This window comes from Panthera onca, chromosome C1, assembly GCF_046562875.1.
Source record: "Panthera onca isolate mPanOnc1 chromosome C1, mPanOnc1 haplotype 2, whole genome shotgun sequence".
In the NCBI taxonomy this organism is placed as follows: Eukaryota; Metazoa; Chordata; class Mammalia; order Carnivora; family Felidae; genus Panthera; species Panthera onca.
In genome coordinates, this window is record NC_138346.1 from 26,210,667 (window position 1) to 26,499,024 (window position 288,358).

The 288,358-nt window shown below is 37.2% G+C and overlaps 1 protein-coding gene and 1 non-coding gene across 2 annotated transcripts; both read right to left on the minus strand.

Moving 5' to 3' along the window:
* Positions 1–108,707: 108,707 nt before the first annotated feature.
* CPS1 (carbamoyl-phosphate synthase 1) lies at positions 108,708–236,663 on the minus strand. The gene is made up of 38 exons (XM_060623367.3): positions 236,395–236,663; positions 214,401–214,510; positions 210,495–210,639; positions 208,879–208,968; positions 206,877–206,933; positions 203,463–203,555; positions 200,599–200,688; positions 198,758–198,886; positions 197,643–197,749; positions 196,660–196,798; positions 195,953–196,030; positions 194,013–194,111; positions 192,241–192,336; positions 189,056–189,245; positions 187,879–188,036; positions 186,227–186,355; positions 183,747–183,891; positions 182,066–182,276; positions 180,222–180,420; positions 176,065–176,241; positions 172,525–172,643; positions 152,450–152,591; positions 151,062–151,127; positions 150,543–150,606; positions 148,201–148,382; positions 141,302–141,496; positions 140,816–140,883; positions 138,842–138,917; positions 133,586–133,663; positions 130,706–130,813; positions 128,730–128,819; positions 127,004–127,174; positions 123,591–123,665; positions 120,830–120,928; positions 113,082–113,141; positions 112,222–112,334; positions 110,551–110,680; positions 108,708–109,824 (listed from the first exon to the last, which is right to left on the minus strand). The coding sequence occupies exons 1-38, from the start codon at positions 236,518–236,520 to the stop codon at positions 109,726–109,728; spliced, it is 4,503 nt and encodes a 1,500-aa protein (XP_060479350.3). The 5' UTR covers positions 236,521–236,663; the 3' UTR covers positions 108,708–109,725.
* On the minus strand, positions 170,445–170,529 carry TRNAQ-UUG (transfer RNA glutamine (anticodon UUG)). Its single transcript has one exon. It is a non-coding gene; the product is annotated as a tRNA-Gln (tRNA).
* Positions 236,664–288,358: the final 51,695 nt, after the last annotated feature.

Consider the following 288,358-nt stretch of genomic DNA (forward strand, 5'->3'; position numbering starts at 1 on the left):
ATGAAGAAAAATGCTTCCCTTCTTCCTTAACTATGAGTTCTTCAAGAGCTCAGAGTATGTTTCATGTAATCATCTTTATATGCCCAGCTCCTAATAGAGTGTCTAGTACATAGCAGACAATAAAATATTTGTTTGATAAAATATGGAATAAATTATTCCTTTAATGCAACCACTGAATTGCATAAGAATTTCCCTATAATACACCCAAATTAATGTTTTACTTAATGCCAAACAGAATCAAGGATCATTTACATGATCCTTAGCTTGCATTTCTGAAAAAGATTATTTAATAAAAAGCATAAACACTGTAATCAAATTTTGGTAAGGCATAAAAGATGGGGATCGAAAAGAACTGTTTATTAAAAATAGTTTAACATGAAAAAGTCTAATGGACATTCTAAAATCACATTGCTCCTTAGTGTTATTAGCTATATAAAATTAGGCTGTCAAATGCTGCTTTATGAATAGTCAGTAAGGAAGAAAAAGAAATCACAAGGGACAAATCACTGTCATTCACAGAAGACTACCTGGCAGTCTAAGAATTAAGTTCACTCTTCAGGGCATGCTATCCTCAGCTGTTATAAATATGCCAGAATGGCTCTGTCAGCAGGCTCAATAAAGAGGCCGCCTCCACCAATATGGTGCTTGTAAGGTGCAGTCTGTTGCTCAGAGGGAAAGGGAACAAAGACATTTTGTTTCCAATTATTGTCACTTTGCCTTTTAGCTCAACTGAGCAATTTCATGACCAGTAAGACAGGATTCTGAACAGTAGAGTAACTAAACAACATCTCTCTAATTAAATGACACTTGGCAAGGGCAGAGGACACCCAGAGTCTAGTTCAGAGCAAGTCGTCTCTACATGGAGTCAACAGCTTATCATTTGAGGACTAGGAAACACTTCCACATTTGCAGACAACTCCACCGCCTCATTCCAAACTTCTTTTAGGCCTTAACTATGCATGGATTTTCTTGGGGGCTCACCGATTTATTAATCCCTTACAGTATGTCATGGAATAAGTAAAAGTCTTTGATACAGCCATGTTCTTTTACAAGTGGTATACAATAGCGGTTCCCTGATCTATTTTTCTGCCTACTTTTCTAACTAGATACTTTATTAGCCTGCATACCAGCAGCATTTGGTACTCTCAAGTTTACATATTTAGCCTACAAGTTGTCAGAGATCAGAAAGTGGTTTATAGACTGTATTTAGGAAAATCCTAAGATTTTCTTCAAGTCATGGAAAATGTGAGGTCTGCGCGATTGTAGTGCAGCCGATCTGTAGCAATTCTTTAAAGTCCTAGTTCTAAAACCACATAAACTTCTGGAACTCTGAGATCTAAGAAGCTCCAGGGGCCAGGGCAGGAAATGAATGGCAATACATGGCCAAGTGATCTCCATGGACCACTGAGAACATAGTTGCACAAATCAGAACATAAAACATCAGTGATTGTATTTTTACAGTTATTTGTGGATCATATATGGCTGTTGTTCTAGAATCTTCCAATGGGAATCACAGAACTATTTTCTACCTTAGGAGCCATAAATCCCTGGAGACCTTTATGGAGTAACACAAGAGTCTTCAAATCCAATGCAAAGGAAACATTGCTAGTATAATGAATAAAATATCTTTTGTACATAAATGTACTTTCAAGTATACTGACACTAATAAATACACAAACGTATTTAAAATATTTCTCAAAAGCATAGTATCTATTGATTGTTACAGTTTTTATATTATTAACTGATTCTAAAAGTTTAACTGACAGCAAGATTGTGAAGAATTGTAAAAAAAAAATGTTGGTAATCAAGTGAGTTTCTCTCATTCCAAAGAGTTTAGGAGGACCTCCAAAGAGAAAACAATAAACTTGCTATGTATGAAAATAGATGGTAAAAAAGGGAAAGTGTTTCAGCTACAAAATTTTCAACCCAAAGAAGAGATCTGGAATTACTGAAATTTATTCCAAGTGCACTAAAACTGATCTACCCCCATACAGTAGCAGCATTCCATTGTAAGATACATATTAATGTGACTTTCTGATTAGGACTTTGATATTTTTCACTTTATTCTTCCTTCATGTGACAGGACGATCTAAACACTAAATTTGCTAATATCTATTGCAGCATAAGTTTTATGAGACTTCCAGTAGGCCATTACTCTTGCTTATTCATTCTTTTCCTCTCTCACCTTCTATCTGTAGAGTTCTTAGTCATAGATGGGTGGCTTATGCTGACATGCTGGGATTTTTTTTTAACATTTATCTTGTGATAGGTGAAATGGTCTACACATTTTAATATCTGAATATATCCTCCACATCTAATTCAATTCCCCAAGCTGTATAGAAGGTACAATCTAAACATTTCAGGTAGGAGTGAATAATTTACATAGAGAAATAGTTCTTGCTAATAGCATCTAAAATGATTTATATTTTACTCATGGAGACATGAGATAGTAAGCTTTCTCTACTAATGACCTTCACATTATGACATGGATCATATGGAACTTAAAAATGTAATTATGAACTATAAATTCTCTAAAGGCAAAATTTTCAATCCTTTTTTTTTATATTACATTGTATCATTAACAACTAACACAATAACTGGTATAATGCAGATGTTTGTTGGTTTTTGAATGAGTAAATAAATCAATGAGTAAATCAGTGAATTGGGTCAGCAATCTAGTAACTCAGCAAACTCATTTTGGCCTGAAATAACTAGCTCAGTAGTGGAAATAAGGTGTAGTTGGGATAGGGAAGAGGGGGCTTTAAATCCATACTTCCATCACCTCTTCTCCAAAGTCATTTCAAACAAACATGAAATCTACGCTAGAACAATTTGCTGTCTTTCTACACATACTTCAGTTCAAGATGGATCAACTGCCACTTTCTTCCAAGAAGACTACCCCAACCCAAGATTGTTTTACAATAGAGACTAGAATTGCAATTGAATCAGTAACCAGCCAAGTCTGTAAATTGTTCATTTCATTCTTTTCCCAAATATTTTGTTAAAACTTCCAAACTTCTGTATAAGTCTGCAGTAGCATTACCTTTCTCAATTACTCTGAATCATTAAACTATAAGCTCCACAAGGACAGCGTCTTTGCTCAGTTTGTTTAATAATGCATGCGTAGTACCCAAACAATGTTCAGCATACAATTGACACTAAATATTCATTTGTTGAATTTTTTTCATGTTCTGTCTAACTCAGTTAATCACCCCATAGCCTTTGATGCTTCATGCCACAGTGAGATTCTCTGCCTACATTCATTCCTTGCTCCCTGACACCTTATTTCCAAATTATGTTCTCCTAACTCAAAACCCATTTACAAAAAATAAACAAATAAACAAACAACAACAAAAATACCACTATAATCGATATAGTGGAGATATTTAATTATTAATTGGACTACTACTTAGATAGTGTTTCTTTGGGTGCCCAATAGTGAAACACTGTAAGGCTACCACTGAGGGACAGAACAGGAAGGTATCAAAGCACGAAAGTTAAACAGTCATCCTTACCCACATCAGCAGCTACACTTCAGAAAGCACTACGACATACACTACCTTATTTAATCTTCATAACTGTTTTGTAGAGTCAGAAAGATCTTATCTTCTCAATATTTAGGAAAAGAAACTGAGGCTGAGAGAGGCTGACTTGCCAAGGTACACATAGTCTAATGAAACTTTGACCAAGTCCTGGGGTACCTGGGTGGCTCAGTTGGTTGAACGTCTGACTCTTGGCTTTGGCTCAGGTCATGATCTTGCAGTTTTGTGGATTCAAGCCCTGCTTTGACTCTGCTGTCAGCCCGGAGCCTGCTTGGGATTCTCTCTCTCTCTTCCTCTCTCTCTCTACCCCTCCCCCAGTCGTGCTATCTCTGTCTCTCTCAAAGTGAATAAATAAACTTAAAAAAATTTTTTTTGACCAACTCCTGACCCATTCTCCTTGAAAATTTGCTTTCTCTCCAGCACTTTAGGTCCACATGCATTCCACAGAGTTCTTATATATTTAGGACATTGAAAACAAACCAGCAAATACTAAACAGAGAATGTGTCTCATACTTGCCACACTGGATTGCTGTGTAATAGTGGTAATACTGAAACTGATGAGTAAAATGAAAGACTAAAGAACAAGCCTTAATCTCCTAGAAACAAGCCATTCAGTGGAACAAATCTATGTACAGTAAAAATTGGAAAACTGTACAGAAGACAGAGAAGTCTGTAAAGGCACAGGTGGACAACCTTTCAAAGTGAAAGAGATAATTGTAATTCTGCAGGGACGCACACCCTCCAGACCATGTGGCAGCTGCTTTCCAGACCTCTGTCACACTCTGCTCTGCATGCCCCTGAAGTCAGTGGGGGAAGGAGGGCTTCTTTCCTTTCTCACTAATCATCCTTGACATCTAGTTGGCACACCCATCAGAGACAGTCTATTTGTGGCTTTCTAGGTCAGCCTGGCACTGTGTGAGGAGAGTGTCAGTATTTATAGGTAGCCTAAGGTTGTAATTAGAGTTACTTTGCATTGTTTGGGGAGCTCTGAGATACCTGCACTCGCCCTGGGATCCCACTTGGAGATGTGTTCCTGTGTCCTTTGAGGGAGGCAGATTCAGTGTGAAGTTAAAGAAGCTTATGCTGCAGGACTTCTCATGTGCATGGGCCCCCTCCAAGACCCTGGGGAAAAGTCCTAGTAATATCTATATGTAGTCATATATTTTGCATAATTTTTTCTATGTTTGCTATATTTTTCTGTTCTATCTACTCTTCTATTATATTTTCCCTTATGTCTGGTGGCATTAGAGTAGCTACTGGCACTTTTTGGAACTGGCTAAAGGAGATACATTCATTTGGGTTTCCAAATATATATGTGTAGTTTAAGGTCATTTCCCTGTACAATTAAGTTACTGCTAATAAGTTCGTTCAGCTAGTAAGTGTAAGAGATGGAACTTAAACTGACATTTGTCTGACTCTGATGCGAATGAACTTAGTACTACACTATATGGCCCTTCATATGCTTAGTGATCCATCCGTAGACATTTGATTCCTTAACCTAAAGGCAGGGGTAGAGAGCTTCAGCTACTTGCCAATCCTTGACAGCAGATCGCATTTCTTCACCTGACCCTGACACACTTATCTAGCCTTATCCCCGATTGCTCCTTTGTTGTACACAATAAGTATGCTACAACTCCCTATATTCTATTCATATAGGCCTTCTTGCACATGCTTTTTCCTTGGCCTGAAATAGCCAGACCTAATAATATTTCTACAGATTATTATTAAGTTCTGATTGACTTAACCTAACCACTGACATTGACAAATAATACAAATCATAATGTGCCACTACTATGAGGATACCAATGGCAATTGCTTAATGAGAGTTATCAAATTAACTTGAGAGTTAACTGAGAGTTATCAAATTCTTAATAATAATTTATTTAAGAATACTCATGGTACATAGAATTGTGTAATGCCATAATATCTTACAATTCAGGTAAGAAACTTTTTTCCTAAATCTAACAATTCCAAAAATTCACATGGCCAAACCAATAGAGTTGAAAAGATGAGAAGAACTTTACCATGTTGTCAATGGGGGCACCTGGGTGGCTCAGTCGGTTGAGTATCCAACTCTGGATTTTAGCTCAGGTCATGATCTCATAGTTTGTGAGCTATGTACTGTCAGTACACAGCCTGCTTGGGATTCTCTCTCTCCCTCTCTCTCTACCCCTCCCCTGATCATGCTCCCTCTCTGTCTCTCTCAAAATAAATAAACTTAAAAAAAAACTTTACCACGTTGTCAAAATTAGATATAATTTTTTTTTAATGCTGGTAAAGACTTAATCATGCTTCTCTTTTCTCTGTAGAAAATGGCACTTCAAAATTTTTGTCAGAGACTATACAGCTAAAATGTAGGCCAAAAGCTCCTACACAGGTGAGCCAGGCATTTAATTGACTAAAAAAAAAAAAAAAGCATAATATTGTTTGGGATTTGATGATTGTTATAGTACTTGTTGCTTTTTCAAAATTTATACATTGTTGATTTCTTTTTTTCATTCTATATAAAATATTTATTTTGTTTTGGTAATTTTATATTCTTTTTATTTCTATTTTTTATTTTTTTTAATTTTATTTATTTTGAGAGAGATATCAGCAGAGAAAGAAGGAAAGAGAGAATCCCAAGCAAGCTCCACACTGTCAGCACAGAGCCCAATGGACTTGACCCATCAACTGTGAGATCATGACCTGAGCTGAAATCAAGAGTTGGACACTTAACCAACTGAGCCACCCAGGCACCCCTACATTCTTTTTCTTAAAGAAGAACCCCAAATTGAATATACTTCAGGCTCAACAAAATCTGAGTTTGGTTTTGTTGGAGGAGGGCTTTAAAAGAAATTACAGATTAATGATGTGTCTAAGGGTCTGAATTTAGATGCTGTTAGAATCACACAAGGGCTCTCCCTGGCAGTATACAGAGAAAATACTCACTTGGAGCAAAGGAATATTAATGGGGCAAAAGGGACATAAAGGAAGCCCTGGGGAGTCAGGAACGTGACACTCTGTGATGTTGCATGGATTTGTCTCTTTAAACAATCACAAACAATACAGAGAGAATTCTTAGTAAAGTTGTTCTCAACAGATTTGCATTTCAGTGGTGCTGATGTTGGATAGTTTAGTAAAGAGATGGTTCTATTAGTTCTCTAGAAAAATTGGGGGAAAGTCCCAGAAGATAATTTCAGGGAGTTACCAAGGCCTGCTGAAACCAAGATTATCCGAAGCCCACGTTGGCTGGTTAGTGGTGACAAAGGGGCCAAGAAACATTCTATTGAAAAAGCTATTGATCCATAGGATGCTAAGCACAGGATGAGATTCAACGCATAGAGAAGCAATTCTTGGTGTGAACCACATACAAGGTATTTTAGAAATGTATAGAAATATTTTTTGGTTGTGGCAATGCTTGTGGAGCACTGATGGTTTACTGCCAGGGATCCTAGATAGCCTTCAATGTGCAGAACAGTCAAGCCTAATAAAGGACCACTATATTTTATGTTCTGCACTAGTTTAAAATGTTCTTGTGGATATTGATGCAGAATGGGTGATAATCCTAATTGTAATTATTTGAGTCTCTTTGTATCAATACAATGTACTTTTGTATGGTTCTGATATAAACTGGATTTGACACCATGTGAACAATGGGAAGTTGTCTTTAACTCCCCAAGGTTTGTTCATCTCTTTCAAATATCATGGCCCTCTTGGCAAAGAAGCATGTGTCACTTCCATCACCAATATACCATACCTAAGTCATTTTGTATTTGCAGCTGTTACCTTTACAAAAATTGTACCCATACTCAGAAATATACTTACATTTCAATGACTTCAAAATGTCACATGTAGGGGTGCCTGGGTAGCTCAGTCGGTTAAGCATCAAGCTCTTGACTTCGGCTCAGGTCAGTACAGATCCTACCTGGAATTCTCTCTCTCCCTCTCTCTCTCTGCCCCTCCACTGCTCATGTGCTCATTTTCTCCCTCTCTCAAAATAAATAGGTAAAGTTAACAAAAAAGTCACAGATAAGACACAGCTTTTTAAATAGATCTTAAAAACCTATTCACTATAAGTATGTGCAAACTCTTATTTCATCATTTATTCTATTGTGGTGGTTCCTGAATATGCTCATAGTGGGATCAAAGAATAATTCAGAGATGTTTACATAGTTGTTTTGCCCACTAAAAATTGTTTCCTCAAATATGAGAGAGTAAGTTTGTAGGTTAAATAAAGTAATAAAGGGGAAAAAAAGGAACTTATAAGAGGACACAGGCTATAGCGTGAAAACAGTGAATCTTGTGTGTACAAACTTTGGCTAAGTCTATTGGCTGGAAACTAACATGGAAGCATTTGTACTTTGAACAGGACAACTATAATATGAAAAAAAAAATTCAGTGATTACGAATTCTCTAGAAAGCCTTGGGAGTTTTCAATGTCAGCATTCATGACTGGTTGTCTGTGATGACAGACATGACATGGTTAGGTCTGCCCCATATCCTTCGCTAGAGTTTTGAAATATTGACATATACAATATTTTATTTTAAATTAATTTTTTTCTTTTATATTGCTCTGGGGATATTATTAAATTTTTAAGAGGTAGGTAAATAGATGGGTTACATTATCTATGACTTTTATATCAGGAGAATAACGAGGTGTTATAAAATGTTCACTGTGAAAAAGGAGTTGGGTCTGATAGAGCTGAGGACTAGGAGCATTGAGCAAACAGCAGAACAAGCTCATGCTTCGAGGCCATTGGCTTGGACTCTCCCCCTGTCCATAGGTCTCCCATGGGTGGAAAGGGGTCCCTAGCAGAGTGTCTCCCATATGGAAGGAATTCAACTCATGTTTGACATATAGATGGACGAACTTAAAACTATATTTCACAACCCTCACATGCCTCTGGAAGGAAAGTAGAGTCTTTTGGGGGTTTTTATTTGTTTTATTTTAAGTAAATGACCCACTGAATATAAAGGTGAATTGGGAACTTTGCTGTTTCAAAGAAATTATAGGTAAAGAAGCAAATGAAAGGAACTCAAGATTTCCCCTCTGAAACCCTTTGTATTTGGCCTGAGGGAATGCAATTGGGCATCTTTTAAAAATCAATAGTTTGAAATTTTACTAAGAATAGAAACAGAAGTAGATTCATATGCCATGAATTCTTTCCAGCTTCTAATAACCACAAGGAGCTAGGCCATGCTGGATATGCTCGCTGCCAAAAAATGTTATGGCTTTATAAAATAAATGGCCAAATCAATGTAGATATTGTATTATTATTCCGCAGAAGGTGTTTCGCATATTGGAGTGCAGACATGTCAGCAATTTACTGTATTACTAATAGTAGTTACCCCATATTTTTCTCAAAATGATGGAGACGTGCCATGTTGTCTCTCTATACAGTCATCAATTTAAATGGCCTTCTAATGGTTAAAATGCTTACTAGTAAAACTCGTAATTGTATTTTTATTTCCCAAATCACCTGTCCATACCAACATCTACCAATACCTTCTCTTAATAATATGGTCATCTTAAACTTTCTACTAGCACTATAAATAAATCTATATCCCAGATAATATTTCATCTTAGTCTTCTCCTGTATATAAATTTTGCCTCTTTGTGAACAAACCTCAAAAACATTTTTTTTTTCAGACTCAGCCTCTCCTGTGAGCTCATGCTTTCCTTCTTACTGGGGAGTTCTGCTTCCCTCTACAATTCACTAGCAGTTGCAGTGATGGGTATGGATGGACAGAAAAGACTTAGCAAAAGTCATTGTATCTCTAGAAGTTTCACAAGCTTCTCAGCATTGTCATATTCAGGTATATCATAAGATGGCATAGTAACTACTTCATTCATTCATTCATTTACTCACTGTTGGATGAGTGTTTGCATTGGGACTTAGGTATTTAAGGTGGTTTAAAGTCCAATACCTTATCACCTGATCTCAGAAAGAACACAGTCCTGTCATGGGGACAGCTATTTTGTATCACTTGTCAGTCTGCTGCCCAAGGTGGCAAAAACCACAGCGTGTCTCTGACAAGGCTCTTTCACAAAATAATGAACTCACAAGAGAATCATCAATAATTAAGAGCCACTAAAAACTCCCTTCAGCCTTTTGAAAGTTAATGAAAACAACAAGCAATTTAAAAACTGGGCAATTTAAAATCTTTCCTGTCTCTTCATTAAGACATTGTTAAGCAAAATTCATGACTTAAAATCCTAAACCTCCTTTCTGGAATGCAAAGTGTGGTGGTAATGGCTTAGAACTACAACCACAGGAGAAAACGTCTTAGGCACTAATGTGTATGCAAGCAGAGCACCAACAAAATATTCAGCATAGTAAAAAGCAATTCACAATTTCTACGCTGCTTTTCATTCCTATGTTATCAGGACTTTTTTCTTTAGCCTAAACATGGTAACCCTGCTTAGCAATAACCATGCAGGATGTTACTTGCTACTTACAAAAGAATTAAAATAAAATAAATGCACTGAATTGGATTATTTGACTTAAAAGTGCTTATATCACCAATCTTTCCTTTCCAGCAGCAGCTGGAGAAAGGCAGGGACAACACCATGCTTCAGTTCAGCTTTACTTTACAGCCTGACTGACTCCAGATGTTAGGATTACTCTGGAAATGTAATTAGTTTCAATTAACTAACATCTGGCCAAACATAAACATATTTGGAATTCAGGTAAAGAAAAGCACATTCCTACAGAACAAGCTTGTTTACTAAACAGTCTGAAAAAAGGTTAAGAAATCCTATTTAGGTTCATTGAGAAAGAGCTATTTTATTAAAAGTGGCTCTTAAAAACATATTCTTTGAGATTTTTCTCCATGTTGAGGTTTCTGGATTAACTTTCAATATAATTACAAGAGCCAAAATCTGGCCAAACTCTATCCCATCTGAAATCTCCGTATCAACTTCAGCCAAGAGTTCATCTAATTCAAGGAAAAATGTGAATCTATTTTCAACAAGACAAAATAAGCATCTCCTTGGAATTGGCTGTGATAGGATTTGAATTGCTCTTCCATGAGATGATATGTATGAGGGGAGAATTTGGCTTCATGATAGCTATAAGTAATTCTTTTCATGGGAGCTGTACATAACAATATCGAGATCATCATCTCACAGTTTGTGGGTTCAAGCTCCACATCGGGCTCTGCATCTGGCAGCGTGGAGCCTGTCAGGCTTAGTGGGAATAAAAGTCATGTTTTATCAGAGAAAAACGTTTCTGCATATGTGCTTATGGGGCCATAAGCACTACACACTTCTGTTCAAATTTGAGACTTTAGAAAATGTAGGCTTGCCAATAGGCTGAACATTGTCAACATGGACAGGAGACTTCAATCTGTAGCTATAAAATAGTAAATAGCTCATGCCCTGTAAGACCTAAGTGGGAAAACATTTGGTTTCTTGCTCATTTCCATGTTTGTAATATTCACATAAAATTATCTTCAATCACCATCCATAATAAAGAGTCAAATAAAAAAGCGTGTCCAACCATAGGAGGTTGAAAATTTGATGATAATGTAGCCCCAAGCTCTCTAGTAAATAAATATTTTTAAAACACTTTGGCACTATCCTCCTGTACCAGAAAGAGTTAGGCTAACTTCAGATATCACATTTTACTTCCTAAAAGTAGCTTTTTCATTTTACCCTTTCTATGTATGGAAGAAAATGTTCATCAGTATCCAATTTCAATCCAATCAATCAGTTAGCATCATTGCCCTATTCCTTGAAGCCTGGTTCAGTTAATGCAGATCATACACATAGAGTAAATAATACACAACTAAGGAATACATGCGATAGTGACAAGATACAGTTTTAAGTTACTAACATAAAACTTCAAATGTACTTACTACACTTTTCCTTAGCATTATTTACCTCTCTCTAATTCATACCCAAAATTCAACCTACATTGACTATTTCCATTTTCTCATCATCCCTCATCCTTAAACCAAGCTCTACTTTCATGACTCCACTGAAAAACAAGTATTTCTCAATGCTTTTTTTCTTAATATTATCTCTGTGTCTAGTTGAACACAGTGAATCTTCCCTCCGTTTGGAAATATTCTTCTACCTTGGCTTCCAAGCTATCAGATTCTTGCTTCTATTCCCAGGACTCCACCCATTCCTTTCCTACCTGATGGCCCTCCTTCCTCCATATTGTCCTTAAATGTTGGTGTTGGCCTTGGGTGTTCTTGTGCTATGCACTCTCCATAGCTGATCCCACTTATTACTTCAACCACCACCTCTATGCTGACAGCTAATGAATCTATACCTTTAATCTAAGTCACCTCTCCAAGTTCTGTAGTTGTATTTCTAACTTCTTACTACTTACCAAGTCATAGGTGTTGTCAAACTCACTATAACCAAAATGAACGACCTTAACTCTCTTCTTTATGAACCAGTTCCTCCTACATTCCCAATGTAATATCTGCATCTATCATCATCCTATCATCATCTGCATAATGTCCCAAACCAAAAACATGAGTATCATCCCAATTTCCTCTGTCTTCCTGACTATTATTAGTGCTTCAGATTGGGTCCTTGTCTTCTCTCATTCAGGCAAGTTCGACAGCTTCATATCACCCTCATTGCTTTAAGATATGACCTCTCCACCTTGAACCCCAGGCCCTGACAATTCCTCTTCCATAGTCTAAATGCAAATATGATATCATTGTCTTGATTAAAGGCTATATATGGCAATTAAATGTTAATTTTTCAAGAGTTGTATATCATAAATTCTGATGGGCTAGATTTTTTTTGTCAAATTGGTTACACTAGGAACTATTTCCTAGAACCCCCTTTCTTACGGAGTCCCAGGTTAGAATTAACCAAAAGTGAGATTGTAAGAGATTTGGGAGGCAGAAGTGAAGGAGTCACCGTTACATTGGGAAGGTCATTGTTTAGAGATGATGAGACAACCCATATGTGCTGGAAAGTTCCAGTTTGGTCTCTTTCCACTCCACTTCCAGCTTTTCTTCCCGATTGCCAACCATGCTAAGTGACAGAGGCCTCAAGCCAATGAGCAGACTCTATATTGCAAACTCACAGAGGTGGTGGTCACCAAGATTAACAAATTTCCAAGGACTTTTATGCAAGCCTTCCTTTGCAGTTCTACTTCAGAAGCTTTTCCTCTCTCACATTTTTTTTTTTTTTTGCCAGCTCCATACTAGGTGTGGTCAGGGGACATTTTTCTGGTTCTTCAACTCTACTTTTTGAACTGTTTTACTTCTCCACTTCCTCTATTTGTGTAGTGTCTAATTCTTATGATAAATTCCTTATCGCATATTTCATAATTTCTTTATTTCTAATTCCTGCCTGGGCCCTGACTGACACATCTGACACACAATATCCACGTGCAAGACTGCTGTAGCTGAGGTCCTCCAAACACGCCCTGCTTGTAAGTGCTGATGCTCTTCCCTTGGTCACTATTTACTGCCCATACGAGTCTCCTCCCATGTCTCCCTATTTTCTCTCAGTCTCAGGTTCCAATCCATTACCACTTCTTGTCAGAGGGACTTCCACCGTATGCAAATAATAGACTGACATTATTGTATTAATCACTATGACATATAATTACTAATTGATCTAATTTTTCTAATTACTAAATTGTCTAATTTATATCCTGTTACCTTCCCTAGACTGTGAGCTCTCTGAAAGTAGATACTATGTGTATATAGTGCCTTCAAAACCTGGCATGGAACTTATCAATGAGACCTAAAATAGTAGCCAGATAGGAAACCACTCCAACCAACCACAGTGCCTGATATATGGAATGAATCTCTCCATTCACAAAGACCTCAAAAGGTTCCACCTCAAAAGAACCTGTAACAACTGAAGTGAGACCTTTGATATCAAGTAGAGATCATTTACAGAGTTCAAAACTGAAGTTCAGTGCCCTAAAGACTGGTATTCCTACTTCCATTTCATTCTACAACCTGCTTAAAACTCTCCAGCCATACTTCATCCTCTGCAGCAATGGTTTTCAAACTAGGTTCCTAATTCTCAGGTTTCCTTAGAATTGTTTCAATGGTCCCTGTGGGGGAGGAGGGATTGGTAAATCCTACACGGAATAACGTGAGTTACCTTACTCTTTACTCTTATTACATGAGATTCCCTTAGGCTTCCACTGAGGGAAAAAAGAAAGGTGTTCTTTGTTTAAAGTAAGTTAAAAATCACTGGCATACAGAATAATGGCAAAGCTCCTCAAAATCAAGATCTCCATGAACCATCCCTAACTCTGTAGATTCTTCTCTTGCCATCTCTCCACCTTTACATTGTAGTAGGTTGCAACATAGAGCATGGTTTATACTGATTCTGCCCTGGTTCATGCTATTTCCTTTTGCCTGAAATGTCTGTCCCTCCCACTTCTCCTCATCTAACCTAATTTTATTCATGTGTCTAAGGGAGTCTCAGACATCACCATCTCCAGAAGCCTTTTCTGAGACCACAGGCTAGAGTGGGTTTTCATCCTCTCCACTCTTGCGGTGCCCAAAATACAACTCTTTTGTAAGATAGCATTTCATTGACTTTATCTTCCTAAGTGACTATTGCACTTATGACTGTGAGTGTTGCAAGATGTGCTTACAGTGCTTAGCCCAGCCATTAACATAGTCAGTGTTCAAGACACCATTATTGAATAAAACCCTCCCACATATAAGATCATAATTCACCAAAAACTTTATTCATTTTTCAATAGAAAAAATTTAGATTAAAGAAGAGAAGGAACAAAGGAAATGGAAGGTAATTCTGTTTATTTAGCTCCCAGAATATGCAACCTGATTTCCATACATAGCCTATTTGAGTTTCACAATAATTCTATGACAGTGATATTATTGTTTCCGTTTTATAGTTAGGAAACTGTGACTCCCAGAAGTTAGGTAAATCATATGGAATTGCCTATCTAATAAGAGAATGAAAGGGATATTATTTCAGGGTTGTCTGACTCCAAAGCCTTTATGACATACTACATGTGTGATGATTAACTTTATGTGCCAACCTTACTGGGCTAAGGGATGCCCTGACAGCTGTTAAAACATTATATCTCTGTGTGTCTGTGAGGGTATCGCTAGAAAAGATTAGGATTTGAATCAGTAGATTGAGTGAAAAAGATTGACCTCACTAATGTGGGTGCATATCACCTAATCTCTTGAGGGCCTAAATAGAATGAAAACGTGGAGGAAGAACAGATTTGTTGTCTTACTTGAGCTGGACTTACATTTCATCCTGCCTTTGGACATTAGCACTCCTGGTTCTCAGGTCTTTGGACTCAGACTAGAACTTCCACCAGTGGCTCTCCAGGCTCTCAGACAGTCATATTTGGACTAGAACTGCACCACCCATTTTTCTGGGCCTTCAACTTGCAGATGACAGATTGTGGGATGTCCTAGCCTCCATAATCACATGAGCCCATCCCTCACAACAAATTCCTATTTTTCTATCTATCTATCTATCTATCTATCATCTCCTATTGGTTCTGTTTCTCTGGAGAACCCTGACTAACAGAGCATATAAATAACATACACTAATGAATATTAAAATGTGACACCAAGAAAAACTGACCAAGAGAGTGGTTTTCTCTATCAAAGTCCCCATAATATTTAAGCCTGTTGTTTTTTCCAAATTTTCCTGGCCACCAAGATTTTATTTTATTTTTTTTAATTTTTAATGTTTATTTATTTTTGAGAGAGAGAGAGAGAGAGAAGGAGAGGGGCAGAGATAGAGGGAGACACAGAACCTGAATCAGGCTCCAGGCTCTATGCTGTCTGCACAGAGCCCAACTCAAGATTCAAACTCATGAACCACCAGATCATGACCTAAGCCAACGTCAGACACATAACCGACTGAGCCACCCAAGCGCCCTGGCAACCAAGATTTTAAAATAAAACATTCCTTTTGAATAACAGCAGTCTATTTCTATGAATATGGTCACCTACTCGGTCAATTTAATAAGCATTTATTTAGTACCAACTAAATACAAGTCACTGCATATAGCCTTAATGGAGAGATAAAATGAGAAAGGTATGGTCCTTGCCCTTCAGGAGCTCATAATTTAAAAATACACATTAACAACTCTGAATGGAGGCAGATGGTGATAAGTGCTGTAATAGAAACCCTTACAATGTGCTAAGAAGCATAAAGCAGGGAGAGATTAATTCCAACCGTGGAGTAATAAAACACCTTGGTAAATGTATCTTTCACTATACACCAAGAAAGTCTTTTATGACCTAAGCCAAAGGATGCATTTTTTTGTGAAATACCAGAGCCTATTCAAGAAACTAATAGACATGGCTTTTGTTAGCAAGAATAGAATGTAGCAACAATAGAGGCAACCCTACCTACATGTGTTTCCCCTAGCAATCAGAGGAAACCCAGGAGCCTATTTATTTAAAGGGCTCTCTGTTTGGAAGAGACTGTACATGGTTCTGCCTACAAATCCATGTCCATTCACAGCATTTCTTTTCAGTTCACATGTGTGCTTAAGAAGAGACTGAATAGTCAATCTCGTCATAGGAAATGTAGATTTCAGAGGCTACGGCTCAAGCCTCACCAATGAAGGATGAAGAAAATATTTTTTTTTCTTTTTTAACAAGAAGCAACTACAGCAACTTATCAAGTTGAAACTTTGACTCAAAGTACTTACATGATGTGAATGAGGCCAGAAATGCTAAATGACTTCCTCTGTGTGCCAACTGGATTTATTGGGTGCTGGCACCACCATATCAGGCTAAAGTCATTACATTAGAATGAAAAGTGGAAGCACAGACAATTTATACAATTCCACCACTAAAAGATCAAGTTATAAAAATTTCCCTGTTGTTTACAGATTGATAGTATGGTGTATAGAGACAAAGGAACATAGATCATTCACACTAATAATATTTTTAAAGGAATTATTTTATTTAATGTTTATTTATTTATTTTGATGGGGGAGGAGCAGAGAGAAAGAGGGAGAGAGAGAATTCCAAGCAGGTTCCTTGCTCAGTTCAGAGCCCAACAGTGAGGGCAGGAGGGCTCCATCTCACAACTGTTAGACCACGACCTGAGCCCATATCAAGGGTCTGATGCTCACCTGACAGAGCCACTCAGATGCCCCAAGAAATTCTTACTTAATATAAAAATATACACATGGTATATTTTACATAAGTTTTTTTTAATTAGCAGTATTCTTTCTTATTTTTTTTAGTTTTTTTTTAAATGTAAATCCAAGTTAGTTAGCAATAATGATTTCAGGAATAGAATCCAGTGACTTGTCCCCTACATATAACACCCAGTGCTCATCCCAAAAAGTGTCCTCCTTAATACCCCTTGCCCATTTAGCACATCCTCCCACTCACAACCCCTGCATCCACCCTCAGTTCGTTCCTATATTTAAGAGTCTCTTGTGTTTTTCCCCCTCCCTGATTTTATATTATTTTTGCTTCCCTTCCCTTATGTTCATCTGTTTTGTATTTTAAAGTCCTCATATAAGTGAAGTCATATGATATTTTTCTTTCTCTGACCTCTGACTAATTTTGCTTAGCATAATACACTCTAGTTCCATCCATTTTGTTGCAAAAGGCAAGATTTCATTCTTTTTGATTGCTGAGTAATACTGCATGTATATATATACCACATCTTCTTTATCCATTCATCTGTCCATGGACATTGGGCTCTTTCCATACTTTGGCTATTGTCGATAGTGCTGCTGTAAACATTGGAGTGCATGTGCCCCTCCGAAACAGCACACCCATATCCTTTGGATAAATACCTAGTAGTGCAATTGTTAGGCCACAGGGTAGTACAATTTTTAAATTTTTGACGAACCTCCATACTGTTTTTCAAAGTGGCTGCACCAGTTTGCATTCCCACCAACAATGCAAAAGAGATCCTCTTTCTCCACATCCTCACCAACATCTGTCATTGCCTGAGTTGTTAATGTGAGCCATTCTGAAAGGTGTTAGGTGGTATCTCATTGTGGTTTTGATTTGTATTTCCCTGATGTTGAGTGACGTTGAGCATTTTTTTTCATGTGTTTGTTAGCCATCTGGATGTCTTCTTTGGAAAACTTTCTATTCAGGTCTTTTGCCCATTTCATCACTGGATTATTTGTTTTGTGGGTGTTGAGTTTGATAAGTCCTTTATAGATTTTGGGAATTAACCCTTTATCTGATATGTCATTGGCAAATACCTTTTCCCATTCTGTTGGTTGCCTTTTAGTTTTGCTGATTGTTTCCTTCGCTGTACAAAAGCATTTTATTTTGATGAGGCCCCAATAGTTAATTTTTCCTTTTGTTTTCCTTGCCTCCAGACACGTGTTGAGTAAGAACTTGCTAAGGCCAAGGTCAAAGAGGTTTTTGCCTGCTTTCTCCTCTAGGATTTTGATGGCTTCCTGCCTTATGTTTAGGTCTTTCATCCATTTTGAGTTTTTTTTTGTGTATCGTGTAAGAACGTGGTCCAGGTTCATTTTTCTACGTGTCACTGTTTTTCCCAACACCATTTGCTGAAGAGACTGTCTTTTTTCCATTGGATATTCTTTCCTGCCTTGTCAAAGATTAGTTGGCCATAACTTTGTGGGTCCATTTCTGGGTTCTTTATTCTGTTCCAGTGAGCTGTCTGTTCTTGTGCCAGTACCATACTGCCTTGATGATTACAGCTTTGTAATACAGCTTGAAGTCTGGGATTGTGATGCCACCTGCTTTGGTTTACTTTTTCAAGATTGTTTTGGCTATTCAGTTCCATACAAATTGTAGGATTGTTTGTTCTAGCTCTGTGAAGAATGCTGGTGTTATTTTGATAGGTATTGAATTGAATATGTAGATTGCTTTGGGTAGTACCAACACATTAACAATATTTGTTCTTCCAATCCATGAGCATAGAATATTTTTTGGTTTGTGTGTGTGTGTGCGTGTGTGTGTGTGTGTGTGTGTGTGTGTGTCTTCTTCAATGGCTTTCACAAGCTTTCTATAGTTTTCAGTGTATACATTTTTCACCTCTTTGGTTAGGTTTATTCCTAGGTATTTTATGGTTTTTTGTGCAACTGTAAATGGGATCGATTCCTTGATTTCTCTTTGTTGCTTCATTGTTGGTGTATAGGAATGCAACCAATTTCTGTGTGTTGATTTCATATCCTGCAACTTTGCTGAATTCATGAATCAATTCTAGCAGTTTTTTGGTGGAATCTTTTGGGGTTTCCATATAGAGTATCATGTCATCTGCGAAGAGTGAAAGTTTGACCTCCTCCTGGCCGATTTGGATGCCTTTTATTTCTTTGTGTTGTCTGATTGCAGAGGCTAAGACTTCCAATACTATGTTGAATAACAGTGGTGAGAGTGGACATCCCTGTCGTGTTCCTGACCTTAGGGGGAAAGCTCTCAGTTTTTCCCCATTGAGGATGATATTAGCGTTGGGTCATTCATATATGGCTTTTATGATCTTGAGGTATGCTCCTTCTATCCCTGCATTCTTGAGGGTTTTTAACAAGAAAGGATGATGTATTTTGTCAAATGTTTTCTTTGCGTCTATTGAAAGGATCATATGGTTCTTGTCCTTTCTTTTATTGATGTGATGAATCACGTTAATTGTTTTGCAGATATTGAACCAGCCCTGCATCCCAGGTATAAATCCCACTTGGTCGTGGTGAATAATTTTTTTAATGTATTGTTGGATCTGGTTGGCTAATACCTTGTTGAGGATTTTACATCCATGTTCATCAGGGAAATTGGTCTATAGTTCTCCTTTTTAGTGGGGTCTCTGTCTGGTTTTGGAATCAAGGTCATGCTGGCTTCATCAAAAGAGTTTGGAAGTTTTCCTTCCATTTCTATTTTTTGGAACACCTTCAAGAGAATAGGTGTTAACTCTTCCTTAAATGTTTGGTAGAATTCCCCTGGAAAACCATCTGGCCCTGGACTCTTGTTTTTTGGCAGATTTTTTATTACTAATTCGATTTCCTTACTGGTTATGAGTCTGTTCAAGTTTTCTATTTCTTCCTGTTTCAGTTTTGGTAGGGTATATGTTTCTAGGAATTTGTCCATTTCTTCCAGATTGCCCATTTTATTGGCATATAGTTGCTCATAATATTCTCTTATTATTGTTTTTATTTCTGCTATTGGTTGTGATCTCTCCTCTTTCATTCTTGATTTTATTTATTTAGGTCCTTTCCTTTTTCTTTTTGATCAAACTTTCTAGAGGTTTATCAATTTTGTTGATTCTTTCAAAGAACAAGTTCCTGGTTTCATTGATCTGTTCTACTGTTTTTGTTTTGTTTTGTTTGTTTTGGTTTTTGGTTTCAACAGCATTGATTTCTGCTCTAATCTTTATTATTTCATGTCTTGTGTTGGTTTTGGGTTTTTTTCCAGTTCTTTAAGGTGTAAGGTTAGGTTGTGTATCTAAGACCTTTCTTCCTTTTTTAGGAAGGCCTGGATTGCTATATACTTTCCCCTTATGACTGCCTTTGCTACGTCTCAGAGGTTTACGTGGTGGTGTTATCATTTTCATTGGCTTCCGTGTACTTTTTAATTTCCTCTTTAATGTCTTGGTTAACCCATTCATTCTTTAGTAGGATGTTCTTTAACCTCCAAGTATTTGTTGCCTTTCCAAATTTTTTCTTGTGATTGATTTCTAATCATAGCTTTGTGGTCTGAAAATATTCACGGTATGATTTCAATCTTTTTGTACTTGTTGATATGTGTCCCAGGATGTGATCAATTCTGGAGAGTGTTCCATGTGTACTTGAGAAGAATATGTACTCCATTGCATTAGGATGAAATGTTCTGAATATATCTGTTAAGTCCATCCAGTCCAGTGTATCATTCAAAGCCATTGTTTCCTTGTTGATTTTCTGCTTAGATGATCTGTCTATTGCTGCAAGTGGGGTGTTGTGGTCCCCTACTATTATGGTATTATTGTCAATGAGTTTCTTTATGTTTTTATGGTATTATTGTCAATTATTTTCTCTGTGTTTATGATTAATTTATATATTTGCAATCTGCCATGTTGGTGCATAAATGTTTACAATTGTTAGATCTTCTTGTGGATAGACCACTTAATGATGGTATAATGCTCTTCTTCATCTCTTGTTACAGTCTTTATTTTAAAATCTAGATTATCTGACATAAGTATGGTTACTCCAACTTTCTTTTGGTGACCATTAGCGTGATAGATAGCTCTCCATCCCCTTACTTTCAACCTGAAGGTGTCTTTAGGTCTAAAATGGGTCTCTTGTAAAAATATAGATGGATCTTATTTTTTATCCATTCTGTTATCCTGTGTCTTTTGATTGGAGCTTTTAGTCCATTGACATTTAAAGTGAGTACTGAATGATATGAATTTATTGCCATTGTGTTATCTGTAGAGTTGGAGTTTCTATTTTGAATGACAGCCCTGCTAGATAAAGAATTCTTGGCTGCATGGTTTTTCTGATCAGCACATTGAATATATCCTGCCACTCCTTTCTGGCCTGTCAAGTTTTTGTGGATAGGTCTGCTGCAAACCTGATCTGTCTTCCCTTGTAGGTTAAGGACTTTTTTTTCCTTGCTGCTTTCAGAATTCCTTCCCTGTCTGTGTATTTTGTGATGTGACTATGATATGTTTTGTTGATGGTTGGTTTTTGTTGAATTTAATGGGAGTTCTCTGTGCTTCCTGGATTTTGATGTCTGTCTTTCCCCAGGTTAGGAAAGTTTTCTGCTATGAATTGCTCACATAAATCTTCTACCCCTTTTTCTCTCTCTTCATCTTCTGGGACTCCTATGATTAAGATGTTATTCCTTTTTAACGAGTCACTGAGTTATCTAATTCTTATATTGTGTTCTTTTACTGCAGTTGCCCTCTTTTTTTTCTGCTTCATTATTTTCCATAATTTTGTCTTCTATATCATTGATCCACTGCTCTGCTTCATCCATGCTTTTTTGTCACAGCATCCATTAAAGATGCATCTTGGTTATAGCATTTTTAATTTACTCCTGATTAGATTTTACATCTTTTATTTCTGTAGAAAGGGATTCTATGTTTTTTTCAACCCCAGCTAGTATTCTTATTGTCATGATTCTAAATTCTAGTTCAGTCATCTTGTTTATATCTGTGCTGGTTAAGTCCCTGAATGTCATCTCTTCCTGTTCTTTTTTTGGGGGTGAATTCCTGCTTTTCATCATTTTGGAGGAAGAAAAAAAGTTAATAAAATAAAAAGTTAAAATTAAAAATTAAAAACAACACAAAAAATCAACTAAAGGAAGCTAGATCCTAGGTGTGTTTCTATCTGATTATTGAAAGAAGCTTGATAGAATAGAGAAAAAAAGGGAAAGAAAAGAAAAGAAAGAAAAAAGAAAAAAGTAAGAAAACGTTTAAAAATTCAAAAAATTATACATAATAAAATAGAATAAAATGAAATGAAGAAAGTAAAATAGAATTAAAACATTTATAAAAAACTAAAAAATATAGTAAAAAAATTTTAAAAATGCTTTTTTTATAAAAATGGAAAATAATTTTTTTCTCTTTCTGCGTCCACAAATAAGAAAAGGAAAGAAAAAGAAAAGGAAATTAATAGATATCCGCAAACAGAATGAAATATGAATGAAAGTACATCCAGTTTCCCCTATAAGTGAAACTATGAAACACTTTATAGTGTGTACACTAAGCAGGTGGAGAGACTTGTGGTTGTCCTCCAGGGCTTGGTTGGGACAGTTGGATGGGGCTTGGTGTAATGACTCCATTCTCCACTTAGCTTACTGGGGTAGATCCTTATGGCACCTGTGTGCATGTATGCCGAGGTGTGGGAGAGGTGAAAATGGAGTCACCCAGCTTTCCAGAATTTAGCATCAGAACTCTGTGCTCTCACTCACCAGCCATCAGCTACCCGTCCTTTGACTCTGGCTTCCATCCACTCTCCACCTCTACACTGTCCACAACCAAGCTGTCAGCCTGCCAGGTGGCACCTCTGTCCCAAATTTTATCTCAGTTGGGGCTTTGTTTCCAAAACTGCTCACATCTGAGGCCCCTGTAGCTTGGGCCCACTCTGACCCTCTGCGGAAGGGTCTCATCAAACAATGGCCAGGTGCCAGCTCTCCACTGGGAATGCTTGAAACAACCACACTGTTGCAGAGGCCCAGAGACTGCATCTGAGTGCCAGCCTGCCCCAGGAAAAGTTCACAGGAACATGTAGCAGCAGCAGTTCGTGGACTACGGCAAATTGCAACATGAAACTCTCACCAGGCTTCACTGCACCCTAGCATCCTTTTCCAACACCAGCAAATGTGGCTGTTGTCTGGGGTCTCCTGGGACCTTTTCCCATGGGGAGGCTGCTCGATCTTTACCAAATGTCCTCCCAGCAGGGGAACCGCCTCTCTCCATGTGGACCCAGGACCCCTCAGACTTCACCGTCTATTCCTGGGGATTTGTCCTTCCCACCAGAGCACCACCAGGTATCAAGCTGAAGAATTTCCCACCCTGAGCTCCTCTGTTTATAGAGTCCTAATGGTATTGAAACCCTCTCCTTTCTCCTTTCTTCCTTTCTTCCTTTCTTGCTCATACCCTTGTGGGTGTTTCCATTCTTTCTTTTTCTCTTTCTCCCCAGCAGCTTTCAGGGGGAGTAATTTCCCTGTACTCTCCCCTCTGTCTCTCTCCCCTTTCCACAAACAAAACAGCTCCCTACCCTCCATGGCTTCTCTCTCCCCCAGTTCACCTGTCCACACTGTATACCTGCCAAATTCTATTACTCAAGTTATGTAGATTGTTGTTTAATCTTCAGATCAATATTCTACATGTGCAAAATGGTTTGTTGCTGATCTAGTCGCATTTCAGGAATGAGAGAAGCAGAGAACTTCCATGCTGCTCCTCCATCTTGGCCCCTCGTCCTTAACGGTTTTCTTAAGGAAGATATATCCATGGAAAAAAAATGGAAATTAGTAAAAGGTCAATGTGTTGTTTTTAAAGGCTTTTCCCCTGGCAGGATATTCAAATCAAATAGGAGAGAACAAGTAGGATTTATCAAAAGCCAATGGGCCAGTGAAAAGCTTTGCTTTTGTGAAATCTTGAATTTGATTTACATATGAGGAATTGATGACAAAGTACCCATGACCTCATTGCCTCCTTATTTCTTTGAGCCTTTTCTCCTTCAGCTCTTCCACATCTCTAGCATCCTTAATCTTTCATTCTCCAATATCAAGTTCCCTGACAGCTTCAGAGATGAAAAGCTTCTCCTTGTCTTGGGGAAAAAATCCATTGCTATCTGTACATTATTCTACCATAATAGACATATATTTTGTCCTTTTATTTGATTGGAATTAGCAGTTGATAATACTTGCTTTTAGTTTTTCACCAATGTTTTGCTTCTTAATGTGTTTAATCTGGCCTTTGTCCTAGCCATTGCCATTGTACTAAAACATTCTCAATATTTATCAATTATACCCTCTAAATCTGATAACCTTGTCTTTTTCCTTATAAAGATGATGCTTCTCTTATATCTAATACAATTTGTTAGGTGTAAAACACTTTGTTTCAATTCCTGAGATCTCCTTCCTATGAAGAGCCCTATGAAGGGGGCTCAGTTAATATAACTCTGCGCTTTGATCTGATATTGGGGAAGTGATATGACTTATCTGACTCATAAATTTGGAAGAGAAAACTAGGCACCTTGAGCTCATCCCACCTGCTTCTTCCTGGCAATGAATCTGCCTGCAGAGAGTGTGTGTTCTCTGCTTCTCCTTCACTAAGTCTTATACATTCACATAGCCACATCAGCCAATGCAGATATAGAATTGAGTGTGACACATCAGTAAATGGGCTTACTTCTAGGATCCTGTTAGCAGATCCATTTGAACCCCATTTGTCTCAGTATTAATAAGGCTGTTATTTTCCTTTCTTTCTTTGCTCTTTGTTTTATTTGTTAATTCATTCAATACCTAGATTTAGAAGAAAACCCCAATAACATTTTGTCTATGAAACTCTCCTCCCATGGCTTCTGGTACATATTTCTGTTTTTCCTGCCACCTCTCTGATGGTTCTTTCTTTTTTGTCCTTTTATTAGCTTTTAATAATTCCTTTTTTTTTCTTCTTCACAAAAAAATTGTGTGTTGAATATACTGTTTCTCTCTTCATGTTTTTTTCTCTACCCCCAACACATATATCTCACACATACATATATACATATATATACAAACACATATATAAATACATACATACACACACACACACACACACACACACACATATTCTCATTGAACACATAGAGGAAGCTCAATATGTTTTTCTTGCATTGAGTAAATTTTCATACTGCTTCTCACTAATGTTCACGTTTTGTGATTAAAAATTACCATTACACCCGGCATTCCACATCAAAAAATGGAGTGATCTTAAGCATCTGTAATTTAATTCACTGTATCCAAGCACTTGCTAATAACTGATTTTGTACAATTATTAACTTTCAGAGCTTTGTGTATTCTCAATTAAATAATTAGCAATAGGGGCACCTGGGTGGCTCAGTCGGTAAAGCGTCTTGACTTCGGCTGAGGTCGTGATCTCGCAGTTTGTGGGTTCGAGCCCTGCATCGGGCTTTGTGCTGACAACTCAGAGCCTGGAGCCTGCTTCGGATTCTGTGTCTCCCCCTCTCTGCCCCTCCCATGCTCATGCTCTGTCTCTCTCTCTCTCAATAATGAATAAACATTAAAAAATAATAATTATTATCAATAAATTTCCAAATATTTATGGAAAATCTACTATGTGTCAGCCACAATAGTAGATAAACAAAAGAGTAATGCACAAAACAGATACAAGTTCTATTATCAGGGAGAATACATTTCAGAGAAGAAGAAAAATACCGCATATTAAACATCCAAAATTACAAAATGTGGCAAGTGGTATGGGGGGGGGGGTGGAAGGAATGTGTTTTTACAAAAAATAGCAAAGGAACTGATTTACATTGGTAGGTGAGGAAATGCCTTGCTGGGAAAATGCCATTTGACCTGAAAACTGAAGAATGGTTGGATTATGAGAGGGTAGGAAGAAATTGTAATTCTTAGAATGAGATCATAGATGTTTGCTTTATTGTTCTTCATAAATGATATACCTGTAGCATATATTCAAGTTATAAAAGTTGCAAAATAAAAAGAAGCTTTATATACAAGCTTTTTATGGAATTATAGGATAGATGGTATTCATTAAAAGTGTAAGGTGTAGGGGCGCCTGACTGGCTTATCTGGTTGGGCAACTAACTTTTGATCTCAGCTCAGGTCCTGATCCCAGGATCACAGAATCAAGCCCCACATCAGGCTGACTCTGCGCATGGAGCCTGTTTAAGATTCTCTCTCTCTCCCTCCCTCTGCCCTTCCCCCACTCTCTCTTTCTCTCTTTCAAAAAAATGGATAATAATAAAAACTAAAATGTGTACAGTTGTACATGTACAATACATATACACACATACACATACATGTTTCCTAAAGGAACCCAATGAGTTTAACGAACAGCTAGAATCAAATCAGTCAAAGGCTCTTGGTATTCAGATTTTAAAAATCGGAATCTTTGCCAACTGAGAAGTTTTAAAATGGACTTACAACAAAATATGCGACATACATGGTGTTGATGTCACTCACCTTGTAGCAACTCCTTTGAAAATGGATTTATAGTGGGAAACTAACTCCAAACGCATTGACTCTCTATCTTACTACCCTCAAAGTTATGAAGACGATGAAGACAACTACAATTTCATGGGGTGGAGCATGAGCAACTGTATTCAGAGAGGCCTAAATTGTATCTCAGATATGATTTCTCCTTCTCATAAAACTGAACTCTAAATTTGAATAAATGTTTATGTATTCTGAATGCAACCCCTAGACAATATTCTTGGTATATCCCAGAACAGCACATCCTAACTTAATCTCCGTGTCGTCTGGCTGGTGTAAAGTCATGAAGTCATGGGGGAATGCCTCACAGTTGCTACGTGTAGCATTTTATGTCTTAAAGCAGCAGCTCAATTATTCACAGCATTATCATTGCTTCCCTGAAAGACTGTTTTCTAAAGTTTAAGTTATGAAGGCTTTTGACAAATGACAAAATTATTATAGTGCAAAAGACTTAACAGTATTTGTTGGAGTTTAAATGACGAATCGGAGAATGTATGTAAAAATAGATGAGTAGATGTGAATTTAGCTTTCTAATGAACATGCTCACTTGTTCACAGACATGAAACAAGTAATAGATGCATTTCTTACATTTATTAAATTGCTCTTTCTGATTTTTTTAACCAAGTAGTGATTTTGGTGGCCACTTAAGCAATTTCGAATGTTATACGCATAGGCACTATCTTAGACATTGGAAAAGAGCAGCATCCATCTGGATGTCACAGCCCTCAGTAGCTCAGACTAGAGCTTAGTCCTAAAGGGACTTGTGCTCGGAAAGTATGGCTCATTTCCCATAACACTAGTTAAGTTTCAAATACTCAGTTAAGAATGAAAAATGAATAAACAAATTGGACTTGCCAGAGCCTGCACCACCAGTCACAGCAGCACAGAAAGAGAACAAAGAGAAAAAGTTGATGTGGCCCAGTCTCATTCCAGGGCAATGCACATGGTCTAGGAAAAATCTTTGCCTCCATGTAACCACCATGAAGACTAGTGTTGTAGTTCTGGTAGCGAGGGGAGACACACACTCATGCAAGGAATCTGACAGTAAAGGACTGCCTCTAAACATCCCTCGGCTCACTCTGTTCTCCTCTAGAGCAGGACCACATAGAGATTGCTGACAATGTCACATGCTACATTCATTTTGTGCTTTGGTGGGCATGATTTGTTTTCCTAATAGACAGAAATTCACTAGGGACACAAATAAGACTGCCACACTCATTCCATTTGTGTGCTAAAATGGATCAGAATGCCAAAGGTTGCACAAAGAAATAGTTGCAGAATCACTCAGCCTCCTTTCTTGGCTGAATCATGGGGCATGGCCAAAGCAGGCATCCTTCTCAGCTCTTACTAGGGAGAAATCTTCAACAAACACCACCCAAATGTAAAGAAAAGAAGAAAAGAAAAGAAAAAAAAAGAAAAGAAAAGAAAAGAAAAGAAGAAAAGAAAAGAAAAAAAAGAAAAGAAAAGAAAAAAAAGAAAAGAAAAGAAAAAAGAAAAGAAAGGAAAAAGAGAGAGGAAGGAAGGAAAGAAGGAAGAAAACCCATTACAACTCTCAAATTTAGCTTTAAAATGCTTTTGGGACCTTCAGGGTGCTATTTGAAGCAGTACCACCCCACTGTGCAGATGAATATAGATTTTGATTCCTCCATGTCTATCTAACACCTCTTCATAAAATATCCTCCCATGCTTCACCCCCAAGCATCCCCACATCCTCCCCCCAAAGAGCAATTAAACCCTATTACCCTTCAGCAGGGCCACTCAGGCACAACGGGCACTGACAGCCTGTGAAATTGTCGTCAGGTAATCACCATCAAGGTGGCTCAGCTTCTGTCACGAGCAGCCTGCAGAATTCAGCCCGGAGCCCCGAAAGCTGCTCTAGTACTCTCAGGAATCCCAGCCACTCTCCGAGAATTCTGACTCTGGGTTTTCCCTAATGATCAGTCGTGACTGGAAGAAAGTCTTCTGGGACGTCCCTCAGGGGAAGGAAGCCATCCCCAGTATCTAACTGCCACCAGAATGGAGTCCTTAATGTGGACGACTTCCAGGACCCTGGAGGGAATCCGAGTATTACTGTCATTTACATATCATTAAAGAAAACCCCACGGCAAGCCACTAGATGCTACTGAATTGCCAGAAATGAGTCATGAATGTCCTGTGGCAAATCCCAGCCTTGTCACCTTGTCAGTCTGTTCTCTCGGTACCACTAGGTCTGAAGAGCCCAGTTTAGGGACCCCTCCCCCATAGTACAGTACGTTCTGTTCAGTGTTCCTTCTTCATCACTGACTTTGTGAGGTGCCAGGATGGTTTCCATAAGTCACGGCAGCCTATTAACCTTTAGAATATTGGCATTTTCCAGTCTTGCAGGTAAATGAATCTTGTAAGAACTGGAGGTAGACAATCCCCAGTGTGGAGCTCAGAGAGCAGCATTTGAAGGCTTCCAGCCTGGCTCAGAAAGGGCAACCGCCTTTAGCTTCCCTCAGCACATGTTTCAACAGGCAACCAACAGGAAAAACTTACAGTTTCACCTTTTTCCCTCATCTCAGAGAAGCACAGAGAAGCAGATCAATGGGGTATAATTAACAAATATTCATTCAACGCTTGCTGTGGCTAAGTTTTCCGTAGAGGAAGGAAAGGGGGAGTGGTAAAGGAATTCTTCCCACAAAATTAAGGAGGGGAAAGGGAGAAAAAAATAAAAGCAAAAACATACTGGTTTGCATATTTCTAGTTAATGAAGCCTACGGTCTTTATATCAGCAACAAGTTAATTTTTAGGAACTCATGGTTTATAAATATTTAGAGGAAAAAAAGTAAGGTAAACATTTTCCAGCTCATAGACTACAAAGCTAAAATGGACCCTAGAGATTATCTTGATTAACCTTTTCCATTTACCAAACAAGAGCTTCAGGAGGTAAGTGGCTGCCAGAGCTGGTGCGCTGTAGGGGAAACACTGAGTCACTGCTCAGTGTTTCGACTAGCAAGTGAGGGGACTGGCACAAAATTAACCAGAAAGTTAGTATCAGACAAAGAATTAGAATGTCACTGGATTCCCAAGCCTGTTTGTTTTCTTTCCCTATTTTTAGATAGAAGTTATTTGACTTATTTATGAAGATAAAATGTCGGGGAACCACTATAGTAGTAAAATATTTATTCATAGACAGTAAAGAGACAATTAAAGAAAGAAAGGGAACTAACACATAGGCAGTATAAAATCTGACTAATTCAGAATACAGGGAAGATGAGCAAGGAGAACCGTCCCATTTGGGTGGAAACTGTTTTTATATACTTTATGTTCAGAAATACAGCTAACAGCATTGTCTTATATAGCTACTTCCAGATCAGCTTGAATGAAAACAAGCATTATATTATATGTGAATGTGCCTTCTAGAAAGCTTTGTGGTGGGGATGCTATTTTGAAAAAGTTTCAGGTACATATTAACTCTTTTTGATACAGATTTTCCCTTTTCCTTAAGCTTTGTATCATTTGGAGTAGGCCAAGAGACTTATTGCCTAAAAGAGGAAAGAAGAAAGAGGTGGTATAGTCATCCACCTCAAAGGAAGAAAAACTAGTGGGGGGAACTTACTTTGGTGAGAGTGGCTCTCTATGTTAAAAGAAAGAGTGATAGATCCTGGAGAGGAAAAGAATGGCCAGATTACAGGATGAGATAGAACTGTTTTCACTTCCTTCAACTCATAGTATAGAGGGGGGAGCTGGTAGAGGATAAAACACTAAGGGGTAGATATATAACATAGGCAGGGTTGGAAGAATCCAAATGAGGGCCCACCGCTCTGCACACAAACCAGAGGAAACTACATCTTAGGGAAACACGGTACTGAATCCAACACGGTGTGATACTCTCTCCATAACGTAGCTGTAGCTCAGCGGGTGCCTGAGTGCAGTCTCCCTGAGCCAGGCACATTGCAGATGAGTATGTGCAAATGGATGAAGGATGTGTGTGTGTGTGTGTGTGTGTGCGTGTGTGTGCGTGCACGTGCACGCACGCGCATGTGGAGCACAGACATGCATTGGACTCATAGATAGTGAGAGAATTAATAGACTGGAGTCGACCCTGAGTAAAGACAAGGTTGGCATCCTCAAGAGGCCTCTGAAATTCCTGCTTACTCATATGCAAATCTCTCTGCTCAGATTTTTCTCTAGACCTCCCCTTATTTGGTTAAGAGAAACCTGGCCCTGCCTTAAGGACACTGCCTCTAAGTGGTGGTGGTTTTCCCTTCCACATCTTCACATTACTGTCTTTGGAGGTGTGGTAGGTGTTCCTGTTACTCCAATTCTCTTAAAAATCCATTCCATCTGACATATCACACAGTGAAGTGTGTAAGTGTCTCTGTATTCCTTATCACAGTAATCCACAGACTCCTAAAAGTGGGGGGATGTGTGTCACTCTTTTTTATTATGTGAAACTTAACATGCTGTTCACTGACACTCTCACAAATATACTTGGGTCATAACTGGTACTTCTGTTTCTACTTTGTTACATAAAGAAGCTTCCAATATACTTGTCTTTTCATCCCTTGACTTGTTCCTGATTTACTCTTCACTGACCTGTTCTGCTACATCTCCCAGTTGCTCCTGCAAATACTAGAAGTTATCTTTGACTTTTTTTTTTTCACTCCTACTGTCCTATCAGCTTGGGGTATCTACCTCACCTCCAAGGAGCCCACATGTTTCAGAGGGTGCTTCGTGGGGTGGAGACAGGGGAATGTCCTGATTCTCTGAGCCAAACTGCACATCCATGACCAGAGTAATTGGTTCAGAAATGGGAACATGATCTGTATGGCTCAATAAATGTAAGGAGATGTATGTGGAGAAAGCATCTTTCTTGATCATCTGAGAAAACTACCAAAGAAGCTCTTTACTCTTTCACTGGCCAATGTGATGTGAAGATTTGCCATCTGGACCTGATATGGCCAGTTCTGCTATAATGCTATATACTTCTAGATCAAAGCATATTTGAAATTATAGGAGCAAATAAATCTCTTTCTCTATTCTACTGATCCATTAAGCTGAGAAATGGTCTGGGCAAAGGAGAGGCCAGAATTACTAAAATAAGTAAATAACCAAAGCTTTGATTGCTGAGACACACCGGTAAATTTTCAAAAGAGGCCCTTTTGTTTCTCAAACTGTGATTGGTAAATTTAGTAAGAAACAGATAAATGACAATTTTTTTAGTGTCTTAAAATTTATTTATTTATTTTGAGAGAGAGAGCGAGCACATGAGTGAGGGACAGGTAGAGAGAAGGAGAGGGAGAATGCAAAGCAGGCTCTGCACTGTCAGCGCAGAGCCCGATGAGGGGCTAGATCGTAACCTAAGCCGGAATCCATTGCTTAACCAACTGAGCCACCCAGGCACCCCTAGTGGCATTCCCTCTAAAAAGCTTATGGTCACCTGAAAACTCTGTGTTAACCACTAGAGGGTTTATTATGTTATCGCAGCTGGCACTATCCTAACTGGAATACCCTTGTAAGTCCTGGTAAGACGTCTGGATTCTATTCTTCATGCAACAAGAGAAAGCCATAGGAAAGTTTAAAAGACAAAACAAAACAAGTGATATAAGCATTTTACTAAATTTTCTCAGTGGCTATCCAAAAAATTCAAGTCTCAAAAAACAGTTCGCTAACTAAAAACTGGGCCCTGATATATAATAGACAAGTGCACTCTAAAAGGCTGTATTCACATAAAATTACCATAGCTTTCACTGTGTGATTTCTTTATGCACTATGGGTCCGCCTGCATTTACTTTTGTTTTTCCCTGATAACCATTTAAGCAATAATTGATTCAGAAACCCAACAAAGGCAACTTTCAGATACTCTTTGTGTTTATAGCATCACTCAAGTAATTGTATATTGCTCTGGCTCTTTATTTAAAGTAGGCCCTCATGCTTTCTATCGTTCCTACCTTGGGCCAGCTTCATGGACGAGCAGCCTGTGGTGTCGCACTGGCTGCAGGCTGAGCAGAGTCCTGTGCAGGGTCCTGTGCTTGGTTTAATGCTCTTTTGTTGCTATTTGCAATTCTTAGTAATATTTGAATGAGACAATCCGTAGTGTCCTTTGCCCCAGGCCCCATAAATTATGTAGCCAATCCTGCTCCTACATAGGCAACATTATGCACACTTGCGCACACACACACACACACACACACACACTTCTACTCCATTGTACCCCTCCTTAAGCAATAACAAAAATACCTAAGGTTCAATAGGTTTATTCCTATGATGCACTAGATACTATACTTAGCACTTTATGTACATTATCTTACTTAATTTTTATAACAACTTCATGTGGAAAGACTTTTATTATTCTTATTTACAAGTAAGATAAGGAAAGATTAAGTCATATTTTAGCCCAAATTTGCCCAACTTGTAAGAGACTGGACTACGATTTGAATTAAAAGATTCTAACTTTTAACTGCTATGTTATATGATAGACTTTTTTTTTTTAATAGACTTCAGATTCTGTGTTAAAAAAAAAAGTAGGTGGAGAAGAAAGAATACGTTCTACCTAGTTCTGCTTTCTGGCGTAAATCAGCATCACCATTCTGGATCAGAGCCATATCAGGTAGTCCAGATGAGTATTAAAAGCCACTGACCTTTCTTGAGTAAAACATATGGATATGTAGCTTCAGTAAGAGAAACAAATTTCTTTTAAATTATACTCTACTAATATTCTACAAGGCAGCTATGGAAACTAAAATACATGCACAATATTCCCCTTAATCTCCTTAAATATCAAATTTTGACTCACCCAGTTGTTTAACATTCATAACATAATGTTACAGGAGTCACAGATGAATTATTAATCAGAATCTGAAAAAAATTTATAATTACATATTTATAAAAGTAATCCCTATCTTTGGTTCAACAGTTACTGAGAAGAAAAGGCAGCTGAATCTCAGCTCGAAGGAGCCAGCTGCCAGCTCTTTTCATTGCAGCAAGAAACAATGACAGATGTGATGCCTTTTAAATATGCTTAAAATGCAAATTTCAAAAATATTTTAGTATTTCTAAAATATAAGCTGAGAAGTATTAATAAACTCTGGTGTTACTAATACCAATTGGTTGGTAAAAAACAAAGACCACTTATCCATTTTTAAAAAAGCAGTTTGGGCACCTGGGCAGCTCAGTTGGTTAAGCACCCATCTCTTGATTTTGGCTCAGGTTATAATCTCACGGTTTGTGAGAATGAGCCCTACATCAGGCTCTGTTCTGATAGTGCAGATCCTGCTCGGGATTCTCTGTCTCCTTCTCTTTCTGTCCCTCCCCTGCTTGCTCTCTCTCTCTCTCTCTCTCTCTCTCAAAAATAAATAAACTTAAAAAAGAATAAAGCAGCTCAATTTCTGTGGATGTCTCAGGTTGATGTCAATTAACATAGGATACATTTTTCTTCTCTTCTTGGGCACTAAGACAAGACAAACCACTCTCCAATTAGAGATGGATGATCTTTTGCCCTTGCTCTGTCATCTTCTACTTTAGGATACTCCTTTCAAATCACTGCTTCCTCTGCCCCTTACTTTCAGGAGATGAACCACACTTATTCTAGTAATAACTCATTTCACTTTCCACTTTAATAATATAAAGATCCCAATGAATTTCATTTTCCTACACTATTGCATAGCAACAAAAAATTTCCATTGAATTTGTGTTCAAAGTGTTCATGTTTCTTATAATCAGATTTGTCTTTTTGGGGGGATTATTTCTTTTAAATTTTGATTACATTTTCCCATTCACATAAATCACATCAAGATGATTTTCAGTTTCCCTAATACACACTCATGCCATTAATCTCCTCCTGTTTGAATCACCTGGCAAATGAATCCCATCCTCCCAAAATACTTTCAGAACCACCTTTCTTAAGAAGACTTCTCTGTTCCCATCCTTCCCTAACAAACACTGGGGCACTCGGAGGACCAGATGCCTCTCATAAGTTCCTTTTATTATAACTCTGGATATACCATATTGTGTCTTATTTGTATGCTTTCCTATGTTTTTGATGTCTGTTCCATAGAGGAAGAAAAATAATTTTCCCTCTCCCCTTCTCAGTTCTTGGCTGGGACCCTGGTAATAAAGAACAGATTAACAAAAACAGGAGCTTATTAACATGTGTACCTTGTGTATACATGGGAGATGCCCAAGGAAAAATGAGCAACCCAATGAGGTAACTTTAGACTTCAGGCTTAAGTACCATGCTAGGAAAAAGTAAGAGGCCTTATGAAAGGGAAATGTAGGTCTCTTCAGGGTACATGAGTTTTAGGAAAAATGAACGGGTCTTTTGAAAACCAGATGAGAGGTATGACAGTTTGTGACAGTGTGTCTGGGTGTGGTGTTGACTTCTATTTGTCTCTCCTGTGACGAGAGTCAATCTTCCCCTGTTGATGAAACTCCTGTGGGGGAGACAATTGAGTTCTTTTTGGAAGATGTGTCTTTAAGCAGATAAGGGAGTTCAGAGAAAGCTTCTCCCTGCATTTGCTATTTTTCAAGTGCCTCCAGCTCACAGTCATTGGTATGCCAAAGTGATATATTTGGGGATGGCATATCCTGGATTCTTCTGTAGCCCTTCAGTTCCTATCGCAATCTAACACATAGTAATAAATATTTGTTTTAAGAGTGTTGAAGAAAATATAAATTCCAGGGAATTTGGGGGTGGGGGTTATTATTGGCATATGAGGGACTCTTGTTCATTGAGCAATGGGTCGAATGACTGCAGTGTTAGGGCACACTGCGTTTGATAAAGAAACTCTTAATGACTATTTGGAGATGCTCACCATGACTGAGCAATGTTTCCAGCCTTTGTTCTGGTTGCACATGCCATGGTGTCAGTCAGCTGGGGCTGAGGCTACTGTGATTCCTGGGCAAAGTTTGTACTCAGCATTTGAGAAAATGTCTTTAACAGCTTGTTTTCGGAGTCCTGGTTTCATTTTACAAAGGTGATGCTAGGAAAAATGCCAACAAAGTCAGTTCCCAAATAAGTTGTGTTTGTGACATGGTATTCAATTACTATAGTTTGGCTCTTAGGTCTTTCCTTGGAATAATGTAAGGTAATCTATAAACTATTTACTTAGAACACCAACCATCTTACAAAAGCACTCCTTAATTATTCTTTTCTAAAGGAAAGAATCTGCTTACATGAAACAACACATTTTCACAATAACAAAATGACATCTAAGCTTGTGTACATTATGTCATTTTGCATCTCCTGTAAGCAAATTTGTGCACATTTCTTCAGGATTCTTTGCTCATGGTAATTTTCTTCTTACTTACTAAGCTTTATAGAAAACTAAATTTCTGTTGGGCTATTATTATATTATGCAAAAATTGCCCAAACATATTTGCACAGGTCTGGAGTATATGGGGGAAAATATAGGCAACAAAGTATTCTCAAAATTCTCTCTTTGAGACCTGTGGGACGAGGCTTCTCAAAAATAAAGTCAGTACCTTCAGAAAAGGTGAAACTGGGACAGGGTCATGTAAACTTCCAATCAGAAGAGCTATGCCATATATATTAAAATGCAAAAAAAAAGAAAGAAGTGGCTCCAGATATAAGCCTCCAAACTATAGTTTCAAGGATGGATGTTTTCAATTGCAGGTGCTAATTTTTCTATCTAAGCTACTTCTTATGTGGGCAACTGTAAATTCTGAAATGAATAGCAGTAGGGATTGATTTATTTGATGGCAGGTAATGATTACATGTAATGCCAAAAGGACAGTTAGTGTAGTGTAAGTTTGAGAAATATATAAACACAAAAACTAAATATTCAGATGAAACCTACTACTACTTTGGAAAATAGACTCCAACAGTCGGAATATTCAAAAAAAAAAAAAAAAACCCAAAACAAAGCCCTTTCATTGGTAAAAGAATTATTTCTCTTTCATATTCATTTAAAATTTGGAACATTCTGTAATTACTGTTAAGTATTCTGACTGGTGAAATGCATTGACAAATCAGCACATTCACTTTATTTAAATGACCTAATAATCTGTCATTTGTATTTTACGGAACGGAAAGAGAATTTAACATCTCACCAGTTTAACCATGGATCCAGATTCCTTTCTGTGCCAGTAATTTTGATAATATTTGCTCATAGAAAACAAATATAAAGCTTGTCCTTGCAGGATCTATAAACTCATTTATATGAATAATCACCAACAGATTATGACTATGATGTAGCTTCACAAATCCATGGGGTGTAAAACTGAACAGAGAAATTAAATAAATCAAAATAACCCCATTCAAACTAAGCAAATTGTTCTTCTCACTGCATTTTACATTAAATTGCACAAGGTCATTTGACTCACCCTGAAGGTTGCCCGAATTCCCAAGTAGTAACCACTGAATTCCTTGCCTTCTTTTAGCAAAGTTAGCTGCTGAAAGGGCCACTCTTGAGACATCCATTTGACTTTGACTTAACATAGTCCCTTAACAAAACTGCCGAATGACCCAATCTTACAAATCCACCATTGGAAGAAAGACAGCCCATGGACACCTCCTGCTGGAAGAGTGGTTTATGTTTCATATCTGGTAACAGCACACAACTGTAACTTCCAATATTCCTGCTAGACCTCATGTTCTACATTTCTGGTTATAAAAACAGAATCCTTATTGCCCAAAGAATCCCTATGAATACAGTCCAATTCTAGGTGCCTGGTATTTTGGACTCCAAGAAAAAAGATGAATGTGTTTTCTATACACCATGCTACGGTTCAAAGATCTCTGATCCCTTTAGGGTTTCCACTCCATGCTGTAGTTAAAGAAAAGGATTAGCCAAGAGTAATTTTTACAGCAAAAAGGTCTGTGTGTGAAACTTGTTCATCTTTTGCCTCTTACACTGTTCCAACACAGAACAATTCCTAGCAACAAAGCTAGAGTTTCTCTTCTATTGAAAAACCCATCACTCAGAAGTCACAACATATTGCAGTCTTCCTTATTTAAGTCTCTTGAGAATTTTGCTAAACATGAAATTTTCAGTTACTTTTGCTTTCTAGCTCATCCACTTTTAGTTTGAGCTTTTTGTTTTTAATTTTTTTTTAATGTTTATTTATTTTTGAGACAGAGAGACAGAGCATGAACGGGGGAGGGTCAGAGAGAGGGAGACACAGAATCTAAAACAGGCTCCAGGCTCTAAGCTGTCAGCACAGAGCCGGACGCGGGGCTCGAACTCACGAACCACGAGATCATGACCTGAGCTGAAGTCGGACGCTTAACCGACTGAGCCACCCAGGCGCCCTTAGTTTGAACTTTTAATGATTACTGAATAGATGAAAAAGTGATAAGACTAACCCAAAACCTATTTTCTTTTCCAAGGTCATTCTCAAACTCTACATTCTGTCTTATGATACCTAATTACTTTTTCAAACGGATAGGCTTCTCCGTGAGGTTTATTCACCCTGTTGTGAACAGAGGGTCATATGAAACAATCTTGTCAGTTTACAGCAGCTATCACCAAATTTCATGAAGGTCTTACTTTAGCTCAAGGAGTTGCTACCATAACTGAATAAAGGAATGTTAAATTGGCCAGTATACATGTGAAAAGTGGTTTAGCTTGCTGATAACAGGCATAGACAAGACCAAGCACTCAGGAAGTTAAAAATACCACTTAAAAAAGAAAAATTTGGGGCACTTGTGTGGCTCAGTTGGTTGAGCATCCAACTTCAGTTCAGATCATAATCTCGTGGCTCATGGGTTCAAGCCCTGCATTGGGCTCTGTGCTGACAGCTCAGAGCCTGGAGCCTGCTTCGGATTCTGTGTGTGTGTGTGTGTGTGTGTGTGTGTGTGTCACTCCCCACTCATTCTTTCTCTCTCTCTCTCTCTCTCTCTCTCTCAAAAATAAACTAAAAAAAGGAAATTCAACAAACCATAATTATATTCAACTTAGAAGAACCACGTTAAGCTCTTTTTTCATTCATTTATTCAAGAATTCATTCACCCAACAAATGTTTACTGAGCACCTACTTTATCACTTTACAGGTGCTAAAGACAGAGAAAAAAAGTCACAACCTTTGCCTTTTTAGAATTTATATCTTAGCAGAAAACGACAGAATAAACTGACCAAATAAGTAAAATATGTCATATATCAGCTGGTAATCAGTGCCATGGTGAAAATAAAGCAGGGAAGGGGAGTACAGGATGCAGGGTCAAGGAGGAAAAGGGGAAAGAAGGGATGAGGAAGGCCACAAGGGAAGGACCCACTGGAAAGGGGGCCGTGAGCAAATACTGAACAGAGATGAAAGAACAAACTATGTGAATATCCAGGGACTATTCCAGGAAGAGAGGGTAGATGTATGTCTGGAGCCAAGTGAGTCAGAGCAAGATTAGATGGAGATGAGGAAAGGGCAGCAAAGATGCAGACAGATTGGGAAGGAGGAGCACAATAGTGCACAGCTCCAGGGTCTGGCCAGCCATAGTAGGCACCCTCAGTGAGGTGGGGTGCCATAGAGGGCTTTTGAGGTAAGGAACAACATCATCTGTCTTAGGTGTCATGATGGCTGCTGGGATAAGAAAAGATTTGGCAGGACAAGAGCAGAACAGAGGAGCCTTCTTACTGTCCAGGACTGGTGGGCAGAACTTTTCATCTGTCCTTTCCTAATGAGAACTCTCAGCATCTGTTTCCTCATGTGGCAAAAACAAGTGTACCTGTTGTGTCTTCCAAAGAGAAACTCCTCCACAAATACCAAGGCAACTTCCAGTGTGTTAAGAGTCATTCTATCTGTGCAACCAAGGCTCCCTCTGGGCCTAAATGCTTTGAGAGAGCTTCTTAATTGCATCTAATTAAAGAGCATGTAAACAATCTTAATTTGAGATGTCTATGTGAAGATGGATTTTAATTATTTAATATTAAATTTAAAAACCTTCCCTTATAAGTGGAATTTTTTCCCATATGAAAGATGAATGTAGCTACATTCTCTGGACTAGACATATGGTGAGGTAGTTTTATAACCAAGGAAATAGAAGCAATTTAAATCTGACACATGTTTAGAATTCCATAATATTGGCATTAAATGTTAAGTACCTTAAAATTCAGAATTACAGAAGAAAAAAAAATTTAAATATCTTTGTGTTCCAGGAAGGTTTCTTTAATCTACAAATCACCATAGGATTCTATTAAATCGAAAGCTCCCATTGTGAATTATTAATATATGGATGTCAACATGTTTATAGAAATGTAGCTATACTTTAAAGATTGAGATTTCTATGCTGAGTTACCGGAGTTCATTACTAAGTTTCCTGAAGTCTGTAAAATCGCTGAAATTACATGCAAAATTCTGTGTGTATGTATGTGTGTGTATGTGTGTGTATAATATGATTTTTTCTGGAATGAGCATAGATTTCACCAGAGTTTCAAAAAGAATTTTTACCCAACAAATTTAAGAACTATGGTATACTCACTATAAAGAAAATATGTAGACTTTCAGCAAATATTTTAGTATTTAATCTGAAAACTTTTTTAGGGTCTTCTAAGTGCAGAGTACTGTAATTCTCACAAAGAACCTAAGGCAATATCTAACTCTTCTAAAACTTACATTCTTCTCTAAAAGATAAATAAAACTTACATAAGGAAATTCAGGGAAAAGGCAGGGAAGTGATCTGAGGAATTATCAGAAACAGAATCATACTAAGTAAAAGGCACTGTAATACAAGGAAACAGGAGAATGGGCCTTGCATGGGCCCCAAGTGTCAAAGTACACCCAGCTGTCATAGGAAATGAGTTTTTTTCTTGTTCTCCCTCTCTTTCTCTTCTACTCTGCAATATATCTGATCTATTCGTCCATCTGCCAACTATCTCTAACAGGCTGATAATTTTTGCCCCTCCAAACATTGGGTTATGATTGGCTTTGGATTACCATGATGTTGATGATGAATTCTTAATTCCCTAAGCTTCTAAGTCTCTAAGCTTAAGATCAGATTCAGCTTCTGTTTCTCTTAACGATATGCCAGTTTTTTTTTAAAGAAAGAGAATCTGATATTCTCAGCTTAGATCCTGAATCCAACCATCGTCCAAGAGGAAGCATCATCTGTTATAAGGCTGGCCACATGGTTGCTCCCTCTGTTTTTCTGGAGAACCCTAACTAATACAGATTTTGGCACTGAGAACAGTTCTAGAGAAACAGAATCTTAAGAATGAGTTTTCTAAATTGGTTCTGGAGTTTCTGGAATTCCTATTCCTATTAGATTTGAAGACACGAATGACTCTATTTCCAGTAGTAAAGATAGCCCTGATAGCTCATAGTGTGAGGTGGCAACAGAGATATGGAAAATATCACCATTGGATATTCCTAGTCAGATACTTACAAGAGACAGGTTCTAAGTAATCATGTATTTGATCACCTAGAACATTTTTGCCAAACATTTTTGTCAAACTAATTTGGGAAGAGAAAAGGATGAGTTCAAAGATTTGAATTCCCAGCTAGAGCACTGTATAAATGACCTGCAAGTTTCTGTGTCTACCTTGGAAGAAACCTTAATCTCCTATAGCTGCAGGACTGACGTTGCTGAAAACTAAACCCAGAATCTTATCCTATGAATGGCTGAATTACAACACAAATTGAATTCCTAATCTCAGAGGGTGTCTGCTGTTAAAATAAGGCATAGAGACACCTGGGTGGCTCAGTTGGTTAAGCATATGACTCTTGATTTTGGCTTAGGTCATGATCTTACGGTTCATGAGTTCAAGTCCCACCTTGGGCTCTGTGCTGACAGCATGGAGCCTGCTTGGAATTTTCTCCCTCCCTCTGTCCCTCCCCAGCTTGTGCACTTGTGCTCACACACGTTCTCTCTCTCTCTCTTTCTCTCTCTCTCTCTCTCTCTCTCAAAATAAACAAATAAACATTTTAAAAAAAAAGAAAAAAATGAGGGCATGGATTGGGAAAGGAATGGGATCCTGAAAATTAGCATAGGGATATATGGGAAAATCCTGATGAAGCTAAAGAAATTGAACCCCTAAATTCTGTTTAAGTTTCTTTTAAGTAGAAGCAGCCATTCAACCCCCAATTGAAGCAATTAACCTGGATTTTCCTGAGGAAACTAAAACGGACTTCCCTAAGGAATTGCCTTGCAAAATACTCTAAGTTTACATCAGGGCTCACACCCACAATTCCTCTTCCCTTCTAAACCTAAACTAAAATCATGTCCCAGCAGGCCCAATAAGATTATATGTAAATCATGACCCATAATGAAGTGAGCTATACTCTAAAAAAACCATATAAAGTTTCCAATTTATACAGACAGAAATCTGGGGAATATGTGTGAGAATGGATATTAATGGTGTGCAATGGTAATGCAACACAGAGTTTTATCAGGCTAAATTTATTAGTATGAGCTTACTAAGTGGATATTCTGAAATTAACATTACAGTTTGGTGGGTGAGAAATAATTCTAACAGTCTGGTTGGTTGGTTGGCTGAAACATGGCCCCAAAGGTGGCCTACCATACATAAAATGACATGTCAAAACTGCCATAGTATACTGTGGAGAAAGGAATACAAATACTTCGTGAGATTTGAATGTTAGAGTGGACTTATCATTTAAGACCTGCTCATTCATCCTGGAAGAGTACAGAGGACATAGTTTTCTCCATGATTGTAAGAAATATGTTTGTGAAAGAAGTTCTGGCATCTTTGAAGAGCTCTGTGGTTGCTTTCTTCCCTTTTCTTTCTTTAGCCTTTTTTTTTTTTTTTTTTTTTTTTTTTTTTTTTTTTTTTTTTGGTTAGGAATTACAATAACTACCTCATTGAATCAGAAATCTAAATGCAATAGGAATCATTGGAGCCTGTTGTGTTAGGGGTCAAGGGGGCAGCACTTAACTGCCAAAGGCAAGGTGGGCATAGTCTACCAATGACAGTAGAGTCAAACAGCAATCAGAATAATTTGACTCACAGAGACCAATGGCTTGGCTAGCTGTTCTTGGTATTCCTAGGAGTGAAACAGATGGGCAATCAACTAAATTTCCACTTCATCTGTGTAAGGGGAAGAGTTCTAGGTCAGGTGAACAAAAGTCTAACTTGAATAATAAAAACACAGAGTCACAATCCCTCAGTCAACCCTCTAGGGAATCCTGACTACTAGAAGTTTTTCCACTTTGAGACAGTTTTACTATCCTTATTATATATACAGAAGGACACTGAGACTCAGAAATTTTAAGTACTTATTCTAGCTCATATATTAAATAATTCCGTAGCCCTGGGATTTTAAAGACGATCTGGAAACAAATTTAGATTCATAATCACTTAACTCTAATTACAAGCAGAATGGCTTACTAGGTGTTTAATATGTAGTTGTTTAAAAATGTCCAAGAATCCAAAAATAAACATCCAAAAAATTAGGTTTGCATTAATATAACATTATAAAATAATATTACTAGTAATGTCCTGATAAATATAAATTAATAAAAAATAGTCTTTAAGGTTTATTAGTATAAACCTAATTTGGCAGATTGGTTGGAGGCAGGAGGAGGGAGAGGGATATCATATGATAACCACAAAGAATTTTAAGGTTAATGTTCTATGCTGTAGTGTGGAAGATCAAGGCTTGGCTTACCTTACCTTTTGCTCTTGCTACATATAATAAAGGAAAATAGAACAAGAAAATCACAATTTTAGAAAGACCAACTTCTTGTGGTATAGTTTTTCTCCCAACCTACTGTTCTCACCTTTGATCTACATAGTAAGCTTTGAAGAAGAATAGAAAAGAAAATGTTCTCACTTGAAAGTTTAAGATCATAAATCTTCTTTCCTTGCTCCGATTATAAATCTGTAGGGAAAAACCCATCATAGATTCTTGACTCTGTCTGCATCTCTGTGAAACTAAGATGTAGGCAGGACTTTTTCTGACCAGTATTCCCTCAAAATATTACAACGTTAAAGTTTGCTGTAACAACAATAATAAAAAATTATTGGGCCATGTTAAATTACTGGTAAGATCTTTATCTCTACCAAACAAAGATCAAATAGATATGTAATTGGTATTTTCCTGACTACAAAAGTAATTTATATATTGGCAAACATATAATTGTCACTTTATAAGATACAGAGGTAAAACCCAATGTACCAGAATATGTAGACAATGTAGAACTAAATCCAAGATAAACAGAAAGAAATTAATGTGACTGCTTTCTTTTCATTCTAAAATTTTCTTATCTACTGTTTACTAAATATATGCCACAAAATATTTATGTAACAAAATCAAGAATCTCATGCAGTAAAGAGCCCTTTTCAGAACAATGAATAGGGTTGGATGCATGCTTTTTGGGGTCTCATTTCTTCATTGCTTTCTAGTATTTTCCAGATATAAACACACAAGGTCAGGACTCCTAGTGTCTTGCTAAAACACCCAACTAAGTCCTTAAAGTTGCACCTGACTTGTATAGGACATATTTTATGTTATCGCTATAATTGTATATATGTTCAATAAAAATAAAGTTTTAAGTTTGGCAACTTGGACATTTGAAAAGTAGGTTAAATGTGCTTTCATTTAAGCTCACATGCCTACAATGACTTGGCAGTGAAGTGAGCGGGGATAAAGAAATACGAAGGTACAGACTATTAACATGGAGAATGTGGTTCATGTGAAGAAGGACAAAATCTCTGCATTCTAGTTCAGATTTGCCATTTGGGAACTGAGGACAAATATTGCCAGACACTGTGAATTTTCAAGCAAGCCAGATCCAAATTTCATATTATTTTGAAGTATCAATAATGTACTTTTTAAAATGTAAAACTGTGAAGGGTGGCCAGATGGCAAGGTGATGAGAACCCGGAAATGCCCCATCTTCAGACCTCTGGCCACTTGCTTGCAATTTCTTGGTCAAACGACTTAAAATTAATTTCATATTGGGGCACCTGGGTGGCTCAGTCAGTTGAACACCCAAATCTTGATTTCTGCTCAGGGCAAGATCTTACAGTTGTGAGATTGAGCTCTGCATCGAGCTCCATACTGGATACAGAGTGGAGCTTGCTTGATATTCTCTCTCTCCTTCTTCCTCTTCTCCCCCTACCCCCCAAAAATGAGAAAAAAATTAATTTCATATCATACAACCTTCCTTAATTAATGGGAAAAGAGTGATATTCTTCTCAGATGCTCAAACATAAAATTGTGAGCTATGATTCAGTTTATGAAAACTAATACAGAAAATAAATCCAATTCCTGTTGTAAAATTATGCAAACTAATTGAGCAATATTACCTTACATGTGCAATAGGATTGGGGTGGGCTTATTTCAGTTAGGCAAACACACAGTGCTCTGACAGGCAGAACAATTTCTAAGAAAAATTTCAGGAAAAAATCCTATATAAGCAATTTTGTTATGATCACAAACTGTTTCAAATCAACATCATCAATCTGTTTTAAATAAGCAATAAACAACTAATTAAAACTAGAATCATAACAGATTCAACAGCTAAAATTCTTGCTGCCAAACCAGCTATTTTTTATCTAGGAATAAATCTTGAGTTGACATACACATAAGTTATAGCTTCTAGGCTGTATGCACCTGCCTCCCTTTTAGAAAGGAAAAGAAAACACCATTTAGTTTCTTCACAAGTACAACAATTACAGGATGCAATCCAGTCAAAAGTCCTGTCAACTCCCTAGCTTGGAAATACTCAGAGGCTTGACTAGTAAAGTCCGCTTTATTGTTCATTCCTGCATCCTGTCTGTAGCTATCCCTGATATTCATTGTTTCACTCTGGAAATGAAAAGTCTACTCTTACAAGGAGGCTGGCATGACAGCTAACTATATTTAAAGCAAAGTTTAAAGATGCAAAGGAAGGCACATTTTCCCCAAGTGCAACATTTCCCAAGTCTTCTGAAAATACCTCCCTGCTTCTAAAGCTCCAGATGAGCCCCCAATACATAACCTTTTTTTTTGTAGTGTTGGAACTGGTATTTTTTTAGTTAGTTTTTTTTTTTTTTTATGGAAGTATAATTGATACACAAAGTTACATTAGTTTTGGGTGTACAACACAGTGATTTAACACCTAACCTCCTTACATAGCCTTTTTACTATACCTTTTCCCCATGCCTCAAATACAGCATTATTATAGCACTTATTTCAAGTCTTGCTTGGTTTTTAAATAAGTTGCATATACATTTTTCTTCACTGATTAGTATCAGGTACATGGAAAACAGTAATTTGGTCTTATTTATTTTTTATTGTTTATCCATAGGAGACCAACGCATCATCAGACCTTGCACAGGGTAGTAGATACTCAACAGATATTTACAAATTAATTGAAATACAAGAACTTGGAGATTTAGAGATATGAAAATACACCATCCTTTCCCTGGTACTTTTTGCTTTTGATTGTTACCAACAACTGGCAGCAGCTGCCAACCAATAATTTTATAATATATATATATATATATATATATATATATATATATATATGTATATATATATATACATACATACACATATCGTATTGCTGCTGAATTATACAGATGAGCTTTTGAGTTTCCCATTTGCCAGAAGAAGATATCTCTTAAGGATATAAGGATGAGACATATACATATATTTATCCTTTAAATGGAGTATGGAAAGTGATAATACAAGAGCAATTACCACACTAGAATACAAATCCCTTAGGATACTGATCATATCAGTTTCTTCACACTTGCAAAATTCCACACAACACAGAATTTGACACTTAAGATATGCTTGATAACTACTGACTATCTGTTAATATAATAACAATCAGTGATAACCCAATAGCATCACTACTCTCACAATAGTACCTAATAAAACATATAGTAAGGAAATTTCCAGATAGCCAAGATAATGGTTGCTGTCTAACCCCAAGGCTCTCTGCACATCTTCCAAAAATTATACAGATCAACAAAAAGAACAAATTCTATGTTTTTTACAAAAGTGGAAGACAGAGAACATTACAAACTTCAGATAAACTAAAAGTCAAAAAATAAATACAAATTTTCATCAAAACTATTTCTTGAGCCCCTGTCACAATCTTTTGTAGAGAGTTAGTGAGACTGGGAAAGATAATCCAAAAGAGAGAAGAGGGGATTGAGATAAAATATACTCCTACAGAGAATAAACAAAATATATAAAAAAAAAAAAAAAAAACATAATCAGAAAGACTCATCCTACATCAGAGCAATGACTTAAAAACATAGAGAGTGATGTCAACAGAAATGGTGAAGTAGGTGGCTCCAAGGGCCCATTCCTCCACAGAATGATTAAAAAATGAAGTATAACTGTTAAGAATCAACTTGGTAAGAATTCTAAAAAAAAAAAGTCAAAGGGGGCGCCTGGGTGGCTCAGTCGGTTGGGCAGCCGACTTCGGCTCAGGTCATGATCTCGCTGTCCGTGAGTTCGAGCCCTGCATCGGGCTCTGTGCTGACCGCGCAGAGCCTGGAGCCTGTTTCAGATTCTGTGTCTCCCTCTCTCTCTGACCCTCCCCCGTTCGTGCTCTGTCTCTCTCTGTCTCAAAAATAAATAAACGTTAAAAAAAATAAAAATAAAAATAAAAAAGTCAAAGGGTTTCAAAACCTAGTGAACCCTTAATCAACAAAAATACAACTTAAAAATGGTAAGAAAACTTTGCAGCATTTTTAGTTGCTCTTGCCCCACCCATCTTCACAGCTCAATGGTGGACTTGAGACACAGTCCACATTCACGGTGAGAGACCTTGGTCCTGGGTTCTGGAGAGAACAGACTAGATCTTATTCTCAAAGAATTGTTTTTGTCTATACTAACCTACCTGAATAGCTGACTAAGGTATTTGCTTTTGTTTTGCCTAACTCAGAATGTGCTCAGGGAAGAAAAGCAGCAATGCAGTGGGCTTCCCAGAAAACATGGTAAGGAAATGAGCAAGTGAGACCAATAGTAGACATGTAGAAAGCACTGGGGAAGAAACTGGGGAGGAAGTTCTAGAGAGAGGGTTCCTTTGGGAAATTAGGACATTCAAATCACATGTGGGGCACTTGGCTGGTTCAGTCAGTAGAGTGTGTGACTCTTAATCTCAGGGTCATGAGTTCAAGCCCCATGTTGGGGGTGGGGCCTAATTAAAATTTAAAACAAATAATAAAAGCACACGTGTGCATACTGGAAATTTTTTAAAGCTCTCTTCATGTGCAGGACAAAAATGCATGCTCAAAACAGATTTGAGAAGACCCTAAGCTTTCACCTCTAGCTATCCTTAAGGTTCAAGGTGAACACTAAGTTAAAGGCCGAGGCAGGATGGTAAAAGACCTAACCAAGCATTGAAGGAAATCCAAAGATCCAATCTGCAAAGACTGGGAGAGTTTTATAGTTTTCTTTTTTTTTTTTTCTTCCTTCCTTCCTTCCTTCCTTCTTTCTTTCTTTCTTTCCTTCCTTCTTTCTTTCCTTCCTTCTTTCCTTCCTTCCTTCCTTCTTTCTTTCCTTTTTTCCTTCCTTCCTTTCTTTCCTTCCTTCCTTTCCTTCCTTCCTTCCTTTCCTTCCTTCTTTCCTTCCTTCCTTCTTTCTTTCCTTCCTTCTTTCCTTCCTTCTTTCTTTCTTTCCTTCCTTCTTTCTTTCTTTCTTTCCTTCTTTCTTTCTTTCTTTCTTTCTTTCTTTCTTTCTTTCCTTCCTTTTTTCCTTCCTTCCTTCCTTTCTACCGTCCTTCTTTCCTTCCTTCCTTCTTTCCTTCTTTCTTTCTTTCTTTCTTTCTTTCTTTCCTTTTTTCCTTCCTTCCTTCCTTTCTACCGTCCTTCTTTCCTTCCTTACTTCTTTCTTTCTTTCTTTCCTTCCTTCTTTCTTTCCTTCCTTCCTTCCTTCTTTCTTTCCTTCCTTCCTTCTTTCTTTCCTTCCTTCCTTCCTTCTTTCCTTTCTTCCTTTCTTTCCTTCCTTTCTTTCCTTCCTTCCTTCCTTTCCTTCCTTCCTTCCTTTCCTTCCTTCTTTCCTTCCTTCCTTCTTTCCTTCCTTCTTTCTTTCCTTCCTTCTTTCTTTCCTTCCTTCTTTCTTTCCTTCTTTCTTTCTTTCTTTCTTTCTTTCTTTCTTTCCTTCCTTTTTTCCTTCCTTCCTTCCTTTCTACCGTCCTTCTTTCCTTCCTTCCTTCTTTCCTTCTTTCTTTCTTTCTTTCTCTCTTTCCTTTTTTCCTTCCTTCCTTCCTTTTTACCATCCTTCTTTCCTTCCTTCCTTCTTTCCTTCCTTCCTTCTTTCTTTCTTTTCTTTCTTCCTTTCTTTTCTTTCTTTCTTTCTCTCATCTTTTGGTCTTCAAGAAAATCCCTGTCAAATCTAGCTGAATATATGCTAAAAGAACAGAAAAACAGAATTCAGAGTCCACACATGACAAAAAATACAGACTTTACAAAAGTAGGTTACAAAAGTCACTAAGCAAGGAAGTATGTATAGCCCACACACAACAAGCAACATAAACCTTGTGGAAGGGAAGAATCTGATTTCTACAGGTACCACATGATTATATTCAAATATCAAGTCTTCAACCAAAAAAGTAGGAAATATGCAAACAAACAAAAAGCATAGCCAATTCACAGAAGAAACTAATAAAAACTATCTTTGAGGAAGCAGAATGGGGTGGAAAAATAAAATTGTCTTTGTTCACAAAGGATATGTTCATGTCTGTAGAAAATGAAAAGAATTAATAAAACATTCCTGAAATTAATAAGCAATTATTGCAAAGTTGCAAGATTCAAAGTTAATATGTAAAAGTTGATCACTTTCCAGCAATAAACAAGTAGAATTTGAAATTAAACATAATATGATTTACATTAGCATGTAGAAAAAGAAAAATTTAGGTATAAATCTAACAAAATACATATAAGATCTATAGGAGGAAAACTAAAAACCCTGATGAATGAAATCAAAGAACTAAATAAATGGAGAGATATTCCCTGTTCACAGATGGAACAACTCAGTATTGTCAAGATGTTAGTTCTTTTCAACTTGATCTACAGATTAACATAATCACAATTTTAAAAAAGCAAATTATCTTGTAGATATTGACAAAATTAGTCTAAAGTTTATATGGAAAGACAACATTCCCAGAATAGTCAACATAATCTTGAAGAAAAAGAACAAAATTGGAAGATAATCAAGATTCCAAAACTTACTATAAACCTAAAGTAATTGACTGTGGTATTGGTAAGGGAATAAATAAATACATCAATGAAACTTTTTTAAAAAGTCCAAAAATAGACCATATAAACAGAGTCAATTGATCTTTTACAAAGGACCAAAGACAATACAATGGAACAAAGATAGTCTTTTCAGCAAATAGTGCTGAACAACTGGACATTCTCTTGCAGAAAAAGAAAAAAAAGAAAAGAAAAAGAAAAAAAGAATCTAGACACAGATTTTACACACTTCACAAAAATTAACTCAAAATGGATCAAAGATTTAAATGTAAAATGCAAAATGATAAAACTCCTAGAAGAGAGCATAGGAGAAAACCTAACGACCTCGGTTATGGAGAGGAGTATTTATATGTAACACCAAAACTACAATTCCTGAAAGAAATGATTGATAAACTATGCTGTTAAAATTCACAACTTCTACTCTGTGAAAGATAATGTCAAAAGAAGAAGACAAGTAAGACTGGCAGAAAATTTTATAAAACACATTATCTGACAAAGAACTATTAACTAAAATATATAAAGAACTCTGAAAAGTCAACAATAAGAAAAGGAACAATCCAATTAAAAACACAGCTGAAAGACCTAAACAGACATTTTACCGAAGAAGATACAGAGGTGGCATGGAAGTATATGAAGAGATGCTCCACATTAGATGTCATTAGAAAATTGCAAATTAAAACAACAATGAAATACCATTACATGCTCACAATGGTCAAAATCTGAAACACTGACAACACTAAATGTGACAAGGATGTGGAGCAATGGGTATTCTCATTCACTGCTAGTGGGGATGGAAATGGTATAGCCATTTTGGAAGACAGTTTGGCAGTTTCTTACTTACACTCACCCTATGATGTAGCAATCATTTGTATTAACCCATATGGTTGGAAAACTACAGGTCCACACAAAACTTGCACACAGAGGTTTATGGCAGCTTTATTTATAATTGCCACAAGTTAGGAGCAACAAAGATGTTCCTCAGAAGGTGAGTGGATAAACAAACTGTGGTATATCCAGATAATGAAATATTATTCAGCACTAAAGAAATGAATAATCAAGTCTTCAAAAAACATGGAATAACCTTAAATGTAGATTACTAAGCAGAAGAGGACAATCTGAAAAGGTTTCAACTGTGTGATTTCAACTATATGACATTCTGGAAAAAAAAAAAACCCATGGAAACAGTAAAATGATCAGTAGTTGCCAAGAGTTAGGGGAAAATGAGGGATGAATAGAGCACAGAGGGTTTTTAGGGCAGTGAAATTACTGTGAATGATACCATAATGGTGGACACACGCTATTATATACTTGTCAAAGTCTACAGAATGTACAACATCAGGAGTGAACCTTATGTAAACTATGGACTGTGGGTGATAATAATGTGTCAACTTGGTTCGTGATCATAACAAATGCACTACTCTCATATGTGATACTTTGATAGTAGGAGCGCCTATGATATAGGATCAAAAGTAAGTGGGATCGCTGTGCTTTCTGCTCCATTCTGTTGTGAACCTAAAACTGTCCTAAAAATAAAGTCTGTTTTTTATAATGTGGTGGTGAGAGCGGAAGAAAAACATAGAAAAGTTTTATGTTCTGAAGAGTAGAAATAATGCAACTAAAAACCAGTGAAGCGAGCAGATATAAAATGGAAATATAATAAGACAATTAATTGTCATATAGGCAATAAGAAGCAGCCAAAATATATTATCAAAAGCTGACAAAAATACATTAAAAGGTTAAATTTAAAAAGCAGAGAAATAGGGCATAAAAATATATCACTATTAGGGTAACCACTAGAAAAATGGTATAACCTTCTTAAATATGAAAGTATGCTTTACAAAGGAGAGATTAAAAATATTGAAATCAGGAGTGACTGGGTAGCCCAGTCTGTTAAGTGTCCAATTTAGGCTCAGGTCATGATCTCATGGCTTGTGAGTTCAAGCCCTGTCTTGGGCTCTCAGCTCAGAGCCTGGAGACTGCCTCTGTTTCTGTGTCTCCCTCTCTCTCTGCCCCTCCCCCCAACCCCTGCTCTCGCGCGCTCTCTCTCTCTCTCTCTCTCTCTCTCTCCTCTCCCTCTCTCTCTGTCTCAAAAATAAATACATATTTAAAAAATTTAAAACAATATTGATATCAAAGTACAATTCAAGACAAATAGTGAATATAATAAAAGAACAATTAAAACGCTAAAAATAACAATGAAGTCAAAACAGTTGTGACTATACATCAAACAACACAGTGACCACAGTTAAGAAGTAAAATCTACAGAAGATGCTAAGAGACATACACTAATGTAAGATTTACTAATGGAAGATTTTAATATACTACTTTCAATATAAGAACAAGTTAAGGGCACAAAAAGTAAGCAAGACTAAAGAAAAGTTAACAACGTAATCAGTAACATAAATTGTGTGTATCTAAACTTTATACCTTCACAGGATAGAAAAATCCTTCTTAACACAGGAAATGTTTACAAAATTTTATTATACATGCTGCTATAAAGAAAGCATCAAAGAATTCCATAAACTAGAAATATTACAAACAATACTCTGTCTCTAAACAAAATAAAACTAGAAATTAATAACAAAAGTTTTACAGTGCTTTCTATAGAGAAATTAAAAACAACAACAATGTATCGAACGACTCTTGCATGAAAGGCAAAAAACAAACCAAAATGATAAAATGTTCATTATTATTACTTTTGTGCAATTCTATGTATCATAACTTCTGGGCTACACTGAAAACAGTAATCAGATGAAAATTCATAAACTGAAACTCATGTCAATTAAAATAGAAAAATGAACTAAATGAATGAAATTCTCCAATTAAAGTCAAAAAAACAACAATAAAATAAACCAAAGAAAACCACAGGATGGAAATAATAAAAGCAAAAATTAATGAGTGAAAGTAGTACTGTTCAATAGAATTTCCACGTATCTATCCATATGAAAAGTAATAAAAAGCAATAAAAAGGAGCAAACTACTGATATATGCAACAATATGGATGAATGTCAAAAACATTAGATTGCCTGAAAAAAGGCAGACACAAAATTAAAGGGAACTCCAGTCTACACATGTAGATAGCAGATCACTGTTTGCCTGGGTTTGAGGGTGAAGCAGGAGGACCCTACCACAGAGGACATGGGGAAATTTTTTGGAGTAATGGAACTATTCTCTAATTTGATGGTATGGTGGTTGCATGGGTATTTATATGTGTCAGAACACATTGAATTGCACTCTAAAAATGAATGCATTTATATATGTAAATTATACCTCAATTTGATTTAACAAAAGAATCCGTGTATCTATGCTGATACAAATATAACAGAGAGAGGTGAATCCAACTAAAAATGTAGCAACAATGGTGAAGTTACAAAATGGACATAGGCATCTATTATAATGAGTCAATTACGCAAGAATTATCATTGGATGATAAAACTAGTGGTTGAAAGTTTGATGGAAAGCAAACTATTTGCACAGTCCTAACGTATCTTCTAACAAAGTACTTAGTAATTACGCAGTGGGGGGAAGAAAAACACTGTCTAATGGAGAAACAAGGCAAACCCCATTTTAACCAAGTGATCAAAGTTAACATACTAATAATGGGACACACCAACATCTTATGCCTCCTGATATGGTGCACTGAGGACGTATCATACCTGTCCCATACCTATTTAAAACAGATGAAACTATCAAACATTAAAAAGTTAATAGATATCTGTTTTTAGAAATATGAATTGCCTAAAATCAAACAGTTGATATAAAGTAACTGAAGCATATTAAAGCACAAGTTTAATAAAGATGGAATTAATATGCTGTCTTCCTTGCCAGATACACGCCTTAAATAAACATGTATCCCTCAGTGCTCTAAAGATCCTTACATTCTTCACATCCTGAACATTTTCATGTGGAAACATCAGACAAACCCATTCAGCTCAATTCTACAAAATATCTAGTTGCTACTCTTAAGAAAAAATGTCATGAAAGACAAATATTGAAAATTGTTCCAGGTTAGGGAGAGATGATAACCAAACCTAACATGTGATATTGGACGAGATCCTAGATCAGACAAGAAGTATGCACATATATCCATAGACATATATTCAGCTATGTGTTACATTTAAGGCAACTGGTACAATTTTTATGAAGTCTATAGATTAGATAATATTATACAAAAATAACATTCTTGAGTTTGGTTATTATTCTTGCCATTAGGTAATATATATTGAAGTATTTTAGGGTAATGGAGTAGCGTATCTGTAACATACTATCAAAGGGCTCGGGAAAAATAATTGTGTGTGTATGTATGTTTGTGTATCTGTGTATTCAGAAAATGATGAAGCAAATGTGGTAAATGGTACCAATCAAGGGGTCTGGGTAATAAGTAAATGAGAATTCTTTGAATTCTTGCAATTGTTCTGTAAGCTTAAAATTACTTCAAAATGAAAAGTTACAAAAAATTTTAAAAAACATACTAAATATGTAGTAATAAATGGTACAATATCAGGTTGGACAATAATGGATATGCAGTAGGTTGTAAGAACAACCCATTCTGACAAACCCACTTCCTTGATGGGAATAAGAAAAAAATATACAGAATTGACCCTTTTCTACTGCCTACTGTTGTTCATGACTCACTGAAACACAATGTTCTGAGCATTTCAAGGCAGTACCTTACCTCTTCTCTCTCCCTTATTCATCTCTTCTGAAGCCATGTTTCAGTATTATCTCATGAGATTCTCTTGAGGTTTGAGTTACCATAATGAGTGGAAATAGTACTTCCTTCTACCTCGGTATAAAAGAACCCTCATCGATATGGTAAAATGCAGCATCATGAAATCTCTAATCAGAGAACTCTTTACATAAGACAGTTGATTCCTAGATAGCATCTCAATTTGAGGTACAAGTGAACAATTTATATTGTTATTTCGGTAGTATATGTTGGATTCCTGATATAAACCTATTTAAATCATACTAAAATATCAAACATTAAAATATATAACAGGTACATGTTTTTAGAAACATTAACTGCCTTAAACTAAGCCAATTGTCATAAAACTGACAATATGCTATAGCATATTAAAGTACCAGTTTAATAAAGAGAATTAATACATGTCTTTCTGATCAGTTACATGTGATAATAGTCTAAGGATCTTTAAACTGTGTTTAAAATTACCATCATCTGTCTCAAAAATGTCATTGCTGACCTGATTTTCATGAATGTCTCTAAGATTATTTGGATGATGAATTCTGGGAGAGGGGAAGATTTCTTCTTCAATAACTTCTTACTTTGTAGACAATTAAATACCTGTTGTAAGCAAGAGCATTTCCATTAATAATTTCAGCTAACTGTTGTCGAAATTCTTCAGTGGATCTTTCTTTCTATTTGTAGCTTCTCTTTAGATTTTGTGGCTATCCCAGTCTGAATTTCCAAAATCATTAACACTCATTCCCTGCAATAACTGTTAATTTCTAAACAAAGCCAAAAAAAATGTTTTGTTGGAAGACAGGGATTCAGCTAACCTAGCCTTGTATCCATGAAAAATTATGTTTTCCATAGGATTACTTAGCTCATCATGTTATCACCATTGATTTAATTGATCAAAACCATTTAACTTCATTAGGCATAGGTTCTGTGCCCACATTGGTCACTTTCACGGGCAGTTGTAAATGCAAGTATGAATATTGTCATAGAGGCTTTCAGAACCAGTATTGCAGCAATCACCCTCTCTGACCTACTGATAATTATCAATGGTAAGATAAGAAAGTCAGCTTCAGTGGCGCCTAGGTGGCTCAGTCGGTTAAACATCCAACTCTAGCTCAGGTCATGATCTCACAGTTCATGGGTTCAAGCCCTGTGTTGGGCTCTGTGCTGACAGCTCAGAGCCTGGAGCCTACTTCAGATTCTGTGTCTCCCTCTCTTTCTGCCCCTTACCCGCTCACTCTCTGTCTCTCTCTCAAAAATAAATAAACACTTTTAGAAAAAGAAAGTTAACTTCAAAAATAACTATACATTAAGAAAAAATATTGCAATAGATAACCAGCCCACAGTATTATTAGCATTTATTGGTTCTCTTGCTACATACAGTCTTCAGAGCAGCTGGATGCTAACAGAACTTTCAAAAAAAATGAGAAGCGCTGCACATCATACATTTCAAACAGATCCTGCATCTTCACAAAATGGCCATTTTGTCAATAATTTTCCAGCAATATGGAGCTGGAGTTTGCATCAAAACAGTGTAGGAGAGAAAGTAAGTAGGTGAAGGTATAGATGAAAGGCTGGCTCTTGGGGCGCCTGGGTGGCTCAGTCGGTTGAGCGCCGACTTCCGCTCAGGTCACGATCTCGCGGTCCGTGAGTTCGAGCCCTGCATCGGGCCCCTGTGCTGACAGCTCAGAGCCCGGAGCCTGTTTCAGATTCTGTGTGTCCCTCTCTCTGACCCTCCCCCATTCATGCTCTGTCTCTCTCTGTCTCAAAAATGAATAAAAACGTTAAAAAAAAAAAAACTTAAAAAAAAAAACTTTAAAAAAAAAAAAAAGGCTGGCTCTAAGTTATTGTTGGAATACTCTATGATAATCCACGGGAGTGCTTTATAATGTCTTTCCTATTTTATCAACCTTTATTTATATTTGAAATAAAAGTATTATATTTTAAATGAGGTGAACTTCATGATGCTGATATGAAACTATCTACAAGATATATCAATGTAAAAAAAGGAAGGTAAGGAAGATAAAGATAGTATGCTAACATTTTGACTTAAAAAGAACTTTAAAAAGAAAGTTTCTGGTGGCAGGGGATATACATATATGTTTATATACATAAAAAAATGATTCTGAAAGAATAAAACTTAAAAATAGAAAATTCATCCTATATAGCCCCGTATAGGTTTTAATTCTCACTTTATTTTTAATTTTTTTTAACGTTTTATTTATTTTTGAGACAGGGAGAGACAGAGCATCAACAGGGGAGGGTCAGAGAGAGGGAGACACAGAATCTGAAACAGGCTCCAGGCTCTGAGCTGTCAGCAGACACGGGGCTCGAACTCACGGACCACGAGATCATGACCTGAGCCAAAGTCAGCCGCTTAACCGACTGAGCCACCCAGACGCCCCTTTAATTCTCACTTTAAAAATATTTGTGGGGTTCCTGGGTGGCTCAATCAGTTAAGTGTCCAACTTTGGCTCAAGTCATGGTCTCACAGTTTGGGAGTTCAAGCCCTGCATTGGGCTTTCTGCTGTCAGTACAGAGCCCACTTCAGATCCTCTGTCCCCCTCTCTCTCTCTGCCCCTCCCCTACTCTCTCTCTCTCTCTCTCTCCCCCCCCTCAAAAATAAATAAACATTTTTTAAATAAAATAAAATAAAAATATTTGTATCAGTATTTAAGACTCACAATACTGATCATGACTGAGATCTCTCTGTAGTCTACCAGGACTTGCCTCAACACATTTTTACTGTCAGGAATCATGCTGTAGAGGCAGAAAAATCTCCCCTCTTCCCTTCCAGGTTCTTTGGCCAGCCTAATAATTAAACTGACATAAGACTAACAGGAGAAGAACAAATTTAATTTTGTATGTATAGGAGCCCTGTTAAAATGTGACATTCATGGGGCACCTGGGTGGCTCAGTCAGATGAACCTCCGAATCTTTATTTCAGCTCAGGTCATGATCTCATGGTTTATGGGTTTGAGCCTGCATTGGGCTCTGCTGACAGTGTGGAACCTGCTCAGGATTCTCGCTCTCCCTCTCTCTCTGCCCTCTCCCACTCATGCTCTCTCTCTTTCTCTCTCTCTCTCAAAAATAAACATTTAAAAAAATATATGAGATTCAAGGAAATGACCAGAGCAAGAAGTTTTTATACCTTTTAGACAAAGAAGCAATAAATTCATGAAGACTTGACAAGAAAAAGGGGTTTGAGTTTGAAGTAGTACACTGGTAAAGAAGTAACAAGTTTTGTTTATATAGACTTCTCTCCCCTAAATTCTCCATCTCTGGTTACAATGATGCTTTCTGCCCTCCTGGTACAAGGAGGGTATATTTCATAGGGAAGATTTATCTCCTGCTTTCAAGGGGACAAAGGTGGATCAGAATGTCCATCTTGCACCAGCTAGCTCTCAAGTAATGTTAATTCAAAATAATCGATATGCAAAGTGGCATATTTGGGGGGAGGCATATTCTGCTCCCCTTCAATGTCGATAGATAACAGTCCCATGATTTGCTACTAAGGCCAAGATAAAGCTAAGCATGTAACTTACAGTAGAAACTTCCAGGAAATGGAGACTATGAACAAAGTCTTAAGCACTCACAAGGACAACAAAGAAGCAATTCTAGAGGGTTTACATTTGAGAGTGATTAAAAACATGAAATCAGACTGCCATTTCAAAATCTAACTCAATCATTTAGTTGTCATGTGGCACTTGGCTAGTTCCCTGACCTCACTGAGGTTCAGTTTCTTTATCTGCATAATGGGATTATCAGTGCCTCATAGGGTTATTGTTTATTACAGGAATTAAACGCATATGATTCGTTTTTGCTTTTTTTAGGTTTTCTTTTTTTTTTTTTTTTTTTTGAACCACAAAAGCAATACAACAGAGTAAGAAGGGGGAATAACAATAATATTGAAGAAATAATATATTTGTTGAGAGTTTAGGTTCTAGAGTTATAGATACCTGGCTTTAAAATCTGGCTCTGATATTTCCTATAGATGTGATCCTTGGCACATTACTTAATCTGAGTCTTCTAAACTGTATAATACACATACATAAAACACAATTAGTGGGAAATAAGGACATAGTAAATATTCAGTAGAAAGCTATCCCCAAAAATACATTTATTTTACTCTTAGAAAGTTGGCATGCCAGGAGTGCCTGGGCAGCTCAGTCGGTTAAGTGTCCTACTTCGGCTCAGGTCATGATCTCGTGGTTTGTGGGTTTGAGCCCCACATCGGGCTCTGTGCTGACAGCTTGGAGCCTGGAGCCTGCCTCGGATTCTGTGTCTCCCTCTCTCTCTGCCCCTTCCCCCACTAGCGCTTTCTCTCTCTTCTCTCTCAAAAATAAACATAAAAAATTTTTAATAAAAAAATTTAAAAAGAAAGTTGGTATGCCAAACAAGTAACTGATCATAGTATGAAATCAATATGCTATTAAAAAAATAAATACTGAAGAATTGATTATAAAGCATTTCGCCAAATGATTGATTTGCAATGATGGTACACAGGTCCACAGTCCTTTAACGAAACTTCTCGGGCCACATGTCAGATTGGAAATTATTCTGATCTTAGGAAGATAATGTACTGGAAAGTCTGCATATTTCATACCTCCAGTGAGGTCTGAGGCAGCACCCCGTAATTAAACATATTAATATTCTGTAGTGAAATGTATGAATATTCAAATTGAGTATAGCTTTAAAAAGATTATAAATCACCTCAGCTCAGTTGAGGTCAGAGTTTGCAGCCAAATGTCTTGAAAGAAAGCTTCCAGTTTTCTGAGATTTAGAATTTCAGAATTGTAAATAGGGAACCATGGATCTGTATTTGCATACCTACTAACAGAGTTGGGCACACAGAGAATCCTTGATGCGCGTGTTAACTGGATGATTGCCTGATAGGAGAACATTTTCATCAAAAATTCTTGTCTCTTCAAAGAGTCAAATTTGCACATCACCCGCATTAAGTTCAGTGAGTCAACTATGAACTCATGAGCTTTTCTAGACAAAAAAGATCTGGTAAGATGATGAAATGGGGATACTGGTTACTCAGCAGGTTGCCTCATTAGGAGTTCTATAATAGTTTCTATGTCTGGATTGGATTCTTCTTAGGATGTTCAGTAGTTTTGCTTCGGTTCTTCCCAGATTCTCAAAATACAAAGGGACAGAGAAGTAAAGAAGCTTTCATTAAAAAGAAAGAGGAAGGGAGAGAGGAGGAGGAGATAAAACAGAAAAGGTGTCCTCTACCCTGATTTACTAGGCCATTTGCAATTCAGAATTTACTCCCATAATAATGAGTATTTTATAAAAGCTTTGTCTTAACTGTTATCTACAACTCTTTTTAAGGCTATTAATATAATCATCAGACTGTTTACACTTTATCTTTTGCAAGAAATACATAGTCAAATAATTTTTTAGAGGTGTCTGGTATGAAGAGTCATCAGAAAATGTTTGTTTTAAACAAAAGATCAATAAATAAACATACTTTTATTTGTTGCTCTGTTTTTCTGAATTTTTCCTAATTACTTAATTCTCCATATATTTAATTAATAGGAAAAATGAGTAGAATGCTTTGATTGTCTGGATCATAATTATGCTGACATTATTAATAATTACAACAATAATTCACTAGAACTTAATTTTGCATATATTAAAATCAATAAGAAAAACCACATACTGATCCTGCAAAAATATTATTTATAATCAATTGTAATTTCTTTGTCAGCAGATTTACTTTTTATATTTAGCATACACACATCAAAAGCTATGGACACTTGAATCCCAGAAGCCCAAAATTAAAATGATATAGTACAATAGGCATTTTATTATTTTTTTAAGTTTTTATTTATTTTGCGAGAGAGATTGGGAGAGGGGCAGAGAAGGAGAGAGAAAGAATCCCAAGCAGGCTCTGCACTGCCAGCACAGAGTCCAATGCAGGGCTCGAACTCAGGAACCAGGAGCTCATGACCTGAGCCGAAATCAAATTGGACACTTAACCAACTGAGCCATCCAGGTGCCCCAATAGGCATTTTAAAAAGTAAGAATTGTTTCTATTCATAAATGGAAAATATCTCATCACTATCTAAAATCCCATATTCTAATTTGGCCAAAATCACTTTAAGAAAGATAATTAATAAAGAAAGATAAATCTTGGAGAAAATGTTAAGAGTTTTCCAGTTTCAAATGCCACATAGTACTCCTGTCATCCATCTATATGGGATTTTTACTATCACTTTCCAGGGTAATTCAGAGCCAAGGCAGACCAGTAAATTTTCACTTTGATTATTCTCTGTCTAATCAATATCTCAAAGCTCCATCAAATGGATTCAAGTGCTTTAAAAACAACAACAATAAAGCTGCTTTGTTTTCAAAACCTTATGCTTTCCCCACTACATCTGAGGAGAATGATTTCTAGGAACCCTGTTCCAATCCTTTAAACAGGTTACTCCAGAGCAAAGTTTCAAACACAATAAGAGAACATCATGCTGGTACCACTACTCTAACTGACCAGGCCTGGAAACGCTTCTTTATCGTACTGAAGGCTGAGAAACAAAGCTTATCTTTTCCCAAACCAAAATAAATCATTCAATGTCCAGTTTGACATTAACTACAAAAGATTTTACAACAGAAGTCAAGGGCCTCTTTGGGTTTGCTGAAGGAAAGGAAGCAACATTTAGTTCTTGTGAGTGCCAATTGCAAATGATTAATGAATCGGCAGAAACCAACAGGAAAGGGAGTAAATCAACACAAAATCAAGTAGTCCAGATGTCAAAAGGCCAAGCAAATAGGCCATTTGTTGTGACGTTTATGGAGGATCTTCCCCGGGAAGGTTACAAAGTACTGTGACTGCAAATACAAGAGGTATGAAAACTCTTCCCCTCACCTACAGAGAGGATCTGTGTTCCCGCTGGACGCAGGTAAAAGCAGCATCCTTAGGTGATTCCTGATCTTGTTAGAGGAAGTGAGGAAGTGTCTGGAGAAGGTCTCTCTCTACTCTAGTTGATTAAAGCAGACGAACAGATTTTAGACTGCACAAAGAATATATTCAGGGAAAGTTGAAGGGCGAGGGACCAGGAGGAATTCTAGAAGCTAAAACAGAATGAACTGAAATAAACCATCTTAAAGTGAAGGGGAGAACGTGAGAAGAACATCTGCATCTCTGTTTATCAAAGATTCAAAGTTTTACAGAAATGTTAATGAAAGTTAATGAAATGTTAATGAAAGTCTTTGGATCATATCCTCTATTGAACATAAAGAGGGACTCCTTAGGCCCCAATAGGCAAAAATCTTTATTTTACACATGTAGGTGAAACCCTTTTGACGAAAAGAACGAAGACTGTATTCATACCAGTCACTATGAACCACCATTGTCAGTTCTGCTAACCATCATTACCAGTAAACAGTGTTGTTTTACAGAGACAGAGCAAAAAGACTGCAAACACTTACCCTAGCATGCAACCTATATGTTCTTCAATCTCAGGAGAGTGAGAAATGCCTCCAAAAGAAACTTGGATTGGCACCTTAATGCAAGAGTGTTTAATGTAGGGTCCACAAACACTATTCAGGAAGGTCAAAAATCCAGCCCCACTCCCTGCCATTACACATAGTATACTTTGTTAATCTGTGTGCATTGTTCTGAGAATCTTATAGTTTCTTTCAAATTCTCAAATGATCCATAAAGGGTTAATAACCACCAATGTAATACCCTCCCCATGAGGCCAGCAGGAGGTAGAACATACTACAAGGAAGAAAAAGCAGTGACCATCCATTTAACTAACCCAAGAAAAGGGTTTATTTAATGGAACTCGTGTGTGTGTGTGTGTGTGTGTGTGTGTGTGTGTGCGTTGAAGGAAGGAAAAATTGAGGCAGAGTCAAAAACATCCTTGTATTATATTGTTAGTATTAATAATCATACAATTCTTGTCAGTTTTATATCAGAGTAAAGAATTTTAGCAAGTGAAAGGAAGAATGTCAAAGAGAATGGGGAGAACATGTTAGGTAGGGTATTGATGACTGATCAAATGTCTTTAAGTAGAAATTTGAAGGAAAGAGAGAAAACTGCTTTCAAGTCTATTAGCAGATACAGGCGAGGCATCAGAAGAGAAATTGAAAGACCAAACTGTGGTGACACAGACTTGAGCAAATGTCCTTCAAATGTCAGTGCTTTACATAAATTAAACAATTGCTAAGGAGTACATAATTTGTTCCTTTTTCATTTATGTGATGTCCCATAAGCTAAATTTCCCAAAATCAAAATTTTTCTCATGCAATGTTCATGTGAGATTTTTCTGCATGGTAAGTGGATGACAACCTTGCATTGAAAAACTTCCTGGGATTTAAAACAGTTTACAAAAAATAGTATAATATTCATATGAGAGAGAAAGAAGAATTATTAAAACTCTATCTTGTTTTTTATCTATTAAAAAATGAAAAACGAATTTCAACATGGAAAGAGTAGGAATAAACATTAATGGGAGATAACTAAAATCAAATATGATATGGATGAGAAGATAATTAATTTCCTTTTGGAAAAATAAAATCCAGGAGACAAATAGACCTTTTAGACGAGGTTAGTTAATCATTTTTGAATCTTAAACTTATAAAAACATTCAAAAGAGGTATTACAATCCTGAATTCTATCAAAAATCTTGACTTCCAGAAAAAAGATATTATTGAATTCTGTGCATACCCACTGTTTACACTGGCCTTATTTCCTGGCCAAAGTTTGGAAGAAGTTATTACACAAGTGAGTTATGAGTATACAGAAAAGAAAGTGGGGTTACTCACTAATAACCACTGTGTGTTCCCTGGGCAGTGACCCTGATGTAGACAGTCTCCTTGTGAACCTAAATTTCTGGGGCTGTTCTCCATCATGGGGCCTGTTCTATGGCCCACAGACAGACATTTCTCTCACTTCTGGGCTGGCCCACTTGCATATTGGTACCGAACAATTGTCTACCCACTTGGTTATTCTAATACCTGGAACACAGATTAGGGTCACTTGGTAACGTTGGTCAAGTCGTGCGAGGTGCAACACTCATACCATGGTTGCCCTCTCTTTTGACAAATTTCTGGCAGAAGAGAGTAAAATGTCATGGGGTAGGGGATTCTCTTTCATTTCACACAAAGTCATCAAGAGGGCTTGATGTGGACTTCCCTACTACTGCAAACCTTATTCCCCAGAGATTTTATTGTAAAGTGTGTTAAAGTTGTATTGGCTATAATTAACCAGAAATGAATTCAAACTGGCTTTAGCAATATTAAAAAAGAATACATAACTAATAATGTCAAGAAATCTCAGGAGGAATGCAGAATACGACAAAACAATCTAACTCTACTACAAATACATGAAATCATCTCACTGAAGTGACTGGGGGAAAGGTGCTGACCCAAATAAGTTTGGAAATGAGCACTCTGTAAGACTAAAGCCAAAATAAATTGCACATAAGCACTGTACTCTAGTTTATAAAATTATTTCCAATTAGGGATACAGGTTAACAATTCTGATATTAAAATGCATGTGTAATGCAATTGAACAATTAAGTAAATGGATGGCAGATGGGAGAGCCAGATTTTTCACTATTGGAATAGGACATTATTGGTAATCAAAGGAAAGAAGATAGAATGATCCATGTGGTCATGGATTTAGAGGTGGACACATCAGTATAAATTCATGTTCTGCTTAATATAGATACAGATGGTTTCATACAGAAATATTTATAGAAATGTACATATACACAGGCAAGTTTTATACACATATATTTCCTTGCTCTAACAGCTGAGAGGGCCTGGAAGCAATGATATCCCATCAATAACATGTTCACCTAGTACCCAGATCTTGGTTTCCAATACTATTCCCCAATAAAAAGAAACTAGTGTTCCTTAGAGAAATGGTGGATTCTAGGACTGGGGAGGAAAATGTGCAACATGAACCTAAAATATTTTGTAGTACCAGAAAGCACAGAAATGGTAGGATATAAGAAACAAAAATATTATGAGGATAGGGTTTTGTCAAAAGGACACAGAAGCCAAATGAAAGAGTTCCTATTGGCCATATCTGGAGCCAAAATAAGTAAGTTATATTGTGTTACAAACTAAGTATAAAATAAATACCCATGGGGCCACATTATATGAATAATTGATAAATAGATAAATGAAAGAGAACAGAAAAATATCCCATGCAGAATTCCAAATCATTTCTGTACACACTCAGTCCTTTTTTAAAAAAAAATTTTAACATTTATTCACTTTTGAGAGTGAAAGAGACAGAGCATGAGTGGGGGAGGGGCAGAGAGAAAGAGACACAGAATCCAAAGCAGACTCCAGGCTCTGAGCTGTCAGTACAGAGCCTGATGTGGGGCTCGAACTTACAGACTGCGAGATCATGACCTGAGCTGAAGTTGGACACCCAACCGACTGAGCCACCCAGGTGCCCCTGTCCATACTCAGTCCTAAAAGAGGTAGAATGTCTTATTCCATCAAATGTGGGCTATGCATAGTGACTTCTTGCTACAGACTATAATATATAGGGGCACCTGGGTGGCTCAGTCGGTTAAGCATCCAACTCTCGGTTTCAGCTCAGGTCATGGTCTCACAGTTCATGAGTTCAAACCCCACATCAGGCTCCATACTGATGGTGCAGAAGTTGCTTGGGATTCTCTCTCTCCCTCTCTCTCTGTCTCTCACCTGTTTGCTCTCTCTGTCTCTCTCTCAAAAATAAATAAATGTTAAAAAATTTTTAAAAAACTGTACTATATAAAGGAAGGGGGAAGGAGTAACCTTATAGTTGAAAAAGCTGACAAACATCAGAGTCAGATGATTGAGGTCAATATTAGTAATCGGTACCCTTGATACAATGTAATAGAATGGCACTTTATTGATAGTATATACCTTTCATATGAGGTGATAAAATGGCACTTTGCCTCTCTAGTCTTGCTTTAAAAAAATGCATAAATTCAGCTTAATAATGATGAAAACATCAGAACATCAGAATTTTAAGGCATTCTAAGAAATACTTGATTAGTACTCCCCAAAACAGTGAAGGTAATCAAAAACAAAGAGAGTCTGATAAAAAGCCAGGAGGACCCTAAGAAGACAGGACAATTAAATGTAATGTAATATCCTAGAGGATATTCTGGAACAGAAAAAGCACCTTAGGCGAAAACTAAGGAAATCTGAATAAACTATTGACTTTATCTATGTGGCTTCATTATTTGTAATAAATATGTCACTATTAATCATTGGGAAAAATGGGTACGAGGTATGCAATAACTCTCTGTACTTTGTAATTTTCTGTGAATGCAAAACTATTCCAAACAAACTGTTTTACTTAAAAATTAAACACATTATTGTAAGGAAACAGGAATCTATTACTAAAAGCAAGGGAGACATTTGAGTAATCAGACCTAAATGACAGTATGAAGAAGCAGAGCTCGATGGACATCAGTACAGGAGCTTCTGACTTCATCTGGCTTACTGCCAGTAACATAATTCAGCCACCAGCCTCGGCCTTTCTCTTGTCAGAATTCCCAGTTCCCACAAGAGGAAATTTGACCGGTTTGCATAGATCAGATAGCCAACCTGGCCTTAAGTGGTGATAACTCAGAGAGTAGTAGTTTAATGACATGCCTTCATGTGGCATACTTTAAACAGATCACAGAACTAAGGAATGTATGCTTCAGTTATCCAAGAGTCCATTCTTTAAGGAGGCTTGAAAGGAGGCTCAACAAACAGAACCGGGCTGAGCGATACCAACACCCAGATGGAAGGATAAAAGAAAGCAATAAACATTTTAATTCTGCTTTACCATTTTTAGTGGGTATATCGCTTAAGGTTCAGGTTAAGTGCTATAATAATAAAAGTAAAAACAAATCCACCAACTCAGCAAAATGGAGGTTTATTTTTTTCACACGTAACAATTCAAATGTGAGTACTCCAAATCTGGTGGGGGGCCCTGCAACTCTCAACACTTGGCTTTCAACCCTAGACCCAAGTCAGTTTATTTTTATGCCACTATTTCCTAGCTGGTGAGGAAGGGTAAAAGATAATAGAGGGCAAGAAGGTAGAAGTCAGAAACAGCTAGGAGGAGAAGAAGGAGAAGGAGGAGGAGGAAGAAGTGAAGGAGAAGGAGGAGGAGAAGAGAAGAAGGGGAAGAGGAAGAAAAGAAATTGAACATATCATTTCCATTAATTCCCTACCTCACCTCTACTCCCTGCCAAATCATTCATTCTACCTGTTATAAGCCCATGCCTAACTGCCAAAGAAGGCTAGGCAGTATAGTCTTTAGCCATGTGGCCATGTACCAGCTAAAACTTAACAGAATTCGATTACAGAAAGAAAGAAAAAGAGAATTAATACTGGGGATCATTAGTTATCTTTACCACAGCCAATAATAAACTTTTACTCCCATGTATAATGTTTTTCATATTGATTAATTCACCTTACTCATATTTTACATCTCCACCACTTTTGTTTAAAAGATATCCGGTGAGGCATGCCTGGGTGGCTCATTCAGTTAAGCATCTCTGACTCTTAATTTCAGCTCAGGTCATGATCTCACAGTTCATGGGTTCAAGTCCCATGTTGGGCTCTGTGCTGACAGCATGGAACCTGCTTGGGATTCTCTCTCCCTCGCTCTCTCTGCCCCTCCCCCACTTGTACTCTCTCTCTTTCTCTCTCTCTCAAAAATAAATAAACCTAAAAAGATATCTCATGAAAACTTCCATTTTATTTTAGTATTTTTATAGGCTTTACAATTTGCCTATGAGTATATAGTTTGAGTTGGGGTGATTTAATATAACATTGCAATCTGTGGCAACAGGTTACAGGTAAATGTCACAGGTGTTGGGGCTGCTCCCCAAAGCTGACACTTAAGAAATTTCTGGAAGCATGAGTCAATTCATTGCCTGATCCCTTAGGTCAGTTCGAGTTGGGATTTCTGTTACTAGTAAGATAGTTCATAGTAATTAATAATTTTTACATCTATTTTATCAATTGCTGAAGAAGGACAGTATGCCTTTGAGCAGCATCTTGTCGGGATACCTAAATCGACATAGGACTGTCAAGTCATGGTTGGCTGTTGTGACCTAGAATTTGAAAGGCTCCTGAGGAAGGATAAGACACCTGGAAAAGACCACCCCCCTCCTCCCCATAAGAAGTAACTCTGAAATAAAGATAAAGTTTCCATTTACCAACTTGTTCTTTGGATTTCTCCTATCATCTATGCCAGGGACCTAACTGCTTATACTGGAATGAGTTCTGTCATGATGATCGGAGAATTAAAGCATGAAGAGATTATTATTAATGACCTTACATGATGTATAGAAAGACTTGGTCTAAGTAAATCTGTGCAAGTTTACTACTCCAAGTAATGTTTTGAGATGCTATCGCATACTCTCTGGATGCCAATATGCCCCCTAAAGTCAGCCGATCCTTCTAAAGTTGCCAAGATAGGTGTGCCTACTGTCTGTGGTATAGAGAGGGGGTAAAATGAATACTTTCAAGTCAATGTGTCAATCAAAGGTTAAAACCAAATAAAAAAAAAAAAGAAACAACAAAAATATACAGAAGGTCAGAAAGAAAGGGGAAGGGGAGGAAAAGGAAAAAGCCAAGCCAAAGTGCCTTGCTGATGAAACCATCTTTTATTTCAGGTGAGGTGAGGGTGTGGTCAATGCCTAGCAACATTTAATTCTTACTCTTTAATGAGACTGCAAGTTTTCCTAAGGAGAAAGACCACAATTTTACATTTCTTTTAAACATCCTCTCCCAACCTGCCTGCAGTGCTGAGCTCCCACATTCCTCACACAAAAATTACTTGTTGATGAATGTATTTTAGTTCAGAAAATCCAAAATTGAACATTTCTTATATCATAAAGGCCACCTGATGACTTATTTTACTTTTTTTCCCCTACTTTTCAATAATTTGTGGGCTATGGTTGAGATTCATCCAATAGGAAGGCAGTACTTATAACTGCAAAATCCATCTGAATGAGAAAAATTAAAAACAAAAGCACTAATTAAATTTAATTAGGTTAGACAGAGTAGACTGATCATCTTGCTTCATTTACTGAATTATTTGAGCTTGAGGAAATGGTAACTCATTAAGCATTTCTCATCACACTTCAGTAATAGCTAACAGATTCTATTCTCTCTATATCACGATTGTAACAGAAAAAAAATAATAAAAAAGAACTGAGATAGAATTGAAACTTCCCCTCTTTAGCATTTAGAGAATTTTATACTTAGCAGTGGGAAAAAGCTATAGAAGAGAATAAGAAACGTCTTTTCTTTCCCCCTCAGATCAGATTTATAAACTCATCACAGAAGTTCTTCACCAGAGTCTGGTGATGAGGTCAAACATAGCTACCTAGTCCAGTAGTTGCCATCACTCTGTGTGTGTGTGTGTGTGTGTGTGTGTGTGTGTGTGTGTACATTGTCTGGGTGCAAGCAACAAAACATAACTCTGGCTACATTAAGAAAAATGTGGAAACAAAAGTATATCAGAAGGCTCCAAAAATCAAATAAGAAGCTAAGAAAATATCAGGCATAGAAATGGGCAGGAACCAGGGATGTTAAGCAGCCCATGAAGCAGACAGTTGACCATGGTCTCTTCACAAAAGAATGAACTCCAATATGTTCTGTCTTTATGTCACTCAAATTGACATTCAAATTCTGGGGAGAAAAGTCTCATGAACCTAGCTTAGTCCCATGGTTAGAAGGGCTGAGACACTTGAGTAAAAATTATGCCAAGCTGTATACAGTGAGAAGACAAGTAATCCCCCCCCTCCACCTTCAAAATTTGGAATCCTATTACTAAAACAATGAATGTCAGGTCATTTTAAAATGATAAACATCGGGTCTCCTGGGGAGTTCAGGTGGTTGAGAATCCAACTCTTGATTTCAGCTTAGGTCATGATCTCACAGTTCTTGAGACTGAGACCCACATTGAGCTCTGTGCTGTCAGTTCAGAGCCTGTTTAGGATTCTCTCATCTCTCTCTACCCCTACCCCACTCATGTGCTCATTTGTGCATGTGCATTCTCTCTCTCTCTCTCTTAAAAAATAAATAAATATGGGACACCTGGGTGGCTCAGTTGGTCAAGCCTCCAACTCTTGGTTTCGGCCCAGGTCATGATCTCATGGTTCATGAGTTTGAACCCTTCATGGGGCTCTGCGCTGACAGTGCAGAGCCTGCTTGGGATGCGCTCTCTTCCTCTCTTCCAGCCCCTCGCCTGCTCGCTCTCTCTCTCCTTCTCAAATAAATAAATAGAAAATAACAAACATCCACTGTAACCACTAGAGTCTGAATCAGTCCCTATCCCCAAAATGGTGGTTGGCCTAGCAATGAACACAAAATTCAAGGTGGATCAACTAGAGTCCTTCACAGAGACTTGATATATACATATAAATATATAAATATATAAATATATAATATATAATATATATTCATATGTATATATACATGCATATATATTAAGCCTACTTCCTTTGGGGCTGTTATTCTAAATGATGCAAGTATAGAACAGTCTCAACCTCCTAACTTCTCCTACCACATGGAAAGACTTTCTACAGTAAGGAGGACAGAACACGGAAGAAAATAAAGATACAAAGTAGAGGAGACTAGAAGAAACTGAAAAATATCTTATATCACATGAGTTTCTGACATTGATTTGACCATAGACTTACCAGCTCTTTATAATTCCCATTTGGTAGTCAGTGGAGGGGGTGTGAGGATTAAAGTACATTGAGCTGAATTTGTGCCACTTAATCGCATAAGAAATCTGGCTAACAAACCACTTTATAAAACAGCTATTCCCAAACACTAATTTTAGGCATCCTATCTACTTCCAGCCTTCCTGTTTTTTATAGATGTTCTTATTAAGTTATAACAGGAAAATAAAAAAAAAAAGTTTCATGTGAAACCTTCTTCAACTTTTTGAACTGTCCTAATACTATCATGTGTTCAAACCTATTCTATCCATTATGATTCTTCTCCTCTTTGGTACAACCTTAAGGGGAAACCTGCCAACCTCCTTTCCCAAACTAATGTTCAACTTCTTGCATTCATTTCTTCAATAAACATGCATTGTGCATTTTTACTATGCACCAGACAGTGAGTTTGGCTCTAGAGATAGGAGAATTAAGACCAGCCCCTACTCTCAAGAAATTCACAGCCTAGTAAAGAATGCACACATAGAAACAGGCAATTGATTATTTGTGTTAAATGAGGTGATAAAGACATGCAAAATTCATTTGGGAAACAAAGACAGTTAGTTCTCTAAGCAAGCATGCAAGGGAAGAAAGAAGTAAGGAAGGAAGGAAATTCCTGATAGAAGAGAGACATGTTAAATGTAGGAGGTAAGCAAATAGGAGAAAGAATATTCCCAACACAGAAACCCAGTCTAGAGGACATAGAGGCAAGTAGCAGCGTAGTGTATACCGTGAACCATAGTCCCAAATGAGTGACAGAATAAAGTTGAATCAGAGGACCAAGAAATGAGACCCTATATGGTCATTGTAATGAGTATAACTGAAGGCCTAGCATGTGAAGGGGCGTTATTGGAGAATTTGAATAAAAACATGACATGATAAAATTTATGTTTTACAGGATCACTCTGGGTGCTCTATGAAGAAAGGCTATAGAGGGGTGAGGGCTAAAGCAGAGAAATCAATTAGGAGGACTTTTCTGGAATCCACTGGAGAAACAATGTTGCTTGCATAGCATTGAATACAGTGAGACACATTTTGAAGAAAGAGCTAACAAGTTGGGTTAATGGATTAGAGATGTAAAGGAGAAGAAAGTAGAATGATACCAACATTTTTGGCCTGAGCAGTGGGGGAAATGGAGATGAAACTTATTGGGCTGGAAAAGACAGGGAGAGAAACAGTTTCTGAAAGAAAACAAAGACATCACTATGAGCACAGTATGATAAAGATAAAAATTAGACATTCGCAGAGAGATAATTACATAGGCAGTTGGACACAGAAGTCTGGATTAAGAGGAGTGGTCAGAATTGAAGATATAAATTTGGAATGCATTAGCATACATACATCATTTCAAGGTATTTAGCTATGTGAGATCATGCATGGAATGAGTATAAATAGAAAAGAGTTCTCAGGACATGAAAGTGCTTCAACTTTCAGAGGTTGGAAAGGAGGATCTGGCAAAGGAAATTGAAAAGAAAGAGCTGCCAATGAGATGCAAGGAGTATCAGAAAGAAATATGTGAGACTATGTTTGTAGGAAGAGGGAGTAATCAAATGCTGCTGAACGCTTGATTTTCAAATTTAGGGTTGAAAAACGTTTTCAGAAATTCCATTCTATCGTTACCCTTTGTCCCTCTGGCCTTAAGCATTACTTGTCTCCAGTGGAGCCCTGCCCTCAGACAAAAACTGGTCCCTCCTGGCAACTAAGAAAGTAGCCCTTTTCAGCTTTAGCAACTCTTCCTAAAGATAGGGTAACTAAATCACCTTTAATATGTATCAGGGGGCAATAGTTTAATACTGCAAGAGATAGCAGAAGCAAAGAAAAACATTCTTGAAAAGCAATTACCTTGGACATAAAATTATAAGTTGTTTAAATCGGGTGAAAAATTTTGCAATCGTTTATGCTTTTCTAATTTTCTTGCCACTACAACTCACGGCAGCAGCATTTCACGTAGCTCAGGGACTACTCCAATTTACAAGCTTCAGTTCTTCCCTTTTTGAAAGTAATTCTGATTGATAGTATTAATATTATAATATTGCATCAGAAAAGCTACCAAATATTCATTTTTAAGTATTTGTATCTCCAATTTTCATTACGTGGAATGACAATAGAGACTGCCTAGGACAATACTGGCAATTTTACGAATAAATTCCAACATTGATCTAAAGTTGTGTTGGTTTAACTTTGGACGCCGGTCATCATGTCAGTTAAACAAGTGGTTTTTGGTCCCTGGACCAGAAGCAGCAGCGAGTGTCGCCTGGGAAACTGTTAGAAATGCAAATTTTCAGGCCCCAACCCAGATCTACTGAACCATACACTCTGGGTAAAGGCCAGCAACTGCTGTTTTTAACAAGCTCCCCAGTTGATTGCAAGGTACAGAGAAGTCTGAGAAGCACTGAGTTACAGACAGGAAAGGGGGAGGGCAAGGGACCCAGAAGAGGAGATCTAGAAGAAAGGAGTGAGAGGGAGAGAGGAAGGAGAGAAGGAAGAGAAGGGGAGGAGGGAACAACAGAGAGAAGGAAAGTGAGGGAGAGGCAGGAGAAGAAGCCAGAAAAATGGCAAGAAAGGGGGAACACTAAAGAAAGTCATAGGTATCCTAAGATGGTAATAAGCGATTAGATGTCTACCAGTTAGAAGTACATAATAATTACCTCATTGGACTGCGGTAAGAACTGAGAAAATCAAAGTAAAACACTTTTCCAGGTGTCGTGGCATCTAGTATTGGTAACGTCTCTATAAAATGACTGGCCACAAAACAATGCGGTATGAAATTTGCTCAACACAGCCACGTTCATAATCTTCATTTTTCTTCATCATTAATAACTATTCCCACGTATTTCTCCAAGGCAATTACTTCCTAAGAGTCCTCTTCCCCATCTAATTCACCTCTTGGCTTACTTTAACTCTGCTTTCATTCTAGATGTTTCATGACTTCCTTGAACCCTCCTTTACTGCTTATATACTAACTCATCCAGCTGACTTCCAGCTACTAGAAAAAGTTGAAAAGGCCCAGTGAGGAGCAGTGAGACTTGACTGCCAAGGTGTAAGGTTCAGCAGTGAGACACAATCTGGGCAAAGAATGATAGAGGAGATCGATATTTGTTCAAACTGAGACAGGAACACTTTCCGTTTCAAAGACAGAGCCAGAGAAAAAAGGAGCCAAATTGTTTTTTAGTATCGTTTGACTTCCTTATGGAGACTTGAAGATTTCCTGGAGTTTTATTACCAACAGAAAACACCTGAGAGGCCAACGAATTCCAAAGATTCAGCTCTTCTCCGTTGTTTAATAAAAACCATAAAATCCAGCTGGCTAGGAAATTTAAAGATAAAGAAACACCTAATTAAACTTAATTGGGTCAGTCTGGGCAGGCTGATTACCCTGCTTGGCCTCAGGAGAATCTGATCTTGGATTCACTAAGCGCAACTTGGCAAAGGAAAGCCTGAAGTCAAGACAGGTGCTATATTTTTGTCTGACTGGAGATGTAATTTTTAGTGAGAAATACGAAAAAGAGGTTAAAAAAGGAAACACTATATTGGGGTATGGCACAATCAGCCACAAACAAGTCGTTCCAGACCGATTCTATTTTCTCAGAGTGGAGCAGAGGGAATTATTATAATAATAAGACAACAGGCTTATTTTATAGGAGGCCCTGGCTTTCCTTTACCTGAATTAACCAAATGTATTTTATCAGGTTCTCTTTGCAAGTTCTTTTCGACCCAGAAGAGAAATTGAAGAGAGCTCTCTGTGTGCAATGAATTGAGCACATGGATGAGGGCCCAGTTTGTTTGAGGAACCCAGACCACAATGTACCATGGAGAAGAGTGTTGATTCCTAGGATCTGAGGGCAGTTTTATTCCACCAGCTTATATAAGACAATCATTTATTCTGAAACCCTTTATTTGAATGTAGTAAGAGTTAATCTGGCTAATATCAGTCTTGATTACATCAACATAAAAATGGTTTTAGGGGCGCCTGGGTGGCTCAGTCGGTTAAGCGTCCGACTTCAGCTCAGGTCACGATCTCATGGTCCGTGAGTTCGAGCCCCACGTCGGGCTCTGGGCTGATGGCCCAGAGCCTGGAGCCTGCTTCTGATTCTGTGTCTCCCTCTCTCTCTGACCCTCCCCCGTTCATGCTCTGTCTCTCTCTGTCTCAAAAATAAATAAACATTAAAAAAAAAAATTAAAAAAAAATGGTTTTGCACATAGAAATTACTTTTGCTTCTAGGAAATGACTTTAGAAGTTCAGTCCTACATTTTACCTTATAATAGAACTCAAAGAATTAATTGACTTTTCTTTAAGGATATATAAAGATCCCATGCTTCTCAAAGTGAACTGTGGAACATCTGCATTTAATTCAATAGAACCATGGGTTAAAAATACAGGTTTTTAAGCCCTAACCCCAGCTACTAAATCAGAATCTCTGGTAGTAGGTCCAGGGAAAATATATTATTAAAAAAAAAAAAAAAAGTTTCCTGGATGGCTCTTAATAACTCTAAAACATGAGAAATTCGTTTCTGGTGTCGTGTTGGGTGGCATTGTAGTTAAGAGTTTGAATTCCAGCTCCATCATGCCAAATGATGATGGGACTCATCTTAAGCAAGGCATGTTACCTTTTTGTGTGCCTTGTTACTAAAATGAAGATATGTTCAAGAGTACCTGTCCCAAAATGTTGTTGCAAAGATTAATACACGGAAAGTGTTTAGTATGCTACCTAGCTAAGTAAATCTGGGCTCCAACTGTTATTAGCAGTAGCTTTACCTACATAAAGATAGTTAGTCATTAAAAAAAGTGGAGTCTCAATGGTATCCAGGTGGTGACCCTGTTATACTACTGCATTTTTTGCAATTCTTGCAACATGCTGAATATTCTTCATTAAAGGCTAATTTTTAAAGTTTTTCAAACTTTTTTTTTGTCTTTTCACACTGTCAATCTCTTGCAAGAAAGAGACTAAATATTCAGACAAGGAAATTTTCTGTTGCACAAGGATGAAACAAGAAACCTAAACTTTATGAAGTCCTCCCATGTGGCAGCAATGTCCACATATGACTGTAGGCAGAATTAGTTATAAACTTATGACCTTCAATGACCCAACATAATGGCTGATAACCTAGAGGGAAAAACAAACAAACAAACAAACAACTCTCAGACACTAGCCACAACTGTCAAAAATTGATTAAATTAGTTATGTATATCGTGAAATATGGTTCTCATCACTCTAGGACATGTAGAGTAAATTTTTCATTAAGAAATAAAAATATAGGAAGATAATGAGTTTCATATCATGCAAAGGCCACATCCAAACTATCTGTGCTTCATCAACCATAGTTTTTATGCTATTCCTACAGATTGACATGCATGATCTCATTTAATTTAATTCTCAGAAAACTGTGCAAAGAAGATATCATTCCTTTTCACATGGAAAGAAAATAAGGTTAGCTAGATTAAGTAACTTACCCATGGTGACACTCTGCATTCAACAGGTGGCTGGCTGTTTCTGGCTCCAGAGTCCTGCTCTTTATCACTGAGTAATAGCTACAAAAGAGCCTTCTGAGTGCCCAGTACTGAACCAGCAGCTGAGGACATATTGCCCTCATGGAGCTTTCGGTCTAGTAGAGAAGGTAAAAAAATTAGGGCACCTGGATGGCTCAGTTGGTTAAGCATCCAACTGCAACTCAGATCATGATCTCATGGTTCATGAGTTCTAGCCCTGCATCAGTCCCTAGGCTGACAGCTCAGAGCCTGGATCCTGCTCCGGATTCTGTGTCTCCCTCTCTCTCTGCCCCTCCCCTGTTCTTACTCTGTCTCTCTCTCAAAAATAAATTAAAAAAAAAAAAGAATAAGGAATAGGAGAAGGTAAAAAATAAATACATCCTGATCAGCAATATAAGTGTGATGGCTCATGAGACCTATAAGAAGTTCTGAAAGCATGTAACAGGGAGATTTTACTCTGAGGATGAGGAAAGGCCTCCTCAAGAAAGGGGCATTTAATCTGAGAAGAACAATGAGTAGGATCCATAAGGAAAGGGAGACTACTTGTAGTGAAGGGGGCAGCAGGCACGAAAAATTTGAAGCAAGGATGAGTCAGATACTTTGAAAGAAAATGATACCCGGGAAGGCTGGAGCACCTCAAGTGAGGGCCAAAGAAGAAATAATGGGAAGGCTTAGAGGTCATGTAAGGTTTGGGGAATTTATCCTAAAAGCTAAAAACAAACAAATAAATGGAAGAAATTAAGCAGATGAAAGAAAGAAAGGAGATTTTCTGACTTGAAAGGCTCTCCACATCGATGACTGGCACAGACATACGAAAAGACTAGGTGCAGTTAGCAGTTTGCAGCCTCTACTCAACATGCTTTTGAACAGTAGATCTGTAGCTCTCTGCAAGCTGTACTCTCGCCAATTCAACTAATGCACCACAAATACAATAAGTACTATAAACACTCTGCAATTTCTACTAAACTATAGCTCCAGGCATCACCTCTTATCTTGATCTCAAGATGTACATCAGCTGCTCCTCTTGGGTTATTGTCTGCAGCTGCGTAACAACAACACCCCAAGCACCCATTTAGAGTCCATTTTATCGTTAACTTCTGCTTACTTAGGAAGACCGTCATTAATCAGCTTCTGGAAATCAAAGCCAACCACAGCCCCGATGCTGTCATCCACTTTCAGTCCAGCGAGTACCAGAACCACAAGGAAAGACAGAGAAATAGCCTTTCTGTGTCATGTTGATAAGTCACTGGCTGCCTTAATAGATTTTAGTTGGAGTCACTGCTGACTATAGAATGCCACTCATCATGTTAATCTTGAGTAATGCAGTAATGCGGTAGTCTTGAATGTTCCTCACACCTTCCAAACTTTCTTAACACTTCATTAACTGATCCACTGGAGATTAAAAATAGGTGTGTGAATAAACAGCTGAGCTGATTTTATTTCCCTTTTTGATTTGCTACCGAATATAAACAAGATTACAAAATCTGCCCTTTTGTTCCCTTGCTGTTCCTGTTCTTTATCTCATGTATGCATCTGTCCCCTAAATCTTCCCCTGGGCTAACCCCGCCCTGCTTCTGCACACCTTCCCTATCCCTAAATTCTTCCTCTACTTTTTAAAGATTTAGTTTAGAACCAAAAGTTTCCAAGGATGTACCCTACTCTTTGAAGGCTGAAGCCACAGAATATAAAGTAGAAATGGAAAATAAATAATGTATATTGTAATTTGATGTTGTGATTCCCCATCAGAGCCTACAAATACATAAAGGTTAGGACACTGCCCTGAGAGAAGAGATTCCGTGCCAGGGAGGTCTGGAAGGAAGATGTTCAGCAGGCTCTTCTTCGTGAACTGATTGTTCAACTAGTAACCTACCACAGACTACTCTAAAATTAAGTGAAAACTTTGTGTACTGGCATTCTTTGGAAATATTCCTGGTATGGAGAGATTTGGTGGACACACCCTAAAGTGACCCTGAAGAGTCATGTCCTTGTATAACTTCCTCCTCTTACAGGTGGGTGGAAACTGCTAGGGCTTCTACACAATAGATGATGGCAAAAGTGATAAGGTGTAATGCCTTTGATTAAGTTACTTTACATAGTAAAAGTGATGCAATGTCACTCCCATGAATATGTTACATTATATAAGATTTTGACTTAAAGACTGGAGAGAGAAATTCTCATACTTCATGCCATGAACTCAGCAGACACATTGTGAGAGGGTAGGTGCCCATAGAAGGAACTGATGGAGACCGTTAGCTGAGTGGAGACCCCAGGCAACAGTGAGCAATAAAAAGGCACCCTCAGTTCCTCAGCTATAAGGAGGTGAACTCTAAACGACTGGAGGGATCTTAGAAGCAGAACTTTCCTTAGTCAAGACCCTGATGAAAATATAGTCTGGCTAATACCTTGATTGCAGGTGGTTTGAGACCCTGGGAAGAAACCCCAGCTAATATGTGTCTGTACTCCTGCCCTACAGAAACTGTGAGATAATAAATAGCTGGTGAATTTTTTTGTTTTCCTTTTCCTTCAATACTTTAGTACCATTACATTATCTTCTGCAACCATGTTTCTGTTACCAAAAAAGTGTAGCATAAAACTGACTTGGGGCCCTTTGTAGGTGATTTGCTCTTACTCTTTTTGTAGTTGCTAGAATTTTCTTTTTGACTTCACCAAACTGACATATGTACAAGTTACACATTCTTCTCAAGAGGGTATGGATAGAGATACATCTGAAATAGGAACATGAGGCGCTCCATTGACCCTATCATTAGTGAAACAACCATAACTGATGAAAATTACAGAAAAACTTAGTCTCTGGATATTGTCCTATAGGCATACAGCAAATGGAGAAATGTGTGAGAAAATATATGCGGTCTTCATAAGAGCAGCGAGTCTGTGGCATTTTGAGACTTTATTTGCCCTTTCGCCCCATCTCACTGTGATCATAACTCTACTCTAGGCAGGGGCAGCCAAGCACACAGGGATTTTTTCTCCAGATCCCCATCAAGGGCCACACTATCTCCCCTGGCAGGGCAAACCACCAGTACTTGAAAGGGCAGGCCTACACCGGCCGACTCCATCTTGTTCTGTGTCCTTCACCTTGACCACGCCTCCTCCCCTAGAGTAACCTCTTGCTCACCTGCCTAACAGGACTCCGACCCTTCCCCAGCCAATCGGCTGAGGCCACAGCCTTTACCTCACCAACTGCCCCTAGGCCCCAATAAAACCTTTGTCCTTTTGAAACTTGATCTCTCTCCCCAGTATCTCACCGCTGCGTAGGTGCAGGTAGGGGATTGAGCTCGAGCTAGCTCGAATAAAGGCTCTTTTGCTTTTACATCGGACTCGGCTCCCTGGCGGTCTTTGGGGATCACGAATTCTGGGCAATAACAGTACTCATCCTACAGCTCAGTGTTGAAGAAGCTCTATTCCATGCAAGAGTGGCTGAGCAGTCAGGGATGTGTGTGTGTGGGGGGGGGGGGGGAGGGGTGTCTCTTCTCCAACCACTGCTCACTCAAGTCATGGAGCCCCTAGTCCAGGGGTTCCCGATTGCCTTGACTCTGCTCACCTACAGGTGGGATAGAGTTTCCATGCCTGAAGAGGCAAGCCAGGATCAAAAGTTAATGTCCCACTTATAAAGGGATGTTCCTTCTAGAGAAGTGAGTCATTTTCTCTACCCCAAAGTCTAGAGCAGTGGTACAGAGGTTTTGGTCCCAAGCATTTAAAAGAAGGCTGACAACTCCAATGAGCTAAACCAAAGACCAGGTAGAAGTTTAACAAGAAAGAACCAGGGAGACAAGAAGATTCCTTTTGGGGTCAGGACAAACCTCAAAGGCTGGCTTCAAAGACTACCCCTGCAGAGACTGGAGTTTAATTGGATTAGACTGGAGCAATTTATGCCCCAGGACATTGTTGAAAACAATAGAACAATCAGCCAGCAATTAGAGGAAGCTGGCATCAGAGGCAAACAGTTTAAGGGAGATCAGAGTAAAAGACAAAGAGAGCCCTTCTAAAGTCACTGTCATCCCAGGGTGACTATGTGCAATGCCAAAGGCAGTGTTCTCTGAGGCAGGATGCTGTGAGGGACACAGATTTCACTGAGATAATCCAGCCAAGCAACTAAAAATATAAACAAACACCAGCAACCACAGTGAGCCCTGGAGGGGGCACATCAGTATCCACAGTTAGAACCCACAGAGAAAGCTGGTGGAAATGCAAAATGGTGTAGCCAGTTTGAAAAATATATATATATACATGTATATATTCCTCTTCCGCCCCCCAAAATACATGTCTCCACACAAAAATGTATAAACAAATGTTCATAGCATTATTCATAAAAACTAAAAGAGTGGAAATAACCCAAATTGTTAGAGTAGTTGCCTACCCTGGTAACACTCCATAGGAAGCCAGATCAGATCAGATAGGCCCGAGATGGTGGGTGCCATGATCAGGAACCCCTGACCAAATAAGGAAGAAAAAACACAGAAACTCTGCTTCCTGGGCCCAAGTAATGAATAGTCCACCCTCCTAGATAACAACTGCTGAGAAAAAGATAGAAACTGGAACCCCAGGGACTCAGCTTTCTCTCTCTCTTGAGCTCCCCCACTCTCACATCTCAAGAGTTTACTTGTTCTTTAATAAACCTCCCCCCTTGTGTCACTCAGCTGCTGTGTTGTGTGCCAGTCCTTGAATTCCTTCTGAAGATGAGACTGAGAACCTTCAGCAAGCCCTTTGGGATGGTCTGGTTTGAGGGCCCAGGGTCTCCCCAATTCCTCTGGCAACAAAATATCCATAATGATAAGTGGATAAATAAAATGCGGTATATTCATATGATGGAATATTACCTGTCAACGAGAAAGGAATGAAAAACTGATATAGACTAGAACACGAATGAGCTTTGAAAACATGCTAGTGAAATAAGATAGTCACAAAAGACCACCTTTTGCCCCAAAAACCAAAAAGCAGCGGTTGCCTAAAGCTGGGGATATTGGGAAGAAATGGGACATGAAGGCTAATAGTTGTGGGGGCTTTTTTTGAGGTCATTAAAATGTTCAAAAATTGATTGTGGTAATGGTTGCATTACTCTTGAACATACTAAATACAATAGAGTTGTACACTTTATTCTTTAATTAAAAAAAAATTTTAATGTTTATCTATCCTTGAGAGAAAGACGTACAGAGTGCAAGCAGGGGAAGGGGAGAGAGAGAGGGAGACACAGAATCTGAAGCAGGTTCCAGGCTCCAGGCTATGCGCACAGGGCCCGATGGGGGACTCAAACTCACAAACGGTGAGATCATTACCTGAGCCAAAGTCGGATGCTCAACCTACTGAGCCATCCAGGTGCCCCTTTATTTATTTTTTAACTGTTTATTTACTTAGAGAGCACACGTACACGCACATGCAGAGGACGGACAGAGAGAGAATCCCAAGCAGGTCCCACACTGTCAGCACAGGGCCCAACTCGGAACTAGATCTCACAAACCGTAAGAACATGACCTGAGCCAAAATCAAGAGTCGGACACTCAACCAACTGAGTCACCCAGGCGCCCTGAGTTGTGCGTTTTAAATGGGTGAATGGTATGGTAGGTAAATTATACCTCAATATCAATATAACTATTTTTTGAAAACTGGCATTTACCTTCCTCACTGAACTAATACTGTGTTTACACGACAGATTTTATCCAAAGTTTTGTGTTTACACAAGAATTTTTAGGACCTTCCTTTAGTTGTGTGGTGGAGGGAAAGGAGAATTTTTAATTAGTTGATGTCTGCAGATTTTTTTTCCAATAATAAAGTCTATTTTGCTATAAATGAACACACCGCCAGGAACTGAGAGGTTTAATATCGCTCAGTCATATGGGGTTTGTCTCCAAAGATTCTGAAGCTTAGTAAATAGAATACATATTGTCCCTTCTGTTCCCAAATCAATGGTTTAATTCATTTTTATTAGTGATTCTATTCAGGCATACAACGTGCTTCTATACAGTGGTTTTAGTTCACGAGAGCCAACCTTTAAAATTAGGCTTATTCACCGCTCAAAAACACCATACCTGCAACTTTAACTCACCACACCACATCTATGCTTTTAAAGAGGCAGAGTGTAGTCATTGACACTTAAGAGATGGGAATGTATCTTTTGGTACTGAAACATAACTCTTTATTAAAGCAAGTAAATATAAGTACTATTACTCAATAAAACATAATTATTTTAGAGAAAGATTTCTTTCAGAAATAAAGACCTAGAATATATTTCCTAATAATGACTTTAAAGGAAAAAGGAAAAAAAAGAAAAAGAAGAAAACAACGAAAACCTCAGACATTTACCTTTTAACACACATACACATAAGAGGGTTTGGTGAAAAATCTCTCCAGAAGTTTATTCTCCACCATCGTCAGCATTTGAGTGTCCACGAGTCTGTTAATTTCTCTATCAAAGCCACAGACCATTAATCAGAGTGTCCACATTAATTAGGAAAAAATGGTCTGCATTTGTAACCTACTTGTGTTTAGAACTCTTACATCCTTCCCTGTACAGAGCAGAAGAGAGAATCCTCTAGAACTTTTCTTACATCTCCCACATGGTTATGGTCACCCCGACAGCATCCTTTCACAGGGAACAGGACTGTATTTTCTCTTACTCTTTTTAACTTCTCCCTCAGCAGTTATTTGACTCCTAAACTGGAGCCAGATATAACTTAATTGACATGTATCTAAATATTTAAATTTTGAAAATAACTTAAGGTAGCTCCCATTAAAAAAAAAAAGAAAGAAAGAAACATTGTAGAGATACCTGGGTGTCTCAGTCAGAGAAGCATCCAGCTTAGGCTCAGACCATGATCTCATGGTTCAAGGGTTCCAGCCCCACAAGAGGCTCGGTGCTAACAGCTCGGAGCCGGGAGCCTGCTTCAGATTCTGTGTCTCCCTCTCTCTCTGTCCCTCCCCCACTTACACTCTGTCTCTCTCTCTCTCTCTCTCTCTCTCTCTCCTCAAAATAAATAAACATTAAAAGATTTTTTTGATTGTAAAAATTATTCTAAAGCACTGATATTCTCTAAATGACCATAATATTGTGAGAACTTAAACAAGACTTTTACATAGAAATAGTGCTTGTCAAGTTATATTTTTAACTCAGACATTAGTAAGAAGCCTGCATTTAGCCAACCACATCCAATTCAGGAATCAGGCCTTCTCCTAGCTCCTGGCAGCAGCAGTAAATTGATGGAAAGAATGGATCATTAAATTTTGGTAATTAGTGGGATATTATTCCGTCTATCAAATTTGAAGTGTAATTGATTAATCCCTTAACTTTGAGATATGTCACATCAATTTATTTTGCTTGTCTCAATAGCAATCTCGCCATGTTCTTAACACAGTTATTCCAAAATTGTAGATCAAGCAATCAATACATATTTACAGGTGCCAAAGGGTATGAGTTCCTATGCTAGACTTTATGGAGGCTCTAAGGATGGATGAATTCTTAGATAATCGGGAACTAAATACATAAAAGATTTTTTTTTAATCAAAAGAGAGAGAGAGAATAAAACGTAGTAAGTAAGCTAAATGAGTGGTTTGAATCTCCTTAAAACAATGACCATTATTTCAAGCTCCTGGGTGGCTCAGGTAGCTAAGCATCTGACTTTGGCTCAAGTCATGATCTCACAGTTTATGAGTTCAAAGTCCGCATGGGGGTCTGCACTAGTGGTGTGGAGCATGCTTGGGATTCTCTCTCCCTCTCTGTCCCTTCCCCCACTTGTGTTCTCTCTCTCTCTCAAAATAAATAAATACATTTAAAATAAATAAAAAAATAAAAATAAGAGTAATGAAAAAAAAATGACCACCATTATATTGGTGGTCAGATTGTCACACACTGGGTTTATTACTCATAGTGCTCACATTGGCTGCCCAATGCCTTCATTATACTTGGTGGTGGAAATAGGAATATTCTTATTTTCCTCAAAGATGAAAATTACAAAACAGCCTAATTTCAAATGACAAAGGTAGTTTTGTTTTGACTTGCCACTATAAAATATTGGCCTTTAAATTATTCCTGTAAATATTTCTTAAAGCTGTTTGATAATCAAATCATTAGTTTCTGCATTTGGCTGTCGCTTTTATTAGTGAATATTCTAACAACTATGCTACAGACACATTTTTTTTAAAAAAAATTCAATCTGCTAAACCAACTAATCTATATATTGTAGAGAGGCCAATATTTCACATACGTGGGAAGTAAAACAGTGACAATTTGGAAGTTAAAAATAAATATTAGGCAAAGCATTTACCGTATTTGCACAGCTCGGTTATTTTCATTTTCGTTGCTCTTTTAAAAACAGGAAACTTTTCATACCAGATTATATAATTAATGATGGATGTGTGACCTTGTGTACATTTTAGTCCACTGTGATCGCTGGCTACATAAATAATTTATGTCAAGGAAACTGCTCCTATGCAGGAAAAGGAAGCACTGACCTGGAGCTCCTTTATCAGTTTCATCTCCAGTAGGTGTCATATCATAATCCCTTCTTCCATCTCCTTTTAAATTTGATTAAACAAAGAGCAAATATGTTACTGCCGTGCAAGAGTGACACTCATTAATCACAATACAATTTACGATTATGGGCTACATTTGTTTATTATACTAAAATAATAGATGCCATATGAGTAACTAATCTGATAATAATATTCTATTAAAAGAATTCAACGTTGCATTATAAACCTAAACTACAAAGACAGTTCGAAGTGATTGGAGTTATTTTTGTTCCAAAATAGAAGATGTAGTATGTCACCTATTGTCATAAGGTGGTCATCGGAAATAAATAAGGCATCAATTCCATTGTAAAGATACCTGGAGGTAAACACAGAAAAGAAATCTTTCTTTTTATCCTATAGCATTTTAATTTCTGTTATGAAAGCTGTCGTGTAAAGAGTGCGTGAGGGCTTAGGGTTAGTAAAGCAATATTTTTTATGATATGTGCACAAAGATAAGAGTAACTACAAATGCCTGATTTCTAACTCATGCTGCTAGTCAGGAATTTGCTCTTTCTCAGGAATTCATGTTTCTTGGAGATAACAAGATGCCCTGGGGAAAAGGGGCCCTGGGAAGAAAAGGGGAGTAGCCATTACTGGCAATGTACAAAGTGCTGTAGTCTATTAACATTTCCTGTTCTCTGGGAGCCTGTCTCTGACAGTTCCCAAAACTCAGCACTAACACAAAGACTTAAGCAGGTGGGTGGTGGGAGGTGGGTGATACAAACATTGTTGCATTCTGGAAATGATACAAGCTTGCAATCAGACATATCTGAGTTCCAATCATGGCTCTGCTACTTACTATCTATGTGGCCCTGGGTAGATGACAGTCTCTTGAGTTTCAACTTCCTCATATGTAAAATAAATAGAGTATTATCTACCATCAAGATAAAATGATATATTGCATATCATCATCTCGTAAATCATAGGTGTCTGATTAATTAAGCTACTACTTGCTTAAAATAGTGAAGGTCTACCACGTGGCGGGTGCTGTGCTGGGAGGTAGTGGTGAATAAGGCAGAAAGACTTACAGGCACTGACTGTTCTAGTTTGTTCAGGTTTTAGCAAAGAAAGTCCCGCATCCCAGAAACTCCTAAGCCGCAGGTAAGCCAGAACATTCCAGAGCATTCAATCTAACAGACCATATCGAGATGTCAGTGAGGATATGGCCATTGAATGAAACTGTGGTTTCAGAGAGTAGCAAAAGGGAGAGCAGAATCATCAGCCCTCATCCTGTTGAAGTGAGCATGAGAATTACTTGGTGAGGAGATCAAGAACTGGCTACAAACAGGGGGTGCTGGGGCATCAGGTGAGTAAACAGCTGACAGGTAGAGCCAAACAGGGATCCTTGAAGCTCTGACCTGTTCTTGAGGAAAACTTCCATAGCCTGTGACCTATAGGTAAACAGTCAAGGGTGAAAAGAGGTGAAAAAAAGAAGCCAAGCAAGTGTGTAGGTAACCATACTACTTGGGGAGGAACCAAAACATAAAACATTTTGCTAGAAAGGATCTGTGGACAAAACCTAACTGGACCACAGACTTGAAGCATCATATATAGTCTTGGATAATAACACCACCCTAGTCCCTCCATCTAGTAATGAAGAAACTAAAGCTCCAGACATTAACTTCAGCCTCACATTCTTGAGCCACTGCTTCCAATAAATGCCTCCATTTTCCTTCCTTGCCTGCACTTTTATCCCAATACTGCTCCAAGCTTTCTGCCTCCAGGGCTTCCTCCTATGCCTGCCCTGCCAACTGAGCCTTCCTATAGCCTCCAGATCCCATTGGTTTTATTGGGAACTCCCATCAGATTCTATCTACTTCATCAGCATTTCTCTTGTTTATCTTCTCTCCATTTTCTTATTGATGTTTAGCTTACATTGGCATTGCTATTCTTAAATATCACGGCAGTCTTTAGTCTCTCTTCCCCTTTCACCCCTTGCTAACATAGCCACCGAAGCTGGCAAAGCTGACAGAGTCTGAAACTTTCAGGGAAACTTCTAAAATGAACTTCTGATCTGATCATGTCTGTCCCTTGCTTTAAAATCATTCACTTTGAGATATTTTCTAATTTCCCCTTTGATTTCTTCTTTGATCCAATGAGCATTCAAGAGTGTGTTGTTTAAATGGCACATATTTGGGGCACCTGGCTAGCTCAGTCAGTAGAGCATTTGACTCTTAATCTTTAGGTCATGAGTTTGGGCCCTATGTTGAGCACAGAGCCTAACTTAAAAAAAAAAAATTAATTCAGGGGCACCTGGGTAGCTCAGTCAGTTGAGTGTTGAACTCTTGGTTTTAGCTCAGGTCATGAAGCCAAGGTCGTGAGATCAAGCCCTGTGTCAGTAAATGTTTTGGGTTAATGTCCAAACAAATCATTCAACTGTCCCCCAAAATGTTCAGGATGAAGACTGAAATTCTTAGTTTAGTTTACAAGCCAAACTATTATGGCCTATTTTCCCATGCTAGTTCCATGTTTCACAACGTATGCCCTCTAGAGCACTGTTTCTGTGCACTGAAAGTGTTGTATTAAAATAAGAATTTCTTTGGTACGGTAAGTTCAGTGTTAAATCAAGTTCAATACTATGGGATTTCTAAAATTATAATACAATCATATCTTTAATGAATCTCTGGAAGAAGAATATAACTTATTTTGTTTCTCCAAATCAACTGAATCTAAAAACTTTTTTTTTCTTTTTTTTTTTTTTGTAATTCTGCTAGCAGAACTAATGTTCCTCTAAAGATATTTTGGAAAGCATTCTAGCCTCACCTCCTACTATCCCCTACCTGTAGTAGCCTTTACCCAATGCATATGGAACTTCTGGAACTCATCACACTCTTAACACACTCTCATCTTTGCATGTGATCTTTCCTCTTCCTGAAATGTTCTGCTTTCACTCTTTCTCCTAGCTAATTTATATGGTACTTTTAAGATTAAGTTCAAATGTGCCTTCTTACCTCCCTTCGTATGGTTTAGAGGACCTTCCCCAAACTCCCAGGGCATCCAATTCATTTCAGTTAGCACTTTGTATTTTCCCAAAGAGAGAGGACCTCTTAGTTACCTTGGTTCCTTCAGTGGTTAGTATAGTATCTGACATATACTAGATGTTTGCCAATTGTTGCATAAATGGGATGTTGAAGTTGATAGAGAAGGAATCATTGAACCAAGATTTGATGGAGGAAATTGGACCAGTAGTATAGCAACTGCCTGTCTGCAAAGTGAATAAGAAACAAAGCTGTCTCTCTGGAGTGCTGTAAGTACAGGAAAATGAACTGTGTGACCTCTGGGGTCTTCTACTCGCCTTTGGAGTCTGTGAAGTTCTGGGAGAATAATACATACCTCTATGAGTTTGATCTAGCCCTTTCAAATGGATTTATTATTCTTTATTTAAATAATGTATGACTTACCCTCCCAGCTGAATATCAATAGGAAAAACAAATCTGATCTTAGATTTCCTAATGTCTCCAAGTTAGAATGGAATTCAAATTCAATGAGAATAAAACAATTTAGATAAAAATTATTAGGGATTTCTCCCCAGACTTTTAACTGTCACTTGCACCCTCTGTCTTTTTCACGTCTCTTTTGACTTGCCAAATCCTCTTACAGAGATTTTAAATTATCCTTTCTTGACTTGTTTAGTGAAAACATTTGAATTTACAGAGAAAATTTGCTGCATTTATAACCATCTTTTTTTTTGCCTGTCAGATTTTTTTCCTTGTTCTTTTATGACTTCTTTTTTTTCACTAATCTACTCTTGCCAGGGATTTTGACAGCTGAAATATGTGAGTAGCACCATTTTATATCTCAATGTATGGATTTAAATTTAGTCACAGTGGTTCTAGTTGAAGTTTTGATTTGTCAAAATATTTTGGTTTTAAATGAAAGCTACCCACACATGCCTTTTACAAAAACAATTCTTACACAAAAAGATTTACAGTATTCTTCCTTCTTAGCTATTCTGAACAGGCCACCTAGAGCAGCTGAAACCTACCGGCTTTATTTCATTCTCTGTATTGTGGGTTTGATATACACAGAAAAAAATTTCATGCATACCAATACTTAAGACTCAATAAAACGGTTAACTTGCCTCCTGGAAAACATTGTCCACTAACTTTCCTTCCTCCACTTCCTACTCATGCTTCAACATACTGAAGTATGGCTTACAGTTCACCACCTCAAGAAAAGATTATTTTAAATGTTTTTTAACCTTTGTGACATTCCTCAGTATTGTTTCAGAGATAAGGAAAGATAGGTAGTTCAAATACTTTTACAGATAAGAAAAAAGAGAATTTTGGAAAATTGGAACTTGGTCTCTAATCTAAAAAAAAAAAAAGAAGTTTCCATATATAAATCCCTTAGCTATGTCCTACAAAGGTAGTTTGTTGCTCTTTTCCATGGAGTATTATTACCAGAATAGCAGCAAAACCAGAAATTACTAATTCTAATTTGTTATAGAAATAGGGTATTATAAAATATATTTCCTTAGAAATGATTTGTTTCTGGTCTAAACACAGATTTATATATGTAAATTTAACATTTGAAGAGTTAACACATTTTACAAGTTTTGATGTGAATATTAAGAAAAAAGCCTCTGAAAATTAAGCTTAGAACATCATGAATTCTTTGAAGGTAAGTCTGTGTTCTATATTTCTTTATCTATTGTGTCTCCCACACAGCCAGGCACATGATAGTGTTTAAAAAGCACTTTAAATTGAATTTTAAGTAGATAATTACAGTAAATGATTGCATAATCAACAAAAGGCAGATTTTAATTCCTTACTTCAAAATCTACCTGTTGGCCTTTATAATCGTTGGTCCAGGGGTAGATTTTATGTAAGAGAGTAAAGTCACTTTAGATATCATATCTACCACAAGAGTTTCCTCAGTTAAGCCACAAGGGGAATTTTCTCTACAGAGATGAAACTAGCTTCCCTGTGGTCTGGTATTTAGTACATTAGAGAGAGACATCACAGGAATGCTTTGTGCTGGACGGAGATACATGGGTCATACCTTTTATCATTCCTTTTCAAATAGCTTTATTTATTTATTTTTTAAATATAATTATTGTCAAATTGGCTTCCATACAACACCCAGTGCTCATCCCAACAAGTGCCCTCCTCAATGTCCATCACCCTCAAAATCCATTGTTATGAAGCCATCCTCTTAGCAAATGGAATCAACATTTATTTAGTTGCTTATGCCAGAAATATGGAAAACATCCATATCTCTTTCTACTTCACTCACCATATCGAATTAATTAATCCAGTCCTGTTAAATCTGCTATATTTTTTTTGGAATTAAACTTCTCACCATCTCCACAATTACCACTGAGGTACGAGCTATTATCATCGATCACCTGGAATACTCCAATAGCTTCCCCAAAGGCTTCTTCATGTTCTGTCCCCTGTTCCTGCAAAATGTTGCCATACCGCACCAAGAATAATAAGTTAAATCATCTCTTTCCCCTCATCCTCTTGGAAATCACTCCTTACAATAGGAAATAGTACCCCCAAATTTACCTTTACCTTTAATGAAATTCACTGATATCTGTAAAACAAAACAGGAGAGCTGTCAGATGCAATAAAGGTAAAACAAAGGTGTAAGAATCCACCATGAAATGAAACGTGTGGCTACTTACCCTGGACAAATTTCATTGGGTATTGTCTAAAATATCTCACTAGTCTAAAATAGATGATAAACCCTTAAATTCAAAACCAAATTTGCTTGGAAGCTGATATTGCCTGTTTGCTCTTACAAATATACTCTACACCTTTTCCAATCTGCTCTCTCCTTCAGTCAGACTTTGATGGACTGAATTAATCAGGTGCCTTTGCCTTCAGTTTCCCCATTGGGTATGGCCAATGGGAAACATTTCAGGATATGTTAGGGTGGCAAGAAATTATAGATGGGGTATTTATTCTGCTGGTTCTCTCCATACTGAGCCACAATTTTGTAGTGCTTTCTTCCTTTTCCAAAACACATAGTTCTTGTTGGGAAGCCAGCTTTTACACCTACAGTTTCTATCTATCTATCTATCTATCTGTCTATCATCTATCTATCTATCTATCTATCTATCATCCATCCATCCATCCATCTCTATTTCTGTGTGTGTGTGTGTGTGTGTGTGTGTGTGTGTGTGTGTGTCTTTCCACATTGGCTTCATTTCATATACCCTCCTGCCTTCGGAAATCCTGGCTCCCTGTTACTGTTAGCCATGTAGTACTTTATCATCTCTTAGTGGTTTCTCTTAATTATGACAATATCCTTGTAAATAAACTCTTTATTGAATTCTCCTGAATAATTGCGTTTAAATGGGCCACTTTATTCTTAATTGGGATAGTGACTGATGTATATTGTTTAGAACAATATGAAAAGAGTAAATGGAACTGAGGGCTGGACTTTCTCCAGAATAAATTTGGTACCACGGAATGTGAACACACAGACATGCCATCTTTATAGAAAGAAATCTGTGGGTGAGTCTAAAGAGAGTCTGATTTCTAGTCATTTTTGGAAGCTGAAAAGCCAATAGAATATGTAAGAATGGGAGGGCAAATAAAGGCTAAACAACTTACATACAAATTAATCACTGCCAATTCTAATATTGCCCAGGAACCACCCTACATAGGCTTGGTGCAAATAGCTGACTCAAATGTGATTTTTCACCTCAATCAAGACTGTATTATAATAATTTTTCAAAGGATACAGACAGAATCATTTAAAAATATTTTTAGAAAAAAAGAACAGAAAAAAGCAAATGGCAGGCCAAAAACACAGTAACTGGAAAAAATATTGCCACCAAGCAGATAAAAATCTTGGCCAGGCCTATTGCCATGAATTCAAAATAACCAAGTGAACTAATCAAAGAGTTCAAAGAAAAATTACAAGAACTCAGAAAAGAAAAATGCAGTGAGACAACAGAGCAAGATGAAACATAATCTTTCAGAGCTCATAAAAGAAATAAGAAAGAATCACAAAAAATGAAATCCATCAGAAAAGCAACAAAAAGGAGACGACACTGTTAAAACACAGTATATGATACGAAGGAGAAGTTTAGGGAAATAATTAAAATGAATTGGAAATGATAGGAATGATAATGGGGAAAGAAAGAGAAGGAAGCACATAACACTGATTCCCTCAGTGCTATGTAAAATACAGAATGTAAAATATATTATTTAAACAGTGAATCAAATGAAGAGGATAAGTTTATTTAAAAGAGGTTAAATATATATAACATGACCCATGGAAATCATTTCATACTGAGTAGGGGATAAAAAGAAGGAAATCTAATTTTGTTACTGCTCTGAGAAATAAAACGATACATATCATCACATCATGAACTCAGTACTACAAATTACAAAAAGAGAGGAGTTTCAAAGAGACAAATACACGTAAAATAAAATATTCTGTTTTCCATACTTTCACTTGACTTAAAAGATAACTGTTTAAAGGAATAATGGCAAGAATGTATTGGTGCTTATGAATGACAGCAATGTCGTAAAGGATGGGAGAAGGATTTGGGAATACCCTATTGTAATGCAAGTTACCCGAACTTGGAGGAGGATTCAGATTAACTGCAACTGTATTTTGCAAACTCTAAGGCAAGAGGTAAAACAGAAAATGTATAATGGAAGTGTAATTAAGATGCTAAGAAAGGAGATAAAATGGAATCACATAAAATGCTCGATTAAAACAGAAGGCAAAGAGAAAGCAAATGAAACCAATAATAAAGAGTACTAACAAATAATAAATAAATAATGAATAAATAAGTAAAGTAAAAGGTTGTTAAACTAAAGGTTTATCACAGGATGCCATTAAAATTCTGAAAAAAAGCCAACCGCAGAACAAGAGAAATTTATAGCACATAGACACACATTCACCTATATTCACCAAAGGTCTCAAATCCAGAATATATAAACCGCTCCTATAAACCAGTTAAGAAAATAAAGGAAGATGACCCAATAACAAATAAAAAGTGGATAAAAGACTTGAAGTAGTAGGATGAAGTACAAGGATCCTTCCTTGTAGTAAAGGATGTCCAGACGACCAAGAAACACGAAAAGCAGTTCAGCTTGAATAGTTATCATAGAAATGCAAATTTTAATCATACTGAAATATCACCACATATCTACTAGAAGAGTCAAAATAGAAAAAACAAAAGCCAATGAGGGCATGGAGCAAATGAAACTCATTTATTGCTGGCAGTAGTGTGCATTGGTAAAACAACTTCAAAAAACTGGCGGTATGTACCAAAGCTAAGCATATATGCACACTCTCTAACTCAGCAGTTCCCCTTGCAGATAAATGCTCAACATCAGTAAACATGTATATTCACCAACAGACACGGACCAGGGTATTCATAGCAGCATTATTCAGAAAAGCCAAGAACCAGCAACAATGCAAATGCCCAACAATAGTAGAATGGATAAAAAATGGATAAAAAAGGAATGGCATATTTGCACAATGGACTGTGATTCAACAATGGGAATAATCTCCAACTACCCACAGCAACATAGATGAATATTAGAAACATATTTTTGAAGCAAAGAAGCAAGTCATAAAAGAGTACATGTCTATGATATTATTTATAGTAAGTCAAAAGCAGTCACAAATAATCTATGGTGTTAGGAGCACGATCATAGTTCCCCTTATGAGGAGGTAGAGACTGGAAGAGACTTCTAAGGAGCTGGTTATGTTCTTTCTCTTGGTCTGGATGATGATTACATGGATATGTTTACTTTGTGACAATTTGTCAGACTGTATATTTATGATATGTGCACTTTTCTGTGTATATTTTATACTTCAAAAGCAAAGTTCACTAAAGCAAACTTTTGGAACAAGATAAAGTAAACTTTGTATAGAAAAACTAACATCAAGAACTAGCTGATTTTTTTTTAAGTTCCACAATACATACAAATATTGAATCATCATGCTGTATACCTGAAACTAATATAATAAGTCAATTATATCTCAATTAAAAAAAGAATTAGGTGGGAGATTATGAAAGTTGAAGAATAATGAGAAGGGACCAAGCATTTATTAAATCATCTTTCAAAGTTATAATAATTAAAAGCATGATAGTATAAACTGGTCATGTCTGTTTTTCCTTCTGGATCCATTTTCTGCTTTTTTCTATCTCACTCTGTGCCCCTAGGTGATTGATACTCTGTAGATTTATCATCAGACAGGCTTCCGGTTGGGTTCAATGACGGTTGGCATTAGTGGGAGACTTGAAGAACAGAGGAGCAAGAAGCCAATTATTCCCTTGGCTCAACTCCTTCAGTGCAGGGGGTCTGTAGTTTTGGAAGCAGTTGTATTCTTTGACCATAGCTCCTTTTGGTCCAGCCATTTATTTCCATGGAGGAAGGCCTCTCTGGATTATGGAAACAGTGTTCCCTCTCTTTTCTCTTTAGGTTTATGGGCATAAAAGGCTTCTCAATGTTTCTACTTGCTGAGGGCTTTTCCATCCCTTGTGGTTTCCCTTAAATTTGTCCACCCCTCGGTAAACAGACCCTTTGTAATATCTTCAAATAACCTTTCGAGTGTATCATCTATTTCCTATAGGAGCCCAAACTGATACACACTATTGATATGAATAGAAATATAGCTCTCATGAATAAATAGATTATTAGAATAAAGAAGTCCAGAAGCTTATAGAAATTTAGTATATGATACATGTAGCAAGCATATTAGTTGGGAAATAGGAATTATTTAATACGTGGTATTGGGGTATCTAGATACACTTCTAGAAGTGCTAGATACCTCCCTCTCTCCTAAATATCCAAATGGATAAAAGATTCAAGTATTGAAAAACATGAAACCATTAAATAATATAATAGAACATGGGTTTTCATGAGTAGTAATCTCAGATACACAAAGTATTTTCAGTGTACAAAAAACCCTTATCATCTATGAATTTGAAAACTTATAAATAAAATACTCCTTCTTAACAGAGAAATAAATAAAACTGTGCCAAATAAATAAAACTGTGTTCCACTCAAAAGTGAAACAACAAAAATCAAAACAGGAAAAATAACTGATATGTAAACAACAGACAAAGGCCTAATTTCTTCTAATTTGACAAGTAAAGCTTCTGCAAGTTAATTTTTTTAAATGACAAAATGACACAAAATTGACCATCAAAAAGGAAAATATTCATATAGATACTTTAATGAACAGGTAAAGTCTCTTTCTCTACCCCTTAACCTGGTTCTGACCATGCACTGGTTTGACTGATGAGATTCTAGCAAACATGATGCATGCAGAGGCTTAGACCATGCTTACACACTGAAACTTTCTCTCCCCCCCACCTTTTTTATTAAGTTTATTTATTTTGAAAGAGAGAGAGAGAGAGAGAGAGAGAGAGAGAGAGAATGGGGGAGGGGCAGAAAGAAAGAGAGAGAGAGAATCCCAAGCAGGCTCCCTGCTGACAGCACAGAACCTGACATGGGGCTCAGTCTCACAAAGCATGAGATCATGACCTGAGCCATAATCAAGAGCTGGCTGCTTAACTGACTGAGCCATCCAGGTCCCCCTGGAGAGTTTTCTTTTTTGATGCTGTTAGAATCCAGTCACTATGTGAAAGATACACTAGCCTGAAAGCTACTAGAGAATCATGACTCCTTCCCATCCATGGACCCACCAAATTCTAACATGTGAGCGAGGTCATTTAGGACCAAATAGCCACCAGCTGACTGTGATCTCATGGAGAAACCCAGGCAAAACCAGCAAAACTGCCCAGCTGAGCCTATTTCAACCGTCAACCTAGAGTATCTTGAGCTAATAAATGACTTGTTTTATCTATTGATTTGGAGGATAGCTTATTACACAGCAAATGTTAACTGATACAAACAGAAAACTGTCAAAGAGAGAAACTTGTCAATGTCTATGAAGAATTAAAATGCACATTCACATTAATCCAACAATACCATTCATGGGAACTTCTTGTATTAGACATACTCACACAAGTGTGGGCTGCACCCATGCATGTACAAGGATACCATTAACAGTGTTTGCAATAGTAAAATATTGAAAATAAATTGTAAGTTCATCAATAGAGGAATAATTAAACATAATATGCTTGTTAATATCATGGTATTGTTTAATTTATTTATTTATTTTGAGAGAGAGAGAGAGAGTACAAAGAGGAGGGCCAGAAAGAGAGGGAGAGAGCGAATCCCAAGCAGACTCCACACTGACAGCATGGACCCCAATGCAGGGATTGAACTCACAAACTGTGGGATCATGACCTGAGTTGCCACCAAGAGTTGAATGCTTAACCAGTTGAGCCATTCAGGCACCCTGATACAATGGTATTTTATGAAATTAGTGAAAATAGTGGGGCATCTCTCAGTGTACAGATATGGAATAATGTTTGAAATAGGTTCTTAAATGAAAAATGCAAAAAGTAGGACAGTATGCCTTAACTGGTGTTTTGAAAGAGTGTACTGTTGTGTATGTGTGTACCTTTGAATAGCTTCATAAAAGTAAGTTCTCTGGAGAAGAGAAGTGACTATTCTGGGGACAGTTGTGGGAGGAGGACATGCTTTTTTATCCTACGTTCTGTTTACATTAGAATTCTGCACCATATGATTAATTACTTATCCTGAAAGTAATTTTTAAAATTAAAAAAAAATCATGATATTGTGTTTGAAATAACATCTTCCCATTGTTCATGAGGTAGAATCTAAAATTCTTTGTTGTCTGGTTTGATCTTCCTCTCCACTGGTTTGATGAGGCTGACAACAATCCTCTTATTTACTGAAAACCTTTGCTAGACCAGAAGAGTTATCTAACTCTTCCTTCTAAGGCAGCCTTCTATATCAGGAAGACCCATGGACCCAGGTTATAGAAAGCAGACCTATCTACTGCCTGACTTGACTGGTGAGAAAAATCAGTCTTCTCACAACCTTAAGGAAAAGACCAAAAGTGTGGCAGGGAGAGAATGTCTGTATATGCTGATCATTTTATTGTCATCAACTAAGAGTGGCCTCAGTGGATAATTGATCCTGTCCCCTAATCACTGTCAGAAAGTATAGCTTAATAACATCTACTCGAAATCTTTAATAATCACTTGACCGACCTCCAAAGCTTTCTTGGCTTATAGTTAAAACTTTGTATTGTAGATCAATTCACTTAGTTCTTACAGGTATATTTTTATAACTAGTTTATCTTGGAGATTTGCCACAAAGTGTCTTTGATTAATATTAGGCATTCTATTGTTATCTTACTGATAGGTTATGGCTACCATGAACAATTGGGAGTACCTGCTATGACTTATTTTTTTTTAAGAATAATATTATTATGACCATTTTCTCTAGTTCTCAATAGAAATTTGGAAACTTGAGTGACCATTTATTCATTTGTTGGAATAGACCTGACACTAAAAATGCTTTGGAATCATATGGCTTATAACATATGCTACCCAAATTCAGACAGCAATTAGAAGTGAGGGATAGCTCTGACCTTAACTGAATTTCTGATTTCCAGGGTTTTCCAGGGAAGATATTTTCAAATTATGTGTTCAATTTCTTAAAATTGTTTGAAAAGAGAGCTCAAAGATTTCAATTACCCATTTTTCTAGATACTCTAAATCATACAACCTTTACCCCATTGCCTTTAGAATAAATCCACATGTTTTACCATAAGTTCGTATGCCTACTTCTCATTTCATCTCAACTCCTGTGCCTCTTCATTCACTGTGGTTCAGTTGCACCAGCTTCCTTGTTATTTCTCCAACTCACCAAGATTATTTCTTTTCCTGGGACCTTGCAATCAGTGGTCTCTTTGCCTGTAGTATCTTTCCTCCTAATCTTGTCAAGACTAGTTCCTTGTTGTTATTTAAATATGCCTCAATTATCATCTTTCAGAGAGGCCCTTCACGTCTTCCTACTCTCCATTAAGTAATTCTGTTGATCACTATTTGAAATGAGTTTAGTGATTTGTTCATTAATGTCCCATTTTCCAAACAGTATGTCAACTGAGACTTTTATCTGCCTCGCTCACCAGTCTATCTCCAGTGTCTAGAACAGTGTCCACATTGCAAGTGCTCAATAAATACTTTAAGTATTTCATGAATAAAGAAATAAAACTAGATTACCAGAGTAGTGACCTACATTGAGGGACAACCAGTCATAAAATCTACCTTTTATATCATACAAACAATTTTAAGGATTCACTCCACCGTATCTCATATATTTATCTCACATATTTATACACAAAAGGAGCCAGCAACTTGTTTGCTTTGATCTGGGATCACATATCTCTTTTACCCTATCTTGTTTCTATCCCTGCTGCGAGGAAACACAGGATTAAATCTGAGACCCATCTGTAAAAGCCAGATGAGAAATTAATGGTGCACATTTGGAGCCCTGAACTCACCCTTAGAGTCAGTGCATAATATCAATGTTATCCTTTTATTTTATTTTATTTTATTTTATTTTATTTTATTTTATTTTATTATTAGGTGGTACTATATACACTTCTGTAAGTTGTCTCAAATGTTGTTTGGAATGAGACAAGTTGAAACTATATATATATATATATATATATATATATATATATATATATATGTGTGTGTGTATGTGTGTGTGTGTGTGTGTGTGTGTGTATACATACACACACACACACACATATATAAAATATGTATATCCATTCAATGCCTGTAGGCAGCCTAGCTCAGGATCCTTCACCTGCAAATCCTTCAAGTGCCTACTTCCTTCAACTGAGGTGGTTCTTAAAGTCCATTGGTTACACATTTTTTCTAGTTGGTACATAATATAGCCCCCATAAGATTTTAAGTCTTCATGAATTTATATGTGTTTTCCACAACACCTGGAATAGTGCCTGCCACAAAAGGGGTATGTAATAGATCTTTACTAAATTAATAAATGAACAATGGCTTAATATGTCATATGGCTAAATGAGGGGATAAAATTGTTTTTAAAACCTCAAAAAATGAACAAAATTAACTTAATCATCTTAATATTCTGAAACCATACTTATCAAAGCAACAAAAAAATTAGAAAATTTTGTTTCTAATAGGTTTCCTACCAGAAGAAAGAAAGCATTGATGATGTTCAACTACATAAATATTAAGAGAGAGCCTATGCCATGCTTTCAGGATACAAAATTTTACTAGATACAGATTCGTCAACTATGCAGTGCTTTGTATTGATTCTAAAGTGCTTTTTGGATGAACTTTGAAAGCCATTTGCTGAGTGTGGGATTTTGTAGGCTTGGGGTTGTCAATAAATGTGTTTTGCTGTAATTAATAACTATATGTTCTTGCACCTGTGGGGAAGATGAAGTATCTTTCTAATTTCACATTCAGCAATAAACACAAGCAACTGTCTGCATGATTCCTCTTTTGATTCCAGCTGCCAACAGCTTGGAATGCTTTGAGTCCAGCTAACTCTACATTCCCTCATTAGCTGGTGTCCCCATTTATTTTTCTGACTAAATGGGTAGAGAAGTCATTTTGTTTAGCTCATTCGAATCTGTTGAGAAAGATACCAGCAAATCAACACCTGTCACTTTTCAGTAAATCCTAAGAGGAACTGGGGCTTTGTAGCCGATTTGCCTTGGCAGGAAATAAAATGCTCGAGGATTGCAGTAAATGACTGGATTCTATGAAACTGCCATCTCTTCTCTCAACGTAGGGAATGAGCATCAGTCTATTATGGACGTAATTAATCCAAATCACTTATAAAACAATAAAATTTAATTATGGATTCTTAAAAACTGAGAACCCACCAATTATTGTTAATAGGCTTTTTCTTGATTGTAGCTAGTGAGTTAAATTTATTGGGGCTATTTTTCCAACAGTTAACTTTTTAAAAGTATTTTATTTTTAGTTAAGTAGCTTTGGTATAACATTGCTTTACAGTAGTATATGAAATACATCCATCGATCTCAATGTAGTTCCTATAGTTTGGAAAACAATTAGTTAAGAACTAAATTCCTGAATGTGTCTCTGTATAATTGACATTCTCTGCACCTTAGAGAGACCTTCTATCTTTATTATCTGTTGAGAAAAGTATTTCCCTCTCATCTCTGAACAGCTGGATATCTGTCTTTACATTGATTTTTAGGTACCTCTGTGCCTTAGAGCACAAACATGGCAAAACATTTCAAAATTCATTCTTATTTTGTCAGATCCTATCGTAGGTCAACTGTTGCTTGCTAGTGAGACTGGCTTCCCTTGAAATTGCATTAAAGGACATCATGGATTTAATGACCCTTCTGTCCAAAGAGTTAAGCTATCCCTAGAACACAGCGGTCTATTCTTAAAAAGTAATTGTAAGAACAAATATTTATTGAATTTTTGCTTACCTTTCTACAGCAGTCTGCATGGATTGTCGCATTTACTGCACTACAACTCTATATACTATACACTATTACTTCCTCCCCTTTATCAATGAGAAAACCGAAGCACAAGGAGTTAGATGGCTTGCCCAAAGTCATGCAGCAAGTCAGTGGTGGAGACAGACTTCGAATCCCAAAAATCTAGATTTTAATCATTATGCACACGAGTACTCTCACCTGACTAGAGGACAGAAGGCTGTGTACCCATGTATGCTCTCCTTTCTTTAAAGCCAATCTTGTGCTTATTGTTGCAAAGCACTGTGATCAATACCATAAATCCTATATATGTGTGTATAGTACATATAGGTGCCTCTTTGGCAGATCACATCCATAGTAATAGTTCTTGCCAAACAGAGGTTGTCTGCTCCTAGTTCTAGCCACGCAGCTGTTTCAGAACTTCCTGCCTGTCTTTTCTAAACCTCATCCAAATAGATCTTTCTGGCAAAGATTCTCTGTTTTCCTTTTGAGTCAGTCAAAATTACTATTATTACAGACCTTGACCCCAGGTGACTTTAAAGTACCACCTAGCCTTCAAGAGCAAAATATTATTTTGCACTGTGAGAGACCTGCGTATGTCTTCGAATAAGAAAGTGTTGTTCGTACACTGCTGATGAGACTTGCACTGTGAATGGTGTTTACAACTGTGATGGTAACTATGCACATAAATCTTCAGGCTCTTAGATCAATTGAAAATATTTGCAAATTATCTAATTTGAATTAGGGGTACATGCTTAATTAAATATGGCTGTAAATTCTTTGCTACTCCTTTGGTGGAGAATGGAATTTAGTTCCACATCCTGGAATCTGAGCTGGTCTTAGCAATGTATTTGACCAATTTCAATGCAGTGGAAGTGACATTCAGGGAATTCCAAAGATAGGTCATACAAAGAGTTGCAGCTTCTACATAGGTCTTTCAAAACCCTTACTCTGGGGGAAGCCATCTGCCATGTAACAAGTTCAACTGCCCTGAAATCACCACACTGGAGACATCAAATGTAGGCACTCTGATCAGCAGTCTCTGCTAGGTCTATGCTTCCAGTCATCCTTCTCAAGGCACTATACACGTGAGTGAAGCCATCTTGGACCTTCGAAACCCACCCAACTACTAGCTAGGTATGCAAAATGACCTCATCAATGCCACAAAAGCAAAAGAATAATACAGCCAAGTTTGGTCCAAATTTCTAACCTGGATAATTATGAGATACAATAAAATAGCATTTAAAGCCACTGTGTTTAAGGTGGTTTGTTATTCAGCAATGGATAACCACAAGAGTATGATATATGGCTCTGCCACAAAGGAATCAAGCCTGACAGTCTGATGCTATCATTGCATAATCCTGAAACCCCCAGCCTAAAGAATTCATTTCGCATTTATAAGCAGATTTCACTTCCATATTGGTATCCAGCTAAACTAAGCAACGACCTCTGACTCTCCCCTGTAACTGGCTCCTCAGAGTACACTCCCAATATATTCAGGAATGAGTCCATGCAAGTTGGCTGCTCTCCTGTCAGACTTCTTTATCCTCTGGATCTACTGAAGGGCACCAGCTCCCACAGAGTTGACTTTATCTCGTGGTATGAACATGTTCACAAGGGCTCAAAAATCATTTCATGTGACCAAATAGGTATTCAGGCAACATCCAATTCTTCCACCTGGTTTTTCATCCCTCCTGTCCTCCTGTCTTAACTCCTTTGATCTCCCCTCCGCTTGTTTATTCTCTCCCCTGCAGCTCCGTCTCCTACTCAGACCTACTGCTCCTCTATACTTCTTCCCTTCACTTGTATGTGACCTTGAGCAGTCACTTTACCTCTCTTCACAACTGTAAATTAGGAATGCCATGAGCATTATAATAAGATAACATTATTTAAGTGCTAGCATAGCACAGGATAAGGGGTAAGTGCTCAAAATGCATTCACCATTAGTGTATATTACTATTATCCTCCAGCCTAAACCAGTAGTGGCCCTGCCAGTCAATTCATGCCAATAAACATTTAATTACCAACTACAACATGCCATCGCTCCTTCCCATGAAAGTCTACGTTCATCTGGGATCATTCAGGACTATCTCTACCATAATCAAAATTTTCAAGTCAAAGTAACCACAGAAAGTCATAGCACTGTCATAGTGTGAAGAGGCATAATGTCCAGCCCCATCTTACGGAGAAATTGTCTGCCAAACTATCACTGATGCCATTCAAAATCCAAATGTGTGCAGTTAAATTACTCTTTATAATTGTAAGATTTTATTCAATAAAATTATATTATTTCTGATGGATAAATCAAAGTTATTTTAAATTGGGTTAATCTGATCTTGCAGAATATTAAAACTTTTTATGTTAGTCCATGTAGGACAATATGGTACTGAAATATGTTTTCTTATATAACAACCAAGAAATATAACAATTGGCAATTTTATCTTCCTAGAATACATTTTTATTCAGGGATTCCTAAACATTTTAACATTACGTGAATTTCACTCTTACATTGCAAAGAGGTCAGTAATAACTATTAGAATGTCTCTTTTTAGGGAACTTTTCTTTTCCCTGATATATAATAGATATTTAATAAGATATGAACTTACTCATGACTGATCTCTTTCCAATCTTTATTTTTTATTTTATATATATATATGTATATATATGTATATATATATACATATACATATATATACATATATATATAGTGCGACACTCAACTGACTGAGCCACCCAGGAACCTCCCCCCTTTACCAATCTTTAAAACTGAATATACAACTCCCTAGTAGACATGTCCATTTGGACGTTCCATTACAATAACAACAATAATAATGGCTAACACTTACCATCGCACTTGCTCTGTACCCAGCACTTTTGAAGTACCTAATTTATATTTTCTCAAATCTACCCCACAATAACCCTATGGGTAAATATCATTTTTCCCATTTTACTGAGGAAACCGAGGTATGGAAAATTTAAATAACCGGCTCAAAATCACATAGCTATTCAGTGTCAGAGCCTGGATTCAAACCCAAAAAGACTCACTCCAGAGTCTGGCTTTTAGCCACTAACTGTATACCATTTCAATTCTGTTTCTCACAGACAGTTGAAACTCAAATGCCTAAAACAGAAGTTAATATTTTCAACTGTAAATGTGCTCTAACTCATGGGCTTGCTAGCACCAAAAACATCACATGACCTCTCACCTCTTTGCCTTGGCAAGAACATGGAGCTCTGAATGTGAGTACCCTTCTCACTCATCTAAGCACATCATGACAGTTTTTCCTTCCAAACACATTATTCCTCAAATTGGCTTCTCTTTCTTACTCTAGTCCAAGTGATATTTCCTCTCTTTCTCTCTCTCCCTCCCTCTCTCCTTCCTTCCCTCTCTCTCCCTCCTTCTCTTCCTACCTTGCCATCTCCCACCTCTCTCAGATCACCACAATAGCCTGCCTCCAATCCTGGTCCATTAAATCCATTCTTTATTGTGCAGTCGACATGAGTTTTCCAATAATGCAAAAGTAAGTATGTCACCTTCTAACTTAAAACACTCCCACAGTTTCCTATTATCCTCAGTTAAGTGTTCAAATTCCTTAACGTGGTTTACAGGGTTCCTATGGTTTAGTCTGTGCTATTTCCCTAGACTCACCATCAACCCTAGACTCACAGCTCAAGTCAGACACAGCTTCCTTCAATTCTCCAAACACAGTATGTTTTCCTTGCCTCAGGGTCTTCATGCACATTGTTTCCACTGAGCGTATGCACTGTAGAATGCACCACACTTCTTCACCTAGAAAATTCTTACTTATCCCTCTGGTTTCAGATTAAATGTTACTTCCTTGCAGAAGCCTTCCCTTCCCCAGGCATGTGTTCATATGGCCCCTAAATTTCTCTTACTACAGCATTAATCAGGCTCTCTTACAATAGGTTTTTCAAAACTCTCTGCATTTATCACTAAACCATAAACTTCACAAGTCCAAAACTTTCTTATTTTATTTAACATAGCTACTAAAAAATATTTGTGATGCAAATATATTATGTACAAGCAAATATATAGTCCTAAATTAAATCATCTGTTTTCTACCAAAAAAAAAATAGATTTGCATGAATATTCTGTATGAAATATTCTATAATAGGAAATTAAAAAGAAGTAAAAGGAATGGTAAGTGACCATGAACAAAATACCATGGAGAAAGAATAAATGAAGGCACAGATAAAATAGAACTTCTGGAACTCAATAAATAAATGTTTATTTATTATCATGGGCATGTAGATAGATACAAACTTTCATAAGATTACTGACATAATAAGATTGAAGATAATTATATTGATATGTGATAGTTTTGAAGAGAAAGTAAATTGAAGATTTGGGAAATTGATCAGTGTTTCGTTTACAAACTGTTCCAGACTCCTGAATCCATGAAAAGCATAGTTAAGACTAGAGGCCAACGGATACTGGACAAGGTCCCTGCAGCCAGGAAAGGAAGTAGAAACCCCTAACTAAATTAAGAGAAGACAGGACCACAACCATTTTGATCAAAAATCTTACCATAATTATTTTGTAGGATCAAAATATTGTGGATTCAATAATTTTGAACATCTACTATCATTCAGATTATAGAAATTTAAGTCAGTAAGACAATGTCTCTACTTTCTGTAGACTCTACCTTCCGTAGAACCAGAGACACATGATTCACCCTCAGCTCTATGTTGAGGTTAAAGAAAATGGATGCTGAGATGATCTGGAATTACTTATAGTAGAGTAACTTCAGTGGATCAAAGAAAACCATCACTGATTAAAGCCAACCCTTTCATACGGATATTAGTACATATGGACCTTTAGTTACTGTATGTAACCAAAAACTTGTGTGGCTTATGTCCTTTGAGAATATCTGTTTAAAACCAGCCTTCCAAGGAGATTAGCATGGCAAACCTCAAAGAGAGTAAGCCAGAGACCATTCCCTGATGGCTCAGTCTACAAAGTACCATCTGTTGGCATTCAAAAGTCCTTGGGAAATTCAGATCCACAAATTTCCATAGAACCAGGCACCAGAATTAGCACGTTACTTCGGAAGCAAACAGGACCTCACACAGTACACCAAGGCAGCTAATGATGCATTTAGGTGATTTTTTTTGTACTGGAGGCCTCCAGTGTTGGAGAGGGTCAATTCAGTATTGCTTTGTTTTATTCTGATACAATAAATAAAGTATGAGCCTAATTTACATCAAATACTTATGCCTCGTGATTTCAAAAATCTCTAAAAACTCCCACTCCTTCATATTTTAACTACAATACCACCATTTTCCCCCTGAAGCTCCCTGAGTCAGAAAGAAAGTATATCAAACCTGGCAAATAATATGACATTATGTCCTCAGTGTAATTAGAAAACATTTTTTAAAAAAGGATCCATATATAAATCGTCTTGAATGGAGAGATTAAAATAAATGTTACCATTTAAATCATTTCATATAAATTGCATTTGCAGTTTTTCTATGTAGAAATTTGTAAAGAGTTATGGAAAACACTTACCAGAATATTTCTGTTATGCTAAAGACCTCAAAGTCCTGCCATATTTCACTCTTTAGGATCTTGCAAAGGGAGGTAGAAAAGAGACTATGAAAGAGATTACCAAATGCCCTTAAATTTCAGAAAGGAAAATATAGTTATCTAGACACTGGCCATTAGAATGAATCTTTTTATTAATAAAATACATACATTTTTTCAAGTGATTTCTCTTCTTTAATATGTTTTGAGCTTGTTGGGTTCTCTCCCCTTTCTGCATATTGATATCACGTCTGACTTCATTATGACTGCCAACAGCATCACACTTGTGTGGGAAATTGTCATTTGGAGACCTAGCATCTTTGACTTTTTTGTGAGACTCCTGATGTTGCTTCCTTTGATGAACAAAAGCACTTCTCTGTGGTTCGTGTGATTCTTCTAGGGAACACCTTAGAGAAGTAATTAGCTAGGCTGGTAGTTTCAGGAGAGAGAAAGTGGACCTTTAATACTACTAGAAAAGCCTATTTTTTTTTGTTTTGTTTTGGTCAACAATCAATAGTTTTCTTTGTGGCTACAAGTCCTTTATAAAATGAAAGTTGTAAAGACTCAAAAAATGATCTTTAAGCCACAAGAAGCATGCACAAATGGTGCTAATTTTGACTTGCTGAGTTTTTTTTTTTCCTCATTACTGCATTGATCACAACAGCTGTAGGTACTTAAACTCTTTCTGGAACCCTTGTACCCTACATTATGCACAAGAGAAGTGGGGACGATTATTACCAATTTTTCACAGAGCCCTGGGAGCCACTTGGGAGGAGGATAGACATTCTTCCCCCCTGCCACATTACCTCCACTCTCACCAACTGCACCAACTTCTCATAAAATAACACAGTAATATTCATTAGGAAAATGGAATTTTTATGTATAAGAACAAAGGGAAAAGAAGCAGTAAGAGAAAGAAGGGAAAGTTGAGCTAGTCTTTTTCAAGCTAAGAGTGTCTCAAATGATACGTAATGAAAGGTCTTTGTAGATTTGATTGGGTGTCTGTGAGCATTTATGGCACCTGTGCCTGCGGGGGGGGGGAGGGGAGGCGGGCACCAGCAGTCATGTAGTAATACTGGTGTGTAATTACAGAGCACTTCACTGCATTCAGCCATGGTTTGTTTCTCTGATAATTTCCACTTTCATTGTTCAAGAGGCTGTGGACACTGTAGAAGCTGAAGTTCAAGTACCTCCAGCTGTTGAGATAAATGAATGGTGTAGCTGTTTTTAAAAGTTTCCAGGAGGAATGCTGTTTAAGAGGAAAGTTGGACAGAAGTACAGTTAAAATATTCTACTTACCTTTCCAAAGCCATAAAATCCTAAATCTATAAACGAATCATTCTTTATTCCTCTTCTTCATTCCACAAGCTGGCTGAGCTCCTTTCTCCCCACCCAGTTCAGCTGGTCCCCCTTGCCCGCTATTAAATTCTCCGTGTGGGAAAAGCGACTTCGATTTTCTATTCAGCTCCACAGACATAGCTCCTATGTTGTCTGCACTTGTGATGTATAACAGATTCAGACTTTTAAACATTGTGTTAACCTGTTTATATGAAAGAATAAAAATGTTCCAAAAGGACAAAACCTTGCCAAATCTGAACACAAATCTGCTTCCGTTTTCTTGCATTTCCCTCTTCCGACTAAAGCTCTCAATTTTGCATGGTTTACGTGTACTTAAATCTTAAGTGCGAAACATTAGAAAACATAAAGTTAACAAACACAAAAACTAATGTAATTTCATATCAGCACAAGGGAGAGAATACATATCTTGTCTTCTGTTTTCCAAAGACCCTTTATTTCACCAACAAAAATATGGGCTTTATTTAGGAACAATGCCGTTTGATTCATTATTATTACTCTTCTCATCTTACTGTATTTTACAAATAGCCTGTTCAAATTAATATAAAAAGTAAGAACATTTATTAAAGTCCCACAGTACAAATCTTAACTATTACTTCAAATGTTTAGTAATTTCAACAAAATATGAGTTACATTTCTAAACTGGTCTCTAGCAACCTGATTACTTTTAGTTGAAGTGTACTTTTTCTCTTCCTCTGTGTGCGTGTTAGATAGAGACTGATGATGATTGATATGTAGATAGATGATAGATAGCTGATAGATAGATAGATAGATAGATAATAGACAGATGGTAAAGTAATAATAGGGGTGCCTGTCTGGCTCAGTTAATATAGCTTGTAACAATCTCAGGGTCATGAGTTCAGGACCCATGTTAGGTATAGAGCTTACTTAAAAAAAAAAAAAAAAACAGAAGAAAAGTAAATGAGGTAAAATATTACCAATAGGTATATCTGGGTAGAGTGTACAATTATTTTTGCAATTTTTTTTAGAGAGAGCAAGCACTCACAAGAGGAGAGGGGCAGAGGGAGAGAGAGAGAGAGAGAGAGAGAGAGAGAGAGAGAGATGGAGAGAGGGAATCTTAAGCAGTCTCCATCTTCAGGGCAGAACCAGGTGAGGGTCTCAATCCCATCACCCTGGATTCATGACCCGAGCTGAAATCGAGTCAGACTCAACCAACTAAACAAACCACCCAGGTGCCCCTATTTTTACAATTTTTTAGGTCCAAAATTACTTACAAACAATATTTTTAAACTTTACATGTGGGGGTGCCTGGATGGCTCATTCAGTTAAGCATCCCACTTCGGCTCAGGTCATGGTCTCGCAGTTCGTGAGCTCAAGCCCTGTGTCACACTCTGTGCTGACAGCTCAGAGCCTGGAGCTTGCTTTGGATTCTGTGTCTCCCTCTCTTTCTGCCCCTCCCCCACTTGCACTCTGTCTCTCTCTCTCTCTCTCAAAAATAAACATTAATTTTTTTTTAAACTTACATGTGGCTTAAACATGCATAACCAAGAGTCCAACCTCAGCTTTTGCCCCTTGCTTTCTCCACACATACCCTGAGCTCCAGTCATACCAAATTACTTGTAATTTCCTCCAGTGGTTGCCCTCATCCTTCAGTCTGCCTGGGGAACTATGACACGCTGTTCAAGACAACAGGAGGCCATCTCCCCAGAAAAGCCTTTCCCTGATCTCTGCAGGCAAGTTAAGTCTGTCTTCAGTGTGAGAAACGTATTATTTTTACATGTTTGTCTCCATTATAAGAAATACAAGCGAGACTGCATTTTGTGTGACCTTGGGAATGTTACTTAACTTTTGTTTGCCTCCATTTATTTGTAATGTGGAGATGACGGCACCCACTCATAGGGATATTTTGAAGATTAAATGGGTTAAATCATGTTAAGTGCTTAGAACTGCCTGAGGAATAGCATATACCCCATGATGCTAGTTATTATGGTGGTGTGATAAGTGGTATAGTATCAGAGAAGTACTAGAATGACAGGAGGAGGGATAATGGTATATCCAACACCAACCCTTGGAGACACTTCACTAAGTATTTTCAGGCAAATGAATGAAGGGATGCTCAGGGAGTACATTATTTCAATATTAGAGGGAAGAAGTAAGGAAAGTCTCAACCACAGTGGTAACAAGGAGGAAATAAGGAGAAAACGAATTTGAAAAGCCCTCATGTAGATCTATATCAAGTGGTGATTCCTTGACTGTAGGGTGAGACCGAAGGGATAGAAGCTATTATGTCATCATTATCTTAGGACCTTCACAAAGCCTCATTTTAGGCGGTATTTCTGAGGTATGGCTTCACTGTGGCCCTTAGCACTATCTCCGGCAGGCAATATGGAGCAGCCTCTCTGTTGGGGTTCAAGTATTTCTCTCTGTGTTTTGCAAGGCATTTGTTTAAATGTTTATTACATATATATATATATATATATATATATATATATATACACACACTATATATATAGTGTATATATATATACACTATATATATAGTATATAGTATATAGTATATAGTATATATATATATATATATATATATATATATATATATAGTGTGTGTGTGTGTTTGTAGATATTTGAAAGGATCCAGATCAAAGATAACATATAACCACATAACAACATAATAAAAATTTTAATGATACTTATAAATAAGGTGGGGAACAAAAAAATGAAACAGTTTGGGTGTCATTATTTTTTATTTTAATTTGCTCATTCATATCTTACATGGCTTTGTATAGAAAAAAAGAAAGTGATGTGATCCTGGCCCCAAACCCTGTTTCATCAGAGAAGTGAACTGACTTTGTATATCAATGTTAAAAAAAATAAAATAAAATAAATGCAAGAATACAACTGTATTGCCTCTTAATAGCATTTTATTTAAAAGTTTACAATTAGAGCACTTGTAATAACACAAAAAGTTTAAAAGTGACATAGGTTGCCCTGCAGGCAGGATTTTTCTTGTATGCAGAAGGAATGGGGATCTTATGCTTGAAATGTGTGGAATTCATAGCGCAGTCTAGGGTTCAGTAGATCAACAGAAATCCATAATCTGAATGGAACTGACCTAACTTCCAAGTTATTCCAAAGTTGGCAGGGGAGAGGAGGTGGGGAGACATGGCATCAGTCTGAAGATTTCACTTGGCTCAGGTTAAAATCCAAAAGAAAACAAGAACAAAAACCACCTCAGCGGTATCTGCTGAGATACTCCATCTGCTGACATACTCCAAAACACAAAACTGCAAACCAGTGTCCTTTAAGGAAATCCATATGTTAAAGACCTCTGTCACTTCTCAAATTCAGTACTGTAAAAAGGGATAATGATGTTCCTGGATGAGCCAGATAATTGAGAATAATTTTCAAAAAGGTACATTACACAAACATCAGGATGAAGGGATTCGTACATTAAATCCATATTTCATGTTCACAAATTGTTATAGTATTCTGCCTTGTTAAAAATGTCCTGAGGGTGGCAGATGCTATTTAGAAGCAATGACAATAGAGTCTTGAAAGTGCGTATAGTAATAGTTCAGAAGATAGAGCAGCAACTTTTTCTACCTTGATCATTGTTAATCAGCACCATAAAATGTTAGCTGCAAATAAGCACGTAGGTTAAGTGTAGCCCACCAAAAGTAAGGCATTAGAAAATAGATGAATTCTCATGAAGAACAAGTTCTTTAGGAAGGAGTTTAAGTAAGGTTTGTAAAAAGTGACTGACAACAATTTAATCGTGAAAGAAAAGAACATTAAGGCATAACCAAGTGAACTCAAATAGTTTAGTATCAGTATTGTCTCTGTGGAAGACAGTTGGGAATCAGTTCCTTTAGATACAGTGTGGCTTGGGTTGATTTCAGAGGGAGCTGGGTGTCTATTTCTCTACGCCATTTTCCCAGCACTGTACTGCCTGTAGTGGAAAAGACTCTTGGAGTCCACGTTGCGAGATTTCTGCACAGCTTCAGCAAAAAGTTTGGTCACCTGAAAACAAGGGTAGGAAGCTTAGAGACCCACATGACACGAAAATGAACATTTAAGGAAGCACGAGTGAAAGGTCAGTTTCTGCTCCTAATTTCCAAAGGGACATATGATGAAGGACACAAAAATTTTTATCTATTTGGGACTTTCTCCTGTATCTCAGACCTTACCCTGAATATACCTACCCCGCCACTCAACTCCCCGGGGGGTTAAACTGACTCAGGGGGAAAAAATATGATGGGTAGAAAGTTAATGAGTCTTGCAGTAGGTGACACATTTGGTGGGACATATCCAAGTGGAACTAAATATACCTCGTGTGATCATTTTCAGTGAATTGGACTAGTGTTTGCACTATATGTGGATCCTCAATTATCATTAACATCTTGCTCTTATGTGGTGGCTTTCATTTAGAAACAATTCAATAAAAGTTTGTATCTTTATTCCATGCCACACCACACTTTCTATTTTAAAAATAATCATATGGCTAATGGGAGAGCATGCCTATCTGTGGCTTTTGATTATCTCAATTGCTTTATCACCAACTGTCTCAGTTAGGCCATGACCCACCATCGTAGCACCGTTATTTTAGATTCTATTTAAAAATTCTACTCCATTCTAAATGCTACGAGAAAGGGAGAAGGGGGATGTGCAGATACTGATGAGCGGCTTCAGGAAGGCACAGATATAAAAACCTGCATATAGCTCTATTTGAGAAAAAAAAGAACATACCTGGAAATTAGTGAGGAGAGCAATACCACTGTCAACAGCTGTCCTCCGAATCACATAATTATCATGGACAAACTTAGTGTTATTATTGGGGAGGTTAATCACCAGGTCAATGCTGCCATCTCTAATCAGTCTGGAAGAATAATCCAAAAAACAAAAGTTTGCAGGTGACCATGTACATTTTATAATTAGTTTTGAAAATACTAACGTCATCGTTCTCTGATGCCATTCAAGTCAATGTCGTACTGAGTTGATGGCCACCTGCCCTTCTCCATCACTAATGGATGCTCAAATTACACTCATTTTGGGGTTACAATATTTTATTGTGTTCTTGAAAGAATTCTAGTGAAAATCTAATTAAATGGAAAGGCTTTTCTTTTTAAAATGCTATCTATCCATAGAAGAATTGGTAATTAAAAAAAGATTGTAATGTTTATTCATTTTGGAGAGAGAGAGAGAGAATGCGAGCAGGGGAGGGGCAGAGAGAGAGGGAGATACTGAGCCCGATGCTGGGCTCGAACTCATGAACCAAGAGATCATGACCTGAGCCGAAGTCGGAAGCTTAACCGACTGAGTCACCCAGGCACCCCAGAAGAGTTAGTAATTTGATAGATATTTACTTATTTTACAAGGAGGTGATTTCTCCAGCACTGAAGTCTGTTCCACCCCCCCAGACCACCACTTCACTGCCTGCTTCCCAGTGTCTCTCAGCTAATGGTATGAGAACACAGGTCACCTGAGTTTGAATTAACCCATTTGACATTCTGTTGCTGGGTTGCTACACATACCAGGAGACATTTAAATGTCAAAAGCATGAAGAAGTGCTAATTGTTTTACAAAGTCCTAACCAAGTGCTTATAGCATCATTGGAAGTCTACTAAGGTCTGAACAATTTGCCCTTCTTTTACTAATTTGATAATAATTTGTAGGTTGCCTTCTTAAGAGCCCTAGCAAATGGTATGCCTTCTTAAGAGCCCCAATAAATGGTAGCCATTCAAAAGACTGTAATATCCTGGAACAACTGAGAATTATCTCTTAGGTTCCCATGCTATATACGTCTATAAGTGTTGATGTAATGGTGTTCCTGAAGGCTCACATAGTGCACTAAAATAATAAGTCTTACAACACCTAATGATGACATAGCCTAAGGCATAATAACCAACCTGATCAAAAAATGGTAAGTTAGGTAATTCAAAGGATGGTGTTTTTCTAGCACTCACCGTAGTCTCCTGCATACAGCAAGTGCTCAATAAATTGACTAATTTATTGATGCACAAACTCAGTGAAATGCAGCTGGTCAATCTTACACTTGATATTCACATCTATCTATGATACAATTCAATGTAAGACATAAGGTGCTTCATTACATTCTTCATGTCTGTGATTCTCATTACTGAATTCCTGGTGTCCATCAAGGAAAGCATCTTTACTAGAAAATATTTTGAAAGATGCTGTGTATCACCATGCACACATATGGCATCATGTGTTACAGTAACAGCCAAGTTCATGAGAATGAAACTTTCCTATAGTCCACAGATTTATTCATCTGAAATTGGCTAAGAGGACTTTTAGAAGACTTGCAATAGGATAGGGTGAAATATTCACATCATACTAGTTCCCAAAGTTAATCCTCTATCCATTTTGTAATCTCAGAAATCTCTGCCCAGTTCTTACTTTCTGATGGAAGAGAGGCTGGGATTCTGTCCTTCCTGAGACGGCCATGCCACTGGGGTGGCAGGGACATTGTTGGCATTGAGCCAGTCCGACGTCGCTTCCGTGGCAAAGAGCTGCATTTAAAATGGAAAAGTCAGCTAGTGTATCACAGGGGAGGCTTTCATGGAGCAAAGAAGCCTACTGGGACACACATATCATTTAAAACATAAGGTAGAAGAAAATGGTGTATATGAGAAGCAATGATCCCATGAATAGAGATTTGGACTCACTGTCCAGAGTCATGGGCACTTTAAATATTTTAAAAATATTTGCACTAAGGAAAAATTTAATAACCTCAATTGTAACTGCTTTTGTAGAGGAGAAAAATGAAGAATTATTCATGGCTGAGGATTCATTGTTATCAGATCAACAAAGCTCCATGACCATAGGCCCACTCTGAGCCTTGGGAATTGTTTTATTTTACTGAACCAGGCTTTGTGTGAGGCATTTGTGGCAGAGGAGTTTTGGCTTTAACTGCTGCAGTCATTTCCATACGACTTCATATGGAAACAAGAAATGGAAAAAGGAACAATACATTGGAAATGCACTGAAACTTTGTCCCAATTCTGTGCAAACTAAACGTTCTAAGCTTTTAGCTGGCAACTTCTACGGAATTTATGGTAATTTTGTGAGAACTTAAAACTAGTCTTTCTAATTATTTTATTCTATTGAAGTTTTGAAACTGTCAAGTTAGTTATACCTCTCAAGTTGAAAGAATATGTTTTGAGCTATTTCATTCCCTATGATTCATTAATAATTCGCTTTTGTGAATAGATTTCAATGCTTACAGAAAACAACTTGAAAAACTTAATATCACATACCTTGAAGCCTTCGTTGTGCAATTGTTCAGCCACACCAAGGAATTTGGGACGGAATGATTGCTGCAATGAAAAGAAATTAACAAAATTCACTTTCTGGATATATTGCTCTTTTTTGAGTCATATGTATGGTATTCTCTCGGGCGGGACACTGTAAAAGGCAAGTCCCTATGTTGTCAGGTGCTTGATATTCAAAAGTGACAAGTTTGATCCTTTAGCTCTCCTATAGTGAGTATGAGTTCTCATTTCCCCATATAAATGAGATTACACCCACGTTGTCTTGCTCTCTACAGTCTTACTTTTCACCTTGCCCTCAAATTCTTCCACTCTCTACTTAGTCCACTTAGTCTCTGTCTGCATATTAAGATCCGCCCCAGCCCTACACAGATGCTTCCTCTGGTCAGGGAGAATTTAAGGACAGCTGGGTTAGGCGATCAATACTAGGTCAGCATTGCTGACTCTTCTGCCTGCTCAGCCTGTTCTAATTGCTGAATTCGAACTCAGTCCTGCTCTTAGGTAACTAGGCTGTGTCCTAGCAGCTTGCGCATACCTCCCTGCAATAGGTCAACCATTTGGAACTCAGTTTTGCATTAATTCTAAGGTAAAGAGTAAACAAATGGGCTCTGGAGACACTAGGCTGCATTTCAGATCCTGGCTTTCCCATTCATTTTTAGTGCGTTCTTAGAAAAGTTAATGTCTTGAATCTCGATTTCTTCATTTTTAAAACAGCAGTGAGGTAGTAGTGTATCTATTTCTTGGGGCTCTACAACAAACTGTGTGACCTTGAGCAACTTACTTAACCTCTCTGATATACTTTCCTCATCTGTTAAATGGGAATAGTAACAATTATCTGTGTCACAGGGTCATTGTATTTGATGAGTTAATTTATAAGTAAACATTACTTAAATGTTAGTGCAGTAGCTTAACACAGTTACCTGTCCATTAATAGTTCTCATTAAGTATTAATTATTATTATTATTATTAAAATATTTATTTTTTCAACCTGTCAGAGACTAGATTCCTGTCCCTGCACCCTAGTTTCCAAGCCTGGCTTCCTCTACTGGTTGTCACACTTCAAATACAAGCCAACTTCCTCCTCACTTATATTATACCTCCAGACAGGCTTCCCTGATGTTCTCTCTCTCACTGTTCAGATATTTTCTTCGAGTCCATTGCTGTGAACTTCCTAGAGTCTCAGCTGGACCCATCTAGTTTCCAGGTCCTGCCTAGGCTTACCTCCTTCCTGTGACCACTAGCCAGTATTTGCAAGACAGTGGTCAGGGTGAAAGGAAAAAAAAAAGCTAAGTGGCCTACCCAAAAGTCAACCCCTTACCTTGACTTCATTAACTTGAATGCCTAAGTGAGCTAACTGGAATATGAAAATCATACACAGTTAAAAACATATCTATTCTGCCTTAAATGAAAACACTTTGGCTGTCTTCCCTTGTAAAAAGTTGGTAAACAGTTGAAATAATTTGGTTACTTCAGTAAATGTTTTATAATCTATTTAGAAACCATATTAGTCATGGCTAAAAAATATCATGGAGATTATCTTATTTCAGAGTCGCAGAGAAACTAAGAATTGCAATAACAAAACATATCAAGATCCTTGTACAATTTTGATAATGTTCAGCCCATAAAACCTTCTAATATTTACTTTCAGAGGCTTTCTGAGAACAGATCTAAATCCTAGGAAAAGACTCCAAAGACTGTGTTCAAATATAAAATTCTTTAAGATTTTGGCCCTCTCGATCCCAGAACTGCAGTTTTATGAGAGGAAACTATTGGCAAATAGAAAAGATAAATGCAACTGGATGAATCTCGGCTAAGGCAGGCTCAGGGGTTATTCATGACAGTCTTCTAGAACACGAATTGTAACCATGCCCAGGATAGTAGCTCTCCACTCCTGCTTGAGACCAGACAGGAAGAAATAGGCCTTAGATGCAAGAAGCTTATGGCTAGACATAAATAAAAGAAACTAAATAAGTATAAAATCAGAGAGTAACTCAATGGCTTTAGAGCAATTTAATGAGGTATGTGGCAGTCTCTTTAAGAACAGGTTAGACAGAAGAATAGGACAATCATTTTTCAAGTTTGATTCTGCTCAGAAAGCAAGGGACTGAATTAGATGGCATTTTAGGTTTTCTTCAAGTTTTAAGGTTCCTTGAAACACAGTAAATATGCATGCAATATTCTAAATGAACTTCTGAATTTTGTCAAATCTCTCTAATTTGGAAAAATCTCTCTAATTTGGAAGTGTGATCTTCTGCTAAACACAAGACACACTTAAGTCAGCACCAAAACACATTAGAAGATTCAACAGGGGGTGCCTGGGTGGCTCAGTTGGTTAAGCGTCCAGCTTCAGCTTAGGTCATGATCTCGTGGTTCGTGAGTTCGAGCCCTGCATCACGTTCTGTGCTGACAGCTCAGAGCCTAGAGCCTGTTTCAGATTCTGTGCCTCTCTCTCTCTCTCTCTCTCTCTCTCTCTCTCTGTCCCTCCCCTGCTCATGCTCTGTTTCTCTCTGTGTCAAAAATAAGTAAACATTTAAAAAAATTTTTTTAAGTTTCAACATAAATTTGTCCAACTTATTAACTAATACATTCATAATATATGAATACCTTAATAATATGAACCACTCTCAATTTCTTAAGTTTTCCCCCAAGAAAAATCTCACTAATAATATATGGTCATGTGATAACATTGAAACCATTGTCTAAAATATCATTTCACAAGAACAGCGGTTCTCAAAATGCAGTTCCCTGGGAAATCAGCATCACCTAGGAATTTGTTTAAAATATAAAAGTTTGAGCCCTGCCTCAGATCTATGGAAGCAGGAACTCTCAGAGTGAATCCCAGTAATCTGCATTTTATCAAACCCTCCAGGTGATTTTGATGCACTTGGAGTTTAGGAATAGGAGTAGGAATAGGGAGGGAATAGGAGGGAAGAGGGAATAGGAGAACCATCCTTCACTCATTTTGTAATTTGAGGTGAAGATGCATTAACCTTGGCCAAAGTCACAGTGAAAAATGTTGAGGAAGGAGTACCAGAATGTAATTTTTTTTTCTTTTCTATTTTAAAGTAAAATAAGTCAGCAAGTCCTCTAAGACCTGCAGACACCAGTCAGAACCTCATTATGGAGCTGTTTCAATGCTGTCCCCCAAGTGGAAAAGATAAATATCCAACATGACAGTATTGGCAGTTCCCAGCCGGGGAACCACTCTGCCTTCTGGTCTAGGGTGTTGGCTTTCATAGCCACATTATAAACTTCTATCAAACATGTATTGAACACTTGTGACACATAAAACAGCCTCTCTACAAAAAGAAATTACGTCTGTCAGCTTGCATCTGAGTAGCCCCAGATTTAATAGCTGATTGAAAATACCTGGGTAAGAAACCATTTGTTACTAAAGGTGAAAAGTACAAACTGATTTATTTCCTGGAAAATGTTTATAAGAAGGAAATTCCTTTAAAAGTGAAAAATATATATATATATTTCCTCCAATTATCATTTTTACATTACTCCAACTTCTGGCTGCAGAACAGAAAGCCAAGTTAATATTGTGTGGTGCCTGCGGACTCTACAGGGACGTCTGCATCGACAACGCTATGGTTGTTCCTAATGATTCTGTATTGAAGATAAAAGGTTATTCATGTCACTTGGAGTTGTCTTTTTCAAATAAAATGCTTGCTTTGTGTTTCTGAGCAATGCTGAAGTGCAGATGTCAGGATGGTGCTCGCCACTCCACAAACATCACTGAATAGCCCAATCAGAGGGGGAAAAACAGTGAGCGCTCTTGATCTACTCTAGAGTAAATCATTTATTGTTAAAGGGTGTTCCAGAAAACTTCAAAACAAGACAGATTGCCTACTCATAGCAACTAAAAATAAATCCTGATGGGATGAAAGGAGGCTGGAAATACTGCAGGAAAATCAAAGATGATTTTGTTGTCATATAAACCTGCATTATGCCTTTCTTATGTTAGGAGCTAGGCCTATGGAAAGCCTCTTGTTAGAGACCCAGTGCATGTAACAGTTAAGCTGACAAGAATCCTTTGACAAAATCTAAATCTTGATTCCTTTTCCTCTTAAGTTCTAGTTATATGCAATTGATGTTATGAATATTTCAAATTCCCCAGGTAATTCGACCCATAGGATTTAACTTTGGGAGGAGCAGAAACAGAGGGTCCATGTGTGTAAAGGAGTAGGGTGGGAAAGAGAAGAGAAATAAGAAGTTAGGAAGATTGCAATATAACAAATTAGCATGTGTGTGCCCTCCCCCTCCAACACACACACACACACACACACACAACACACACACACACACACACACACACACACTCTACTAAATGTTGAGAAGTGGCTGATACTTGCTAGTAATGATTTACTATTTATAATATGTGTTAAACTACCAAAATTAAGAAAAAATGTTGCCTGGCTCAGAGTTACTTTTATCTCTCCTCCATAGTTCTCTTTTCCCCCAGTTTTCTCTTGCAACCTATTGTGAATATTAATAAGTTAAGGTATCTTCAATTAAATCTTCCTATTCATAGCAGGAAGCTCGGGCAGGGTGGGGAGATAAAGAGAAAAGAAGACCTTTACTTCAAATAAATGGGACAGGTATCGACCACCCTCCTCATTTATACATGAAGGAATAAAGCAAATTAACTGCAGCGGTGCTGGCTACCAGCGTTCTTCTGTGAGAAAAGTCTACACAGCATTAGGCTGAACAAATGAGAATCTTAAGAAATCAAAATACAGTTGTGGATTCCTTTCTTAGAACTTTATTAAGTGCCTCAACTAAATGCATCCCTTTGTATTTACTGGTCCTAATGCCCATTTATATATTAGCAGTACTTTTTTAGGTCCTTGTCAGTTCTGAAATATATATTCAAACGAGTTTATACAAATTATTTGGACCAAGCTGAATCATAGTAAAGAAAATTATTTTTTTAAGTACAATGTATACTAAAATATGGAACCTTAATTACTTCATCCACAGTTGCTATGAAGTTTGGGTAAAAGGCTGACGTTAGAGTTCATTCCATTCTATCAAAGAAGATACCCAGTGGGTTTTATAGCTATGAAATCTCTAGTTAGTATATTCTGTCATATTGTTCACTTAAATTTATGCCTATGCGTTTTTAAAAATCACTCTCAAAGAAAATCCCCCAGATAGTAACGATGGGCCAGCCAATAACTGCTGGTAATGGCGGCTCTTCCGTGCCTCCCATTTAAGTAGGTCAGAAAGTGATTCTTGTCCACCTCCTGACGATTGATTTTACCACAGCTACAAATATTTTATTAAATATAATTTTACACCAAACATTTCTTTAAATATGCTTTTTAAACTTTTTAATTAAAAGAGATACATATCTAAAGCCCAAGCATGTGCACTTATACGCAGGAAAAAAGTTATTTGCAAGAACGCGTGTAGCTGCTGGAACACTGATTTCTTTAAAACAGAATGTACTGAAAGATAAAAATTCAATGGGAAGAACCTCATTCCATTAAGAAAACTCTTTTTACCCTACACAACCCTCTTTTCCCCCCTACAAAGCAAAAAATTCAGTTCACTGATGCCAAAATCACGCAAATACTTCAGAGGGATCAAGTTAATTTTTGCTTAATATTTCCTGGAAGCCCTGGAACCAAACAAGGCACAATTTTATACATCACTGCCTTCTTAAACTGGTATTTTAAAATGTTAGCACTATTATGATTAGTTGTGAAGATGGGGACTAAGGGCATGGTCTCCTCTGAATGCCCCCAGGCCTCACATTAAACTTTAAGCCATAACTGGAAGTTGGGAAAATACTCTCATACTTGTGACTTAATAAGACTGAGTACCCATTTATAACATGATGAGTCTCTCATATGGTGTGATGTGTCTCTAAACTGCCCTTAAGCTTCACAATTACAAGTCATTTCGTTAGCCTCTGCTCTAACTGTTCACCATCTCCCTTCTGGCATCTTTATGAAGCAAAATTCCAAGTTGCTCTTTGCAGAAACTTCTCCAAAGCCACTACCCATCCAGCCTCGAGAGTCTAATTTACTGATATTAAGACACCCTAATGAGATGGTATCTATAATAATCACCCACTGACTTGAGAATACCTGGTACTGCTCGAATTATATTTGTTATTAATTTTCATGTAACCATGCAGGGTTTGAGCTTATTACAAGTACAGTAGGGGTGATATATAAGACCATCTATTGTTTTTATATGATCCAAGAATTACGAAACTCAAATGTAAGTGAATGACCAGGTGGGAAGCATTTAGTATTTTTTCAGGAAATTTATAAACAGAACAGTCTGTACATTCTTACAATAATTATTCCAAGGAGTAATAGAAGTTTCCCAGCTACCATTTTGCCCTAAGATTTCCACTTGATTTGCCATAGTAAAACAATAATGCCCTTTTAATTGCATAAAGATGCTCTCTTATAATTATTTCACCTTGCTTTGACTTAGAAGACTTTACCAAATAATAATATTTCAAGAACCTCCAGAGTGTATTGTGGGCTCTGCTGACTTTCTTAAGCCCATTAAGTTACTCATCTTCAAGAACTTTCAATTAGTCATGGAGTTTCAGACTGAGAAAATTCTTCAAATAATGCCCACATCTTCTCCAGCTTTGGATCTTTGACATTTACAGGCAGTCCTCAACTTCAAAAAGTTCAGCTTTAAAATCATGTGAAAGCCATACACGTTCAGTAGAAACCATACTTCAAATTTTGAATTTTGATCTTTTCCACGCTAGCAATGTGCAGCAGGTCAATCTTTTGGGATGTAGGGCAGCAACAGATCCCAGTCAGCCATACAACCATGAGGGCAAATAGCCAATACATTTATAACCATTCTACTTTTCACTTCCAGTAAAGTATTCAGTAAATTACATGAGATATTTAACACTTTATTACAAGTAGCCTTTGTGTTAGATGATTCTGCCCCACTGTAGGCTGACATGAAGTGTTCTGAGCACACTTCAACGTAGGCTACACTAAGCTGTGATGCTCAGTAGGGCAGGTATAGTAAATGCATGGTATTTTCAACTTGTGATGAGTTTATTGAGATATAACCCCGCCGTAAGTTGTAGATCTATAGTAGAAATTGAAATGTGAATGAATCAATGTAAGGAAGAAAGGAACAGAGGTTGGGAAGGGATAATATAGCTTCAGCTTGGAAGTATTTGGGTTTGAGACATCCAGATAGAGGTCCAACAATATAGGAGATTGTTGGAAATATAGGATGACTGAGGATAAGGATTTAAAGTTGACAGCTATGGATAGAACAGTGGATACCACAGACATGAGTTGGCAAAGGGGAAAGCCAAGAGCTAGAGACAGAGAGAAAAAGATGAGGTGAGACCCAACTTTATGGAAAGCATTTGTTCAGGGGCTAAGGAGGAAGAACAAGGAGCAGAACATCTATAACAGATATAACCAAGGAGTAGAAGAGACTCCTTTTTAAGGCATCCTAGATCCTTTTCAGAACAAATACCCTTTTCACTAGAGACTTTATCTTTCTGTTCTTTTTATTTATGCACTTATTTGTATTGCCTGCCGCAGTGAGAAAGGGAAAAACTCAGGGAACATATAGAGAACAAGTGTCCAGTTTTTCTATTAGTTGCTGTTTTCTTTAGTGAAACTTAGAACAAATCTCCCCTCTTTTATACTACAGTTAAGGTCCTTGACACAGCCACTCCTAGCCTGTGCCCAGGGGCGTGCACACAACCACAAACCACTCACCTGGATTCCAATCAGGATGCCTTTCTGGGGTATCTTAAAGCCTGTGGAAAGCATTGCCTTTAGGAAAGCTGTATGAATGCCTTCACCAAAGCAAGCCACCTGTTTGGAATAAATTAAAAAATAAAAAGAAGCCAATACTAGTCAACAACCCTTACCAAAAAAAGAAATGCAAATAGAAAGCACTTTATTCATAAACTCCTTTGCTAGATTTTATTGAGTTGCCCAAAGACCATGCAGTCTGAATCCTGGGATTAAAAGCCTGGCTGGGGCAGATGTATCTTATGTTTTTAATTAAGCATAATGAATGAATAAGCAATTCTTTCTCTATCCAACAACACTCCATGGAGCAACATAACTGGATTCTACTGTGAGTTATTTGGACACAAATCACAGCTTCTGATCCATAATGTGGTGAGTTACCAAATGTTAATATGGACTTAATGTTTAAATAACAGTATATGTTATGTATGCTATGCCACAGTGCATGAATTCATGGGTCAGTAGCACAAATGCATAACTACTGATCAATTGGTGAGTAGTCATTTTGTACAGCTTATGAGAAAGTTTTCTGAGAAATTCAATAAATGCATGAAAATCTCAAAGGACCTTTTTTAAAAATCATTTTCATAAAATGAACCCAAATATTCTGCTACTAGTTCTGAATACCACATCCATAGGTAGAACAAAACAAAACAAACAAACAAACAAACAAACAAAAAACAATTCCAAACTAACATATAATATTAGGATATGCAGAGGTTTCATGTAGGGTAATTATGCTACAATATAGCTACAAGTCAAATGGCCACCATAACTATAGAGCAAGTGGTATATTTGAGCATGATGGAAGTAGATTCTGCCATGCATATCATCATTTGGCACAGGTACAGAACCACCATTATAGTAAATAACATTGATGATGGCTAAATTCATTCTTGAAGTAAATGACTCCCTTACTGTGAAAAGGATGTTCTCATGACTATGACCTTCAGCCAACCACCAGTACCTGCTGCTTTTCACTCAACAGTGAACATTTTCTTTGGTCAATTAATGGCCAACTAGCTTAAGTAATGTCAACCTAAGTTAATGAAACCCAAATTCTAGTGATAGGACCAGGCAATCACATCATAAAAGCAGATACAACAACAAAGAAGAGTTTTCATCAATCTTCTACAAAAAATCATAGAACGTGGTCAGATATTCAAGTCAAGCTTGGGACTACCATCCCCACCTTGCCACTGAGAAAATAAAACACCCATAGCTAGATCAAGAGCTAAAGGTTTATTCAACCCCACAACAAGCCACTTGGACACTGAAAATGTCTCTTTGAAGCCTGAGATTTCACTCAGCTAGAATTATTATTCTCATTTCGGGTATGAAATAGACCTTGTAACATCACATTCAGTGACACTTGGAGGTGTGACTCTAATCATGGAAGAAGAATGATCTCTATACTTCTGAAACAGATACAACAAAGGTGAGCTGAGTTTCTAATTCTTTCATATTTTCTTATTTCCACAACTCCAATAATGTATGTCTGGAGGCAGAATGGACATAGGATTGAAAACAAGTTTACCGCACTAGAGAAAACAGCACAAAGAAAAACAGATCTCTTTCTGATCTGAACCTTGGATCCGCCCAAAACAGCCCTGCTACTGAATAACCATGGGATCGAGATGAACCTGAAGGGTATTTCCTTAAACAGCTGAGAAATGTAATGCAGGCCCATCACTTTAAAGTTAGGTTTTCTCAACTATTAAATTAAACGTAGCAGCAAAGGAGCTAAAAGAAGGTAATCTCTAATCCAAATACAAACAAGATAGCCATTTATTCCTCACTGCCTGCCATCCTGTCTCACTTGCCTTCTTGGCACAGATGCTGCTCGTAACCAGGCAACCATATAAAACATCACGTATGTATTGCAATTAAATATTTTTCTCCTTTCAGGTGTTCCTTAATAGCAAAAAAACAAGGATGCCTCACAGTCTGATGTTGCCACTCTGATGTGCACTGATGAGAATCTGAAGGTTGTAGCTAGTAAGTCTGTCATGGGCTAGGTGATTCATAAAATGTCCTGACACTGACATGTAGGGAACTCTCTAGAATCTGACAGCTCTTTACAAGAAACACAGTTCACATTCTTAAAGAAACCTTCAGCCGACAAGAGTCCCAACACAAGTGAAGAGGGACATCCAGTGGCCAATCCCATTATAGGTTTTAGATAATCCCCAGGAGGTTAAAGTTGCTTTGAAAGTTGTTCTGGGATTTTTGCATTTATCTACAGATTCCACAGTGTTTAAGCCCATGATCTTTTTAATGCTGTACAATCATTCTACATATTGCTAGTAAAAATACAACGATCTAATTTCATAGTAGCAAGTGGATGAGGGGTGAGGGTGGGAAGTACTATTACACAGAGACCTTAAAATAAAGCAGAAATACCCAGGAGATATCTACTTAGACATCTAAAGAAATATTTGGAAGCTGTGCTGCAATGTGTAATGTGGAAATGAGTTAGGACACGTATATTGTATTCACAAGTCAAATATAGGTGAAAATTTAAACTCTGGTCCATAAAAGTACAAGATTTTTCTTTAGCTGAAAAATCTTAGGCCCTTTCAGACTTACTCTGATAACAGAAGTTTGCATTCCCCTTACTTCTTAATAGCTTACTTACTGCATTATATTCAGATCATAAAACCATGGATTTCAAAGTATGAAATCTTTTAATGAAAGTGTTCAAGGATCATTAACTAGTTACCTCTCCAGTGGAAGCCATTTCACATCGCAGAATGGGGTCAGCATCCCTCAACCGGGGCCAAGAAAACATTGGAGCCTGTCAGAAACAATGGGGAGGAAAAATATGTGAGAGAAAGGTATAAAAGGAATAAGAGAGGATAAATATATTTAGTGAACGAACCGTCTCTCATAGGATTCATTTAGGCTATGGTAGACACGTAAAAACTTTCTTTGGTCCAAGCATCTGACTTGAAAAATAGCTTTAAAACTCTGTTCCAAGAATTTCTTGAGCTCTTGGCCAAAAACTTGGGTTAAATAATCACAAATTATTTCTGTAAATAGGGCCCCTGTGACCAGTCTAGGCCAGTGTTTCTAATCTGGCCTACACATATTCTTATTGGAGTGAATTCAAACAAAGTCTACTGGGCATTGGTTTCCCCAAACACAGAGTTCAAACACATTTTTTTTCTTGGTAGGCTTTTGAAACATTCCTCTTCTTTTTCTGATCATTTGAACTTGCAACAAGCAACCATGCCAGAAATGTCTGTCTGTAAGATGACTTCTAAAGCATGAAACTGTTGTTGACACCTCTTAAAAAGCTTTGAAAACATTCTGCTTCGGAACCACTTTGGCCCAGAACTCTCATATGAACTAGAACATAGATAGGAGTGTTTCCTTTTCAATTATTTTATCAGTGCAATTCACTAAGAACCTAATTCTTGTTCCTTGATATACCCATTTGTCTAGTCTGGACTATTTTTCCTTTGACTCTGGCACCCTTCTAAATTCTCCTGGGAGTTCTAGTTCAGGGTCCTTTCACTACGTCATTCTTAGTCAAGTTATTATACATTTCTGCACTCCAGCTTCTCTGTACCCTCATCTGTTGACATCCACCCACCTCACTAGGCCTATGTTAAGAGTGACTATAAATAAGTAGTTCTTTCTTTTTTAATTTTTCTTAATGTTTTTATTTATTTTTGAAGGAGAGAGAGAGAGAGAGAGAGAGAGAGAGAGAGAGAGAAAGAGAGAGACAGAGCATGAGCGGGGGAGGAGCAGAGAGACAGGGAGATACAGCATCCGAAGCAGGCTCCAGGCTCTGAGCTGTCAGCACAGACAAGTAATTCTTTTTTAAGAAGTCAAGATTCATATGGGGCGCCTGGGTGGCTGAGTCGATTAAGCATCCAACTTCGGCTCAGGTCATGATCTCATGGTTCGCGAGTTCGAGCCCCGTGTTGGGCTCTGAGCTGACAGCTCAGAGCCTGGAGCCTGCTTCAAGACTCTATGTCTCCCTCTCTCTCTCTGCCCCTCCTCCACTTGTGCTCTGTCTCACTCTCTCTCAAAAATAAATAAACACTAATAAAAATTTAAAAAGAAGTCAAGACTCGTATAAATGTAATTAGGAAAGCTGTAAACTGAAAGATACAGTGCATTTTCAAAAATGCATACCTGTCTCTCAATACCATTTTTAGCTGGCAATTGTTTCATACACAGATGTGTGTGATTGTATGTATATATCTTGTCTATGAATAAAGAAACATGAAATTGAAATTCATATATAAATTACCAGTGGAAAAATATTTTTCAGGGCCTTCTACTTATTGGTCTCAAACAAAAAAAAATCCTATGTATTTGTACCTATGTATAGTCCTATGTATTTTTACTTATGTATAATTCCTACTGAAAGCTTTAACAATTTATGCCATGTCATTAGTCTCCAGGAATAAAGTGCTACCCGTCCCCAATATAATAATGCACTATAAAACCCAAGGCATCCTAAATTATTGAGTTAAGTAAGATCAATAAATATTTTTTGATTTATAGTTTCAACTTAAAGCTTCCACTGTAAATGTCAGAAGTTGGTCTCAGCTATAACACAATTATGGTTGAGGTCACTAGTACATATAGGAATGGCAATCTTTTGAAGGCATCCAAAGAATGTAAATATCACAAAAATACATCACACAATATAAGTTAATTTCATCGTATGCTTTTTCTTTTTTTTTTTTTTTTAAACGTTTATTTACTTTTGAGACAGAGAGAGACAGAGGATGAACGGGGGAGGGTCAGAGAGAGAGAGGGAGACACAGAATCTGAAACAGGCTCCAGGCTCTGAGCTGTCAGCACAGAGCCCGACGCGGGGCTCAAACTCACGAGCCGTGAGATCATGACCTGAGCCGAAGTCGGACACTTAACCGACTGAGCCACCCAGGAGCCCCATCGTATGCTTTTTCTAAAATATTTAAATATATTTATATAATATCTCACTAATCTTCATACTTGCCCCATGAAGTAAAGGTCATAATTATAAATATTCTGTGCATTGGGGTGGCGCCTGAGTGGCTCAGTTGGTTAAGTATTTGACTCTTGACTTGGCTCGGTCATGATCCCAGGGTCATAGAATCAAGCCCTGTGATGGGCTTTGTGCTGAGCATGGAGCCTGACTGGAATTCTCTCTCTCTCTCTCTCTGTCTGTCTGTCTCTCTTTGTCTCTCTCTCTCTCTCTCTCTCTGTCTCTGTCTCTGTCTCTCTCTCTCTCCCTCTCCTTTTGCCTCTCCCTGGCTTGTGCATGTGTGCACGTGTACTCTCTCGAAGAAAATTAAAAATAAAAAAAATAAATAAATACTCTGTGCATGAGCATACTGATACATCTAAAGGAGCACAATGGCTTTGTTATTAATGTATTTTTAGGAATATACATATATATTGGAAATTAGTGAACAAATCTTAAATTTTTCTGGTCAATCTTCATAAAGGTGCCATCAATTTCATGACCTACATGGCACCACCATGAATAGCAACTGCTATTTCAACTTTTGAAGTGGAAATATTGTGCCGCTGAAGAAAGTAGGGACTAGTCAAGGTGGCCAAGGTAGTTAGAATTTAACCAACACCACAGAGTAACAATTTCCAAGATCCCTGCATTCCTGAAGCCTTGGCATAGCTCAAAAGGGGCACGATTCAAGCCTTGTCCTAACAAAATATGTCCAGAATTGCTGTTTACCAACTAAACTGACACCATCACTATGAGCCACATTAATATCGTTTATAATTCACTCAGCTAGTTGGTTTTCAAGTTATGCAATTCTAAATGATTTTTTTTTTAATTTTGAAATGGATAAAAGTTCATATAAAGTTGTCTGTGGTGCAACTGCATCGTGTTATTCAAAGGAAACATCGTAAATCCCTAGTCCAGCACTTTAGTTAGAAGGTTCATGAAGTGTCAAGATCTTTTTTTTTACTTTATTAAAAAAAATGTTTTAAGTAAGCTCCACATCTAGCGTGGGGCTTGAACTCACGACCACCAGATCAAGAGTTGCATGCTCTTACTGTCTAAACCAACCAGGCACCCCTTGAAATTATTTTTGAAGAAAAATTTTTCCTTTAATTTCCTTGAAACTTAAAAAAAAATGACTAATAGATTTTGTTTAATGTTACCTTAATTGCAACATAGTCAGCAGGAATTATGGGATGGTCCAATGTTGGAAGAGGTTTCTCGTCAATGTTCTCTTCAATCATCACTTTGGTGGCCACATCAATGAAGTCTACCCCCAGTGTTTTGGAAACAAAGGGGAAGGATCGAGAAGCTCTCAGGTTACACTCAATCACCTGGAGACATGACAAAATTAAAAAAAAAATAAGAGGATGTTGAGAGCCAATGGCAATATAAATATTCTCCCTGCCACTTGGGTTCTAGTTGTTTTTCACTGGGACCCAGCTCTTGTTTTGCCAGCCTCTGACTTCTCTTCCCACTGCTTGTACTTTTACTAACCATTTTCTTTTTAGTCACTATCTTTGAATTCTGACTTTTTTTCATCTACTTTCCACAATTTCATCCCCACACACTGCTGATAGATTTCAATGCAGAGCTCAGATAATGCCACATCCCTACCAAAAAGCCTTCACTGGGATTCCACTGGCCATCAAATTAAACTCTAGTCCTTGAAGGCCTTCTATTCCCTTGCTTCAATATATACCTCTCTACATTATCTTATACCATTTCCCTGACCCCATTTTTACGTTCTAAGTTTACCTTCCACTATTTCCCTAGAAAAATAATTTCGCTAACTAGTCACTATCTCCTAAAATATGCCAAATTTTCTCTTAGATGTTCTATGTGTAATGTCCTCTCTACCTTCCTTTACTTGTCAATATTCCAGCTATTCTTTAAGATCCAGTTTAAAATATAAAATATTCTTTGAAATCCACCTCAAACCAGGTATATGGCACCCAGATACATGTGTGGGCACATACATGTGCATACACACACACACACACACACACACACACACACACACACACAAGCTAGCAGACATGCTCTCTCTGTTCTGGGACTCCAATACCATCGATTTGCACATTCCTCCCACAAGTTATACTCTAACTTGTGTTACAGTTATCTGCAAAGTCCTCTTCTTCCCAGTCCTCACCACACTGAATATCTTTGAAAGCAGAGACTGTTGTTTACACATTGTTATTACCACCTTATGCCTTCACGTAGTAGATGCTGAACCAATAGCGGTTACTGATTGGTTACATTAAATTAATTAAGACTAGTGTAGGGGCATCTGTGTGGCTCAGTCAGTTAAGCGTCCGACTTCAGCTCAGGTCATGATCTCACAGTCCGTGAGTTCAAGCCCCGCGTCGGGCTCTGTGCTGACAGCTCATAGCCTGGAGCCTGCTTCAGATTCTGTGTCTCCCTCTCTCTCTGCCCTTCCCCTGCTCATGCTCTGTCTCTCTCTGTTTCAAAAATAAATAAAAGCATTAAAAAAAAAAAAGACTAGTCTAGTTGATTTAACTACTTTTGGTAAACAGGATCTAAAACCTCAGTGCAAGTAATTTGTGACCATTCTACATATTCAGATTATTTTATGACAGTCACTGTGTCCATCTATACTACACTGTAGAGGGCAGACAGTGAATTTCTTTCTCAGCAGATCAGAGTGCTTTATGTAACTGTGACTGACAGATCAGTGCCACCAAGGGCCTGTGTCTTCAAACAAGGCAGGCATTATATGCTGTGCAACAACCCACACTCAGACACAAATTGCAGCAGGAGTCTCAGTTGCTCTGTGATTGTGCTCATGGAGAAGATTACCAGAGGGACACAGACCGACATAAGCTGACACAGCCGTGGTGTTCTCTCAAGCACCTTGGCATTTCTTACCAAGACGTCGTTTCCTTTGACAAGAAACTGGACGTTGAATGGACCAGAGATGGCAAAGGCCTTTGCAATCTTTCGGGTAGCATCCTTCACCTAGATCCAAAGGACAATGATAGTAGTGCTAAAGAGCATACCTTAGTTGGAAAACACAATGAAAAAGCTACAGCACCTTAAAGTTAGGTTTCTTTAATTTCTCTTTAAAGAGAGCTACATCTCCACTAATAACCGTAACAATAATAATGGCAATAATAATAAGAGAAGCCACTAGTAGGCGTCTGTTAACAAAATAATAATGTGCACTAAATATTCATAACAGGCTAGCAAGGAAGAGAACACATAATTTTACAAAATTATCTTTCTGCCAAAGGTCTCTATCTAGCCACCGTTACATACTCTGGTTTTACTTTGAGGGCTAAATAATTCTTTCAGTCTGGGTGCTTCAGCACCAGAAACTGCAGTCCAAACTGTCTATTAATCTCCTGACCTACCTGCTGAGAAGAGCAGGCCCTGAAATGACAAAGCACTCAAAGCAAAGAGACCAGAGAGATTTCCTTGATGTACTTTTTCTCTTGCTCTGGACTCTACAAGGGTAGATATTATGGTCAGAAAAAAATGATGTTTCCTTGCAGGGAGGTTCTGCATGTCACATATACAAACCCCTCTATCCAACCAGAGCCAGATGGTACCCATGCAATGCCGGGGCACTGGCAGCAAGAAACGAGAGCACCTCATTCATTACTTTCACAAAAGGGATTCAGCAACTACACTGGTCATTGGAGGAAGTAGAGTCCGTGGTACATTGAACTCTGAGGGATTTGGAAAAATCTGAGTTCTTGAGGTCAATTATACCGATATGAGAAACTGAAGTACACTTGAAATCTGAGGACAATGTTCTCTTATGAAACTGGTGTTACAACATAACCTGCTACCTTCACCTTCTAGAACAAGGTAAGATCTTCAGAATCCTGCCCAACATACACCTAGCCAGATAGGCCTGCCTAGATTTTGATGGCAGGATTATTGGAAAGGTTCACTGAAAAAGCCTAGACTGACCTAACATACCTAAAGACTAAGGAATGTCCACGTGAATTATTTAAGATGATGGTCTCTGAGAACACCTAGCAGTGCCTATTTAGTACTGAGGCATCATTCTTGGGAAGATCTTTAAAGCAATGTTTCCAAAAGAAAGGTTCAAAGAGACATATCAGAAAGTGCTGGTTTGAGATGAGAGTTAGGGTAGAAGTGAAAACATAGGTTCCAGAAGGTTCCTACATGACTGCTGCATCCCTGCTTCTAACTGAAAAACATAGCTTTACATGCCGCTCACCTAAGTGGCTCTCAAACATTGGAATCATCTGCAGTAGTGTTCTCCAAATGGGATTCCCAAACCAATAGCAACAGAAACAGCATCACTTGGGGACTTGTTAAAAATGAAAATCTTGGGGCCCTGCTTAGAAGTACTTAGTCAGAAACTGGGGATAGGGTCCAGCAATCTATATTTTAGCAAGTTCGCCAGGCTGTTATGGCACCACTGAAGTTCAAGAATCACTACACTAGCATACAACCAAGTGGGCTCAAAAGGGCAGGAAGGAGGCTCAGTTGGTTAAACATCTGAATCTTGATCTTGGCTCAGGTCATGATCTCATGGTTCATGAGATCGAGCCCCACGTTGGGCTCTGCACTGATAGCACAGAGCATGCTTGGGATTCTCTCTCTCCCTCTCTCTCCCTCTCTCTCTCTCTCTGCCCCTCCTCTACTTATGCTCTCTCTCTCTCTCTCTCTCAATAAATAAATAAATAAACTTATTTTTTTTAAAGGGCAAGAAGGAAATTGTTATCTCTAAAATATCCAGCAGACTCAGAGCAAGAAAGTTCCCCTTATAATACACTTCACCTGGGGCATGTCCTACATTACTCCTTAAAACATTTTTTTTTTAAATTTTTGCCTTTCCCCTTGCACTTTTATTTGTAGATGATGACCTTTTCAATGGCTCCTTGGCTGATGGTTTGTGTGGGCAGCATCAGAGTAGCATCTCCTGAGTGTACACCTGCATCTTCCACATGTTCAGAAATGGCATGGGAGATAACCTGGCCAAAAGAAGATTTTAGAAAGAGTTGTCAGGCACCTATTTCAGTGAAGCTACTGCCTCGCCACTCACTCCCCCCAAAAACCCCGCCATTCTAACAGATGCCTAGAGCATTGACTAGTTCCTTCGCTCAGTCCTTGATGAGAGGAATATGAAGGGCTGCACATGTAGACTTAGCCACCTCCCTGTGCAGTGACAGACTGCCCCAGGGCAGCTGACAGTGGCTGAGCTGACCTCCCTCCTCCATTGACTGGAATGGGTACAAATAATGGGAAAAGAGGACAACTAAAGTGACTCATGTTGACTTTTAAGAATAGGAAACAAGCATTTGGGAGGCACAGGAGGGATCTTTATCTTTTCCTTCCAGATTAGGTTTTAGACACTGGAAAAGAAAAGATGGGAGAGGTGAACAGCTGGGTGTATGTTACAACTTAGGTGGACCAGAAAGAAGGCCTCAGATCTAAAGATTAAGAGATTTTTAAATTGAAATTTGAGAGGGCACCTGGGTGGCTCAATCGGTTAAGCATCTGCTTTTGCCTCAGGTTATGATCTCACGGGTTCCTGATTTCAAGCCCCACATCAGGCTCTGTGCTGACAGATCAGAGCCTGGAGCCTGCTTTGAATTCTGTGTCTCCCTCTCTCTGCCCCTCCCCTGCTTGTGCTCTGTCTCTCTCTTTCTTAAAAATAAACATTAAAAAAATTGAAATTTGATAAAGAAGGGAAGCAAGAGGCAATTATTCTTGTCTTCTCTTAGAGGTGAGGAGACTAAAGCAATATAAGAAGAAATAATGCAAGTGCATGTGACTCCTGTATGGCCAACTCAGGATTTTCAAGCCTTATCTGTCACATTCCAAAGTTTATGGTCTCAGTCGCCATAACCTGAATGTTAATTCTATGTGTGTCTTTGGGAAATGATAAAGCTGACTGTGGGGGAGAATAACTGGGCAACTGTAAAAAAACAAATAAATTACAGACATGATTTGTTTATCAGATTTATAAATGACTTAAAGCAGAGTAACATTTGAGTTTCCTGCTGTCACTTATAAGCTCTGTGACCTGGGCAAGGTACTTTATCTTGCAGGCTTGGTTTCTGATAAGACAGTGCTAACAATGGTATCTGTCTCACAGAATGTTTATAAGGATAAGAACGAACACGTATTTGGTGTTTGACATGATATTTAGTGCATAGTAAGCACTCAGATTTTTTTATAGTGTCTAGAGATGGGGAGGCAATATTGCCACTGAGCTCTGAAAAAAATCATAATGTAGCTGAAGTACTATGTCCATTTCTGAGTGTGACTGTTTAAAAATTATGTGAATAACCTGAATCATTTCCAAAAGAAGGAGTCTAGGCTGATAAGCAGTGGTTGATGTCTGAGAGAAGCTTAGGTTAAGAGCATATCCTAGCAAATTGGAACCAAACCAGGCCAACAGACCAGCATTACTTTACCAGCACAATATTTGAAAAAGCACAAATTTCTCTAGGCCAGTCTTACATTCTCCACTTTGACACTGGTATGATTACATCCCTCTTATGTTATACCTGAGTATTAAAATACTTAAAATGTTGAAAGGGGGGAAGATTAACCATATGCTCTACAATTCTGGAGGCCAGAGGTCAGAAACAAAAAAATTCTAGGGAAGCAGACTTTACTTCAAAAGAAGAAATAAATGAGATGTATATATATATGAGATACCTTTTAACCTGACAAATTTCTGTGTTCTGTGTAACCAAAGTTATTAAACAGAAAACAGGTGAGCACTTTCTGGTGATGCTGTAAAGAGAATTCTCATCCTTGGGTGTGTGGGGTTAAAATAAATGATTTCAAGGGTGCTTAAACTCACGATTGTATGATTCTGTGGTATGAAGTCATCATTACTGCGTATATATGTATATACGTGTGTGTGTGTGTATGTATATATATCACAGCATATGTTTCATATATGTATGTTCATGCAACATGCAAAAAACCCTACTTTGAACTGTTAATCTGGAAGACAAAAAAGCCAAAAAGAAGATTTAACATTTTCAGTAGTGTTTTGAAGTATTTACCAAGTAGAAAATGAAGAACAACTTTTTTTAGTTTTCATTAAAGCAAATAAAATGACATGGAGTCCCTAAAACATAACTTCCTATATTTCAAGATAAATCATAAGTGCCTTATTAGTGCACCAGGCAAACTAAAGGAAAGCATTTCTCACATCTTCATTTTTCCCTGAAGTTGGAGGCATTCATTGTGTTAGCAATACAAGATGTGATTTGGTAAACAAATTTTATGTTATTATCCTTATCCACCCCACTCTGTTGAGTTTTGTCTTTATTAATGCAATAAAAGAGTGGAGGCTGGGAAATCAAGAGAGGAGAAAATCTAGGGATTCAATCAGGAACTTCAGAAAGCAAAGTATTGGATGTTTTTATAATACTCGTTGAAACATAAAAGGAAACCCACAGACAAAAGAAAATGAGAGAAAAATCTATCAAAAAGAATGATGAATACAGGATGATAATTAATTTTGAATATCATCAAAGAGGAATTCTAATAGCATAAAACACAGGATATATGACTCCCATGACACATCAACTAAATTGTCAGTGAAACTGAAATTTTTTTTTGGACTGAGCAGCTTGTCCACTATTATTAGAGACATGTTTTGTAGAAACAATGACCTCTAATCTGTGTTGTTTCAAAACCGCTAAGGAAAAAAAGAAAAGAAAAGAAAAGAAAACCTGATGAGAAGGCACGGATCTAGGATATAGGGATAAAACACTTACTCTTCCATCTTTGCCAACAGCGTCCATTTCTACTTCCCGGGCCCCCTCGATAAACTTTGTCAGCACCACTGGGTGTTCCTGTCATCAAGGAAAACAGAAGGGCAGAATCTTTAGCTGACAGTATGTGTACAGTGTCAGGTAAAAATTGTATACCTTAAGCAAATCCCAGGGTAATACTTGCAAAAATCTTAATGCCAAACATATTACACAAACTCTTTAGCCAGTTTGTTCACTAAGAACAAGGTCATTCTCTGCTTTCAGTGAGGCAGACGGTCTTTCTTCAGTTTTGAGTACTCAGTGAATTGAACGTGAGGGCTGAAATTTCAAATATAGACTTTTAAGTGAGTGAGAGAAAAGAGGGGGCTGAGGAGAGGGTCCACTGGGGGTCCCATCTCTGTTCCCAGAGTTATGAATATCTCTCTATTTTATTTATAATTATATATATATTATTTATATACATTTATATTATATTTATATTATATATAATATATACTATATTTATATTATATATTATATATATAATATATAATATATATTATATATTATATATATAATATATTGGTTCAAGTTCTTTCTCTCTTCTACACTCATCTTTTCCAAGCACTGTAAAGTCCTACATCAGTTCTCTCCAGGAGACTGCAAGAGAACTTAGGAGAATCTCATTATTTTGTTGAGGTTTTGTTAGGTCAAAGGTGGCCTCTGTTACTTGGAACGGACATGTTCTAAACCATTTCTAACACGTGGGATTTGCAACATTTCACTTTATTAATCTTAAAAGGTCCTTCCTTTCTCCACTGTTTTAGACCCTTCTCATGCCCCATTCCCAGCTCTTTCATGACAGTGCAGTGATGCCCTCCGCACCTGGACAACTGCTTGCTTTCTCCAGATGAAATGAAGAGGTTGACTGAGGAGCTCCAGGGTTCAGGTATCTCCTCTCCTCTTTGCCCCAAGCGCCCGCAAGTTGCACCACCTGTTTGCTTACCAGACCCTGCTGTTACCCGTCTCCATGCCTCTCTTCTCCATGTGCACCCCACCTTCTCTCCTCAGCTTCATCTTTCAAACCTCAACTCTTCCTTCAAGGCCTGACTCAGATGCTACCTCCTCCCCTCAGCCTTCTCCAAACATCTTCTTTTCCTCTGAACACAAGCTCCTTTGGGCCACTATCATAGAGTTCATCTCATGCATATGTATTACATTTCATATACTTTATCTCCTTTAGTAGAACACTTGAAATGAAAAGGAATTTTGTGGAAAATTGGAAACCACAAATGTTTTATGCCATAAATAAAATTCTCTCTTCTATTAAAGAGGCCAATTTCCATACTTCATTTTCTTCAAAAGCTGACTAGATATGTAGCTGTTTATTAGCCAAGAAAACAAAAAAGATTTCTTTCCATCTCTGTTCCTTCTTCTTTAAATACCCAAAGTTTCCCTCAGCAGGCTTGCTGGAGCTGTGTTAAGAACTATATGGGATTTCTTCTGTATTATGACTATAATAGCATAATCGAAAGAAAGAAAAGTTTACCAGCTATCTCAGCTTCTCTAGCCAATCCTGAGACAGGGATCCTTGTTCAGGTGATTTATGTAGGGAGTTAGAAAAGCAGGATTGGGGTGGGGGGGACCTAGGTGGCTCAGTCGATTAAGCATCCAGTTCTTGATTTTGGCTCAGGTCATGATCTTGCAGTTCATGAGATTGAGCCCTGCCTCAGGCTCTGTTTTGATAGCATGGACCTTGCTTAGGATTCTCTCTCTCCCTCTCTCTCTGCCCATCCCTCCCTCTCTCTCTCTCTCTCTCTCTCTCAAAATAAATAAAAATTTGGAAAGAAAGAAAGAAAGAAAGAAAGAAAGAAAGAGAAAGTGAGAAAGAAAGAAAGGAAGAGAAAGAAAGAGAGAGAGAAAGGGAAGCTGGATGGGGCAGCAGGAAGAAGCTAGTAAATCTATGGTCTCAGTGGAGACTGAATTTGGCCTTACCCCCTAGGGAGCTCTGGAACACGAACTGCAACACAGAGTAAGTCCCATCTTGAGGCAAAGGTCACTCACTGTCTAGTGTTTTCAGGGTGGTGGTGATGTGAGGGATCTTGCCTCCTTGTTGATGAAGCTCTCATCTGACTGAGGATAGTTACTCAGAGAAGTGTAGCTGGTAAGTGTTATCAGCTATCACTACTGTTAGGGATAGGTGCTTCCACAGGTAAAGGGATCTGAGTGGGGGAATAATAGCATCCACCATCCTGGACATTTTAACAAATCTATGAAATAGTCCTCACCATGTTGAGGAAGAAAATTTCTTCTTTTTTTAAGTTTATTTATTTGAGAGAGACAGAGACAGCATGAGTGGGGGAGGGGCAGGGAGAGAGGGAGATAGACAACCCCAAGCAGGCTCCTCACTGTCAGTGTAGTCTGACTCGGGGCTCAAACTCATGAACCATGAGATCATGACCTGAGCCAAAAAAACAAGAGTCAGATGCTTAACTGACTGAGCCACCCAGGCACCCCAGGAAAGACAATTTAATAAATTTCTATTTTTCTGCAGCACTATACATTGTTGGCCTTCTTAAAATAGTTTCTTCCATTTATTTCCATAAACTACCTTTTCCTGTTTCTCTGTCAGGCTCCTTCATGTTCTTTTTTCTCTGGTCAGTCCTTAAATGCGGGTATCCCTCTTGTCTCTGCTTTAGCTATTCTTCTTCCTCTATACTGTCTCCTTGGTGATTGCTTCCATTCTTGAGGCTCTGACTAAAATGATATATTTATTTCCAAAACTATATGTACATTTCTATCACTAGCCATGACGTTGATTCTCGATTTAAAATCTGTATAACCCACTGCTTTTGAAGCATCTCTGCTTAGATTTCTCATAGGCACCTTATACAAAAGGTCAAAAAAATAAATATATAATCTCCTTCTCTAAAATTTCTCCTTCTCCCATGTTCTCTTATTTTAATAAATGGTACCACCATCCATCCAGTTGTCCAAGGCAGAAGCTCAGGAATCATCCTTTATCAGATACTCTTTCACCATCTACTTCCTTCTATTCACTAATTGCCTCCAATGACCATCTCAATATTTCTAGAATGTATGTATGTCCCTTATCTTTACTATTATTACTCTGATCCAAGGCACTGTCATCTCTAACCTGAACTATAGCAACAGCCCCTAACCTTCTTCCATGAATTCAGTCTTGCCCCAGAATTCACTCTCCATACTCTAGTATGACTAAAATCAGAAATTATGACTAAAATCCAAAGTCAGTATAACTGACAAGGTTCTCTTTGTCTGCTCCCTACCGAATCTATCTTCTCCTCTACCATGTTGGTGTCCTAGCCATATACTGAATCCTTTAACAGTTTCTAGAAACCCCATGCTCTTTCTCAGGTTTGAACCTTTACTTTACTCTACTTTCTTCTATTTACACCCACAATATAAAACTTTCATCCAGTTAATTCTAAATAAACCATTTTAAATTAATTTAAAAAGCCCCTTTTTAGGGATGTATCTCATTTACACTCTTCCTCAGTATCTTGTATTTTATTATATCAATACTTATTATATTTAATTCTAATTATTTGAAGCTTCATGTCCCTAGTAAAGAGAGTCCTCTGTGAGAGCAGACCGTATCTCTCTTTGTATGAATGTAGCCTCTGATACTGAGAACAATGCCATTATATAGCAGGTGGTAACATGAATGAATACATAAATAGATGAATGATTGATGGGATCTATCTTTACTTCAGAGTCACTGAACTGAGTATTCCAGATTCTGCTGGAGTTTGATGGGAATCCTTGAACCAGAAGGTACTCAGTCAGGACATCTCCATTATAAAACTTTGGTCCAGTGTGGGTTCCATCCATATGCTAGCAGTAAAATATATATATTTAAAATATTCTATGAATAGAGGTCCTGCAAGATCCAGTGTTCCAGGCAGAAAAGAGAGGACACCTGTCTTATCATTCACATGAGACCAGCTGGGTGTAACTGGTTTCTCAGAAGGGGAGTTTGCCTGGACCCTTGCAGGAAGTGAAATAGAGAAGAAGACTGTGTCTTGCTCCCAGGCACATTAATGAAAACTGGCCCACTGGAGAGAATCCCTCCTCAGCCATCGACTTTCAAACCGAATCAAAATCTATTTGGTTTTCTTCTTTTACACTCTGTCTTTCTCACCCTTTATCCTTAGCTATTTTCTTTACTGCTCCAATGTCCTTGGGGGGGCAACCACCACACAGAAATGAGGTCTGGCTTCATGAGGAGGCACAGACCATGTTATTTTATTCCTCTTTGAAATGCTTCAGACTTTACTCTTCAGCTCCCTCCAAATTCTACTTGCCAAACATCAAACTCTTCTCTATGAGTTGTGCTCTCTCTCTCTCTTTAAAACCCAACAAGCTTTTGAAAGCTTTTAAAAGGCAAATATTACTTTCATCCTTCACAGTACAAGGTCTGCAGATCAATAACCCTACTGGGTAAATCTTAAATGGATCACACCAAGGTAATACCAAGGGATAAAATAAAAGCTGAGGGCAGTGGAGGAAAGTAGTTAAATCACTACAAAATTATAAACATTTTTATTAACTGGCAAGTGGAATGTACCAAAATGAAAAAAAAATCAATAAGTGAGCAAAGGGTTTTACTATTAAAAATGCAGGGTTGGGGCACCTGGGTATCTCAGTCGGTTGAGGGTCTGACTCTTGATATCAGCTCAGGTCATGATCTCACAGTTTGTGGGATAGAGCCCCGTGATAGGCTCCACGCTGGAATCCTGCTTGGAATTGTCTCTCTCCCTCTCTCTCTGCCCTCGCTACACACTGTCTCAAAATAAATAAACATTTTAAAAATTAAAAAAAAATAATAAAATTGCAGGGTTGACTAAGGCAAAGTTTCTCCAAGTGTGAGAATTAAAAATCAGGAAAGCCTTCACTGATAGATAATGAGCTTGATCGGGCAGTCCTTGAGGCTGGGAACCCCAGGGATAACTTGACTAGCACCTAACTTATGAACAGTCAAGAATGTTTATCCAGGCTCACTCCTGGAGTCTAAAACCATATAAATGTTGCGACGAAACATGCACTGGTCTTCTTCCACTAACCCTAAGGATCTAAATACAGTTAAATGCATTTGAGTTTTCTTATTTCCATATATAGGAGACTAGTGGGTAGCAAATAAAAGGGAAAACCACTCTAACATAGTGTGAAAAGAAAAACCTATGAAATAAGATAGCAACTATCAGAAGTAAAAGTCACCAGGAAGAAATCAGACACTACCTGTGAGACTCTAGTGGCCTCCTCTAGGAATTTTTTCATCTCATCCTCAGAGAATACCACGTTCATGGCTGACCCACTGGAAATGAGAGGAGGACAAGTCAGTTTCTTTCATCACTTTGGAAATAAAGCATTCTGGTCTTGATTGCTTCTCAGAACAGTTCCAGGAAACCTCTAGTTCCAGTCTGGACTGAGTAAGAACTTGCTTTTTTTCTAAATTAAGACTTTACTCCATTTAATCATCAGAACGATCAACAAAAGAGTCACCCAAGTTGAGGGTGAGAACTGTGATAATGTCCAAAGAGAACCACATAGCTCTAGAGATGGCAGTAACTCAAAGTTTGTCCTTTCTGATTCCGTGTTTTCACTCTGCTGGTTCCAGGAGATTCTTAAATCTTGACAACATTCATCCCAGGATCTAGCTATTCTTTCCCCGTTTCTTCAAAGGTCATTGCCAATGGCTGATCTTACCCACAGGTCTGCTGTCAAAGCAGGTCATTCTACTACCAACCAGGTTACAAAAGAATAAAATTTTTAGTAACATTTGCAAATATAATGTACAGGAACTGACTGAAAGGTATTCAACTGTGTCCTTCTCACTAACTGCTTGAGAAAGAACGCTGACATTAATTTACACTGAATTTTGATATTTTCAAAGTGAGATGGGAAGGCAGGAAAGAAGGAGGAATAAGAGAAGGGAAAGAATAAGGAAGAAACACACTACTTTCCACTTCTTTTTAAAAAGTAGCATTTTCTGGGGCGCCTGGGTGGCGCAGTCGGTTAAGCGTCCGACTTCAGCCAGGTCACGATCTCGCGGTCTGTGAGTTCGAGCCCCGCGTCAGGCTCTGGGCTGATGGCTCGGAGCCTGGAGCCTGTTTCCGATTCTGTGTCTCCCTCTCTCTCTGCCCCTCCCCCGTTCATGCTCTGTCTCTCTCTGTCCCAAAAATAAATAAAAAACGTTGAAAAAAAAAAATAAAAAGTAGCATTTTCTTTACCTTTTCTACTCTATTACAAAATTTTGCATAAAGAGCTTTCAATGTCTAAGACAGGAAGGCTAAGGCAATAACATTGCTAATTCACAGTGTAGGAAACTGGAACAAAGAGACAGATTGCAGAGATCAGAAAGGCAGCACAGTAGTCAAAGCTGCTTTCTGCAACCCTCCCTTAAATGTCTGTGTGTTGTTTAAATTAATTTGCATTAATACCTCAATGAAGAAGTATTATTTGACTGTGATTTACACAAAATGTCATTTAAATAAAAAGGACAGTTTTCCACCTCATTTTAAATTTTTCATTGTTTTAAAGGACCCCATCTCAAATTCCATTTACACTTTCAAATGGTGCACAGCAAATTATGTTTCTCTTATTATCCCCTGTTCAGTGAAGTAGGTGCTTACATGTGGTAACATCTGAAGAGATGAAGTGATAATTCAAAACTTCTCCTTTGATGATAGAACTTCGTTTCAAAGTTTAATATAAAAGATCCTCACTTTCCATGTCCCTCACCATTACAATTTATCTCTTAAAAATGTGCTCTCAAAAACTCAAAAGTTCAGACCAGAGGCACCATCAGGAGGTGTTGACGACAGTCTGAGACAAGCTGCCATTTCTGTGTACTGGGAAACAGATATTGGAGACAGATATCCCGGGTTTGTTCTGGCTGGTTTTCCTTTTTAGTTTTAGGGTTTTTTTTTTTAATTGTTCTCTTCGCTAATTGAAACTATCCTCCCTCAATGTGGCAAGGAGATGCCGTAAGCCAGGCTTCTAAGACGGAGGATATAGACTCTCACTGTCACTCCGAGACAAATGCAGTAAACTGAAGGTCTGTGCATAGGTCCTCCATCCAGCCATGTTGGTTTGGGGATTGTGGATGGATTTGCAGATTTCACATATCAAAGTCAAGTGCAATTAGCATACAGCATGCGGTTCTGTATCTCCTGATTTTTAAATCATTACTTTGGGGGAAAGATATATTACCTCAAAACATAGGAAGGTCTCAACAAGCAGGGGTAGCCCACAGACTTCGCAAATTCCAGTGCCTCGTTCTGATTGATAGAAACGACAACAAAATGCACAAATAGTTTAAAAGATTCAATAGCTCTGCAGAAAGATATCTTTAGAACAAGTGGTAACACAACTCTTTTTATTCTTTCTCTCAAAAGACACCATTAAAATGTAAATTGGGCATTCGAAATATATAAAATTCCTAGTTTCTAATTCTATATATCAAATCCAGTTCAAAAATAGTTTGAATGTTTTTCATTGTCTGAATCTTAATGAGAATACTCCTACCAATTTGTAACCAACATTTAACCGCAATCATGGAAATATACCAGCTTTAAAGTAAAGTCACTAAGCCCAGTGTCTTCTCTCTGCCCTGGAGTTAATGTCTGCAGTAGTTAACATTCATGCTACGACTCTTCAAAAGCGAACATTAAAACAGACATGTGTTTCTCTCCTTACCAAAGTGTTCACAGCTTTCCAGGGTGCCTGAGCCACCTTCAGCTCATCCAAGACAGCTGAGAAGATAGAGCGATCCTCGGCCCTGTCAATCTGCAGAGGGCTCGTGCCCATGATCTTGACACCATTCTTGTATAGAGGGACTGCCAGGTTGTTTGGAATCTGACCCCCAACTGATATGATGCAGCCACCACATGCCTGTAAAAGACACCCACAATATCAGCCACTGGGGCAACTTCACGGTGACTGAACAACTGCCTTCATTTCCTTAGTGAAAATGCTTACCATGCTTTGATACTTGCATTTCTCCCATCAGTGGATAATATTAAGTTATGCTACAGAGATAAACAAACTTGGTTCTTACTTTCCAAGCACTTACATGCTTAAATCTATGGAAGAGTTCCATACAATTACACATGATTACCATATCAGACTTCCACACAACTACACATGAATGTGTGACATTTACATGCATGACAATTAGAGAAAGGAAATCTATCCAATTAATATTTTCACCATGTACTTTACACTGTAATCAAGTGTTCCTTGGACTACTGTTGTAATTTCCTAAATAGACATAGATCTCTCCTTTTCACACTCACTTCTCCTGTTCCCCTCCACCCCAGCCTTTCACATTCAGATTAATTATCCTACAAAACTGCTTCACCAAGTCTCCTATACTTGCTTTCTCCAAAGTTTCCCTTTGCCTAAAGAACAAAGTGTAAACTCATCCCCATCAACGGGACAATTAAGACTCTCCAGCTTGACCACAGGGGAAGGGAGGGAAAAATAAGACACAGAGAGGGAGAAAAACCATAAGAGACTCTTAAATACAGAGAACAAACTGAGGGTTGATGGGGCTGGGGGGCAGGAGGGTGGGGAAAATGGGTGATGGGCATTGAGGAGGGCATTTGTTGACATGAGCACTGGGTGTTGTATGTAAGTGATAAAATCATGGGATTCTACTCCTGAAGCCAAGACTACGCTGTATGTTAGTTAACTTGACAATAATAAGATAAAATAAAATAAAATAAAATAAATTAAAAAATAAGACTCTCCAGCTTTATCTGTTATCATTCTCCTCCCCTCCAAGAAGACCTCCTACTCAATGTCCCAACTATGTGCACTCCTGCTCACAAGCATTCTGCCCCACTTACCCTTCACTGCCTTTGCTTCTTTTCTCCTTTTGTCTTCTCCCTTATCTAAACTCTACATAATCTCTCCACTAAAGTCCAGTCTAAATCTTACCTCCCATTTGTACACCCTCTCTCTTTTACTGCCACCTTGGCACCTGTCTACAGTACCCAATAAACTGATTTGAGTTCCTGTTTCCTTACTATTTGCCTGACAAGCAGTCTCTGAATCTTTAACCTTAATCTCTTATGAGCAGTCAAAACATCAAGATTTTTTTTTAAAGTTCAAAGTCCCTTCCCATCTTAGTTCCCTCTGTGAAACTCTGTCCAGGCTTCATGTCTGTAAAATTAGAATAATAATAGCTGTTAGCTTCACAAGGTCACTAGAAAAGTTAAATAAGATAATAAACATTAAAGGCCTCACACATTATAAGTGCATAAATACTACATTGTTATTAATATTAGAAAATATTATTATATCTGAATGGCCATTTATCTAGACATAATTTGTATTTGTTTTAATAACCTAATGAATATTAGAACTGCTGAAATAATAGATGTGCACCAAATGTATTTTATCATTATTTGAAATCAGTCTGAAATACTCTTAAAAGGGATAAAGCTAATTTCTCTTTGATGAGAGAAATTATATTACTGCCTAAGCAAATACCCTGCAATTGAGTGCTTAAATGCATTGTAAACAGTATGGAAAACAATAATCCACAGTTCTGCATATTTATAAGTGCACTTAAGCTTCTTTTATCATTTTTATGTTCAATATACATCTTTGCAGAACCTTTAGGAAGATTTATTCTTTGTACTATAATAATATTTTTATTTGCTTATTATTCTTAGTTTATTAGCAGAGTTAATATTTTAGAGGCTTAAAAACTAATTCCTTGATTAAATGCATACAAAAAGTTTTTTACTTGAAAGACTTCAAAATAATTTCTAAAATTAAAAAAAAAAAAAAAAGAAGTACCAACCTATAAGCAAAAATTGGAGTCCATTGCACTAAATGGGAGCTCAAAGTTAGAGTGAAAGTCTTTAATTAATAAATAAACCAATATTTTTCAAAATGTTCTATGAAATTGATTTTTATTTTTTAATAAATTAGGAACATTCAAAACAGTAATAAAATAAACTGCTACTATTCATTAAGGATATTACTATATGTCCTGGACCATCTGTTTCGACCTCCACTCCATCCCTCTGAGGTAGATACTGCTCTCCCCATTTTATAGCTCAAGAAACTAAGGCTCAGCAAAGGTTAAATGACTTGCCCATATTTCACATCTACCAGATACAAAGCCAGCACTAGAACTCAATTCTTTACGTACTTTAAAGTAAGTATGCCTAACTAATAAACCAAATCTTCGAATCTTAAGCTAGCTCTATTTTTCTACCTAGTTTCAAAGATGGTTAATGTTAGAGGATACAAGGAGAGCTATTTCTAAAACATTCTTTTTGAAAGTGGTAGAAAAACTTTGTCTGCATAAAGATCATCACTGGAAAGGCAAATATATCCACAGAATGTGTTAGAGTAGCAGCTGATGGTTAAGTGCACATTTTGCCCACACAACAAAAGGAATTCAGTATAAGAGAACATGTTTGTAGGACGAAGTTAATAAAAGACAGTTCTGTGGAAAAATTCCATCTTAAATTGGCCCCAACTCTAAGCACAGAACTAGCAGGGGCTCAGGGAGAAGAACTTGGTATCCCACATGGGCAAATTAGCATTATTATCATAACTGTTTAAGCCAAATTAGTTTTAAATAACTCACTGAAATAAAATATTTTAAAGTTCAGATATTTCACAGATTTCTAAATACTCCAGCCCAAAAATAATTCTAGTAGGGTCCCAAAGTTCCATTGATCCTACCTAGATTTGTTTGTATCTTTTTACTCAGTTTAGTTTTCTGTTTTATTTAAACTTGATTATCACTAAGCTAGGGCAACCCCACACAAGAATATTTCTGAAACAATATTCAAGCTGCAGCAACCCCACAAATATATTTTTAGTACTTTTGTTGGTCCTTATTTTTATGGGCCAATTAAATGCTTTATTATAGACAGAATGCAGGAGAGAAAATTTATCTAACAGAAATAGCATTCATGTTAATTCATTCCATTCATTCATCTTTTAACTCATTAAAAGATGGTCCTGATTTTTGTAATTTCATGTATTATCTGTAATTTATAAATCTCTACTCTTTGCACATCTGTCTATGAGATTGATCATGCTTTCTTATTTTGGAATTCACATTTTAGTAAAAAACTTTCAACACTTTAGGCAGACCCTTAAGATTATATTTAATAACAGTTAAATCAAATGCTAGGAATGAAACCCAGTTCTATTTAGAGTCATTCATTGCCTAATGGGTTTTGTCTATAATTAATTAATGTCTGTCATTCATTCATTTAACTCAAGTTGTGTTACAGAGGTACCATTGTATATATATATTCATATAGTATTAGGTGTTAAAAACAGAACAATTTTCTCATTAATCAGAGTACATTTTTATGGGGTATGATCAAATAAGTTATTCATTGTAAAAGCAAGAAAAATTGCTTAAGCAGGACTCAAACTAGATAGCAATATCGTAAGGTGTCAGGAATATTGCCTGGAAATTTTAGACTCAATCTGGTTTTTAATGAACAAATAGAAAAATGAGAAATGGGTCTTACATGGGGCTGGGATGTAGAATAAAATTAATGTTCATTTATATAACTTTTCAAACAATGAGTTTTCAAAGGAAAAAAGGGAATGTGAAGTTTAGACAGGATCTATGTGATTCTTATTCATTGCTGTAGCCTGTGAAGATTATTACATAGTTCATCCCTGAGAAAAAGATTTAATAATAGATCTAATAAAAGAGAAGCACAGTGTTGCAACTTCTATAAACAATGTAATAATTTTCAACTCATATACCTCAAAAAAACTTGAGAATATCCTTTCCCTTATAAGGAATGTCCTAACCAAAACTGTGAACGAGGCAAAATACCATCTATCAAATCCAACCCTTGTAGATAGCAGACTCCAACTTCTCACTTTCTGGACCCTTCCCCACACTCAACACCGAAATTTAAAAAAAAAATCAAAATGCAGATTCTTTCTCAGGGAGCAGAACCCATGGACACAATCACAAGGAATAAACGACTTAAGTTTAAAGGGCTGCTTTTTATAAAGTATAAAAAATGTCTGCAGCCAAAAGAATACATCACTGTAACATTTTCTATTAAAAAAATAACCGACTTCAGCCAGGTCACGATCTCGCAGTCTGTGAGTTCGAGCCCCGCGTCAGGCTCTGGGCTGATGGCTCGGAGCCTGGAGCCTGTTTCAGATTCTGTGTCTCCCTCTCTCTCTGCCCCTCCCCCGTTCATGCTCTGTCTCTCTCTGTCCCAAAAATAAATAAAAAAAAAAAGTTGAAAAAAAAATAAAAAAATAAAAAAATAAAAAAATAAGAACAAGTAGGAAGGAGATTTTAGCACACCTAAAATCTCCTCTCACTCCACCTCTCATCAAGACTTCTTTCCTTTTTGTGTTTGTTTTTGTTTTTGTTTTTTTAAGTAGGCTCCATACACAACATGGGGTTTGAACTCATGACCCTGAGATCAAGAGTGCCTGCCCTATAGACTGAACCAGCCTGCTTTACTCACAGGGCATGTCACTTTTCTGACTCCCCTTTATGTTTTCTTTAGAAGTGCTTCCTTGTTGCCATGGAAATAGCCTTGGTCCTGAACTAGACCAAGAGACCTGAACCAGGAGACCCATCATACTTTCTATTATCCTATACAACTATGTACCCTTGAAAAGCCTATCGTCCTTCTAAAGTGACTCAAATGTGTGCTTTTAATAAGTTTAGATGTGCTTCCAATTTTCTGCAGATTTACTACTGAATGTCTCAGTACCTTCAGCATCACTAGGGGCATCCAAGTTTGGATTACAGCAGTCTGTCTCCTAGAGATTGTGAGGATATACACGACAACCTCATAGAAGGAGACATATATGTATATGTATGTATGATATGTGTATACAATAATAAAACATTTCCTGTGGGATACTCTAACAAATACATCAATGGAATGTTGTTCTTATATTCTCCAATACAAAATTTAAAAATATAGAGTACAACTATAAATGCCAATTAGCTTCAAAGAAGGGCTAATTTATCTTTTACCATCATATTGAATTCAGTTATTATAAAAGGATCTCATTAATATCCATGTATAACTGTATCCAAAGGCAGTTGTAGAATTTTTTAATCTTTCCTTAAAACATTTCATGGTGAAATAATTAATTATGTGTAAAATGCCTGCTGTGATTCCTATAATCCTTGTTAATATTTTCAAACAATTATGTAATTTTTCACATATTTATGTTATGGGTCCTAGTTTTATTCTAATGTCTTGAAGGTAGGGATTTGGTTTTATAGCTCTCTGCCCTTCTGAACCTAGTATTCAAGTACTCAACCTAGTACACTAAAAGGTACTCAAGATATATTTGTAGAATGTACTTGTTTTGATCCCCACCTGAAATGAATCTTAAGAAATTGTTAGAAAAAAAAAAAAACATGTCAGAGAGAAAAACGAAAATTGTGCATACTCTACCTAATGGTTCAATTTCATCATATGAAAAGATTAGTATACTTAGCTCCAAATAGACAACTATGGTGATATATCCATCCTTAGTTTGTCTATTTTTGTTTAATGTAATAAAATCGTCATATGTTCTGGCACTGAACTCTATACTTTACAATGTGACTCCAACCACAAATCTTGTTATCTTCACAGAACCTGCATGTAGCACATACTTAACACTCATGTGGTTCATTAACAACACCACAAAAAGATGAAACACAGAATTGAAGAAATTTCCACAAGTCAATGAATTGTCAAGTCAAAACTTGAATTTAAGTACTATGGCCCTCAGTATTTTTTTTTCTCAGTAACCGTATGAACATACACGGGAATGATTCTAGATAGCAGGGAATTTAACTGTAATAACATCAAAAGGAACAATCACTGGACATCACTCAAATCTTCCAATAGTTATTTCTTAACTGTAAAATAATTTAATTAACTTTTTCTAGAGACTTATAGTAACCTGCAATCATAGGAATTCACAGTGAAGATATTCTCAGTAATATCAGAGGGAGAGAGGAAGCGCAACTATCAGAGAAAGCTATAAAAGTACCGAAATCATTCAGAATGAACTCATGGATCTTAAACCGAAGACTGATGGCTTCATCTCATGGCACAAAGAATTAACTGGTCCTTTGTGAACAGCTGACTTTTCTCCTCTGGGGACCACTCATTACTGAACCACAACAACACATGAACTAGAGGGAGGCTGCTTATTGTGTGTCTAGATGACCAGTGAAATCATTCTGCAAAATATTTTGGAGGGTTGTTTTGTAGTAGTTAATATGTGTTTGGCACATGTTACCAAAAGAGTTTTCAATCTAGTTGGAATGCTTAGAAAGAAAAAAATAATCACTCTGTGCCAGGGCCTCAAGACTCTAAGGCTGGGATAATTTTTTTAGAGTTTCGCTACAAAATTAGTCAGTGGAAGACACAGGCAGCTCTTTCTCCTAAGGGGAATTATAACTTAAATCTACATATATATACGTATATATACGTATATATATGTATATATACGTATATATACACACATCTATAAAGTATGCACTGCATATATTTTTCTTCCTTTTTTTCTTTCCTTTCTCTCTGTCTTTCTTTCTTTCTTTATTTTCCCCCTCTTTTTACCTCCTGATGGTAGATATCTAGGATTCTCTCCAAAGATAACTCTTCAAAGTACAGTTTGTCACACTCATCAAAGTCTGTGCTCACGGTCTCAGGGTTGCAATTCACCACTACTGTCTTCTTGCCAAGTTGACGCAGTGTGCGGATGCTGGAGACAGCACACCAATCAAATTCCACACTGCTGCCTGCAGAGACGGTGAGATTGGGAAAAGGGGTAAGAGAAACATGAAGTTACAACACAAAGAGCAGAGAAACATATTGCCAGTCAGTCCAAGTCTAGGAAGCGAATGCCCTTTCGATGCAATTTTTTAAAATTTCAAAATGTAAATTTCAGATCCATTATGCACACTACATTAATAGTAGGAAAAACAGGGACTAATTAAACAACAATGACATGTTGGCTTGTTTTATATGCTAAGTTCTCCATTAGGTAATCTCCGTATTTGAAACATTCAGAACGTCAAAGTTAGTGGGAGATAATTCTAATGATAAAAAAACAAAAACCCTTTTGAGGCACCTGGGTGACTCAGTTGGTTGAGCATCCAACCCTGGGTTTGAGCTCAGATCATGATCTCATGGTCCGTGGGTTTCTGATCCAGAGCCTGCTTGGGATTCTCTCTCTCCCTCTCCACCTACCCACCTCCCCCCCACCGCCCGCCCCGCTTATGTGCTCACTCTCTCTCTCTCAAAAGAAAAAAAAAAAGGAACTTAAAACATAAACTCAAAGTGAACAAACTGACCTCAGTACACAAAAATATTTAAGCTAGTGATTGGAATACTTGAGTTCTTGTTTTAGTTATTCCACTTGCTCTGCTATCTGAGGGCTAAACCAAATGATCCCTGAAGTACCTTGTAGCTCTGACATATCTTGATTGATTGAAAATCCTGTCCTTTCCAAGCATATCCTTTTAAGCTTGGCAAGGCCACCCCATGCAGAGTGAGTGACCTTCTAAAAAGTAATTCAAAGTACAATAATGGCCTAAATACCTCAAAATATCACCTCTACTGGGATGCATAGAACTGAAAGTTCTGGGATTTGTACTAATCCTTTGCATTAGGATTTTGTCTCCTAAAAACTCTTGTCAGAACAGTAACTTATCCAAATATAGTAGCATGCTAATTTTCACTATCAATTAAGTATACACTTGATTATCAGCTCAGCTAGTCTGCCCTGGGTCTTAAGGTAATGCAGAATTGTCACATAAATAAGGTAAAATTTGAATAGGAAGAAAGAAAGGTCTAGAAAAGAGAAGGGTAGATCCTGATGGAAGTGTTCAGGCCATTTAGCCATAGGAAACTAAGGTAGTAAAGTAATAAACACTTTTGAACTACTTCAAGATTTGGCCAAAAATTGCTAAAGTAGTATATCCAGAAGCACTTAATTACTTATAAAAACTAGGGGCGCCTGGGTGGCGCAGTGGGTTAAGCGCCCGACTTCAGCCAGGTCACGATCTCGCGGTCCGCGAGTTCGAGCCCCGCGTCAGGCTCTGGGCTGATGGCTCGGAGCCTGGAGCCTGTTTCCGATTCTGTGTCTCCCTCTCTCTCTGCCCCTCCCCCGTTCATGCTTGTCTCTCTCTGTCCCAAAAATAAATAAAAAACGTTGAAAAAAAAAAAATTTAAAAAAAAAAACTAAAGCAAACTATGCTTAAAGTAACAGAATAAGACTACATACATTTTAAATTATACATTTTATCATTTCCATACTCGAATAATCTGCAGAGACTAAATGTTAAATACGCTTGAGAAATATCATGTCTATTTAAATATACACTTTGTAACTGTAAATTATTATTATTATCTCATTATTAAATGTCTAATTTTAAGTGTTGGGTGAGATGTAAGAATTTCCAGTGGGAATGTTTTAATTAAATTCTATAATGCTCTGCCTATGAACCAATGAGAAAAGCTCTTGGCATTTGATATCAACAGACGTCATATATTCACAGATCTCATCTACAAATGTAATTTCTGGTTGGTGTATAAAGTTCTTGAGCAAATATAGATCTTTGTGTAAAACTATGCCAGATGAGGAAACGTCAAAGTGCAATTCATTCCCCAACCCCAGTGAGAGGCTCAATTTCGTTTATGAGGATAAAAACATAAAAGGGTGACATGACGAAAAGGAAGAAGGAATTATAGTTGAGATCTGCAATTGAGTACGACTTCTATCACTTAATAGCTAAATAAACTTGGGCTTTACCTGTCTGAACCTCAGTTTCTGAAATTGCAAAATACTTATTATAACATCATCTATTATACATAGTTCTTGGAATAATAGAATTAACATGTGTGAAAAGTACAACATAAACTGTAAAGTCCTACGTAAATATAAGTTATCACTTTACCAATGTGATATGGACCACAGCCTAACACCATCATTCCATGGTCATCGAAATTGATATCATGCTCCTGAGGAGAAAAAAAAAAAAGACATAGAAATTATTATGTGTTATTCTTCAATCTAATTAAACTCTTTGCCCTGTCACTGAATGTATCTTTCTCATCCTTTCTCTTATTGATGTCTGCACTGTATTAGTCTCTGGGAATCCATAAGCATAAAGTATAAACTCTACTTATTCACAAAATATAAGTTCAATATATTTTAATTAAATAGCCATGAGAACACATCACAATTGTATGTTCATGTAACCATTATCCTTATTCTAGTTGTATTTGTTTGATTTCACCATTTTAAGGCAGTTCTGAAAAGTCAGTATAGAAGTACATTATCACATCTGACCTACATAATGTCATTTTTGTTACCTAGATTACTAGATAACCAAAACCACGAAAATGTATATTCCCCATGGTGACCATTTACTAAATCTGGAGCTTTCTACATACAGCAATTTGGCAGTTCCTACCTGACCATTGTAGGTAACATAGAGGTAGTTTGTTACTGATGGGTATTCTGCAGCCAGTGTATCAATCTGCAAGAAAATATAAATAAATAAATAATTACATAAATAAATAGGGATTTTAGTCCCTTTGTTATATTTTTTCAAGAGTAAAACAATTTGCGCTGCATTCGTATTCCTTTAAGGCCCCTTATTGTCAAATATAAAAACAATAAAAAGGTAAGTACAATTCAATTACTTTCTAATTCTGAAAATGAGGTGGGGTGGAGGAACAATGATGTAATCTAGTTATCACTTGAGCAATAAATGACAATACACACCCAGAGCATCAGTGATTCATTACAGTAGTATTTCTCACATACATAACACAATCGTTATATAGTCAACTAGTTACCAGGAAGACTTACCCAGACAACTATCTAAAGCAGCTCAGATCAGAGCAAAATGACCTATATGTAAGAATGTTTTGGGTCTGCAAATGAATGCATAGAATTTAAGTTACCAATGGCACTGAGCAATGGAATGACATAAATACCATAAAGCATGGGGAAGAGGGGAAGGGGACAAGGTCTCATTGAACATATTTTGAAAAAGTAAATCAATTCAGTTCTCAAAGGCCAGGAGCTTAGCTTAGTGAGCAAGAATTCAGGGCCAACAGGGCAAGCTAGTGTAAGGCAGGTGAGAAGGAGGAAAGATAATTGCTGAATAGAAAATATTCTGCATCAAGCCTGAGACCAAAGGCATGTGCCCCTCCGCCCCCCGCCCCCGAGCACATGGAGAAAAGTCAATGATTTTAAAGGACAAAAACCAGCTGGTGGTACTTTAAGCCAAGGCATCCTTCTACTGTAGTCCAAAAAAAAAAAAAAAAAAAAATCACAACGGTACACCTATGAAAGTTCTTGTATGATTGTCATGAATACTAGATGAGCTCATTATGCCCAACCCTATCACAATGAATACTAAATGAACCATAATGATGGGGCACTTAAAATAAAGTATTACCCTGTAAAAAGTTAGTGCCAAAAGAGATAACTATTCTTTTCAAGAGGTCAGCCACCATGCTAGGGGATTTCAAGTCCTTCTATTACACTAAGGATTTATCTTATTGCAGATATATCTGCACAGAGGTCAAAAAGTAAAGGAGAGGTCACTTTGATTTTTTTTTCATTTAGGCAGAGAAAACCATGTACTCAGTCCTACCTTTGCGTCCCAGTGCCCCTTCAACCTTTCCCTTTTAAGCTTATATCAAACCTGTGCTGAATAAAACTGGTGGGATCATGGGCATTGACTGGACAAGTAGAATCACTTCTGAATTCCACCCCTCTTTATACCGGCAATGGCTCTATGAGTGGGTGCCTACATTTCACCCTGTGAGGAAAGGGAAATTCCTTTACCTGTTTAACCCAAGGGTGGATGTTTTTCTTTAGCCTCAGCTCCCTTGTCTGGGCCTCAGTCAGCCCGAGGCATTTTGAAATCTGCTTGTCTGAGAACCCAATCTCCTTTGCCTTTTTCAGGGTTTCTTCTGTAATGGACTCACTAGGAGTTAATGAAAAAGAGAGATTCAAGTTTAGAACAAACACAGTAAGGACTAGTGAACTGTTCAATTTCAAAAACACCAAAGGCTCCTTATTTTCCATCTTCAAAGTGTTGAGATCTTTTAAACATACACAAATAAATAACCCACTAAATCTTCCAGCCTCTATGAAATCTAGTATTTTCAATGATATTTTCACCTTTTCAGACATGTGGTTTCCTACTTTCACACCCATGCACCCTCTTCTCTTCTTACTTCCTGGAAATCGCTTCTGCATTTTCTATCTTAATGACTTTCCTCTTTCAAAATAATCATGGACCTTCCTCTTACTAAGTCCAAGAGGCTTTTCTCAAGTTTCATCTCCTTAACCTGTCAGCATATGACCTGCTTAATGTTCCATTCTTTAAAGATGTCTTCCTCTGGCTCGGGTAAGTTGCTTCTCACCCAACTTTATTACTCATATTACTCACAAAAATGACTTACTGTTTTTCTGGTTTTTTGGTACCCCCCGCTCAAGTTCCTATCTTTTGTTACCTGATTTAAGACCAAAGGCCTGGCTACCTTCTCTCTCCCTCTAAACTTAACCACTGCCACTGGCTCAAGCAACATAAGTAGTTAATAATTCCCAAATCTGTATCTCCTTCTCTAATGTCTGACTGATGCTCCAGGTCTCCATGTATAGGATCTTTGAGAACCCATGTATACCTGGGCATCCAACATTGCATCAGACTGGGTATCCTTTCCATAAACTGCCTCTCTTTACTAATATCATATATCTGTCTATGTTGACAAGATAGTTCTCTGGTTTTATGATTATTTCCCATCCAAGTTAGATTTGTCTCCTCACTTTCTTGATGCTCATTTCCATAGTATAGACTGTATTTGTATTGTTTCTCTCACCTCGAATGCCTTTGACATTCCTTTTACCTACCCAACTGCTCTCCAACTCCCAGCCAGTCTTTATAGGTATAAACTAAAGCCAAGTTTCATCCATGAAGACTTCTCAGTTTGCCCTCACCCACTGATCTTTCTGGACTCTTCACTGATTGATTTGCTCGGAGCCAGGAGCATAGTTGGAACCATACTGTTTAGCATATCAATGTCACCAATATTTTTTATGTTTGTTAGCTTTTATTCACCATCCAAATTTTTTTTTTATGCTAGATTCACATTCCACAATGACAAAGAATACGTTTGGCTCATTTACCAGATCATTCCCACTGATCTGTAGACTGGCCCCCAGACAGCATTCAACAAATATTTATTAAATGGAAAAGGGAAACTGGACTTCTATAGCTTTTATAAAAGAGACAGAGTTATTGAAATCACCTTATAACTATAATTCAAAGTGTACAAAAAAATAACTTGTAAAGAACCAAGGCACAGAAGAATAAAATAGTTCTATAAAAGTATAACTAAGTAGCTATGGACCAGCTATTTCAAGCAATAGTCAATACAATAAAATTCAATTATAACACTTTTATAGTCAATACAATGAAATTAAAATATAACGGTGTGTTCTCAGAAGATGTAATAATAAATAAAACATTTTCACTGAAATTCTGCTAATAGCATGCAGTTGAATTAAATCTACTGAATTTTGTTCATTCTATTCTTCAATCTTCTTTAATTAATTATATTCTGAGTTTAGATTAGAGAAGAGAGAATCAAGCTCATATATTTAATAGCTATTTCTCTGGCTGTTGGATATCAGTATTAGTTTGGATTTTTGCAGCTATGTTTTGTTCTACTCAATTTGCTTTTTCTTTGGCCCTTAAATTTCCTTCTGTATCTCAAGTTAATTAATTATTTCTCCCAATAAATTTAATGTCTCCTTTTTCTATTCTCATTTTGATTTTTTAATCTTCCCAAGTATTTGATAAACATTCTCCCAGAGCAACACATTTTCCTGTCAAATTCTTGATTATAATCTGATTATTAGCAGTCACTTGCTATGTGTGCCACGCATTGTGCTTCATGTTCTATAACTATGCTGTCCAATATGGTGGCAACTAGCCACATGTGAATGTTTAATTTCAATGTAATTAATTAAAATTTTTTTAATTAACATTTAGATTCACAATTGCACTAGCCAAATTTCAAGTGTTCAATAGCTATACATGGCTAGTGGTGACTGCATTGGATGGTGCAGATTACAGAATATTTCATCATCACAGAAATTTCTACTAGACAGTGCTGCTCATGAAGATACAAAACAATATTTGAGATAATGGAATGATAGAGAGTGATTCGAGACATTTTATGGAGAGATAAGCTATGTGGTGCAATGTGAGGTCAGAGAAAAGAGATTAACAGTGTGAGCGAATCTGGTTGAGAAATACTACGGCAGTAGAGGGATGAGAACAGAGCCATAAAGAAAGTTCAGCTTCATATGGATGAAAGAGTTGACAGATGTACTATAGGCAAGGGCAACTGTATCTGCAATGATTTGAGACAGTGATCGGCATGGCAGGTATAGAAAACATATGGAGGATTTGTAGTTAGGAGGAAATCATGAATGGTGAAGATAGGGCAATGTCATTCATTGTCATCCTTACACGTGTGCTTTAACACAGTGAACATGTGCTGTGTCTACGGCTCTGTGCTACCTACTTTAATGATGGAGTGATAAAGTATCGAATCTCTACATTCAGAGAGGTCAGAGTATATTAGAAGGCAAACAAATAGCCATAGATGTGTCTGCACGGTGAGAGGTGCCATCGAGGAATGTAGAGACGAGAAGGCTGTGGCTCGGGGGAAATGGTCCCACAGCACTGGAGAAGTCTGCAAAGGCCTTCCCCAAGAGATGACGGCTGAGCTCCTAGGGCTTTTGAAAACACCCAACTTTCTGGTGTTTATCTTTAGTTATTGCAAAAAAGAAAACATTTTGAGACAAAAGCAAAGAATAATTTGTTTGTTGCTATTTGCTTTGGAAACAGATATTTTCACTTTTCTTGCCAAGATTATGTTCCTAAACCAATTGCTCATTTGTTTACGTGCAAGTGTGCATTCAGCCTCAAAGTGGAAGTGCTTGATAAATAAGCTACTTTCTAAGTTAGAACTATGCATGATGTTCTTTTGAAATAAATATATTTAATTGTGAGTTTTGCGAAAGATAAATCATATTAATGTTTACCTGCATGGTGAAAGTCTACCCATCTGCTCTGTGACCTGCAATTTTGCTTAAAATGTAAGTATGAAGCTTGAGTTACACGGAGAAATGCTGTACACATCACATTAAGCCAATTTTTACCCTTAGATTTTTCTAGATACTTGCTAGGGCATTTTCCTATAATTGTGAGATAGCAGTAAAAGAAAAATTAAGAATAAACAGATCTTCAGTAAGACATTTCTTTATTATTGCAATAACTATTTGAAGCAAAACCCATATTATGGTACTACATCAACAACCACACTAACTTAAATGACTAAATCCTAACCCTGAATAGCAGCAGTCCAGACACACTTAAAGAAACATGCCTTAAAAGAGCCATCACACCTGTAATTATGACTATGGACTAGCAAAAATGCAAGTCCTCCAAGTCCAAAGATAACCAGAAGTAATATATTTGTCTTTAGCTCCTTTGGTCATGTTTTTCTATTCTTTCCCTTGTCTTGAATGATTTATTTTTATTTCTTCTTATACAGAATATCAGTCAATTCTTCAAAGGTTGCTATATTGCTTCAAATGAAAACTATAAATAATGGTATTAAACAAACAAAAAAAGAAACCATTTAGATTCCTCACATTTCTATTAGGGATGAAATAAATTTGCATTTGTTTTGTCCACATTCAGCAATGCAGTCTTTTCTATTGCTGAAATATGCATAATTCGTCTTATTCTTTTCCACGAAAAGAGTCCAAGAGAGCATATAAAGACATCTCCAGCAAACATGCAAAGTCTTCCTCCCCGACTCACCAAATAAAATTGGACTCTTACCAACAAGCAAATAAAAAGAAAGAAAAAAAAGAAAAAAGGAAGACTGATTGATAGAATTGGCCTTGTGCATAAAAAAGGACAGTAAATTAATTCTGTGTTCAGTTCTGGTGGAAAAAAAAAAAACAAAACAGCTATCTGTCACAAGACTAACTCAATCATTACTACTCGACATAGAATCCCCACCCCAGAGAGTTTTCATTATGTAAAGGGGACGCCCAAGAAGAGCAACGGCAACATGGAATAATGAATCACAAATGATAGAATTTTGGAATGGGGTTGAAAACTACCTCTCCATAGGCGCCCCCTCAATTCACCCGGTGAGATTTCCAAAACAGCTTTATCAAGCTAAACTTGCAGAGTGCATGTTTCAAGCTCACAAGCTGATTCGCAGAATATTTTCTTGGTGAGCCCAAAACAGCTTTAACTTTTGCTCAATATTCAAACAGCTAGACCAATAGCATGCTATGACGTTTTTAAATGTCTTGAAAATTAGGGTGTATTGAATTGGAATAGTATATGAATATAATCACATTCATCTATCTTCATTTGAATGCAAATATTGGGTAGGTATGTTCATATGAAATTCAAAGTGATGTATCTTCTATAGTATTTTATTTATAATCTCTCTGGTTATTAATTTCTGCTCTTCAGACATGTTCGTAAATAGTGCGAAACACTTCCCAATCCTCATTGAGAAAATACATGTTGATTCTGACCCACCCTGGCAATCACAAAGACATGGATAACGTAGGTCCCTTCCCACATTCCGTGCTACCCTAATGCTCCTGGATATGCAGAATACCAAGACAGGAAGTGGCTTGCCTCCCTCTCTACATTTCCCTCATTCACTTTCTCTGCTGCTTTTGCATAACACAAAGCTGGCTGGCATGTGATTACATACGGAAGAAAATTGACTTTATTCCCTACTTGTTCCGATACAAAATTTTATTTTGAGTCCCATTATAATAAAATAAAAGAAGAGACAGTTTGAAGACACGATTCATTAGCTTTGGGCCAGTGATTTAGATAAGGTTAAACCTCTTCAGAGTCAAATGCAAGATGAATAATCTTAAGTGAACATAAAGCTCATTTAACAATGTGGAGATTCAGACACATGTTCCTTGTCTTTATCTGCCCATATTGGGCTGTCTTCCATTTTGCCTGCTAAAAAGAACTTCCATCAGAGCGAGATTTTTTTGAAAAATCAAGTTAGATGAAAGCTTATTTTAGTGAGACAGGGCTATAATATTTCTATTTTTCGAAAGGAAAATAAAAACCTTAATTTGGAACAAACTCAAAATAGGATAATTACTAAAAGAAATATAAATGCTGAATTTGTAATTCAAGACTGCCTTTTGAAGCCTCAATAGGGAATGCTCCATTTATATTATATTGTAAATCAAGGGAGCATTATCCCAAGCAAGAAATGTGATCAGCTGAATGGGGCACATTGCACAAAAGTGCACGTTTTTAAAATATGCACAATAAATTATCCTATTATCAGGTACACACATTTGTGTGTACTAGTATGTTTGTGTTTATCTTCACTGTGTCCTCTAAAGCTTGCTACAGATATAACTCGTCTTTTCCCTTCCAGCTTTCCTTGCCTTCAGCGTTCAAGGGCAAACTCTTCAAAAGTTACACTTTCATCATTGCATAATAGCATCTAAACAATAAAACAAAGAAACACCAAATAGCTGTGATGCTGGCCTTTTCAAAATCTCTAGTTCCTCTCCACTTAGCAGCACAAAATGACAGTTCTGAAATTTTGGAGGGGGAGGAACATCTTCAGAACAATCAGACTTTTACATTCCCTGCCATAATCTTTTAGTGGTGAGACAGCATGGCTCAGCCTCTACCGAGGCAAGTCTCTGTTGCGTTCTCTGGTTGTATAAACAATAGGAGCCTTTCTCCTCTCTCTCTCCTCTCTCTCTCTCTCTCTCTCTCTCTCTCTCTCTCCCTCTCTTTCTCTCTCTCTCTCTCCCCGACTTCCAATGTAGATTTTGTTGTTGTTGTTGTTTAAAATTCTACCCTGTCATCTCCAAAACTTCCTCCACTCACACTTAGTCTTCAATAATAAATGATAAAAGGAAATGGAATAAATTCCCCTTAATGAGGAAATTTTCACCTGGCATAAAGGAACTGGGGAAATCTATTAACTGACTGGTGAAATGCCTGCAGCATCGCAATTACCAGGGGACCCAGCACACTTCACACAGTCCTCTCTTCCACTTGACTGGCTTTTATCTGATCCACCAACTCACAAGTAATACTAAACAAATTTCCCTCCAGATTGCACAAGCTCTAATGTGAAAATGAGCACTCCACTTGGCCTACAATTATGGGATGGGCTTGTGATTTTATTATTATCTTCTTTTTAAAAATCCCCTAAAAGGCAGAAACTGAGAGAAGCACTAGGGCCTGATGCTCTGTAACTACACCTGCTTTAAGGACAGAAAACTGAGTTAAGGCACATGTTCTCTATCTACCCCAACACCCTCACGTCAGCGTCTCCCTCAGTTTTGCATGGCTTTGCGGATTATTTTTGGCACTTCACAGGTTTGAGACCATGCCACAATCACAATCATGCAATCGGGGGCGAAGTTATTTGTCCTCTCATCTTTTCTTTCAAAAAGACAGGCTGTTACCTCTTTCCTTAAGAGAAATGCAAAAGACGGGCACCTGGGTGGCTCAATTGGTTAAGCACCCGACTTCAGCTCAGGTCATGATCTCACAGTCTGTAAGTTCAGGCCCACATCAGGCTCTGTGCTGACAGCTCAGAGCCTGGAGACTCACTCGGATTCTCTCTCTCTCTCTCTCTCTCTCTCTCTCTCTCTCTCTCTCTGCCCCTCCCCCACTCATGCTCTGTCTCAAACATAAACAAACATTAAAAAAAAGAGAAATGCAAAAGACATTTTTTTCAAAAGCAGCGGTAGTATTTAGAAAAGCAAAAGGATGAAACCTAGGCAATTGGGTGAATACTACAATTTTCTCTGAATTTTTGAAAGCACTGTGTTTTGTTTCTGTATAGCAGTGAGGTATTTGGAGAAATTAAAGAAAACCTTGATCTTTACCTCTCATCTACAGGACAAACAATACCTGGGTCCAATGTTCATGTTGAAAGCACGCCATCAGGAAAACTATCTGTTAGGATCTGGGTCCACTTAGCACCACTGCAATAATGCTACACTATCCCAGGTGTTCATTTTCAAGGGATGATGCACTTAAAACTGCATTTCACCTCAAAGGCTACTAAAAACAACAGAATCCTCCAGAGGAAAAGCTTATAAAGCAATTGATACCGTAGATATTTTTAAGTAGGCAATTTTTAATTTATGAATCTTATGTTCATTTTTTTACTCATCTCTAGTGACCTCAATAATCCAGAAATATTGTGGTATTACTTTCAATCTGGTAAGACCACTTATATACTACTGACTATAATATCATGATTATTTTCTATGAATACCAAGTAATAATAATGGGGAAAATTACCTAACATAGGTTTCTTGTAATTCTTGAGCCACAATAAATCACATTTTATATCTCACTGATTCCTAGTTGACAATGCTGTGACTCTTATTCTCTGCCATAGATTTGGTAATGATGAAAAATAGGTGGAAACCACCCTGTCATGCTAGTAAGTCACGTCTATTAGTGTAAAAGAAAGTGTTCTGGGGCACCTGGGTGGCTCAGTCAAACATCTGACTTCAGCTCAGGTCATGATCTCAGGGTTCGTGAGTTTAAGTCCCACGTCAGACTCTGTGCTAACAGCTCAGAACCTGGAGCTTGCTTCAGATTCTGTGTCTCTCTCTCTTTCAAAAATAAACATTAAAAAAAGTATTCTGGGGCACCTGGGTGGCTCAGTTAAGCTTCTGGCTTCAGCTCAGGTCATGATCTCACCGTTCATGGAGTTGAGCCCTATGTCGGGCTCTGTGCTGACAGCTCAGAGCCTGGAGCCTGCTTCCAATTCTGTGTCTTCCTAGCTGCCCCTCCCTCACTCGTGCTCTGTCTCTCTCTATCTTTCAAAAATAAATAAATGTTAAAATTTTTTTTTTAAAAAGAGAGTGCTCTGTTATGTTCAAAACAGCATGCTTTTATTAATCAAACAGCCTTCACCTGATCAGACTCAACTAAAGGGAGAAGTACATACTATGGAATATTGCTTCTGTTATTTCTGATTAATACATTTACTTATAATTTGAAATCCATTCAATATACTCTTTCCCCCAAATTAAGATGTATACAGTAAGCAAAATCCTGGATTTTCCCATAAATATAGGTTTCTTATGGGTCCAGAATTTAAATCCAACAAACAAAAATAAATGCTGTACAAGGCCTCAGTAGAAAGCTGAGATTAAACAAGCATTCTTTGAGGTTTGAAAATCTGTTATTTCACAAATAAATTTATTTGAAAGCCCTATATTTTAAAACCTCTCAATTACCTTTGTTTAAAGCAAGTCATGTTTCTGTAGAATAGCTTTCCAACTATCATGTGTGTTGTTCCACACAACAAATGTACAACTTTCAATATATAACTTTCTTTGACTTCTAGAAACTATTACTTAGAATCTAATTAAAATAAATCACTTAACCGAAGCCTAGCTACCAATAAACACTGCATAGATTTTGTTTTCTTGCTAAACGTAACAAACATAGAAATAATTTTTGATCAAGTTTTTCTAGTTCTTAATGAGCAAAAAAGCCTTTTCTAGAAAGCCTTTTCCTAATGGAAAGTCATTTCTAGGAAGATGTGGAAAAATTCTAGAAGTAAATTCCTGATGACATGTCACATCAGATCTATGTTAATTTGAGGATCACTACCTACACGGAAATCAAAAATCTTTATCACTGAGTGTTTTCCAGAAGAAGACATAAACATAATCATTACCACCCATGACAGCAAAAAGTCTCATTTAGTTCATGCTAATGAATATACTCAAGAGCAAATTGAGTTGCTCTCCTTTCAAGATGCCTAGAGCAAAGATGGTCCATTAAGTGGTTCCAATAGCTAAAGAGCAGGTATGGTAGGGTAGGGTTTGAGGTGGTATCTATAATGTCAGCATGGCCACACTAATACTGATGTGACTACATGACATGACATTACATGACATGATTACATTATTATCATTGTGTTGAACAGGGAAACTGCCTGTTTCAACCTTAGGTATGTATCACTGGCCAAATCTAGAGTCAGGCTCCAACTCTGCTGAGAAAAACAATCACATCAACCAGATGAAATGATTAACACGTGAACTGCTAGCACCGGGCCAAGCAGGTAATAAGTGCTTCGTAAGTGCAAATGCCAGGGGATAAGGAAGAAGGGGAAGAGCTGGTCCAAGAAAGGAGAGAGAGGAAGAGAAGGAGGGGGGAAAGCAGGAAGAGCAGTTAATCAGAACACAACCGCTAAGTCACCTACCTTAGGCCCCAGCACCTCAGCGTTTCACAGACTTTTCCCTCCTCTGCAACATTCTTATGTATCTATGCCTTGAGGCCATGAGGGCCACCACACTGTGTACTCCCTGCAAATAACAACTGATCTTCTGGAGAGCATGTGCACCCAAACATTTTCTACGCTGTCAGGAAGCACGGCCACCACCCTATGCTCCTCAGGCCAGCAATCATGTACTTCACCTTCAAGGGCTGCCTCAGAGGCTTGATGCCTCCATAAAGACATTTCAGGTATGAATAACAGATGAAAAATTTCGGAGGGGTCGTTGAGTGATTGATTATCTAGCTTCTATAACTACCGCGGAGGTAGATTATTTTGTGTAAAGGTCATTTCCATTGTATACATCAGGTGCTTTTCACTGACCTGCGTTAACATGGAGGATGAGGTGTTTACCTCTTATTTAAAGAAAGATTAAATGGATGTGTATGTGTGCATATGTATACAGCCTTTTATTTGAAATATGGCAAAATGTAAAAGGAAAACCCTTATCCCGGGTCTCCATATCCTTGAAAATTCTGCTTATATTTTTTTAAAGGTGACTCACCAGGGCTTTCTCCCTGCCAGGCCCCTGTGTTTTCCCCACAAGAGTTCTAGAGAAGGGCACATCTCTTACAAAGCTTCTGCTCTAAGTGAGGTCAAGGATTCAGAGAGGAAAACACACAGCTCACAAGTTGACAGCTAAGGAGGAACTGATCTCCAGCTGTCTGATTTAAAAGTCATATCTCTAAAAAGAAGCTTTTGAAAAGGGTTAGTGATTAGAACCGCAGGCAGAAGCCCTGGGCTAGATTCCTTGCTTTCTCCTGACTGGTGTGACATGTACTATGACACACGCCTTGATGTGACTCAGTTTCACCATCCACGAAAATAGAATAGTGGTATTTTCTACCTGTATTGTAACAGAAATGCATTTAAGGTCACCAGAGAAATACGGATCCCTGTATTATAAATATTGTTAGTCTGTATTTTTTGCCTTAACCTTCTTGCTGGTTAATTAAATTAGAAACTTCATTACCATTGTAAATACTTGTGAACATTTTTCACAAAAATTTTTAAAAACATCTGCAATATTGAAAGTTCTAGATAGTTCTTTGTTTTTAATAAAAAATATAATTTTGGCCTGTTCTCAAGGGACCATCGAGATTTTTTTTCATGCCCAGACAGGAATTATAATGCTTCCAGTATATACAATCTCTATTTGATAATATAAAACAATGAGATAAACCCCCTGTTATTAGAAAACAGTTTATTCGAAGTATTCCTACCTAAACAGTAGATATGCAGTCACTTAAAAGAATGAAAGTGTAGAGATGCTGATTTACAATGTCTTCCAACACAGTGAGTGTATATCTTAGACTATATGTTTTTCAGGCCATCATTTTGTGAGTCTCTTGGAGCAACTAGGAACTATAAACACGTTTTCCCATACTCCAACTTCCCTTCTTTGCCATGACTAAGAAATTATGATTTTCACTTTCTCCCAAGAATATTTATTCATTTATTTCATGGGCATCTTATCACACAAATATTTTTGTAATATTCTTTTTAAATTTTTTTGTTTAATATTTATTTTTGAGAGAGAGAGAGAGAGAGACAGAGCATGACCGAGGGAGGGGCAGAGAGAGAGGGAGACACAGAATCTGAAGCAAGCTCCAGGCTCCGAGCTATCAGCGCTGAGCCCCACGCGGTGCTCGAACTCATGAACCCTGAGATCATGACCCGAGCCGAAGTTGGACACTTAACTGACAGAGCCACCCAGGTGCCCCGGTGCTTTTGAGTGTTTACTTGATGGAAGACATCATATGCCAATGCCGAAGAAAATATATGATCAATAAAGAATTGGAAGCCATTCATATCTGTTTCAGAGCTGATGCTATACCTCAGCATAGTGAACTTTTTTCTTTGTTCACACAAATCAACAAAGCCTTGTAAGAAAAATTTATAATAAAAGTCTACTAAGACCTTATGATATTTGGAATTTGCTGTGATGGAACTAACAGTTTAATTGGAGGATGTTACTAGCATGCATCAAATAATTACAAAACAATGAAATGAAACTGTGGTTCCAGCTGCTACTTATATTGAACCATAGCTGATAATATCCACTTTAATTTCTGTTCATAGAGTTGATTTATTTATAGTAAGATTCTCATTTTTATGAAACATAATAGAAATATAACAATAGAAGAGCAAACACAATTTGTTACTTCCTAAGTAAAATTTATCCATTTTCCCGTCACCTCTTTCTTCTTGCATATTTGGTCCTTATAGACTAGTTCCTGTCCTTCCTCCGGATCATCAAATTTGGTAGACTTACTCAATTCTTTCCCTCTCTGCTCTCCCTAAACTCTGCAATATTGGTGAAAGTGTCTTCCTATTTTTATTTGTTTTGTGTTAAAATCTCTCTTTCCTTGGCTTCTATGGCACTGGAATATATTGAAGTATATATTTTGTGATGTATAGAAGGGATATATGTTGTCCTTGGATTCTGAAAGTCCTGAACTTAAATCCTGACTCCAACATGCACTACCTCTGAAATCTTGAAAATTTACTTAAACATCTGAGACATTGTTTCATTTATAAAATATGAGGGAGGGATACACACCTTCTAGGAAACCTTAAATTGATACTTACATGAGAAAACTTCTGCAAAGGTCTTAGAACTTTTATTTTAACCTCTACTTAACTTTTCCAGCTTTGTGTTCCTGACTTTAGTTGATCTGTTAAAAGTATCTGCCTTATGTATAACCATGTATATATATTTAATCTTTGAAAATAGATTACAAACCCATTGAAGGCAGGTTAATGACTAACAATTATCCATTCACAAATGTCACTGGGCCTAGTACCATGCCTTACATATAGCAGGTCCCCAATAAATATAATGACTGAGTAGCTGAACAAATACCATATGGTCCAATAAGAGCTCCTAATAAAGAGAACTGCCATCAAGAAAATATATAACTCATCATGCTGAAATCAGAAATATTGACATAGGGATAGAATCTATTAATTCTTGACTATTAAGAGGCACATACATGCTAATTATGACTATATGTTATTTTAAGTCAACTTAAGATTTTTGAACTATCAAACGTTTAAGAATCAATACACACAAAATATATAATATTCATCTTGTGAATTATCTAAATATCACTCTGAAGCAGTTTGGGTAAAACATTTATCTTGCCCGTGATAGAATCAAGTTCTCTCTCCCACTTTCAAAATACACATATGTAAACACTATATAAATAGTGAATTCAATTAAGATTCTCAGAACATTAGATATTTGATGTAAGCTTTTACTTTATATCTGATTCAATAAATGATTAGTTAAAAAATTAGTGAAGGCCTATGAAATCTATGACATCACCTAAAATATCACATGGAACATAAAATGAATTAAAAATAAAATGTATTCTTGGCATTAGTTCACAGAGGCATGGAAATTCCCACAGTAATACTCCTCTTTTACATAGAAAAAAAAAAACCTCTTTTATGTAAGAGTTTTTAGTATTCTTGAATAAGTTTATTAGATAAGTTGTTTAGGGTATGATGACTAAAACTGTAGAATGGTAATATGTAGTAAATGATAAAATTGTTTTCCTTTAGAGTTAATCACTTCATACATAATATATCCTATATTCATCTTAGTTGCACAGCTTCCCAGTAAATTAAGAGGGGAGTATTTTTTTTTTTTTACTACAGTGAAACTGAGACTCAGAAAGATAGTGTGAGTTGGCAGTGAGGTCACAGGACATACCCATTGATTGCAAATCAAATCAACGGTTTCCACTAAAGTGTCCAACCATCACCATCTCATTATACATTAAAAATATTAAATACCCACATACTTAATATATATATGGATGTCCACAGACTGGAGTAGGGAAAATGGTCATTGGTATCACAAGCATATGTCATAGTGAAGTATCGTCAAAATTATAACATGCAATTAATTATATGTCATATGTAAGGAAATATATATATTTCTTTCCCTAAGTTATTTCTGTATCTAGTATCCTTTAAGATGAAAGTTGTTCATTATTCATTTTTTTCTATCAGAAAATGTAAATTACCTTTAGAGAATGAAGTACTGACATTTCTCTGTCTTACATATAAGTTTTAACAACTTTTTGGTGACACTTTCCCCCCCGAAAAACTTTAATCAAATATAAGCACAAAATGTTCCTGTCTGGTTTTGCCATGCCTCGTGAGCAAGTTAAATAAAAAGTCAATAGAAACTAACATGTGTAGGAGAGGACATTCAAAGGGAGTGTTCCAGCTAAGGTGACACCTGCATTATTACATCTGCCAGAAGTTTGTGGCTGCAGGGAAATGGCCAACTTTACTGAGCTCAATTTAGCACTTGAATGCCCAAGTGGAACTCACCAGGTTTGCCCTAGATTGTTTTCCTAAGCAATAGGCACACCTATGATTTTTCAGCACTCGCCAATGGACACAGTTTATCACACTGAACACAGTGATGTTCAGATGAAAATTGGACCCTTCAAAAGCACACTTTCCTCTTTTTTCCTACATTGAATGTAGCAGTAAGTGGCAGTGAAGGGGGAAGAGAATATTAATGTTATCAGAATTAAAACATTAAAAAAGAAGCCTATAGGATATTAGACAAAAGCAATTTCTGAACAATTCATACTTTAATCCATAGTAAATTAAATTTGTGTCGACAATTAATGGAGAAATAGATCCAAATCTTAGCCTCCTATATTTACATGATATAAACTGTATGTCAATGGTCATAGACCCTGTTTTTAAACATCTAAATTGGACGAAAACAGTTTCCTTTTGATAGGTCAATCAGAAATAGTTAAAGCACCCAAAAATCAAAATAAGAAAATAAAGAAATTAAAAATAGTTACAGGCAGAAGATAAGCAGTTGCTCGAAGCTGGTAATCAGCACCCTCACATTTTTTTTCTTGCCTGTTCATGTTGCTTTTTTTTAGGCGTCATTACTGTCTTTCAATCTAAAATTGCTAATCCCATGTGATATTATAAATAAAAATGTTTGGAGTATTGTATCCTGAAATAGTCCCTGCTTACAAAAAAAAAGCTTTCTTATAGTTGACTTCCTTCCTTCCTTACAGCAAAAGGGGTTCAACTGAGAGATATGTGTACCTGTGCTTGTCTATTACTTCCTAACATAGGGGAAACTTATCATATGTGCTAGTTCTACAGTGATGGGACAACTATCCCTTTATGGACTACTGTTACTACATTGAAAGTGTAAGGGCACCCAGGTGGCTTGGTTGGTTAAACGTCTGACTCTTGATTTAGGTTTAGGTCATGATCTCACAGTTCTTGGGATTGAGCCCCACACTGAGCTCTGCGCTGACAACCCAGAGCCTGCTTGGGATTCTTCCTCTCTCCAGCTCTCTGCCCCTTCCCTGCTCAAGCTCTCTCTCTTGAAATAAAATAAATAAACCTTTTTTTAAACTGTCTATGACATGTAACCTTATTTCCCCCAGATGTATATATAATGCCTATAATTCACCTTTCCACACCTCTAACCATAATATATACAATCATATGTGTGAATGCACACATACATATATATGTGTGTATATACATATACACACACTTACATATAGCACAGGGGTGAAATATCAAACATCCTAGGCCCTGGAGTCCTGCTCAGGTTTGATCTCGAATCTGTCATTTATTAGCATGTGATCGCAAGGAAATTGCTAAATATCTCTGTACCTCAGCTTACTATCTATAAAATCAGGATAACTACTGACTTCCTTAGGTTGTGGTAAAAATTAAATGAAATAATGTAGCTAGAGTAGCGACTGATACGTAGTCTACAAATTTTGCGATTATTATCTTATACTTGGAAGGCATTCAGAATTGCTTGATTGAATCAAAGCTCAAGTTTCTGTACTAAAAGATATAATTCTAAATCCATTCTTTTATTACCTAAGGGAATCAGCTATATCAGGAGAACCTAGCTGATGAAGACATTTGACATTTGATTTATGGTACTTGTACTTCTGCCCTCCAGGTCAGATTTATTTGCATGACCAAAATTGAATCTATCTATATGCTAATGGAGGAAAGGATTACAGGTGAGATTTTTCTAATTTTTAATAGATCAAAATAAGTATATTTTTTCTTGTCATGAGCATTTATGAAAATGCTATAGGGGAGGAGCATTAGGTGTGAAAGAGTCGCTGTTGGTAAGATGAGCGAGTGTGGGGAAAATAGCCATATTAAAATGTGAATAGTTCAGTTGTGAAGGCCAGCGGATAGAGTCTATGTAAATGTTGCTGTTCCACTAAAAATTCGACAGCCTTAAGTTTTCTTAAACTTCTTGGAAAGTGATCCACTAATGGGAAGTTAATAGATTAAACATCTAAATCCCAATGCATATGAATAACAGGCATTGGAATCCTACATGATACAACTCATATCACTTTGAATAAAGAGAAACTTTTGAAAACCTAAAGGAATTCACTGTAAAATATGTTATCACTCTAGGTCGATTAATGCCACTACACCAGCTTATAAATTTGGGGAACTGCCTAGAACAGTCAACTTTCCTAGCATGCCCTTGGGCAGCAATAAACAATTTAAGAGGAAAAGGAGAAAGTCAGTGAACTCAAGTGGGGAAGAGAAATTTTTTGCTGAAGCTGTCTGAATAATGGTTATCACCTAAATTGGTAAGAATGGCTATTGCTCTGGAAGTCTCCTGAGGGCTCCCATTGCTATACTCATGTATTGGAGATGGCAAACTGAGTTCTGATGGGAGCAGGCATTTGCAGCAGGGACGCCAGGTCGATTATTCTAAGAGTGGTCCAACATCTCAGCCCTAGAAAAGGCTGGGGTTTCATACATCATCCTCAGCACGATACATGCTCATCTCCACCCTTCAAGGAAAGGAACTTATATAATTTCCGCTTTCTCACAGACATGGAAAACTCGTCAGTTATTTCCATAATGCCAACGTCGTTACAATCGTTGTTTTCCCCACTCCAGTCTGTGGGCATTCACATATATACCAAATATGTGGGTATATTCCATTTAGGAGTCAAATTCTGAACTTCATTTCAGATGACTATATGTAAATACAAGTCATAGATTGGCCATCAATTCGAATGATATTCTCATGCTCTGCTAGTAAACGTGTTTATTGGATTTTAGAAGAATCTTAGCATGATTAACAACGGTAGAGTGGGAATTTTTGTTCATTAGCATAATGGAGTGTTATTGATCTTTTGATAAGAATAGCATCTGTATGACTTGCTATCATTGCTTCTTTTTTTAAAAAGATCTGGTTTTAAAATAAGGTGACAATGCATCATAAAGAAAATTAAGAAATGATACACTGTGAAATATGTAAGCAAATGTAAATTGTGACTCTAAAAATTGTCTTTAAACGCATATATCTAAAATCGCAAAATACCCTTCATCATCATAAGTAGCATTTTCATTTTCAGAGGGAAAACCTTGTTGAGCACTCATCATGTTCCAGGTGTCCTTTATATTTATATTTGTTTAAGCCTCACAACAAAAGTATAAGGCAGACATTATCAGAAAGAATGTGAGGCCAGAGAAGTGAGGGAGGTGACATGCCCATGAGTCCACAGCGGGGAAGACTTCACACCTATTATCTGACTAGCTCCTTAGCCTATACTCTTCCAACACATGAGAAAGGAACTGAGTGAAACCTAACCCACATGTATCATTCTATACTTTGCCCTATGTTTAAGCTTCTCCTCTTCTCCCGGCTGAGATCCCCACTGCCTATTTCCCCAGGTACCTAAAAAGAATGCAAAGGGACCTGGGCACATTGGCACCAGAGATCTATTGAGGTAAGAGAATTTAGGGGCCATCTCAAATCACACCAAATAAATAGCTACCTCCTGGGCCCACATCTAAAGTGAGCCTTTCCAGTGCTGGAACAGTTGAGATTTTGAAACAAAGTGAACCACAGATGAATGCAAAGGGAAAAGAACTAATCTTTGTAAACTTTCTGCAAATAGGTAAGACACAATTCAACTATATAATGCCAACTGATAATAGTTATTATTACTATTGGAGCAGAATCTGCCTTGATGACTAAGCCTGTTTGGATATTTAGAGGTCTGCGAAAAAGCAGGAGATATCATAATCCAGGGTAACGGTGAAGATAACCAAAATAGGACAATAAAACTCAAGCCCTACATACTTACACTCCATCAGCCGTGACATCTATCCAACTTTAGACCTCTATTTAGACTTCTATGTACCACAGAATGACTGAGACAGGTAGCTTCAGGGCCCATCTAGTCTTTTTTTAATCTATCTAACACCTCTTTCTTTTTTTTTCTAAATATTTATGTATTTTTTAGAGAGACAGACAGACAGGCAGACAGACAGACAGAGTGTGAGCAGGAGAGGGGCAGAGAGAGACGGAGACACAGAATCTGAAGCAGGCTCCAGGCTCCGAGTTGTCAGCACAGAGCCTGATGTGGGGCTCGAACCCACGCACTGCGAGACCATGACCTGAGCCAAAGTCAGAAGCCCAACCGACTGAGCTAACCAGGCGCCCCTCTATCTAACACTTCTAAATAATAATCATTATCAAATTGCTGTGTGTGCATCTATACCACTTCAAAAAAATAATAATAATAAACAGTAAAGTATCATTCAGAAAATAATGAATTCAGGATTTAGGTTTACTAATACCTGTTGAATTCTTGAGACAAAAGATAATTTTACGTATAATTTTTTGGAATCTTTTGAATTATTGAAAGATTTATATAAAAAAATTTAATGTTGATCATTGTGAACAATAGAAAATATATCTATGTACAAATATGCCTATGTTAGGAAACAGAAACTAAAAATGTTAAATTATTAGCAAATAAATGCAACAGAATGTGGAAGTCAAAAGATATTATAAGTGATCTCTAACAGTATGGGTCTAATCCTCCGAGGACATTTTTCACTATCACCCATCCACTTATTTCTGCTTAGTTAGAATTTCAACCTGCTTTCTGGTTGCAACAAAAACTATTCAATTGAAACATAGAATTTGTCCCCAAATCAGAATGTATATGAAGTGAAAATTTAAATCACAATAACATCTGCTATTTTTCACCCCAGGTCTCCTCCCTGCTGTGATTGGCATACTCTAAGTTTCTAGCACCCTCATGTGGTTTTAATTGGAGTGGTTTCACAGGCATTTGCAATCAGTTGTCTGAAACTGAAAACAGTGAAACAGACTATAATTCAACATGGAAGTTCTGCTGGCCTCACAAACCAAGAAAAGAAACCTCAAGTCAGCAAAATTCTAAGATGAATGTATGGGCTCAATTCTTAACGTATTTGCTATCTACTGTTCATTTTATGTGACCACTAGAAAGGATGACTTATAGGCAACCACAGCTAGTTTCATTTTTGGCAGATTGGAATCCCCAATTTTCAAAACCAAGCATTTGTTGTGGGCAACTGTTCAATAGATGAAAAAGTACCTCATATTGCTCCTAAAGAAAAGCAAGAGGTATTATTGCCTTGTTTGTGTGCATCTTGATTAGGTAAACACGGTAACAGAGGTAACAGAGGTCTACAGAGGTAGATTTTGAGAACCTCCACTGTCTTCAACGAAATTTGAAATGATTAATATTTTTACATTTTCTCAAATCATTTGGGAATCATTTATGCAAACAAAAAGTTTCCCTCTCTCTAAACGTATACCTAGGCTTGTAGGTGAGACTTCTTTCTAATAAGAGTATATTTCAGAACCCTCTTAAAGGGAGAAGCTAAAGAAGATTATACTGTCTTCCTTAGATTCATAATAAATGTTCCTCTTATCAAAGATCCACGTTTAAAACCTATCTGTGATCTCATAAGCCTGAGGTGCCCCAACAAACGGTCTTCTCATGAAAATAAAAAAGTAGATTTTAAAGCACTGACATTATCAGAATATTCTGAACATGAAATGAAATTTTAAAAATAATTGGCCATGAAGGAGATAAAAATGTAAATTAGTGAGAGGTAAAGAATCTATTAACAGAAACTTGAATGTGGCTTATTTGTATGCTGAACTGGAAGTCCCGGTGTTAAAAAATATCAGTAAAATGCAAGAGGAATACATTTGCCCGTCAATATACAGCAATATGTAGATTGATATTAAAAGAGAAAAACAGAATTCAGAACTTAGAAATGTTATTGAAGATAGGAATATTATTCATTTAATTATTGACTGATAAAATTTTAATCTAGGTAATTTTTGGTAAGTCAAATAGCACATGAGTTCATAAATGTATCCCAATTTTTATAACTTCAAAATACTTAAGAAAATATCACTATGTTTGATGGCAGTGGTAGGGGTTCAAGGTAGCTAAGAATATTAGGAGATACCTTTCAAAAGGTAAATTCAACATCTAAAACTGCCATTTCTTGTGGCTGTGGCTCCTGCTTTCCAATCTTGGCACTATTTACTCCATTGAAGCAGAATTTTGGCCAAATGCTTGAGGGTAAGAGAGGACGAAAGTTGCACAGAAAGTATCTGGAGCAAATCAGAGGACACTGCCTTACCTGTTGAGCCCTTTCAGTGTCTTTTCCATGTTTAAAATGTCACGCATCTTATACAAAAACCACTTGTCAATGGATGTGAGCTTCATGATCTCATCAAGGGACATGTTGTCTTCCAAGGCCTGCCAAAAGAAGACACACTTTCTTTGGCACCCATTTTATAAGTGGCTTATTTGGTTGAAAACCTATATAGCAGCCACTCCTCCCCCTCACTCAGAGAGCCCAAGGCTATAGAATGAGAATGGAACCAATAGCATATCATTGATGTTCCTCCCGAGAAACCTACTGACGCTACCAACTGTATCCCAAATGGCATACCAAGGAGGCGCCTTGAGTTAATCAGAGCTGTGTGTGCTTAGAAAGATCTCCCTAACAGGCTCTGTTTCCTGCTTTTTATATAACCATGTTAACAATCATATCCTAAATTTGATACATCTCTTTGGAATTAAAGAGAATCTCTTGAAACTACAGTTAAGACACATTGGTAGGAAAATCTAGAATCAATACAACGGTCATTTAACTTGTATTTTTGGATAATTACCCTTTGGCAAATACCATATTGTTATCACCTCATTCCACATTCACACAAACCAGTCAGTGAGAATTTATGGCTCAAATCTGACTCAGTGCTATTTCTTTAGAACATTTCCTCAGAGAGGACTTCAAACAAAAAAATTATTTTGAATCAGTTACCATGACTTTTGTGCTAAGACAGGCATTTTACAGAATCCTAATATATTCCAAAACAATGTAGTAATAACTTCTGTCCTGATAGGAAGCTCAGCTTTTTCCTCAAGCTTACTTTAGCAATTTCTCAGAAGTAAAATTACAACTACGGGTCATTAAGCTGAGGAGAAAAGACAACTGAGAGAAGAAATAAACTCTCAAAACCCAAACCTTGATATTCAAAAGATATCCACTCTTATTCTTTGCTATTTTTAGATATATATTTATACTCTATGAAAAATAATAATCAGATAATGCTCCAAAATAACACGTTCTAGAAATGACACACCATATTTTTAAATCCCATTAAGAAATATATGTAACTAGTAATTCTACTCTTCTATTTCAACTGCAGGAGCTTAATTTTCTCTAAACGTTCACTTCTGTCTAGCATCAGAGAGATAATGATAATAAGTATTGAGAGACAGCACAGTTCATAATTCTGTTGACTAGCATAACATGATATTTATTGGGAATACTCAAAGGCAAGATCATTTTACTATAAGTCTGTGGTGTTTTTTTTTTTTCTTTGTTTTATTCTCCCTCTATATAGCCATGTTCCCAAGGACTTAATATTCTGTCTCATTTTCCAAGTGATTAAAGACACAATTAGCTGTTGGCCATCAACACCGAGAGGGGGATAGGATCTGAAGTTAGCGACACTTTTGACAGACCAGAAGAAGTTTTCACACAATCACACACAGTAATCACCCTGCAATTGGCAGAGGACCTAGAATCCTGGAGTCATTTCCCAGTGAGGAAGGACAGCTACAGTCACACCCACAGTTTCTGACAGAAAGCCAGATCCTGCTGTCTTAGGACTTCATCTTCAAGCACTACAGCACTGCCATGTCACACGGCTATAATAAAGTTCATAATGACCCCAAACAAGTTTGAGGTTACTCTAATGTTTCCCAAATCAAAAATAATGCCCTGTATTCACCCCAAATCAAAAGAGGTGATGATCCAGTCATCCTGAAATAAGACTGCAGCAAAAATCAGGCCTCCGAGCAACTTGCCCTTTTCTAAGAATCATGAAAGCGAGCGAAGATTTACTCACTCCCTTCATTCTTTTTCCCCTTCAGCCCTCCACAGTCCTTACTCTCTTTGTCAAAACCACCAAGTTCCGGTTGCTGTGGAAATGAACAGTAATGATGACCTCTAACACACAGAAATCAGTTCCTTCTGCCGGCACTCTGGCAGCCAATAATTTACACCTCAGCCCCTGCACTTCTTGCTCGTACGTAGAGTACTCTGCGAGAAAGAATCTCCACACGTTTTTCCAGAATTCTTATCCTTTATAAGTCCGTCAGAAAAGAATGAGAGATTTGTTTGAGTTTTACAGCCTCACTGGGAACTTGGAAATACTTCCCTTTTTCATCTGCCTCAAAATGGCAGAGGATGATTACCAGGCTTACAGAAAACAATCCAATTATTCCCCTTTGTCTGGAAAAAAATCATATGTGTATATATATATACACACATATATATATACACATATATATAATACACATATACACGTGTGTGTGTGTGTGTGTGTGTGTGTGTGTGTGTGTGTATGATATGGTAGAATGCTTTTTTAAACAAAAGACTTGAATAAGAACAATAAAGAAGGTGAAATGGCTCCCTGGAATAACCGCTCATTACCACCATCACCCCCACTGAAAAATGTTAATTCTCTATTACCTTGAAACTCAATATTAGGAAATGTCCATCAAAAGATACTAGCATCTGCCAGAATTTCAATGGAACTTAATACTCTGCATTTAGAAACCATAAAGGTGAGGAGAGTATAACATTATATGCAACGAAGGAAACATTCCCTTCCCTTCTCCCCTCTCAGCAGGACTCAATATATGGACATTAAAGTTGCAGTGAGTTCAAAATCACTCACAGCATTTTTCCGTTGTCACACAAAGGCAAATTACAATGACGGATTGATTCCCTCTTTAAAGGCAAAATTCATATTTTCATCAACTCATCCCACATGCGCACACGACATATAAAATGGTCAGTGGGGCTTTGTAGCTTCAGTGTGGTTTGATACTGTTGGAGGATTAATGTTTAAGCTTCCTTAAATGTCAAAAAGCCATTCAGGGATTTCTGACCGGTCAGATCCCAGCTGCCCAAGTCACCTTTTATAAAATCAGATGAGCTGAAACTTCAAAACCCTATGCATAGTAAACATGAAAGGAGATTAATATGGCACTTAATTTGCATAAAAGGGAACTCATGGGTAGAAGTGAGAAATGTGGGGCTTTTTTGTTCTAAAAGTAAGACCAATAAAATAATTACACAAAAAAGCCTATAATCATGGAAGATCTTTATGGTTGTTGTTGTTTAAACATAGAAAAAGGAGCGAATAAAGATTATTTTCAAGTCTGAGGCAGCATATACTAAGGATACTATTTTATGCATCTTCCTTTCTAAAATACAATTTTATACATTTTCAAGGAACAAGTAATGAGAGTGGTAGGAAACAGTAACTCAAAATGATCAAACCTACTTGCGAGTATTGATAAGACATATACCAAAAAGGAGGAACATTTTATGTCTGTGATCATCCTTTAAAGCTGTAATAGATGTCCTTAAGTCCAGGCTTAAATCAAATTCTAAAAAGGTGATAATATTTGATTAATTATAGAATAACCAGAAGAAAGCCACAGAAGTCTCCAGTATAATATTACTGAAAAGAATTAAAGTTTTGCCCCCAAATCCCTGAATTCACAACCACTCTGTGATTCAATTTTACTTTAAAATCCAGGCTGACTCTATTCTGAAGAAAACAGTAGCTCTGGACCCCTTAGCACATATTACCTTGGCAATGGCATAGATGCGGATGCTGGATGGGTCAGCCAGCTCTCTTCTGAGATCTATGTTGGATGGCCATTCTTTGTTCATTGGGAGACGGGAAGTGAACCCATCTATTGACGGGTGGCACATTCGTAAGGCCTTCTGGAAACTCTCCTCAAAGGTGCGACCAATAGCCATGACCTGTAATGCACATTTACGCACTTGGATTTAAAGAGCTTCTATATTTTGAATTTGAAACAGAACCCAGAAATGGAATATTTTTTCAGGAAAGACTTGGGAACAAAACACGTAAGGAAGAACAGTACTCAAAATTAGGTGTTATTTTTCTTCCACTCTCCTTTTCTCCATGGTTTTGATGTAATGATTCTTTAACAATATTAGGTCAGTCTTTTACCACATACGAAATTTAGCTCTATTTGCTTAGACTGATGAGGAAATTGCCTGCACCTGTCCTGAACTATAATATTAAAATAAGGAATACATGGCCAGAGCATATAGATCCTTCCTTAATAAAACCTTGCTTTTATTCAAGATGTTCTTTAGAATACAAAACTAAATGAAGAGAAACCAGACATATACTGACACAAAAACAGAACTCTTTCTAAATGGGTTATCAGTCACTATCCAAGACAGGTTGGCTTTCTTTATAACTAAGCATTAATATTAATAAAACCTTCAGAATCATAATGAATACTGACAGATTCAGATTTTGAATATAGGCAGAGACTAAATTCCCCATGACAAATTCAGTGTGTCTTTCCACAATCTTTACAACTGATTGTACACTAATCAATTAGGAAAACCATGTGGTGATTCAGTTTGGACGCGTTACAAGTCAGAGCTAAACTTAAATTGCCGTCAAGTCCACCCAGTTATTTTCAGTGGATAAACACTGTCTTTGAGCCTTTCCATGGAATAATAGATTGCTATGCATTTTTGGTCTCCAATTTAAAATAATAACAGTGATAATGCTGCCTTCAGTGTACCTCCGTGATTCCTCAAATAGACCCGAATTCCCATTAATGTCAGTTTGGTAAATCTTCATGTCAATTGTGTGACAAGATACATATTCAAAGATCACAAAAGCCAAACAGATAACCTTTCACGCTGCCCCAAATTTAATTAGAAGTTGGAAGATTCTCAAGAGCAGAGATAAATAAAATGCTAGTCCAATTCAGATATGCAACTTGCGAGGCGTCGTGGTATTTGAAGGGTTACACAGTAGGTTCATAGACTTGCTAGCCTAAGCATGAGAGGGACTGCCAGAAATAAGACATTTTATGGTACTATCAAATTAGGGAAAACATTTCTGGAATATTTAATACAGTTTTTAGGTATTACATATTTAACAGTTGGCCATAAAGTAACTGGTTCTATAAGAAATTCATCATACATTTTTATTAATTTTAAGTACACTGTACATAATGGTGTAGAGAATATGTTCAATAAAAGAAAAACAAACATACTTATATACTAATAAAAGAGTTCATAACTGTGTTTGCTCAAAATCTGTGCTTTTTAATACTTTGTATTATTAAAATTCCCCTTCATTAAGTGAAAATTTCACCATTTCTCCGTGGAATAACTGACATGGCTCTAACCCGATTCCCTGACCCTGTTCTAGTACATTCTCAAAGCACCTGTAGGTGAATACTGTATTTTAACTTTTACCACAGTTGCATTCATACTATATTTGGTTCTAGTTATGTATTCTGAACTTACCAACTGCAGATAATATGTAACAAAGTATCTACATCTTATTCACTATTTTATTCTACCAGCATCTTTCATGTAGGAAGAACTCAAGAAACATTTCCTAACTTGAGGTGAACTAACTGAATGATGTAAAAAATTCACTGACAACAAAATCCTTTAGATAATAATCCCTAGATGAAAACATTACAAAAAATTTTCTCATATTCTTTGGCTTATAAATTGTATTGTGAGCAATGTGAAAAGGGACACTTTCCATGGAATAAGCTAACTAGCAGTTGTTTATTTGGGCAGAAACACTACCAACAAAACTTTACATGGCATTTGAGTTCTAATTCTCTTGTGCACCTTGAAACATAATAGAAAAAATAATATTTAAAACAGCTATCAAGGACTACCTGGTTTTTTACAACTACTAGAAGGACATTTTAATTAAAAAGGTCAAGTTTTCCTTATCTATCATTACTTTAAAATCTTACATTAACATCTTGGAAACTAAGGAAACCAAAATAGTAATAATTCTGCCTTTCATGAATGACTATGATTGATCAGTAAAATGTCTTTTTTTTCTTTTCTCCTGCATTACTGATGGAGTTAAGCTGCACTTCCTGTGATTAGTGGCCATTATTTCTGCAATGGCTAGTCTGAGGATAAGCTATAATCTGTAATGTAGGACAAATGAAGGCCAATATAGATCAACATGTCATAAATAGTTCTTTGCTCTGTAATCTAACCAGCTTACATATCTAGGCCATATAGAGACACAGACAAGATAAAATAAAATAGAAGATAGATCAGTCAATCGATAGAGATTGAGATTCGTGCATACTGCTTATAATCAAACATTCTACCCATAAATAGTGACAATAATACTGATGGAATACATTTACTGGGGTGGCATATGCACCCCAATGTTTCTAGCAGTGCTATCAACAATAGCCAAATTGTGGAAAGAGCCCAAATGTCCATTGACTGACAAAAATGGACAAAGAAGGTGTGGTATATATACACAATGTAATATTACTCAGTAATCAAAAAGAATGAAATCTTGCCTTTTTTAACAATGTGGATGGAACTAGAGTGAATCATGCTATGCAAAATAAGTCAGTCAAAGATAAACATCATATGATTTCACTCATATGAGGAATTGAAGAAACAGAACAGATGAACATAGGGGAAGGGAAGGAAAAATAAGACAAAAACAGAGAGGGAAGCAAACCATAAGAGACCCTTAAATAAGAGAACAAACTGAGGGTTGCTGGAGGGGTGTGGGGTAGGGGGATGGGCTAAATGGGCAATGGGCATTAAGGAAGGCACTTGATGAGATGAGCACTGGGTGTTATATGTAATTTATGAATCACTAAATTCTACTCTTGAAACCATTAATACACTAGATGTTAATAACTTGGATTTAAATAAAATTTAAAATATAATAAAAATAATAAAATGTTTAAAAAAGAATACATTTATTGGGGATGCACTATGTATCTACCTTAAAAGACATTACTAAATATTTACATCTATTAATCATAAACCTTATAAGAACCCCACAAGGTAGGTATTATCATCTCCAATTTTCTGATGGAAAACCTGAAGACCAGGGTCGTGTATGAATGTCTCTAGCTAGTAAGTGGCAACACCAAAATAAAACAGAAGCCCATTTAGTTTGGCTCATGCTATCTCCACTTATGCCAAGCCAACTGGATCTAAGAAGAAATAAACCCCTTGGTGGGGAAGGAAAGGGGTGACTGTCAGAGGCAGGGATCTGAATTTTTTTATTTCCTCCTGCACAGAGGAGCACTGCATCTTTGAAGATGGGATAATCAAAAGCTAATTTTAATATCAAATAGTATAAAAGGACATTATGAAAAATCTAAAGGTCCTAAACACTTAGACCATTTCAATATAATGAAAGAAGCGCTTCTCGATTTTGAATTTTAGAGCTAGATGGGACATGACAGACTGTCTAGTCCAGGCCCTTTCTTTTAGACATATAGAAAGTGAAGTCCAAGGAGGATAAAGCCACAATTTATGTGAATAGATTAAAATTTAATTCTTAACCTCAGTTCAGTGATCTTTTTGGTGCACCATTTTATACCATGTTATTTTCTAGATTTGTTTATAAATACATTATAACTCAGTTTTATATATGTGTGTTTGTGTGTATATATGAATATGTTTTTTCATATACTCAAATACATTATACATCCACCTATATGGCCTTTCCTTTTAAACAGAAGCATTTAAGATCTATTAAATGGCCATGTAACAAATGCCTTCTGTTACCAGTCAGAGAGATGTTGAAACACTAGGGAAGAAATGAAATTCCTTTTTATCCTCCAGTCAAGAACCCAGTATCTAGGCAACCTTAAGACTTTCAAAATGTTAAGGATTTGACAAAATAACTGAGAACAAGAATAAAATAGAAGAATAAACCAAGGACTCACCTCTCCTACACTTTTCATAGAGCTACCAATTCGGCTAGATGTTCCATGAAAACGATCAAGATCCCAGCGAGGAATCTTGGTAACCATGTAATCCAAGCTAGGTTCAAAGCAGGCTGATGTCTTCCCCGATACAACATTCTTGATTTCTGGAAGTGGGATTCCTAGGGCAATCTTTGCAGCAATGAATGCCAACGGGTAGCTATAAAGGAGGAGATATTTTTTTCTTTCAGCAATAAGTGTTAAAAACAACCCAAAACATAAATTGTTCTTTCTTAGAAATTCTGGTATTACTCCACATCAGGGTATAAAACACATCTGGTTCTCTGTTCTGTATGAAGGTTTAATAGCCACTTATAAAATAATGTGAGCCATGATAAAGCAGAGAGGCACAGATCACAAAAGAATTCACTCTCTATGCCTGACATTCAGGGCTACAACTGCCAACCTTTGCCTCTTTAATCCAAAATCAATGGCTTCCTTGATAAAGTGCTCACTTGTGTATAGGCTCCACTAAGATGAGAATCTGAAAAATACTCTTGAAAAGATATATACATGTCTGCACCTAGGAAGACAGCTGAGTTAGCTGGTACTATGGGGTATGCAACGGCCAGAAAATGTAGTAATTGAAAGTTAGGGTCCTTGATCAGTCTCCAAATTATTTTTGAACTTGGGTTTCCTTACAAAACTGACACTCTAGAGGGGCACTTGGGTGGCTCAGTTGGTTAAGTGACCCACTCTTGACTTCGGTTCAGTCATGATCTCAGGGTTCATGGGATTGAGCCCCATGTGGGGCTCCACACTGATAGCACAGAGCCTGCTTGGGATTCTCCCTCTCCCTCTCTCTCTGTGCCTCTGCCACTCACATGTCCTCTCTCTCTCTCCCTCTCGAAAGAAAAGAAAGAAGAAAGAAAGGAAGAAAGAAAGAAAGAAAACAAAGAAAGAAAACAAAGGAAAAAAAACTAATACTCTAGGGACTTCACTGGATTGTTTTGGTGATTATAATTAAGAAAATAATTCACAGAACTATAGAATTACATATGAGTCTTGTAATACATCTCCCCCATCCGACATGAGGAAACTGATTAGAGACAATAAATGACATGTCCAAAGTCACATAGTCAGTAAAAGAATTGGGAGGAGAACTCACATCTCCTGACTCTTGCTTAGGGTAGTATTTTACTACTACTCCATGCAGCAGTGTGTAGCCATATTAAAAAAAAAATCTTTACATGTAATTATTTTGTTCCCTTAAATGCCATGTAATTTAAATGCCATGTGCTAAATATATTAATAGGAACAAAAGGTATTACTTAATGTTCCCTCCAGTTATGCTTGCCAGAAGTTTTTAAATGGGTAGCAAATTCATTTATTTGGTTGCAACCTTTATCTATAGAAAAACCTTGCAATGTTTGATCCTGTGGATTTTCCTAAAACAAAATAATTTCTTGAATATTTGAATCAAGCAAACTATACTATGTACCTGACATTTACTATACACCTGAAGGAAACCAGTTGAGGACTAAATTTAAGAATTAATTTTCACTTTTTAACAATATCTGCAAAGTGCAATTAGGAAGCAGATTTTTCGCAGCCTGCTTTGACCACCCAGATTTTGATTAGTTTATGATTAGCCAGCAAACAAAGCCAGCAAGCAATATCATTTGCTTCAATCTGGCAGCAAGCTCATTAATAACCATGTCCTTAGGGTCCTAAATGATTTGCAGCCAGCATACAGAAATGGGGACTATAGCTTATAAACATAGCACAGTCTTCCACTAGCTGTCAGTTTTCCAAAACTATCTGTGAAGGATCTGCAAACACATGGTCAATCATTCTGATCTTACCCAGTGGCCTTTGAGGCTAGGGCAGAGCTTCGAGACAGTCTGGCATTCACTTCAATGATGCAGTATTCCATTGAGGTAGGATGAAGGGCAAATTGAATGTTGCATTCACCCACAATGCCCAGGTGGCGAACAACATTGATTGAAGTATGTCTCAACATCTGAAACTCTGCATTGGAGAGGGTCTGGGCAGGGGCTACGACAACCGAATCACCTGTACATCCAAGCAACACTTGTTATTTGGTAGCATATCTAAATAACTAACTTTAGTGACTTAATCTATTTGTGTAATACAAGACACACTTTAGTCTAAGGGTTTGTGGGGAAAATAATTGTCTCAAGGCAGTGCATTGCTCCAACACATTATTTACAGAAACCCCTCTAACCTTTCCAAGTTCATTTAGCTATCAAGGCTTCAGTCATCTACTTACCAGATTGACATTAACTTCTTCAGTTTCTTCTCTTCATCTCAAAATCTCTCTCTCTCTCAAGTTCTCCCTTCTACAAACATCATCTCCTCTTCACCCAGACTGACTCATTCATCTGTTTTCCACATCTCATCCCTTCCCATTGTCTTACTCCTCTCTAGTCATAGCCCTTGCATCTTCGATCTCTTAATCTTTAGTCTCCAATCCTTCTGCCCACAAACATTCTCAGGCTTCTACTGGCTCAAGAAGCCTGTCCCCCTACATTATTAATCACAAGAACATCTCTCTCATTTTTTACATGACTAAACTTCTTTAAAGTTTCCCAAGTCATCATCTCTCTCATTGCCATATAATTCTTATCAATATGAGTCCCATAACCAACTTTGCATTAAGACTGTCTTCTTGAATATTCAAAACCCCACATTAAAATCCTAATTCTTGACCTTTCATAGCATTTGATATAACCAAAACCAAAGCTCTTTTATAAAATATTTTCTTGTATTGACTTACTTGTTTTCTTTCTATCACTCCCTTCTTTTTCTTAAACACTAACCCTTCCTCTTACTCCTGCACTGTAAATCTAAACAGTTCCTAAGTTCAGTCCTTGAACCTATTGTCTTTCTTTCTATGCCTATGTCCTTGAATACTTAGTCTCTGCTTCCAGCTTCAATTATTTCCTTCACATCAATGCCTGCCAATGATTTTACATCAGCTTTTTTATTTCTATTCCCCTTTCTTGACTTCCAGCTCCACATTATCAACCCTCTTCTTGAGAATTCCACCCATGCCTCATAGCTAACATTTCTGAAACCTAAGTCATCATTTTTGTCCTCTTGTCTAACTAGTTTCTCTTCCTAAAAAAAAAAAAAACTATTTCACCTATTACTTGTGGCTATTTTCTCATTCACTTGGTAACTAATACCCTCATCTGATTTAAGCTGTCTTAACCTCATTTCTTACTTCTCAACACCAAGTCTTACATAGTTTACCATCACTACATTGTTTATATTTGACTTCTTCCTCAAATGAAATCAGGATAATACCTGACTTATTTCACAGTGTTTTTGTGAAGATCAAACATGAGATCAACGTGAGATTATTTTCAATATTGTGAAATACTATTTTGTGTAGAATATTATCACTAGTCAGTCAGCTAAGAATAGTAGTTTAATGAAAAGAACTCAATAAAGGTGGCTGTGGGTCATCAGAAGCGTGAACGCAGGCATTACTATTATTCTTAAAGATTCTTTGCCTACCTGTATGAACACCCATGGCATCAACATTTTCCATGTTACAGACAGTGACACAATTGTCATCGGCGTCTCGGACCACTTCATATTCTATTTCTTTCCAACCTGTCACTGACCTCTCCACCAGAATCTGGTTGGTCATAGCAAAGGCCTGGAAGTTGGTGACACAAGGCATCAAAGAGTAAGGAAAGGTTCTAGTTTAAACATGGATATTTGGCACAGTGCCCTGGCCTGAATCCCGGTCAGCATCATGGTCTGAAGCCTAGTCTCCATCCTCCTCAGTGCTCCAGAAGGCACAATGTGTCAGAAAATCAGTGAGGTACTAGGAATAGCATCCTGCAGTGAATACGCTTGATTTACATTATTGAGGCTTGCCATTCAAAGTGCTGATATGACATTAAATCGAACTAATTTAGGAAAAAGAGAAAATAATTGAGCAATCAGGCAGAGGGAAATGGAATTATTTCAGCAGCAAGGCTTCTGTGAAACCAGAAAATGTGATAAGTGCGAATAAATATGGAAAAATAAGTCTAAAGACTGGTTTTCTCTAAAATAGCTGAGAGTGCTTTGTACAGTGACATACACAATAAAAGTCAGTTGACGTTGATGAGGAGAAGAAAGGAGATAATGATGGTTGTAAACAGTTAGCCAAGATGGCATACGAAACTTGGGAATTAGAAGAATCATATGCAACTATTATTATGGTTAATCACCGCCTAAGTGCTTAAATACCCTGAGTCATATATCATGTATGCCTGATTAAACAGATATGAATTAGTATAATTATCATTTCATATTTACTGAGTATGCACTGGTGGGTAGAATACTGAACCCAAAATATGAAAGAGGAAGTCTTTGACCTTAGGACATTTGGTGGCTGAAAATCCAACAGAAATGTCCCTTTGTCTCATAATGTTTTTGATTTGTAATAGCAGTGAGAAAGGAAGAGAAAGTAACCAGAGAAAGTACTGTGAATTTTTTCAAATTATTAGCAGGCAGTATAATGAAATAATAACTCAATGTTAGTTTTTCTTTAATGCGTCTCAACACTATTTGTTTAACCTCAGTCAACACTATAGGATTCACCATGTGCAATGGAAAATGTAACACATTTGTCCCCACAGCTGCCTATGATGAGGTTTTCAAAGTGGTTAGGAAACTCTGTAACCAGCATTAACAATTTAATAATGATTAATTTGTCATTAGGATTGCATGCTAAAAGAGGAAATCTGTGAAACAAAGGGTATGAATTTCGGAAAGCTTTTTGCATTCTAATAGACTAGGCTGGATGTTTGGACACAAGGACAACTGAGATCAAATGAGAAGTTGCCTCAACTTCTTTCTTTCCAGTCTCAGATTTTGTGCAAAAGACTAAGACCTAGGTGAGTTACTGCAGCTTCTGAAGGTGGTAAACATAATATCAAGAGAATAAGGGGTAGCTTAGGAAATAATGATACAAGTAACTATTTTCAAGGGAAAAGCTAGGTTTTCAACAACAACAACAAAAAAACACTCAATGCCCTACTGATTATTTTAGAGGAATTGTAAATCATTAAAATTTATCCCATCCACAAATTGCTTTCATTGTAAATGTTTTTAAACAATTCAGTGTTCAGAATTTTTTTATACTGTAAAATATATATTCTTAATAAAGAATAAGTACACATTGTCACTACTGGGAGTAATAATGAGATTACTAATACTAAATATATTGGAAACATCTAATATTCTAGAAAAAAAATCTTCTATAAACCTGTCTTTTCTTTAAATATATGATTCATAAGTCTAGAATGGAAACAAGAAATACCGATATTGATATATTGTCCTTTTTTATTTCTTTTGGCAACTTTAGAAACACTAAATCCAACTTGTTGACATGTAAGTTTGTCATTATAGTTATCTAAATATATTTAATTTTATTTATCTGTTCTCAAAATCCTATGTCAACAACTCACGGCCACATTTTGTTTCTCTCTAAAAAGTAAGTAATGATAGTTACAAGCTGTGCTTGGTATTTACTCAGCATTCCCCGAAATAGCTCTTATAATTCTGTCAGATTCACTTCCATGACCATCATGTAAGTTACATGGGTCTCTTGACTGCACCCGCACTCATTCGTTCAGCAAGAAATTATTGAGACCCCATATCACCAGGCATCGTTCTATTTGGTGAGAAGAGAGTACACACAACCAACAAAAAACTCCTTATCTAATAAAAAGAAGCATACATAAGCAGGAAAGAAAACAGTTCTAGCAAGAACGTCGAGAGCTCACCAAGAAATTTGGCTAATGCTGTGCTCCAATGTCAATAACTGCACTTCATTTCCCTTACAAAGCTACAGTCTGTTGGATAACACTTACAGAAAACATGACGGTGGTTTTAATAGAAAAAAGGTCATTTCTCATCTACATAATTTTCTCTAACTGAAAGGGTTTATCAAATCAGTTTTCTTGATTGATAAGAATTTGGTCTGTGAAAACACATACCTTTGTGCTGAGGTCCAGTAATGTCTCCTTATTAGGACAGATGCCTGATCCTAACCCACCCAGAGCATAGGCAGAACGGATCATCACTGGATAGCCGATGGTGTCTGCTGCTTTCAGGGCATCCTCAATCTGTCAATGAGAAAAACTCAAAGTTTGAAAAGCTGACCACACTAGCAGAAAAGACCACACCAACAGAGTCTAGCAATTGAGATAAATCAGTTCATTTGGGAAGAATCATTATAGAAATGTTGTATTATTGCTTCATTTCATTCTGAAGAACAAGTGTTGTTTTACAAATTTTAAGTAAAATTCTAGGATTTTTTTTTCACACTCACTGAAAGTTTTTCTTTCATCTTTCTGTTGTAAATTTTATTTTGCCATATAAAAAATAAAACAATGGCTGAAGCTGAAATCATTGTTAATTTGAGAATGGGAGCCATATTGAATTTTTAAATTCAGTTTAAAAGCCTTCATCTCTTCATGATGCAAGGATTTCTACTGCTGAAACTAACTTGGTATTCCTGCAATAGGCCATTAGGAATACTATATAGAAAGAGTTTTCATTTTTCAAGTTCAGTCAGAGAATAGTCCCAGAAGCGTAGATTTTTTTTTTTTTTAACTTACAGAATACAACATATGGTGGCTATATTTTTCTGTCATGGAATATTATTACACTACCAATGGGAGTGTAATTACACCTTTCCCATATGCCTGTTTCGCATCCTGAGGAAGCAAGGACATAATTAAATCTGGCAATGAAAGAATAAATGTATGGCAGGAGCTTTCCAAATGTTCAGCAGAGTTATCCCGGGACTATTCCTGACTGACAGCTCTGAAACATTGTATGTACTTGTGAGCATTCTTTTCTTAAAACCACACAGCCCATTTTCGTCGTCCCGGCAATAGTTGCCCTTTTCCCTCAAGATTTGCCTATTTTTGCAATAGGGAAGTTGCATCAAAAACTGCCTCCAGAACCCCCACTTTATTGAATGTATATGCCTGAAATCAGGAATAAAGTCAGGGACAAAAAACAGATATATATATCAAGCCAAATTTATGTTGGTGCCTCATAATAGCCTATCAATAGGCACAGGCTATGATAGAAAGTGATTAACAAAAACACAAAACAATCTATCCTCTCCAAACACCTAATCTACAAGTTTTTCAGTCATGAATCTTATTGATTAGATCCAATGGCTTTTTTCTAGATAATTTCATTTTTAAATGTTTATTCCATTCTAACAAGAAAATTTCAATCCAATCATTTCCCATTTGCAGGTCATTCCCATCTACAAGATGTGTGACTGGTCCCAGAAAAGAAAGTAAAAATCACTTTGGCATTGTAAGTTTACATGGTTCTTTGTTTTATTTAATTCAGGAGATCTGATATTCAGTGGCACTTCAACCACTGATAAACCACTTCATCTCTGGGCTTTTGCTTCCCTTTTCATAAAATATGAATACCTCTCCCAAATACTGTAGCATGGAAGGCTGTAATTAATACACAAAGTCTCTGAGACACTAACACATTTCTGGAAGAAATTATATGCATATATTATAATTTAGCTATTATTTTCAGGCATGACAAATAACTCTCCCTATAAATGTAAGACAAATAATGGCCTTGTTTCTCCAGAACAAAGATTCCTTACTGATTCCACCGCAAAGCTTGGAGCAATCTTTTCATTAATTTCATTTAGTTTGTCCGAGAACAGCTGCCTGTCTTCTGTGGCCATAATGGATTCAACCGAGGTCCCCAGGACTTTCACGCCATACTCCTTGAGTACACCTCTCTTGAATAGTTCCACTCCTATGGAAGAACCAAATATAATCAATTTTTAGAATCTCAAACTCTTATGTCTTTCTTAACAGATACCTGAATACAACTTTTTTTTTTTTAACCTTAAAATGAACTCCAAAGCCACCACAGTCTACAATAAAATTGTACTTAAGGTAAAAAAAAAAAAAAAAAAAAAAAAAACAATTGAAAGAAAAATTCTGAAGACATTCTAGCAAAATATTTTGCTGGTGGTATTATTACTTATATTACCACCTTCTCCACATGATTTCTATTATTCTTATTAATCAAAATCATAGGATACAGTGAACTTCTAGATTTTAGTATATTTCCATTCTTTCTATGATCCATTCCTATATTGAGATTCTCTTATTTAAATAATCCCAGTGATGTGGATCTCTATATGGGTTAAAAATAATCAAAATAGTGTTTCCATTTGCGTGCCACTTAACTTAAGCTAAGATTTTTATATTTGACTTATAAATTACATCACCAACTGCTTACGCCAACTAGCTAATGAGATTCTCATTCATTATCTAGTTCCAAAGATTTGAAGCACTGTAAAAAGGACAGAGTATTGGACTCAGCAGATGCATGAAGGGATTGCAGAGAGACTAAACTGTGTTATCATGAAAATATATGTGAAAGCCAAATGCTACAGGGCCAACACATAAGTGCACAAAGCATTTAATCAATGTTAATTCTCATTTTTTATTCATGGTAGTTCTCAATGTTTCGCTGGTAACACAGAAAAGCAAATTCCTGAAATGGAGGAGGGAGACCTCACTTCACTGCCCCAGAGCATTCAAGTAAAAGGTTTCTTTTTGTACCTTAGCTGTTCTGTGAAATAAACCAGTAATATTTATCACATGACATTTTCAGGTGGCTGTTTGCTAATGGCTTCCTCACACATTAAAGAAACAAAGGCTTTTATGAACACACAGAGCATAATTGTTAGATGGATTCAAACAAAAAATATTACACAGAAGTACCTGGGCTGAAACTCTGCAGTTAAGCCAAAAAGAACTCACCACAGTTCAGAGCTGTCTGGCCACCCATGCCTAGAATTAACCCATCTGGCCGCTCCGCCTTGATGACCTCTGTGACAAACTGAGGGGTGATGGGGAGAAAGTAGACAGTATCTGCTTGCTTTAAGCCCACCTCGTTGGTCTGCACCGATGCAATGTTTGGGTTCATCAAGACAGTTTTGACATTTTCTTCCTGAAAAAACAAAAGGACACAGAATCTGAACATATAGTCTAAAGAAGAGAATGACCATACTCAAACAAACGGTTTGTATTGGGAGACAAAACTTATAGGTCATTCTGTGGGCTGCAGAGATCAGTAATAGAACTAGGAAGAAAAAGAAAGACTAATGTTTGGTGAAAGGAAGGAAAAAATTGCTTGAAAACAAAATTATCCAAAAAGAACTGGCTGCCTATGTGGTTCACCCTGAATTCCTTGCCACTAGAGGCATCAGGCAAAACTTAAGATAACGTCTATAGAATTTAACTAGAGGTCTACAAATACTGCTGAACTTTATAGCTCAATTGACCTTAAAACACTAAAGAAAATATCTTAAAAACTTTGAAATTAGTGAACTATAAAACAGAACCACAGGCAACATCAAAGAAGCCTCCCTTTGCAATGTTTGTCAGAGACCAACACGGAATGTACTTTTAAAATGTACGATGATGTGCTCTTGCTGGAAGCATCGGGAGCCTTCTGCTGAATTCCATCTTTTTATATTTTAATGCCTGCCTTAGTGCTTCAACAAAAAGCATTATACACTGTGTATACATGTTATATTAATAGAAAATGACCAAATGGCAAAAAATAAAATAAAATAAAAATTTCTGTGTGTGTGTGTGTGTGTGTGTGTGTGTGTGTGTAAAGGTATTCATAGCCCTATCTTATGCCTCACATCTGCAGATACCTCAGGAATAATTCTTCATGTAAGCTATGAAGGATAATAGCATTATAAACCAGGATGAGTGTGACACTTAGCAAAATAATTATTATAAAATATGGCCATATGGCTCTTATTATTTTACCTATTACCATGTCAATTTTGAACACTCCTAAAACATCAACAAAATATTCAGATGAAAGTATAAAAATCATCCTTGAAAGCCCTACATGTCCTTGGGGGAGAATCTGAATAAAATATTAAATATATTTCATATTACTTTAAATTCAAATGGTGCCTTAAAACTTATAATCTACTTTTTTATTAATTTATTTGATTTTTATACCCAGACTACAAGAGAAATTTCTACCTCACAGATGAAAAAATTGACATTCAATAAGGTTAAATGACTTGCTAAAGACCTGATAAATGGCAAAATTAGGGCTCTAATCCAAGCCTTATGATTCAAGTTCTATGCCCTTTCCTCAATATGAGTCATCTCTCAAGAGGTGAAGAGAGTGATTTTAAAAAAGTATGATTAATTTTTTTGAACAGATACATACAGATAAGCAAATGCATTTAAAATATGGGTTGGAACTTAAATAATTAAGTCTAAACTGAGAACATGTCATCAATAGAACTTACAGAAGGTCTAACTACTGAAGAAAAGCACCGACAGACTTAAATATTTTCCTGTACAAGGAATATAGCTATTTTCCTATACAAGGAATATAGCTACTTTTGTAAATCAAATTACATAGGTAAAGTTCCATAAATGACTGTGATGAGTGTTTATACATTTTTAAAACTTAGACATAATTTCAAACTATTTTAATAAATTTTCTAACTTTTTTCTAATATAGTTCTGGTTATAATATATGCACCATCTGATTATTTTAAAATGTTTAGTTCATGAATTCATTTCTACTAACTTCTTAATTAATCACAATACTTTATCTAATAATGCCTATTCTTCAGTTGAAATGTATAACTTCACCTAATGGATGTAAAGCACGTAAAAAAATACAAGCTATGAAAATACTAGTCCTTTATAAAACTACCAAATAGGATTTAAAAGTATGCTAATTAAATGTATTTACAAGCCCTGAATGTACTTACATTGTTTTCTAACCAATCTAAACCATTGGACATCCTCTAATTATACGAAGAGAAATTGAATCGTACTACAATAAAGTAAAGTAGTCCTTGAAAATGTGCACAAAAAACACATGTGCATGTGAGTGTATACACCTATGCATGTATGGAGAAGAATATTAAAAAATAAAAACAAATGGGAAGAAGAGTAAGGTAATTGGGGACTGCATTCTGTTTTTTTCAACAGACATCTGTCAGGTGAAAATCTTCATCTACAGAATATTGAATAAAACAAAAAGAAAAATTCTGGCCAATTATTTTTCTGTGTTTGTTGCCCTAGTTTCCTGCCACCTTCAATGCGTTGCTTTCTCCTAGCCAGGTCTCTGGTGAACGGATTTATACTGCAAAGCCAGAGGCAAAGTCACAGAAGAGCTCACATGGCCACTGGATGGCTGATTAGCACCAAAATAGGGATATCCAAGGAAATGAGGACACCAAAGAGATACCAGATTAGCTCCTTAATAGAAATACATGTACAGTGAATTTTTTCTAAAGGTTTATTTTGCTATGACAAAGAGTTGGGGAGATCTTGAAAGACTTTGAAGAAACAAGAAGGGTGTTCTTCCCAACGTGAGCATCAAATCCTCTTTTTCATGTAAACATCTGCCAAATCATTCTGGTCAGTCATCCAGCCCAAGTCACAGATGGGGAAATTGGGTCCCCTAGTGACAGATAATTGGGTCCCCTAGCGACTTCTATAGCTTGGACAAAAGGCACTGATGCCTTTGCTCTCTCAACTGGATCTTGCCATTTCAACCATAGATGCCTGAAGCATCCTGTAGAGCATTCAAAATATCTTAGAGCCCAAATTCCCTCTTTCACACAAAACACAAGTATATTTTAAAAGCTCACTGCCTCAAAAACAATGAGCAACATCTGTAAATGTGGCTTTTTATGTTTTCGGTATAAGTAGGTGGTAACATAGATAATTTTGGAGATCATGCCGAAGTTCTTGATTTGCAGGCGTGAAAAAGTTTAAGAAAGTTAAAATTTTTGCCTGTGATCAAAGTTTCTTTAATGTAAGATGTGTAAGGAATAGTTAAGGATATCAATTATAGTGACTTTGAAAGGAGGTAGTGTCATAAATCTAAATTATAAAATACTAATTGGACCCATTAAAGGAGTATATTAATTCTTACAAAGATCTCTCACCTTCATGGCTTTTACAGCTTGTGATCCTGAGTAGTCAAATTCACCTGCCTGACCAATGGATAGACCTCCTGATCCTAGGATAAGGACTTTGGAGACCTGTAAGCAGTAAGAAAATGACATTGCTTTGATTAGGAAGATGGGGGAAATAGGCATTTTCAAGAGTGGAGAACTCAAACTATATTGTCTAAGTTTACATGGTGATTTAAAGTACAATATTTTGAAAAATATGTAATATGTGAGGAAAAAGACTAAAAATTTAAACATTTCTAATTTCAAAGCAATTTCCAAAGTTCATGAAGCTTTTTTCATTTAAGTGAAAAATTGTGAGAAGAGGTCTACATTTTATTCCAAGATATATAAATACCTAAAAATAATTACATAAATATATATTTAAATATATATGTATATATTTAAATACACACACACACACACACACACACACACACACACACACACACACATATATATATGATAAGAATCTCCCTAAAATTTAAATGTATTCCATTCAATATTCCTTGGTTTCCTTCTGGACAAAGGAGACCTGGGCTTTCCCTAATGGACAAATGAAAACATAGAAGGCAAGGGGACATGGATACACCTGCATATTCACATTTTTGCCTTTACAGTTCAGTGCCAGAAATATTTAAAGATAATGCAATAAGATAAAGCTCATATCTTGGCAACATACTGAACTTCCAGAGACTGTTATGTGACTCCAAGGAAATAATGATACTGCTTAGTTTTGAGCCACAAGTGCCAAACCCTTCAGAGAAGAAAGATACTCCTGCTCACTGCAAAAGACAAGGACTTGGGAAAATTGGTTTGCCTCAACAAATATTTATTGGATGCCTGCTACATGCGAAGATACTGTGGAATCCCAAACTTTTTGGTGTCTTTTTGGTGTCTTTTTCCTCACCATTAACAAAAAGATACACGTCTGAAGAACATGAGTTGATATTCTGAGAAAAACACTATACTGTAAGTACATTGCTTTCTTTGGCTACTAAGAACCCACCATTTTATTCCACATTGAGTGGGTAAATTACCTCCAATCTTTCTATCTCAGGCAAAGAGGCTGCCATGGAAATCCTTAAAACAGAGCATCCAACTCAAATTATCATTTTATGAAAACATATAATTCAACTATTTTTATTTATAAAAAGAGTCAATACGTATATATATATATATATATATACTTGAAAATACATATACATTCTTCTAAATTTTATATAATAATGATGTGGGTATGTTTGTGGTTTAACTATGAAGGAAATGGGTAGAAACCTTAACATATTAACATATGTATTTAAATAAATAAGGATTCAAGTCTTGTGCTATAGTAATCCTTATCCATTTGCTTTTTAGAGGTAAAATAGTATTATTCTATTGAATAATAACTCTTCTCATTGAAACAAAAAATGTTCTATCATCAATAATGATTCTGTAATCTGAACTGTATCTCAAGCGTACATAAGACTATAGTTTATTAAGTAATAAAAAATGTGTCAAATTTGAAACTAAAAGCCTATTCTTTATTAAATTATTGTACTACAAATTTTCTAGAAGTAAACTGTAAAAGATTTTATATCAAAACAGGAAAATTCCATCAAGAACAGGCAAAATAATTAGATGCTAAAATGATGAGTAATTACCATACCACTAATCATCTCTTATAGACATTAAAATGGTTAACATCATTCACTTAAAAAAATTATCATATGATAGAGAAAATAAAAAATACATAAACCAAAAAGAAGCCCGCATATACTGACCTCCACTCGAGAGGCAACCAGTGCTGGCTTTGGCAGAACCGATGTGATTGTGGTACCTTTCCCTTTTTTTATCAGTGAGAAAAAAGAATCAAACAGGTACTAGAAAAAAATAGAACCAACAAGTTAGAAGCTGCAAAACTCATCAGGTCACTAGATAAAACATAGTATGGCCAGTTAAATTTGAACTTCAGATAAGTAACATACTTTTTTTTAAGGGTAAGTATTCATATGCACTATTTGGTTTTTGTTTTTCTGCCAAAATTGGCAAACTAAATATTTACTATTGTAAGAATTAGATCAAATAAACATTTCTAATTGTTCACTTCAAATCCTATCAGAAGAAAGTTTTCAGCAGACAGTGAACATTTCAGATAATGCCTTCTGAGAATGTCAAGTTTTCATCCCCTTAATTAGGGGTTATTTTCTTCTAAATGTTTTCTTCTAAATAAAACTCTAGTTATACAAAAGAAATTAAAGCTATATTGCATATACGTCCTAAAGTTCAAAATAACTGGATTTTGAAAATTTCTATTCACTCTAAAAATATCTCTAAAGTTTATTCTTAGCTTTACCAATGAATCTACTTCCATTGTTTCACTAGACATGACAAATTTCAACAAAAATATTCATTTTGTAGCTTCGGCAGCACAAAGAAAAAGGATTAAGTACTACTGGATGTTGCATGCCTTAATTTCAATGTTCCTAATCTGATGTACTAATATAGGCAAAATATTTAAATTTTAAATAAAAAGAAAACAGTATTCACCATGCATTAGGCAATAGTGTATGTCACCAAATTTTCCTTATGCTTTTCATCATGGGTAGGTAATGGTATACTGACTTGGGCTATTAAGAATCATTATTTCCTGGGATGCCTGGGTGGTTCAGTGGGTTAAGCATCCAACTTCAGCTCAGGTCATGATCTCACAGTTTGTGAGTTCGAGCCCTGTGTCGGGCTCTGTGCTGACAGCCCAGAGCCTGGAGCCTGCTTCAGATTCTGTGTCTCCCTCTCTCTCTGACCCTCCCCTGCTTGCACTCTCTCTCTCTCAAAAATAAACAAACATTAAAATAATTGTTCTTAAATCATTATTTCCTGATAATATTAAAAAATAAAAAGCATAAATATCTGAAAAGGCAATTCACGGGTGAGAAAGCAGACTTTACAGAGGGAAATTTCTGATTCTCCTCATTTTACCTAGGTGCCTTTTCTGAGAATATCTGCCAACAGGGAAGAACTGTCAGCATGACTAGTGGAGGCCTTAGAGTGTGGGGGAGGAAGTCACACCAGACTTTCCAGACTTTTGTGAGTGTCACCAGAAGCTTGTGTTTGGAAAGATGACTTTGAACACTGAACCAAAAAGTCACACACAAAAATAAAAATATTTAAATTAAAAACAAAATTCTTCTAAGCATTCCTTGTGGTTCTCTTCTTAAGCCATCTGACTCACATATATGTGCATGCACGCCCTCTCCCCTCCCTCATACCCCTGCCCTTCTTCCTTCTCCCGCTGCTGTTTATTCTCCCTTCCTGGCTATACAACCAGTTGCCATAGGGATTTTTGTGAAGTCACAGATGGGGGATTAAAATTTCATTTCAGTTATGAGAACAAGAGAGCAAGAGGGAATTCATTTGCATAGTACAACCATTGTAAATTTCAGAACTAAATATATTAGAATGATAACGATTTAAGTAAAAATAGCATCACATCAGGTTTCGTAAGGGTTTTCCCACTTTAAATTTTAAAGAAGATAGAAATTTCCTCCATGATATTCATGGGGAAATTTTAATACAATGTGTGTGTTATCAAAGTATTCTTCTTGAAAATATTCTTACCCAAGATCATCTGGGCTAACTATTTTTGTTTCCCAAGTTTTCACATTAATACATTTCTGATTTTAAAAAAGACTAAGTGTACAATAGGTCTTATTTTCTGACATACCTCAGTGTCTGTTGGGCCTGGGCTGACCTCTGGGTGGAATTGCACACCAAAGAAGGGTTTGCTTTCATGCATAATCCCCTAAAGGAATAAGAAATAGGAAGAAATTCCTTCTGTAACAATGAATGTTAACCAGGACTGTGTACTACTTAGCGGACAATAAAGTCCAAATAAAAACACTAAGTTAAAGGCTTAAAGACATTCTAGCAGCTAACAGCCATAATAAAGACAGGCCAACAAAGACTCAACCAAATGTGGTCCCCTCAATAAAAACAACTGATTTGGTCTATAGCCTTTGGGCCCTCCTCCCCAGGGTCTCAGAATAAACTCAAATCTTCTTATCTCCAACTCCTAAATTACTTCTCCAAGGGTCTTCTCAAAGGCTACTTCAGAGCTAAGTGAGTCCCAGAGACCCATGTGGACTAGGTCCAAACAGATCTCCACCAAATGCCCATTAGCAATCAATGTGAAAGACAGTCACTGATTAACCACTCAAAGAGTGGATCTTAATGAGTCAACTGATGAGAGAATAAGACAGAAATGACTTTTTAAAAAGCAGAGGGCCATGGGAAATAACCTATAAGAGGAGTTCTTATACACACACACACACACATCAAAAAAAGCCCACATAAACAAGGTATGTGTATAACAGAGTATTAAAAGCCCAGCATTACTCATTGCCAACTGAACAGGTTTATTGAGGGCCCTACCTCATTGGTTTGATCGTTGACATTCACAAAAAGTGGTTTCCAGCCAGCAGGAAGGGTGTTGTCCAGGGCATAGCCATGATTCTGAGCAGTAATGAAAGCCTGTCTGTTTGTGATATTCAAAACAGGCTGATTCTGCCCTCTGGAGGGAAAAGGGGAGAAAGAATAAGGAAAAGGAAAAGTGAAGAGAAGAATATAAATACATTTGTTGTAAAACAGTGAACAAGTAAAGCCTATTAAAATGTGAAAGTTTCAATTGCTTAGTGAAAATTACTCTGTGAGAAAAGTCACAGATTGTTAATCCCAATAATTTTAGCAACAAAAATCAATTCAGGAAGCTTTGCTGTGTGTTAAATAGCAGGTTTATTAAACTTGTACAATTTTAGAAAAGGGAGAACTGCACTCATAACAAAAGTTAAGAATTGCTCACTAGCTTAACAGACAAATATAAGTGATTTATTTTAAGGGAGCTAGGTAATTTTAAAGCCAGAGAGTGTGGGGGAAATAATAAAGAGATGACTCTGTCCTGAATTATTCTGAATTACACTTCATGCAGAGGGGGGGCCGTGGGGGAAAGCTCCATATTAAATAAATTGGCATCATGTGGGGTCAGAAGTAAAACCAAGAGGACCTGAAGACTTCCCAGTTCTTAAGTCACACTAGAGTCCTACAATGTTAGAAACCAGAACAGTTTCCCTTAGAATATCATTTGATAGTCTATCATTTGATAATGTCATTTGATATTACAACCTCAACTTATGCCAAGGGGAGGAAAATAACTTTAAACTACAGCAACGTTATTGTTAGAGAAGGCTGCCTTTCAAAAATGTAATAAAAGTGGTATCGGGTAGTCAGACAACTGTGAACCATGTAATAGTACAGTTAGCTGTTTTTTCTAAAGAAAATGGCCTGTAGTCTTTTGCGTTTAGTTATTGACAGCATTGCAGATCCAGTTTGACCTGTAAACAGAAGCATAACTATCTCACCTGTTGGCCATGGACATCTTGTAGGTTTTAGCACCAGCAGCCAATCCTGTTATTAAATTTCCTGTACTGATTCCAAACAATGGCTCCTTACGATCACTCTCCAAAACCTAATACAGGGAGAATGTTTATGAACTAGAGTACAGTCCCCGCACCGCCCCCCCCAAATGCTGCCTCTGAAGGAATAAAAATGAAGCATCCTTTTTTTTCTTAATTAACAAGAAAATAGTAATTGAATAAACAGTTAAGGCTAAAGGGGCACCGAGGTGGCTCAGTCGGACGGGCATCCGACCCTTGATTTTGGCTCAGATCATGAGCTCACGGTAGTGAGATGGAGTCCCTGTGCTGACAGCGCAGAACCTGCTTGGGATATTCTCTCTCCCTCTCTCTCTCTGCCCATCTCCCTCTCATGTGTGTGTACCCTCTCAAAATAAATAAATAAACTTAAAAAAAAGTTATAAATAAGAACATGAGGGGTGCCTGGGTGGCTCAGTCGGTAAAGCGTCCGACTTCGGCTCAGGTCACAATCTCGCGGTCCGTGAGTTCGAGCCCCGAGTCGGGCTCTGGGCTGATGGCTCAGAGCCTGGAGCCTGCTTCCGATTCTGTGTCTCCCTCTCTCTCTCTGCCCCTCCCCCGTTCATGCTCTGTCTCTCTCTGTCTCAAAAATAAATAAAACGTTAAAAAAAATTTTAAAAAAAAGAACATGACTGACAAATTTGTAGCATTAGAATTCAATAAAGTGTACTTAATAAACTAAACAAAATTTAATGTTTCTTTAGAAACCTGAAGGTGTTGTAGGTACCAAAGTCATGGTGAGAAACGTGAATTGTCATTTTACGACTGTACAGAGAGACACATTGGGAGGTTGGACTCCTGCTCTCTTGAATTGAGGACACAGTCCCAGTTACTTTGCCTAAAGAAAGGTTCCTTTTGCCTCTGGTACTCTCTCCTCCTTGTTTCCTCCCATACCGTGTCTGCTGACACTGCCTCAGAGGCCATAGACAGGAGTGGAAAAGAATATGGGAATACCTGAAATATATTACAGCCTTTGTGACAGTTACATAGCAGAGTCCCTCCACCTCAGACGCAGATACACACTACCCCCAGGAGCACTGTACCTTTTTGACATTCTGAATTAGTGGTTGTGCAAGAGCTGGGTTCCCGGGTCCTCCAGCAATTAAAAGCCCATCATACTCCATGTTGGTGAAATCATGATTCCAGGGAACTAAATGCACTTCTGCTCCTCGCTAGAAAAGAAATGCAAAAATAATCAATTTAATAACATTTTTCTTTGCCAAAGTAGAATTTTGCCTAGACCTTCTCTTGATTAACCACTCCCTAATGGGGAAAAAGAGTACATGATTCAAACGAATAATGCTGAGTGAAAAATTCTTTGGTGGCTCACTGTATTTTGTATAATATAGATGGAGCCAGTGGTCAACAGAAAGTGAAGAAAAAACATGTTTAAAGTTTTGATCCTGAAAAAAATAATGTACTTTCCCATATTTCAGGAGGTTTCAGAGCCTTAAAAAATTCCTGACTGGGCACCCAGGAATATAGGTTATTTTCACAAGCTGTGGTAGAGAGTTATTTAAAAAAGAGAGAGAGAGAAATCCATTTTCTGCAAAATTATGCTAGTCTACCTCTCATCTTTTTCAATTTTGCTTTTTTTACCTGACCAAATTTTTTAGCAGCCTTCTTTCCTAGCGTTTTCTCATATTATCTGTAGTATATGTATTGTCATTGAATAATTAGAACTTTTGTATATAGAAGTGGGTAGGAAGACATCTTTGATGGTTTCCCTAGAAACATTTCCTGAGACAAGAATTTGAGAAAAAGGAGTTTATTTGGATGGGTTTCTAAGAAGTGACACTGTGACACACGCCAATAAATTATGCATTATCAAGTTCTGTAAACACCTAGAGCTTCAGCCCACTGAGGAACTCTGAGTGTGTAGACAATCCACTCTCAAGATAGTTCAGTCATGGGGCAAGAGTTGAGATATTTACACACTGAACTTCTCTTGACTTTAGGTAGGGGGTGCTCCAGGGATCATTAATTCTACAGTATTTCCTGCCAGTCAATAGGCTCCAACCAACTAAAGAGAGCCCTCAAGCAATGAAGTGCAGGCCTCTGCAACTGGAGGATGGGCTAAATGCCCTATAATGGTGAAATGAGAAAGAGATACAGATAGGTCATCGACAGCATCTGCTACTGAAGAGTCCATGCAAGTTTTTATTAATAAAATGGGCCAGAATTTAAAATCATGATTTAGATCATTTGGCTGATACTCTTGAACGAAGAGAAGGTGAATTGAAGAATTCCTCTGCACTCACAACTATTTTGGTATTATGGAAATATCTGTGTATGTGCGCGTATGAGAGAGAGAGAGAGGAACAGAAACAGAAAGACATAGGTAGGGAGAGAGATGGAGAAGTGGGATAAGGAGAAATCCCAACAAAACAGTATTTAAGGAAACATCATAATGGTTACATTCTCCTGCAGAATTTTTAACGTTTAATTTTAATTGGTTGCCTAAGAGTTTATATGAAGCAATGTGAAAGTTTGTACTCTATCAGGGCATGATCCCTGAAAACATTTGTCACATAATAATTGTACTCCAATGGAGGAGTTCTCCAACTGACTCTCAATTTTTGGTCATCTCTAAACTCAAAGAAAATAAGCATGGCATGTCTCAGAATGTCAGTCAATGAGTGATAAGAAGTCATCACTCTTCTGTTTGTGGCCTTTAAAGATTTTTTAAAAACACACTCCACATCTCTAATTTTAACAGGAATAAATTTTATTTTGTAGATCAAAGAGAGCAAAGAGAGAATGGATCCCCTGACATTCTGAGAGAACACATTAGCTTTCTCTGAAACAGAAAAGGGAAATCAGTTTCACACTAAAAAGATCAATATTACAAATCCTCACCCTCGAGATGCAACAAATTACTTACCTTTACTAGAAGGCGAATTACATTGTTTTTAATGCCACAGTCTACAGCTACCACTTTTGTGGGGTTTCCTTTGCCATACACCTTGACATCCTGCCATTTGAAAAAGCAGAGAGTGAGAGGGAAGGTCTAGCTGTGAGCAGCACACCAATATCATAAACACAACATATCATAACACCTGAAGATGCTTAGCACTTACATTGGTAACAGGGTGATTGCTGACTACTAGGGAGTGACTGGCAGTTAACAATCAATGTAGAAGAAAGGCACAGCAAGTGCCACAGACTGTACCTTTTCTTATGAAGCAAAGGGTACTTTGCTGTTTTACATAAAATGTAGATTACAGTAATAACAATGGTCCCTGAGAAATTGGTTGCTTCCATAGTTAACAATAATCTCTCCCATGATTTGCCTCATTAACAACCAGTGGCAATGGAATTTTCAAGTATTACCGCCTGATTCAGCACTAGGCAGATGTGGTAATAGATACATCATGCTTTAAATACCACTTGATCTTCAACTTGTAATAAAGGCTGGATGGGGTAGAGCTGTTGTGCATTAGGCTTATGCAGTGGGGCTAATGGATAAAATCGGGATGAGAATCGGATGATTGCTAAGCTAGTGTAGACCACTGGTCTCTTTAGGTTACTATGCATTTATCCGCATTGAAATGATAGGCTTCATAAAAGGATCCCCAAGCATATGATAATCATTACCTACATCTTAAGCACTGCTTGGAGTCAGACCCATTTTCACAGGCATTTACCCAAGAATCAGTTCCCCAAAGTCATAAAAGGAGAAATAATAGAAACAGAAAGCCTAGAGGACTGGGTGCCCACACGGATTTCAGCTTTGAGAATTAGCTAGTATATTCTGAATTTAGGATGATTTCAATGTTTCCAAAAAGTTTTAGATAAAAGTTGCAACCTGGATATTTGAAAGAGTATTTTACTTTAACTGAAATATCGACTCTCTACTCTCCACTCTCTGCACACTCTATACAATGGGAAATGACAATCCTTAGACTGTACTTGAAAAAATATATATAAAGTTTGTCACATTTTTTTCTTTAGCTAACTATCCTAAAGAAAAAATACCCCATTCTTTCCATGATCTGCAGAAATTATTGCTGAGCTGATCTATAAATGCTACAGATAATCTCTCTCATCACATAATTTGAAAAAGTATATACTTATTTTTAACCTTAGGCTTCTGCTACAAAATAAAGCAATATTACCATCTAGTTGTAGCTACATCAAATTGCAATTACAAGACAATGAATTAAGTTATCAACCATATCCAAATAAAACTCATAGAATATAGTCTGATACAAATATGCATTTTATCACAGTTGCAATGAAATTATTTAATTGCACCAAGCATCAAGAAACAGGGACAGTTTTCACCATTGCAATTTCTCTCTTCATATGATGTATATAAAAATACAGGTAGGCTCCTTTTTTCTAGTCTCTACACAAATACATTATACGCTCTTCATACAGAATGATAGCAGTTTTAAGCAAGAATTCACAGACACATGAATATATGAATTTGTATTATGACTCTTGAAGAGAGGAATATGTTATGCAGTGTTTTTAACCTCATTACCACAGAATTTTTTTAAGGTGAATTTCTCTAGGTCAACATTTCTCACATGTGGAAAATCCTACACTAGATCCCCAAGGTAGCTCTCAATTCTAAAAGGAAAAATAGCACTTTTTCATGCTGTGTCTCAGACCAAATCACTTCACAGGGAAATGTCGAGAAAAAAAATACAGAAAAATAGTTCCATGCCATTTGAATGGACAAATTTTGGAATTAAAAACAAGAGACTACTGCATATGGCATGATCAAATTTCAAATATATAAACAATTACATATAATTTAAAATTCACTGTCTTTAACAACTCATCTTTCTTATGCTTCAGCATCCTGTGAATGCATGTCTGAGCCCAACATCAAGGCTCAGTACTGATTGTCTAGGACCTATAATCCTTGTCTCCCATTTCCATATGAATAGAAATAGGAACAGGAATACCAGATAATATCAACATGTGTTTTCTCTGAGGCTGACATGCTATTAATCAGGCAATTTTCAGTCCTTTAATAACATTTTCTTAAGAAAAGGCCCTGGTGGGGGCACCTGGGTGGCTCAGTCAGTTAAGTGTCCAGCTTTGGCTCAGGTCATGATCTCATGGTTCATGAATTTGAGCAGCGAGTCGGGCTCAGTGCTGACAGCTCAGAGTCTGGAGCCTGCTTTGGATTTTGTGTCTTCCTCTCTCTCTACACCTCCCCCACTCGTTCTCTCTCTCTCTCTCTCTCTCTCTCTCTCTCTCTCTCAAAACTAAATAAACATTAAAAAAAAAGAAAAAAAAGAAAAAAAGAACCTTGGTGGACCAAAGTTCTCACAGCTGGAATTCTTCATGAAATGTTGTTCTCGATAGCCATTCTGACTGATGCTAGATCAATGCAAGTAAAAGTTACTAACTTTAAATTTTTGTTTTAACGTTTATTTATTTTTGAGACAGAGAGAGACAGAGCATGAACGGGGGAGGGGCAGAGAGAGAGGGAGACACAGAATCTGAAGCAGGCTCCAGGCTCTGAGCCATCAGCCCAGAGCCCGACACGGGGCTTGAACTCACGGACCGTGAGATCGTGACCTGAGCTGAAGTCGGACGCTTAACCGACTGAGCCACCCAGGCGCCCCAAAAAGTTACTAACTTTAAACGGAATGATTTGTATATTTCAGATGCTATGAGATCCTTTTTTCCCTCAACTCTGGTGCTTCAGGAAGATGACCTCCGCCTCAGTGAAGATTTTGATATTACAAGAAATAAAACTACAAAATGTGAAGGGAAATCTCTCACCTTGGTTGAAACCTCAGCGATCAAATTCTGCTTATTTGGATCCACGAAATCCACAGACTGACCTTCAAATTCAATCTTCCCGAGCACGGTACCCTGTCAAATCAAAAAATTAGACAGTTAAAAGGAAGCAACGGTCAAGGTGCTAACAGGATCCATTCACAGGGACCTACACAGCAGCTCCAAGATCTAAATGTCTTTATAACTACTCAAAACCATCAGCAGAAAGAAGATCCTCATCTTCTCAACCTGGAAAGATGCATGGTACATTTTGAGAAATGCTATGGGAAGTACAATTCATTTTTTTAGGGCTGAGATTGTGACCTGGAGTAAGCAAGATCAAAAGGCATCAGAATTCAGGCCTCCAAGCTCCAGACGGTGCCAATTAAACTATTTAGGCTACCTATTCCCTTAGTGCATATGACCTAAAGATCGTTCATGGGAGACATGGACAAAACAATCTATTGAGAAGAAAATAAGAAATCTAAAAATTGTAGAAAATTGAAAAGAATGAGAATTAATTACATTATGATAGTAAAATTCATTTACAAAAAGATGTGAAATGCGGGCACCTGGCTGGTTCAGTCAGTAAAGCATGTGACTCGATCTCAGGGTTATGAGTTTGAGCCCCACATTGGGCATAGAGATAACTTGAAAGAAAGAAAGAAAGAAAGAAAGAAAGAAAGAAAGAAAGAAAGAAAGAAAGAAAGAAAAGAAAAGAAAAGAGAAAGAAAGAAAGAAAGAAAGAAAGAAAGAAAGAAAGAAAGAAAAAGAAAGAGGGGTGCCTGGGTGGCTCAGTCGGTTGGGCGTCCGACTTCAGCTCAGGTCATGATCTCATGGATCATGGGTTCGGCCCGCATCGGGCTCTGTGCTGACAGCTCAAAGCCTGGAGCCTGCTTCCGATTCTGTGTCTCCCTCTCTCTCTGCCCCTCCCCCACTTGCACTCTGTCTCCCTCTGTCTCAAAAATAAATAAACATTAAAAAAAATTTTAAAAAGAAAGAAAGAGAAAGAAAGAAAGATGAAATGCCAAGTAAATCATCAATTTTGAGAAGAAGCATTGAAAATATTCACTGCTTTAGATATGTAAATGTCCAGGTGTCCTTAAGGACCTGAACTTTAAAGAATGTTTAGACCTCTCTGAAGTTTTCACAAATTAGCCTTGCTAGCTGAAGATGGCAAATGTTTTCTTATTATTAGCAATGTCTTGAGATTTACTTATTAGTAAGTCTAGTTTTTTTCTATTTAGAAAAATGGCATATTACATTTAGTAATCAAGACTTTATTAGGGGTGGGAGGGAGTCAAAATAGGCAAAATTGATTTGCCTTTCTCCAAGGAAATTACTGCATTGAAGGAAAGAGAAAGAAGCTTTTGTTTCCTTTTGAAATGTATTCCTTAAGGGAAGAAGTAGTCACTTGGGAATGAGTGAGGGTAGAATGTACCAGCACATCATTCAAACATGATGGTTATTTTGATGTGATTATTAGACCAGAGTGCTACCTCACACTCTGGGAAAAAGAACTATAAACCACTTTTCACTTCCACGCTGGATTATTACATTTCATGATGGTCTCTATTTACTCTTATCATCCAAATCACAGAATTCCTTGACCATGTTTATGGATCCCTAATTTTGAAATGTGGTTTTCAGTTCTCATTCCCTCTTTTTTTAAAGCATGCTGAATGAAATACAATCTTACCTTTCAACCTAAGATTAACAGAACAGAAAGTCACAAAATATACATTTTTAATATGAACCAACATAGTCAAATATAACCAACATAGTCAAATATAAGAGGCAATACTACTATTTTACCTGTGCTGATCCATTCAGCCTATTTTTTTAATGTTTATTTATTTTTGAGAGAGGAGTGTGTGCGTGGAGGAGGGGCAGAGAGAGGGAGACAGAGAATCCCATGGGTCTCCCACTCAGGAACTAAGAGATCATGATCTGAGCCAAAAATCAAGAGTCGAGAGTCAGACACTTAACTGACTGAGCCACCCAGGTGCCACTATTCAGCCGAATTTTGAGAACGTAACCACCTGTGATAAAAGAGGGTTCATCTTAAGCCAACATATCACATGAAGAGTACAATATAGTCTTGTAAAGCATTTTTCCAAATCATTAGGCTTGACTATATTTTTATCCACCCGCTGATTCCGCAGCCCAAATTGAATTTCCCAATTTTATTCCCTTCCCATTCAAGTAGCCTTACCACTGTTTACTGCTCCCACAATACCACTGGGCTAAGAAAACACAAGAATCAACTTGGGATGTACAATCTCATTAACATCTATTCTCAGGAAAATTATGAAGGAGGAAGTAAAAGCAGAGGTGAGGGACAGGATATTGTAAACTCTCACTGTCCTCCTTCTAGTCATGGGTATGTGGTGTGCCTTATTTACAAAGAGCTGTTTTCAGAAAGCTGTTCTTTCTGTGTACAGAGATCCTATGTCAATATAGTTTCTAACAGGGAGTCTGCAACGGATTTGCTTGAAGAATCCATTTCACTTTGCAAATATATCATTTATTATTTTTTCTTTTTTATGTAATATAATTCAATGAAAAAATTTCAGTGGCATTTGGGGAATTTAATTCATAGTAGTGAGGTAAAGTGTCTTTGTGTTTTGGGATGTGAAGATTTTGTGTATGAAAAAAAAAAATAGTGTCCTCCTCTCACAACAAGAAAAAGCAAGCAGATGGTGATGAGATATTGTCAAAGGAGGGGTCAGATGTTTCAGCTATGAGATGTGCCAACTAGAAGTTAAACTTACCTTTTATTATCACCTTGGTCTTTTGAATAGTCTTAAGAAAGAGTATATAATTGAGGTAACGTATGCAGGGCTCATTGTACACACTTATGAAATAGAACTCACTAATTTCACAGATAACCACTCCAAGGAAACTGAACAAATAACAGCAAAAGTATTGCACACTTTCTAGTTTACATTTTTCAGCATGCCAGCATTCAACTGAGGCAAAATTATGCACCTGGTTACCTCCTCCACTGGTCTCACTGTCACATGAGCTGACTTATAAAGGCCTTGACTCACTGGGATAGTGAACACCCAGTGGGCACTCAATATCCTGCTGCCAAGTGAATTAATCTCAAATCCATTCAGCAACAAACATCCCAATCAAGTATTAAGTCTGAAAAATTACATTAGAAATAGTAAAACAAGATGACAGAGGACCAAATGACAGCAATTGGCCAGATTTGCTCTTTCATACTGTTGGATTCCCTGAGCACTGAGAAAAAATATAATATTTAAGTTTATATATAGAGAGCATAGTATATATAGTTTTAATTTATATATATAAATTATATATGTATATATAAATATACATACACATATACAAAGAATTATATGTACACATATAAAGAAACATAGGGTTGGCTAAAGATGATGATCATACCTTATCCCGAATTATTTTAGTCAGCATTCTTGTATCCACTCCATAAATTGCAGGGACCTATAAGAAAGAAAATTTGTAGTGACAGTGAAATTGGAGGAAATAAGATCCAGCGTATTGTTTTCAAGTTACAAACTTAGCATCATCTATCTTCTTGAGCAGTAAATAATTTCCCTACTCCTTCTTTACTCTGACCCAGGGTGACTGTGTTGTCAGTACACGGTAAATTGCTGTTCCAGTTGGGAACAGGACTCTGAATACCCAGGACCTTCCACAGAATAAAAAATAAGAAATTCTGAACATCAATCTTCTGCTATAGTTTTGTTTCTTTTAACACAAGATGTTAAAGAGGCAATGTTATATATTTATATTATTACATGTATTTATATAGATAAATAATGGATTTGTGAACTGCAGAAGCAATCATATGTAAATACATGCAAATCCATGTTTTGAGCCAAATGTTCCTACTACCTACTACACACTCAACACATTTTTCTGAAGGTGCTTGCTAAGTAATCAGGATGTAATAAGTTTGCCCATCCTATTAGGAAATCAGGCAATACCACCATTTGTTTTCTTTTCTTTGAGTAGTTTGGATAGAGACAGATATGGTAAAATAAAAGGGCGATGAGTTAGGAATCCGAAAAATAAGTTCTAATTTCTTTTCTTCCACCATTTATTTCAGTGATGTTTGAGCAACATGTTTTTCCTCACCTGTACATACATAGAAGGAGGTGAACTGATTACTCTCTTAGATGCTCTTCTACTCTATTCAAAGTGCATTTTTTTTTTAATTTTTAATGTATATTTATTTACTTTGAGAGAGGGGCAGAGAGAAAGGGAAAGAGAGAATCCCAAGCATGCCCTACGCTGTCAGCACATAGCCCCACAAAGGGCAAGATCTCACCAACTGTGAGATCTTGACCTGAGCCAAAATTAAGGGTCGGAGGCTTAACCAGCTGAGTCACCCAGGCGCCCCTATTCCAAGCACATTTTAAAAACAAACTAACAAGTCATGAATTAAGTTCTTGCTCATACTGTTAGTTCTTACGCAGAGCAGCTGTCATATCAGTTCCCTAATGACACAAAGGAAACACTAGAGCGAGGGTCTCCTCAATGACCATTACAAAAATTAGTTGTCTGGGTAAGGGAAGTAAATTCAGATAATGGTTGAGAATAAAATAGTAGTAATTCAGGGGATGACATAAATGCCTTCTTCTCCCTTTCAAAATCTAGAAAGAATGAGACCCAGGAAGCCAAAATTAAGATTTCTTGATTTCTCAGAAAGGAGCAACATTTAACCCCAATACACAGATGCTCATTGGCGTGGCAGAGCTTTGTCGGAATCATATTCTGCCAGTTATGGGCCCCGCACCAATCCAACAAAAAGCAAATCCAGCAACACTGGAGATGAAGCCAAATACAGCAGGTCCCTTAACTTTAAGTACATCTGACATTCAAACCAGGAGAATCCTGTTACTTTATTACAAAATAATACTTAAACTAAGGAAAGTATAAGATAACGTTTTTAACCCTTTTCACGTACTACTTCAAATAAGATTATATCTGATTATGCATCATAGAGTCACAACGTTTAAGCTAAAAGAAACAACAGCAATCTGTTTATGCTCTCATAAGAGTTAAAGATTCAGAAAGTGTGGTATGGTTACACGACCTGCACAAAATCACACAGCTAGTTGATGGTAAGGCTGGTACTAAAAGCCATTACAGAAATACATACCGTGGTCCTGGGTAAAAGGGGATGGGGAAATTAAGTGGCTCAAGAATATAGAAAATTCTAAAATTTTCTCTAGCCCCTTTCCTCAAAGAGAAGTGCTACCAAGCATGTGCCACCTAGTGGATTACACTAAAAATATGTGGCCCTCAGGGTTTAGAAGAGAATTGGTCTGAGAGAGAGAGAGAGAGAGAGAGAGAGAGACAGAGAGAGAGAGAGAGAGAGAGAGAGAATTAGTCCAGACAGTGCAGCCTGCGTATTTCTCACCTTTTCTTCTTGTAGCCACTGCCCAAGACTCTTGTTAGCCAGCCAGTGGTGGTAGTCATTGCTATAGTTCAGAACCAGCAAACCTGCAACCTAGAAACAGAGTTGTTTGAAAGGCGTGACCACGAAATATTACACAATTCTTGTGACTTGTCATAACAGTTTGCATTTTTTTAAAAAGGTTTATTATATCCATTGATACAAGGCTTAAAATCCTTGGGACTTGAGGGAAAAGGAACAGGATCAACATTTTTCTCTTAAAATACATCACTGTTGCCTTAATCACCATGTTGAGGAAAAGTCTTAGCCCAGTTGCTAACTCCTGTCCCCGACTTCTCAGCACCCTGGTACCTTTTTTCCATGGAATTTATCAATAATCTAGTTAATAATCATTTGTTTAATGTACATGAAGAATAAATAATTTTTGGCTACATTTAAAGGAGACTGAGAAATATGGGGAAAATTGTGAGAAATAGAATTAATCTAAATGATCAGTCCAAGTCATTCAAAAATAGAGTGGCAAAAAAAAAAAAAAGAATGAAAACATAGAGTGATTAATTTGGAGTATACATTTTTTAATTGTTTATATGGTCCACATTCCTAATATTATCCAAATTTATTTTGATTAGGAAATCTTAATGTGTTTACTTTTAGAATGGCATACAAGTTATCTTTTATTCATCCTCTAAATAAGATAAGATTAAAAGGCAAATAGTTGATACAGAGTTGATTACCAAGGATCTTTTAAAGGGTAATTCATCACCATTTCTTGCAACATAGTTGTCATTTAGACTCATAACAACATCTTTCCAAATTAAGCCAAGTTTCATCCAAGGCATTAAGAACAAATGCAAAGTGTCATGAAAAATGAAATTCAAAATAATGTTATGTTAAAAATTATTCTCATATACATAGGAATAAGGTTGAGAACATGAATTTAATGGTTTGTACTACAATATTAGAGAGAAACTTTGCCCACCCTAGATTCTCAAAAATAAATCAACTATCCCCCCTTCAGTTGAAACTTCTTCTTTTTTTATGTTTATTTACTTATTTTACATATTTTTTTAATGTTTATTTATTTCTGAGACAGAGAGAGACAGAGCATGAGTGGGGGAGGGACAGAGAGAGAGGGAGACACAGAATCTGAAGCAGGCTCCAGGCTCTAAGATGTCAGCACAGAGCCCAACGCGGGGCTCAAACTCACAGACCATGAGATCACGACCTGAGCCGAAGTCGGACGCTTAACCGACTGAGCCACCCAGGCGCCCCTTATGTTTATTTATTTTTGACAGAGACAGAGTGAGAGTGAGCAGGGGAGGAACAAAGAGAGAAGGAAACACGGAATCTGAAACAGGCTCGACTCCAAGCTGTCAGCACAGAGCCTGACGCGGGGCGTGAACTCACAAACTGTGAGATCATGACCTGAGCTGAAGTCAGATGCTCAACCTATTGAGCCACTCAGGCGCCCCAAGACTTCTTGTTTTTTTTAGAGTAGACTCCACATCCAACATGGGGCTCAAACTCACGACCCTGAGATCAAGAGTTGCATGCTCTAGCGACCGAGCCAGGCAGACACCCCAGATTGAGACTTTTTAAATAGTCGTCGCTGGCACTACCTTAATTCCATCAGACTCCAAATATTTGCTGAGTCCCAGTTCATCCAGGGCAGTAGTGTCAGGGGCTCCACCATTCCCAATAATGGGATTGGCCATGGTGAGAATCTGTCCCTTGTAGGCAGGGTCAGTAAGGGCTTCTGGGTACCTGAGTAAACACGTCAAAAAATTACCAACAAAAAAATGCACGTAACTACAAAACTACAACATACATACATGCTCTTAACTATTGAACCCTTGAAAATGACAGAACATGAGATTAAAATCCTGTAAACCTGCTTCTAGGTTTTAGAAAATCTAGAAGATGAAAACGTATCCCATGATATGACTGATATGAAAAGACAAACTGGTTCTTTTTTTTTTTTAATTTTCATTTGAGTATAGTTGACACACAGTGTTGCATTAATTTTAGGCCTACAACATAGTAATTCAGCGTCTCTATGTGTTATGCTCTGCTCACAAGTGTAGCTACCATCTGTCATGACACAAGGCTATTAAGGTATCACTGACCATATTCCCTATGTGGTACCCTTTATTCCTGTGACTTATTTATTCTATAACTGGAACTGTACTTTCCACTCTCCTTTACCCATTTTGCCCTTCCCCCACCCCTCTTTCTGGCAACCGTAGTTTGTTCTCTGTACTTGTGGGTCTGATTCTGCTTTTAAAACAAATGGACTCTTAAGTACTAAGGCATATTCTCATGTAATTTTCATTCCCTCAATTTCTTAAAATTTTTAATTCCTTACAATTTCCTTCACAGGGTCTTCATTGTTTTTTTAAATATTTTTTTAAGTTTATTTATTTGAGAGAGAGAGAGAGAGATTGCATGCACACAAGCAGAGAAGGGGCAGAGAGAGAGAGAGAGAGAAACCCAAGCAGGTTCCACACTGTCAATGCAGAGCCCCACGTAGGGCTCGAACTCACGAATGGTGAGATCATGACTTGAGTCGAAACCAAGAGTCAGACGTTTAACCGACTGAGCCACCCAGACGCCCCATAGAGTCTTCATTTTTTAAATATTGTTCTATTTAAAGTTTGCAGATATCCTGAAGTTTCCACTTGTCTACCAGACCTGAGTCCAAACTAATATTTACTGTTAGGGCCAATATCACCAAAATATTAACTGTCAAAAATTTTTAAGTTTTTAAAAAAATATCATTTAGGAAACTGAAGAGAATCCTTATTACATCAATGGTGGCTGCATGGGTATATATGTTTATTAAAATTCACTGAACATTTAAAATGAATGAATTAATATCTATACCAGAATTAATAACATAAATGTAGTAGGTTTTTATTTTAAAGTCCGGAGAAAGGGAAAAATAAGGATACATGTATTCTATGAAAGAATTACTCAATGAAATTGATTTTTAACATAGCTTTAGAAAAAGGTATATCAACTTAGTTGATATAGAAAAAGGTATATCAACTTGGAGTTACTATCAACTTAGAAAAGAAAATCAACCCCACAAAAATTGACCTCAAGCACTTCTGACTTCTAAATCAAAAGACTCCAAACAACTAATTTAAAGTACTGATGTGGAATTAGGGAGGAATGCATTAGGTCTTTATTTCAAAATTAAAAACACATAAATTCTAGGGGCGCCTGGGTGGCTCAGTCGGTTAAGCGTCTGACTTCAGCTCAGGCCGTGATCTCACGGTTTGTGGGTTCGGGCCCCACGTCAGGCTCTGTGCCGACAGCTCAGAGCCTGGAGCCTGCTTTGGACTCTGTGTCTCCCTCTCTCTCTCTGCCCCTCCCCTGCTTTCTGTCTCTCTCTCAAAATAATAAATAAAAACACAATACTCTCATTTTTATTATATATATATACATATATATATGCATATATATCACTCTTATTCTTAGTAGTAAGGAACATTATTCCAGTAAATACCAGGTGTTATCTATAACTATTCCATGCACTGGAATCTATTGCAAGTGTGGCCCCCTTCTCGCATTTTCACTTTCTGTAGAATGAGTTAAACCAAATCTTTCTTGTAGATTATTAGTGAAAATGAATGTAAGTGCTAAGGGGGACAGAATCAACAACCTTGAAACCAATACAGTTCAACACAGGAAGTAGTCAACATAAATTCTTCAACCCCATCCAGACAAGCTCCTCCCAGAACTACTTTTGTCAATAGAACACTTAGTCTTTCAGCTCAGCAAACCCTTAGGTGACTAGGTGCTCTCATACTTATCCACACCTCCATCAGCTAATTTCTCAGATGCCTTTCACCTGTCAGGAACTGCCAATTTTTTAACCAAGGCTTACACACAATAAAAATGCATTTCTTGAAGATGAAAAACAAAATAACACCTTTAATTACCAACCACCTTACTGAGTGAGCCACACAATGAATGAAAACAACAGTTCTCAATGGAAAATAGGGTCCGTGGACTAATCTACTAATGAATGCTTTTTCTTACATCAGAAACATCTTTAATTAATTTAATTTTACTTCCCTTTCTTCTTTCTTTCCATAAAAGAACTGGCCATTCCCTTTAAACATATGCTTACAATACTCTCTCCAGTAAATGAATAAATACAGCTTGTCCTAGAGAACTGCAGCATTAGAAGCAAATTAATCCATCAGGTCCTGTTTGACTTTTGTGATGTGACAAGATTTATTACCCATAATCTATCACAGAGAAGAAAACTCTAGTGCCCTCCATCATTCTGATCTATATTAAACAGTTGTCTGTTGGCAGGTATATTAACACAGCTAGTAATTAGTGCTGTCGAAAAGGTTAAATAATTGCCTGGTGAAGCAAAACTTTGCAAACAGCTTTCATACACTGTAATTTAATGTTCTCACCAGTGGAACTATTTTAAAACCCATCTAATATTCTTTATTTCAAACGGAGAGCCAAGAGTTTAGAGAAGAATATATGTTAATAGTATAATGGAAGTTTGGCCAGTGGATAATTTCAATATCCGTTAACTCAATGTGTCCGTGTCTTTATAAGGTTAACTGAATTTTCCCAAAGAATGTATTAAATATTCTATGCTATAGAAGTTTAGTCCACCGAGTCTCTAATGGAAACCTCTTGAAACCCTCTGGTCATATTTTTCAAAGAACTCATATGGTTTTTTTTAATCCCAACTATAAATTACTATCTAATCCAGCCCCCTCATTTTTGTATGTGGAAACTATGATTCAGAAAGGTTAAGGGATTTTCTCAATATTGTATAACCAGTTGTCATTGAAGTTTAGACCAGAACTTCAGCCTCCTGGCTCCCAGAGGAACAAATATTTGTTGGCTAGATAAGAACAGCTACGTGATTTCTGTAGCAGCTCTTATCTTTGTTGCTGTATATCTATTAGCAGATCTTAAATACTAAGTTGGGTTTCAGTTGATAATTTTGAAAGTGTCAGATCTATGAACCTGCTCTCCTTTTGATTGCTTCAAGAAAATAAATGTACCTGTTATTTCGCCTTTCTTATTACAGTGTGAATTTACATAGAATATCTAAGAACTGTCTCAGCTCCTTACAGTAGTTCATATTAGATGTGCAAATCTGACTCTTAACTTCACTGAAGGAATGGCACTAGAATGAGATACCCATCCTTTTCCTTGCTCCATACCTTTCCTTGCAGAAGCCACTTAGTAATCTAACAGAACCTGTCTCCTCGGACCCTAGTTTTCTAGAATTACTGTATTCCTTATTTCCAGGGTAATACCAGTCCATGTTCTCTTTCATTTACAGCAGCAGGGAGGAGTTTGTGTCTCTGCCTTCTTTCCGGGATGGCTAGACTAGACAACATACAGGCGCAGTGTGATGTCAGGACAATATGCAATCTTAGCACAAGGTGATGATTTCAACCTACCACCATGAGTAAGATCATCTCGTTATTCCTCTGCATAAAGGAAGAATAAAACCTTGGCACACGAGCATTACTCACCCTGCTAGGCCAGTATTAAAAACCACTTCACCAGCAACAGAGGATGGATGGCCAAAGGAGTAGCCTTTCATCTTTGTTCCATCTTCCAGGACGATGTGTGCTGTCTGTGCCTAAAGGAACAGATTCACGAATCTTAGCAGAATACAAAACACGAGGCACATCTAGTTGAAAAATATCCAAAGATACAATACGCAAATGTATTAAATAAATGTACAGTACATTTGATGAAACCTTACTGCCTATATTTGGAGTTGCGCTCCTGTTCCTTGTCACTTTTCTTCAAACCTGTGGCTCTTGTCACTGGAAGGTGTTTTATTTTGTTTTGCTTGAAAGAGGAACTGCAGCATGTTGATACATTGTATATTCCGAATCTACTTGTAGAGTTACTGACAATCCAAAAATATTTCAGTTGAGCTGAAATGCTATGTGTCTATCTTTTGCCCCCTTAATATTTCATAGCTATGCTCAAGTATAGCTTTAAGGGAAGTTCATGAGTTTGCAAAAACATTGCGTATTGTACCAGACAGCTCATCATCACTCTGAGGTTTAGAGCTAGAAGGAATCTTCAAGATTATCCATCAAATTGTGTTCCAGAGAACTCTTGTATTTGATTTCATGCTCCCAAGGCCTGCCCCTCCACACTAGCTTTATGGTCATAAAGAAGCTGAAACCTTATCACTCTGTTAATACTGACACAGAAGCAAGCACTATGAAACATCTAAAAATAGATCACATTATATTTTTTAGTAGAGTTAATGATATCCATGTCTGGTTCTCTTTTTAGAGTCCAAGGAATTCTGAATTTGATAACTTCGCCATGCTCATCTTTGAACTAGCTTCTGTAAATTCTTGGCTAAGAAGACAGACAATGAGGAAACTTATCTAAGAAGCAGACATTGGCCACTCTTCAAAAATACCCTAAATTCTATTGTTGAAACAATTTAGGTCAAATCTCAATTTCCATAAAATTCAGGGAAGAGAGAAATGTGTTAAACTGTACTTTGCAATTCAAAATATAGACTCTGTAAGAAACTACAGGACAAAATAAGTGAAACGTGGTTTTAAAAAATAAGATGAGGAAAAACATCTCTGCAAGAATTGAGGAAATTTGATTAATTTTTAGCATAAATTTTTAAGATTGAAGATGGCATTATGCTTATATTTAAGAGTGTTTTTCTTAAGATATACACTGAAATACTTAAGGATAAAATAATTTCCTTCAAAATATTCAGGGGTTAGGGCAAATGGGTAGAGATATGAAACAAATTCAGCCATGAGTTGAAATTGATGAAGTAAGGGAGATCAGTGTGCAGGTCCTTCTGCAAAGATTAAGTGCGGCCATTAAAGAGAAACATGAATTCTCTACTTGATTTCTCTTACATTTTTAGGACTGGACTCATAGTGTCTAACCCTTTTGCACCCTGCCATCCACCCCCACCCACCCCCACACACACACCAACCTGGTATATAGCTGAAGCTCAGTAAGTGATTTCCAGACCTCTGTTACTACATTCCTCTAACTTTGCAACAGGCACTCAGTTATTCAAGTGCTAAAATGGAAAACCCTGATTATTTTTCTATAGAAGTCTTCTCTGTAGAAATATAATGTGTCTTTTAGGTACAAAGTCCACAAATCTCTGGCCATTGGAATGATGCTCTTTGTATAAAGTAGTGTTTGATCATCTTTAAACCAATATACCCTGTGCCTAAATATTATTTATGTGTGGGTATGCATACACACAAAATATTGCAAGCAAAATATTTTAGTATTTCCTATTACAATTGATATGTTTGGGGCACCTTGGTGGCTCAGTCAGTTAAGCAGCTAACTCTTAATTTCAGCTCGGGTCATGATCTCACAGACCCTGGGATCAGGTCCCGCATGGGGCTCTGTACTGACAGTATGGAGCCTGCTTGGGATTCTCTCTCTCTCTTTCTTTCTCTCTCTCTCTCTCTCTCTCTCTCTCTCTCTCTCTCTCTTCCCCCTCCCTCCCTCCCTCTCTTTCAAAATAAATAAATAAATATATTAACTTTAACAATATTTTTAAAAAAAGAATTTTCTTTAAAAAAAAGATTATTTCTCTCTTCTCCTCTACCCCTCCCCTGCTCTCCCTCTCTTTTCCTCTCTCAATAAAATAAAATAAAATAGACATATTTAAGGTATTTCTCTCAACCAGAAAGTTCTTGTTTTTAATTGGAGGTACTATGCATGGATTTAAAACACATATTTCTGAGAAATGTGGACAAAATGCTGTCTGCATATCTTATATGTGTTTCTGACTATGAGTGTGTGTGTGTGTGTGTGTGTGTGTGTGTGTGTCCATAGGCAAAGTTAGCCAAAAGAATTTTGTCCTTTACTTGGCGTAAAAATTACCTTTGAGATAAGTTTTTGTTTTATGTATAGTCTTGGAACCAGTGTTCGAGATCTCAAGCTTGACACTTTACCTTTGAATAGTTATTGTTTATCTTCTCAGCAACTAAACTAAAAAAGCTTTTGGAATTACTGAGCACAAAGGAAACCACAATGAGTAATTAACGTAATATGAGTGATGACAGGACTTCCATACAAGTTCTGGATTCTGCTTCTATACACAGGAAGTCAGCTTTGCATGTCACTTTTTCTAACAGCATGATTCTCTTCTCTCGCATTTCATTTCAATTTGTCAACTATTGTTTGTTTACAACTCAAGACCCAGGTGGAGGATTTTAGGAAGTAAGAGTGCTAAAATTATTACAAGCTAATCAAATGTCTATGGTGATAGTTCTCAGTAGGGGTATTTTTAATGGGAAAATTTCCCACATATCTCTGACATATTTCACTAGGCGAAACTCTTTGGTCCAAGTAATGAAAATTCACTGTCAAAAAAAAAAAGTCTTCTACTAAAAATATTTTCTGCTCTTCAGGAAGTCACGTGTAACCTACATGCTTTCACAAAATGGAAGGAGGGAAGCAAACATTTTCCTAAACGATATATAGCTTTGATAGAACTTATAATAAACTTAGTTGGCAAAATGAGAGCCAACTAGAAATTTCCACTGTTTTCTATACACCAGTTTATCTATCCTACTCTAAGCCCCACCTGCCTAAAATATCATCTCTGTTTTCATTTTTCTTTCTTTTCTCTTCTCATCTAAGAGTTTTAAATTTTCTGATCTCTAGATTAGGCACCATCTAATTATTTTAAAGAAAGGTAAAAATTAACATAAGCAAATCCAACTCCTGCTAGCCTGTTCCTACAAACCTATTTGGTATTTTTCTTTCTCTCTCCATGGGACTGGTTTCCTACTTTGCTTTCAGTCTTTTAAAGATATATTTGAGGAGACATTTACTGTTGCCCGAAATAGTCTCTGAGATTCTGTTCAATATGTCTTTTTGATCCTTTAATTATATTTTTTGTTCTTTTTGGCAACTTTTATAGATCTTCCAATCCTCTTTGTCACTACACATTACATTGTTACAAGGCTTCTGTTTATTGCCTATAGTACCCTTTATATTCCACTTAACTACATGGGCCTCTGATGAGTTTAAAATGATGAGTGCCAATTGACTTATCTATGAATTGATAGAGGAACTCTGAACAAAGAGCTATTATTTGGAATCCCCTCTTCTAGCTAATAGTTCCCCAAATGCTATTTCATTCCAATGAGTCCAAAAGAAATCACCTTGTTACCATTATAAGATATTTTAGTAGCCTCAGTCCTAGTAGAAAGATGTCCGTAGCCTAGAAATTAGATGGTAACATTAAGTGATAATTTAAGTGCTTACTGCCAGAGCACTTTAATACTTTGAATGCTAAAAGTACAAAGGAAACCTTATTGAAGAGAAGCCTATACACTCATAGAATGTCAGTAATAGTAACCAAGTATAAATAAATATGAATTCTACTAAGCAAATGACCTCTATCACAACATGGTCTCTGTGTGTTTAATAAAAATGTATATGCCAATAATACCATTTAGACATTCCGTTCAAAACGTCATCGAGCTCCTACCATGTGCCAAGTCCTATCCTAGTCTCTGGAAATACATGGACAAATGTCCCCAGGCATCCCCTCTAACAAAAGGACTAGATATGTGCATGAATGCACTTCTTTCTACAAAGAAGAAACCTCAAAAAGAATAGCATTGAAGCGCCTAGAGATACAAAGATACATAAAATATCCTTTCCTTCAGAAAATGTCTCTTTAATACAAGAATTCACCCTTCCTTTTCCATCTATGCTTTAAGTAATAAAAATTAAAATTTTACAGAGGTGCCTGGGTGGTTCAGACAGTTAAGCATACGACTATTTTTTTATTTTGAATGTTTATTTATTTTTGAGAGAGAGACAGAGAAACAGAGCACAAGCAGGTGAGGGGCAGAGAGAGAGAGGGAGACACAGAATCCAAAGCAGGCTCTAGGCTCTGAGCTGTCAGCACAGAGCCTGATGCAGGGCTCCAACTCACGAACCTGAGCCAAAGTCAGACGCTTAACTGACTGAGCCACCCACGTGCCCCAAGCATCTGAGTTGATTTTGGCTCAGGTCATGATCTCAGTTCATTTCGGCTCAGTTCATGAGATCCAGCCCTACTTTGGGTCCTGCACTGATGGCATGGAGCCTGCTTGAGATTCTTTCTTCCCTTTCTCTCTCTACCCTTCCTCCACTCTCTCTCTGTCTCTTGCTCACTTTCTCTCTCAAAATAAATAAATAAGCATTAAAAAAGTTAAAATTTTATGAAAGAAATTCATGTCAAAGTTTGAATTTAAAGTCCAAAATTTAAGGACTCCTTCAAGTCTGTTCAAATGTCATCCATGCTCTTGGCGAGACCTACCTTTACCGTTCTATTTAAAATTACAGTATAGCCCCAGTGCTCTGTTTAGTCTTTCCTTCCTTTATAGCAGTCATTACCTCCTAACATATTATCCAGCATCTTATTTATTATCTACTTCATCCCACTAGAAAACAAACTTCATGTGGGCAGAGTATTAGGTCAGCTTCGTTCACTGGAAAGAAGTAGCCAACATCATTTAGTAGTTGATCTAAAGCCAACATCAGTGCCTGGCACAGAGTAGACAACTGTTTAATTTTTGTTGCATGAATAAAGACTCACTGAGTATAAATCTGAAGAAAATAACATAATAAAATATTGGAAATCATTACCATTATCATCATTATTATTCAGTTTTTAGTTTGTTCAAGGTATGAATTTAAAAATAAGCAAGCACTTGTTTTGAGTAGCCTTTTCAATATGCTTAACTAAGAATGCTTTTCTATAACACCTATAGTCTCATAATGTGGAGATATTCTATATGCTAACTAAATAGAATTTAAATAAAAACTTGAAACAAACAAAAAAAAAATAATGTGGAGATATGGTGTTGGGAAAGAGATGTGAGTGGCGTTGAGGGAAAAGAGGGTGAGGAAGGGAAAAGTCAGTGGCTAGTTATACCAGGATATGCATGCTGAGTATGTGGTATATAAGTGTACAAACCCATGTTGTGCTAAGACAAATATCATGATAATTCAAAACAAAAGATCATTTGTATCAATTTACTAGGCATTTCACATGAAAGAGGCTGAAAGCGCTTGAACTACTTAACAAACTGTTTCATTCCCTATTTCACTTTGTAAATATAGACACAGAATGAGAAAACTCTCCTTACCTAGTATATTCTACAATATTGGTGGTATGGGAAGAAAATACTGTTTTATTCTATTTAACTTTAGGATAATTTATACAAGTGAATCTTGAAGAAAAATTATGTTTCTCATATTATTCTCAGATATTAAAATATGAATTTGCTGAAGCAAATTCAAGCAAAAGGTCTAAGGTGAACTCAAAGGGATCAAAAGTTATTTTGAACACTGAAAACTATTTACTCCTTGATCACCAAAATTAGTTGAATAAACATGTATTATTATCCACCTTGCTCAATTAGAAATTGAAGTCTAACTTGCTCTTGCCTCTTTGTTAATCGTTGTAGAGCAATACAAGCAAGCAATAAATTCTAAAGCGAGTTGAATCTGACCCTGTTTGGTGGAATTGTGAAGGATTTTAGTTTGGTTTGCTCTCACTAGACATGGGAAACAACTATTATCCTTCCAAATGTGAATACTTATATGAGCATTAATTGCAGATGGCTACTTTGGATTTTTCCATGTTTTTCTTTTTTCTTGTTGTTGTTGTTGACCTGGGGTGAACAAGTCTCAATTCTTTTCGCATGACTTTACAGTTCTTCATTTTCCTTTTTCCCCTCTTGGTCTTTAGCTAATATTCCAATAACTTTTCTTAGTAAAACCTTCATGAAAATTAAATTCCATGTGTGAAAGGATCCACTTAGTGGCTTAATTTCAATTGAGTACTCATTTTCATTATACTGTAATTCTTCATCACTAATTAAATGCATATGAAATTACAATAATATTCTTCAAATCTCAAGATCATAGCCAGCAAAAAAACTTAACTTTTAGTTTACTATCTAATTTTAGATTTAAGTACCTCAAAGTCAAATGACTAGTTAAATGTTGTTGTTACAAACTTTTACTTATGTTGACTCAACCAAATTCACAATAAATTTCTGAAATATAACAAAGAAGTTTTGGGTTTTATCTGTACCAGTCTTCAGCTTAACAGTTAAGAGATATTTAAACTGCTTTGGTTAATCGAATGTAAATCAATCCTTTTTCTCCACTCAATGTCATTTATCAACCCAACTAAAGGTATAGTCCTTTAGCCTACTAAAGGTAACAAGGAGAGAAACCTTAGAACAAGGGACAGCAGAATAAGAAGCATCTATCTGGGACTCTCATTTCAATAAGGTCAGTCACATTGGGTTTGGCAAATGCTTAGATCACAGATTTTGAAAGACAAAATAACTATCCATTATAAATATATGAATACATATAGGCATTTCAGGATAAGAGTAGAGTATAATTTTCCATTCAACCAGGAGAGGAATTATTTTAAGTATAGAGAGGACAGACTTTAGGGAAAAAAAATTCATAGACTATGGTCAATCACTTCCTCTACCCTGGCCCCATCCATTCCAGTCCATGCACAGCCATTAGGGACTGTTTAAAATTGTGCTCAGTGTAAGGGAAGGAGAGGTAATATAAATATAAATGAGGTTGGGTTGGAGAGAGAAATTTTGACCATCTCTCCCACCTTTCACCATTTGGCTTTCTCTTTCCCTCCCTATACCCTTCCTGGTAAAATATGGATTTCACTGTTTTTATTTATTTGTTTTGTTTCATTTTGTTTTGTTTTTGCTTTTTGTTCACTTAATTTGGGTTTGGGGTTTTGTAAATGTGAATAATTGTTGTGTGTTAAAGGTCGGTTCCACAGATGCCTTTGGAGACTCTGTCAGAAAACCAAGCCTTGAAGAGCCATCGTGATTCAGGTATGCCCAATTTCTCACCCTTATCCGTGCACTCTTTTTCCTATTTACCCAAATTCCACCACTTGTTAGAAACCCAAGCTTGATCATCTTTGTGCATTAACCAAACAAGCAATGGAAAACCTGTCCCTTCCCAAATTAAGGCTAAACAAAAATTGGCACTTATAATTTACTGTCCCATATCCAAGTATATGACTAATTTCCCCAATAAGATTATAGGCAATACCAGACAACATCAAGGATAGAGAGCCTGCCTTATCTGTCCAACATAGCATCACCAGCATATAATACAATGCCTGGCACATAGTGCATGATTGGAGAAACCATTTTATACCTCTCTGAATTCGTACCATGGCCCATGAAGTTAACTTTCAGAGACTTTGGAAAGGTCATTTAACCCTGAGTCTACAAGGGAGAATTAGAAGGAATGATTGATGATTTTGCGAAATGGAATTGAGCAAGACTTGCTCAGCCCTTCTTAAGTTTCTTTTCAAAAAAGCCTGTTCTCAGTTGTACATCAAGGTGGGAGAGCTGCAGTTGTAAGTGAATATGTTTGACTCAGGGACTAGGAGGTCTGAGAAGTCTGGTTACAGATCTAGGCCCTGTTTTCTAAACAGCTTTAACAGTAATAAAGCTGATATTCAGATTGCTACCTGTTTGAATACTGTGTCTTATTTCTGTATTGATTCTAAATATAGAGGTTGAGAAAAGATATCATTATCACCCCTAAAACCTTACCAGTAGTAAATACCTAGCAAATACTGATCAGTTGAATGAATGAATGAATTAATGAATGAATGAAAAGCTATCACCTGGCAAAGATGCTACCTAGTTGTATTTTTGTTTCTCTGTAACATAATTGGCTTGCAAATCGCACTCCTGCTTTGCTCCAGTCATATTTTAACTATTCTTCTTAGGCACTGCTCACAAAGGTAAGAAGCAATGGGCAATGTACAGCTGTCTTTAATTCCATGTGATTTATTTCCTGGGAGACTAGTTAAGGGAATAAAGAACACCTGCCTTCATAGTATTTTCTCTTCCATATTCTACCAACTAGAGATGTAAATGGGTATAGCAATTCCTCTTTATAAAGCCATTAAATCATAATTAAGGTTTATTCACACTTCAGTAAAATTACTTTAGTCAGATAATCTACTAACTCTTTAGCAGAGTACCACTAAATGATTAAATAATGAATTCAGTAAAACAGAAAAAAATGTAAGCATACACTCCCTTCTACACCCATCTTCCTATTGTTTCCTTTAAAACTGAAAATTATAAACTTTAATACTGAAAATAATAAACATCTATTTTTTTCATTTTATACTTGATATATTTTTGCTTTAATTCACATTGTGAATTGTTATTTCATGTGTCTTATTTTTGTTGATCTCCTCTATAAAATGTAGATTTCTAATTCAAAATTTTTCTGGTAATGGTTGGTTTTACATGTCTTTCAGATCCAAAGATATTAAGTCTAATAGTAAGATGTTGGCGTTTCAGTGTCTCTCTCTTTGGCATCTTTTTCTAACATCCCTTGGGAGTAACAACTTTCAAATCACATCTGGTCTTACAGGCTAGATAATAAACTTACTTAAATAATTACTACTGCAATGAAAAATAATTCTGCCATTAATTAGAATGCAGAATGATGCAGCCACTATGGAAAATAGTATGGAAATTTTTCCAAAAAGTTCAAACTGGGCTACTATAAAATCCAGCAATCCTACTTCAGAATATTTACCCAAAGAATTGAAATCAGGATCTCAAAGAGATATTATTAGCACCTCATGTTCATTGCAGCACTATCCACAGTAGCCAAGATATGGAAGAAAACTAAGTATACATCAACAGATGAGTAGATAAAGAAAATGCAGCATATACATACAATGAAATATTACTCATCTTTAAAAAAAGGAAGGAAATCCTGTCATAGATGGCAACATGGATAGACCTGGAGGAGAGTATGTTAAGTGAAATAAACCAGTCACAGAAAGACAAATACTGTATGATTCCACCTATACGAGATATTTGAAATAATCAAACCCAAAGAATCAGAAAGTCCCTTTTCAGCGGCTGGGGGAAGGGGGAAATGGGAGTTACTATTCAATAGACAAATGTTGAACAAAGTCTTAAATGTTTAAGATGAATAAGTTCTAATGATCTGCTGTACATTATCCCTAAAACTGTATTGTACAGTTAAAAATTTGTTAAGAGGTGCTTGGGTGGCTCAGTCAGTTAAGTGTCCAACTCTTGATTTTGGCTCAGGTCATGTTCTCAGGGTTGTGAGATCTAGCCCCACGTCGGGTTCTGCCCTGACAGTGAGGAGCCTCCTTAGGATTCTCTGTCTCTCCCTCTTTGTCTGCCCCTTCCCTGTTAGCACTCTCTCTCTCTCTCAAAATAAATAAATAAACATTAAAAAAAAATCTGTTAAGAGGATGGATCTCATATTTGGCACTCTAACTACAAAAAAATAATAAAATAAAATAAAATACTTCTACCACATCACATAGTATCTGATAATTCAAAATGACTATTAATAGCTCAGAGGTAGCCATCTATTTGCCTCTATAATTAATTCCACATTACATCATATTTTGTCACCACCCAAGAGAAAATCCTTGTCATCATTTTCTATTACCTCCCAATTGTTCCCCCTGCTTCCAAACTCTGCCTGCTTCTACCTGTCTCATGCAGTGCCCTTAAGGCTATCTTTCGTAAACATCTATTACATAGCACTAATCTTCAAACTCCGCAATAAACATTCAGAGTCCCCTCACCTGGCCCGTTCTCTATATGTAATCCCTTAGACTCCCCAACTCTCTAGACCTTTATGCACAAATGTCTTCCTCCCTGTCTGCTTACACCCTGCTTATCCTCCCTAGTCTTGCTCATGATATGCCCTCAAAGATCCAAGTCAGAATTAACCACTGATTTGCCTGTGCTCTCACTGCATGCATGTATACTGTTTGGATGTTACCTTTTGCTTTAATTGCTTAAGTTACTCTTCCACCCTGCCAGATCATGACTTCTTGGATGGAAAAACCCGATGCCTAATTCAATTTTGTATCCTCACAGAAATAGCTCACCATTGTTCACACAATAAGGTAGTCTCTACATACTTGGGGAATGCACAGAAATATGGGCCATTGTGTGATGTTAGGATGTTGTTCTTATGCTGGTATCATGAGTTTTCAAAACAATTCTTTGAGGCCCACTGGCTACTGTGTCTTGTCTGCTTTTTTTTTTTCTTTTTTTACTTGGAATAAAGACAGATGTCCCCATAGGGATAGTTCGTGCTAAAGGTGGAAGATGAAAATAAAGAATGAGTTGGGACTCAAGAGCAACACTTGCCTCATAAGCATCCTTAGGTTTCAATACCAACTAGGTGTGTCATACAGCTAATGTCTTCAGAAGATTCTAGAAGATGCTTTCTAATCTTCATTCTTTGGGCTTCCTAATGGGTTGCTTCTATTATTAATATCAATCTTACGTTGAAATAAATCTACTCCTCCACTACTGGGGACAAGGACTAAAGTACATGCAGCATACACAGTCCAATTATTCTTTTTCCCTTTACTTGTCACTTAAAATTCTTGTCAAATTTTACTATATGTCATTAGCAAATTCATTTAATTCACTAATGCAGTTTCAAAATATTGCATTCCTATACCAAATCCCCAAATAGTTTACAACTAATAATCAGTCTGTTTTTATCCACCTCTGAAAAATACTAAGGCTGCCATATTTTTATTGATATTGTTGCAGACGTTACATTTAGTGCTAGTACATACTTGGCGCTCAATAACAATGTTAACTAATTTTGAGAATAATAACTAAAGATGACACATATACTTCAATTTTTCTCTACTTTGAGTCCATGTGTTAAAGTACCTCCCATTTTGTTTTCTTTCTATTATAATTCTGGAATAATCCTTATATTTGAAAAAATAAAGCATTAACATGCCTCAAGCATGCCGTATAGAAGTAGGTCAACCTGTCATGATCCTGTTTCTATCTTTTGCCCTTGCTTTAATGAAACCCTGTTAAGGCATAAACTGATGGCATATATAGTTATTTATGCTTATTAAAGTCTATATGCAATTGCACCAAAAAATTGCATATATAGACTTGAATGATAAATGTCTACTGTTCTGAGAAAGACATCTTATTTCAAATAGAATTATGAAGCTATGTTGGAAAAATAGGATTTGGGAGCACATTGACATCACTGAGAACTCCACCTTGACCCCCTCCCGAAGGCCTCATTAATAATAGTTAACATGATGTGTTTGGCACTGTTTCTAAAGTTATCAATGTATTTTCTCATCTAATCCTCACAAAAAAAAAAAAAAAAAAAAAACAATGAGGTAGGTAATGTTAAGATCTCCATTTTATAGAAGAGCTAACTGAGGCTTGGAGGGGTCAAGATCATTCCACTAGTAAATGAAAAAGCAGCGGTTTCTGAACGTAATCAGTGTGTTTTATAACCCACAACCTTCTACCATTTTATCATATCCCTCTGTTTAAAGCCAAGTAGAAAATTTCAGCTTAAACTGAGTTATGTATTACCCCTTTTTCTTTTTCTAAGCTTACTTCTATTTCTTCTTTCCAATTTTTTTAAATGGGGAAAAGACACAATTCAATTATGAACTCACTTGAATTTATTTTTGAGAGCTTTGTTTCAAAACTGCCTTGGATGAACCGCAACGCACCCAAGTCAACTAAGAATTAAGTCTGAAAATCTGTAAATCTGTAAACTGTCAAAGTGAAATGTCAAGACATCAGCTATATCCTGTAATCGCAGGAGAATACTTTGAGAACGTTTTACACTGAATTCCAGGCCCTTGAGTCCTCAAGTTCTCAAGACTGTTAGGACTATACATGCTGTAAACATGGAGATGCATCCCTTAGTCCCCCTTCACGAAGGACATGCTGCCCTGCTGCAAGGAGTGAGGTCAGTGGACAATCATCAGCTGTGAGATCCTTCAGGGTCTCCCTGAACTGCAGAGAGCTTCCTTGCAACATGCCCTGCATGGAGAGCCCTGTGGCCACACTGGTCACTGAGCCAGGCGGGGATTTGAAGGCCAAGGCCCAACACAGGAAACTCTGAAAGCAAGCGCTTTCTGTCAGGTTGACCTAGGCCTTGTCAAACCTGTATCACAGTTTACTTCTCTGCTCAACTCTTTCTCCTAATAAATATCTGGCTCCCTAAATACCATTTCAGTGTCTTCTTCTGGAGAACCTAACTCATTACAGACACTTAAGCCAAATGAGTCTAGATAAGAATTCAAAGGCTTTGGGGAGTCTCAAGAAATAAAGACTTACTTTTTCTGGGTTCTAACCCAGAAACCACTAGATAAATATGAAACATTGCAAGACACCTGAATGGTTTCCTTTCTGCATGTATCCCTAAAATGTAAGAATTAGCCTAGATTTCAAGTGAATTTGACACTTGAAAGACACTTAAAGTTCAGTCAAGTTTCTTAGGCCAAGGCTAATGGTACCCCTAAGTTGCTCAATGTCCAGGGCTGGACATTCACTTTTGGGGTGCCACTAAGAGCAAGTTCAACATGCAGCTGCCTAAAATAAAATTCATACACACATACATATACACATACACTTCCCTCAACCTTCTAAAGATCTCTTGATTAACCTTGAACCAATTGTGTCTGCAATTAATAACATTATCTCCACCTCTTCAAAGTTATATTTTTTTCCTATCCATGTAATTATGTTTACAAAACACACAAATAAGCCCCACCTCACCAAAGGGTTTGTAGCCAATGTGGATAGCAAGAAATATGCATTACAACTAGTTCATACTCATAGTTTGATTTCTTTTAGTGTGGAGCATACAAATATTGTGGTCTGGTGCCAGATAGATTATAAAATAAGTGGTCAAAATTATGTATCTTTGTGACTTTATATGATTTTGAAGGATAAAGACTGAAATTAGTAGTCCCCAAGTCCAATTAATACTAAATATTACTTTTGTCTGCAAATGTATAGGAGGAACATCCGTAAGAGTGTAGACTTTCCCACACATAATATCTCAATATGCTAAAATGGAATTTTCCTGTGTACATGTAATTACCCCATTTTTAATCTTTTATTTTATAATTGTATTTTTCTCTAAATTACATAAATCTCTCTTGTTTTAAGTTGATTTGTTGATTTTGAGAAAGAGAGAAAGCCAGTGAGAGTAGGGGAAGGGCAGAGAAAGAGGGAGAGAGAGAATCCCAAGCAGCCTCCACACTCTCAGCACAAAGTCCTACACAGGGCTCAATTCCATGAAACAGTGAGATCATGACCTAAGCCGAAATCAAAAGCTGGACGCTTAACCGACTGAGCCACACAGGTGCCCCTGAATTACATAAATTTCTACATGATACTTACTCTTATATTACTTTTTAAATGGAACTTTTAATAAACTGCACAAACTCTGGGTGTCATGCTTTCTAATATTTACAAAACCTGAGGATTCTTTCACAAATTGTAGGTAATTTCTGATGAAAACACATTTTCGTGAGGGAGCTTGCATAGAAGTAGAAATTGCAACAAATTCTCTGTTTGTTGGTTTTTCTTCCAAGGAGGCTGATATTGTTGCTTTATCATATCATAAGATGTTTGGTTTTTGTTTTTTTAATGATCTCAAAACTGTGATTCTGTAAGCACATGTGACAGTTCCTCTGAACATTTCATCTCTTTAGGGCTTTTGATTTTTTCCTTAAAATCAAAATTCATTGTAAATCTACATTTAGGAGTCTATTTTGATTTCCTGGTAAGATGACCAAAATTTTATACCCTAATACTCTTCGTTTGAAATGTGGTTTAAAAGGGTTGATGATTCAAAGCATTTTCCAAGATAAGAACAATGCAACAACTGTTAATTCGAGTCACACAGCTAAATTCTCCTTCAAAAAGGTTTGAAAATGTGTCCCTGGTGCTATGCTCAACTGATTTAGAGGGCTGAGGCATAGGAAGTAACAGTCAAAATTCAGGCATAATTTATAATTTAACCTATAAAAGTTTTGAGAGAGTCCAGTGTTCGTTGCTGTTGTAGGCTTTTCCTTTGTTTTCAGTATCATGTTATTAAAAGTCATCCAGTCATTGTTCCTTAATCATTCCACATCCTAACATCATTCTGGGCTAATTTTGAAGATATTGGTCTTTTACTTTGAGGCATTTTTCTTTGGATCTATTAGTTTGAGACAGTGGAAACCAGTCAAAATGAGACGTTTCTTGAAGTCTAAAATTGCTAACGTTAAACACCTATCACATTAGATTTCTGCATACGTGAAGCTTACAAGACTATATGAGAAAAACAAATTGAAAACTGAAAAATAGCATGTTTTGTTATAATACATGACAATACTTTGGTTGAAGGGGAAGAAATATGTCAACTATAAATGGCATTGCCCTATTTGTAGAAATATTTGTAGAATTATTAATGGCTATATAAAGCAAAAATCCTTACTAATTCTTCACTTAAAAAATCTGCTCTCAAAATGCAACCAAAAAAAGGAGAACAAAGTATATTTCATTTTATGTCAAGACAAAGTGCATATATAAATGGGCTCTTGAGTAAGCCATAACATTACAGCAGGAGATATGATTTAGAGTATTCCAAAGCCAGGTTAAACAACTAACTATGGCTTCAAGTATATAAGTAGAATAAACAAAATGCCAAATTAAAAAAAAATCCATATGGTGTTTGGGCCTAATTAAAATTCTAACCAGATTTGCTACAGGTATATTTCACTTGATGTACAAAACAGGCATCCATGTGTCCTTGTGTTAACTCCAGCACTTACACATCCTTGAAATGGGAATAATTACATTGTTTCTTCTCCTGGGTGTGAGAACTTACCAGTAAAATATTCTGGACACAAAGCCTCAAGCTAATTTAGCAACAACTCCCATAAAAAATGTGAATATATAACATTATAGCTGCAATAATCCCCTTAAGCTAGTAATAGAAATGAAAATGATTTACTCTGGGAATCTGACTGTATTGCTTTAAATCATTTGTCTATGTAAATTATTTGTGTATCAAAAAAAGTAGGAGCCCCATGTGTTTATTTTCATTTTTACCAAAGCCTAGAGCCATATAACACATTTGATTTCTGGCTCACCTGATTATTTTACATCGATACTCATCCTCTCAAGAAATAAAATACACCTGAACCAAGCTTGGGAAAGGAAGAAGTTTAAAACTAGAATTTATTTCAATGTATTATTGCATAGATAATACGGTAAGAGTCAAAATCTTAAAGTGTTCTTTATTGGTAATTTAAATCTTATTTTTCATTCTTAGAGTTGTACTATCAAAATGTAGATACTTAAAATTCGGAATGAAGGCACAATTTCTATGTGTGGAATAGTTAATGAGACTTCTCTGCAGTTATGCCTACCACTTCAACAATTAAAAGTACTGTAACAGTGGTAATCAATCAGTTACAACATCCTAAGTTAATATTAGGTTATCTGCCTTTGGTTAAACATAAGCCAATGTTGGTGGGGGGGGAATCACAAGGTTAATTTACTTGAACACTTCTCTGTTCTGGACATTTGTAAACAAATGAGTCAGATTCAAAAGTAATTTTTATTCTAGTTATGTTTCTCATTTTAAATAAAAATATAGCATTTAGAAAAACTCCATTACAAAATATGTTCATAAAATGTAGGTTTATTAACAAGCACCTTAACGAGCATCTTTTATGTGGTAAAATTGTTCTGAATCCAGAAGGGGTTTCCAATATTGTAAGCTAATTTTTACTTTATGGTAATACATTAATATGCTTTTACATTTAGTTCTAAATCATAGATAAAACTTATTCAGTAAAAGTCTTAGTGATACATCCACCCTATTGATTGAAGTTAGAACTTTATGTTAGCCAATAATCTCCCTGTGAAATATAAGAGATTGATACGTTGCATTTAGTAAGTTCACAAAAAAAGAAAAAGAACAGAGGGGCCTTAAAAATATTCTTATGAGTTGAATTCATTTAGACCAAATGAAAAAAATCAAGTGTAAACCAGGAGTTTTGAGGAGTCCAAAACCGAGTTTGATGCTGGCTTTTGTAGCTTTCTTCCAATCCTTGGTCACTATAAATACCCTAGAAAATACTAGTCACATCAAGGACATTCGGTCTTACATAGCAAACTCCTGAAGCCTTGAAGTGGGGTCTGGCATGACCATTGCTTAAGAGATATTGAAAACTCTCTACTAAACCCCCAGCCTTTGGTACAAGTCAGAAATGTGAAGAAGGTTTAATGAAGATGGGAGGGCAAAGGAATGTTCTCTATTTCCACAATAACAGAACCTACATTCACTTCTACACCACAACTAATTCTGTTAAGCATGGTCAGGTGGAAACTCAAGTCTCCATCAGCCAGAAAAGGAAGCAGGAAGCCAAGACTAGTGCTATTTCTACAGACATTTCCCCCACAAGATTTCTTAGCTTCCTACCCAGGGTTGGGATGCGGATAAAGGAAATGAGGTGCCTATCGGGTAACATGGAAGGAGGCACACCATGGCCCTGCTAGTGATGGCCTCCTTCCATGGGGCACCTTTGGTGTCTCACTTGCCTTATCCTCATCTAAGCCCGGTTTGGTACAGCTTTTTCAACAGTTTTATGGCAAGAAGCTCAAAATGACAAGGCACTATTGATGACCAACAAATGAATCTATACTTTAGAAGGGGGGAGGGGATATAAAAAATAGAGTACATAAACAAAAATGTTTAAAAGGGAAGTTATCTCCTAATTAAAGAAATATTGTCCACTTAAAATATATAAAGTTGTTTATCACCCAGACTAATTCTTCAACTATTCATCTGGGATTGAAACATACTCTATTATTTTGGGGAACCTGTGTGGCTCAGTAGGTTAAGCATCCAACGTAGGCTCAGGTCCTAATCTCACGGTTTGTGGGTTCGAGCCCTGTGTCGGGCTCTGTGCTGACAGCTCAGAGCCTCAGCACAGAGCCTGGAGCCTGCTTCAGATTCTGTGTCTCCCATTCTCTCTGCTCCTCTCCCATTCACGGTCTGTCTCTCTCTCAAAAAACAAACATTAAAAAAAGAATTTTTTAAGTAAAAAAAATTTACAAAAAGAAACTCTATATAATTTCAAAAATTTGCATCATCAGGGATGAAATCCAGCCCTAACACATATCTGTATGTAGTAAAAGTCTAATACAATAGTTATTCTTGACAGTGTATGATAACCCTATCCCTACCCCCATCTCTAATATGTACAAAGAGGTTCCAATATAATTACGAACCCGACTTCCTGGGAATGTCTTTAAAGCTACTACAATATAGCTAAATTATTCTAATTGTGGGACTTTTTGTAGTTGCCAATTTCTAATCAAATGACAATAGCTCCTCAAGATTGAGCTAAATAGGTAGTTTTATGTTGGAATCAGAATATAAAATCTTACAAAATGAAAACCATTGAAAGGGAATAATGACTCCTGCGGCTCAATTGTATCTGAAGTACCAGAGAGAAGGACACTTGGACTGTTAGGTTCCTGGCTTAATTGTAACACAGGTCACCATTTTTAAAAACAAGTGGATTAATATTAGAAGCGATACCTATTAAACACTTTTCTATTCATTGGGAACTTAACCTTTTCAATTTAATACATTTGATTTCCAAATTCATTTGCAAGTAAAAATAAAACTATTTAGTCTTGGTAACATTCCAAGACTTGTGAATTCAGAATTCTTTAATTTAGAAGTTTCTTGAAATCAGAGACTATCCACTTACCATCCATTTATTTCCACTTATTATTCTTCATATATATATTCCCAGGATAGAAGCTTTAAAGAGGATATTAGAATGTACATCCTGACTTTTGGAATTGGATTCAAAATAGTGAAAAAAGATTATTTGCTTCATAGTTCTTGGTCTAATTTGCTATAAGCAATATCTTCATAGGGATATATTTAATATTAAGGCAAAGGTGAAAAAAATCATCATTATAAATATTTGAGTATTTTCATCAGATATCTTGTCATTGCAATAATTTGTAGTCCATGAAAAACATGAAGCAAGTCTAATCTGTCTAAATCTTTCTACTAAAATATAGAGGACAGAATTTTTTTTAAGCATCCAGGGTTTGCTTTTACAGTATTTTGTAGATTTTTAATCACTGATCATGTGTGATGGTCCCACGATCTTTTGAGTAAGTCAAGAAGTGTTTCTACACTACAGATAACAAAATTTGGGTTCAAAGAGGATAAGTGAATTAACCAAGTTCAGAACATTGATAAATGGACAAGAGGGGCTAGAATCCAGACCTTTGTATTCCCCATCCAGTGTGTTTTCCATAACACAACTACAACAGGCTGAATGTAAATAAGGAGCACTGAACATTTTCAATTCTATATTGTATATCCTTGATATCTAATTCCTTTGAATGTACAGCACCTTGAAATTCTTTCCTCTTCCCTGTAAGTGAAATACAGCTATGTCTATTGGCAAGGTACACTTTGTAAATATTGGCCACAAAACAAATATGCAAGGAAGGACCACATAAAAGTACAAGTACGTCACTGCTGTCGTCAAACCCACTCTGTCACCAACGGGAGAAGAAAAGTGACCTCCTCAGACATTGAGAAGGCAACCAATTTATAGGGCAATGTTTATAGATCTGACCACAGGGTGTCCTCTACAATCCATTTACTAGCTATAACTAGCTATATTGCCACCAACCTTTAGTAACTATTCTCACTGCCCTTTACTGACCCTTATGTAACTACATCTTAGTAAATTTTGCTATCTTTTTTTTTTTTTTAACATTTATTCACCTTTGAAAGAGAGAGAGAGACAGAGCATGAATGGAGGAGGGGCAGAGAGAGAGGGAGACACAGAATCTGAAGCAGGCTTCAGGCTCTGAGCTCTCAGCACAGAGCCCCAAGCAGGGCTCAAACCCACGAACTGTGAGATAATGACCTGAGAAAAGAGTGGCCGCTTAACCGACTGAGCCACCCAGGCACCCCTAGTTTTGCTATCTTTAAAATATGATGTCCATTTGGGGCGCCTGGGTGGCTCAGTCGGTTAAGTGGCCCACTTCAGCTCGGGTCATGATCTTGCTGTCCGTGAGTTTGAGCCCCCCGTTGGGCTCTGTGCTGACAGCTCGGAGCCTGGAGCCTGCTTCTGTTTCTGTGTCTCCCTCTCTGTCTGCCCCTCCCCCATTCGCGCTCTCTCTCTGCCTTTCAAAAATGAATAAATGTTAGAAGAAAATTTTAAATATGATGTCCATCTAAAAAAGAGTAAAGTTGGATACAACTTTTTTAACACTTATTTATTTTTGAGAGAAAGAGACAGAAAGAGCATGAGAGGGGGAGGGGCAGACAGAGAGGGAGAGCAAGGATTCCAAGCAGGCTCCATGCTGTCAGCACAGAGCCCGATGGGGGGCTCGAACTTAGAACTGTGAAACTAATAACCTTAGTCAGTTGGACGCTCAACTGACTAAGCCATCCAAGCACCCCTGGATATAACTTTTTAAGAGAGCAGAGTTTTAAAAGTGAAGGCAGGAAGAAAGATAGGTAGAGGAGTGTTTCAAAATAAGTGAATAAAACACAAGCCCCCTTGGACTGCTGTACAGAATTGTAATTTACTATCGTGAAGTTCAAGAACTTCTATTTCTCATGCCTGGCTTTCCTCCAAAACTCTGGCCAGTAATGATTGAGTGTGAGTAATGACTTTCACATCATGAAATGATGGCTTATTCCTGCCACAAATTTGTCATTCTTAGCTGTGAACTTTGGCAGACCTTTAAAACAGATCTGCCACCGTGAGCTAGAAGAACTACTTTCACTGTTGTCTATCCACATAATTAAATCATTTTGTTGTGGCTGTAGTTGTGGGCATATAGAGCACTTATTAAGATCACGGAGAACTGGCTTCTAATCTCAATCATATCTATGCTATTTTCAGTAGTCGTTCAATTTCTCCGTTTCTTGTGTTTGACGGAGATACGCCTATCCTTGCCTACCTGTTTTTGTAAGAAGAAAAAGATATCCCAAGCAACACAACTTTGTAGTCTTAGAAGACACATCTAACTGTAAATGGTATTATTTTCATTACTATCTGTTCTCTCTGCAGTGATATATGAGTACCCTTGAGATATTACCAACACTGAGCTAAAACCAATATTTGCTCTCAGAGTTTTTATCTAGTGACTGCATCTTTGATGATGGTTTAGAACATATCTCCTTTTTGGCTCTCTTGTTGCAATTAAGCCAAATCTAAGAAAATGGTTGTTTCTGGGTTTCTTTATTTAAAATGGTAGTTTCTGGTACTTTCTCCTGAGATCTTGTGTTCTGTCTCTCTCTCTGTCTCTCTCTCTGCCTCTCTCTCTCTCTCCTTCCCTCCCTCTCACTTTCTCCTTTCTTTCTCTCTCCCTCCCCCTCCTCACTCCTCACCTCTGTCTCTGTCTCCTTCTCCCTTTCCTTTTACTCCTTTCTTTCCCCACCCTGTCACCAGAGGCTACAAGTATCTACAGGCACCTCCTGGCCCTACAGATGTCACTCAGGGCTAAAATCCTATTCAAACCTGACTGGAGTAATCTAAGCAGTAGAAGCTGTGGAAGCTTTTGAAGGATTTTTAGGCAACCCAGTGAGTGTGCAAAGTAGTAGCAGAAAACACTCAAAACTATTAGAGCCTATTTTTACCTCAACAGATAGAGGTTGTTTTGTATTGTTTTGTTTTCTACCTCACTTTTTGTAGCTCTTACTACTCAAAAAGCAATCTATTTAAAGCTACTGTGATCACTTAAACTTTATATTCACTAAAAATGATTTTCATTGGCAAAGTTCCCATAGAGTAATTTCAGACTTCTCTGGTAATAAATGCCTTCATAAAATTATAGGAAGGAACAGAAGTTCCTGCTGGAATTTCATGATCCAATGGTGGGGGTGGGGAAGAACACTTAAGGTTCTCTTCCTGGACCTGCTCCTCAGTTATAGATACATTCATAGAGAGAAAATTGTCAGCTGCTAATTGTTTCAATGCCTTAATCTGCAAAATAAAAACAATAAATTTGGACTTCTAAAAGAAGGACTAAGCAGGAAAAGGAAAAAAAGGCAATGTCTACATTGTGATTAACAAATATCAGAATTATGTAGATATCATCCTTCCAATTTTTTTCCCTAAAAAATGACATTTCAGAAGAGAAAACTTTATAGTGGGCCAATGAAGAAGAGCTTACCACATTACCTACTATGATGTGGTTCATGAACATATAAGCAACCTCACTCTTGAACCAAATTGTGTGTGGTAGTGTCTGGGCACAGGCTGGGCACAGGGCACAGCCCTGATAGCATTTAAAAATAATTGCTTTCTAAGCAGAACGCTTACATGTTACATATTCACAGGGATTGTGACCTTTCTTTACGCTGGGTGCAAGTTGCCGTAATTTTACTCAGAGCAGTTGAAAAGGAACATTTACTAAACCAGTAGTTTCAACACTAAAGCCAATACTAATAAATTAGCACTTCAGAATGGCACACAAATCTGTATTTGCTTCCTAAGTGACACCTTTGCCTCATGCTAAACTATACCCCCTACGATTTTATCAGAAATAAGAAGTAGGGGACTGTTACCTTGACAGAAAGGAGTCTGATGCCAGCTCTTGAAAATTTCCATTGATGGTGCGCAGGCGCATTGGTAAAGCCAAAACCAGTCTTCAGGGTCTTCACCACTTTGCAAGCTGTCAAAATCCTCGTCATTTTGAAGATGTTGATTTGTGACTAAAATTAAATAAAATTACCTATATTTATGAGAATTTTGTTAGAAGATTTTTTTTAATTAATGCGAAAGAAAGATGGGGGGTGCAGTCTGGTGTTTAAGGCTGACTGCACAGCAATCCTTGAATTTCCATTCATTCTGTCATTAAATATCTTCAGCCACTGCTCCTCCTTCTCTTAACCCCTCCTCCTGAGGTAATGTCCGGAGATGTTCCATGGACATGTAATACAAATTACAAAACATCAAACACTACCTTCTCCTGCTGAGATAATGCTAGTGTTGTAGAAAACCAGTCATCCATCAAAGGAACTGCTTATGCAGCTGAATAGAATGACCTAGCCACAGTGGATAACCTTAGGAATCTCACCCTAAAGAGCAATAACTTTATAATAATGCCAGAGATCAAAGGCTTTTACTGGTGTTAGATGTGATGCCTAGTTTGCCTCTAAAGAGATTTTGGATTCCCAAAGAAACCTGAAGAATTGCCATTTTCAGCTTAGAAAAAAGGATGGGTATGCAACCACATGTAGTAAAAATGACATCACAATAAACCTTTCTGCATAAATGTAGATTGTTCTTTTTTTTTGAGTTAATAAAGTAGTATATTACATTCTTACTATTGCATTGTTTTGTATTTTACATTTTATTTATTTTTTTTAACGTTTATTTATTTTTGAGACAGAGAGAGATAGAGCATGAACGGGGGAGGGTCAGAGAGAGAGGGAGACACAGAATCTGAAACAGGCTCCAGGCTCTGAGCTGTCAGCACAGAGCCCGACGCGGGGCTCGAACCCACGAACTGTGAGATCGTGACCTGAGCTGAAGTCGGACGCTTAGCCGACTGAGCCACCCAGGCGCCCCTGTATTTTACATTTTAAAACAATCGGTAATATTAACTAAGACGCAACCAGAGCAAAGTAGGCTATTTATATCTCTCTTAAGATTTGTAAGATTTATAAAAAGTGTCTGAAACAAGGGCAATCGTTGATTTTCACAGAAGAACTGGTCCTAAGCCAAGACTTTTTTTAGCTTTTAAAATGTTACATATAAAGTTCTCAAAACTTGAGCATTTGTGCTTCAACTAAGTCAAAATTGATTCATGTAACCCTTCAATCCCATGTTTAATCAGGCAGGCAAAGGCTCTTGTAGGCTTGTGGAAGCTGTCAGGTAAGTCATGTGTCTGTGTGGATCAGGAAACACTGTCTCATCATCTCTTGGTATCCTTGCAAAGGAGGCCAAGAAATGAAAGCTCCCTCCACATGCTTCCTGTAGTGGAAAAGATGACCCAGAATGGCACAGAGATTGTAAACTGCATGTACATAGGATGGGTGCTGGAAATGGGGGAGTGAGGATGACTTTATTTTTTAAAAAAAAGATACAAAGTTTAAGCTCAGTCTTCTGTCTTACTTAATGTATTTTGTATAAACATTTTCTGAAGCCAAAGTACTTCATGGTTTCTGGTGATAGAAAACTGAAAAAAATAGTCTCAATCTAGTGTATATAAGTAATTAATAAAATAAATAATGTTATGGTAGGATGTCCAAATGCAATGGAGAAAGAAAGACATAGAGAGAGGAGAAAGAAAGAAAGAAAGAAAGAAAGAAAGAAAGAAAGAAAGAAAAAAAAAGGGAAGAGAGAGAAGAAAAGAAAAGAAAAGAGAAAAGAAAAGAAAAGAAAAGAAAAGACTCCCTTGTGCATGTCCAGTAAAAGTTAAGCCTAGGACTATGTGATCCTGAACTATGTTATCCTAAAGGATGCATAAGAGTTCACCAAATAGATGAAAGGGGTAAAAAAAACCAGAAAGAATGGCACAAGCAACAGCAGAGACACATGAAAATCATATGGTATATGGAAAAAAAAGTTGAAACAGTCTGATAAAAGCCTAGCTGCAGGTATAGGGTGGGGAAGTGAACAGGGATCAAAACATGGAAGACTTTGTGGGCCTTAAAATGGTTGATCTTAACCCATAATGTTCACAATAGTCATGGAAGTGTTTTGAACAAAGATGAAATGTGTGTGAAAGAAAGATCATGGAAAATGAATTAGAGGAGGCTGAAACTGGCGGAAGGAAAACTCTTAACTCTGAGTACAAAAAACTTAGAATCAATACTTATTGGTTTAGTCTCATTCTAAATTAGGCCTCAGTCTCACCCTTTGTCTGTATGTCTGTCTCTCTATATCACCATATATATATATATATATATATATATATATATATATATATATATATATCTGGACACCTCTTGTCTGTCCCTTACTGTATATATATATATATATATATATATATATATATATATATATACACATAGATATATATCTGTGTGTGTGTGTGTGTGTGTATATATATATATATATATATATATATATATACACATAGATATACATCTGTGTGTGTGTGTGTGTGTGTGTATATATATATATATATGCGTGTGTGTATATTTAATGAGGTTATTTTTCCCTAATTAGAAAAATCACATGTACTTACACTGGTTATGGAAATTTTTTGAAATGCAAAATAAATTTAAATCACTTGTAGTTGCATTACCCAGAGGTACTCATGCAGTAAACATTGTAGTATATTTTCTCCCTTCTTTCCCTACACTTTGATTGAATATGACAGTCAGCATACTGAGGACTCCATGATTCGAACAAAGAAAAGACAGTAGTAAGTAGCTTCTTAACCTTTTATAACAGTTAACCAAAAGCATGATGAGCTAACCATGGTTTTCCAGAGAGATGTCTACAACTTTAGGATATAATTCCATGACTCTAGAGTCTAAAGAAAAATATAGGTCTGAGAGTTGTAATGGGCTTTCATTTGGGTCAGTAAAAGGCCCTGCATGTAGGCTATGGTCCATGTTTCCAGTCATCAAAATGAAAGAGAAAAGTCAGAAGATTTAGAAAATTTTGTTAAGTATTCTGAATTAGAGACTTAGAAAATCCATCCATCCTGGGGTGCCTGGGTGGCTCAGTGGGTTCAGCATCCAACTTCAGCTCAGGTCATGATCTCACAGTTCGTGGGTTCAAGCCCTGCATCGGCTCTGTGATGACAGCTCAGATCCTGGAGCTTGTTTCAGATTCTGTGTCTCCCTCTCTCTCTGCCCCTCCCCAGATCACTCTCTGTCTCTATCTCTCTCAAAAATAAATAAACATTAAAAAATAAAAAAATTAAAAAAGAAGAAAATCCATCCATCCTGATTCTATAATCATCTGGGAATTGGAAAGACCAATAAATAAAATGACAAGTAATTTCAGATTGGAGTGTTCAAGAAAGACTTAAATCTACAACCAAACTGAAAAAAAAAAAAAAAGAGAGAAAAGATTGTTTGAGAGTTTACATCGGGATAGATCAAAGGAGATGGTAAGAGGTGATTGGTAGCAAACATTAAAGCCAGAGGTAAAAAATTTAGTGGAAATATTATACTTTTATGAAAGACATTTTTTCAAAGCATTTCAAAAGAATGTATTTTTCAGGTTGGAATGAGTTTTTTGTCTCCCATAGCATTTACATGGTTCTCCCCTCACGTAAACTGTCTGCATGTAACTAAGCAGGGTGACAGGTATGGATGCATGAACACACAGCAGCCTGAGGAAATCTGTGCATTTGAAATAGATGCTGTATGAGCCAGGATACAAATCTTCTAATCTTATGAGTGATTCACTCAAAAAAGAAAAATTTTTTGTATAAATTTAACCCTTCTCTATCGATACATTTATCATAGTTTTCACTGTTTATAGTACTGAGCTACCTTCTCTTGCACAATCTCATATAGAAAATTAAAAATTATTAAAAACAAACTTTTTTTGATTTTGTTAGATTTTGACACTTGAACATTTTTATCTAATTCTGAGAAAGTATTTTATTTCTTCCATAAACTGAAAAATGTCATATATATATATATATATGCACACACTCACATACACACACACACACATATATGTATATCTATACATACATATGTATAGATATACATATATATACACATACAGAGAGAGAGAGAACAGAGAGGGGAAGGGAGAGAGAAAAGTATCCGTAACTAGTATAATTATTTATCATTTCTTTTTAAAAAAATTTTTATGTTTATTTATTTCTAACAGAGAGAGAGATAGAGCATGAGCGGGGGAGGGGCAGAGAGAGAGGGAGACAGAATCTGAAACAGGCTCCAGGCTCTGATCTGTTAACACAGAGCCCGACGCAGGGCTCGAACTCACAGACCATGAGATCATGACCTGAGCCAAAGTCGGAAGCCGAAGTCAGTCTCTGAAGCCGATGCTCAACCGACTGAGCCACCCAGGAGCCCCTTTTATTTATCATTTCTTAAGAGGAATGGAAGCATTCAGACTTCCAAATCCCTAAGAGCACTTAATTTGATAAATGTGTCATTAAGATATCTGGTATTGAAAATGGTATTATATCAAATACTAAGTGATATTTATTTTCATTTAATATTTAAAAATTTTTTGAATATGAAAAAATAGATAATAGCTCATTCCTCTAATGTAACTTCTGTTAACATTTTAGCGTACCTTCTTCCAGCATTTATTCCTATGTACAGGTCATAGTTTTAAAGCTGTAATCAACTTGCATTATGCTTTGGTGAGGTAATATTATATTAAGAGTATATTCGATGTTATTACATGGTCTTTTAAAGCCTTAGTTGAGGGGCACCTGGGTGGCTCAATCAGTTAAGCGTCTGACTCTTGGTTTCGGCTCAGGTCATGATCTCGCATAAATTCGAACCCAGCATTGGGCTCTGTGCTGACAGGGTGGGACTTGCTTGGGATTCTCTCTCCCTCTCTCTCTGTCCCTCCCCTGCTCATGCTCTCTTTCTCTCTCAAAATAAATAAATAAACTTAAAAAAAAACCTTAATTAAAAGAGCTATAAAATATTTGATTTCCATTGCTTCTAATGTTGTTACAAGGCATATCAATATTGCTATTTTTATCAATATTGACACATTTCTCCCCAAAGATAGTGTATCCGTCTACACACAATTGCAGTATATGAGTGTCCCTCTCAATACACTCTGCCAACAATAGGCATTATCTTTCATTTGCTCATCTAAGAGCAGAAAACAATATTTTGTTTTTACTTTAATTTTAAACTACTAGTGAGGTCAAAAATTTCCATGTGCTTTGTATAAGTACTATTTCTTATTTTGTACAATTTTCGTTCCCATTAATAAATTAATTAATATCAATGATCAAGAAAACTTCTTAAAAGGAAACATAAAGTAACACTGATCGACAGCCTATAATAGTATTTGTACTAATTTCAAATATTGTCTTCATTTGGATCATCTATTGACATAAACAAGGGGAGATCTGCTACAAAGTGAAAAAAAAAAAAAATGAGACCCAGCTCATGCTAGAGAACAAAGGCCTCAAGTTTTGGAATATAGAGAAAATAATGGCGCTAGTAATTCCTTACTTAAAAAGTACAAAAACTACCTATTGCCCTCTTGAAGTGTGTCTTGCTAGGTAATGAATCAAAAGCAATTCTAAGAAAATTATGCATGTATCAAAAAGTCTTTAAAAAAACAAGCATGCAGGAGGTGCTTCTAGAAAAATGATTGAGTAAATGAATGGATTCCTGTGGACTGAGTACCTGCCTGATCAATTATGATTATTTAAGCAGAAACAAAATTATGTCCATAAATATAAGAGGAAATAAGGATATTCAGGAATAGGGGAAAAGAACCATCAATTAAGAATAATACAAAATGCTGTGTTGAAGAGAGAAATTTAAGAGGCAAAGTATGTCTGCAGAGAAAACAAATTCAGAGTAAAGGAAGATGAAATAACACCCTCCAAAAGAGAAAGTTCTATTTTGTGTTTGAGTCGTGATTCCAGAAAGTAGAATATAAAAGGGAGAAATGATTATTATGTTTCAATTCTGATTTTTATTAGCCTAAAATAACCAGGAACACCATCACAAGTAAAGATATGGACAAAAAAGACTATTCTTTCAAGGAAAGTGATGCAGATTTGTACCTGCATAGAAGGCATATACTTTTTCCCATCACAGAAATGAGAAAAAATTGATAGATAAAATAGTTTGGCCAGAGAGAAGCTTTATCAATAATGACCGTAGACAGATATTACGTTATTAGATGATGGAGTCTTTAAAAAATCAGATGGCTTTGGAAATCCAATCAAGTAAGACACATTCATTAAATCCAATTGGTACTTAGAGGGATAGACACTGAGGAACCAGTTTTCACGAATGTGTTTATCAATATAACATTTGATAACATAAATGTTGAAGTGATACAAAAGAAGTGCAAAATGAAGCTGGGAGACTGTAAAAATGGTGTCACACTTAAAATCCAAGGCACGTGGGATTTATAGACTCAGATAATAAAAAAGCTATCGTGTATGAGACCCCACTCGAGAGCACCTTAAAGAAAAGAGGTTAAGGGCGCCTGGGTGGCTCAGTCGGTTAAGCGTCCGACTTCAGCTCAGGTCACGATCTCTCGGTCCGTGAGTTCGAGCCCCGTGTCGGGCTCTGTGCTGACGGCTCAGAGCCTGGAGCCTGTTTCAGATTCTGTGTCTCCCTCTCTCTGACCCTCCCCCATTCATGCTTTGTCTCTCTCTGTCTCAAAAATAAATAAACGTTAAAAAAAATTAAAAAAAAAAAAAAGAAAAGAGGTTAATCTATGGAAGCAGCATGTATTTATAAAGAATAAATCTTGTTATACTAATTTCTACCTTTAAGAAAAGAGACACAACTCCTAGACTAACTAGAAATGTTAGATGCAATCCACCTTCATTCAAGAGCATTGAGTACATATTCCAGACCAGGATTAGGTATATATACATCTGCTGGAGAACATGCATAAATGTAAGAGGACATAGTGAATTAGCCAGTGAACAAACCAAGCTTTTTATGTCTTTGTAGGATGAGAACAGAGTAGACAATACCTTAGAAAGTTGATTCAGAATTCACAGTGACCTTGGCAAATTTGAGACATAGTCAAATACAAACAGAGTAAAGTGCAAGCAAAGTGAGGACAAGTGTAAGTCAGTCCAAAAAGAGGGAGAAAAACAAACTGCAAATACAAACTATGGAGGAGTGATTATATATTATATGTTATATGGAAATAGGCCAAAAAGCAGATGTAGCAGTCATAAAGCATAGCAGGCTGCCCAGAGTTAGTTATAGTAAGCTGTTATTATTAAAGCCATACATAACAGAATTTAGAGTGAAATTTAAGAAAAGAAGCTCAAAGTTCACTAGAAAGTTAAATATTAAATAACTTAAAATACTAAAAATGGAATTTTGACAGTAAGATGACAGTAAGATGACAGTAAGATGACTATTAAATGTCATGCAGGGTTCCTAGTCAAAATTTTCCAACCTTCTTGAAAGTCCAAAAGAAAGGGCAATTATTGGGTAATAAATAAGAAAACTCCTACAATAGCAGTTAAAACACTGGAATTTATAACTATAATATATTAGTATATACCTATATCTATGTAGAAAGATATATACACCACTTGCTGTTCTGACAGTAAGTGTCAATACGTATTCAAATAAATCCATTTTAATGGCTCCAATGCTGATAAATATGATCCTGCCTGAAAGTCCATTATATTGGAATGACAAAAGTACTTTCCATTTGTGGATCACCTACTAAGTGCTGACCTAGGTACTTGGCGTGTATTATTTGCTAATCTTGAAAGCAATCTCTGCACTGAACATAGCTAACATTATCCCTATTTCACAGACAAGTTGGTGAGTGAGTCACAGACAGTTAAGTAGCTTGCTCAAGATCACACAGCTAATAAGCTGCAAAGCCAAGATCAAAACTCAGCTCTTAGCCAACGTCCATCCTCTCTCCAGCATGTCATTTATAACTAGGAAAAACAACATGAAATGAGTTGGAAAGGGTAGGCACATTAACATCCAATTTCATAGGAAGAATATATGATTGTAAAGGTAGCAATGCTCAGAGATACTATGGCATTACCTGGAAATTAGTAAATGTAACTTCAGTAAAAATCAAATAATGAGGAAAATGTATCCACAACTTCTCTGATTTATTATTATGTTTAACATGAAAATAACATACGAGGGGCACCTGGATGGCTCAGTTGGCTAAGCATCCGACTTCAGCTCAGGTCATGATCTCATGGTTTGTGAGTTCGAGCCCCATGACAGGCTCTGTGCTAGCAGGTGAGAGCCTGGAGACTGTTTCAGAGTCTGTTTCACCTCTCTCTCTCTCTCTCTCTCTCTCTCTCCCTTTCCCCCACTTGTGCTCTCTCTCTCTCTCTCAAAAATAAATAAATAAACTTAAAAAATTGTTAAATAATATAAAAAATGAAGAAGGTAACATGGAAGTAAAACCATGCAATTTTTGTTCTAGTAATCTACCTGGTGGAACCAATTGGCCAGGGAGCCACACTTCTAGCTGGCTAACTGATTAAGCTGTACTCACATAAAGTAGCAAGAGATATTTTACATTTTTCTATCTTACATCTTATTGCTTGCAGTTACTTATTCCAGAACTGGATAATTTAATGCCATTGAATTTTCATGATTGCTTATAAAAAAAAATGAAGTCTAGAATTGCTAAAAGAATAATGAATTCAGGAAGTATTTACTGAACACTTTCCATGTATTAGACACTGTATATCAGGAAACAGCATTCTTTTATGCTGAAAGATGCTTCATGGGAAATTGAAAAAAAATTTTAAAGTATTGCCTAAATTCTCATCAAGCAGAATATAAAAAAGTATGTAGATAGATGGTTACAGATAGCTGAAAGGGATCCTTAAAATAATCTTTTCAATTCCTTTTTTTTTATAGATATAAGAAATAAATATCTAAATAAGCCAGTCATCTCATGATTTTGACTTATTTAATACTAGAGCTAAAGCCTTTAGTAGAAATTGCTGTAAAAACGTATATTTTGAACAATTACTACATTTTAAATAAAAAGAATTTTGTACATAATGGCACAATTTGTGAAACAAACTACATAAATTATATCAGTCAAGCTTTACACTTGATGTTGGCCTAACATTTCTTAAAATTTGGCCTAAACATGGCTGCAACATAAATTTTACACAATAAAACGACCAACTCATCAGGTAACTATTATTCTAAAGAGTGAAATATTTCTAAGGTAAAACATTTAATTCATCATCAGCCCTTTTGCACAATAATTATCATTGCATCGAAATCATCTTCTAATGTGCTGAACAGAACAAACAGCTCTGACGGTCTTGTTTTCTTAACGTTTGTTGAGGGTAAACACAAATGATTTTGCAAGGCTCTAAAGAGCAAACTTGGCCATGAGGAGGGGTTATCCATGGTAATCCAGGTCATGTGCTAAGCAAGTATCAGACCCTCTTTAAATTAAACATTTTTGAGAATCACAAAGAAGCAAGTTGTGCAACATGTCTTGAAGTTACCGACTTCATGAAGTAAAAGACAGCAGATTACATTGGAATGACGTAGAAGACATTTTTTCTTTTTTGACTAAAAACAGGTCACCCACGCACATTCATACTCCACCCCCTTTTATGGTACATTTGTTGTATTAAAACTGATTTCTTCCCTGGCCTCCTATTTTCAGAGGAACTTGGTCCAGGAAGATGTATTCTGCCCTCCTGAACTACTGTCATAAATAATAAAGTTCCATCTTCCTAAAATATTATTGCAAATTCTCATGAATGGACCGTACAGCTACTTCTTCCTCCAGATTAGGAGACTTGTGAGTTGAATCATTGAAAGGGTGTCTTTTTTTTTATTTTATTGAGGTTAAATTTTTTTTGGTGAAAATAATGCTCTAGAGGGGAAAAAAAGAAAAACAAGAAGGAAGTGGACAATGGAAGGAAGAAGAGGAGGATAAAGAAAAAGAAGCCAACATCCTGATCCTTGAATTCTACAGAGAAACTGCCAACTTGGATTTCAACTCCTGACACTCCCTGGGGTGTTGAAGAATTAAATGTTTTATTCTGGTATTGTTTATTGGATGTCACTTATTTTTAACTTATACTTGACTGCATCGAAATCATCCTCAGCTGATAGGAAGAGGAAAATAAGTAATGTTGTTGCTAACTGAACTCAGATTAGGAAACTGATTATTTCAAGAGAACATTCTTGAAAATTCTGTGGACCAAAAAAGCAGATAGAGCATTCGAAAGTTGAGAACTGGGAGAAAGTTTCAAAAGTTTATTTTTAAAAGTTAATTGACTGGGATTAGAAACTGAAGCCAAATAGCAATAATAAAAATCCTACAAAAAGAGTGATTAGATATATTATGAAAAGATAAATGAAAAAGATAAGGTTTTATATTGGAAAAAGTATATTATATGTTAGTTACTCTGGATGGTGCACCAATATGTAACTTGGAAAAAAAGAGAGTTGTCAGGTCAGAATAATATTTGTACTAAATATGGTAACCATATTCCTTAAATTATTAAAGACCTTGACTCAAAAGTTACTTGTGAAAATATCTATTTTTCTACCATTAATTAACAGGATTGATTAGTACTTGATTAATTAATCAATATTTCCCTATCATAAAAAAATAAAGATAGATACAAGGTCCTTGGGGACATAGGATAGTTATAAAATATTGTTATTCCCAACACAAACCAAAGATTCTCTCAAAAGTGTATGTTTCTTCTCCAAATTCACAAATAGAATTATATATCCTCTAGATAAATTTGTTATGTGATAAACTTTTAAATAAAAGACAGATCTTTTATTAGGACATGATTTTTTTCTTATATTTATATTCATATAAGTTTCAAAAACTTAAAACCTGAAAGTTTACTGAAACCTTCAACTAAGGTCTTTCAGGAGTGTAGTTTAATTTCCCCATTCATGTGGCGATCAGAGTGCCTATATGATCTAATGATCATTCTGTGACACTGAAAAAAGAACTGCTAGGGTATGTGCCTCCCATTTCTTTCCATTTTTAATACAGGGGGTAAGAAAAACAGGACACTTCTTTACTGTGAAGGTATCCCAATTCTTATCTCGATAATGTTTAAAAGCACGTTGAAATACCACAGCGTACTGAGAAAACAGTACTCAAATCTGAAAATAAACATTTTTAATAATCTAAAATTAAAGTCCTGAATTGTCTGCATTTTTTTTTTTTTTTTGGTAAATTATCACTGCAGCTAACTCTCTGCTTTAGAGACCAGAATAAATTTCAATGAAAATCAGCCTTTTAAAGAAAACATTCTTTTTAAAAATGTTTGCATTTACATAAAAGTTGTCTATAACACTAACTGACAAAAACATCGGCAAATACGTCCATCGAACACCATCAATTTTTTGTAACTGCTAATTTCAGTCCTTGGAGTTTATAAGTAGAGTCTTTGGCTCAGCTTCTAGGCAACCATGATGATGTGAAACAGGTATGATAACAAGCCAAGATGACTCTTGAACACTGAAGGTAGGACATCCAGCTATTTCACAATGATAGTATAAGAAATCAAGGAATAGTCCTATGCATATACAAAACAAAAGAAAAGAAATTAACACTGAAGTTCAAGCCTGACTCCTGGCAGAGACTAGAGCCACTCAATGGGAGGCTCCAGTTCTGCTGTGATGTTTCTTTCCCACCCTTCCCACTGGCTAGAATCAAAAGTGTCTTGGTACTCCCCATCTCTGCTACTTGTTCCTCTTAGGTTCCTCATCCTGCCACACAAATTTCACCCAAGAAAATACTTAAAACATGACAGAAGGAGTACAGGGAACAAGAAAAGAGAGAAGTCAAAGGAGGACTGTCCAATTACAAAACAATACATTTAAAATATGTAAACAGATTTCACAGTGGCTTGACACCCTGCCTGCAGCGTCAAAGGCCACATAACTTCTGCCTACTGAAGTTTTCTCCTTATAAAATAGAGTTGATAAAGAAAATTAGGAGGAATAATTAACAAAACGGATTGTGAATCATTTAGCCAAAGTAAGATGATGCGATATTTACCCGATGAAGAAATTTGAGGGCAAATTAATGGCAATTTGTCCATATCCTGTTAACCCTTCAAAGCCATGTGAAATCATACTTCCTTTATGAATTTTATGTATATCTTATGTGTATTATAAACTGCTTCACATACTCTTATTTCATACTCTGAAACAGCTACACACTGCTTATTGACTATAATGCAAAGCTAGAAAGACAATATATATACTTTCCACAGCTTTAGACTCTTTATGCCTCATTCATGTTGTGAGATCCTAAGTTAGTTTCTTTGGTGTCTTAGTTTTCTATCAACAAGTTGGAAATAGTATCAGTGGTGACCTCCCATCGGTCACATATGACCTATGTCATAATTAATTCTCTCTAATTCCTTTTTTCAACACTTATTGGCGACATTTTATGTGCCAAGCATGGTGCTAAGTCCTGGAGTAGAAATAAGATTTGACCCCCAAAAGCTCACTCATAAAAAGTCTTTTCAAGAGTTTATTGTTTTAGGTTTATTCTTTAAGAGACACGACATAGGGGAAGGGAGGGGAAAATAAGATAAAAACACTGAGGCAGGCAAACCATAAGAGAAACTTAAATACAGAGAACAAACTGAGGGTTGCTGGAGGGGAGGTTCAGGGGATGTGTTAAATGGGTGATGGGCATTAAGGAGGACACTTTTTGGGATGAACACTGGGTGTCATAAGAGATGAATCACTGGGTTCTACTCCTGAAGCCATGACAACATTGTATGTTAACTAACCTGATTTAAATTAAAAGGTAATAAAAATATATTTTAAAAAATAAAATAAAAGAGACATAACATACATTTTCTACTCTGAAGATCAAATAATAAAGAATAACAAAAGGAACTAAAGGCTTAAGAAACTCAAGACCCTCAAGACCCAAGTATAATAGGCCAAATCAATATTCCTCTCCAACATCTCTCCCAAGATGAAATGGGATCACCTGTTAATGAACTTTACCAAGTGGAAAGCCCTCATGTCATCTTTCATATCCCAAAGGAGTTGACCCACACCCTTAAGAGACACTTCGGCTCCGACCTCTCAAGGGAATAAAAAGAATCATACCTTTCACCTGCCAATTTTGGCTAAAGGACGTAGTGATCAACACTGAAAAAATTAACTAGAGTGAAATTGTAAATATCCACTGCATGTATGGCTACAAAAACAAGGTATAAATCATGAAACCTCACATTAATTTCTTTAAAAACACAAATGCATTATGAAAACACATGAAAGATAAAATTCATGATAAAATGCATTTTAAGTGAATTTAGATTAATATTGAATCCTATAAACACATAAGGCATAATATAAAAGACAGCTAGATTTAAAACAAATAAAGCCTCAAACACTCATGAAATTATAAATTTCTAGCTACCCTCACACCCAATAGGAAGACCAAAATATAATGACTATATCTCAGAGAGAAAAGTAAAGGCTCAGACCAAAGTTATATTAAAGTTACAAAAATTTAAAAAGTTAGGAATAATAAAATTTCTTAACAACTCCTCATCACAATCCAATGAATTGCTCAGCTCACCACTGTTCCTTCTTTTCCAAATCTTGAGTACGAGCAGCTAAGAAAAGATGAAAATTAATATCAAAGCAAACAAACTTTTGACTTTGCAAGCTTATACACAGGATGGCTGGAAACAGGATTGCCATGTCCAGGCCCCAGTTAGCAAAGTCCTTTTTTAAGGAGATTAATCTTTCTCTTCAGGCTTGAAAACCCTGTGCTATTGTCTGGGAAAATAACTACTCCACTACCTTGACACTGGACTCCGTGTTTCTTCCAGACATAAGATAAGACACTTTTCCTTATCTTCTCTGAGGAAAAGACATAGCTCCAAAGTCCAGGAGACAGGTCATATTCTCATACCAATAGAATTAGAGGCCTTGCCAGATCACCTGATTTAAAAATAGTATGGAGATGAAAAAAAAAGTTCTTGACACTTCAATAAAAAAAATTCTCCAAATTAACATATTTCTTCAGTAAATACATGTCCTAAATATCTTGACAAATTTCAAATGAAATATGACAAACATTCTTTTACACACTTAATGTATTACACTTCAGATTAGCACACACACTTTGGGTTAACCAGCAGAAATACGTTCCAAATTTTATTTGCAGTTATACTTCAAGTATGATGTAATTTTTTACTTCAAGGGCTATTGACACACTCAAACTAGCATAAGGGAAATTCTCATTGAAGCCAACTAAAAATAATTTATGGCTATAAAAATATTCTAAATATTTAAAATCATTCAAACATGTAATATTTACACATATGAGTGATATATAAAGAGTTAAGTAAAATGTTATACAGAATGTTTCCCTAGAAGGACTCAAAGCATCCTGAATAATCTTCCTTTTATGTGTTTCAAGGCTTAGCAATCAACAAAACTGGAATTTTTAATACTAAACATATAAACTGCTCTTCCAATGAGGATGAAAAATATAGCTGTGTTTATGAAAGTCAACTAGAAATCCCAGAATGGAGCTCTGACATGAATTCATCCTATCACAGCAGCTAAGTTATTTAACATATATTTGTCTGCATCATTTTCTTATAAGGAAATTGAGAAAGATTAATGATCATGAAAAAAAGAGATCACCCTAAAGGTGTATCTCATCAAACATTCTATGTGCAGAGGACGAATATTTGCAGTAATATATTTCAGAACGAAGCTTCTAGTTTTACAAACCTACTGATGTGGATTTATCCCCAAAATATTTTCCATAACTCCTAGCAAGTGTGTAACATGCTAATCTAGTCAAGAAGTAAAGGACAATTCTTTCCCTAGATCTGTCAGCAACCCATTCTATTGTTAATCCATCAATTAACCTTTCTATATCCCAGTTTCTCTAAAAACTGGCCAAGTCAATGCCATGTAAATGACAGAGGTGTGTAAGAGTTAATGAGAGAATATATATCAAGCTCTATGCTCTCAGAAGACAGCACCAAAGGACACCAATTTGATTAAACATCAAATGCCCTTATGTTGATAGCCTTAGTAGAATTGTTAAGGGAAAACTAGTGGAAAAATGAGTGTTTCCTGATCCCCTGGTTTTGTATGTCGAATTTGTTCATCATGTATCCATTTTTTTTAACATTTATTCATTTTTGAGAGACAGAGAGAGACAGGGTGCAAGCAGGGGTAGGGCAGAGAGAGAGGAAGACACAGGATCCGAAGCAGGCACAGGCTCTGAGCTGTCAGCACAGAGCCCAACACGGGGCTCAAATTCAATACCCATGAGATCATGACCTGAGCTGAAGTTGGACACTTAACAGACTGAGCCACCCAGGAGCCCCCATCACATATCCATTTACGTATTCATTCATTCAGCAAGTTGAGTATCTACTACTATATACCAGATTACTGTGTTAGGCAATGGTGAAATGAACTGACATGGTTCCAAATCTCATGATACTTCATAGGAGGTGCTGAACAAATATGAATTGGGGCTTTCACTGTATTAAGACAGCAGTAATCAATAATACAATACATGATTACAAATTATATTACAATGTATAATTACAACTCTGCAGGGAAAATAAAATCGGGTATTCATCCAGCAAATAATAGTGGGTAACACAATTTAGATTGGATGGTTAGGGACAGTCTCTCTGAGGAAGGATATTAAGATGAGATGTGAACGATACATATCAATTAAATGGATAATGTGGGAGAAAAAGCATTCCAGGCAGAGGGGACGCCATGCGTGAAGGCTTTGAGTTGGGAATTGACAATGTTTTCCAGGAACTAATTGGTGGAGCAAAAGGATGGTGAACAAGTAGTGAATATGACCAGGTGAAATCTGAGAGATTGTCAGACTCCAGATCCTAGAGGCCTTGGTAGGACCTGTTGGGATATATACTTGTCATTCATAGTACAGTAGGAAGCCAATGAATGATTTTAACATTCCAAAATAAATGCTATACACCGGGTGGCTTAAACAACAAACATTTATTTCTCAATTCTGGAGGCTGGGAATTCTAAGATCAGGGTGCCAGTATATTTGGGCTCTAGTAAGAGCCCTCTTCCCAGTCTCCTTACATTTAGAGAGAGAGAAAGCAACCTCTTTCATGTCATTTCATATAAGGGCACTAGTCCTATCATGAGAGCTCTATGCTCGCAACCTAATTACCTCCTAAGGGTCCCATCTCCAAACACCATCACACTGGAGATTAGGGTTTCAACATACAAACTGCGGGGAGGGTCATAAACAGTCTATAGCACATGGAAAGTGAAATTATTTTATGTTATAAAAATTGATGACTGTATAAAGAATGCATTGCATGTGAGGTGAGTCCATGTAAGAAGCTAACTGTGGTAGACCTGTTTGGGTGTCCTTCCCAGATCCCCTTTACCAGGTCAGCATACTCATCTCCCAGCCACTGTGAGGGTTGACTGCTAATCAGTCATACCTGACACCTTTTGCAGAGACTTGCCCTGGCTGATGAATGTTGCCTTCTCCATTTTAGGGTCATGAAAGGCCAAACTTCTTTCCCTCAAGAACAGACAACTTTGCCATGTGGCTTGTGCTCCAGAGCTCTCCCCATGTGGATCAAGCCAAAGCTAGAATTTACTTAAAACTATACATTTAATTTTATTTAAGGGGTGGAGGGAGAAGTCAAATCTGAGTAGATCAAAAAGTGAATGGAACGTAAAAAAGTGGAAACGATATGGGAAAAGAACACAGTTAAGTTAAGTAACAGAAGCTGGTTGAGAATGTAGAGCAAATGAAGGGCTTTATTTGTTGGGTGTTTTGTTGGTTGGTTGGTTGGGTTGGTCATTTGGTTGGTTGGCTTTTTAGACGGAAGATGACCAGGGCATATTTGATGAAAGGAAGGAATAAATTTGTATGAGAGAAAGAGTATATCCAAAAAGTGGAGCCTTTGAGAAACAGAGTCAGGATGAAATATAGAGAACACGAAGAAGGACTGGCTCATGATAGGAGGGGTGAGGTTTCTATCCGTGTATTAGAAGAGTAGTAGGAGTAGATGTTTAAAACATCCCTTCTCTTGTTGATTTGGTAGTATGAAGATGAGAGCAAGGCCCATTTCCACTTTATAATGAAGAAAGGTATATAGTTTTCAACTGAAGATGGGAAAGTTTAAAATAACTCCTATGAAGAGTCAGATCATACTCCCATTAGAGAACCATAGTGAGAGCCAGGAGTACTGGATTCCCATTTGATCATGAATTTATAATGATACCAGAGTGTCCACGTATGTGGTTTTCTCCCTTGTGTTTGAACACAAGGGTGTGGCATAAAGGTGCAGGATTGTTCACTCAAGGCTTGAGGTTTTCCAGGCCAGTTAGAAAGAAACAGGAGTGTGGAAGTTAAGGATATCTCCAAAGAAAGAATTATAATGGCATACTCTAAGCTAGAGAAAGAAGGTTGCTCAAGAAACAGTTAACTGTGGGACTACGTGAGTATATGAAGTCAAAGAATAAGGAAGGGGCCAGGGGCAGAGGGATATTTGAATTTTGGAGGTGGTGTAATTTCTGGTAGAGAGAGGTCTAAATGTGCCCAAGGAGTTGGTGGCTGAAGTCAATGCTGAGTCGAGGGGGGGATTGGTTTGCTAAAATTGGTTTACATCATACCATGTGGTTCATGAAACCTAGCATTCTATGGTCAAAAAACAGCTGGCAAATAACACAAATTCTCTTTACAAAAATAATTAACCATTGTTACATTGGAAAGCGATCTGAATGAGTAAATTGTGTTAAGTAAAACACAAAGATTTTCCCATTTTTTTCCCTTTGAAGAAACCTAGAACTTCCTATCTCAGAAATACTGGTTTGAATAAAATTCTAAGAACATTTTTTTTTTTGTTTTGCTTTGCAGGGGTAATAGTCCTAATGTGGCCTTGGACTTCTCTAAGTCAGCACCACTGATCAATCAGCATTTCACTGATTGCTTCATTCCCCTTCTCTACATAAGAGGGGGAAAAAGCCCTTGCAAAACGTGTTTGTTCTGCTTGTTATTCTGGACAAAGCCGATAACGAGTTGCAGCTGCTGTACACAGAGTACTGCTTGCCGAGGCCATTGCTTTAACTTATAGATAGAAGTAGAGCAGCCAGAGATGTGCCTCAGGCTGAAGCGGCTGCTGTAAATAGGACAGCACTCACCAGCTACAGTATATGTGTTCCATTAGCCAACAATTTGTTCTGTGAGGACAGTTTGATTGGCCAGGCAAGGGACTCAAAAGGAGAGATTTTTAAATATCACGACTCAGCTGAAAGAGTTCTTCTGTGTTCTAACCTGAGGAATTTGCTCTGTCAATCTCAATAAAGATGCTTGCAATAGTAGGTGAGGCAGACGCTGAAGGCATGTGTCCCTCTGGACACAGTGCACCCCTGATGATTAGTCTTGGGGCTGTGCCTCAGGCCTCACAATTCCTAGTGCAGAATCTCCTTGCAGATCCAGCCCGCCCTTCATCCAAATGAGTTTTGTTCTTCTTTTCCCGTGTAACTAATGACTGTGAGTCAAAAAGTTGTGAGGTCAGCTATTTGCCCTTGACCAGTAAATAGGTGTTTAAACTGACCTAATAGCACCATTTGTCTATTATTTGTGATTTCATTTTCTATTTTATCCTAGATTATTTACTAGGACCTGAGGAGAACAATGGTTAACAATTAGATAGGTTAACCCAAAGACATATTTCTGGAATGGAGAGATAAAACATTAGGATTCTTAGGCCTTGCTTGGAAAGATTTGCAAATAAGCCACTGTCTGCGTGACCTTCAGCAAGTTGCTTTAACTCTTCCAGTCTTGGTTTCTTCATAAAGTGGGAGTAAGAAAACCTGCTATGGAGGATTGTTGAGAGAATTTAAGTGGAGTAAGTTCTGTAAAATGTCTGGCACTGGTGAGTAAAGGATTCTATGGGTCACTCATAATGTGAGTATGAACTGGCTAGTCACTTACAGTACAATTTGTCACTATATGGTAAAATGTAAACTAAGCATATCCCATGGCAATTAACATTTCTCATTGTGTAATTCAGAGCAATACTAAAACACACGCAAAATAATACACAGAGAGAGAGAGAAAGAGAGAGAGAGAGAGAGAGAGAGATTCATTGCAGCAGAAATGAACCAGTGGAAATAATATTTAAATGTGTTAACATTCTTTTTCCTTCTGAGATTTTCTTTACTGACCTTCACCACATGCACACTCCATTTGCTTTGGGGTAGTTTAGGATTATTACAGCAGGAATACAAAGAGAAAGAAAAAGTTAATATTTATCTTCTGGCATTCCAACGGTATTTTGCAGTAAGACAACAGTCCTAAAAAATAAGATGTATTTTAAAATCCTTTAAACTCCATTAATTTATCAGACCTCGCCTAGAGGACTCAGATCACTCAGCATCTTTCATATTACCAATGGACCAACCCTTCCCGCTATAATTTACTGGGTATTTAGGTGGAAAGAGGAAATGGCACAGAAGAAACACACAGCCTACCACTTCTAGGCTGAACGTGGTGGGAAGAACACAGAAGGGCAGGGGAAACCAGGAGGTCAGATCCAGATCCCTCAATCCCAGTCCCACCCAGTCCCCTCATCCAGGACCACTCTTCAAGAAGCGAAGTCATGGAGCACAAATGACAGTGGCAGGTCAACAGATGCATGCACATCAGGAGGAGCTCTTGGTATTCCAGGCCTGGTAACTGGAAACCCAGAATCACCCAGGACCATCCTCACTGTGGCAGCACAGAGGTTTTAAAGTACCAGAGGAATTACGAGGCCAAGGGTTGAGAGGAAAAGATTGCTGCAAGCGGATCATTTTAAACAAGAGACAAGTCGTTAAAGCCAGTATTACCCCCAAAGGGCAGGTGGAACATAACACCACAGCAGGGACCAGCGCAGAGAGCAGACCAACCCAGCCCCGCTGCAGATATCAAGGACCCAGAAGACTCATCGATCCAGGCACCCTTCCTGTCTCTACCATCAAATCATATAAGCCAGATACCAGATGCCACCTTGAAGAGGAATAAACAGGCAGAACTTGGAAAAAGCTGAGCATCTACATAGATCAACCAAGCAAGGACAGATCTACCTAAAAGGGACATTTGGGGACCGTCTGGGTGGCTCAGCCAGTTAAGCATCCAACTTAGGCTCAGGTTGTGATCTCGTAGTTTGTGAGTTCAAGCCCCACATCAGGCTCCTGCTGTCAGCCCAGAACCCACTTTGGATCCTCTGCCCCTATGTCTCTCTGCCCTTTCCCTGCTCATTCTCTCTCTCTCTCTCTCTCTCTCTCTCTCTCTCTCTCTCTCTCCCCTCTCTCTGTCTCTCTCTGTCTCTCTCTCTTTCTCAAAAATTTAAAAAAAATTTTTTTTAAAGTATTTGTATTTCAGCGTTGGGCTCAAGGTAATGTCTACCAGCTCATACTAAAGTTTAACTGTTGTTTTCTTTTACAGAGAGCACATGAGCAGGAGAGAGGGGCGGTGGGGGGGGGGGAGAGGGAGAGAGAGAAAGAGAGAGAGAGAGAGAGAGAGAATCTCAAGAAAATCCCATGCTTAGCATAGACCCCAAGGCAGAGCTCGTTCCCATGACCCTGTGATCATGACCTGAGCCAAAATCAAGAATCCAACACTCAACTGACTGAGCCACCCAGGCAACCCTAAAGTTTAATTTTTATCAGGTGAAATAGATCAGATTAGTTGTAAATAAAAGAAAATTAAGCTACATTTTCTTTGCATATCTGAGCTTTCTGTGAGTAATACCAAACCTTGCTTAAAATAATCAGTAGAGATATGACTGAACAAAGCACAATATACCAATTCTATGGAATATTTTGCAGCTGATTAAAAGACTAAAGTAGATTTCTACATACAAAGGGTAAGAGCAAACACTGACACAGCATTTACTCCCAGTATTGGCTTTGTTCTAAATGCTTCACATGTGTTAACCCATTTCATCCTCCAAAAATCCTGTGAGGCAGGTTCTTTGTTATTCTCATTTTATGTATGAGAAAACTGAGGCACAAAGTTAAGTTGTCTTCTCAAGCTTCCCATACAAATTAATGATGAAATCTAGACAGAAATATCTCTAAGGCAGGGGCGCCTGGGTGGCTCAATAGGTTAAGCGTCCAACTTCAGCTCAGCTCATGATCTTGCAGTGCATGAGTTCGAGCCCAGTGTTGGGCTTTGTGCTGACAGTTCAGAGCCTGGAGCCTGCTTTGAGTTCTATGTCTCCCTCTCTCTGCCTCGCCCCCACTCATGCTCTGTCTCTCTCTCTCTCTCTCTCTCTCTCTCTCTCTCTCTCTCTTAAAAATAAACACTAGAAAGAAAGAAAGAAAGAAAGAAAGAAAGAAAGAAAGAAAGAAAGATCTCTAAGGCACCCTGGTGGGTGAGAAAGGCAACATAGAATATTACATATAGTATAACACTAATACACACATGTACACAAACCAACACTATCCAATTTTATCTATAAATGACGGGAAGAGGTTTGAGAGGATATGATCAAATTAGTTATAATATTCTCCTCAGGCAGCAGGAAGAGGTTTTCCATAGGGAGGAATGTTGTCAAATATTTTAGCCTTATCTGTAATGTTTTAATTTTTCATATTCACAATACAGCAATGCACTACTCATGTTGCTAGAAATTGATAATATAGATGATATAAAAATGGGGGTCTGAGAGTATGGTGATAAGTAATATTTTTTTTTTTTACTTTTCTATTTTATCTGCAATATGCTAATATCATAGAAAATTATTTTTAAAATGCAAGAAGTATTAGATATGTTGGAAGTTAATAAATTGCACATTGTTTATCCCAGCATCCCCACTGGATATCAGTGGACTGATTTTTAATCATGCAATAGTAATTAAATAGGAATCAATGGCATTCTTTCAAGAACACTAACACAAACAAAAAGTTACTCAAGACAAGATAATTTCTATTGAAAAATAAAAGAACAAAAAGTAAATTACTGAAATTAAAATACACATATTTATTTAAATATCTAAGGATATTTCATTTTAATATACTGAATACATCCAACCACTATAAAATTGTTTTCCTCATTTTTTTCAAAAACCAGTTGAACCTTCACTCTAGGCTATACTGTACAATTTGTAATATACAAGAGTAGACCATTTCAAATGTGATATCATTATGTATATATGTGCATAAATATGGAAAGAAACAAGGATACAGGATGTATTATAATAGGAAATAGAGGCCTCTGTAAAGTTTATAATGGCCTTTAAAACTTGAATAGCATATTGGGACAAGACAGGAAATCTGAAAATGGAGCCTTATTAATTTGAAAGATAATTTCATCATATAATTATACAAGCTCCATTCTTATTTCAAATCTTGCCACAAACTAACAAAAATGGCTGCCATAGAAAAGATTGTGAATTATATTGCCCACCCCAAAGCCAGGAGGATCAAAGCACCTGTATTCTACAGGAAGACAAGCCATTGCTGAGGTATTGTTCTTCCCACCTGGAAAGATTAGTAGTACCAGAGAGTAGTGTGGAAGCGGAAAAGTAGTGCGTTTTGTAGGGTAACAGACTGCTTTAGCCTCTGTGCAAGGCCAGATTTAGCACAAACATATCATCTGTCAACAGTACCTGATGAATCACATCACCACTGATGCTAAAAGAATAAAATTTTCATATAAAAGGACACACTGTTCAGGGAAATGCGGTCGCTGACTACACACCAGTGGTATAAGACATTCACCTTGGAATCAGGGTATCATATCTGATTGAGACTAGAATTTAAGAGCATCTGAATATTGCTGCTGTAACGCCTAGTGAACACTCAGGCAGAGCAGTACTCAGTGTTTCAGAGGGCTGCTTTGGCCAGTGTTAGTTATGTTATTTACGTGTGGCACCACTGCAGGAGGATGGCAGTTCCATGCTAGAGCAAACTCACCATCCTGTACACACAGCCTTTACTAACCCCATGCCTATTACCCTAGCCAGATTGAATTAGGCAGTTATTCCCTCCAGAACTCACAGTAAACACAAAAGAAGTATGCGTATATTCACACAGAAAGAATTTTGCCAGTTACAAGTGCTTTTCTTCCCCTTCCCTTATCACCAGCTCTTCTGACCACTCAGTTGGTTTGAAAATTAACCCCCTTAGCAATGTACTGTAAGTGAACCTGGTGGTGATTTGAGGCAATAGAAATCCAAAACTGATAATTCATCTTTAGACAATATGTGGTACACCTCTGTAGCTTATCAGCATTTCAAAGTACAAGAGTTTAAGAAATTCCTATTAAAATGCATCTGGTATCACTAAGGAAGGGAATGGTGAACTTTATATCTTTCTGGGTTTCTGGTGTTCATGAATATGATGTAAATTCATCACTAACTTTCAACTGCTGATATTTCTACCACTTGGAACAGTGAAATCACCTGTTAGTAATACATGGGCTTTTTTCTGTTCACATTTATTCATCCTGTACTATTTAACTTTAGTTTTAGAAGTAATCTAAAAATTATTCAAAGTTCCCATTCAATAATTCATTCTCATGTTCTTTATTCCTTACTCTCATTTCCCTCTTAATGGATACAAGATCCATCAGGCAATTTAAATTCTTCTCTAGAAAGGTATTATAACAGTAGATACCCACAGTTAGTATTTATAGTTCCAGTGACCTTTGAAGACCTACTGGTTTATTTTGGGTTGCCAATCCACTGGGTTTATATCTAAAGAATCACAAAGCACTATTTAATCAGGAGGATTTGTTTTAACTATCCAGAAAAAAAGCTTTGTGATTACTAGAAACTAGAGAGCTAATTTTCTTTCAAATTTAAAAACTGTATGTAATTTTTTAATCCTATACACATAAAATCCTTTTGTGGGACATTAGTTTCCATGTAATGTATTCAAGATGGGTTTAGATTAACATGTGTGTGACCAGTTTGAAATAGACTCAAATTGGAAATGGCAGTATAATGTCCACTTTTAAAATGTTAAATATGAAGTTACAGATCTGGGTTTGAATCTCTAAATATGTTTTCTCATCTGAAAAATGAAAAATCATAATAGCACCTTTCTCATCACACCTGTTTTAGATGTTTTGCTACAGATGGGTAGCAAGCTGATTTGGGGGAACAGGGGTTAAACTGCAGTTGCATTCATCTTTACCCAATAAGAAGGAAGTTTCAATGTCATTGAAGAATGGAGAAGGAAAAAGGGAAGAGAGACTGGACTTTTTTTTAATTTAAGTGCATGCAAATGAGAAAAAATGAAATATGGCCTTTTGTAGCAACATGGATGGAACTGGAGAGTGTGATGCTAAGTGAAATAAGCCATACAGAGAAAGACAGATACCATATGGTTTCACTCTTATGTGGATCCTGAGAAACATAACAGAAACCCATGGGGGAGGGGAAGGAAAAAAAAAAAAAAAAAGAGGTTAGAGTGGGAGAGAGCCAAAGCATAAGAGACTGTTAAAAACTGAGAACAAACTGAGGGTTGATGGGGGGTGGGAGGGAGGGCAGGGTGGGAGGGAGGGCAGGGTGGGTGATGGGTATTGAGGAGGGCACCTTTTGGGATGAGCACTGGGTGTTGTATGGAAACCAATTTGACAGTAAATTTCATATATTAAAAAATAAAAAAAAATAAAAAAAAATAAAAAAAATTAAAAAAATTTAAGTGCATGCAGTAAAAAAAGAGAAAGTGTTATAGGGGGGATAATATTTTTGAAATATTAACTGATACATATCCTACATTCCTCACTGACTCAAACAACTGCATTCCCTACTTCCAGGAGAGGATGAATATAGCAAAGAACTAAAACATCATTCCTCAGCTTTGATATCCAAAGCTTGGTGGTAGCTGGGAGCAGAATCTGGAAAGCCAGGCTTTCAGGCACTATTGTGAGAAAACGGACTTGTGGGTTCCAATGAGCCAGAGCTTAAAAGTGACTCAGCATAGCATTTATAGTATAAAACTGGAGCAGGGATAAAACATGAGGTGTGCCAACACTAAAAGGTACACAGAGCCTTTAATGGGAGGTAGGTGGGGAAGGGAAAAAGGAGATGAACCAGGTGAGAGTCCTACAGGGGTTGGGCAGACTGTCCCATGCTGATATGGGTAGATGCCAGACCCACTCTCTACCTACCTGCCCACCCCACTATGATTAAACTTCCAGAATAGAGGAGCAGTTAAAACACCCCTGGCAGGGAAACAAATGCTTTGTTTCTCAAAGCATAGCCAGGGAAAACTGTAAGCTCTTAAGAAAATCCCTCATTCAGCCTGGCACCAAAGCAACATGGCACAAGGGCCACCACGATGGCTGGGCAAGGCTCTAGACAGATGGCCAAAAGAAGCCTCCTACAAAACCAGAGTCCACTCTCTGCATGGAAAGCAGCCACGAGTTCTGGAGCATCCTCTAAGGAAAAATAGGGACGTACACAGAGGGCCTGTGGCCTGAAGAGAGCCAAAACTGGATCTCTAGACCAGAGGCTCAGCCAGGCCCAATATATCAGCACCAGATGCTGCACAGTAGGCTCACGTGCTAGAAGAGGCCTGCTATATATAGGTGGAAGGCAGCAAGGACCAGGGAAGACCCAAGAAGCAAGACACTCCTCTGTTAATGCCAGGATGCCTTATAAGCCACATGTCAAGTTAGATCATTTCTAGAGATAGAAATGAAGGAGGGACCAGAAAGATAACCTCAGAATTGTACTGAATAAATTAGAAGTAACTGAACTAAGTTGAGGTGCCAAGAATAACAGTAAATACAGGCTTGAGCTAAGTTAGTTTCAGTAATAGATAAATAAACAATCCTGGTACACCTGGATGGCTCAATTGGTTGAGTGTCTGACTCTTGATTTTGGCTCAGGTCATGATCTCACGGTTCATGAGTTCAAGCCCCACATCAAGCTCTGCACTGACAGCGCAGAGTCTGCTTGGGATTCTCTCTCTCTCCCTCTCTCTACCCTTCCCCTGCTTGCATGCTCTTTCTCTCTCTCTCTCTCTCTCCCAAAAGAAAGAAAGAAACTTAAAAAAAGAAAAATAAACAGTCCATTCTGTACACATGAGTTATGACTGTAAATTTTAAACCCACTACAGTGTCTTATCAATTATATATTCCTATGTAAAGCAGATCCACTGAGACCTCTTGGAAACGTACTGCCTGTTTCTTCTAAGACACTTTCAAGTTAACAAAAGCATGTAATCGATGCTATGTGCTGAGGTCAATAACTGCCACAGTGGAACAATCCCAGAAATGTACAAATCTGACCTACAGCAATATATATCAACGGTTTTTGGTAATTGTTACAAGAGTGGACAGTCATTTATCTTTCAGTAATGAGTTTGCATTCGGCAGAAGAAAAATGAAGTGATTATGCATGGTCCCTCCTCCTTCAAAGGTGCCCTTCATCCCTTTCCCAGCACAAGTGAAGGGGAACACCAGAAGGGAGCAGCGTCTCCATCAGTCACCGCAGGGCTGGCCATGCACCTAAGCAATGTGTGCTTCTGTAGGCAGCCCCTCCACAGGCAGCCTTTTTGCCTTTGAAACATTGCTTATTTCCCCACAGCTGTCTGATAGTAGCAGCCGAGGGTTAACTCATCAGAACACGTGGCACGGACATCCAACACGGCTCTATCAGTCATATTACACTTGGACTAATCAAGGAGCAGTCAACAAAGGGCAGCTAAGGACACTGGCTTGATTCGACAGTTCACTGTCTGATTAAACCAGGCACAGAGCATTTTCGCAGTTGGTTTCCCTATTCCCCAACGGCTTTCCTTTGAAGAAAAGGAGGAACAAAGGATCATTTTTGATTACTCTGAAATGAACTTGTTCCTATGGTCTTTATTAATGATCATTTGATTGATTCCCCTTGGTAAGCCACTGTCTGGTGCATTATCCCTCAGGTGCCTCATACAAGAAGCCTCTAAATTGCAAAGCTAGGAAATACTCCAAATGATTCCTTTACAGAAAATAGACAAATTTGTATTGTTTTGGAAATCCAGATACACAGCTCATTACCATTGCTTTCAGCTTTATGAAACTAGACATGCACAGCTTCCATTGGTAAGGCTATGTCTTAGGAATCTTACTCTTCATACAGGTTGTAACTGAGAACACAGACTCAGGCGTCTAACTGCCTGGTTCAGATCCTCGATTCACATTCACTAAATGTGTGAACTTGAGAAAACTGCCTACTTAACTTCTCTGTGCCTCAATTTCTAATCTGTATGATTGGAATAATGGTATTGCTTATCTCATAGGTCATAATGAGAATTAAATAAGTGATTACAGATAAAATGCTTACAATACTATCTAGCCTGTAAGTGTCATAGAAGGGTTAGCTACATATTTATCATTGTTGTTATTGCTATTTCAAGACACTCTACCCATGAGCAGTTTTTATTTGCCCAAACCTCTGCCCTAAATTTAAGCCTTTGAAAAACCAAAAACGTTTTTCATCCTTAGGGTCTTCTTTGAGACCAGGAGACTCCATCTATTTAAGGTAGTGCAAGGACAATGATGGCAGGCCTTGCCAGACAGTTCCCTGTCCTTGGTGGTCATGCCACCCTCCAGAAAAATCTTACACCTGAAAGGTGACTTTCCTCCCTTCCCAGCATTGGTCTTCCCTATCTTTCCCAACTTCACTGGTCACTCATTCTTATAGTGTTGTCCACTTTAGCTTGACCATAACTGAGATTAGTTCTTGCAGGACCATTTTCTCGAAGACCTTTGTAACCTAGAAGACCAGTTGAACCATGGCCAAAGAGTGTGATCTTCAAGGCTAAGTACTGAGTGTGTCTTATCAAAACAAAATAAGAATGAGCTTCCGAGTTGGTGGACACGTGGAGAGTGGCACACTCAGAGAGGACAGGGAAGCTTCCGGTTCCTTCCCACATACCTTTCCTTATGCTGCTCTTCTGTCCAGCTATTGCTTCATATTCTTCAGCTGCTGCTACACAATCGCGTGAACTTTCCCTAGGGCGGGCTGGCACCCAGCTGTAGTCTCTGGGGATCGGCAGCGAACGTTCCTGGATGCGGAACACCCAGCCATTGCTCGGTGAGACCCTTCCACAGAGGGTCAGAATGGGTCAAAGCCGCAGTCCCTCAGAAGTGAGGGGTCCAGGAAACAGCCACATCTGAGATAAAACTCAAGAGGGGGGATTCCGCCTGGCAACCTGACAGTGTAAAAGTGGGGAGTGGACAGAAGCCAGAGACAAAATAAAAACAAAACCATAAAATCATCCTATTTGGACTGTGGCTGAGGCCTGTGTCAGGTTGATAGAGTTGCTTACCAGGTATAAGACACCACGGATAAGAACCTTTTAATTAGTACCAAACTCAATGATTTCTTTAGAAATAGCTATCTCCGGGGCGCCTGGGTGGCTCAGTCGGTTGGGCGTCCGACTTCAGCTCAGGTCACGATCTCGCAGTCCGCGGGTTCCAGCCCCGCGTCGGGCTCTGGGCTGATGGCTCAGAGCCTGGATCCTGCTTCCGATTCTGTGTTTCCCTCTCTCTCTGCCCCTCCCCCGTTCATGCTGTGTCTCTCTCTGTTTCAAAAATAAATAGACGTTAAAAAAAAAAAAAAAAATCAAAAAAATTAAAAAAAAAAAAAAAGAAATAGCTATCTCCTAAATCAAAGTTTGAAATGAATAGCTTCAAACTAAATTTAAGCAATTTAATTTCATTTTTATGGCACAATAATATTTACAAAATTACTCATTCACACCCAATAACACTAAATAGTATATGAAGATCTACATCTCTTAGGGACATAATATCAAGCAATTTCATTGAACAGAACAATTCAGAATTCTGAGCATCGTCACAGAAACCACTATGTAACAATCTAAAGCATCTAGCTTTCTGGACCTGGCAAACTTGAACTTCAAAAGCCAAACACAATTCTTACCTATTGTTTGTGCACAAGTCCCTTCATGGCACCTGCCTAGTCCTACCAGGAAACAGTGGAAAGGCAGAAAAGCCTACACCTACTTCAGTTTTACATAAGGCTATTTCAAAACAAGAAAATTCTTGTTGATTCAGAATTTGGGATCACTACGTAGAAACTCATTCATTTAGCATTTTATCAGTTTCTCTTTTCATTCTCCAAAACAATTTTTGATCTAATACTTTCCAAGTAACACATTCCCCTTCCAAATGACTCTAAGGTCAAAGACTAATTAACCTTTTCTCTTTAAGTTTGGCAACGATCCAGGCCTTGTTGCCTTATTTTCAAGTTTGGAGCCACCTTATAACTCTACAAAATTAATTACCCCTTCCCTTAAAAGGACTCATAATTCTTTGTGATCTAGTTGAGACTAATGAAATGCTTAAACTTTCACTCCTGGGGCCCTAAATGAAAACCATGTACAGAAATGTAGTATTCATCAGAGAGCTAACTAATTTTTTTAATTAATTTTTATTTTTTAATGTTTATTTTTGAGAGACAGAGAGAGAGAGAGAGAGAGAGAGCACGTGAGCGGGGGAGGGTCAGAGAGAGAGGGAGACAGAATCTGAAGCAGGCTCCAGGCTCTGAGTTGTCAGCACAGAGCCCAATAGGGGGCTCAAATCCACAAACTGCGATATCATGACCTGAGCAGAAGTCGGACGCTTAACCGACTGAGCCACCCAGATGCCCCCAAGCTAACTAATTAAGATTACCAGAAAACTGCAGAATTGTCAGAGTTAACCAAACCCTGCACCTTTGAAAGAGATCATCATGTACATGAACCGGTCAGAAATCCTTGCTCTCCTCGCTGACTTAGGAAGCTTGAGTTGCTAATTTAATACACATTAAGATGTACATTTTTCTAGCAATTAAATAGGGAAAATTATAGTCAGGGTCTCCATCTCACAAGAACAATGGAGTCTAGAAAGCCAGGTACAGCACAAAAGAACTGAAAAACAGGGTTATGGCAATCTCTTCGTGCTTAAATCTTAACATTCGGGACATCCCACAGCATGGGTATCATATCAAGGCCAAACTTACAATCTTGTTCCTCAATGCTTCTTGGTAGTGGGTTGTAAACAATTTAAGCAAACCATCTGTTCAAAACAGATTCTGATATGAACTCCTCCTCGGGAATGACTTTTTTTTTTTCCTGCAGCTCAAAGTTACCTGAAATTCTCTAATCTTTTTTTTTGTCTTTTCTCATTCATTAGGCCAAGTAAAACAGAACTGGAGGCATGACTTCCTCAAATTTAAACAAATACTTGAATGCAAAGCTTTGGGTTGGATTGCCTCATTAAAATGTTCCCAATTGATTACTTTTATTGTTCACTTTTTCAGTAGGCATGGAATGATAAGTACCAAAGAAATAGAAATCCTAAAATAACTGGTAAATCACTGGACAATTGAGAGACCATTACACAATGCTAAATAGAAACCACAGGAGCTAACAACTGGCAGAATAATTCTGTTTAAAATTACAGACTGAACATAGAATTATCTGTTCTGCAGAGTTCATATTTTTCCCCTGTCTTTGCTTGTTATGGCTAAAATTAATTCCCCAGGGCCTTCAGCCCCAAGGCCATGATCTTTCAACTTGCATACAAGTTGCTCTTTCTGTCATCGTTTCTCCTATATCAGAAACCAGAAATGTTAAGTCATGTCCTGGAGAGTTTTCAAGCCTTGTAGTTTTATTCAGGCAGTGATACAGCAAGAGGTTTTAGGACAATATTACTGGTTACTTTTCAAAAGACATACATAAGACTTAAATAAGAATAAAGATTAAAAAGTCATTACTTCACGAACATTTCCTGAGGTAATTCTCCAAGCTTATTGTGCATAACAATGGCAAGGACAGATGGCTAAAATGCAGATTCTTGGGCCACATACCAGACCCACTAAATCTGAATTGCTACAATTGAAACTGGCTAGACGCACTTGAAACTGGCTAGATGCATTTTTAACGAGCACTCTAGTTCTTTCTGAAGTAGATGGTTGTCAGCTACATACCCACCAGAACTAGACTATAAATGGAGGTTAGGGTAAAAAATAATTAGGGAGGCAGTATTTGTGATGCAGCAGGAAGATTCTGGAATTTGGCTAACTGCTGACTTTATTATTAGCACTCACAGCTACTACCTTAGGTTAAGCTATGTAATCTTCCTCTCCATCAGTATCTTCAACTGAGGAATGTAAACATTCATACCTACCTCATAGCACTATTGTAAAGTTAGGTTTACAGTACTGAAAACACTCAGTGGATATAACTACTAGAAATTGGCTGCCCCAGAACTGAATGCCCCTCGCAGCAGGCCAGAAGAAAACATCTTTACTTCAGGAATTGTGATGTTTATCCTTATGTCTCTCGTGTATACCAAACACAACTGTCTCTGAAACAGGAGGCGAAAGTAGTCTAAAGTGCGAGTTCTAGAGTTAAACCATTTGAATTTAAATGTCAATGCAACCACTTATTTGAGCAAATTAACATTTATGTGCCTTCGTTTCCTCCTTTGTGTAAGCAGCATAAAGAGTAGCTGTCTCCTGTAAAATGGTTAGCATAGTACGCGTCAATGCTCAATAGTTTCGCTATTATTGTACCATAGGAAAGGGGATTTAATGGAGAAGAGTGACTAATTTTATTTTATAGTTCAGGATAGAGCAAAAATGGATGCAGATTATTTTATTAAGGATCAACATTTAGAAACGTAAACTGCTGTCATTTTCAACAAACATGATTCCAGATCAGAAGAGTCTAAGCCACTTAAAGAGCTCAGTAACTCCACCCATCAAAAATTGTATTTCACTTAGTATATAACAACCCATTTTGTAGAGGAATTTGGTAATAATTTTGCTCAACTTTTATATGTGACCTCATGTCCTTATGCAGGTCACTAAATTGTCTTTGATAGCAACCTTCCTGTCATGAAGGTAATTATAAACGGTAACCTTTACCAAATTACCAAGGTACCCTAGTATTACACTTTTAGTAAAATGTTTGCAGTCTCTAAGCTTTTTAAAAGGTGAGAGCTTAAAATCACTAAAATTCATTATAAGACACTTGAAATCCATAAGAGAGGATTTAGCTGGTGACAAGATCTGAAAATGCTTTTGAGTGAAAATGTCCATCCTTATATATTGGGTGTATATCTCAAGTTGAAATAGAATAGAATGGAACTGACATGGAGCAACGAATGGGCAATAAAATGGAGATAGAATAAATGCAGTTAAGATGAAACCAAATAAAATCTAGACTTTGCCCATCCCCATCCATCTCCACAATACCGTCACTTATTATCAGGGTGTCTAACCTAGTTCCCACTTCCAGTGTGAAGGAAGACTCTGTCTCTTGCTGCTGGTGGACGTATTGATCAAGTAGTGAAGAATAAGCAAAATTATTCTGGAATGCTATCTTTCAGGTTATTTTTTTTTTCTTTTTTCTTTTTTTCTTTTGCCAGAATCAAAGGAAAACTCTGGCTAAAATATCTCTCATTGTTTTCGTTCAAGAGGCTAATGTTTAGGGTTTAAGCATCTGTAATGCAATAAACCCAACAACCAAGAGAGGGCAAATGAAAAAAAAAAAAAAACAAAAAACAAAAAAACCCAAAAACTTTCCCTGGTCTATAAACCTGACTGGAGGAAATAAATCGTGCAGATGGACTCTCTGGTTATGGAAAGAGGTGGCCTCTAAAATAGGTTTATTCTGGAGGAGCCTTTAAAACTGAAGACAAAATTTTAAACTAGTTCCAGGAGAAAGTGAACATTCCTTAGCAGTTCACTCTTTTCTCTCTTGACTTCAATTGAGTTTAACACCACAGTGACTTCTTTTGCACCTACCACATGCTAAGCCTTAGGAGATTGCATGAAGATTCAGGCATGGTTCTCTATGTTCAAAGAAACTAGAAGAGGCAGTACAAAATTAACTCCAAGGAGAGTTATTCTGTTCTTATGGCTATGCCAAGACTGACTTTATATTTCCAGTTCTATTTCACTATAACTCCCTTTAAAAATCTTAACTTGGACTTCTTACCATAGTGATGAATTCAAATATGCATAAAACCAAATGTATAATAATTCCCTCCTTCCCACTCCTCCCAAAAAAGCACTCTATATTCCAAATTTTCCCATGGCATCACTATTTTCCCAATCGACCCAGGCTGTAAAAGTTAGACTTTCCTTGATTCATCTTTTTCTCTACTGTCCTACTATGTCCCACAGTTAGCCACCATGTCCTATCATATTTGGCTGAGGAATTTACCCCACAACAATCTTTTTCCTTCAATTCCTATCACTAACTGTACCATATTTCAGAGTCCCTTGACCTTTATCTATTACAGTCAAAAGTAAAATAGGATGACAGAGATCTGCCTCACTCACACTCATGAACTTGGAACTAAGTGAATGAGAATGCAGTAGACACAGGAATACCTGGCTGGCTGTCAGTAAAGCAAACAACTCTTGATCTCAGGGTTGTGGGTTTGAGGCCTACATTGGGTGTTGACATTACTTAAAAATAAAATCTCAGGCACCTGGGTGGTTCAGTCAGTTAAGAATCTGACGTCGGCTCAGGTTATGATCTCACAGTTCATGAGTTCGAGTCCCATATCAGGTAAGCACGAGCCCCACTTGTGGTGAGCTTGAGCCCCGTTTTGGGTAAGCACGAGTCCCACACCAGGTGACCACAAGCCCTGCTTCAGGTGAACCCTGACTTTCTCTCTCTCTGTATCTCTTTCTTTGCCCTGGCTCACTGGCACCCTCTCCCTCTCAATAAAAAAATAATAATAATTAAATAAATAAAATAATAAAACAAAACAAAAGAAAGAATGCAGTAGACACAGTTGGAACAGCTTCACAATTCACCACTTATGTACCCAGGTTCTATGCCATTCCTGCCTTTCCTGAGGCACTGCTGTTTGGCTCATCCTTCTTTTCTGTGAGCTACGTTGGTGTATCTCCAATAAATCACCCTTTCTTTAACTTACTGATTTCTGTTGCTTGCAACCAGAAGAATCTTAACCAATACAAAGGGAAATAAGACTGAGAATGAGATGAATTAAATCAATAAATAGTAAAAGGAGACAGAATGTCTCTCAGATCTATATTTTGTTAAAGCTTAATTGATACTCTCGATACAAAAGAAGACATGAATGTTAAGCGGAGGCCAGTGTTGAAACCTCGTTTAAGGGGGTCTAAAGTAGCACTGTGTACATTAGAGAGGCTGTTGTGGGGTCACTAAAAAGGTTCCTATTTTTTTGCTGTGGGGTAAAAATGTTTTTTCTCATCACACGGCAACCTAGACAAAATATGCCTCCAGATCATCACCTCCCCTTTCTTCTAATTATATGCCCCCTAAACAATCACCATTAACTGAGTATAACTTACCTCAACATTGGCAACAAAGTGACCTGTGTTGAAAATGTTAGCACTGTAAAAGGACAGCTCCATTTTAAATGAACAATATCTATATGCATTTAGTTACAATGAGTGTCTTCCAAAGAGTGTAATAATTTCTTAAAGAACCAACAAAATCTGGCTTCGGGTCCTAACATGCTAAGGAAAATAACCTTAATTGCCACAAATTCATAAGGAAAATATCAGTCTCTGAGTCAGTGATGCAATCTTCTTGTCACTGACTCTGATCCCCTACTCCCACTCTGCTGTATCAAATTTCAGCATCTGTGCAACAATCCCCGTCCCCAAAAAACTCTCATGCTCATTCATTTATTTTTGGGTCTTTTTTTTTTTATCTGTCAAGCACTATAGTAGCTAACGGAGATATAAACAGCATAAAAGGTGGATAATAACTCGTTTATTAATAACTAATCATTTATTAATATTATGCCAGTGAACATAACAAAGAACAAATAGAAGATTCTATTAGGACATATAAGAGGGTCACTTATCCAAGTTAAGGTTATCAAGGAATGCTTCCATGAGAAAATAAGATTAAAGATGAGACCCGAAATATGACCCCAGATCCCTCCCTCCAAACCTTCTTCCCACCACTGCCAAACTAATCTTTGATAAGGCGTCCAACACTTCCCCTGTGTTCAAAATCTCTGTCTGCTAGGAATATAATTTAACTGAAAAGACCCATCTTTGGGAACCACTGGACTGGGTGACTTCTAAGGTCCCTTATAGATCTAAAGATTCTATAATTAGTTTTCAGTGTGTGTATAACGTTCAATTTTACGGAATCCTATTAGATGGATGTAACTGATATATTTTTTAATTTTTTACAAAGTTCTTATTTATTTATTTTGAGATAGTATGAGTGGGGGAGGGGCAGAGAGAGAGAGGGAGAGAGAGAGAGAATCTCAATCAGGCTCCACCCTGTCAGCACAGAGCCCTAGGCGAGGCTTGAACCCACGAACCCCAAGATCATGACCTAAACTGAAATCAAGAGTCAGTTAACTGACTGAGCTGTCCACACCCCAAATCTCCCTGATATATTTCTATGTAAGAAAAGTAAGTTACAAATAAATGTATAATGTTACTCCATTTTTAGGAAAATGAACAACAGTGTAGTATAGGTGCTTTTGTTGGTATACAATTTTATAAGCACGAAGAAATACGTACAGGGAAACACATTAAGCTATTAACAATGATTCCTGATGGAAGAAAGAGGTAAGAAGAGCCAAAAAAAGGGGGGGGGGGAACCTATAGAAGAACTTAAAATTTTCATGATTTAATTTCAACTAAAAATTCAAATGTAAACATCCTATTTATATACTATTTCTAAAAATCTGTAAACATTGAAAATAATATAGATTTGGGTCCTAACAAATAGAAGTATCATGAATAAATGACAGTACCGATTGATTGATTAGGTGACAAGATCATAGCAATTTATATCATTGGTTTCTGGTTTCATTTTAATATTACATTTGCAATTAAGTAATGTTTAAGCTTGTGATTTTAAATCGATAGCGCTTCCACTCCACTTCAAAAGATCTCTTTAGTTCAGCTTCACCCTCTCTCTCTTCAAGCAGTTTTCCACTACTTCCCAAATGCACCCACCAAGCACTTTTTATCAGTAACCTTCAGTTTTATGGCTTTTGTGATAAATGTCAAGGTGTGTGGGGAGGGGGAGAGAAAAAGATTTCTGGAATTCTGCTGTGGCATGCACTGTGCTAGTTTCTTTACATTCACGAATCCATGGAATCCTTACAGTAATGTTAAAATGGAAGTATTTACCATTAAGGACACCAGGTCAAGTAACCTTTTTCAGTTGACCACACCAAAAGGGCAGAACTTGAGTTTTCACATGGGACAGCCTAAGTATAATATTCATCCTTTACCCACTGTGCTTGATCTTCTGTCCTCCTTTCCATGCTCATCTCGCATGAGTCCTCCAATGGACTTTTCATTCTAGTAGTCATGATGGACTGCTTGCATTTTCTAACACAGGCCACTCTTTCTCTCACCCAATCTCCTCTTCCCAATCTTTTCCTTCTTCTCTTCCTTCTGCTCCTCCTCCTTCTCTCTGTCTCCCTCCCTGACTCCATTTACTTGGTTTGGAATATAATTCTTTTCTTCCATCTGTATATCAAGTAAACTTGTATTCATTTCCTAAGACTCAGCCCAGTTACCCTTTCCTTCTACAAATCACCCATGGCATGGCATATCCAAACAGACTCAAGACCATCTTCTGTCCTCCCATTATGCATATTTTTATGCCTCTATTGTAACACTTACCATTGCCATAATTATTTGATTATTTAGCCACCACCCCACAATCAACTTTCCTCCCTCTGACTGTGAGTCATTACTGGCCAGAAACTATAATAAGTTATTCGTTGTAATTTCAGAATCTCATAATGGACTCAGCACAAAGCAAAAAATAAATACATGCTCAATGAATAAATAAATGAAATGTTCGCTAGAGTTTAGTACACAAATCCAGGTTCATTTGAAGAAGGCAACTGAATGAACAAAGAAGAATGAACATGGTAGTTTGCCCTCTGTTCTTAGGAGATAGCATAGTCTCTCAGATAAGTTAACTGCCTGAGAGAGGTTTTGCATCAGAATAATTAGCTGGAAAGTACAAAGTTTCAGAGAAATTATATATTACTTACATGTACTAAGTTTTCCATGGTGCACCTGTAAACTGAACCCTAACTGAGGGGTGTTCATCCACATCAAAGATTCCCTTATCCTTGGCACAGTGTAGATGCTGGGATCATGGGTATTTCCAACAATCAACAAGGTGGACAGATGACTAATGACAGCAAAGAGCCTCTGTAGTTCTCATCCCTACAGGGAAGGAGGACTCTCATTAAGGAATAGATTTTATTTCCTGCCAGCCCTGTGGATGAAACTGAGGGTTGAATTTAAGTTAGTAAGAAAGGATAAATAAATGTGATGCTTCTTACTTAACCAATTTAATATAGTTAGGATTGCTAGGTGCCAAGCAACATGAAACTCAACAACATAAACAGGAAACATTGAAGATTTTGCACAGAAGGAACAAAGACTGAGGCCTTTGGAACCAACAAGAATTAGTCAAGCTCTGAGGTTCTAGGTAACAGAAATCAATGGCATTTGTCAGAGTACTGTCTTTGAGCTGAATTCACTCCAATAATTTTCAATCCTTTTGTTACCTAATCTGACAGAGTATCTGATTGGTACAGAATGGTCATGTGCCCACAAACTGGCTAAGGGAGATTGAAGTAATTAGAGCAACAGTCCCATTAAGATTCCAATCAATGGAGGATAGTTTCCCATAGAAATATTGGGGTGTAGCTACCCAGAAATAAGAAAACAGATAAATGGAATTTGGAACAGCAAAAATAACATATCCACTATTGATTCATATCCCTACTTTTCCCTATTTAGAATGTAAGCTCCATGGAGACAAGAACTTTTATTTGTGTTGTTCCACAGTATACCTTCATCACTAGAATATTACCTTGCATACAGTAAGCATTCAATAAACATGAGCTAAAATAATTTAATACTCTAAACTCTTTGGTTGTAGTTATCTAATGGGTCCTTACAAGTAAGTGAATGTTCAAAAAGCAAAAATTTGAAAAAGGATCAAAGCCTGAGGCAGAATATAATGGAACCCTGGATGAACAGAGAACCATACAAAGTTTCCAGAGCCTTATAAAAGATAAATACCATAGTACATGTTGGAGGGCAAGGCATAGGGAGAATGAGGAAACTGAGGCAGAATATAATGGAACCCTGGATGAACAGAGAACCATACGAAGTTTCCAGAGCCTTATAAAAGATAAATACCATTGTACATGTTGGAGGGCAAGGCATAGGGAGAATGAGGAAAGGGAAATAATACCCATTAAGTGTCTACTTTCTGACAGCTTTTATATATGCTCTCTCACTAAATATGGTGCACCAAAATTTCAGGGAATACATAAATTGTAACTAACGACTCCTGCAGAAATGCAATTTTATTTACTTCGTAATTGTGTGTGTGTTTGGCCCTTGACCCGAGGTACTAAGCACACATTTGTTTTGCACAATGGAGCCGTTGGCTCTGATAAAGTGCAAAGGGTCAACAGAGAAACAGCAATCTTTCCAGCCCATCTCTGCCCCACTCTCAACCACACCCACTACAAGAAATCATGTCAACCACTTTATAAGTGCCAACATGAGCATTCTTTCTTTAAACATGTTTTCAGACAAGGCAATCAGGCATGATATTTTTAAGAGTTTCCTTCTCCCCAGCCACTAAAGTGGAAAGAATCTAGCTCACTCAGTCCTAAAATAAAGACTGTTAGCTTAAAGTAGAAAGGAAGGTGTTTCCAGATCATTATCTATACAGTTAGATCTAGAAAAGGCCTGAGGAACTTTGCAATATCTAGTCCATGCTTAATTTACAGATGACAAAACAGAGGCTCAGATAAGGAAAATAAGATGCTCAATATCTCAGAGCTGGTTAGTTTTAGGAAGACGACTTGATTCTGACACTCCCATCTCCAAATTCACCTGTCCTTTTATTTCATCAGTTTGTTTAGATATTGAGATTCCATGGTTGCTTTAAGTTGTTTACAATAAGAAATATTCCATTAACTATCTTAATTATTGATTAATTATATTTCCCCTTGATTTAGTTATTTGCCTCTTTCAGAATTGTTTTTCTCAATCCATATGATGCCCAATGAAACAGTGTACCAGTTTCTCATAATAAGCTTAGAACCCAAAGAAGAATCCCAAATCATGGGTTTGTGATAAGAGGTTTTAAATTTGAGTTGCCCTTTCTCTATCTGAAGCCACAACTACATAATGATATGCTTGTTTTTTCTATTTACTATGATTGTGTTGAGATCCAATGTCCACAATGATCTCTGGAGTGTTTTAGATCAAAATAACATCAACCATCCAAATGAGGAAGTCCCTTGATAGACAAGCCAAGAGCACCCTCTGGTTGACAGCAGTAAAGGCAAGCAACAAAAATTTTAACAATCCAAACATTATATTATAACTGTCCAAAATGAAGTTTTAGGATTCCAGAGTAGCTTGCTCCCATTTTGGATTCAAAAGTTCTGGAATGAAATACAGTTTTTTGGTCTCCTTTCTTAATTATCATGTCAGCTACATTTCTTAGTTCTAAATAACAAAATCCACTCTGGCTAGTATAAATAGAAAAAAAGAATTTATTAAAATGACAACACCTTTAGCTATACCAAAACATGATCCATAAAATTTAAGAATAATAAATTGGACTTCATCAAAATCAAACACATTCACACTTTCACTTACTTTTAAGAAAGTAAAAGGATAAGACATGCATGGACTGGAAGAAAATTTGTAAATAATATAATGAATAAAAGGCTTGTACCCAGAATTTATTAACAACTGTCATAGCTCAATAAGAAGACAAATAACCTGATTTAAAATGGATAACAATATTTGTATAGATATTTCACCAAAGAAGATATATGAATGACTAATATGCACAAGATGCTCAACATCAGTGGTCACTAGGGAAATGTAAAAACCACAGGGAGATACCCACTTGATACCTACTAGGTGAACTATAATCAAAAAGACAGATAATAGTAAGTGTTGATGAGGATGCAGAGAAACTGGAATCTTCATTCATTCCTTGTAGAAATGTAAAGTAGTACAGCTGCGTGGAAATCAGCTTACCAATTTCTTTTTTTTTTTTTAATTTTTTTAAAACATTTATTTATTTTTGAGACAGAGAGAGACAGAGCATGAACGGGGGAGGGGCAGAGAGAGAGGGAGACACAGAATCCGAAGCAGGCTCCAGGCTCTGAGCCATCAGCCCAGAGCCTGACGCGGGGCTCGAACTCAGGGACCGCGAGATCGTGACCTGAGCCGAAGTCGGATGCTCAACCGACTGAGCCACCCAGGTGCCCCAGCTTACCAATTTCTTAAAAATGTAAGCATAAATTTAGTATAAGACTCAACAATTCCACTACTAGATATCTACTCAAAAGACATGAAATTAAAACATATGTCCAGGCATTCCTGGGTGGCTCAGTCAGTTGAGCGTTCGACTTCGGCTCAAGTCATGATCTCATGGTTCATGGGTTCGAGCCCTGCATTGGGCTCTGTGCTGACAGCTCCGAGCCTGGAGCCTGTTTCAGATTCTGTGTCTTTTTCGGTCTCTCTGCCCCTCCCCCACTCATCTCTGTCTCTCTCAAAATTTAGCATTAAAAAAATTAAAAAAAAAAACAAAAAACATATGTCCAAAGACTTATATGCAGATATTCATAGAGGCATTATTCATAACAGTCAAAAAATGTAAACAATCCAAATGTCCATCACTTGGCCAATGAATAAACAAAATGTGATATACCCATACAAAAAGCTACTATCGTCATAAAAAGGAACAAACTCCTGATAAATGGCTACTGTGTAGATAAACCTCAAAAGCCTCATTGTAACTAAAAGAAGCTGATGCAGAGGCACCTGGGTGACTCAGTCCCTGCAGCGTCTGACTTCAACTCAGGTCATGATCTCACAGTTCGGTTCCTGAGTCCAAGCCCCACATTGGGCTCCACACTGACAGTGCAGAGCCTGCTTGGGATTCTGGCTCTCTCCTCTCTCTCTGCCCGTCCCTCGTTTATGGTTTCTCTCCCTCTCAAAATAAATAAATAAACTTTAAAAAAAAAAATAAAAGAAGCCGATGCAAATATTGTCTGATTGTTAGATAAAATGTCTAGAAAAGGCAATTCTATGAGACAGAACATAGTAGTTGTCTGGACTGGGGATGGGAACAAAGATAATTGATTGCAAATGAGTATGAGATCTTCCTGAATTGTTGGAAATGTTCCAAAATTAAAATGATGTGATGATAATTGTATAATTCTGAGAATTTATTGAAAATCATTGAAATGTACTCTTAAAATGGGTGAACTTTATGGTATATAAATTAGAACTTAAAAATTCTCTTTGAAGACTTTTCTTTTTAGCTAAGATGGAGTAAAAAGGACTGAATACACCCTCCCACATGAAGGAATGACAGCAATAACAACAACCAGTGTACAGAAACAACTGCTTTTCAAGACTAAGGAAGCAGGCAGTCAGGATGAGGGGTGCCTGGCACACTGACTACAAATGAGGCGAGCCCTGTGATCACCCCAGCTTACTGTCTTGACGACATTTCGGGCTTTGGCTCAGGGGAAAGGAGACCAAGGCAGAGTCCATTGTGTTCCCTAACTTTAGGAACATGAGGCTGAGTCTGGGGAGACAACAGCAGCAAGAGTTCTCAGTATGGTGTACCAGCAAGGAGTGGAGATCTGCAAAGGGTCCCCCTCAAGTATTCAGCATTTACATCTGATGAAATTACCCAGGAGTCCACAGAGCCACATCAATGACAATTAAACTCTCATAGTGTAACCACCTGAGGTTACCAGTCACTAACCACTTTTTGGAGGAGCAAGTGAACAAATCCCAGTAATATGGATAAAGTGTATAATGTCCTGCATGCTGATACAGAACCGTGACAGGAAATTATTAAAAATGGCTTGTAGTTCTGAAAAGCACGAAACTCTCATTTTGGACAACCACTTGGATGATTGGTTCACAATACAGCATAGTCAGAATGAGTTTTCAAAAATAAAATCCTTTAAGATATCCTTCTAAGAAACATAATCTGTTTTGTATCATATATTCCTCTAAGAACAACTCAAAAGCTTTATGAATCTATTAGAATCAAAAAAAAAAAAAAAAAAGAGGGAGAGAGAGAAAGAGAGAGAGAGAGAGAGTTGGAGGAAATAGCAATGAAAAAGAAAAGAGGCTAACCTGTGTAAATGGAATAACTGCCATCATTTTTCTTTGTCATTACCTTGACAATAAAAGGTTCTCTATGGAAGCTCCTGATTTATGGTCCTTTCCAGCAGTCACTGCTGAACAAAGCCACACTGATTTCCCAGGATCCAAGGTGGGGCAGTTCAAGGCCACTAACAATTGCAGCTTACACTTCTGTTAGTTGAATATCTATGAATTGGATCTGACCCAGACCAAATTTATGAATGGGGCTGCTCTTGGCCCACCACCTTATCGCTGACAAATAGAAACCTTTACCTTGCCATAAGTCACACGCATGAGTGCACCCTGGACTTCTGACCCATCCTGGTGCTAGCTCTTTCGTCGGGAGAACTTATGACTCTCTTTGAAGATTATGCACCAATAAAGCATATTAATCTTTGATACAGCCGAAACTTTACCCGCTGAGAACAGTATTATTACAGCAAGAAGACTAACTTATAGAATTAGGTGGAAAAGTTCAATGCGTTTGTTCTTGGGTTTCCCATAGGTGGTCATCATAGTACCATTAATAAAGTGGGATTAAAAATTCATTTATGAAATATTTCCTCCTTTAGAAACCATTATAGGGCAAATATGCAGAGAAATAAAGTAGGGACATAGAAAAGAATAGATCAAAACTTAGTATAATGGATGTAGATTAATCTATGCATAGAGGTAAAGAAGAGAGAGATTAATAAAAGAATGACAGAAAGAAACCTAGTATTTTAATAAATAACTGATAAAGAAGAAGAAACCCTGACACCAAAGAAATGGTAAATAAAGCCATTTGGAAAATATTGGATAAACAAAGAAAAGTCAAAGTCTGAACTATACAATTGAGTGTATCATTTAAAGGCTTTCTGGAGAAAATGGTGTGAGCTGAATTTTGAGGGCCAAGGAGTTATGAGAGATAAAACAGCACGTGTGAAGATAGAAAGATGTGTTGAATCTAAAGAAGTCAGGGTGTGACTAATGGGGAAATCTCCCAAACGCCATCTGTTAGTCCTACCTCTGTCCCCTTCTCAAGTAACACAAAAGTGAGTCAGAAAAAACAAACAAACAAACAGACAAACAAACAACAGGGATCATCCTCTCAGTTGTCTCCTTCCTAAACTGAAGACTGTGTATACACCCACATGATGCCAATCACAATTAAGAAGTGTGCCTCCTCTTGATTGCCTAACCAATGAGAAATGGGTATATACCAGAATGCACTTGGGTCCTCCAGAATGCGGAAGAACTGGGTTTGGCGCATCTATTCAAGCCTGTGCCAAAGGAAATACAGCTACATGAACAGGAAATACACACTTTCTTAATGACTGTCCAGTTGGAGAATCTATCCTTTTTTTATGTGGGACTCTAATACGCAACTCTTTACCACCTGAATGTAGGGGAAAGAGAGTATTGTCTCTGGTATCACAATGCCTCAGTTCAAAGCATGTCTCAGCTACTTACCAGCTTTGTGGCATCGAGCAATTGACTTACCCCTGCTTTTACCTAGTGTTCTCATATGTAAAATGGGGATAATGACCGAACCTGGGTCATGACCTTGATGTGGGGATTAAAGGATAGAAGAAGATGTCAAGTGTTTGAAACAGTATCTAACAAACAATAAGCCCTCAATAAATGTTAACTCTTAATTTAATGACAGAACTTTTTCTTGTATTTTTCTTTGCTTTTGCATTTTTTTTTTTTTTTGGTTGGTTGGTTGGTTTTTTAATGAAGATTGGTATCCGATGCTGCCAGATGGGAAACCAGAGAAGAGTAAACAACAAGGGATCTTCATGGATGGACACACACCATGCTTTGCTCGGCTGTTCCAGGCAGTGACCCATCAGTATATGTCACTCAGGGAAGAAGAGAGCACAGTAGTAAATCCTGGCACCAACAGCACAGCATCTCCCTGAATGACAAGCAGCTGGGCTGGAACAAAGCCAGGGAAGGAATGCAATCTCTTTGGGGAAAAAAAAATCACAACGCGTCTTCGTATTTTGACAGCCTGGGGAAAAGAGGCAGCTCTATAGAATAAAGCAGCAAGCATGCTTTGAGATCTTCCAATGAGAAGCAGTGGAGAAGCACACCCTATTTACTGTGCAAAACCCCTACTTACATGTATACCCAGAGCTTTGGCCCTCACCCGAACTGCATTGTTAAAAGGAGAGGAGTTTGACTGTTTTTCCCTGATAGGCACATAAAATTCTTTCTTTCTTCCTGGGTTTGGCTGGTGCTGCTACAGTGGCTGCGGAAGAAATCCCCAGCATAAGAATTTCTCCCAGTAACCTGAGTGTGTTCACCTTGCTAAGAATACTGTGTCTGAATCATTTTTAGATTCATGAAATGTATCAGCCACAAAGGTAACAGGATAAAATATAATCCATTTTTAGCTATAACCAGATTATAAATAGTGGTTAGAGGCAGAAACCAAGAAAAGAGGAGAAAGAAAGGAACGGAGAGAACAATGACAGAGAAAAAGAAAGAAAACTGTGGAGAAGAAGAGAGGAGCACACACCTGCTGGAAATAAGAAAAATGGGAGCTAATATTTATGCAGAGGTTCACGTTCTCTCTCCCTTCAGACAATAGGACGTTTATTTAATGAGCCTCTCTCTATCAAATTGTCAAGCAAAGCAGCTGCACCTTCTGGGCCTCTAGCTCAGGGAAAGGGACTAAAGTGTCATGTCCCCAGAAAGCTTCCTAAGCTAGGCGTCTCTAGTACATTGCCCAGGGAAAGCAAAAATTCCAAATAACCAGAATCTCCTCCATCCCAAGAATTGTCTATGCCATCTAGTGGCAGTATGTAATATAACCTCCCAAAGGTACGGACGCAATCCTTAGAGCTTCTGACTTCATTATCTATAGAGTTAGAGACCAATGCTGAAGAGGAGGTGGCTGAGGGATGGGCTAGATGGGTGATGGGTACTAAGGGGGGCACTTGTTGTAATGAGCACCGGGTATTGTATGTAAGTGATGAGTCACTAAATCCTGCTCCTGAAACCAATATTATGCTAGACGTTAATTAACTGGAATTTAAATAAAAACTTGAAGAGGGGCGCCTGGGTGGCGCAGTCGGTTAAGCGTCCGACTTCAGCCAGGTCACGATCTCGCGGTCTGTGAGTTCGAGCCCCGCGTCAGGCTCTGGGCTGATGGCTCGGAGCCTGGAGCCTGTTTCCGATTCTGTGTCTCCCTCTCTCTCTGCCCCTCCCCCGTTCATGCTCTGTCTCTCTCTGTCCCAAAAATAAAAAATACAAAACGTTGAAAAAAAAAAAAAAAAAAAAAAAAAAAAAAAAACTTGAAGAAAAAAAGAAAAAGAAAAAGAAAGACTCAAATTATCCACACAATCACAGGATGTCAATGCTGGGAGAGAATGTAGTGAGACCAATGGTCCTGACTCTGACTGCACAAAGGAATCACATGAAGCATCCTTTAAAAATATATTAGTACGTGGGTCTCGTGCTCAAATACTTATGACAATAAAAAATAATTTTTAATGAAACAATTGATTTTGCTCAAATAAAAGGAATTGGAGGTTCAGGGTTCCTGGAAATGGCCATTTTTAAAAGCTCTTCAGCCTCCTTAAGCTGAATCTACCCTTCAGAACCAACGAACTATCCCAACCCCCCACTTTTCGTTCTAAAGTGTGGAGAGGAAGAATGAATTACCGTGAGTCACGTCGCCAGAGGGGCGCGGATGGAAATGGAAGCGCTACCCCAGATCGCGAGGTCTTGATAGATCAAGGTCAAAGTCATGAGACTGTGAAAGTGCAGGGCAAGAGGGGTGCAAGAATCACCATCCGGACTAGAACTATATGACTTCCTTTATTTGTTAACTGTTATTTGTTTTTACGCTTACTAGTTTACTAAAGGATATGATAAGGGATACGAATCAGTAGGCAGACGAAGCAACATTGAAGATCCAGGTCTGGGGAAAGGGCAGGGAGCTTCCATGCCCTCTCAGGTTCACCTCTCTCCTTAATTCCCCAGTGACTTCCTCTTAGAATGGGCTTGTTTTGCTCTTTTCTTTTTTCTCTCCCTTCTCCTGAAGTAGTTCCAAGCACATCCAAACTAAATCAATATATGTTGACCTAAATCAACCTTGCATTCATTTGAAAAGTTGATTTTGACAAAAAAAAGTATAAATCTCCCCAAGTAAACAAAATGTAGATTTTTAAAAATATTTTTATTGCATTTATTAAAATTCTCTTTAACAAATTTTCCTGGTATTAGGAGGTATAAAGATAAATTCTTTTTTATCTATAATCTGCCTCAATTCCAAAAATATTTAGGATAAAAATAGATAGAAAACAGTATTTTTTTTTTAATTTTAAATCAGGGGGAAAGGTAATGAAGACCAAATAGTAAGACAAAATCAGGAAGAGTTAGTACCCAGTTCCTTAATTAGATCTTACACAAATTCTGTGTTTAGCAGGACTAATTTCTTTTAAAGGGAGATATGATCAGTTACAAGATTCCCATTCCTTATTTGATAAAAAATAGACCAGTTGTTCAGAATAAGAGTACTTCCCTTAGACAGAAAACAAATGAAATAAATCTCCACATAGTACTAGATGGTCGTAAGTGCTATAAAGAAAAAATAGAGCAGGGAAGGACAGGAGTTGAATATTGAATGGGGTGACCAAGAAAAATGGGAGGGGGAGGCACCGAGCCATGCAGCTCTCTGCATAGTAAGCTTATTTCTTACTCACATGAAGTCCAGTGCAGGTCAGCATGATGATTCTAATCCATACAATAATTCAGGACCCCAGGACTTTGCCATCTTGTGGCCCTGCTTTCCCACAGGGCCTCAGGGTCTTTCTCTCCACTCAGCAGGAGAACATGGAAAGAGGAGTTTGGGGTGGGTGGCACTCCTCCATCTAAGGAGCCAGGCATCACCCTCTCTCATTCTAAAGGTGAGAACCGGTCCTACGGCTCCACATGGGTGCCGCAGCTCTGGGAAATGTAGGCAAGTGGTGTGCCCAAGAAGAAGGGAAGAATATGCATGTAGATGAGCATCCGCAGTTCCTACCCACAACCAGTTAGGAAGCTACTGCAGTTATCCAGAGGGAAGATCGTGTTGATTGGGACCAGGGTGATGACGGTAGAGCTAGTGAAAACTGAAAAGATTCGGGATTTATTCTGAGTCAGCTGACAAGGTTTACTTAGGAATCAGATGTTGAGTGTGAGAAAATGAGGGGAGACAAGCTGAAAGCCAAGAGAGAACTGCTGAAGTTCACGTGGTCCTCACAGAGGCATCTTGAAAGGATTCCATTTGCCTGAGTTAATTCCTACATGGCTCCTATTTGTGGCCAGAGGAGGGAGTTTGTTTTTGTTTTCGTTTTTTATGTTTACTAATTTATTTTGAAAGAGACAGTGTGGGGGAGGGGCAGAGAGAGGGAGAGACAGAGTCCCAAGCAGGCTCTGCACTGTCAGCATAGAGCCTGACTTGGGGCTCCAACTCACGAACCTTGAGATCATGACCTGAGCCAAGATAAATAACGGGACAGTTAACCCACTGGGCCACCTGAGCACACTAGAGGAGGAAGATTTTATTCAAGAACACCCAGGGAAGTGAAGCAGGAAATATTAATATGGTGGCTCTTCCTAGACCGTGAAGATCGTCGGAGAGATGGATAAAGAGCTTGTTTCCACAAATGGCTCTGGAGACAGAGACATACACAGTTTGTTTGTTTACCAATTCTTCAAATAGCAAAATGTGTAATGGGAAGCAGCAGATGCCATGGACACTTCTGGTGCATCAGAGCTGACCTGCTGTCTTGAACTTTCTGGTGCAAAACCTACATAAGACATATTCCAAGAAATACTTGGTATAGGGGACAAGGCATTTCAGTGACAACCAAGATCTGAATTTTTAAGAAATAATGAAATATTTTATATTCCCTACCAATTTGCCTTTATTTAGAAAAAAAAAAAAAAAAAAGGAAAGAAATAGAGGGAAGGAGGGAGAGGGGAAAAGAAGGGAACAAGGGAGAGAGAGAAAACCTATGGTACCTTTTTCCTCCATTCTCTCTCTCTCTCTCTCTCTCTCTCTCTCTCTCTCTCTCTCTCTCACACACACACACACACACACACACACACACACGCACATACCTCAAGTAATAAATTCTGTGCTCAGTGACAAAAAAGAGAGATGTGGCAAATTGGAAAAAAAAAAAAGGAAGTTGCTCACTAAAAACTTTCCTTCATATTTTTTGCTTCCAAAAGTCTAAGCCCATTTGGGGGAGGAGGATAAGAGAAAATGGTCCTAAGAGATCAGATATGCAAGTAAAATATGAAAACATGAAGGCAAAAGGATTTTTCTTGGATTAAATGAGATTTTCCTCACTTGGAAGGGACAGGAAGGAAGAAAGTGTACTCTTGCTAGAGAGACTGTATTTCCCACAAGGAAAGAGGCTGCTGATGGAAGGTGTACAGATCTTGTCTTTCTTTAAAATTCTGCTCTATTCTTCGACAAGGATTTTGTTTTGCATTAATTCAAATTTTTTCTTTTTTTGCGTTGGAATATGATTCGTGCTCTGCTGACTTTTGTGGCCCCCCTTAGTCCTACCTAGTTCTGGTGTCTGAATGCAGCACATCACAGAAAGATGCCAAGGTTCCAAGCATGCCACACCGCTAGACCCAGAATATCATGCCAGTGTGATGACAGGCACCCAAAGGTAACCTCAGTGGACAGATGACCTACGAATAGAAGCTCCTCCGTTCCCTCCAATTTTGCACTCTGTAAGAACTTGGAACTGTGAGGTTACGTAAACCTTAAGGGAAAAAGTGAGGTTAATAGCAAAATCAAGGTTAGGAATAAAAAATAATTTGAGTTCTGTTTCTTGTCCATTGAATTCATAGGCTGATGTTCACACCCATTTTGTCAATAATTCTCAACACTGACTGCACATTAGAATCACCTAGAGTGCGTTTAATACGTACCAAAGATACAGCACCCTCCACCCCGAGATTCTGATTTAATTGGTATGTTTTAAAAGCTCTCCAAGTTATTCTAACATGAAGCCAGGACCAGAAGCCATTGACTTATGGTAACAAGCACCATGGTGCATGCCACGTACATTCTGACAGTTGAGCCTAGCAGAGGTCCAGCAAAACAGTACCCCCCCCCCACCCCGTCTTCCCTATCTTCCCTTCTTATATGGCTTCAAAACAAATCTCAGTGCATACTGCAGTGAAGCATGAAACAAAACCAAGCTCGCTACAAAAAGTAAGAGAGCTTGGAAACACAATTCAAACAACGAATTTAAAAGAATCCCGGGCACCTGGGTGGCTGAGTTGGTTAAGCCTCTGATTTTGGCTCAGATCATGATCTTGCAGTTTGTGAGTTCAAGCCCCACATGGGGCTCTGTGCTGACAGCTCAGAGCCCGGAGCCTGCTTCAGATTCTGTCTCCCTTTCTCTCTGCTCCTTCCCTGATCACACACACACACACACACACACACACACACACACACACACTCTCTCTCTCTCTCTCTCTCTCAAAAATAAATAAATAAATATTTAAAAAGAAAAAAAGAATCCCTTCCCCTAAAGCTCATACAATATTGATTCTTTAAAAAGTGTGTTTGCATTTACATGAGCATTTCTTTCAAGATGGCAAAGCCATTTTATAATAAGTGTTAGGAAGTATAGAAAACACATGCAGAATAAAATAGCACAAAACTGATTTTAATTCTTTTTTATGAAACTAGTTTATTTTAAATATTTTCCTCTATGATACATGACAGCAACATACTCTACACTACCTTTATCTATTAAAGCCTAGAGGTAAAGCATACTTCTCTACTTTGTGCTAATATGGACTTGCTTTAGATGAGCTTTAACCCTGGTTTTCAAGGTGCTTATAATCTAATAGACTATTGGTAGTTCAGCATCCAGCATCATGACACCATGATGGATGTCCCTGAAATAGCTTGTGAACCAGATTACAACTTCAGACAGCTTTATTAACCCATCTGTTCACTCATATGAATGAAATCATTCCTCTACAAACTACAAATGACTATCACTTCAAATGACAGCACTGCAAATGAGATGTTCAACTTGAAAGACTATTTGCCTGCCCCTAGGGAAATGTTACTGCCAGGATAAATAGAACCGAGAGCAAACTGAAAAAAGAACTACTTCCCCTGTTTGCCCAATAAAACCTACAACTAGCTTATGAGTACGTGTGAAAGCAGCCAACCACAAGGTGAATGAAAGGTATCAGTAACTAACAAAAATATCCCTTTACCCATTATCCACGTGCCCAAAAAGAACCCTCAGATCCATGATTGGCAATAGATTCCTTTGGATTTAATAGTGCTGTCTCCCTGTAGACTCTATGTAAATGTACATACTTAATATCCAGGTAAAGTCTAAAGCATTGTCACTAACAATTAAATCTAATTTAATTGTTAATATCACTCAAAAGCACTTAGCACCTCACTTGGAGAAAGGTTATGGAGAAAAAAAATGATCAATGAGACAAAAACAAACAAACAAAAAAACCCCACAACTTTATTACTTTATTATTTGATCTAGGATTCACCTGGCCTGTGTTCTTACTGCAATCATCTGTACTCCTCCAATGAAGTTCCCCTCCAATGAAGCCACCAGTTTGCCCCCTATCAGAAAACCTATTTGAACACCATCTCAGACAAGCACGTGATGGAAGATGATTTCATCTTCTATCAGAGAAGGAGTTCAGAGAAGGAGTTCTTCATCTTGAACCCACAGACAGGGGTCTGGGAATAGAAGTCAAAGGAATTTACTTATGTTTTTTATTTCTTTTTTTTAATTTTTATTTATTTATTTTGAGAGAGAGAGAGAGAGAGAAGGAGAGCATGAGTGGGGGAGGGACAGAGAGAGAGGGAGAGAGAGAATCCCAAGCGGGTTCCATGCTCATGGCGGAGCCTAACGCAGAGCTCGATCTCACAACTGTGAGATCATGACCTGAGCCGACATCAAGAGTTGGACACTTAACCGACTGAGCCACCCAGGCTCCCCTGATGTTTATTTCTTATTGCAGTTTTTCCACATCTATTGAAATAATGTATATACTGTTACTTTGAATTTGTGATGATTATTAGGCCAGCCACTAGACTGTGTTATTTAGGGGTGCCTGAGTGGCTTGGTTGGTTGAGTGTCCAATTCTTGGTTTCAGCTCAGGTCATAATCCCATGGTGCATGAGTTGGAGCCCTGAGGTGGGCTCCACACTGACAGCGTGGAGCCTGCTCGGGATTCTCTCTCTCCCTCTCTCTGCCCCTCCCCCACTCATGCTCCCTCTCTCCCTCTCTTCCTCTCTCTCTCTCAAAATAAGTAAAACTTAAAAAAAATTTAATGTGTAAATAAGAAGCACATACATTACTGTATCACGATTTTTAGTTTATTTTGATAACTATATTTCAATGCAATTGTTTTCTTTGAATCCTTTATATTTTATTTAAAAATGTTTTTTTTTTTTGAGGAGGAGTAACAAGCCAAAGCAGTCAAAACACAAAATATTCAAGAACCTTGAAATAGAGAAATTTCTCTTTTCATTGTAATTATTGGAAATTAGATTTCCATATTCTCTTACTAGCTCTCCTGAGTATGTAATCCTAAATTCATATCAAGGAAGGCAAGAAACAAAGTATCCTCTACTAGACTCTTTGCTAGCAGTGGCCCTCTGGGCTTTATGGTGGGGGGTGAAGAAAGCA

Bases quoted from the DNA above. Each gene is read 5' to 3' on its own strand.
- CPS1 (XM_060623367.3), bottom strand. From the start codon at position 236,520: ATGACGAGGATTTTGACAGCTTGCAAAGTGGTGAAGACCCTGAAGACT. The intron at 203,556-206,876 runs GTATGATCATCA...TTGATTTGACAG, and splicing joins CTAAAATAATTCGGGATAAG to GGTACCGTGCTCGGGAAGAT. The intron at 152,592-172,524 runs GTAAGGCAGTGT...ATTAACTCCTAG, and splicing joins ACACTGAAAGGGCTCAACAG to TGAGTCCATTACAGAAGAAA.